Genomic DNA, 288,358 nt, shown 5'->3' on the forward strand with positions numbered 1-288,358 from the left:
ATATAGAATTAGTGTGCAAAATTGTGAGTGTGAAGCTTAATGATTATTTACACAATGAACACACTTCCATGACTCAGACAGAGAAATTAAATATCACCACAAACAAGAAGTCCTTCTTGTGCTCCTTTTCATTCCCTGTCCCTATCCTGATCTCCAAAAAATAACACTACTCTTACTTGTAATATCTGGTTTGTTTGGTCTGTCTTTTATGTTACATGAAAGAAATTGTAAGTATCATTTAAGATAAGGTGGATACATCTGCAATCATGAAAAAGATGACTCTGGAATTCACCCCCCCCCCTTTTAAATCAAAATTTGGTCAAGTTTTGGTACCTTAGCTTTTTTTTTTTTTTAATTTTACAATATAATTTAGTTCTACTTATCAGCCACGGATTCCCTTGTTCTCCCCCTCCCGCCCCCCTCCCCTTCCCCCCAATCAGCCCCCCCATTCCCACCTCCTCCAGGGCAAAGCCTCCCCCGAGGACTGAGATCAACCTTGTAGACTCAGTCCAGGCAGGTCCAGTCCCCTCCTCCCAGGCCAAGTCAAAGGACCCTGCATAAGCCCCAGGTTTCAAACAGCCAACTCATGCACTGAGCACAGGACCCGGTCCCACTGCCTGGATGCCTCCCAAACAGATCAAGCCAATCAACTGTCTCACCTATTCAGAAGGCCTGATCCAGTTGGGGACCCCTCAGCCATTGGTTCATAGTTCATGTGTTTCCATTCATTTGGCTACTTGTCCCTGTGCTTTTTCCAACCTTGGTCTCAACAATTTTTACTCATATAAACTCTCCTCTTTCTTGCTAATTGGACTCCTGGAGCTCCACCCGGGGCCCAGCCATGGATCTCTGCATCCAGATCCCTCAGTCTTTGGATGGGGTTTCTAGCATGACAATTAGGGTGTTTGGCAATCCCATCACCAGAGTAGGTCAGTTCGGGCTGTTTCTTGACCATTGCCAGCAGTCTGTTGTGGGGGTATCTTTGTGCATTTCTGTGGGTCTCTCTAGCACTTTGCTTCTCCTATTCTCATGTGGTCTTCATTTACCACGGTCTCCTATTCCTTGTTCTCTCTCTCTGTTGTTGATCCAGCTGGGATCTCCCGTTCCCCCAAGCTCTCTTTCCTCGTCTCTCGCCCTTCACTACCCCCACTCCTGTCCAGGCTGTTCATGTAGATCTCATCCATTTCTCCATCATTGGGCGATCCCCGTGTCTTTCTTGGGGTCCTGTTTTCCAGGTAGCCTCCCTGGTGATGTGAGTAGCAGTCCAGTCATCCTTGTTCCACATCTAGTATCCTCCTATGAGTGAGTACATACTATGTTTGTCTTTCTGAGTCTGGGTTACCTGACTCAGGATGACTTTTTCTAGATCCATCCATTTGCCTGCGAACCTCATGATGTCATTGTTTTTCTCTGCTGAGTAGTACTCCATTGTGTATATGTACCACATTTTATTTATCCATTCTTCAGTTGAAGGACTAGGCTCACAACCAGCTCTACACTCTTAACTACTTGTCTTTGTTTCAAAAATATTTCTTGGGCATGCAGCCTTAGCAAATTCTCTGAACTTGAAACTAAGACTTCTTTATATTGCTGAGGTTAGACTCGCTGCACAGAAATAGGGATAGTGAGGTGTTGGCACCTAAATTCCAAGAATCTTTTCTGATGTTTTATATATCCTATGTTTGTAGAACTATTAGAATTATCTAGAATTAATCATTTTCCTCAACACTCATGTTATATCACATGTGTATTTAGTTCACATTAACTAGCTTTCCTCTCTTGCATATTTCTTCCCTTATCTTTCAAAAATCTTCTCTAAGTAACCCTCCTCACCTTATCAAAACAAAAAAACAAAAACAGCAGATTCTCAGACATCTCACTGGATAATATTTCTAGTCAGGTACAGCTAATTGGGTACTTTATTCTTTTATGTGTCTCTAAAAAGTACAGATAGTTTATAAAACTCTAAACTTTATTAAGGCATTTATCACTTAAATTCTATAAGAACATCACCTCATTATACTGAGTCTATGAATATTAGGCAGTGAATCAATGCTAATTAACTTAATTAGTAATCAGAAATAATACTTTATCATTTCATGAAACATTTTTATTGGTTTGCATATAAGGGCAGTAATGAAGAAAACAGACAGTGAACCAAAATTTTTTGTGTGTGTTTAGTATGAAAACTATCACAGAGATAAAACATACCCATAAAAAATTGGATTGAAATGTATGCAAAGTTATGAGATAATCTCTGAAGTGTCATAAATGATGACATCATGGAAAAGCCAATATATAAACTTAAGTGGAATTGCAAGTCAATGTGGATCATGATTTTTAATAGACTGAAATATTTAAAGTCTATCTGAGTCTCCATGTGAGTCCACAATGCAATATATGACCATCTGTTCCCTTCTCACTTTATTCCTAGCTATCAATAGATTATGGCAAGGAGTTACTACTTCTATATGAATCTTAGCACAAAAGCTTTACATAATTAAAAATGATAGAACTGGGACAGAATGCTAAACACAAACAGAAGGATAAAAAGACAGCTGGCATAATTAACAGTGAATAAACGAGGTTTAACTAGCCTGAGAACAAAGAACACTGAAACACCATGAAAAACAGAGGAACTTCTACTGAGAGATAATTCTGCTGATATATAACTTAAAATGTTTTCCTTCAATTGCATTTTTATTAATTGGGGCATTTCCATAAAATGGGGCATTTGGTTTTTAAATTTTGTAGCCCCTGCTGTTTATTTCTCAGTTCAAGGCATAATCCTTTGAGTGTGACACTGAAATTGGCTTATGCAGTGATGATTATAATGTATATTCAGAGAATTGTGACTTCAGGTGAGAAATAAGCAGCAGGAACAGATGAACTCTTAACAACTGAGACCTATTTTCATGTAAATATCCCCACAGTGATAGGAAGATGACGGAAGAGAATTACTAAACACAGAGAGCTTACAAAAATATTATTTCACATTGACTGGATTTCTATGTTTTGTGTAGAAGAATCAGTCACAGAGATTTTAAAAATGTATTCATAGGTTCCTATAGGTACCATTACATGACTTCTCAAAGAAAAATTACACTCACTTATATCTATTACTAGGTGAAACAGACTAATAGATGACATACCTGGAATATCATCATTGCAAAATAATATTACATGTATTTCTATAAATTAAAAAGAGAATTCAGGAAAAACTTTCATTCAGAGAAATAATTACTTGATATATACACCAATGATATATACATACAGACTTGCTATTTTGTTGAATCCTGATATATTTTAAGAAGGAAAAAAACAGACAAAAAATCCAGAAGTCTTAGTCATCTAGGCAAGGTATATTTTCATATGATGTTCAAATTAAACCAAATTAATCAATGAACAATCTATGCAGAATAAAGCACAATAATGGTTGACAATGAATACCAATATTTTTTAAATTTGAAAATAAATTGTTTTTCATATAAGACATTCTAATACTTGTTTCCCCACCCCTACTCTCTCTCATATCCCCTGCATCCCCCTACCCAGACAACTCCACTCCTGCTTTCTCTTTCTTTAGAAAACAAACAGGCAGACAAAAAGCAAATAAACCAGAATGTAAAAGCATAACACACACACACATAGAAGCACACAAACACATACACATAGAGACACACACACACAAACACACACAAACACAATATACCCAAAACACACACACATACACAAACACATGTAGAAACACAAACAGAGAACACATACACAAACACATACACACATACAGACACACACACACACACACTTGAATGAACACAAAAAGTTATATACAGACACACACACACATACACACACACACAAATACCCACACAAACACACACACACAAACTCACACACACAAACACACATGCACATACAAACATATACACATACATACTAAATAAAAATAAAAACACAGAATCAGAAACTGCAAAATAAAAGGAAAAGATCAGTAAACAAAAAAATTGCTGACAAAATGCTACAAGACAAAAAAATCTACAAAAGTATGATTAGGTTCATTTTATTTAGGGAATCAACTGATAAGTGTGGGTAAGAGGGCAGGGACAGAAAGACATATAGCCATAGGTATGGAGGCTGAGGAGTTGGTGAGGTAAAGTTTGCTGTGGCTTGTCCTATTCCTCTTATCTTTCAGTTTTTGCTCCAATGTCTGGCTCCAGGTTTGACTGTTTAGCAATTCATCTTACATCTGGCAACCCAATGTTTGTGTCACAAATTCACTAAAAAAATCTACTTGTAGTCCTGAAGGCCCCCAGCTCAGGCCAGAGCTACATGGCTCAGGCCTGAGCCGCACATCGCCAGAATCTCCACTCTCCCTGGGCTGGAGTATTTTTTGGCTTCTTCTCTCCTGGTGGGTGGTGGGCTCTCTCTCTGGATCCCCATCTTGGGCTTATACCACACCTGCTTGTGCTTCTGTTGTTTGTGCAGAAGAGTCAGCCTCACATCTGAATTGTCATGGTCAGCAAATTTGGTGAGTCAATTGAGATATCTTAAAGGGAGAAATTAGGTGAAAGAAAAAATTTTCCCACATTAAAAAATGGGAAACAGTTTTACAATGGAGGGAATTTTGTCTCTATTTGATAACACACTAGGTGGTCTGAAAATGGGACAATTAAATGAGAGGGTAATTGATGTAGATGGGATTTACATAACATCAATTATGAATATTATTTGATTGATCATTTTTTAACATTAAAATGTTTGGTTAATTTGAGTGCCAAGATAAAAGTTTTAGAAAAACCTGTTAAAACAAATCATGGAGAAATTAGACTCAGACAGAAGAATTTAAAGGTGAACCTATCTCAGCATTGAATTACATGGATACAGAAAAACAGTTTGCAAACAGGGAACATTAATCTATTCAGTAACCTTACAAAAACTACCAAAGGTCCTGTGGAAATGTTAGATTTGAGGAGATTTAAAGAAGCTATAGTCTCATATGGTATGCATTCTCCATTTGTAAAGCAGATGTTAAACTCGTGGTCAACATGTAATAGAATTATCTCAAAGGATTGGAAAGATCTTGATTTAACTTTGGTAGGTCATATATATTAGGGAATTTATCCATTTCTTTTCAGTTTTCTTCTTTTTTTAATTTTATAATTTAATTTAATTTTACATATCAGCCATGGATTCCACTGTCCTCCCCCACCCACCACACCCCCTCTCTTCTCCTCAGCCTATCCCCATTTCCATCTCCTCCAGGGCAAAGATTCCCCTGGGGATTCAGCTCAACCTGGTAAATTCAGTCGAGGCAGGTCCAATCCCCTCCTCCCAGGCTGAGCCAAGTGTCCCTGTATAAGCCCCAGGTTCCAAACAGCCAGCTCATGCACTAAGGACTGGTCCCAGTCCCACTGCCCGGTTGCCTCCCAAACAGTTGAAGCTAATCAATTGTCTCACTTATCCAGAGGGCCTGATCCAGTTGGGGGCTCCTCAGCTATTGGTTCATAGTTCATGTGTTTCCATTAGTAATGGCTATTTGTCCCTGTGCTTTTTCTAGTCTTGGTCTCAACAATTCTCGATCATATAAACCCTCCTCTTTCTTGCCAATTGGACTCCCGGAGCTCCACATGGGGCCTGGCCATGGATCTTTGCATCTGCTTCAGTTTTCAAATTTAGTAGAATATAAGTCTTTATAGAATATCTTTATGAAAGAGGATGTCTTCTTGTCTGTTGTGATGTCCTATCTAACACTAATTTTATTGACTTGGATCTTTTCTCTGTGTCTTTTAGTTAATTTGGCAAAGGCTTTATAAATTTTATTGATTTTCTCAAGGAACAATATTTCATTGATTTTTTTGTATTGTAATATTTGTTCCTATATCTTTTATTTCAGCGATTAGTGTGATTATTTCTTGCCATCAATTCTTTGCCTGTTATTCTTTCTTCTCCTTATTCTCCTTCTCCTCCTCCTCCTTCTTCTTCTCTTCCTCCTCCTCCTTCTTCTTTTCTTCTTCCTTCTTCTTATTCATTGTCTTCTTCCTTTTTTTCTGTATTCTAGAGCTTTTAGGTATGCTGTTAAGTTACTGATATGAGATATCTTGAAGTTTTTTTTTTATATTCTTCAATGAAGTCTATTAGTGCTGTGAAGTTGCTTCTTACAATTTCACACATTGTAATCTATAGCTTTGAATATGTTGTGTTTGCCTTTTCATTTAATTCTAACGGGTTTTTAAATTCCCTTCTTAATTCCTGTCTTGGCCTGTTTACATTCATTAGTAATTAATATGGTTGCATTTGGAAAGTTTTTCTTTCTCCATTTATTGTGATTTAAATTCTGCTGGGTATAGTAGTCTGGGCTGGAATTGGTGGTCTCTTAGAGATGTAGAATATCTGTCTAGACATTTCTGGCCTTTAGTCTTCCTTGAGAAGCTGAATGTTATTTTAAAAGGTCTGCCTTTTTATGTTTTTTTTTTGTATTTTCCCTTGTATATTTTAATATTTTTCTGTACTTTTAGTCCTTTAGGAAAAGTTTATAAAAGTTTAATATTTGTTCTGTACTTTCAGTGTTTTGATTATATGTGTCATAAAGATTTTCTTTTCTAACTGTGTCTCTTTGATGTTCTGTATCCTCCTTGTACCCAAAATTGTGGTCTGTGTAAAGAATGATGAAATAGAAATTCTTGTTAAGTGTATTAAAAAGAGAACAAAACAGGAAGGGGTTGGCTGGACATCCTAATGTGAAAGGCTAAAAAGAGGTCTGTACAATGGGTTGTACTTTGTGCTGAATTAAATGTAAACCAACGATGTCCTTGGAGATAATATTGCCTGTCTAAGTAGAGTTTTGTGTTATGATTTCCTTAATATTACTATTGAATCCTCAGACAGTAATATGGTAACAGTGAGAGAAAATATGGCCAGATCTAAATATGTAAAGATTTACCGAGAGGCTAAATCTGTTCCTTAAAAAAGGCAGTTATAAAACTGTAATAATAGTGAAAATTTGTAATATCATTACTGTTTTGAGAACATGAAACAGAAATGAGTAGTCACATATTTGCTATCCATATCTCAAATCTACTTGAGATATTAAAAATAAATGTAAGCAATTACAATAAATCTGCCCCATACATAATTTTAATTCTGGGAGTATGTCTTAACCTCATTAACTAAAGCAATATAATCCTTTAGAAAATGTTTGCACTTTGTCTTTAAAACATTAAAAAAATAAAGCCAAAACATGAAATGTTAATATATAAAAAATCACATAATTCAAGATAACAATTCAGCGTATTTATAGATCCATGTTTTTTTTCTTCAAATGTTGAGGATTAATTTCTAAATCTTGTATTTTATTTAGTACACTTTTAAGATTACACGAAGTTACTTGAATAGAATTGAGTGTACTAGAGGTTACTTTGAAAGGGACTTTAATAGTCAGGGACCTCCAGATAGGGACCTAAGTGGTAATTTTTATATGGTGCTCAGAACCTCCCAAATAAGATTCTCTCTCTCACTCTCATTACCCCTGTCATGATGTAATTGATAGACTGAGTATCATACCCTCAGTTGTAGCTCTCCCTCTTCTTGTCTCTTAGATTATAGAAATAGCATCAAATAAACATTATGAATTTGGAATATAGCAATGAGGGAAAAATGAGATTGCAAAAGCAAATTCTTTGATATCATATTATTTACCTAACTCCATGAGAATCGGTCAAAGCAATCAATGTGGGAACTTCATTTACTCTCCATGTTCTGCTCTGCATAGGGAGTATCCAACATTCCTCCGGGTTATAATATGCAATCATATTAGAAACAAGGAGCTGAGTTTTATTATGGCTATGCTTAGGATTAACAATATTAACTCTAAACCAGAATCTACAAATTTTTCAGTCAATACTAATTGCTGTGGTAATTTCTGTGGTTACATCATAATTAATCTTAGTGTCTTCACTAAGAATACATATACAGTTTGAAATACAAAATTATTCCTTATAAACTAATATTTATATGTAATTAACATGTGTATATTATATGTTAACATGTTTGTATATTATAATATCAGAGTTATTCAAGGCACATGTCTCATGGCATCTAAAATGTCTGGCTCATTATAACTTCACATGCAATCTAGCCTTGATGGAAAAGCCCTTACATAGGACATGAGTCCATGTATGTAGAGCTGTTTTGTTTTCAACAATTTTTTTTCTGCTTACTTGATTTCCTGAAGAATTTGGAAATCTTGACAAATGCATAGTAAAAAAGATTAAGTGTAGACTCATGAATTTCCCATATTTTTCAACATAATGAGAAAATAAAAACCATCCCTTTTGAGAACGAAACCAATAGAGAGCATAAATCATTCTTCTATCGGCCTGTAGTCAAGGACATAAAGTGGCTGCAAACATGACTAATCCCCTCCTTCTGAGCAATGATTATTTATGTTGTCATCACCCCCTCAGTTTCTAGCTCATTCCCCCACCTTCCCAGTACAAGCAATCATTGGAAAGTCATACTTTCTGTACTTTGGGAAGCATTTGAAGCTAGAATTGAGGCTTGCTTCTCTAACTGCTTCAATATTGGTGGAATGCTGCTCAAAACCCCAAGGTCACCCACTACCATTCACTAAGGCATTCAGCTTTCTACTTCTGTTACCTCATCATTGCTTGCCAAACTAACCAAATTCAAATTGGTTATATGAACAAGTTTCATACTGTTGATAGTTAGTAGCTCTAAACAACACAGATATGTAGTGTAAAGGGACTTTAAATTATAACTTAAATAATACACATATATACATAAATATATTATGTTCACTTTTAGTTCATATACATTTCACAAATAATAACATGTACCAATTTTAATAGAATAAAGATAGCAGATTTTTCTAAGATCATCTTTTCAAACTATTTAGATTTAAAATGAATGGGAAGTGTCCCATTACACATATTTCAAAATCTCTTAAAAAAGTCCTTTATTTTGCTGCTTTAACTCATTGGTCATGTAAAGTGCTAACACATTTGAAAATGGCACTGGGTGTACCTTCTAGTGTTCACAGAATCCTGGGATATAGATCATAGTGCGTTTATGGCTGAAATCAGCATTTTGTTGTTTAACTTTTTTATTTTATTTTATAATTAATTTAACTTTTCTTGTTATTTCATACCCATACTTCTGTTGCAGCATAAATGAGCTGCATAAAATAGAGATTTAGAATTCTACTCTCAAAAATGTATATCCTGTAGCAGTCATGAAATATTTCATTGAAAAATCAAAGCTACTTTTGTATTTTCCAAAAAAGGAGAAACTTTCCAAGTATTTTGCTTCCTGGTCAGAAGTCTGTGAATATATCTATTATAATTACAATTGAAGATTGGGTACTTTAAGAACATAGTGTAAGACTAGGGAAAAAATCCAAAACCTCAAATAAATTACATTAACTGTACATTAGGGGAGATGCAAAATATCCCAAGGTATAATGAAATGTCAGAGTTATAATCATCTCTTTTTCAGGTTTAGTGCTCAGTCTCCTGTGATTTTGCATAAAATGCTCTTGCACCTCACTTAACTGCTAGGAAGTACAATTGATTTGCTTACAATATTTATTAGAACATTAGTCATGAACATTAGCACCAAACTGGAAGCAAATAATGCTTCCTTTACACAAGTGTGGCAAGCTTATGCAAGTCAAAGTGTAGGATGTAATATAAATATAAGTGTGACTCATACTCCTAAAATACCCTTGCATTATGCAGATTTACCAGAAAAAAATAGAGCAATAAGAGATCAATATACTCCATTCATTTTTTTCAACTTAGTGGCACTTTGCTAAATTATCAATAAAAGGTCACCACAAAGGAAATAAGAACAGAAAGTAAGTGTACTTGGTATTAATTAATAAGAGGCTAAACCTAAACAAATGATCTTGACAAATACATGCTTCATACCATGATGATTTTCCAAACTTTTCATGAGACTTGGAGAGTGATGGAAAAAACAAGAAGGTGGAGAAGCAAGAGGAGGAGTGGGAGGGGAGAGGAAAGAACAGGGGAAAAAGATGGAGGAGAAAAAATGAGAGGAAGGGAGAGGTCTGGAGAGTAGAGGAGGAAAAAGAGGAGAAAGAACAAAGGAGTAAAGCAGGAGAGAGAGAGAGAGAGAGAGAGAGAGAGAGAGAGAGAGAGAGAGAGAGAGAGAGACTTTTAATTCAAATAAGAATTGAAATATTGACAACTGGTAACATCATGAACATGTCTGCATAACCACTGTATATAGACCTCATTAAAGTCATATATACATACTTCAGTTTCTAGTTACCTACTTTAGTTTTCTGGGCTTCCTGGGCAATAGAACATGAAATTTTTCTAAAAGCAAACCTGACTTTTTCACATTGCTGGATTCTAGTCATTCTGATTCCACCAGAAGTTTTGCCCTTTACAATAACGGCCTTTTTGACCAAGCATTTCCCAGGTAAGTAAAACCCATTAACCTTCCCAGGCTGCTGTGCCAATGAGATCAGCACAACACAAAGAACTGACTATGTGAATATATTGGAACAGAACAGTCTTTGAAGTTGTACTGAGTTGATTTTGAACATTATAATACAATTACTTTGACATGTCTTCAATTTAATGTGACTCAAAAGTTAGTTACACTGTTTCCAGACAACGATGACTTCCATTTATGATAATTTCAAATGATCTGAGGCAAATTTTACCATTGTTTTGTCTAGCAACAGTCTTATTAAAGTATGTGTATGAGTAAAGGAATTGGACATGAAAAGCTTATATGTAGTGTTAGTGCAACATTGATAAATGATATCTTACCCACCAATCTCATTTTTCTTTCAATAGCACTTAAATGTGTTAATGTCTGCTTTGATTACTTAATTGTTTGTTATATGTAACTACCCCTATGGTAGTTCATCTTCCACAGTGTTGTATTTACATTGCCCTACATAAGTCACACTAAGTGGTAGAGATAGAAAGTCTTTAGACTTGTAACTACCTGATTGTCTATTTCAGAAAAAAAATCCTAAAGTTTTAATATTATTAATTAGTACCAAATGTATTGAGATTTAGATGTTGTATTCCACTATAGAAATAGGGAATAATAGGTTAGGATGCTTTTCTATTCATTGAGGATGTAGCAATGAATAATACAAAGGTTCTTCATTTAGATTTAATATTAATATTTAATATGCATAATAGCTTTATCAAATTAGAAGTGTCTTCCCTTTTAGAAGGCAAATATAAGTGGGGAAGCAGGACATCATTAAAAAAAGGAGACAAGTAGTGTGAATAACGTGAAAGTGGATATGTAGGGAAAGAATATGCAGAAATGTTTAAGCAGGAAGTGAATAAACAGGAAATGGGTACGTAGGAAATGAATAAGCAGTACATGTATAAGCAGGAAGTTGGTAAGCAGTAAGTGAGGAGCAAATGATTTTCTTAAGAGAGTGGACTAGTTGTATATAGCTACCATAAAAGTCACATTTCAAAGATGTTTGTGTTTTACAAAGGACTTTTCCTCTATGTTCTCCACTTCTGTCAGAGCATTCTTCAGGTTGGCTTGTGTCGCTTGCTGTTGCTTCTTCAGGAAGACTGACTTAATATCTTACATTTTAGGCAGAGTGTTTTCATAAAAATATTCCATCTTCATCTAGCAGCACCAATAACGTAGTCTCAAAGCAAAATTAACTATTTATCACTTTATAACATCCAATGTTCTACATTGCTAAAGAAAAGCAATTCCACTGGTTGAGAGCAAAAATAACATTCTTATTTCTTTCTCATTTCACATGTTGACACATAGTACTCTAAGATTGATTCAATCTTCAGCATAATGAAGTCATTTTGGTTTACCTTTTTGTGTTTGATGAGACCTATTTGCTACCCAAGTCAAAATGATTACAATCAGTTCCAAATATGTGTTTTGATTGCAATAACTAGATCAAATGTTCATTAATATTGAAATCATAGCACTATATCTACTGTTCTTTCTTCATTTACTTTTATTAGAATTTTAAACATTCAGATAAGCCATAATTAAAACAAATGCAGAATAAATATCTAGCTTCGTGTGAATAAAATGTAAGAAATCATGAAAAGTTAAAATAATGGGAAAATATAGTGCAATGAGAGAGAGCAAGGCAATGGCTGTCTGGGTGCAGTGGAAGAATAGCATCATGAGTCTCTCATACATTTGCTGGCAAGATCTTTGACAAAGTTATTCTTTGAGTCTGTCTGTTTCTCTCAACATCTTAAATTTCTTATCATTCCTTTGCACTTCCTTTGCATGATTTTTAACAGATAACAGAATAGATACATCAGTGAGAATCTTCTGAGATTAATACCCAAAAATATAATTGTTACTCTATGTACAGAAAGGTAAATTCTCTCTTTTGTTAAAATGTATAATTATTCATATACAAAATAATAAGGTTCATTTAAAAATAACATCATATAGTTAAAGTTAAAAAAACTAAGAAACAACTTTTTTTTTTTTTTTTTGGTTTTTCGAGACAGGGTTTCTCTGTGTAGTTCTGTGCCTTTCCTGGAACTCCCTTGGTAGCCCAGGCTGGCCTCAAACTCACAGAGATCCACCTGCCTCTGCCTCCTGAGTGCTAGGTTTAAAGGCGTGCACCACCACCACCCAGCTGAAACAACTTTCTTTAAATTTTAGGCATCATATGCAATTTTATGGAGAAGCAAACTCCATTGGAATTTATACGGTGTAGGTGGTTTAAGATGAAATAATTCAGTCTCTTTAATCTTCCTCCTCTTCCTTTTGTATGTAACTAAAAATATAACTGAATCATATTGAAATTTTCCAGTGTACAGTCATATGGATGCTTCAAGTTTCTTTTAATTCTTATATTGATGTATCATGTATATCTTCACACATAATTTCCATTTAAATGCTCTTTGTTTCCAATTTAGGTAATATCACAGTTTAAAGAAAACTACATTTTGGATTCAACACATATTTCTAAATTTGGTTCTATTATGTACCCTTTTGAAATGGAAAATTTACATAAATATAAATGTATAACAATTCACCATAAAGTGTTTTGAATGCATAGAAATACAAGAAAATTTGCTCTATATGCTAAGTTGGGTTAGTTTGTTTTAATAGTAGGTTGGCTGTAAAATGTTTTGAAAATATAGTCATATTTTTAAATAACTTATGTAAAATTCTCATAACTCTAAAAGTATTAGGTAGACAATTATAAAACCATTAAGAGCTGACTCTAACCTGTAATGACAGGAAAAGAACAAATGTCCATGACTTTTATCTTCAAGAAAATAATTCTTTCATGTTGAAGATTCTATTTTTTAGTAGAAACAGTTTCTCTTCCCTGCTGAAACATTTCAGTATAAATCTACTGCTCCAAAGATAAACAGCAGAAACTTTAATGGGCTCACAGCTTCCATGCTGATATCTGCCTCGTGGTTGTGGCTCATCTCATACCCTGGCCTGTGGGCTCCACCCTCTGTCCTCTGTTATGATTCCACTTCCACGGTGCTGTATGCACCACACCATATGGCCCTGGAAACTGTTCTTCTCTTCTTCTTAGTCCACTTTCTGCAAATATTTCTCTCTCTAGAAAATCATACATTAATCATTAATTCTTTAGGAAACTGTCTCCATTATACCTTGACTAAATACTAAATACTAAAGGAATCTTCATTACATACTCCACAGATCTTTATCTTTTCTGTGTTGAGGACAACAATACAAAGTTTTCATTCATGTGCACATTTTGCTCATGTGTTCCATCCTGCTCTTCAGGCACTATGCAAAAAGAAATATGTACAATTTTGAATGTTAGATAATTTTTATAAAAGTATAATAGTGTATAACAAATCTTTTGTCAATAAAAATTAATAAAAGGATGCAGGTAAATAAAAACTTTTTAATATAGGTGTGTGTGTGTGTGTGTGTGTGTGTGTGTGTGTGTGTGTAGGATAAAGCAAGGGCCAATATATTTTTCTAAAAATCTTACAATTAGGGAATCAGTTTACATAGAATAATACCATCCATAAGAAATACTGTTGTTGGGCTGGAGAGATGGCTCAGCCGTTAAAGGCTAGGCTCACAACCAAAAATATAAGAAATACTGTTGTTACTGCTAACATAAATGAGAAATCAATTGTGTTTTAAATGTCAAAATATAAAACATAAAAGAACAAAAAATTGCTCTCTGCCCTGGTGATGTGTCTTTATCGGTAAAGTGCTTGCCTAGTATGCCCTAAACCATGGGTTCACCGTATTACATGAAACATGTATAATGAGATTAGAGGTTATCCTCAGCTATAGTAAATTTAAAGACATTCTTTAATTTAAATATATAATTAAAGAAAATAAAATTAAAAAAAACAAAAACAAAGAAATCATACATTTGGCACCATGATAGTATGAATTTCTTACCTCTCATCTATTTGTCCAGGATAGATCCAGAAATTCTGTAACACATTGGTAATTCCTCTATTTAGGATGCCACAACAAAAGATCCTAAGTTGGGGGCCAACCTTGGCTACAGAATGATTCATTTTCTCTAAATAATCATACAAAATACAATAACATAAAACAAAAATCAAAATATACCCAGTTTATTTTCCATTGTAGTGAAGATGATCAGACTGAACAAAACTTTTCTCAAAACAACAACAAAAACCACACTCCATTGGAAGTATCTACATCTGTGTACAGACCTTCAGTCCCCTGGAAACATTTCCTTTCCATACCTTCATAACCTGATAACATGAGGTATTAATGGAGAGAAGGAGGCTGAGGGACACTAAGGTGATAGCATTGTCACAGTAAAATGTTTGCTTTACATAAAGGAGTTAAGAAACTAAGAACAGATAAAGAACTTAGGTCCATTTGGTTCAGAGTTTATCAAGTCCACACTTCAATGTATTACTCTGAATTCCACATTATTAATGACTAAGATTTGGTGGACTTTAATATATATTTAAATTATTTTTTGTAAGATGACTCAAATTTCTAATAATGATATAATAAATAACTTTAATGACCTGTTTTGTGAATTATGATTTATTTGTATTTATAACAATACAGATGCACTTAATTATACATTTATTTTACCTGTTTTTGAAGCAAGTATTAAATGTAGTATCTATAAAGTAGAAAATAAAAATGTGTATTTTAAGTGGATAAAATTTCATAAGTCTTTTCTTGTATTCTGTGAGCAACATTTCTTTATCTACAAAGAAAATAAGTGTGAGGAGGCAGTTGAAGGCTACATAAATGAACAAGAAACAAGTTCTCAGGGCATCTAGGAGGTCATGACCTCAAGGCTTTTGTTTTCAAATAGTCATGTCTGATGTTTATTGGGCTACTGATTTTCCAATCCTAATTCATATTTAAATTTCATAAAAATCACCAAAATAAAGACAACAACAAAATTTTGTCAACTAACTTTTCATCAGTGTTCACTGAGGTTTGAGGAATGCAGGTGAGCCATGGTAGATGTGGAAGTTGTTATTTCTTGGCCTTCCAACTTCTAGAGAGGGACTTTGAGTTTTTAATCTGCAGAAAGCTCTGTTGCATTTTAAAAAGTATATTCGGTCATTGCCTGCTTTCTTCTCTCTTCTTACTGCTTTCCTGTTTCTCTTTTAGTTCTCCTACTTCCTCTTCCTCCTTCCACTTTTAACTTCTACCTCAAGTATTTGCTAAATCATATATTAATGCATTTTTCTTAATAAAATGCATTATTTAGGTGTATGTGGTACAGTGGCTTTGGCTTCTTCCTCTCATCTATTCCTAAAGCTATGTCCTCTCCTCTGATCAGCCCTTAAAATAGTTTCCTTTATTAACTGTTATTGGCACTATTGATGGGCAGTGTAGTTCATCTTTTCCCAAGGAGCAAGAACAGTAGCCATCACTGCATCTCTAGTTCTGCCTCACCTCATAGCACACACTGACCACTGTATGAGTTGCTGTGACTCCCAGAGCTGCATCCTAGCCCAGGAGGAAGAGTAGTACCTGCAGAATGGAGACCCACCACTGACGGACATGTCCTGTTGTGTTTACTTTTCATCCTTGGCTTAGCTGCTAATTTCTCTAGTTGGTTGTGTTAGTGGTTCAGCATGAGACTGGATGACGCTACATTGAATTACCAGTTTACTGTGTTGTGTCTAACTTTGGCCACAGATTTATTTCCTTTGGAAGCTTTGAGTTCGATAAACAGTTGAAGGCATCCAGAGATCCTTCCCAGCCACTAGGATGTACAAATATGAAGCAGACAGATGGAAGAGAAAGCAAAGAAGCACAGCTAGAGTACTATGAAGAAAGGTGGAACAGTCTGATGTGAGGAGCCTGAGAAGCCACCTGAGGCCATGGTGAAGTCCAGGACCATGCTGCCGCTAATGGTCACGTCTGGGTCCATGGTCATGTAGCCACATGAGTCTGTGTGAATGTCCATGTCTCATGTTACCATCAAAGGACAGGTGGATGTCCCTGGTCTGGACAGCTGCTTGAGACCATGCTTATAATATCCAAGGGATGCACAGAGTTAGCCTTGCTCCTCACTGGATGCAGCAGTAGGAAGAGCTGGCCCTGTCCCTCTCATGCTGCAGCACTCCTGCCCTGCAACTTGCCTGGGAAGCACAATAGAACTGGCCCTAGTGGCGTGGATGTGGGTGAGCCAGCCAAGAGGGCAAGAGAGTGACAGAACTGGTCACACCCCTTGCTGCCTGCAACACTAGGGGAGCTGGCAGGGCAGTGCTAGAGAGCTCTCCCTGGTAATGTGGGAGAGTTTGTTGGTTGACCAATCCAGCTACCATGCAGGCCAAGATCTGGGGCTATGAGTTGGCCCACTTGAACACCCACCCCATCTATGAACTGCTAGAACTTGTGAAGGGCACAGCCTCGCAGATCCAAAGCTGCAGGATCTCCGTGACACAGGGCAACCATAGGATATCCAAAAGGAGTCCTATTGAGGGCCCAGTATTGATAGCGTAGCAGAAGCCAGAGGCCTCGAACCAGACCATTGACTCATTGCAATGACCATTTATTTGCTTGTGAAGATGTATGGACTAAAGTGTATACTGTATGACTCACTGTGACACACTACAGCACCCATGACAAGATTTTTTATTTTTCTTTTTTTTTAAATTTATTTTATATTGAGGGGGAAGCTGTAAGGGCAGAAGGCAGATATGAAAGGATGGGGAGACAGCGGAATATGGGTGTATGGTGTAAAATTCACAAAGAATCAATAAAGTTTAAAAAAAAGCTGTTTTCTTAAATGAGAATTTTGTACTAAATTAAAAAACTGCATTCTAATGACACCAACTTTGAAACTTCATGCCAAGGGACTTATTTTAATGCAATCTTTAAATTAAAAAAGTAAAGTAGCAGGGACTTCAAAATCTTGGTGAGAACATTAAGTGAATATAGGGGATTTAGCACAGTAGAACACAAGCATTTCCTAACCAGCCATTTCCTCTCCCTAATTGTTGCCATTTTCTCTCATGCCTTCCTCTCCAGTCATTAAAATCAGTCTAAAGTATTTCCTGATCCTTAAAATAAATAGTATATGATCCCACCAATGTCTCTATTTGGAACTGAATTGATCTTCTCTGCTGATTGCCTACCAGCTTCTACACCAGTCTGTGAAGATGCCTTATTTTATATACATAATGTAATTTATTCTGTAGATGAAAATATGGAGGGTTTTTTCCATTTTATTCATATCCTAAATTTAGAAATCTCTACACGTAGAATAATGTCCTCAGAAGCCCATTCCACCTTAGTGTGTTAAACTGACCCATGCACCATTACGCTTATGAAGACTGATATTTTCAGTCTTTTTCTTGAACAAAGCAGCACAAATTGTTTTAAAAGTAAGAAAATATACTTCAAATTTCTAATGTTTAAATGAAAGTACCTTATTACTATTACATTATTTGATAGTCTAGTTTTCAGTTTTAGATAAATTTGAAGAGAATATTACAATCAACACAATTTTAATCATAATAATCGCCACATTCATATTCTAAAAATTTAAATGAAGTGCTAACAACTTGAAATCATTAAATTTTAAGTATATCTAAGATGTGTATACTCCCAACATCTGTATTATCTTGACCTGTTTCAAAGTAATCTTCTAATAGGATGGCAGTAATTCAAAATATGTAGACAGAAATAAATGATAGAAAAAGGAAATATGACAATGGAATTGGTAACAGTATTCCAAGTGCTTAGTTAAAGTAAGAAATCTCATCTGCTTGAGAGAACAAGACCTGCCCTCTGTACACACAGCAATCAAGGCATCCCAGATATCTGTCAAGCTAAGGAGTGGACTAGCTGTCATTGTTGCCCCAATTCACAACCAGTAGAGAAGGGTAATCTGTGCACTACAGACCCAGAAGTCAAGAGAAGGATGGTGAAGACAGCAATACTCCTCAATTGGTTCAGCAAAGCATGAAAATGGATAAAAAATTATTTAAATATGTAATTTGGTGAATGTCTAAAGAAATGGGTGTCTGTCCTTGTAACAGAAGAATATATTTATTTTATATCCAATATTAGTTGCTCAGACACAGTTCTGCATTTCACCAACCAGAGGAAGTTCAATCACGGATGAATGTAAAAGTGAAATGGATTTCCTATTTTTAATCATTTTATTCTCAGTTGTTACTTATATAACAAAGTTTATTAATAAGAAGAATCTTTAAAGTTTAAGTGACTCTCTTTGCACATGTGTACCTATGAATACATTTGGGATACCTGTGCGTCCCTATGTAATTTCTTGTCTGCTTAGTGTTATGGCATTCCTGTAACACACAGTCTTCTCTGGAGAAGTTGTACAAGCAAAAAACTTAGTGAAGAAATTTTGGACAATGAATGACTAGTGAGGCATTTCAAACTGAAGCAAGCTCCTGGAGTTGATAAGATCAAGCTAAAAGAAAATTTTGTTTGCAAAGAATATGTATTTACCAGATGGAAGGATTATTTTGCTTCAGAGTAATTCACTACAAAATTCTAAGAGTAAGGCCAGAGTAATTTGTTTAGCAAAATTGCAATTCTAATATAGTTGTTACTTCTGATAATTTCCCAATGTCTTCAGTCTTATATTACCTTATATGAGAGCTCAAAATATATGCTGCATGGAGAATGATTATCAAATCTTGAAAGTATTTTAATGCTATATATAATTTCCAATGATACCAAAGAGGCTTGTTTGTATTTTAATAGAACTCACGGAGATCCACCTGTCTCTGCATTCAGGGTGCTGGGATTAAAGGGATGTGCTACCACCACCCGGCTGGTTTCTGGGTGTTTGTTTGTTTGTTTTCATGGATTTCTCTGTGTGCAAATGTATGTATCTCTGCATCTATATATGTTTCTTAAGGATTCTTCTTTTGCTATGTTCCTTTTGTTAATGTGTTGGTTTATTTTGTCCTATTCTGGTTTGTTTTTACTTTATCTTATTTTATTTAAGTCTTATCATTACTTTTTAGATGCCTGTTTGTATCCGAATGACAGAGAATGAAATAGTGTGGATTTGGAGGGTGGGGAATTGCAGCGATCTTGGGGAAACCGGTGAAGGGAAAACTATAATCAGAATAAACTGTATTAAAAATATATTTTCAATAAAAGATTAAATGGTCTAAAAGAGCTGGAGATAATATGGCAGAGTGAGTATGGGTAATTGTTGGTCTTATGTAGCATGAATCTTAAATGGTCTTATTAATAAAAACAAACCTGGAGCCAGGTATTGGGGTGAATAGATCAGAGAAGCAGAACAAGCTATAACTACCTCACCTTGCTAATTCCTCAGCTGATCCTGTTTCCTCAGACTGGAAGCCTCTATGTCATTATCCAAATGGATCTCAGCTGAACTGCTTCTCAAAAGCCTGAAAGCTTAACCAGCTCTAGTTTCTGGTCCTCACACCTTAAATACCTTTCTACTTCCTGCCTTCACTTCCTGGGATTAAAGGCTCACTTCCTAAGATTAAAGGCATGAGTTAACATGCCTGGCTGTTTCTAGTATGGCTTTAAACTCACAGAAATCAGTATGGATCTCTGCCTCCCAAGTGATAGGATTAAAGGTAGGTGTGCCACCATTTTCTGGCCTCTATATCTAGTGGCTGTTCTGTTCTCTGACCCCAGATAAGTTAATTAGGGTACACAATATTTTGGGGAACATAATATCACCACAGTCTTATGGTAAACCTAATTATTTTCCCTAGTACCTACATTATGTTTCTAGCCATTTGTAACTCTAGCTCCAGGGGATTCAATGCCCCCTTCTCAACTCACACGCTGAACACACAAATATGCAGGTAAAACTGTCATACGGATGAAATTAAATAAATATATGTCAAAAAGGAAACAGTCTACATATTCCATCCCAATTTTACTTTGGTGTATTCTCATAATCCCTTAGTATTCTATTATGCTTAAAAAAAATTAGGTCTGCCAAACCAAGGCCTTACTAAATCAGAACCTTCAGACTCTAATAGCATAAATCTTTCTTAGGATCTCATGGAAGTTAATCTCTCCTCTCCTTCTTTTAGCAAGTTATGTTCTGGGTTTTTTTTTCTCTTCTACATTTGTGTTTTCTGCACACATTTGTTTATTTACCCTCATTGGATTAATTTACTTTATTTTGTGTGCATGATAGTTTTGCCTTCATACACATCCACAGTGCCTTCAGAGAAAAGGGGATGTCAGATTTCATGGCAAAGTAAGGGATCTAATTTGGTGCATAGTACTACTTGTTCAATTTACTAACAAATCATTAGTTTTGGCCCCTTAGTTTGTGCTATGTCAGTACTAGATATTGTAACCAAATTTTAATTCTACTAATTATGTAACTAATCTTTGGTGATAAACCGGGGAAACAGTTGGTGCTGGTCTCCTGTATTGACTTATTTCCTGAAAGCAGGTTGATGTAAGGGAAAGTCATTCCTCATATTTTGATCTTTGCTATTTCTCCATTGTATGATGAAAAAATGAGGTCAATGTCTTCTGTTTGGAACTCTTAGTCATCAGAATCATGAAACAATTAAACATATCCCCTTTATAAAGAATCTTACCATCGGCAATTTTTATAGCAACAGAAAATATATTCTGATATCATTTCTCTGAAAGATACATTTTTCTACATATTCTCCTATTTTTTCCAGATATTTCCTGAAGAATTATTCAAAGTTGATTGTAATGGATGATTATTTGGTGGAATGTTGTAGACACAATTGGATAAAATTTATTTGCCATGTCTAGTAGATTGTGTGTGTGTGTGTGTGTGTGTGTGTGTGTGTGTGTGTATGTATGTATCTGTATGTGTGCTCAGTGACTGTACTATATTCTTTATGTATGCTCAGAAACTGGTAAGTTTAGGGATTATTCAATATTTGTCCTAATAACTTTTTTGATTAAATGTGTAACTACTTCTATCCAAATATTTGATCCCATAGATACGGTTTTTTTGGCCTCCCTTTAATGTGTCTGTTTTACACTATGCAGTTCATAAGAAGTAGCAAAACCTTGTTTTCTCATTGAGTACTTACATTTTGCTCAATTACTATGAATCAAGTAGCATGCCAACTCAATTTCATTCAGTTACATTTTTCATTTAGAAACATTAGCTAGACTGAATCCTTTTCAGTAGAAGCCGAGGTGCTCCTACGCCAATGTTGTGATTTCAAGTTAATATTGCACTCTTTTGCACTCTTGTCAGTAATTACCTTTGTAGAGTTCCTTTGCTTTGAACAGAAATGCTCTATAATGTGGGTTTGCAGGACTGTGTGTCAATAATTACATTTCCCTTAAAGCTTCCCTTAAAACCTCATCATGCCCAAGCCTCATTTACCAAGTACTCTGACTGAATAATTTCAAATGATTCTGAACAAATGTAACCAATATTGAGAGGATCCATTAACAAGAATCCAGTGCCAAAGTTGAACTTTTAGGTTAATTTATCATGTAATTTCTCTTCTTGTACTAGACAATTGGTAATCAGTATAAATAGTTATAGGAATCCATATTTTTTTCATTCTTTTTCATTTTCACATGCAATGTCCAACTTCAGAAGATATCAAAAGCTGCCACACTCAGCATATTTACCTGTGCAGCATGAGAAACTTCATTTTGATCTATGTAAGTGAATTAGGGCAGATTTAACCTGTACTTTTCACCACTAATGATAACACTCTGCAAGTCGACTGTTTAATGATTAAAGACTGGAAACTGATTTGAAGCAATCCTACTAAATAGATAGCAGCTGCGTACAAATATTATCAGTATTTCCTGATATTCATCTTCTATTTCACAAATCAACTGAATAACTTATGTTATATTTGATTGTGTCTCCAAGCCATGACCTTTTCCACATCATTCATTGTATCATGATCATTTCATATTCTGAAGTGGCTGATAAGATTTTATTGTTGTTGTTGATTAGATTAATAGCCAAGTTCTTAGATACGTTTTGTAGAACTGAGTTTAGAATACATCAGAGGTATTATAAGCTGAATTGGTATATTACACCAGGCAATACATGACTCTGACATGTCTATTATAGATAACCAACTTAGAGAGTGCTGTCTACAGATTTTTAAAATGTAGCCTTGTGATTATTCTTTTATAATTGGAAATAATTCCTTAAAAGAGATGCATCCTCAGATTGACCTCTTCCTTTTGAATCCTATCCTTGTGAAACGCTTTAGTTTGGGCAGTACAAGGTGTTTTTGCTTTGTATTGTGTACACACACACACACACACACACACACACACACACACTAAAATAAATAGTTATTTAAAAATCCCCTGTTCTTTTTGTGAAGTGTAATATTTGCTACCAATGATTGGGGTACCATCACACCTAAGAACATACACACATATGTAATCTCTATACATACCAACATTTAAATTAGATATCTGGTCAACAGTTAGGTAGTTAGATATGTACATAGACAGATAAACACTATATAATAGGGATACATTTAATTATTTCCTGATACTACTTTGGATTCCAATTCAACATCACAGGGAATTTTTCCAGCCTTCCAGCCTTCTTATTTTATTACTTTTCACTTCTTTTCCCAACAGTGAGAAACATATTTTTCATTATTTGGAAAACATTTACATATTTGTTTATGCTAGTATACAAATAAAATAGTTTCAGGCATCCACTGCATATGCTGCAGAAACAAATGTACTTACTCGGGTTTGTGAAACATTTCATTTTATATAGTTCTTGTATAAATTAAGAGAGAGCATTGTATCTGCTATGAAGATGCTTTAATAAGACATGTACTAGAACTATGGAATATATAGTTTATATCCTGATATGAGAAGATATGAAGCTTGGTGAATTTCTAAACATAGATCCACCTGCAGGGTGGTATTTTACAAAATAACCGATATTCATCCAATGATTTATATGTGAAAACATATGGCTAATCACTTGCTTGAGCTAACAGATTGAAATCTCCCATTGCTATTTAATATTATCATAAGATTAAAAAATACAATGGACTGAAGCATTAATGTGAATTCTTTCAAAATTTTATTTCAATATTTTCAAGCTTTTATAAAAGTAGCTGTACTAGAACTTAATGTTATATCTAAAGGAAAACAGCAACATTTCATAACATGTGACAAGACAATATCCTGTCACATCATTATATGAATATTAATCTAAACATGCTAAACAATTGTGTTGTTATTTGTGCAGTTGTAAGTCAGGAATCATTTCCTCAGCAGTTCAATATCTTATAAATTCCTTCCTCCTATATTTTGGTACTATTGCTCTTACATAAACTTGTAATGAGAGAGAAGAATTGTCATTATACTTGGAGATAGATAAGGATCTATTTGCAATCTTCTACATGCTGACTTCCAGTTATGCCAGCACCATTTGTTGAAAAAGCTTTCTTTTTTCCATTGTACAGTTTTGGCTTATTTGTCAAAAATCAGGTGTTCATAGGTGTGTGGGTTAATATCAGGGTCTTCAATTAGTTTCCATTGGTCCACATGTCTGTGGTGGTATTTTACTTGCACTGAAATATGATTTTAATTGTATGTTAATAAATAAAGTTGCCTGGGGGTCAGAGCTATTAGAGCCATAGCAAGTGCATGGCGGCGGTGGCGCACGCCTTTAATCTCAATACCATAGAGGACCTGGAAGGCTGTACATACAGGCAGTGACGAGGAAGTCACATGTTTGGGTTTACAACCAATGAGAAGGCAGAACAGCTAGACTATATAAAGACATCCACACAGGAAGTAGGTCTTTTTCGGAGAGCTCTCTTGGCTGAAACAGGATCGCTGAAGCAGGAAGGGTAAGGCTCTTAGTTCTGACCCTTGGCTTTCTTCTCTGAATCAGCTCTGTGTTTCTTATTTAATAAGACGGTTGGTTACATCTACACATGTCAGTTTTTATACCAATACCAACCTGCTTTTACTACTCTAGCTGTATAGTAGAGCTTGAGGTCAGGGTTCGTGATGCCTCCAGAGGTGGCTTATTGTACAGGATTGTTTTAGCTATCCTGTTTTTTTTTTCCTTATGAAGCTGAGTATTGTTCTTTCCAGGTCTGTGAAGAATTGTGTTGGGATTTTGATTTGGAATGCATTGAATCTGTAGATTGCTTTTGGTAAGATTGCCATTTTTAGTGTGTTTACCTTACCTATCTATGAGCATGGGAGATCTTTCCATTTTCTGGTATCTTCTTCAATTTCTTTCTTCAGAGACTTAAAGTTCTTGTCATACAGGTCTTTTACTTGCTTAGTTAGAGTTATCCCAAGGTATTTTATATTATTTGTGGCTATTGTAAATGATGATGTTTCTCTGATTTCTTTCTCAGCCCCTTTATCATTTGTATATAGGAGAGTTGCTCATTTTTTGAGTTAATCTTTTATCCTACCATATTACTGAAGGTATTTATCAGCTGTAGGAGTTCCCTAGTAGAATTTTTGGGGTCACTTTTTGTCAGGGACCAAACATGGACCATGGAAAAGTACTAGCTAGGCCAGAGAACAAGCCCCTACCCTAAACCAAAGATAAGGAACAGGTCAGGCAGGTCAGGTAGCATAGCAACAGAACAATGGGCCCTGACCAGTGACCTTACCACCTAGCAGCCTCACGACTTGCACGACTTGCACGACTTGCACGTAGCCCTTCACCTGCACGTCCCCCTTCACCTGCACGTACTGCACGTCGTGCACCCCTTCCCTCCTTCCCTCCCCCTCCCATGCTATATAAGCCTTGCTGAGGAGAATAAAATTTGCAGCTTGATCAGAACACACTGTCTTGCTGTCGTTCTCTCGTGTCTCCCCCATCCCTCTCATTCTCTCCCACAGGTGGGTCACCCCCGTTGATACCCCGCTGGCCGGGGCAACTTTTGTATACTATCATATCATCTACAAATAGCAAAAGTTTGACTTCTTCCTTTCCAATTTGTATCCCCTTGATCTCCTTTTGTTGTCTTATTGCTCTAGCTAGGGCTTCCAGTACTATATTGAATAGATATGAGGAAACTGGACAGCCTTGTCTTATTCCTGATTTTAGTGGAATCACTTTGAGTTTCTTTCCATTTAATTTGACGTTGTCTGTTGGCTTGCTGTAAATTGCCTTTACTACTAGCAATAGTAGAGGGGATGCCTGAACTGGCTTACCACAGTAATCAGATTGGTGAATACCCTAACTGTCATGATAGAGCCTTTCTCCAGTAACTGATGGAAGCAGATGCAGAGATCCACAGACAAACACCAGGCTGAGCTCCAGGAGTCCAGTAGAAGAGAGAGAAGAGGGATTGTATGAGCAAGGGGCATCAAGATGATGGAGAAACCTATAGAGACAACCAAACCAAACTAGTGGGAACTCATGAAATTTGGACTAAAACCCATGGAGCCCTCACGGGCCTGGACTAGGCCCTCTGCATAGTGAGACAGTTGTATAGTTTGATCTGCTTAAGGGTCCCCTTGGCAGTAGGATCAGAATCCATCCCTGGTGTATGAGCAGGCTTTTTGGAGCCCACTACCTATGATGGGACACCTTGCACAGCCTTGATGCAGGGAGAGGGGCTTGGATCTCCCTCATCTAAGTGTACCAGGCTCTGATGACTCCCTATGGGAGGCCTTACCTTCTTGTAGGAGGGAATAGGGGAGGGGATTGGGAGAGAGGCTAGAGGGGTGGAAGGAGGGAAGAGGGGGATCTGTGATTGGTAGGTAAAAATGAATGAAAAAAAACTTAATAAAAAAAAAAAGATAATACCTGTAAAAACAGACTCCTTGAACTAAGAATAAAAAACAATACTGGATTTTAGTGCGCCTTTGTGGATATTTAGGGGACCTGGAAGGAAGGTAGCATTTTTTTTTGTTTGTTTGTTTTTTTGTTTTTTTCGAGACAGGGTTTCTATGTGTAGCTTTGCGCCTTTCCTGGGACTCACTTGGTAGCCCAGGCTGGCCTCGAACTCAGAGAGATCCGCCTGCCTCTGCCTCCCGAGTGCTGGGATTAAAGGCGTACGCCACCGCTGCCCGGTTGAGAGGTAGCATATTTTGATAGATAATAAAATGGCTACACCAGCATCCTTCATAGGTCCATTTGTTTGTACTATATTTTTCTAACTCTTTGCCCTGAGGTAATGTCTGTCCTTTTTGTTGAGGTATGTTTCTTTTTTTTAATTTTATAATTTAATTTAATTTTACTTATCAACCACGGATTCCCCTGTCCTCCCTCCTCCCGCCCCACCCCTCTGCCCTTTCCCCAATTCACCCTCCATTCCCATCTCCTCCTGGGCAAGGACTCCCCTGGGGATTCAGCTCAGCCTGGTAGATTCAGTCAAGGTAGGTCCAGTCCCCTCCTCCTTTCACCCAGGCTGAGCAAAGTGTCCCAGCATAGGCCCCAGGCTCCAAAAAGCCAGCTCATGCACCCATTGTCTGGGGGCCTTCCAAACAGTTCAAGCTAATCGACTGTCTCACTTGTCCAGAGGGCCTGAGTCAGATCCTCAGACATACTTGCAAATTATCCCGACAAATAAATAAAAGTAATAAATAAATGTCAGAGCTAAGGAGTTGCCTTAGACAATAAAGACAACTGCACCCAAGGCTAAAGACCTCGTTTGATCCACAAGACCCACAAGTCAGAAGGAAACAAATTCTCTATATTTGTCATCCGGCTTCTACAGAAGCACTGTGGAGTCTGTGTGTATGTGAACAGTAGGACATTGAATATATGTGTTTACATTAATGATACAGGTGGTATGCTTTTGTTCTTTCATTCTTCTAATGATAGGACACTTTCTGGTACCCTATATACATTGCTCCTAACTAACTTTTGCTCCACTAATTTACACTTAATTATTCCCACTAATGCTCTTAACTTAAATGGTTCTTCTGAATCTTATTCCTCTCTAAGACTTCAATCAGCCCATTTAAGTCACAAAATTCAACTTGCCTTGTAGAAACAAAAGTCAATCATATTAATAAACTCCTAGACATTTTTACTTCTCAAAAAAAAAAGAAAACTGAGGAAAATTAAATCTATCCCTTGTGCATAACCTGGCTTTTTGGAGCCCATTCCCTATGGTGGGGTGCCTTGCTCAGTCTTCATGCAGCGGGGGAGGGCTTGATCCTTCCTCAACTCAATGTATCAGGCTTTGTTTACTCCCTGTGGGAGGAAGACTTAACCTTTTAGAGGTAGGGATAGGGGATGGGTAAGGGGGTGAACAGGAGGAGGATAGGAATTGGAACTGTGTTTGGTATATAAAATGAATAAAATAATAATAATAATAATAATAATAATAATAATAAAGATATAGGAAAAAAGAATTGTCATTAATTCAATTGTTTAATAGAATATTTTAAAGTTTTATGTGTGGAGAATAATGAGACTTGTCTATTCAAAACAATGTCAATCAATCTTTCATCAACTCAATTTAATTCTCTTCTATAAAGCATTTAGGAATTCTTTTTAATAATGTATTTTCTGGTTCTACCCAAATTTTCGTAAGATAGGATATGTGTATAGTGTAATTGTGCATATCAGAGCTGATTTATAGCCCTCAGATCCATTTTTTCAAGCCCTAACAACTATGATCAAAGAATGTGTTGTGATTTGAGAGTGTCCATTCTAGAAATCATTTATTTCCAATGAAATGACATTATGGAATATGCCTTGAAGAGGTAATGAGCTCATGAAGATATATCTTCTTCCTGGATGGGATTAAGTGCTTCTGTAAAATGAATCAGCTCAATAATTTTACATTTATTTTTCTAAAAAATAAAATTATGCTCAAATGCACATTCAGTAATGATGATAAATGAAGACAAATATGCTTCACTTCTCAAAACAAGCTATGAAGTGAACTTCCTCAGCTAGAACAAGAACAAAGTGTGTATTTAAGATGAATAATTATCAACTCAGTATCATCTAAATATTTGACCTTTGGGAAAACTTTATTTGACACAGTTTCTATTTATTATTTGACTTCAGTATTGACAAAGTCTACAGCTTTACCTGTAGAGATTTTCCAACCAAATTTGATGTGTAATTATAGTCAGAGAAACCCAAATATTATGAATCTTTGTCCTGAATCTGAAGAAGCCAATTTGTCTCACACATTGCTTTGATTTCAGCACTTTAAACCATTTTGGTTATGTACAAATTAGTTACACAAATTAGGCTAAAGGGAAAGACAATTAATTTATCCATGTTTAATGCTAGAATGCTTTGACAATACTAATTTAGATCATCTCAAGCCGAAAGACAGCCTAGAAGTAAATAAGCAATTACTTTCCAATTGCTGACAAATATAGTAATCACTTTACCAAGGGCATAGTCCACTTAAGTGGAAGAGTGGGCTGTGCAAGGCATACTCTAATTGACTTATAAATTTATATACCAACTATCATCTAGACCTTTGGATAATTCTTTAAAATACAATAACACTTTATACTATCACCATAATGTTGATACTTGGATTTACCATAAAAAATTGACATGAGTAGATATAAGGAAAATAACATTATATAATGTGCCAGCTAGTTTTATGACAATTGATATACCTACAATCATTTTGGGAAAAAGGAATCCCGATTGAGAAAATACCTCCACCAGATTGGCCAGGAGAGGCCATAGATGAAGATGAATCCTCAGAAGCAGTGAAATGCCCAGAAATAAATGGTTCATGGAGAAAGGCTGAGGCATGCAATCTTTTGGTTGGTTCATAGTCCCTGGAGAGAGCCCAGGAGAGTCTATTAGTTATGGTATACCCAGTTGCAATGGGAACTCTAGTATCATGGGATCATTACCAAGGTGAACAGCAGCAGTAAAATGGACCCAGCCTGAGCCTAGGAGATCAGTTGTGTATCATATGGCTAGCAGACCCATTAAAATATGACTGAACATATTGTTTGACATTTAGAAGACTATGAGATGTGTTCCCTTAATTTACCTTGAAAATTAGGAGCTCCTTAGTGCTGAAAAGAAATCAAGTAGAGTGCCCAGAGACACTTCACTAAGACACTGTCCAAATAGAAGTTTCTCCCATTACTAGAACTATTTATATCACATTAGAATGTATACAAAGTCTTTTTTTTACAACAGATAGCAATTTATACAACCATAAGGAAAACCACTGATGTATCTATATGTAAATATCCCACTAGCCCCCATACTTGATACATAAAATGTATGTATCCATGATCCTAAAATTAATATGAAAGTAAGTTTCCCCAATTAGATCACATGAGCCATTTAAAACCTTTGGGTATTTCAGTATCCACATATTTTCTTCACAGGGTATGATAAAGATAAAATGCTGCCTTTACCTCTACTCCTTGAAAACTGAAATACAGGAGTACCTTAAGATGCTGCTGCACATACTGAAGGAACAACTCAAATATGGAAAACAAGTACATGTACAACTGGGTTACCTTCATTTGTGGTATTATAACACAGCATATTATTATGTCCACATGTTTATTTAGTAATGTATTTGGACTTGTATTTTTTTTACTATATAATAATAAATCACAGAATGCATAAAGAGCCACTGGATATGGTAGAAGAAATATCTGGAAAAAAAGAAGGTCTTTTAAAGATACTTCTTCCCTCTCCTGCCTTAAAGATTTCTGTGCTAATGGGAATTCTCAGTTGTCTGCAGGTGATTTTCTTCTTTATATCTATTATTGAAAATAGATTTGTTTTTCATTATATAATGTGTCCTGATTACTATTTCCCCTCCCCCTCCCTCCCCTCCCCTCAGCTATCACCTCCTAACCTCCCATCCTGATCCACTCCTTCTGTATCTCATTAGAGAACAAAGAAGCATCTAAGAGATTATAAATAATATAATATGATATAATATAATATTACAATGTCTAACAAAACTAACACTTTAGAATTGGATAAAACGAACAAACAAAGAAAAGATTCCAAGAGTAGGCACAAGAAACAGATCCACTGATTTGCTCATTCTGGAATCCCATAAAAAGACTAAACTGGAAACCATAACATATTCACAAAGGACCCATACGGTAAAAAGAGAGAAGAAAAATGTGCATAAAATAAAACGAAAATTAAAAATAATAAGATAAAATTAAAAAAAGGCAAAACCATGATATTTTGTGAGACACGGAGTATCTCATGATGCCATTGAGGTCATTTTCTCTTGGCTGTCTACTGCTAGACATGCAGCCTACCCTTCAGAGTAGTTTGTTTCCCCAGGGAGACTCCCCTGGAGGAACTCAATTTTCATTTGAAATGGTTATCAACTACAGATTGCTTCTGAGTTAGGGATAGGGTCATTTGTGCCCTTCTTTTTCCTCTAGGATCCCATCTGGTACAGATCTACTAAGGTCCTGTGCTTTTTGCCACAGTCTTTTCGGAGTCTGTATATGTTTTGATTTAGCGGGCTTTGTTTTGTGATGCCATCCATTTTCTCTGGCTTTTAACTTTCTGTTTACCTTCTCTACCTCCTGAGGGGAGGAATTTGGTGGGTACATCCCATTTAGAACTGAGTGTTCCAAGGTCTCTCACTCACACTGGCAGGTAATTTTCAGGGAGTCTATTCTAGCAAGCAGTGGGGGAGAGAGAGAACCAAAAGAAACTTACACAGTTTTCATTGTAAATTTGAATTTGAAAATTGATACATCGCTGTGGATATCTTTCTGTATGCTGTGAACATGTGTTGCTCTGATTGGTTGATAAATAAAGTTGCATTGGCCTATGGCAAGGCAGCTTAAGGGCAGGTGGGAAATCTAAACAGGCAGGCAAGAAAGAAGAAAAGAGAGGTGGAGGAAATGACAGCCGCTGCCTAAAGAACAGCAAGATGCCAACAGACTGGTAATGCCACAGCCACGTGGCAACTTATAGATTAATAGAAATGGGTTAAGTTATAAGAGTTAGCTAGTGAAAAGCCTGCCGTAGGCCATACAATTGGTAATTAATATAAACCTCTGAGTGATTATTTTATAAACCACCATGGTGCCTGGCAGGAGAGGAGAAAACTTCCAGCTAAAATACACCTTGTATTTTTCTCAGTGCATTACTTGAAATCATGAACAACTAATGGAGATGTACAAAATACATGAAGATAACATGCATATTGGTGAAGAGTTAGAAATTTGTTAAACATGTGGTATGTTTTCAGAGATAGCACATATGACTTCTTTCTAATACATTCTCTTCTATTATTTCTAAGCATCCTTCTTTTAAATATTAAAGAAAGAAAACTGTAGAATACAAATTTTATATTGTTTTTCATATCCACATCTAAAGAAACAAAAATTAAAGTGAAAGAAATACAATAAATATGTTATTACTTTGAAGCTTGTAATAGACATCCAAATAATGAGCTGGCATTGTCCTTATTAATTAACCTATTTAGGAGAATACACAGGACACTGTATACATCAAGGTTTGATAGGCTTCTTTGAGACATTACATGCCTGCTTAAGATAAAAGAAATACTTCATATCTTTCAGGTGATTTGAAATTCTCAAGTCTAGGCTGCACTTTAGTTCAAATGACTAAAAAAAAAAATAAAGCATTGTCCTTATCTGGAGTTAACAGTTGAATATGTTGACATGCAGTAAAATGGATTTATTTTTACTTTCATTTCAAAGGTCAAAGACAGAAAACCCTCAAATCCCAGAACAACTGAGTAATTTTAGTTTCAAGTGGCATAATGGGTCCTGAAAGGTCACGCTGTTTTCATAATGAGTGCAGACACAATAACTTCTACCATGTTTAGAGTTAGGTGAATTGAAACACTGCATTTTTTTTTATTATTAAGGAATTTGGGAAGTGAATAGAAATAATTTGCCATTTATAATATTATAGAAAAACTGATAATATACTGTATTTGTAAAGGTACCTTAAATTAAGTATTACTATTTTCAAGATAATATCTTCTCAGATATTTAAAATGCACTACATCTTTATGAACATTGTGTCACTATTCTTGGAGATATTTCTCACATGCTTTCATGATGAGAATACTATTTACCACATTCACACAAATTGAGTGTATAATTTCTTGCTTCCTATGATAAATGACAATAGATTTCACATAACTTCAGCTATAAATATATGACACCTTTTCTCCTGTGCATGTACCTGCTGCACTAGTGTGCACATGCTCACACAGATGCACACACACACACACACACACACACACACACACACACAGAGAGAGAGAGAGAGAGAGAGAGAGAGAGAGAGAGAGAGAGAATAGAATAGAGTTACCAATTCATTAAAATACACCACTAAATTTTGAAATCTTACTTTGTTTTAGTTTCAAAATAATGTGGTAATAAAGACAATATTAATTTCCAAGAATTCTGTTAGCAAAAGGGTAGAAAAGTCACAAAGAAAATTGATGGTGTGTTCTCAAAGAAAAATTTAGATATTTTATCAGAAAATAAAACTCAATATCTATTATGCTGCTGTCCTGAAATATCCTTGAAATATAGCTATATAAGCTCTTAGAATTTTTCACATAACCTAGGGCTCAAAGAGATTATTTTCTGCCTGTGTGAACAAAATGAGATACAAACATAAGTGTAATTAGTTCAGAATCCAAAGGCTAGGAACGAGTTTTCCATGAGGTTAAAGGAGATTCATGGGTATGGAAAATAAATTAATAGTCACTTAACAGTATGAGTGTATTAAAGTGTAGCATGGTGGGTTTGGTTCTGGAAGCCGCACAGCTTATAAGCTCTTGGCCTCAGACTTTTCCTCTGTTATTGGGAGTTACTTACCCAATTCAATACAAATTATAATGTTTAAGCTTATAAAATTAAAAAAGTAGTAATACCTAGTTGAAGGATGTATTGAAAGAATAAAATGCACTAGAACATTTAAATCTAATAATGATGTCTGGGGTATAGTAAGCATCACTATAAGATTATTATAACATCATGTATATGTCTTCAAATTTGTAAACATTTGTAACATCCAGAACCTAGTTTTAGCTAAGAAGCAACTCAAGGTAATAGGGTAAATGGGTAATAAGAAAAAGAAAGGTTTATACAATATAGAATATAACATACATTCCATTTTTATAATTTAATTTGGATATTCTATTGAGTACAATAACATTTTTAAATATATTTTAAATTTTGAAGTGTATGCTTTGTTTTAGTAAGAGAGCTCAGGTGATACTGAACTGTAGAATATGTTTGAAGAAAAAAAGTTATGACAGCACCATATACCTCATGTTTTAAGTAACTTCTCATAGAAAAATTGACCAAGACAGAAGACTAGAAAGAAATGGAGAAGATAACACAACTGTATTCTAAAGGGTGATCACTATTTATTCATAAGGGAACCAAAGTGAATAGAAACTAAGAATGACTCTCAAGTTTCTGCTCTGAGTCACTAGTTAGGGTGCACACTTAGAATGAGAAGAACAAGGGACAGAATCAGTGCACCAAATGAAAATGTGATTGCCTCTGGAACTGAAGGAGCTCTCATTTCTATGTTAACATATTTTTATAATGTTGAGAAAATTACTCATTAGCTTTCTCAACTAGAGTCCCCTTATTTAAAAGTCATTCTATGAATACTTTGTGAGGTTACTGTAAAAATTAAAAAAGGAAAATACCAAAATCTGTAGGTGTTTTCCTGAACTAACCACCTGCTTTCAAATAAACAACACAGAGACATAAGATTAGTTATAAATGATCAGCCAATAGCTTGGGCTTGTTAATATCGAGCTCTTACAACTTAACTCATTTCTATTAATCTAGGTGCTGCCCTGAGGCTCGTGGCATTTACTTCTATCCAATTTTGTGTGTCTGACTCCTTGTTGGGTTGGCTGGCAACTCCTCCGACTCTGCCCTTCCTCATCCCATCATTTTCAGTTTGGCTTTTCTGCCAAACTTTATCTAGTTAAGCCATTGGCCAGTCAGCTTGTTTATTAAACCAGTCAAATTGACATATATTCATACAGTGTACAGAAGGATTATTTTATAGCAAAAATCTTAATGAAATTTTTTTATATTAATGGAATTTTTAGTAGTAGATTTATCCCATAGCAAATGGTGTTCTATGTAGCATATGACATACTAAAAGTGTTTTAAATTGCAGTTTAGAGGAAATGATTTGTTGCATCCAAAAGTTTTAAAACTATATTTATTTCTATTTGGTAGTGAAATATTTATGCTGTACTTTGAATTGTATTCCTTTGAAAATGCTACATTGAAATCTTACCCTTATGATGTGTCTTTATTTTTAAATAGGACCAAAGTTAACACAATGAAAATATTTTACTTCATTTCAAAATATCATGAGTCTCAAAACAAATCGTTTGTTGTTTTAAGATTATAAAGAGACACAAAGAAAATCCAGTATGACAAAGATTGAGATGCATGCAATTACAAAGGAAATAAAGCTAAACATTAGCGGCAAACTACTGGTAAGTATGCAGGGCAAGGAAGCGTCTCTCCACACAGCAGCTATTGCACATCCATGCTGACAGCTTAACTTAAGTGTGTTAGCCTCCAAAGTGCGATGTCATAGCAACACTGGGAAATTAACATAATGTGTGCAGCTCTTTTCAGAAGAGATAGCATTCTCTCCTTGTTCATATGGACATGAAAATGTTGCAGTTCCACAAGAAACATTTGAGTTATGAAAGTCACACAATAAAGGGAAAACTGCTCATTCAAATCAGGTTATTTCATTCTGATTCCAGTTTGCTGACCCAATGAGATGAATCACAAAGCATGCATTCTCGAACTCATCTTAGAAGTTTCTCTTGATTTACACAGTCAATTTTATTTTTAATTCCAAATTAGGTATTTATAGTAAGACATTTGATAACTAAATACATTATATAATTCTGTAATGATCAGCCTGAGTTCTCAGAATCTAGGAATAAAATAAAATACAATAACTATGAAGACAAAACATTTCATAAGTAAAAATTACTGTTCAACATTCCTGACTTAATTTTCACATACAAGCAGAATTGGAATGTTACTAAAATGGGGCTAAATGCCACCTGTTTTAAATTCTGTTTGTGAATAAAATAGTAACAAGTAATGTAAATGAGGTTTCCAATAAACATCAGAAGAATGCAGGGGCAATCTAACTGATCCTTCTTGTATCTGTACCTATTCTAATTTTAAAAATGCAAAATGAAGTCTCAATAATGCTCTGTAAATAGAACAAATCCTGTTTTAAAAAAAAAACATAGATATGAATGAATGTTTGGCATGCCAATGTTATCTTTTAGAGAGAAACATTTTAAAAACTGTTGTATATACCATTTCTGCTATGTGTCAGTAGATTCTATTTCTACAGAAGAAAGGAAAATAAAATGAACAATACAAGAGGAAATAGAAACAATATTATGTAGGAGTTTATAGTTTATGTTTCTATCTATAGTTGCTGCCATGCCTCTTAATAAACCAAATCAGTTTGTATCCACATTGTACCGCATGGCATCTAACATACACAGCAATGGGGACGTGAGGAGAGGTATTATGAAAACAGCACTGTGAATACATCGTAGGCACTTAAGAGAAGTGCCCTACTTTGTAGAGTTTTCATTTCTAGCATAATCATTATGAATGATGCTCATAAATTAAAATAACCAACACATACATATCAGGTTCAATTTCAATCCATTAGATTGGAATATCCATGACTATCCAATCAAAAAGGGTATTTTTGTTTCAAGTTGACCTAATCTCTCCAACTAATTGTGAAAAGTAAACATGTCAAAATGTCATTTGAAAGAAGTTTTTCACTTTGCCCTTTTCTTTGATCCACAGAAATTATGTCTTATTCCATGACCACAGTATTATCAAAAATAACTGAACAGAACATTGATTGCAAGACATTATCAGGATGTTGCCTATGTTCAGGGGCTAGGCAGGAAATTTTCATTTCATACACCATTTAAGCCTAGTTGCAGTGATTTCACAAAAGTCAGTAGGCTTAGGAAAGTTAATGACAAAGAAAAGCATTTGTTTTCGTTACTTTGAGAAAGTACCTGACTGTTTAAAACTTGATTCTCTCTAAGATTGTTAGCCATGGCAAAGTGTAATTTATTTTATTATTTTACTCAAAAAGACTCTTTTCCAAAAATACATAATAAGTAGACAAAAAACCCACTAAAATCATAATAAAATTATACCAAGACTAAAGTATGAAATATATATGGTAAGTAATAACAGATTAATTAAATTATCTCATGTTTTATACAGAAGACATTAAACTTACAATGATTTGATTTAATACCTTTTTACTTTACTATGGTAGTGAAAATTCAAAACATAATTAGTAAAATTACATATAGAATCCTGAGCTATGACCATTACCAAAGCAGTTGAGGTGCAATTGGATATTTGTTTGCATCGCTCTTGGTTAGGGACACCATGTCCTAAATCCCATTTAGTTATCTAATTATAACTGTAAAACTCATCACTCTCTGGGGTTCTTGGTGACTAAGCTAGGATAATTGACAGGTTACATGGACAGTGGGTGTTCTTTTAATTCTGTTGTTCCCAATGTGTGTTACCTTATAACACAATCAGCTCAAGCTTAGGGACAGCTCTTTAACCTATTTATAGCTATATAGTAGTGATTGCAAGTAAGCATAATTTTGCTTTCATTTTTATTATATGCTCCTTTCTCTTTTTATACACTTTAATTAAATATTATTGCATCACTCTCACTTTTTTTCTTTTTTCTCTTCAGCCTTTCACAATTCTCCTTTCTACAACTCCTTCTATGCCCTTCGCTTTCAAACCAATACCTTTTTCCTTTAATTGTTATTGATGTGTGTGTGTGTGTGTGTGTGTGTGTGTGTGTGTGTGTGTGTATGCACTGACATATAAATAAAACTCACTTGGTTCACTTTTGCTGTTTGTGTATACATGGATTCAGGGCTGACTACTTTGTATTTGGTGACTAATTAGGGAGCTACCCTGGGAGAGGCTAATTCTCTCTCTCTCTCTCTCTCTCTCTCTCTCTCTCTCTCTCTCTCTCTCTCTCTCTCTCCCTCTCTCTCTCTCTCAGTAGTCATTACTTGTCTGTGTTTCTGTATCTGTAGAGGAGGGCTGTGAAATTATCCCACTTCCACATTAGATATGCCATTGTTCTGGTCTTATATGTGTGGCCATTTCTAGGACAGACTGTCCTAGGTGGCTTTTTTTGTTTGTTTTTGTTTTTTTTGTTTGTTTGTTTGTTTGTTTGGTTTTGGCTCTTATAATCTTTCCAATACTATTCTATTATGTTCCCAGAACCAAAGACACCAAAGCTGTGATGTGAATTTATCCACTGAGGATACACTACTCACAGTCATTTGATCACTGCATTTATCCACTACCGGCTTTCTGTGATGGTCTCCATTTGTTACAAAGAGAAGCTTCTTTGATAAGGAGTCATAGCTACATTTATATGTAGATATCAAAATAAGATGTAGAATGTAGCTAGAATTTATGAAGGTCTAACAACGTGGTGGCAGTAGATTCTCTCCTAAAATCTGTGACGACTTTAGCCCTGGAAAATGGTTAGGTTTCTAGTCCAGGCTTGATTTACCTCCTATTCAATGAATGTTAAAGCTAGTAGTTACCAATAACATGTGATGGCCACTGATTGTGCCTTTGCTGTCTTGTCACGCTAGTTGTTGTTGTGGTTTATAGGTGACCAAGTTGGGTAGGGCTGGGTAGAACTCTTTTCAACCCTTCCTTCTCTTTTTTACATTTTTTTGGGGGTGGTTTTCGAGACAGGGTTTCTTTGTGTAGTTTTAGAGCCTGTCCTAGATCTTGGTCTGTAGACCAGGCTGGCCTCAAACTCACAGAGATCCACGTGGCTCTGCCTCCTGAGTGCTGGGATTAAGGGCATGAGCCGTCAATTCTGCATATTAATCCCCTGTCATATATATCATATATGTCATATACATAAATAGCTGGCAAGGAAACTCTCACTTTGTGTGGGTTGCTTCTTTGCTTGATTGATTTTTCCTTAGTTTTTTTTTTTTTTTCCTTAGAAGGTTTTTTAGTTTCATGAGGTCCTGTTTGTCAACTGTTGTACTTAATTTCTGGAAGATAGGAGTCATGGTGTTATACATCTGTATTTTATAAGGTGCTGTGTAGTGGGTAACTGTTCCAGCTTTGACCTGGAAGTACTACCTCCATTGAGTCTCCAGGTGACTGTCATGCCTACAAAGCCAGGCCGAGACAGGAGCCCTTAAGACCCAAGATCCAGATGTGACAGCTCTCTTGGTTCCTGGACCCTGGACGCTGGAGGTAGATCGAGCAGAGTTCTCCAGAGAACACCTCTGCACTGCACTATACCTTTCCTGGACCCTATAACCCATCCCTTTACTTGTAAGATACCCCACAAAATAAACCTCCCTTTTAACTATGTGGATTGTCTTAATACTACAACCAATAGTGCTACCAATGTTTTCTTCTAGCATTATTTTTCATTATGTCTGATTTCAAATTGAGGTCTTTTATCTACTTGGAGGTAACTTTTGTGCAAGGTAATTGATAATGATCTACTCTAATTAACATTAATTATATATTAAACAATTACTTTTAAATTAAATTGATTTTGTAATAATTTCAGATCATTCAATGTGTATACAAAAATTAAATTGTACCTATACTATATGTTCATATTAATTGAATCTTACTATGTGTTTCATTTAGTTTCTTACAAAATAATAATATTTTTCTATTTTGTAAACAGTATTATCATCTTACTGAAATGTTATTTAATTACATTTCCCAAAAATGGATAAATATAGGAATACAACATAAGTTTTAAAGTAAAGTTTGCTTATTAGTTTCTGGAATTTTCAAATTATAGAAATATAAAATCTCCTACATGCTAGCATATGTATATATAATGCTTTAATATTCTTGGAATTCACTGATATAGCAATGTCATTAAATATGTTATACTAAATGTCCATCACAAAAATTCATTGAATTTCTATTACTTTGGCAAGCTTTTATTGAGAATTAATAAATAACAAACAAAGGCACCTTCAGATAAACATCAATTCATGAAAAGAAAGCTGGCCTTTCAAAGGGAAAATTACGTTAATATTTAAAAAGTTACTTGAAGTGAAAGACTTACATAGTTAATTCATCAGAATTAAATTTTATGCAGAGAGACACAGTGTAATATTGTTGACCATGATGAAAATAAAAGGCCTATTTTAAGTCCTTAATATGCAGGGCATGCATGATGACTCATTACACAGAGAAAATTATTACTGTCCATTAAAGAATTAGCTCTCACACAAATGGAAAAGTTGATTAGTGCACATCAAAGTAGCTGATTTCTAAAATTATAAAATTAATGAATGTATGAAATATTTAATTTCACACATAAATATCTGTGAAGAGAAATTAATTGTTTTATACAATAAAATTCATTTGTTTTACATGTAGGCTTCACTATTACATCTGAATTCGTGATATACTTCTGATGGAATTCATTCATATCAATTTACAGCAAAGATTAAATATTTCAATTGATTTGTAAAAACTGATTTTAATGGAGAAATCGTACAATAGAAATGGATATATTACTACTAAAATTGTTTTTATATTTTTGGAAAATCTTATTTTCAAGAAAAGTGATCAATTATCTTCAGTTTATTTTGTAGAACTATTTGGACAATCAATGACACATGAAATCTATGTTGAGCTCTGTTAAAAGGCTAGCAGAATTTTAGAAAATTTATAGATGAATCTAATTAATCATGGCTATTTTACAAATGCATACCATAATATGTAATGATACAAAAGAGACATAAGAATTTGATGTTTTTAGTTTTACAGATGAGTGTATCTGGGCCTAATATCATATGTTGTAATAAAGTTAATACTCTAAAAATTTTATAACAAGCTTTGAGGAGAGCTTTTTATGTGGCAAATCATTTCATTTGTGATATTTCTATACCATCAGTCAATATGCTAGAAATATCCTAATATTCATCATTTAAAACATTAATTTTTGCTTTTACAAATTAACACTAATTCTATGTTCTGTAAAATTATAATAAAACTCTCACACACCATAAGCAAATCGCTTGAGGTAGTGATCACGCATACATGAATAGATACACATTCACTTGTAATCATAGTCATTAGTACGTATACACATATGTACATTAGTAGATGTTCATATACACATAATATTAAGAAAAATATTGCTAGTAATCTTATTTGGGGTCATCCTTGTTGATTCATGGGAACTTTTCTAGCGCCAGGTTTCTCACTGTCTCCTAGATGTCTTCCTCTATCATGGTATCTCTTTCATTACTCTTCCAGCTCAACCATCCCATCCTTTTAGGTTCTCATTCCCCATCTCCTACCCTATATTGCCCCCACTCATGCCCAGTTTACTCATGGAGATCTCATCTATTTCCCCTTCCCATGGTGATCCATGCGTCCCTCTTTGTGTCCTTGTAGCTTGCTTCTCTGGACCTGTGGGTTATAGTAGGTTATCCTTTGCTTTACATCTAGTATCCACTTACAAGTGAGTACATACTGTGTTTGTCTTTCTGAGTCTGGGTTACCTCACTCAGGATGATATTTTCTAGTTCCATCCATTAGCTTGCAAATTTCATGATGTCATTGTTTTATACTGCAAAGTAGTACTCCATTGTCTATATGTACCACACTTTCTTTATCCATTCTTTGGTGATTTCCTGGTTCTGGCTATTACAAATAATGCTACTATGAAAATAGTTGACCATGTGTCCTTGTAGTATAATTGAGCATCTCTTGAGTATATGTCCAAGAGTGTTATCACTGGGTCTTGAGGTAGATTGATTCACAATTTTCTGAGAAACCGCCATACTGATTTCCAAAGTGGCTGTACAAGTTTGCACTCTCACCAACAATGCAGGGGTGTTCCCCTTCCTCCACATCCTCTCCAGAACAAGCTGCCATCAGTGTTTTTGATCTTAGCCATTCTGAAAGGTGTAGGATGGTTTCTCAGAGTCATTTTGACTTGCATTTCACTGATGACTAAGGATATTGAGCAATTCCTTAAATGTCAGCCATTTGAAATTCTTCTGTTAAGAATTCTCTGTTGGCCATTTTTAATCGGATTGTTTAATATTTTGATGTATAGTTTCTTGAATTCTTTATCTATTTTTGAGATCAGCCCTCTGTCAGGTGTGCGGTTGGTAAAGATCTTTTCCCATTCTTTCGGCTGTCATTTTGTCTTATTTACTGTGTCGTTTACCTTACAGAAGCTTCTCAGTTTCAGAAGGTCTCATTTATTAATTGTTGCTCCCATTGTCTGTGCTACTGGTGTTATATTTAGGAAGTGTCTCCTGTGCCAATGTGTTCAAGGCAACTTCCTACTTTCTATCAGGTTCAATGTAAATGGATTTATGTTGAGGTCTTTGATCCACTTGGACTTACATTTTGTGCATGGCAATAGATAGGGATCTATTTGCAATCTTCTACATATTGACATTCAGTTACGCCAGTATCATTTGTTGAAGATGCTTTTTTTTCCATTGTACAGTTTTGACTTCTTTGTAAAAAATTAATTGTTCATAGTTGTGTAGCTTAATCTCAAGATCTTCAATTTGATTCCATTAGTTTACATGTCAGTGTTTATGCCAGTACTATGCTGTTTTTAATTGCTAAAGCTCTATAGTAGAGCTTGAGGTCAGGGATCGTGATGCCTCCAGCTTAGACTATTAGCAATAGTGGTGAGGTTGCCTGAACTGGCTTACCACAGTAATCAGATCAGTGAATACCCTAACTGTTATCATAGAGCCTTCATCCAGTAACTGATGGAAGCAGATACAGACATCCACAGCCAAGTACCTGGCCGAGTTCCAGGGGTCCAGTTGAAGAGAGAAGTGGACTTCTAGGAGCAAGGGGCATCGAGATCATGATGGGGAAATGTACAGAGACAATCAAACCAATAGTTTTTGTTCAGTGGGAACTTATGAACTGTGAACCAATAGCTGTGTAGCCTCCATGGGACTGACCTAGGCCCTCTGGATAGGCAAGACAGTTGTGTAGCTTGACCTGCTTAAGAGACCCCTGAGAGTGGGATCAGAATCTCTCTTTGGTGCATGTCTGGGCTTTTTGGAGTCCAGTGCCTATGATGGGACACCTTACACAGCCTTGGTACAGCCTTGGTACAGGGGGAGGTTTTTGGACCTGCCTCAACTGAATATACCAGGCTCTGTTGACTCCCCATAAGAGGCCTAATCTTTTTGGATGAGGGAATTGGGGTGGGTGTAGGGAGGAAGGCCGGAGGGGTTCAGAGGAGGGAAGAGAGGGGGATCTGTGGTTGATATGTAAAATGAATAAAAATTTTCCTAATTAAAAAATAATATTATATAGAGTATATTATGATCATTTTTATTAATAGCTCAAGGTAAACTGACTTGCATGGGTAGGTGGCTCCCTTGAGATGATTTGGGATCATTGGCTCTTTTTCTTGTCATGGTCACTAGATCAGACTAAGAGATTCTTCTTAATACCGAAAAATGTGTGACTATTGCTCTATCTTATCCAATCTAATGATATTACCTTGGGAAATTAATTGATACTTAGGCTTTAATTATGAATAGTTATAAAAATTTGGAATCTATGAATACATTATAGATTATCAATAATGATAAACATTTTTTTAAATACCTAACAAAATTATTTATAATATTAAGCAAAATCTGAATCATAGAAGTGTCCCCAGGATTGGGAACTTTTGACAACCCAGGTGAAAATTAAACTTGAAAATCCATCTATATCCTTTCATTAAAATGTAAATTGTTTTTCAGTTAATACAGTACTATGAGTTAGTATGCTGGGTAATATCAAGAAGAAGACAAATCAGCTATCAGATGAATTCCATACACAAAATACTATAAAAAATTTTCAAGTTGTATTTTTATACAAAATGAAAAAAGGAATAACTTCTTTTCAAAAAATATTGTAGCACTGCTGTTTTGGAATATCTGTATATTTTGGCTTTTCTATTGTATAACTCTAAAGGACACTCATCAGAGAATGTGCAGTAGAAAATGGTGTTGTTCTCAAGGGCTGCTTTTATGAAGAATGAACTTTTGCTTCCATGATATGCAAGACTAAAAGGAAATGCTACTACTTAAATAAAAAGTAAAAACATGCATACTGAAATTTCATTTTACACAAAAGAAGAGCTAAAATGATGAATTTGTTCATTTTAAAGTTTAAGTAGCCTTAATTTCTATGTGGGTACTCCATTAAGCAGAGACAATATTTATTGGCCCAGTTGTGACAAAGGTGACAATGGCAGGAGTGGGGGTTGGGGGTGGGCGGGAATGGTTGCAACAGAGGAGACTGAGATTGAATGGTAAGGTTCCAGTGAAGGCACCAGAAATGCAAGAAAGAAGATCACAGTGGTCTGACATGGACCTTCTAGTCACTGGATGACGGAACTACAGACTCCCTAGTCCCTGCTTCTTGTAGCTTCGCATTTATGAGCGGCCAACCAGCAGACAGGCAGCAATGAACAAGGACGGCAGGCAGACAGAGCCCAAGGTCAAGAAGTCAAGGTAAAAACAATCACTTTATTTACTTTTTTATTATTGAGAAATTTTCTATTCATTTTATATACCAACCACAGATCCTCTCCTCCGTCCTCCTGCCCCCCAGCCTTACCCCCCAACCCACCCCCATCCTCACCTCTTCCAAGGCAAGGTCTCCCATGGAGAGTCAGCAGAGCCTGGTACATTCAGTTGAGGCAGGTCCAAGCCGCTCCCCCCCGCCCCTGCACCAAGGCTGTGCAAGGTGTCCCACCATAGGCACTGGCTCCAAAAAGCCTGCTCATGAATCAGAGACAGGTCCCGATCCCACTGCCAGGGGCCCCCCATCATTTTAATTATCATCTTGTAAAATATTAAGTCAAATGTTTAATGTTAATATTTATACCTATGTGCAATAAAATTTATCTTTATACATTTTATTTTGGTCTGAAGTGTTCAAATTTAATGGGAATGTAAAAAAGAAACATTCAGATTCAAAGCTACCTTTGTCAGTAAGGACATGAGGTTGAAGCCCAGATGCATCTAAAAGTACCAGGATTGATATTACACCCTTAAAATCCCAATCATGGGGAGACAGGAATAGGCAGGCTTCTAATTTGCACTATCCACCCAGATTAGTCATTTCACATGCTTCACACCAGTTAGAGACAGTGACTCAAAACAATAGCAAGTAGTGAAATGTACCTAAGGAGTTCACACACACACACACAAACACACAAACATAGTCACACACATTAAAAAAAGCTATTGCTTATTAATTCAAAATATTTAAAACTTATTAATGCATTAAACTAGAGAATATCTACTGTTCACTCAATTCAAAACATTAAAAAATACATTTTGATAATTTGCCACACTGAACTACAACAACACTGTATAAAAGATTGCAAACACAAACTGTGTTTATTTAAAACAAATGTCTCACGTGCACATTGTATAATTACTGTAAAGATAATAAAAAGTTTTGTATTTTGAAAAAGATGTTGATTGATTTAACTTTGGATAATATGTTGACAGTCAGCATACATGTTCTGAGTTGTTAGATTTGTGCTGATTTCTGAAACAAAATTACATTTTGTTTTTCATGAATGTTGAACAAAGCATTGGGGGTAAAGTCTGAAGTACTCAAATGTATATGAATGAAGCAGAGCTTGGCTTGGGTTTAAAATCCTCAGCTGAGGTGGGAGGAGGGAACACAGGGGAATCCATGGCTGATATATAAGATTAAATTAATTATAAAATAAAAATATTTTAAGCATAAATAAATAAATAAAATGCTCAGAGCTAAAATGGAAAATGAAATAACTCAGGTTTGAAAATTCAAATTGATTAACTTGTAACATAGGCTTGGTTTTGAAAAAAAAACAAATTTCAAAAAGTTTAGTGTGGACATACATGCACAAATATATTAACAAATGTGTATTTTATATGTGTATATGCATATATTATATATACAGAAAGAAAGGAAGGATGCCAGTTTTAAAATTTAGACAGAACAACGAGATGCCACCAAGTTTCAGAGTTCACTGAAGTGGCTTGCACCATTGCAGTTTGTTTTACATGAAACATGACTGTATTTCTTCACTACTGGCTTGTGTCATGTTTATCAGAGGACTGCAGTTTGTATGTCATTTTATTAAGTTAGAAAATGTATAGCTACCTTAAAGGGAAGTGAGTACAGAGAGAAGGAGGGAGAAGAGCAGCAATGAAGAACAGAGGGAAATGGAAAAGGAGTGCACGCATCTCAGTAAATTCTGTCAAATTTAATTAATTAAATAATATTTTCTAATATTTTCCTCTCTTATTTGCCTCATGAGGGAATGCTATTTTAATAAATTACTCAAAGTCAATTGCCTACAATAGAAAATGATTAAATGTGATGGGTTTAACACTCTAGGACTATATTAAAAGCAGGATATGTGTGTCCCCTGTAGTAACACTAAGGAAGAGTTAAAAAAAAAAGGAAGAAAAGAAAAGTAAAAAAAAAAAAAATATTGTGTTTACAACGTACATTGTTGTTTTAATGTAGTGCTCAATAGTGAGTGTGTGTGTGTGTGTGTGTGTTTGATTCACACATAGTACTCATTATATTATCTAATAAAAGGAAACTAGGTTTTGGCTGAAATCAACATTTCACAAACTCCAGTGACATGGCAGAATAGCAATTTTTGCTTATTTTAAACTTTTTAATGATCATCTCCCCAATGTTTTTCAAAACAGCTGTTTCTCCCTGAGACTGAGGCTCATGCCAAGTTAAAATGCTAATGTTGAGCCATGTGCTCAAGCATTAAGTATCTCCAATTTCCAAACTGAAATATGTTGGCAGCCTTTACTCTGAATAAACTTATGTGGGAGCATACTTAGAAGAGTGGAGAAAAGAAAGTTACCCAGCCACTTTCTCCAGCCTGTGATAACTTTAAATGGCCAGTAATACAGTGATCTTGTCATTAGTCTGGAATTAGTGAATCTGGATTGTCTTGGTTAGCCTAAATAGCTCATAATATATATATTAAAAATTAGATCGTAGAACAAGATATGTGTAAAAAGATTATCATAAATATCCACAGCACTGAGATGAGGTAAGTGATGTTACAAAAACTAGAAACAATTTTTATATAATTTTAAGTTTCTTCACTGGAATAATTTGTGAAATCCATGATATTGCTCTTAAAACATTTGAGTTTACTTTCATTCTCACAAAAGTGTTTACAATTTACTTGAAAATTGTACCTCTGTGTCAGAGTTTTAGTTTTTGAAAATTTTATTGATTTGTAGAGATTTTTATGAACTACAGTACATGTATAAACTTTTATGACCAATTTAAACTTTAAATTTATGAAAAATTCCACTACTCAAAAGATTTTCTTAGTAGTTTCTACTTAGAACTGAATTTGATCTCCTTTCTCTAAATATATTTAATTTACCCAATGCTGATATATTTATCATTTTGAAAGATCCACAATATAATACTGTGTGATATGGTACATATGGCATGCTGCATATTCTTTCATTAGGATAATGTGTAGAGTCATTATATGTGTGCATTGTTTTATGTACATATATTTTTATTTCAGTAAGGCAAATACTAGAAATGGAGCTACTACTTATTCTTAAGAAAAGAAAACATAAAAAGGATAATACTGAGTGGAAACTAAGTGGAGAGAGGAAATATTCAGAGAAAAATGAAGAGAAATTGAGGATAAAAGAATTTGAAAAGTATGTTCTGGAATAAGAATGGAATGGCTACATCTACAAAATATACCTGCACCTGAGGGCCAGGGAACATTGTGGAATAGGAGGCATAAAGTGTGTCAAACCTACAAGACTAGGGAGTTTGCTGTAAGATTGTGTCTCCTTGTAATGTCAAAACCTGCACCTCTGATGTCTAACCATCATGATTGGCCAACATGAGCATGAGTTGAACAAAGACAACAACCATAGACATGCTAAATGAAGGATCTCAACCCTACGCTAAGAACAGCGGGCAGCTAAGTAATGCTGAGAGCAGAAGGAATAGTCTTCTCCAGGAAAGAACACACCGATCATTTATCAAATAACAAGTGGACACTATGAAAACATACTCATATGTAATGCTATGTGGACTGAGCTGGTTATATTTAGGAATATATATATATATATATACATACATATATATATGTATGTATATATATATGCATGCAATAACAATGAAAATGCATGAATTTGAATAATAGAAAGGAGAGAGTTTAGAGGGAGCACAAGGAAGGAATAAATGTACTGTTAAGATCAGAAATAAAAAATATTAAAAAAGAATGAAATATAGGTTATTTGAAATGTCATAGTATAATCCCTGATGCATAAGAAGTTCCCCAAAATAGATTTTTACTAACACATAGTAGATACATAATGTTAATATCAATAGAATACATTACAACTAATGAACTCAATTCTCACCAACTTAAATATATATATATATATATATATATATATATATATATATATATATATATATATATTAACTGGCGATATACTGCCCTGACATACTCAAAGCTCACTATACTTTTAACTTATTTTAAATAGATCCTGGCAAATTGATAAACATGGGCAAAGGTATTGTTTTCTAAGGAGATAATGATAAAGTGCTTCTGTATTCTATGACAGCTGGTCTTAATTTATGTGAAATTTGCAGGACCCTATTTTATATGGTTTAATTTAGAACATACTGTAGTCATTGTTTGCTCACAAATAAAATTTGCTATTGTCTTTGAGTTTTTTTCTCCTTTTTGTAATGGTATAGTTCAGTAGAATTCTAACTCTCATAAATGTTGCCTGTAACTCCACTTTGTGAGTGAAAGCAATGAGGGTCATTGTAGCACATCATCTCATAATGGAACAGCACATAGGAAAGCAAAAAGACCTTTGTTGGGATGAGTTCTCATTTTACAAATGGAAAATCTTTTGTTACAATTACATTTTTCAAATAAAATTTTACCAAGGTTTTCATAGCATTGAGAAAGTTGCCCACTGTGCTGCAGGGGGTCAGCTGTGCTACTGAATTTATTGGAGGGTGAATAGAATGCCAAATGTAGCATCCTCGTGCATGAGACTCATTTGAGAAGGCTTTTTTCACTCCTAGCATTTGCATGATAAATTTATGGACTCTAGCTTTACCAGCTTGATTGAACACATTGCATTTTGCTAAGAACAGCATGTCAGCTCGCACAGTCAGCATCCATATACATCTGGGAAATCTGCAACTGTTAGAATTGTTCCGTGAGATGGAAGGGAAGAAAAGCTCTGTCGGCTGTCAGTTAGATGTTTCCTCACATATCCCTTCTGCAGGTGATGAGTGAAAAATAGCATTAATATTCAACATGATCTTTTGTATGTCAATCTTTAATTCATTTATTGCCATAAGAGTCAAGGGAGACGTTAATGAAGACATGTAAATATGAAAAATATACAAAAAAATAGTAAGTTATCTAAAAGTAAGTCAGACAATACTTCTGAATGTTTGATTTTTGCTACATGACAATGCTGCACTTCATAAAGATTTCTGGGTCCTTTGTCATCCCCAAGAAAGTTGTTTTTTGTCAAGGATATGTGAATAAATTGTTTGGAATGAATGAGTAACCTCAGTCCATATCTGAGAAGTCTAAATACTTGTCTATGGAAATATTTATTTGAAAATTAAATTATTTTTCTATCCATATAATTTAGAGAAAATAATTGCTTTTAACTATTTACAAAATGGTCATCTGGCCTGTCATTTTCAATTTTACACAGCCTAAACTTCGTGGAAATTATTATTTTTTTTAAATATAAACCCAATTTCTACCATGAAAGGAAATTGGAACAAAACTTGTGAAAACAAATAGAAGAAAATTGCATGACAATGCTAACAGTCAAGTATCTCTTGCCTTTGGGGAAACAGATCAGCTTTTCTGTTAAGGAGTGTATAAAATAGTCTTCCTACAGAACTCTGTAAGTAATCTTGAATAGATATTTGTGATATTGACATTGCTGTCATAACGCTAATGATTTTATTGTTAGAAACTTGATTGTGCCCATAAGAAGACGTTTCACTTGCATTCCCTGACATTGATGATTTGTAGTATTTTAGAGGCAGTGGGACTTGTGTGTCAGACAGTGTTGAGAAGGTGGAAAGAATGATATATGGTAAGCCTGTGAGAGGCATAATGCTTAGTCATGGTATGGAATTTCAAGTTGCAGGTGTGGTACTATGTAGCTAGAGATTTTTCCGTCCTGCCTGGCCCACGGTCAGGACAAATCTCTCTCACCTGCCAGTCCCACAGCTGCTCAGACCCAACCAAGTAAACACACAGAGACTTATATTGGTTACAAACTGTATGGCCATGGCAGGCTTTTTGTTAACTGTTTTTATATCTTAAATTAACCCATTTTTATTAATCTATAAGTTGCCACGTGGCTCATGGCTTACAGGTATCTTAACATCTTCTCATGGCAGTGGCTGGCAGGGGCTCCCAGCCTCAGCCTTCTACTTCCCAGAATTCTCTTTTTTGTTTGTCGCACCTATACTTTCTGTCTGGCTACTGGCCAATCAGCATTTTATTTATACAGAGTGATATCCACAGCCATGTTGCACGCCATTTGTAGCTAGAGTTCTCCTGGTCCTGCCTGGCCCAGGTCAGGACAAATCTCTCTTACCTGCCAGTCCCACAGTTGTTTAGACCCAATCAACTAAACATACAGAAACTTATATTGTTTACAGACTGTATGACCGCAGCAGGCTTCTTGTGATCTAGTTCTTATATCTTAAATTAACCCATTTCTTTTTTTTAAAGTTTCTATTAGTAATGCATTTTAATTCTAGTATTTTTGGGAGATTTTTACATGTCTCTATTAAATGAACACCAATAAAGTCATATTATAATATTATATATAAAGTCATATTATAATCAGTTATTTTATTCTATGACATGAAGAAAAACATTTAGTTTTAAAACTGAAGTTGAGGTTTTCTCTGCATATTTATGTTTATTATTTATAGGGAAAAAACAACCACAAAAGTAAATCAACATTTGCAAAGAGGCTCTTAACTCTGACTTTGCTTCCACTTACATAATCCATTTCTATTAGTCTATAAGTTGCCATGTGGCTCATGGCTTACCGGTACCTTACATCTCACTTTTCATGGCAGCGGCTGGCATTGTCTCTCTAACTCAGCCTTTTACTAGCCAGAATTTTCCATTCTCTTTGTCCCACCTATACTTCTTCTCTAGCTACTGGCCAATCAGTGTTTTATTTATTAACGAATCAGAGCAACACATTTTACATACAGAACATCCCACAGCAGCACTATTCTTATACACAGCCAAATCATAACTATGTGAAACACAATTTGTAGGTAAAGACTTTTAATTTGTTAAATTACATTTGGGCATTTTATTTTAGTTTATTTAGAATAATTGCACATTGTTTGGGCAGTGCTGTGCTAGTTTAGCGGCAAGGTTTCACCTTGCAGATTAGGCTGAGAACTGGATTTGTGACTCCTTCTTCCTGGGAAGTGTATCTGTTAGAGCTCTGTTCTCTCCATCCCTATTGCTGACTCTATTTTAAGTTGAATGAACAGCCAGGCCAGCATGGGAGACTTGCCATGCCAATTCTGACTCCTTAAGTGGAGTGTAATGTATAATATTAACCTTACAGCATATGATCTTTCAAACTCTTCACTTTGGAGTAAATTGTTAGGGGTCTTTTTCATGCTACTGAAAAAAGTAGCCTTGCTTTAAAGTCTTTAAGGAACTAGGAACAAAGAGAAGAGAAGCTTGTCTTATTAGGAGAGTAGTCTTCAAAGATCACATAGACTCTCAGTCACTATCCTGAGAGAGCATAAGATTTTCAGAGAATAACTTGAATAATAAAACTATTTTTTTGAGTGCTAGGAAATATAATCTTGAAATGATAAATATTCCACATCTTTACCAGGAGGATTATTATTAGTTCCATTTAGAAATAGTTATAGCTTTTGGTCGCATGAAATATATAAGTACCATATGCCACATCTAGAATTTAAACCCAGAAACTTGGTTTCAGTGTCTGATGTTATACTGTTATGCGCTTCTGACCAATTTTCACTTATTTCTTACTGAATATCAATACTGTTTTCAATACTTTACATTTATAAACAGATTAAGTCTTTACAGAGCCTAAGAAAAATAGGTTACTATTTTTACAACTATTTTTACGACATTGCAAACGGATAAAGTAAGACAGAAACAATGATTGGATGGTTTCAAGTCCATGTCCAGGAGATCCTGGACATGTCCAGTCTCCTACAAAAAGAATATAAGTTAGACAGACAGTAGTTATGTATTGTTTTTTCAGGCTGAGAGAAAAAGAACATGTGTTTGGGGAAACTAAACTTAAATGTATTATCATAATAATGTATACTTCCTTGACATCCTTGGCAATAAAAATTGAAATCAAGTCATATAGCTCCTATGTACAGGGCTGCTAATCTTTGAAACAATAATCATAAAAAAAAACACTTAGAAAAAGAGGTAAATGTGAATAGTTAGCAAACTTTGTACATGGACTCTATTGACTAAAAATAGGGAAAAAAAGAGCTTTGCTACCACCATTCCTGTTACATTTTGTTTGTTTGTTTAAGATAAGGTCTCAGTATATAGCACATGGTGTCCTGGAAGACATGTGATATCACACCCGGCTTTGCTATTCACATTTAGACAATAAAATCAGAGTTTAGAAACCACAAGCTTACAAAAATTCTAGGTGGGTATGGCAGTTCTGTAATTCTAGCTTTAGAAAGGAACAAAAAGCATGCCCCCCAAAAGCTGCTTGTTAAGCTGGCCATGCCAGTAAACTCTTTTTTTGTTTGTTTGTTTGTTTTCCGAGAGCCAGTAAACTCTTGATTGATTTAAAGAATATGGTGGAGAGCAATTAAAGAAGAATCCTAACATCAAGGTTGGGCTTTCATGTATATGCATATAAAAGCCCACACACTTTCCAACACATATGTGCTCTTGTACATAGGGATATACACATGAAAAGAAAGAAGACAAAAATATAATCAATCTCAAATATTGCTAATTCCACCCAAGAACTGTTTTTAGTTTAACAAGAATCTAAAACTTACATGCTGTGATCAATATTTTGAGAAGTTATAATGTGTGTAGATAATTAGCCTTTTGACAAGAGAATGAAAAACAAACAGGTGTTTACAATTAATTCCCAAGAGCATTGGTGATAGCCCATAATGCTTGGGATGTATTGGAATAGCTGGTCAACAGCTACAAAAATGGTAAGTCATCTGACACCAGGGTTTTTATATGTTACATGCACTCTCTAATTGAGTCACTGTTGTCCTATGATAGGGTTATTCCATTTAGATTATTTACATGTGTATGTATAAATTTTAGGAAGCCACTACGATACTGCATTTTCAGATCTCCTTTCCAAATGTCTTTGGTTTTAGTTATTCTTCCCTTTATTCCCCATCTACCCTGCCCATTCACCTCCACTACATTTAACTGTTCCTCTATTCCCATTTAAACCTTCATACCACCGTGTTCTTCCTTTCTACTCTTGTTACCTCTCCTTTTGCCAATGTCTTGATGTCTGTGGATATTCAAAATGGAACATAGATATGTGAGGATTCAAAGTTAATAACCACAAATGAGAGAAAACATTTTGTCTCAGTTACCTCACTAGTAATTACTGTTTCTAACTAAATCTATTTAACTTTGAATTTAACAGTTTCGTTTTTCCTCTGAGCTCAATAGTATATCCTTTAATATAGCTGTTTCATTTGTTAGGTATATTTACAACTTCATTACTTTTTTAGGCTATTGCCAATGCTCTTTGTTACAAACAGAACTTGTTAGTAGAATCTATTAATTTCTAATTAATTATATAATAATAATGACAATTATTTAAGTCCTAGAAGACAGAAAAAATAAGCTATTACTCACCTGGAAATATCATTCCCAAAGGCTAGCTTTTACAATGCTAGAGGATGCTAGGCACACTACTGAAAGGGAAAAGTAATAAACGTGCTATCAAGAAGTGAACCCTGTAAGCTAACAAAATGGCAGCCTGATAAGACTGCCCACTAGTTCCCCATCTACCCTGCCCATTCACCTCCACCACATTTAACTGTTCCTCTATTCCCATTTAAACCTTCATACCATTGTGTTCTTCCTTTCTACTAAAACCAAAGACATTTGGAAAGGAGATCTGGAAATGCAGTATGTGTGTCATGGAAACAACTTACAATTTTCTGGGTGTATATAAGGCCCACTGAAGAAGTTGAAATCCATACCTGTCACTGTTATAGTGGCCATGAACCTGTAGCTAGAGAGGTTGAAGGCCTACAGGGGAACCTACTGCTATTATTCTGCTAAATTAAATGGACTCCTAATGACTTAGTTATACACATAGATTAGTAGATCTCTCAGCCTTCATCAGAGACCTTTATATTTCAAGTAGATGGCAACTAACACAGAGACCCACAAGTGGTCAAGGTCCGGAGAATAAAATACTGTAGAATTCCCCTCCTAAATGGGGCATCCACATCAAACACCTCTCTCCTGAGGTTCAAGGATCGTTGTGGAAGAGGGGACATAAACAAGAAGGGCAGTAAGACTTGGACATTTTGTTTTAATTATTTTTTTTGATACATCAGGGAAGTTGCACATTTGAATTCCTAACACTTGAGTCAGCAAGAACAAGACATAGTCAAACTACACAAGACCAAATCACAGCACGGAGAGAGCAAGTGTATACAAAGTCCAACCCCTATATTAGTAGCTGTGAGCTACTGGTAGCTGATTGGAGTGGTAGCTTCAGTTTTCTTTAAAGGGTTCAGCCCCTGTTATGTTGACTTTGCTTAAATGTAAGCACGTGGATCCAGGTTAGCTCTAACTATAATTGATGGTTTAGGGAAAAAAATAAGATACAGTGTTAAAAAGAAGTTTGAGGATTAATCTAGATGAGTTGAGGGGACCTTGAATTCCAAATTACCAGTACTTGATTATCAAATAACCAACAAAAATGAGAAGAAAATAAGTCAAAATCATTTCCATAAAATTTAGGATGCATTTTTTTATTCTCTATCCTTTCATTTTAAATGTTGAGTTTATATTATGTTTTCTCCTATATCTATGTCTTGCCTAATCTCGGGTTCTTGGCCACCCAACTCAGGCAGTGTCAAGGATGGATGGGTTCCATCTCAAGGCATAGTTCTTTGTCAAGGCTTGGGGCCCCATGAATGTTTCCTCCTTCCATATTAGCCTTCCGTTATGTCTATTGGTGTTTCTCATCAAGAGAGAAATCAAGTCTTGTGCTGGAAACATACCCAAATACTTCAGGAAAATTGAAGTTATGGATTCTGGAGCAGAATCTACAACTACAACCTTATTAACAAAGCATGTTTCTTAAATCATGTTCTATATTTAACCTCTACTCTCAGACATATGTAGCTCTGAACCTTCAACAACAACAAATAATAATCTAGCAGATGGAGTCCTTTACAGAAAACCAAAACTGATCGAAATGGAGAGAAAAAGTGATCAAGAGTTACCCAGACCCAACCAATCTATTGACAGTATAAATGTTGTACCTGAGGCTTAGGGTATATTATGAAACAGGGGGCAGAAAGATTATAAGATCCAGAGGAACAGAATGATTGCATTTTATAGAAATGTCAGAGAAGCTAAATTTTTACAATATTGCAGTCTAAAGAAGACCTGATCAATTATGAAACCAATAGACATGACTGAAAAAAATTTAGTCTATCAAAAACTTTCATTAAGCACTAAATACTTAAAACATGATAGTTTTTATTTCTCTTGATATTTTTCATTAAAACAACATTTTCTGCATTGACATAATATTAAATAGAACAAAGGAGTAATGTGTTATGAGCATTTATGTTTATGTTGGCATTTCTTACATTAGAGAGAATAAAACCATAAATTATTAAATATAATAACAAATGACAATATTTATATACAAGTAGAACCAAAGATTCATTTGCTTTTTCATATTCAGGGGACAGAATAAATGACTTGAAATATTCATAAATTCTAGTAGTAAAAGTTTCTACAAGGCAACTTCAAGGGTTTCTTGTAAGGGCTTGTTTATGGTAGACAGATATATCATATGCTTTTATGAATATTCAAAGCATCAAGAGATACAGTTCTAAGATTTTATTATTCAGCTGATTTTGTCCATTGGTTTTCAAGAGCAGACTTTTGAGGGGGGACATGCAGAAAGAAACTTGCATGTGGAGTGTTCCTGGCTAGAGAAGAATGAACAGTTGAGAAATCCAGGCTCTGGCAGAGAGAGGAGATGGGGAGCAGCATGATAATCATAAGTGAGTGAGATGATTCTAGGACAAGCTCCAGAGTTGGGAATTGCTTTCAATGTGTCTCTACCAGGGGTATGAGAGTTACCTCTTGATACTGCATAAGACTTGCATTCAAGCAAAGGACAAAAGCTTACTTCTAGAATTCTTTGCATTTGAGGCTAAAACCTGGATGAGTGGTATGTCTACTCATGGTTCTATGACTTAAATTCCATACAGGGGGAAATACTGCCTTGGATGACCTGAAGAGAAAGCAACACACACACACACACACACACACACACACACACACACACACACACACACATACACACACACACACACACACACACACACGCATGCAGGCATGCACACACACACACACACACATGCTTGTGCACGCACACATATACATGAGAGAGAAATAGAGAGAGAAGACAGAGAGAAACAATAGAAGAAACATAAAGAGAAGGAAAAAAAGAGACAATTATAATATCGAAATCCATCCAAACACTAAGATACTTATAAGGAATAGTAATCCTTCTAAAACAGGAAATGAAAAGTGCCAAATGCATATATTTGAAAAAACATATAAAAATACTTCAAATCAAATTGAAAGAAAAAAGAAACATGATCTGATTCTTATTCTAGTAAGTTGTGTACAAAATGACAGGCAATGCAGTATAGCTCAAAGAAGAGTTTTCCTTTCCAAACGAGGGTTCCAGTGTACTACACTGTAATTAACACTGAGATTCTGGGAACTACTTTATCGTTTCCAGGCAATGTAGGTCTGAGGCTGGGAAGTGAACACTGTTTGAGCTGATTGATTTCTCATGGATCACAACAGGCTGAAGTTCCTTTCATTATGCAAATTAATAAAATTTCAACTATATAAAATGTATACTATTCACCAATGATTAATTAACTCTCATCTGCATATCTATTGAAAGTTTCAGTTATGAAATTCCTATAGATTTTAATGTCAAGGTGGAAAGAACAAAATGAACACAATTTGCTGTGCAGTTTTCTTTTTAAAAAAAAGTAAAGATGCTCTAATGATTTGCTGTACATTGATGAAGAGAGTCAATATGCAATTTTGATGCTTAAAATTTTGGATGGCATTATGGATATGAAATTTTAGGAATTGCATAAAGCAGAATATGTATCACTGATTCATTAAAATATAATGATCTGTATCTTAGAAAGTTGAAAAATAAATAATAGAAGATTCTTATTCCAAAGAAGTCAAGAATTCATTATATATTTAATGGCTTATCCAAATAAATCTCCTGTTCCCATGCCAACTGCCCTATCCACAGATGTAGAGACCTATTGCAAAACATTAATAGAGCTCAGGTAATCCTGTGAATGATGAGGATTATGGGAGTCAGAGGGATCAAGGACGCCATAGACTCAATTAACCAGGGCTCATAAGGGATCATAGAGACTGTAACAAAACCAGAGTGCCTGCATGGGTCTGACCTAGCCCTTCTACACATATGTTACAGTTGTTTAACTTGGACTCCTAACTGTAGGAGCAGGGACTGTCTCTGACTCTGTTGCCTGCTTTTGGGACCCTTTTCCTCCTACTAGGTTTACTTATCCAGACTTAACAGAAAAGGAGATACCTAGTATTACTGCACCTTGCCCTGGCTAGCTGATACTCATGGGAAGCCTGTACTTTTCTTCAGGGAAAGGAGGAGTGGTTATGGAGACTGGAAGAAGGAAGTGTGGTGGGAAGAACTGGGAGGAGAGGATGAAGGGAAGAAGGGAGAGGAAACTTTAAAATAAATAAATCTTTATCCATCAATACAAAGATGAAGTGAATCAAAGTGGTCATTAAAGACTTGCTTTACAATGCTCTGTATTGACAATGTACACTGCATTCCCCTGTAAACCAACTTTAGTGGGAAGCAAATTCCTCCACATCTGTTCAATCCTTCTAGTAAATTGGTCCTCGAAGAAGATGATGTCTAGTGTGAATCCCTGTTAAAATGGCAGTGCTTCAGATCTCATAAATATATCAAATGAAATATCACAAAAATGTGGTTATTAGAGAATATCAAAAAGAAATTTAGAATGTGAAATAGTAACCATGTATTGAATAGTAGTTCAATTCATTTATATGACAAAATTAATCAGAATGATAAAAATATATAATGATGCACTGCATAACACAATGCAATTTATTTCCGTGAACTACAGGTATTCCTGAATCATGTGTTGCATGAATCAAGCAACCATCCTCCCAACAATTAAAGAAGTCACGAATTAAGCTCTCTTTCAAGAAGATATATCAAAATCAACACACACACACACACACACACACACACACTATGCTATCTGTACATACCATCAAATTTACTGGACAGTGATGCTGAAAATACTTCAAGTAAATGTAAGATTAACTTTGAGATGTGAAAATGAAAAAATGTAAGATTTCTCTCAGCGTGTGCGCCTGCATTAGATCACAAATGAAAACTGTAGTGAGGTAGGCAGCATACAGCTCCCGGGGTTGTTGTTTTACCTCCACTGTATCCCTTAACTGTCACACAGTGCTACAGTCTTTAGACCTGTTCAAGAAAATTCAACAGATTGAAGGTATTATTTTGATCATTCAATCTAAGGGAAAACATACTTTCACCAATATTTTGATAGTTAAAGGAAACTGTGAGCAGTGTTGCCTGGGATTGCTAGCATTTGTTATTAAATTTACTTATGTTACTCTTCTGTGAGATGATGATTGTGTGTATTGTCTGTGCACTATTAGTATGGTTAAACTTCACAGTAATATGAATAGAAAACTACAGTGAAAGCATGGTTTCCTGGACTTCTGTTTTAATATACAGTTTTGTAACTGTCGGAAATAGTAATTTTATGCAATCAGAAACATAATTTTATTTTTACTGTAAATGTTATATGTGATTATTTAATGTGGATTATTCACCATTGTTTGTCTTTGTCTTAAGATACTTTTAGTATTTTGTGATTATCTTAATTATTGGAATATTAGTATCTTGGTATTTTGCTTCTTTTTAATAATCATTTTAAAAATAAAGAAGTTGAGGTTTCTTTCTGAACTTAATATCATATCTGAAAACTTAAATTAATTTCATATCTGAAAACTGAACTTAATTTCATATGTGAAAACTGAAACTAATAGAGTTGACGCTTTGCCCACAACTATTTTTGACTTTTCTTAAATTTTTAATTTTATGTCACAGCAGTGAATGTTCCAAGATAGTAGTGACTTTAAATAACAATTGCCCAGTATGGAGGCTAACAACTTTTAAAAAATTATGAAATGACTTAAAGGGGAAATGCAAGAAACAATATTTCTTAGCAAATTTCTCTAGAAAATAAATGATCATCAGCTCTAATTAGCTGTTAAAATTCATTGATACCTTCAACCTTCAGTTCTTCTTAATACCTTCTATTTGAAAAAGGCTAAATACATCATGGGTTAGTAGTAGTTATTGCTACTAACAATGCCATGCATACTCTGAGATCCATATTTAAAGACATTGACTTTCATACATTTAGCTAAAACGGTATTGTGATTGTAACTGGCACATTGTTGATGCTGTCTCATAGTGCAGCAAACCTGTGGTCATTGTGAAGTAGAAGCTCACATGGAGGCGAGTTCAAGGAGACAATAGAAACCATTCAACTCTCTGAATACTACAAACCAAGAGAGCACAAAAGGAACACATTATTTTATTCTGCCCAAAAGGCTTTCAACACATATGTGAAGTGATAGATGCCTAGAAGAACATACCATTTGGATTCAAGTGATCAACTCTGAGCATTGTATGGCTGTGCTCGAAATAAAATTATTTGAACAGGTAACAGAGACTATAGGTTTTCAATTCCTGTCTTGCTATGGCAAAGTGGGGTAGCCTTAGCTGGGAGCTAAAGCAAAATCCTGACAATGGAATAAGAATAGTTTAGGGTACAATCTGAAAACTGCTTGTACATTTGATATTGTCTGTCTCAACAATAAATCCTAGGCCCGAAAATGTGTTTCTCTTAATAGTTTTCTTATGGTATTCATTTTTGAAACACAAGCTAAGACTGATTCTCTAACGCCAGAAACCCCTGTTTAATGCTCTAGAAGTATATTTGCCTGTTTCTCTAGGCTGGTACTTCCAACTCCTTTTCAAGCAGAAGCTATACTGATCTTTTCACAGAATTTATGTTATTTAGCATTATAAACACACATGTTAGGTGATCTTCATTGAACCTTTGTTAAGTTAGCATCTCCTGTAACTAAAAAGCAAAGAATATAATTCCCACATTTTTTTCTATACTATAAATTCTATGAGAGTTTCCATAATTTCTTTGCTTTGGACTTAACTGTCTGCATATACATTGGATACTAGATGATTACTGAGTATGTATTTCATCAGAAGGATTAATACATTTTTAAATATTATAATAGATTTTGTTCTAGTATATGCATTTGTAAAAATCAGTGTACTCTATAAATAGTATTTCCTTTGATAAAATAATGTCATAAATTTCTCTTTAACCAATATTACCATTTTACTTTATAAAATGGACCAGTGGCTGAAACACTATTCAAGCATCTAATTTTCCAATTATCTTGATATTCTCCTTGGTCTTCACTTATTCAAATCTAGTTAAATTTAGCATTCTCCTCACTCCTCTAACTTTCTCTCTCTCTCTCTCTCTCTCTCTCTCTCTCTCTCTCTCTCTCTCTCTCTCTCTCTCTCTCTCTCTCTGTCTGTCTCTCTCTCTCTACATTTGTAGTATTAATTAGCAATTACTTTTGTACCACTTCATATTGTATAAGTACTTCCAGAAAGTAAGAAACATATCTTATTCACATTTTACGTACCAATGTCAGTACAAAGTAAATTGCATAGGAAAAACTCAGTAAATTTCTTCCTCTAATTGAACAAATTGCAAAGGAAACCAGAAAAAAAGGGTCCTCATAAATTTACATTTTGAAGTAAAATGTGCCCAGGAAGTTATCCCCTGACTGAACACACAGTTTTTCAAAAATTATAATAAAGGAAACAAGTATATTTTACAGAAACATGCAGCAGAGCAGATGGCTGTTTTATGCATCACATTACTCACTAGACATCTTGGTGTAGAGAAATATATTTGATCATAAATTAATTAAAATGTTCTATGTCCTCATTTGATCTTTTAAACTAATAAAATGACATGAATTACACAGAAGTGATTCAACAATTATTGTTCTATCTTATGGTGATGTTTTATTAAAAGACCAGTTACCTTAAAAGCACAATGCAATAAACTGCCAACAGTAGTCACAGGAACAAAGATATAATTGACTCAATATCAAATATAAATCAAGAATGAGATGTCAATTTTTTAAATTGTGAAATCTATGTTCTTCAAAAACCACTCAAGAAATGATTGAATCTGAAATACAATATGAATTTTAACATTTTAATAAAAATATTAAGGATTTAGCTTTAAAAATACTATGAAAAATTGTATCCAAATAATAATTATCACATCTGGTATCTCAATAAACTTTGCATACATTAAAGACATTCCAATTTTATTGTAAATATGACATACATTGTTTCTCATAAATATATCACCAGATCAGAGATTATATTTCTATCCTATGTTAGTAAAAATTATTGCTCATTTCTATTTGGATAAATTTTAACACATAAGTTAAACTATAGATTTTATTTATATTATTTGACCCTCCTTGACATTCTAAAATTGTTTAGAAATGGAATAATATCTATATTTTTTTAATTTTAAATTTACATTTAGTGTAATTTCAATTTCACATATCAATTAACATAATAGTATCAGTAATTATAAAGCACTGAAGTCTCTATTTTAAAGATTAGTATGTTTTTTCATTGAGTGTTTAGTTTCAAATAGAGAAAAAAGTTCTGTTTTGTCTCTATGTATTTCTGTTGGTATTCCCTTAAAAAGGAGGCATTTACTCATACTTCCAAAATATACATGGATTAAAAACATTCTGGAAAAAGTTAGAAAATCTTCCAAAATAGATGATGATGATACTAAAACGAAGAAAAACTTATAATACATAGAATGCATATAAATACATAGACAAGAGTGTTTCAGAAGAATATTGAATATTCTATTCAATACATAGAAAATAACATTACAAGGAAATTTTGTATTTTTCTACTAGTGTTAAAAAAGAAATAAAATTTAGCAGAGATGAATTAGAGGATTTCCGGGCTTCTCTACCTAATAGGAGCTATTGGTGGTTCAAAGATTCTGCTGGTGACTGGGGAACCATTCTTAATGTAGAGGTAGCTGCCAGTAGGTTTCCCATATTCAGGGGATGTCCCTGTAGCATGTACACATGGCCAGCATATTTAGTTGATGTGTTCGCAAGAAATATTTTGAAAATATTAATTTGTGAGAACCTGTTACTGGGTATGTGTATGAAGTTGGAGTGGAGAAAGGGGGATGGACATGATCAAATTTAATTGCATACCTAGATGAAATTCTCAGTAACGAGGAAAGAAATTAAAGAACAGAAGTAAAACAAACAAAAAAGCTAAATAAATGACAAGCATTATTTATAAGAAGCTTCAAAAGAAGTATTTCATGAAACAAGAACTATAAGTTTAAGATTAAATTTAAAATATAAATGCAGAAAATGGATTGAAAGATGAGTAAAGAGCTGACTGTGCAAGTTGGTGAGTAAAGGTAATTTTGGTCGAGCCTGACCTTCCAAGTCCTGTCTATGCAACCCACATAATACAAGGATGACCTGTCAAATTTTATCATCCTTAGAGCCTTGGTATTCCTTCTTCCTGATGACTGGAGTAATAAGGACTAGATTTATATTCTTATTTCAAAAGAAGCAAATAAAAAAAAACAAATTAGGTATCTATAGTAATGGTTTCAGACAGTGGACAGCAGAATGTAGGGCAATAACTCCTGAGAGAGAAAACAGATGCTTAAGCTAAAAGCTCATCTCTACTAATAACTTATTCTTCTTTTGTATGTGTATGAACATGTGTGCAGATGTTTATGTGTTCTGATTCAGAAAAAGCCAGAAGTTGACTGCCTTAATTGCTCTCCACCACATTCATTTTTTTCCAGATAGGTTAATTTACTTAACTATGATTTTTAAAAGCAGTTTAAATGGTGGTTAGCAAGCCCTAGGAATCTTTTGCCAGTCCCACCTCAGTTCTGAGAATGCAGGTGTATGTTCCTGCATGTACTCCTTTTACATGGACTTTATGAGGTCATAGTCAGGTATTCATGTTATTTTGAACCTTTCTTGATTAAGCCATTTCCCTATACCATTTATTGTTTGCTTTTCTAATATATTTAAGTTTGGATCAACAGAGATAGAGTCACATTTGTAAATAAAGGATCCAACATACTATAGTAACAGTATTTTCTTGCACAAGAAATGCACCAATATTAGTAATTATTAAAAAGTGCTTAAAGCCACATTATGTATACCAATAGTGTTAAGTTTTTCATACTTTAATGGGATTTATTCTCAACACAAGCGTCTATTTCAATTGCTCTGACTGCTAGGGAACAGCACTAAAACCTGGTAAAGGGAAATGACATATGTTATGAGAATTTGCACATATGTGAAATGTGTGTTTTTAGAATAAATTAAGTTATAAATACACAAAGGGATAAAGAATAATAGGATTAAATACAGGGGATGACATTCTGTTAATTTCATATGTCAGTTTGACTGGAATTAGGCATATTAGAGATAGGGTAAAGTATACTTTGGTTGTGTCAATGAAAATGTTTCAATATAGGACTATAATATATGGCATTCCCTGAACACAGGTAATGCCATCCAACATGCTGGAGGTTGAGGAGAAATAATAAATCTGAAGGAGAAATTCTGATGTCTCAATGCATGTTCTCCATTCACAATGGAAGTGATTTTGTGCTGCTGTCTCTTGGAACATCAAACTCCAGGTTATTTTTCATTTTTTAATTGTTTTTTTGTAGTGCAGGGAGGGGAAGAAAGGATTTATTTTGTATTATAGCTCCCAGGTTACACTCCATCACTGAAGGCAGTCAGAAAAATGACTGAAGGAAGGAAGATGGAGATGAAAACTGAAGCAAATGTCTATCCGGATCTCTGTGAGTTCAAAGCCACACTGGCAACAGCCAGGCATGGTGACACACGCCTTTAATCCCATCAAGTGATGCAGGAAGCAGAAAGGTGTATAAGGCATGAGGACCAGGAACTAGAGCCTTCTTAAGCTTTTAGCTTTTGGCAGCAGTTCAGCTGAGATCCATTCGGGTGAGGACTCAGAGGCTTTCAGTCTGAGGAAACAAGATAAGCTGAGAAGTTAGCAAGGTGAGGTTAGCTGTAGCTGGTTCTGTTTCTCTGATCATTCCGCATTCACCCCAATACCTGGTTCTGGGTTTGTTTTTATTAATACAACCTTGTAGGTTCATCTATAAGATATTATAACTGCAATTCTTGCTTGATAACTATTCTCTTATATGTAATTTTACTAGGTTAAAGTTAAAAACTTCCTTTTTGATCAGACAGAAAAGGGTGCTTTGGGATGTCACAGCATTCTGTATGCTGTGAATATGTGTTTCTCTGATTGGTTGATAAATAAAATGCTGATTGACCTGTAGCCAAGCAGGAAGTATAGGCAGGGCAAAGACAAGGAGAATTCTGGGAAGAGGAAGGCTGAGTCAGGAGTCACCAGCCAGAGACAGGGAAGCAAGATGTGAAGTCAGAACTGAAAAAAGGTACCAAGTCATATGGTTAAGTATAGGTAAGAATTGTGGGTTAACTTAAGTGCAAGAGCTAGTCAGTAATAAGCCTGAGCTAATGGGAGAGCAGGTATACATAATATTAAGCCTCTGTGTGGTTATTTTATGAGGCTGCAGGACTGTGGGTAAGAGACTTGTCCTGACCACGGGCCAGTTGGGCCACAGAAAATCTCCAGCTACAGAAGGAGACAAGGGAGGGCATGTTTTGTTGCAGTTTCCCCTCCCTTGTCTCCTTCCAGTCCCTTCACCTACCTCCTTTCTTTCCTTCTCAACTCCTGCAATTCACTCCTCATCTGTTTATATTCAAAAAAGAACAGGCCGCCCATGGATATCAACAAAACATGCCATATCAAGTTGCAGTAAGACTAAGCACCTCCCCTTGTATTAAGGCTGGGCAAGACAACCCAATATGAGAAATAGGGTCCCAAAAAGCCAATAAAAGAGTCAGAGACATGTAGTTGGACTTTTTTTTTTGTCATACCAGCCAGCTATCAAATAACCACATGGAGACTTCTTATTAATTATGAAATCTCAGCCAAAAGCTTAGGCTTGTTTTAACTAGCTCTTATAACTTAAATTTACCTATACTTTTATTAATCTACATTCTATCATGAGGCTTTTACCTCAGTCCCATTTTGCATGTCTGACTTGTTCTGTGTCTGACTAGATTCACTACTGTTCTTTTCCCCAGCATCCTCTGTGTCTGAATATCCTGACTAGTTTTTGGCAGTTCAGCTTTTTATTAAACCAATCACAGTGATATATCTTCACACAGTTTAAAGTAGTATTCCACAACATAGGCAGCCCCTGCTCCCACTGTCAGGAGTTACACAAGAAGACCAAGCTACATAACTGTCCCAAACATGCAAGGTGCCTAGGCCAATCCCATGCAAGCTTCCTCATTGTTGGTTCAGTCATTGTGAGCTCCTATGAGCATGGGTTAATTGATTCTGTGGTGTCCTTGATCCCTCTGGCTTCCATAATACTTCTTCACTCAGGATGATTTTTTTTTTCTAGTTCCACCCATTTGCTGAAAATTTCATGCTGTCTTTGTTTTTAACAGCTGAGTCATACTCCATTGTATAAATATATTTCATTTCTTTATCCATTCCTCAGTCTAACAGCATCTAGGTTCATTCCAGGTTCTGACTATTATGAATTAAGCTGCTATGAATATAGTTGAGCAAATGTCCTGCCTACAAGATTTTTGTTGTTGTTGTTGTTGTTGTTTTTGTTTTTCGAGACAGGGTTTCTCTGTGTAGTTTTGGAGCCTGTCCTGGATCTCACTCTGTAGACCAGGGTGGCCTGGAACTCACAGTGATCCACCAGGGTCTGCCTCTTAACTACTGGGATTAAAGCTGTGCACCACCATGGCCTGGCCCTACAAGTAATCTTAAAGAGACATTTTCCCAATGGTGTTTCTTCTTATCTAATATCTCTAGTGTGTGTCAAATTAACAATAACAAAATCAATACCCACTATGACCAAAGCAAGCAATTGATATTCAATAGTATACTGTGCTTTGAGCTGTTCTATGCCCTTTAGCCTTTAAATGTAGGCATGCACCAAGTTCTAAGGAAAGTAGATACCGCCTGGCCTTTCCTTTTTATTTGGAGTTATGTAACATTCCCTTATACAATGTTATCTGGCCTCTTTGACGCAGACCTTTGTGTTTCCAACTCTGCAGTCTGAAGGATTCAGGTTTCTGGAGGCTTCTGGTAAGCCCCATATATCTACCTCAAAGTTAGTTAAGTATGCTATGATATCCGAAGTCTTCTTCATATGAAACCTAAACCTGTAGAAAATTAATTGAGAATTTTTTTGTTCTGTGGCCACATACACTAAAGCACACCAAAACAGTGCTCTAGAAACTGGAAGAGTATTATACTGGGAGAGATAACATGTACATACACAAAAAAATCAAATCCTCCATGTTCATTCTTGCATATGATTGCAAATCGTCATATATCTAATTTTCTATGTTCAAATGGGAGTAAAGGTAAAAGCCAGGAAGTTAGGAGGCCACCAGAAGAGGGATTTCTTAAAGAAGGAGTACAATAATCAAATGGAGGTACTATCACAATAGAGAGGGAGCTGGAAGTTTTTAAACCGAGAAGTGTGGTGGTGGGACAAGTGAGTGGGGATGTAACAACCAAGATATAGAAATATTGCAGGATATTTGATCACACTGTGAACCATGAGACTGTGTTGTTCAAATAAAATCAAACAGAGCTCAAGGGGCAGAGAAAGCAACCACTTGATTGGAAGTAGCCACACAGAGTGAGGGGACAAAGGAGGTTGGAGAGGAAGATGAACAGGAAGTAGAAGGGAGGGTCAACCAGTTCGGAGGAATTTTTGTTTGAGACAGCATAGGAGAAAACCTTCTTTCTGGGATGCCAGTAGAGGAAGAAGCAGCTTCCTCTACCTCTTGGAGAAAACAAGGTTTTACCCCAGCATCTGATTCCCAAGTCTTTATTGATTTAAAAAAAAAAAGATTGAGAACTAGTCAAAAAACAGCATAGAAACCTACCATATTTTTCCAGGGGTTGACAGGTTCAAGAGAGGAGGTAAGGAGCAAGTGAAAGAACTAAGCCAGGTCATGGTAGTGACAAGGATCTTGCAGCCTGACTAACAATCATAATGTTTCTTTATTTGTACAGAATTCAGAAAACAGGGATAGATTCCTGTTGTTCTAAAACATAGATCATAACATTTTTTATTTGAGGACATTTCTTTCACTTCCCATTGCATATCTTTTAGTCATCATTGATAAACTGTGACAGAACAGAGTTATCTTTTACATCATTTTTACTCGTTAAAACCATAAGCCATTTTTTTGTATGAATCCAGAAGCATATGACAACTTGTTCTCAGGATGGTAGTTATTATTCAATGCCTGGCATAGTGCAATGTTTACATTTTATATCTTTATATAATTTATTTATATATCTTTTCATGGGTTTGTTTATTTCTTGATCATAAGACACCATACTGGCTCTTCATGAAGCCGGCTTTTTTAAGAAAAAGAGGTCCTGATACCTCATTCTTTCATCATCTTTTTATGTCATTATTTGACCATCAATATAAGTCTCTGGGTAGGGCAGAGGTAACTCCAGGTAATCTAACTTAGTTGCAGTATTGATACATAATAGCCTGAGTGTGCAGTAGGAAGAAGTATGTAAACTGATCTGCAACCAACTCCTCTAGCCCACTCAATCTTGTTGATCCTTTTAAGTTTACTTTGTTTTGATTATCTAGTTACCAAGTAAGTACAGGGCCAAATGTTTCAAGAATGTCTCACAGCCTCATGAAGAAATCTCTGACATCTTTATGTGAATCACAACCTCCAAGGTATAAGGAAGACCTCCACGTATATAATGATATTCCTCTAAAAGCAGAAGGGGTAGTGTGCTCAGGATTTTCCTGGGGATACTTAGAAACAGTACTCCTGGGAGAAGGCATAAATGATTCGTAAGAAAGTTCCTATCAATTCAATATTCCCAACTGTACAAATATTAAAAGTCCCCCAAGTATGCAACATGCAGAGATCAAAACTGAAAGTGTTACTGTGGCCATCATGTGGCTCAGCTTTGCTGGGATTTTGTCAAGCAACTGTGCTGGCTTTGGGACCTTTTGCTATCTTTTAATTTTATACACACACACATATAGATAGATAGATAGATAGATAGATAGATAGATAGATAGATAGATGATAGATAGATAGATAGGTAGATAGGTAGATAGAGAGATAGATAGATAGATAGATAGATAGATAGATAGATAGATAGATATGTAGATAGATAGATATAGATATAGATATTTGGACCTTTTGTCAGGACCACTGTCTCCCCACAAATGATGTGGAGATTTATTATTAATTATAAAAGTTCACCTTATATCTTAGGCTTGTTTCTAACTAGTTCTTACAATTTAAATTAACCCATTACTATTAATTTATGTGCATCCACATGGCTCTGTTACCTTTATTTTGTAATGCCCATACTGCTTGTTCTCTGTCTAGCTGCCAATTCTGCCTTCTTCTTCCCAGTATTCTCTCTGCCCTGAAAATCCTGCCTAGCTACTGGTCATTTAGCTTTTTACTACAACAATACAAGTGACACTTCTTCACAGTGTACAAAAAGATAATTACACAATATATATAATTATATAGAGAGAATTATATAAAATATATATGTATTATATATATATATAATTCATATTTTTAGAAATAGCTCTGGTGAGAGGTATATGGTATGTACTGTAAAGCCACTGCTACAAACCATGAGTTATAAAATAAAATCCTTAGTGTGGGATAAGATATTCCATTATTAGTTACTAGCCAGAGCATCTCTAGAGGCTCCTCAACTCCTACAGGTTCTTGTCATTCTTCTTGGTTGTACACAAGCCTGAGATGAGAAGACACTATTGATGAAGACATCACATAATTAGGATACATCATATAGAGACATGAATTTGAATCAAATCTTCACTTTTAGCTACATTTCATATTCCCGGCGGTGCCAAGATTCTCCAGAGAATGCAAAAATTCATGGCTATAAAAAGTGCCAAAAATAAGGGATGGTTGGGTGTTCTGCCCTTAAATCAAGCACTTATACTATACCCATTTATTTTCAGGGGACATTGCAAAAGAGAAGACAGAAATAAAGGGCTGCAAAATATCATCTTCTGATCAAGGCACAGTCATTGTAATCAGTAATGCACAAGAGATCTACGTGTACACAAATATAAGCCCATCAGCTGTTAGGCAAGGATGGGAAAGTGGCTCTAGAGGGCCTACACGTCACTGTTTAACTGCTTTTTCTAATAGATCCAGGGAGGGGGAAATAATTGCTTTCTGTGTGTACTCACTGAAGAACACACCTGGCTCCAATGAATAGCTCCAATCTAATCATCTCTATTACTTTTCTATTCCTTTGAAAAGACACCATGAGCAACACAACTTATAATAGAAAGCATTTAATTAAATTACTTAATTAAATGATGTAGGCAGAATTTTCTGTCCTGCCATCCAGTTCCCCAAAAAACACTTGTTGTTAATTATAAACGCTCATCCAATAACATTGGCTTGTTTCTGACTAGCTTTTATAACTTAAATTAACCAATTTCTATTAAATTTTTTGCTGCCATGTGAATCATGGATTGTTACCTAATCTTGTACACATCCTGCTGCCTCTGCCTCTGGCTGGAGACCCCATGCTTTTTCATCCCAGAGAGCTCTCTCCCTGTATGCAAGTCCCACCTAACATCTTCTTGACTAGCCATTTAGCTCTTTATTAAACCAAGGAGAGCAACATATCTTTGCAGTGTACAAAAAGATTGTTCTACAACAAAATTTTTATTATTTAATTTAATGATATAATTAAGTCATTTAGGTGTGTGTTGTTTCAGAGTGTTAGAGTTCATGATCATAATAGCAAGGAGCTTAGCATTGGAGTAGGGAGGTGGCATGATGCTGGAGTACTATCTGATACCTTACATCTAAAGAGTTATCTAGACATGGTATGGGCATTTGAAACCAAAGCATACTCCAGTGACTGATATCTTCAACCAAGGCCACACATCTGATCCTTCTCAGACAGTTCCATCAGACATAAGCCTATGGGGGACATTCTCACTCAAAACACCACAATAATAAATGGATAACAAAACAAAATCAAAAGTCATGATTCTGAGAATGTAACTGAAAGGAATGAGGTGGCATTGAAAGTGAGGGAGGCGATTTAGAGGATTGGAAGTAACTAATCAGAGCACATTGTATAAAGGTATGAAGTTGCAAAATAACAGAATTAATGAATAAAAATAATGCATGTAATGCAAAGAATGTTCCTTGAATTTTCTTTTCTTTTGTTGCTTTGGACAAATTAAATACCACAATCAAAGGTTTACATTCCAGGAATACAGATCAACCAGATTAAATAACAGTAAGCTTATATTAATTTACTACAATACATGGCCCAGTCATTTAAAATAACATTACATTAGAGACATGTTCCTATTTTTTCTTAATGTAAAAAGTAAAAATGTAGAAAAGGTTATTCAGTATTTAAATGATAGAATAGATTAAGTTTTGCTTGCCTTTAGGGTCAAATATATGACTTTTAATGATGTAACCATATATATATCCACATATATATAGATATAGATATAGATATATGTGTGTGTATGTGTGTGTACATATATATGTGTTTGTTTCACCATTCTGAAAGCAAGGTCTGAACACCAGCACTGTGGGTTTGGTTTACTATCTTCTTGTCTTCACAGTCTTGTTCCATGTGAATATCCTATTCTCCCCTTTCAAGAAGAATACTGCTCATATGGGCAAGGGTCCCCTTAGAGACCTCATTTCATCTTGCACATTTCGCTAAAGATTCTATTTACATTAATAGTTATACCTTGAAATAACAGGATTCTAACATCTAAGTTTTAGGAGAAGGCAGACCATCTCATAACAGAAAAGATTAAAACAAACACATTTATGTTAATGTCCATTGCAGGATTATTTGCTAAATTCAAAAAGAGAAACAATCTTGGGGTGTCAGAATGAAAGAAAACAACACACACATAACACACACACATACACACACACAAACACACACACGCACAGGAGAGAGAGAGAGACAGAAAGACAGAGACAGAGAAATTTTAGCCACAAGAAAATTGAGATTTAATCCATGTTACAATATGTATCAAAACAGAAAGCTAAACAAAATGAGTCAGATAGATAAAATCTTGGAAAAATCATGGTGATAGTTGCCCAACATAGTAAATGTAATTAAATGTTATGTTACCAATTTTTACATTTTAATAACATAATATATATAAATGTATATATATAAAACTATATACTCTACATCAATTTTCCACTTAAATAGGTAAAATATATAGTGTGTAAAGTTTATATCAAATAAGCTGTTTTGTTTTAAAGTCATGTAATATTATCTTTGAACAAACAATAGTTTGTTTATGCAAGAGTCCAATAGCACAAATTGGTTAAGAAAGTTATCCTAAATTAGGAATAATTTAATAAAATTACACCTGCAAGATATATTATTTTAAAATTAGATAAACTACTGATCATTGTACAGTATTCCCTCAAAAATATAAATATGTTATTAGATTATAGAACATAATAGAAATAAATATGATATGAATAGCATAATTTATGAATACAAAGTATAATACGGTGTATTTTTTCTTCTGAAATTATAATTAATATTTTACTTCTTTCTATCTTATGTCAGCATTGTAACTATTTTATTTTATCCCACCTCCATCTGGGATTAATGAGAATTTGTTTGTTCTGTGATTTTAGTTTTAATTTAAACAATAGAAAACTATCCAACCATAAATATGGAAAACAGAACAATATAAGTTATACAAAAGCATCTTTGGGTTTGAACTGATTATTTATGAGAATGACTGAAATTTGGATTCATCAGCTAGCATTATCTTTTTACATGGCATTTTGATGTGGAGAGTAGTTGTCTCAAAAATTATATACAGATAGGGATTAAGGAGGATAAAACATCCAAGAATTCATATTTTTATGGCTAAGAATATTATATTTCCAGTATTACTGAATGCATTTGCAGTAATTCACTGGCAATACTGCAACAAGATTTACCCTGTAAGACTAAGTAAGAATAAAAAGATAAGGTGCATTGAACAAGCAGTGACATGTTCCAAATAAACTTCCAAATAAACAATGTTGCTGAAATTTCAGAGATATGTTAAATCAACCTAAAGAGACATCAAATGAGGCAATCTTGAAATAACAATATAAACTTCCATAAAATAGAAACCCTACCGAAAGTAAACAATCCCTTATAATCAACATATTTATAGTAATATTTAACACTGAACACAACCTGGGAATTCCCCCAAACAAATACGCACATGTATGTTCAGTATTACTCTAAGTCAGGATATTGTGATATTATAAAGTCTTTTGCTAAAAATCTATTGCAACTTAGAATTACTTTAAATGAAAGGAAAATAGAAATTACCTATATATTAATGCCTTACTATGTTTTTCATATGTTTAGCCAGCCATTTTATGAGATAGTGAATTGCTCAGTGTTTTCAACACCTTTATGAGATTACCATAATACATGTTTCAATTCAGCAGTTGAAGGTGTCAAACAAAACAGTAAATGGTTTCTACAGTTACAGGGTTTCCACTCACTGAGCTGTGGGAGAAGCTGTTACCTGCTCCTTATTGCCTGCTATTCTATCAACTGACAATTGAGAATACTCTTAATTAAGTTAATATAAATCACAAAAATAACATTTTGGTACCCGAATTAATACCATGATTGTTGACAGATAAAACACAGATTTAATATGTTGTTTGTACACATAAATAATAATATTTTACCACAGTAAAGACAAACTAACCCATGTGTTCAATATTCTCAGTCTTTGAAGCTCTATAAAATACAAGTACTGTTATTTGACTTGGTGATTTGCTATGGATATCACTCTGTATACATAAAATTTTGATTGGTCAGTAGGCAGGCAGGAAGTATAGGTGGGACAAGGAGAGAGGAGAATTCTGGGAAGTGAAAGGCTGAGGCAGAGAGATGCTGCCAGCTGCCACCATGAGAAGATGTTAAGATACTTGTAAGCCACGAGCCACATGGCAACTTATAGATTAATAGAGATGGGTTGATTTAAGATATAAGAACGGTCAACAAGAAGCCGACCACGGCCATACAGTTTGTAAGTAATATAAGTGTCTGAGTGATTATTTTATAAGTGGACTGTGGGACTGCTGGGGCTTGGCAGGAGCTGGAGAGAAAATCTCCAGCTACAGTGATAGATTGAAATTGCAGATTAGTTCATATCACTTTAGTCAAAGATCATCTCAGTTACTCTTGGTTCTGCAGGTGGAAATTTTGAAGTTCTTTCTTTGGACTTTTAAATGTAGGAGTGTTTCTGGTCCCGTCTTCTCTATCTATATTCTTCTTTTGTAATAGTTTGTCTAACATCATGACTCTGAATAACTACTTTTGATGAATATAATCTTCATCTGTATTTTAGGACTAATTTTATCACATATTTACATAACAAAATAATAATTATGAGTCTCTCTGAATATATAAAATTTTGTTTAGTTTTTTTTTTTTTTTTTTTTTTTTTTTTTTTTTTTTTTTTTTGGTTTTTCGAGGCAGGGTTTCTCTATGTAGCTTTGCGCCTTTCCTGGAACTCACTTTGTAGACCAGGCTGGCCTCGAACTCATAGAGATCCGCCTGGCTCTGCCTCCCGAGTGCTGGGATTAAAGGCGTGCGCCACCACCGCCCGGCTTAGTTTTGTTTTTAATCCAGCCTTACACCAAGAACTGCAAGCAATGAATGACTGATGACATGGGGAGAAACATTCATTCTCAGGGAGGAATATATCAACAAGTTATCCGATTTCACATGGTCAGCCCTAAAACATACATAAAAGTAAAACTTTTAAAACAAAACAAAACAATACAGGCTGAATGAGAACAATGACTATTTCTTAACCCACCTTAGAACACTGGAAAGATAGTGCAAAAACTATTGTTTTAACAGACAAGAAATGTGGCTTCCTTGCCAAAGAAGTGGTTACTAGACATCTATGCCAGGAAATTTCCACAGGGTCAGGTGAGAAGGAAAGGTACACAAGATTAGAAAGTCTGAAAGATATTGTCATTCAATAAAATTTGCTAAACTGCACTAGGGACCAAGAGGAGGAGAAAGAATAAAAGATAGCTTTGCTTTGTTTTGAGGCACACTATGAGAAATGTCTAAATGGATATAAAGCTAGATGGTAAGAGGAAGCAGAAAAAGTAAATATAGTTGTAGAAAAAATAAAATAGCTTCATGAGATGATAAATAAAAGCTGAAATGGTGGCGGGAAGAAACTTCAGGAGTCACTGTTTTTCCTTAGCTTTGGAGAACCCTCACAACGCTTTAGTTTTTCTTCTTAAGAGTCACATAGGGACAATTAGACAAACGAATGGAAACACATGAACTATGAACCAATAGCTGAGGAACCCCCAACTGGATCAGGCCCTCTGGATAAGTTAGACAGTTGATTAGCTTGATCTGTTTGGGAGGCATCCAGGCACTGGGACCAGGACCTGTCCTTAGTGCATGAATTGGCTGTTTGGAACCTGGGGCTTATACAGGGACACGTGGCTCAGCCTTGGAGGAGGGGAATGGATCTGCTTGGACTGAATCTACCAGGTTGAACTCAATCCCGAGGGGAGTCTTTGCCCTGGAGGAGATTGGAACGGGGGTGGGCTGGGGGGAAGGCAGGAGAGGGGAGGGGGGAGAACAAGGGAATCCGTGTCTGATATGTAAAATTATATATATATATATATATATATATATATATATATATATATATATATATATATATATATATAAAATTTAAAAAGAGTTGCATAAAATTCTGGAATACAACAATGAAATGAAGTTGTCTCATTCAAGGAAATTATAAAGTAGCCCCTTCCAAAGGGCTGCAGGAAGCAGCATAAATATGTTTTCCTATATAATAGCCTAGAAATAGGGAGAGGAGAGAGTGAATAGAAAGTGCTTGTCTTTACACTGTAGGGACATCATCAACTGTGATAGAACAGGGATGAGAATGTCTAAGGAAAAATGGTTATCAGAATTCTACATTGTTCAAGCTCATCAACTGTCTCACTTATCCAGAGGGCCTGATCCAGTTCCATGGGGGCTCCTCAGCTATTGGTTCACAGTTCATGTGTTTCCACTAGTTTGGCTATTTGTCCCTGTGCTTTTTCCAATCATGGTCTCTATATCTCCTGCTCATAGAATCCCTCCTCTCTCTCACCGATTGGACTCCTGGAGCTCCACCTGGGGCTTGGCAGTGGATCTCTGCATCTGCTTCTGAATCTGCCAGGCTGGGCTGACTCCCAGGGGGAGACCTTGCCTTGGAGGAGGTGAGAATGGCGGGTGGGTAGGGGGGAGAAGGTTGGGGGGGGGAAGAGGGAGGATGGGGGAATCCATGGCTGATATGTAAAATTAAATTAATTATAAAAAAATATTTATAAAAAAGAATTCTACATTGTGTAAACAGAGAGCAGGCACTATCAACATTTGCATTTGATCATCTTTTTCTGTATTCTTGGTGTGTGCTCACAGGTACAAAGGCCCATGAGATTCTCTCTGTCTCCACTGCACAACACATCTTCTAGAGGAAACAAACAAAAATGTCACCATATGTCACATTATGTTTCATGTTCCTCAAGGTTCAGAAACACTGATCTATAATAAACCCTTTGAACACATATTGTACTTAATCTCACTTAAATATTCTGGCACACTGAAGGATTGTGCCTATAGATTAAGGTAGATTTATACTAATTGTTAGCTAAGGATTTTCCAGTGATATAACAAAATAAGTCTGTATCTCTATCACTCAAAATCTAGGAAATATTTCCCAGTTCCATAATTCAGAATGTCACCCCAGTTGCTAGTTAATAAAGTAGATTACAATATTGCAAAATTCACTCTACTTAATGAGGATGAACTGTTAACTCATGAATCATCAATAAATTATTAAATTATGTATTCATTAACACTGAACAAAAGATGCCTATTAATGGTGACTATAATTTTCACTTCTATTTGAAGCATATGTGTACAGAACAGGATGTAACACAAATTGTTTTCTACTCCATAATTATTAAAATAAGACTTAATATACATCCCTGAGTTTTGATGGTTAACTGGAAATAGTTTTTATAACATGTAAACAAATGTATCTAAAATCAATGTCACATAACATTATTATAGTACAAGTGGTGCCTGAGGCTCAGAAACAAAAGTATAACATGTGATCATTGAAATATAGATTCTAGCTCTTGATTTTTATATGTTTGATATGTGTTTATGTGGTAGTGATAGTATACAGAAATCAGTAAACTAGAAAACAATCTACTAGAGAGGAAATCAAGGTTTTGATGGACCACATGAGGAAGGTCAAACACAAATACATAAAGTGAAACTGGAGAGGAAATAACAGGATGGGAGGATTCAAGAATGAAAGAAGTCATAGAGATGTGGATGAGAAGCCTGGGTAAAGAGAATTAGTCAAAACTACATTTGCATGGAAATTCTGTAAAATACCATAGAGAATCTTGTGATTTTATATACTAATTTACAAATAAAGTCAATTTTTGTTATTTTATGTCATATGATAATAATAGTATATATTATACACATTAGATATTATGTCATTTTTATGTTAGATATAAGTCACCTACAAATAAATCAGATATACTTTGTTTCATTGAGCTTCAACTTTTAAAACATTTCTTTTATTTTTGAGAGTATAATATGATTATATCATTTACTGCTTCTCTTTCTTCCCTCAATTTTCAATGACATCCGTACCTATTTTTCTCTATCTTTTATCTACTATATGTCTATATTTCATATATATGAGAACATGGTAATACAATTTCCTCAGTCTGTATAATGCTACTTTTATGTATGATTTTAAGACTGACCATTTGGTATTGGATAAGGAATTTGTGTGATCTTCCATGGGAAAGACTATTTCTCTGACTCTCAGAATTCTTTATTTGCCTGTAGTCCCTTTTTGTAGTATTGAGGTCTCCCTCCTGGAGTTTCCCCTATCCATGTTAGAATTTCTATTTCTGTCCTTTGTTCAGCCAATGTTTTAGCAATTCATGACACTTTATGGGTATTGCTTCTGATATTTCTATAATCTCAGAACAACTGCTCTGTTCTTATGGCTCTTAAATATTTCTGGAACCTCTTTTTCAACACTCTCCAAGCCTTAGTTGCAGAAGTTGTATTGTTGATGTATTCTTTAAGACTAGCCTCTACAACTCTGCATTTTGATTAGCAGTGTTTTTCTGAAATGATCTTCATATCTCTACTATTTCCTTAATGTAGGATGAGGACTCTACTTATCTGTAAATATAAGGATAATTATGTAGAATGTAGTTAGGGCTTATACTTGTTTAGCAGAGTAGTGGAGGTAGGTTCTCCTCTAGGACCCATGACTTCATTAACCACAGGTAGTTGAATAGGTTTCCAGTAATAGATAAAATACCCCTCTTGTTGAGTGGCTCTTAAGTTCAATCCAAGAGTTGTTGTTTACTGCCAGTGCCTGTGTGCCTCTAGTGCATCCGCATGGATACTTTTCCATGCTAGATTTTATTATCCATAGCCAGGTAGGACTGTTGACTGCTTGCCTCCTTTGGAACCCAGCATGGTGCCTTCTGATACAAGGCAATCTAGCCTTCAAAGAGGAAGTCTTCTGCTTAATTCCAGTTTAGGGGCCTCTGACCCCCTTTTCTTAGTGTGTGATATCTTCACCAATAAGGAATAGCCTTCTACCTCTGGCTGGGAAACAAAGAGAAACATCCTATTATGTTTTGGGTGTCCCTTGAACAACCTTGACCAACAACTCTCCTCTATAGGTCCTGAGCCTTGAGGGGAGTGGTGTAGTAAGGCCGTCCTATTTAGATTAGAGTGCTCCAAAGTCACTTACTCTCTGCACATTGTTCAATTGTAGGTCTCTGTGTTAATTTCCATCTATAACAAGAAGAAGCTCCTCTGATGGCGATGAGTGATGTACTGATCTGTGAGTATACCAATATATTCTTAGGAGTCATTTATTATCTTCCTTTAGTGAGATGATATTAGTATGTTACCCCCAGGGCTACTGACCTGTCTAGTCTCAGGCTTTTGGCCACTTTAGCATATGGGTTCCATCTCATAGAATGGGCCTACAATCAAGTAAAAAAGTAGTTAGTCACTCCCATAACATTTGTGAAACTATTTCACCAGTATATCTTGAAGGAAAATCTCTCCTGTAGGTATCAGAATTTATAGTTCAGTAATACCTATAATTAGCCACTCTTCCAAAAACTACCATGTATCTTTAGGTACCATGAATGGTAGTTAGTAGGAGTGAAGCTTCTACCTGGGAACTAGCTTAGTTTCTCCATGTTTGATGACAAAAATAAGTTATGTCTTCAGCAATAGGGTCTTACTATGAAGTTATGGAACTTATAGTCTTGACAATATCATGTGATGTTAGGTGATTCTATGGGACTCCATTGGCCAGTGACTTAACAAGATGTAAATCATTCTTAGTATTGGGGTTTTACTGGTAGCATAAGACATTTAGTTCAGGCATTGTCTCCCCAATTATGACTCCATTTAAATCTCTTTCTTATATTTATATAATTTTACTGCATAGTGTCAACATAACCTGTTTTCATTATCCACTTATCAGTTGATGGATCTGTAGGCTACTTCAAATTAGAACCTGTTATGAACAGATCATCAATGAACATGGATGAGCAAGTATCTCTTTAGTAAGATGTAGAATCCTTTGAGAATATGCCCAAGAATGGTATAAAGGAAGAGTCTGTATAAATTAGTATTTTACATCATTTATACAAATGAGTTAAAATAACACTGCTCAAACTGTAAAATAACTCTGAAAATGTTAACTGTTTTCATAAAAATAATATATTAATATATTCATTATTGCAATACTTCAGTGTTACTGTAAAACTACTACTTTAAAATTTACATAACATTTTTTTTGCAGAAGCCTATTATGCAATTAAAACCTATGACATTTTTCACTATAATAATGATAAAAACTTGAGTAAAGTTATAATGAGACCAAGAGACAAGAGAGACAGATTGGCTTCTCTGTGTCACTCTTATTCCCAACAACTGGTGCAACTCAACTGCCAGCAGATTTGTATGAATACGGACAATTCATAGTACCACTAAGCCTTTGGATGTCAATTAGACATAAGATCAGCCTACAAGCACATAAGGTGTTTTCTCACTCACGAGGTACAGTATGCTTACTGTATTGCTAGTCAATGGCACTATTTTTTCCCTTAGGCAGTCAAAGAAAATCTGTATTTCTCAGCAGGCACTGCTAATAAAATTTCAGTGACAGAAGAACATGAGTTCTCTTTAGGCTGATGGTGCCAATTTTGATGAAAGGGGATGTTGCCACAGAAGCAAATGGTTGCATCATAATCATCATCATCATCATCATCATCATCTTCATTACCATCATTAATATTCCTACTATGATAATTTCACATTTTTATTTCTAATCAAGTTGGAAAACTTCCCAAATGTGCTGTTGGGCATTATCTGATGACACTGACCTGCTATAAACAATGGGAAAGCATTTTACTGCTTTCCTTCATAAACTATCAAGAAAGTGATTGTAATTTGAAGTCAAATATAAAAAGAATCTCTGAATAGGTGTGTAGGAAAACATAGATGCCTAGTTTGACACACATACTTTATAAATTTAAAGTACCAATTTAACAGATAATTTTTCTTTCTGTACTTTTGCTTAGGACCACTAGCAATAAAGAAAAACATGTACCCCAAAATCAATAGTTGAATTGTTTATTTTAATTACATTTGTAATTATGAAAAGTCATCAGAATTGATATTATTTAAACACAAACATAGAATCATTGTATAATTGACTTAACATTTTAGAATTCAGTTCTGGAAATATTTGTGGTTATTTTTCCTGTATCTAAGGTAACATGTTCATGAGGAAGTCTATCATTTGATAAAATGATTTTTATGTTCTTTTAATGTAAAATGTTTTTGTATATGTACTTGAATGTTGACATTTGTATATGTATAAGCATATTGAAAAATATCAAATTTACTATATTATTGACCCATCCGGGTTCTAAAGAGAGATTCCTCTGCAATAATAGTATTATGTTTCATTTGCAAAAGTGAAGACTGCAGAAAAGAGAAATACAATATCAACATGTAAGTATAATAAGTAAGTGGCCAGACAGTTTTGACAAATTCTCTAACCTCTGTATGCCTGAATACAGTACAATATTGTCCTTTATTATACAAGTAAGACAAAGTGACCTACAGACATCAGTGACTTACAACTCACTAGGTGATTAACTCACTGGGCAGCATTCTGATCATAGACAATTTCAAAGCCTGCTCTCACAGTGACACACTTCATCCAACAAGGCTATACACACGCTAACAAAGCCACACCTCCTAATATTGCCACTTCCTGTAAGATTAAGGTGGTTAGTTACATTCAAACTACTACACTACTCCTGGGCATATTTCCAAAGGACTTAATTTCGTATAACAGTGATGCTTGCTAAATCATGTCATTGCACCTCTAATCCCAGTAGTTAGGAAATGGAAGTAGTCAGATGTGTATTAATTAATGAATTAAAATGAGAATGTGACTATGTATAAACACACTCACACACACATATACATATATATATGTATATATATAAATTCTATTCGACCATAATGAAAAATTGACTCATGAAATTTGTAGATACACACATGTAACTGGAAAATGTGATACTGAGTGAGGTAACCCAGACCCAGAAAGAAAAATGGTATATATATATATATATATATATATATATATATATATATATATATATGTATATAATCGTTTATCCTCTTTATCCTCTTCCAAGAGTCCTTCAGTGTAAGTACATTTTGCATGTTTATAGAGAAAGAAGTGATGGTGAATTTCATTAAAAAAGTTAGTCATCAATATTATCCTATGCACTTGGCAACCAAAGGTCTTTTGAACATATCAGACAAGGTATGGTACCCAGAGAATCTTAGGTTCAGATTGGACATACATGTCAACAAAAAATGCAACTGTCACAAGAAAACTCTGTAGTTATTACTTCTAAATGATAATTATTGTTTTAAAGAAAAAAATGTGAGAAGGCAATGTTTAGAAAGTCTTCACATACTCAGGATTCTGGTGCTTTCTAAAGGATTCCATAATTTGAATACAACTCATGATCCCTTTATTTCCATCTGCCTGTCAAGTGTCAGTTTGAGAAAATAAGCTATACGTGTATATTTATTTCTGTTCTTTCTGTGAAAAATGATAGAAATTTCACATGATGGTTGGTAATTGCCTAACTTCCACAGAGACTAATATTCAAGGTGCTGGTTGAAGCAGGAACGTCTGGAAACAATTATTGAATACATTTCCCAAAGCACCACAGTTATCCTCTGAAGATGAGAGCGGGAGAGATTTATTTATTGCCCTCATCAAAAACTTCAGCTTGATGAATAAACCACTCTTCAGAGCCTCACATGCACACAGCTTTCTTCCATGTTAGGTGCAGCCTCCGTACACTCAGCTGTCTAAATTAGAGGAAAAATTAGTTCCCTCTCTCATCATGTGGTGAGCAAGCCCTTCTACCTTGCAATACTTCCTTCCCATGAATCTTCATTACTACTTGGCAAATTAAAAAGTAGCCTACATATTCTTACTGAAGTTGCCTAAACATTCATGCTGCTTTGAAAGATTAAATGAAAATAAAGATAAGTGAGTTAAAATTAGAAATGCTTGAGAGAGATGGAAAATTTCATAACCACAATTTCATGTTGATAACTTGGCTAGGGCTATTGGGACTTGATCGAGATAAAGAGTGTAGCTATACAATTACTTCAGGTTTTATTAGGAGTTTTCATAATTCTGCTACTGTATGAATGATAATAACAAAGTATAAAATGTTTCTGTAGATACACTGTTAGTTCACTCACTGTCCCAGCACATGTGAACTGATCTACGTAAAACTCAAAGCAAGTAATTTTTTTTAAATAGTCTAATATATACTAAAATAGACTGTAGTGAATTATCTAATTTAGAGAGCTAAAATGAAAATAACAGAATCCATCTACACATACAATTTTGTTATGTTTTGTTTCATGTTTATTTTCACTGGATATAGTGGGACACTGACACATTTTTGTCTTGTTCCTGAGTCTTTAACTATAAAATATAATAATAAGCATAAAACTAGAGCTCATAATGAAGAAAAATCAACATAAATTTAGAAAATTGATATAGATTAACACTGCTTGGGCTGGTGATATAGCATAGTTGGTAGAAGGTCTGCCCACCATTCAGGAAGCTGTGTGTTTGATCCCAGTTCCATATAAACTTGGCATGCTGGTGCCTGTGTATAGTTTAAGAAAATATAACTCTATTTAATTAAATACAAGAGGATCAGAAGTTTATGGTAATCCTCAACTATATAATAAATTAAAGGCTAGTCTGGGATATACGGGAATCTTTCAAAAAAAGTTTCAAATTTAAAAGTCTAAATAAATTGTCTTCTTCAATATCAGAGAATGCAAAGTCACAAAGTCCTGCCTGTTCATCCTTCATGAATAAAATATGTTTCTTTTGTCAGTTGCATAAAAGAGTTTCCAATCTTATTTCACAGATTTCTTAACTTTACTCTCTGCTAAATTGTTCCTTTTATTATTTCCATACTTCTTTTGATCATGATCATTCATTTTCCTACTTTTTCATTAAAATTCTATGTGTGCATATTTACGTGTGCATATATGTGTTCACATGTTTGTATGGGTACTTGAGAGTCCTCACATTCATATGTACATGTGTGTTTTTGAGGCCAGAAAATAATATCACAAATCATCCTCAAGAATAGAGTCTATTGCCTTGAAGACAGGATCTCTCTTTTTTCTGGAACTCAAAATCTTGGCTATACTGGTTGGGTAATAAGCCCCATATACACATAAGTCTCTGTCTCCTCAGTGATGGAATTATAAATTAATGTTATTTTGTGCAGAATTTCTATTGTTTGTTTGTTTAATATGTGTTTTAAGGATAAAACTGAGGTCTTCAAGCTTCAGAAGCAAATATTTTTACCAACAGAGATATCCTTCTAGCCAAGTATTTTCTTGTTTGGTTAGAATACAGCTCTAACAGCATTCACAGTGTTTATGAAATGTTTAGGAGTCCCAAATAAGTAAAAAATATGTGGTTCTAGTCAAAACTTGGTCTGTAGAATCTTCTCTTGCCAAATTCTCATTGAAAAATATTTATACATGACTTTTGGATGTGGGGGAGGATGAACTGTCTTGGCCCTTCACATTTTTTGTGTTCTAGCTATGAGACCTGCAGATGTGGACTTCTTTCATTGGTTGTGTGTCTAATGTGAGTTCTAGGCTATCTCTTTTGAGTGGAAATTTGATTTGTTTTTCTTGTTGTTCAAGCTTGCTTTATTTCAAGTGAGAGATGAGGAAATGGTAGAACAGGGGTGAATCCAATTCAAGTACGAACCAAAAAGACATTAATATGATGTAGGCTGACTAGGTCCAGGGACTCAGACTTTACTAGCATGCAGTACCTATGGCCTGAGTTAAACCTGGAGTTTGGGTACTGTATGGTTGGGCTATAATCCGGAAGACTTCATGTATCTGAGAGTGAGTACAAGTTGTACCACCTAGGCCATCCTTGGAGGCTGGGAAGAATGTAGGTGGGGTTTACTAGTCTGGACCATTGTACTGGGTATATGAAGCAGGCTTGGTATGAAGATTGGGAAAGGTGAAAGCTGGCTATGTAAAGGAGAATTCATTAGTTTGGGCTGGAAGACTAGGGCTAAGATTAGATTTTGCAAGATGAAGACAGGGCTCCCCAGACTGGGCTAAGGAAGTCACATGTGATTGAGACTAGGGTCAAACTGAGTTTAAGATCAGCACAGTAGACTGGGCTAACATACAGGATGTATAACCTGTGTTAGGTCTGGTGATCGTGGAGGTTGAACATGGGTAAGAATCAGGCTGACTCACTGGGTTGGACCAGAGAAAAGGCCTGTAATCAAAGCCAGGCAAAGAGATTTTTATATGGCTCTCACAGAAGTTTTTAACAAACATTCTTGTCATATCACTTTCAGTCATTTCTACTTTAGCTTATTATATCTGTAATTTTATAAATTTTTAATGATTTCTTCAGTATTGCTCACTGTGTCGACTATAATATTACATATTTAAAGGAAACTCTGTGCACCATGTGGGTCATTATTCAACTTTCAGTGAGACATACATTGAAGGATCCTAAGTTCTCAATCTCATTTTAAAGACAAAAGGGCATTAATTTGGACATGACTTAAGCATATTCTTCCAGAGTACTTGCGTTAGAAGATAGCTAGGTTGGCAGAGTGGCCAGTGATGGACACTGTAAGAGGGAGAGTCAGAAGCTAGGGCATTGAGAACAATCGTCCCCCCATAAAAAATAATTAATGTATTTTTGTGATAACCTATTCGTTCTTGAAAGGGATTTGTTGTAAACAAACAAACAAACAAACAAACAAACAGTGTCTGTCCACTCCAAGTGCTCTGTTTTCCCATCCTGTTATATAATCTTTCATATGATGTCATCACTATGTAAGGAAACCAAGCCTGTCCTCACTGGAGCCAATCATCTATGAGTGTCAGTTATTGAATTCCAAACTTATGATCAAGTGCAGATTTCCTTTGTTATAAAGGGATTTTATTCAAGTGATGGAACACTTCTGATACCCTTTGTTATATAGACTCTACCTTAGAGATTTTATTCAGGTGATGGAACACTTCTGATACAGGAGTAAGGTGAGAATAAAAGGAAGTGAAAGACACAGCTAGGAGGTTGAAAGAATGTGGGCAGGGTTAGTGAGAGAGATAATTCACTCCAAAAGCTTTTAAGACACTTGTGTCTAAAAGCTTCTGACATGTTTTTATGAATCGAAAACCAGATATAGAACCAAAGTATCACCACATATACAGAGGTCAGTCTGTAAAGCAAGGATGCGGTCACTCAGGGCACAAAAGTCAATCTTAACAGAAATAATTCAACTTCAGCTGGCACTCAATACTTCCTTGTAAGATGAATTGTTAAACAGTCTTATTAAGAAAAAACTTGGAGGCTGGGCAGAGGTGGCTCACACCTTTAATCCCAGCACTCAGGAAACAGAGCCAGGTGGATCTCTGTGAGTTTGAGACCAACCTGGTCTACAGAGCGAGATCCAGGACAGGCACCCAAACTACACAGAGAAACCCTGTCTCAAAAGAACATGGAGCCAGATACTGAGGTAAAAACTGAGAGATCAGAAAAGCAAGCCACTTTCTTACCACTTGGAAATCCTCAGCCAAAAGAGACCACCTTCCTGTGTACCCAGCCTATATGCCTTTCTGTTCCGCCATCTCACTTCCTCTCTCTTCCTAGCTACATAGCTTCCTGTCTGTCTATACAGACCTTCAGACCTCCATTCTTAGTGCTGGGATTTAAGGCATGTGCCACCACGCCTGGCTTTGTTCCCAGTGTGGTCTTGAACTCACAGAGATCTGGATGAATCTCTGCTTCCTGAATGCTAGGATAAAAGACCTGTGCTACCTATGCCTGTCTTCTATGTTTAATATAATCGCTAGCTTTTTCTCTGATTCTCAGATAAGCTTTATTAGGGTGCACAATATTTTGAGGGACACAATATATCACCACACTTTCTAGAAAAGACAAAGCCTTTCACACATATTAACTCATTTAAAGTTCATGTTTTTGTGAGTTATATTCATTTACTATTTTTCTTCTTAGAAACCTGAGGTGTAAAATACTATAATTCCTCAAAAACATTACAGCTATCAAGTGAATAAAGCAGTACTTTCACAAAGGCTGTAGTCTTGAAACTCTAAAGACAGTATATAGCACTATAATACTACAGATCTGGGATGACAATAGGATAACAGAGTATTTCCCTGACCTAAGAAGTTTTAAGTCTCAAATTTAATCATCATCTCTCTCAATAAATTCCTTCCCCATATGTGAATATGTATGTATGAATGTGTGTGACACACACACACACACACACACACACACATATATATATATGTGTGTGTGTGTGTGTGTGTAGGTATATACATATATATGTATATATATATATATTGCCATTTATTAAAAACCATTATTTTCTTTTGAGGAAGCAAAAATAATTTTAATGTTGTAAGAACACTTAATAGACTATCCTCATAAAAGAATTTTATATATTGTTAGATAATAACCAAGTGTCAATAACTTAAAGCAAACTGTTATTCAATATATATTTAGGACTTAGATATCTTGAACAACTGAAACTCATACCCATTTCTCTCTGGTTCTAGAGCATCTCCATCCTATCTTGGTTCAGTAAATTTAACTATTTTACAATGCTTTTGAAAACCCAATCAGTCTGTTAATTAAGTTTGGAAATGTGAAGAAACCATACAAGGTTTTTCAAGGAGAGATGTGGCATCCATTTAATACTCCTCTCCTGCACAACATATGCCAAAACTTGGTCCCCTTAAAACATGGAAGATGACATGAGGATAAAGTACCAAAATGTATCTGTTAAGAAGGCAATGAAAACAATGGAGAAAAATAAACTACTATATTTAGCATAATTGTATGTCTTTCTTCCTTTGGTTTCACAAAATATAATTCAATCTTAAATTGTTCCTAATCTTCATAAAATTGGCTATCTAACCCTGCATTGTACCAAACACAACACGTTATTTTCTAAATATAATATTGAGATGTACATAAAAGACATGGTACTATATATTTTAAAATAAGCATAAATAAGTTAACTATGATAAAAATAATCTGGTGAGCCAGAAATATGGGAAAGGAATCAAACCAAGATTAACCTACTCAAACCCCACAATCCTCACATAAATTTCATAAAATTTCTGTGACAAACTAAAGAAAAAAAAGTATATGACTTTTTAACTTTAAAAAATATATGGAATATGTCTCTAACAGAAAAGCGGTAATTTCCATAAATTTTCTGGTGCTTGGTAATTGTGCTAATATAAAGAAAAATATTCATGCTTAAGTACAAATATAACAAATAGGATTCTTTTCCATGGGTTCTGTTCTTTGATTTAGTAGACATATATACTGAGGCTATCTATTTACTAAAGCACAAATTATACAACTTACAAATACTTAAGAAAATATTCTTCAAGATGAAAATAGGATCATATAAAAATGTTAGCAATAATTCAAGGGATCGCTACACTATTATTCTATATTGTTTAAAATTTGCAAATATCTAGGTGAAACATTGCACAGAATTGAATTAAATTCAATAATGTGTTAAAGATCTTCAAGTTATCCAATCTGACAATTTGTCATTAAAAACATCAAAAATCCAAAAGAAATCACCAAATATGTGTATTAAGGATATATATATATATATATATATATATATATATATATATATATATATATATATATATATATATATATATATAATGCTGTAATGCTGTAATGGGAGATCTAATTTTTGGGGGAATTTTTTTAAGTTGCTTAAAGGAAGACAAAAGAAAAAGTAGTTTTCACAGGGGACTACTTGAGAAAACTTCAGGAAATTTTCTATTCCTAAGGCAGTTTTCATGGAGCATCAGATGGTGCCCTTGACAAAGATTGACATCTACAATGCAGAGTTATAGAGTGTGTAGAGAAATTCCAGTCCAATAAATCACCGGGGCCATATGGTACATTTCCAAGATTTCTGAAGAAAATAGTGTGAACTTTCATAGATGCAAAGGAAAAAGAACAGCAGGAAATTCAGACGTGACAGTAGCATCTGCTTTTAAAGCTTGCAACATTCCTAACGTGCTGTACAGGGAAATGTAGAAAAGTTGGTGTATACTGCCTATGTTAAACTGCAATACTGAATCATTTTTGATATTTCAGTGCATACATTATTTTCTTCCTTGGCTTTCTTTTTAGAAGTTTTGATTACTCCTATCTCTCTTGCTACAGGTGTTTGTTTATTTTTGCATAATCATATAATAAATAAGCCAGTGATTAATATACACAGATATTAGAATTAGAATTGTTAAGGAGAAAAAAAGGTTAATTTTTGCTAGTATTGTGCTATTCCTTCCTTCTACATAAAATTTGTGCAAATTTCCTGACTCTGTCTCTATTTGTCTCTCTCACTCTCTGCATCTCTCTGCCACTCTGTCTCTATTTCTCTGTCTGTCTGCCTCTGTCTCTGTCTCTGTCTTCCTGCGTGTGTGTATGTGTTATTATTTTGTTACATGAAAATAAATTGTAACACACTTGATTTCACACTAAATTCTGATTGCTTCACTATGGTTTTCAGCCATGTTTCTTTTCATTGAAATGTATTAGGGAATATTCAGAAAGAATGTTATTATAAAATTTGAGATAATGAGAATAAGAGATGACTGTTAACTATTTATTGATATGTCAAAGACACAACAATTTTATATGCTTAAGAAACCTGAAGACAAGCACTAATTTAGCCTCCATCCAAATCACAAAGGACACTCTGCTCTCGGGCACTCTTTTTACTATTCATGGTTACTAGAAAAAGCAAGCACCCTTCTGGATTCCAGGATCATTTGCCTTGCCTGCATCAAGACCATATAGATATTTTTTCCTATGATTTTCTCCAAAAGCCTTGCTGTTTTTGCACCACATTTAGGTTTCTGATATTCTTTTTACAAACTCATTTGTGCTGTATGATTTTTCTAAACAGATAAGTTCATGAACATTTATTGAATATTAAACCTTTTCTCACTAAATTCTGTTGTCAGCTTATAAATCAAAACAACCGAACTTTCTCTATTGTTCTGTTTTTCTATGTCCTGTCCTGAAGATAAAAAGTCATTTAAATTAAAAACCTTAAAGATTTTTTGAATTTACCAGATTCTTTAACCTTGTATGGTCATGTTCCCAAGGATTACTCATCAAATGAAATAAACTTTTACATGCATGTACGTGTATACATGCAGGCATGGGAATATTGAAAAAACTAAAGTTTTAAAAATATTACCATCATAGAGGAAATATTTGCCAGTTCGTATTAATCATATGAAAAAACTAAAAGAAATAAATTTTATTATTATTTTTTCAGTTTCAGAAAGAGTAATATTTTAAACTTTCTCTCATCATTGTTTGTGTGGTTGTGTGATGTGTATGTGTGTATGTGTGTAAGATGTGGCTATGATATGGGTGGGCAAGTGTTTTTCTTCCTGCACAAGGTAAAGAAGTTTTGGCAGTGGGGGCTCTACTTTCATCATAGGTTCTAAATATTGAACTCAATACCTGGTTTGCATGATAAGCACATGGTGCTTGAGCCATCTCATTGACTCCATAGTGACCTCATAAAATCATGTGTCAAGTAGTCAGATTTTAATTGCAAACTAAATGTGGTTTTCTTTTGTACTTCACAGCCCAACACATTGCTATGACCTTTACACCCATACATATTTGTACTCAGTCTCTAGTTTCTCCTGCTTGTTATTTTTCATAGTACTTGAAAGCATTATGAAGGGTGCTAGGAACAAAAGACATCAATAGACTTACCTGATGCTGGACCCTGCATACTACAATAATGATTTCATAGTCAGGATGTACCCAATTGTGCAATAATGACAATATTGTATATGGAGGTAAAACATTACTCTCTTGATTGAATTTGAGACCTGTTCCACAGGAGACAACTTGTGACTAGCACTGTAAAATAATGTCCAAACACAAAGCTAAAGAAGCCATAGACTCAGCAGGGCAGTAGAGGTACACATCTTTAATCACAGGGCTCAGGAGGCAGAGGCAGGTAATTTCCAGGCCACCCTGGTCAGCAGAGTGAGTTCCAGGACAGCCAGAGCAACATAGAAACCTGGTCTTGAAAACACAAAAAAATAATAAATAGATAGATAGATGGATAGATAGATAGATAGATAGATAGATAGATAGATAGATAGATAGATACTAAATTGATTAGTTAAAAGAAAGTGTGAAGAAGCCATAGACTCTTCTTAGGAGAAAAGTCTATTGATGTCATTTTATGATTTTGTCAAAATGTCTTCTAGATATTATATTGATATCCATTGATTTATTTACTCTCAATCTTGGTTAGAGAAAATTTTTATTGACTAGGTTAGTGACTATACAGTACTCATAACTATACATAGTGCAGAGAACAAGCAATTCTGAGTGTTTGTTCGTAAATGGAACAACTGTATGAATGTACTCACCTCGTATGCAGAGTTCAGTGAACACAGTAAAAGATGGACCAGAAAGAAAGTAAGGCCCTGAGGACAAAGGAGTGTTGTGAATCTTAGCTGTTACACATAGGAATTCATAGAATTTGTGGTAACTTTCACAACATTTTCACATGTTTAAGACAGTTTAAAATTCCAGCATAAAGTGAGTAGCATCCCTGAGATGCCACTATTGTTATTTGCCAGTCACTACTGAGGGAGGAGGGGTCTTTTTTCTCTGTAGGTAGTTTTGCCATTTATAGGTTTCCCTTGACCCAGTCAATAACCCTGCACACACACACACACACGCACACACACACACACACACACACACACACACACATGCATGCACGCACGCGCGCACACACACACACACACACACACACACACAGCATGTTGTACTTAATGGAATATTAAAACTAAATACATAAAGGTAGAAGAAGAATTGGTCAGTCATATTGGGGGATTAGGGGAGCTGAAAATGGATATAATCAAGATACATTGGATATATCTATGAAATTCTAAAAGAAGGAGAAGGCAGAGGAGGAGGTAGGTGACAAAAAAAAAAAAAACAGAGCCAAACTCACCCTGTTACAAATAAAACACTGAACAATAAATAATTTCCTGTGATTTAAAGCACTTATGCCTGTAGGAGAGCTAAGCTATCCAGGCCCAAACACTCCTAAGGCCAATTGTCAGCACTGGACAATGGCAATTAAATTTTATCAAAATCTTAGAAGGAACCTCCACGTCACAGCAGCTCTCATTGCCATATCTACATGGAATTGCTTTTTCTCAAAGACAAGGTTATGAATCCATACTTTACCTGGAAAACTAACTCAAAATGTGCCTTCTACTGAATCTCTGTTGTCGGTTTGGTCTCAAATCGCTTTTCAAGTTGCAGTCAAATAAGCAGACTGAAAATGCTTTAAGTTTATCCTCTGTAACTTCTTTCCACATCACTCAAGTCACCTGCCATTACATCCATCAGTTTGTCAACTCTGAAGGAATCCTAAGTGTGTATTTGCATTCCAGTCAATCATATACTTGTTTATTGTTATCAACTCATAATTTGTATATAAACTGTTTTGGCATATTAAAACTTCTTGCCTATTTAATTGCCATTTTATTTCTTTAATATACCTCAACATATAGTCGTGTATCAGCACATTGAATTCTATCAGAATGATTACAAAGCACATGTAATCATGTAGGGCAAAAAAATTGATTCTGAAAGTTTTTTTGCATTTTTCTACCTGGACATTTGTGTTTGAAATAATTGTTAAATCTTATTAAATGTTAAGATATCATAAGGTACTTTGGTTTAATATTTGTTTTCTTTTAAATATGTGTGTATATATTTGTGTGTGTGTTTCATGTCTGTGCATCTCTTTCCCCTTAGAGTGTAGAAACCTTAAGTACAAATAGGCATTTCAAAAATTGTTATGTAATCATGAGTTGAAGTTATAAATTAATAGGAATTACAATTATAAGTGAGTTCTAACCAATTGTAATGAAGTTATTATTTAACATTTGTCCATGCATTGTAAGTTCAGAAATGTGTGTGCATGCATACATATTTCTGCTATATAATTATTTTACCACTCTGTAAACATACCTATTTCTCATTGCACTGGGAAGTAATTGTACAAATCTGTATGTGTCCACTTTTTAAAGGAAATGGAATCCAGTATAGGATAAAAAACATGTTCATCAGATGAATACAATAAGCTGACTTTTCTTTTTATTTGTAACAACAAAATACACCAGGCCTTCTTTCTCCAGGCAATCATTATTACATTTATGGTTTCCTATATGCAAATCAATAGTAAACTATTTCATAATGTCATTTATTACTAAGATCAGACAGAAGAAAGTCCTATGACTTCATTCTCTTTACCAAATAAAGGACCAAATTCCTCTGAAGATGGGTCTACTTCTTGCCTGAAATACAAACAGCCAATTGAGAACTGACATAAATGCCCCATTTACTGGAGTTTCAGAAATGTGTTTTAGAGCCACTGAAAGGGGAACTTTTATCAGCCATAGCAGCTTTCTTAGCAATGGCTGAAATATATCAATTATGATTTTAGTCATTTCTACTCAGTCAGGGAAACAGGATTCATTGGCCAAAACAGCAGCTATTCTAGCCAGCCAAGATGTGGGAAGATATAATGGGAGTGTGCACGGAAACAGAGTGATCTAAGCCATATGCTTTAATGTGAAAGCCTTGAAACTGATAGCGCAGGAAATGAAGCATAAGTGGCATCTAAGATGTGTGAAAAGAAAGCTTTTACCCTGCCAGCTTCCCCCTTGTGAGGAACAGCGTTTTCAGAGGCTGGCAGCAGACGTCCCATCCAGATGTGATTAAAATAAGTCAAGTAGGGCAAAGATTCTTTTAAGAGCAAAGAGTTTTTTCAATAGCCCATCTACTTTTAATAACAAAAATATATTTTTGATTAACTTACTGTTAAACATTTGAGTGACAACAGAAAAGATGGGAAAATGATTTCAGTGGTGTATCCTTAGAGTGCACTTCATCAGGTAATAAGGAAAGAATCAGGATACAAAAAGCTTTTTCATGACTGTTAAGCCAAGAACTTTGCTATGATGCATTTGTAGCCAACAGTTAAATCTGTTTCTCAACAAATAGGGAATTCTTTGGTTTTTTATTTGTTTGGTTTGGTTTGGTTTAGTTTTTTTGTTTTTCTTTGCTTTGCTTTGAAGGGTATATAATACTTGGATAAAACAATTTAGACTCAATAGTAAGGGGTTGTACTAACTCATTTTACTATGTGTTCAATAAATTCTCCAGTGATACAGTAGCTTGGATACACTCACACAAAACTGTAAATTGAGCTTGTCCTGCACAGACCTAAGAGTTTACCAATTCAGACAGAATCTCTTTTTAGATCATTACTTTTTGTTTTTGTTTGAATTTTTGGGTTTAGTAATAATTTCAAAATAAAAGTTAATAAGAGTTTCACTCTGACAAAAGTTTGAGTATTATGAACATGCCTCATATTGAGAATCCTTAAAATGTTTAATCATTTATTAAGACACATAATTGAACATTGTGATCAAAATAATTAATTATGTTAGATATGCAAAAATAAATATTATTTTATTTTTTCTTTGGCCGATAATTAGGAAAACCAAGTACAGTTGTTCCTTGGCCCATGTGGGATTTGTTGGAGCAAACACTTGGATGTCATGCTGTGTAGATGTTCAATTTATTCATGCAAAATGACATAATATCTGCATGTGAATTAGGGTCATAACCCCCAAATATATTATATGGTCTCTGGATTATTATAGCACTGAATGCAATGTAAATACCATGCTCATAATTATTATACATTATTATATATATATATATATATATACATATATATATTCTATTCTGCATTATAAAGAAGAATGATGGAAGTATAAATACTTTCAGCAAAAAATTTTGAGCAGTTATGAGCATTGTCTGACTGAATCTATGGGTTCTGAAGCCACAAACATGAATTGGTAACTATAGTTTGAAATCTTAAAGGCAAATATATAAAAAATTCTCTTTCTTGAGGGTACTTTATGTAGTTCAGTACCTACTTAGTCTTGGTAGTTTTATGTCAACTTGACATCCATTAGAATGAATTATAAATAGGACACCTCAGTTGAGAAGAATAGCCTCACCAGATTGTCTTATATGTGGTACAGTTTCTGTTTTATTATTGAGATTATAATATAATTACATTTCTTCCTTTCAAATCTTCCCTCCAAGTCCTTCCATATATCCAACCTCAAACTTTTTCAAATTCTTTGACTCTTTTTCATTAATTGTTATTGCACATATATTTATATATGTGAGGATCCACTTTTTTTTGGTTTTTTCGAGACAAGGTTTCTCTGTGTAGCTTTGCGCCTTTCCTGGATCTCGCTCTGTAGACCAGGCTGGCCTCGAACTCACAAAGATCCACCTGCCTCTGCCTCCCAAGTGCTGGGATTAAGAGGATCCACTTTTAATCTGACCACACCTGCTAGTGGGCACCTGTATAAAGTTTGTGAAAGAAGGAAACTTTTAATCTTGGCCTGCTTATTGCTACTTTTGCTGGGAAGTCCCCATTACTTCAATGATATTAGAACCTACTTCTTTAGGATTCTGGATTCTACTGAAGACCACCTGAGCCTCATAGACTGAGCAACTATTGAATTCTTGGACCTTCTGTTGGTAGAAACCATAGTCAAAATAGCAGGACCACAGCCTGTAAGCCATATAATATATATATTTACCTACACATATATACATACACATACACTCATACATAGCTAAATAGCACATATACAGGATATATGTATTGGAGAAATCTCCATTAACCCCAGCATGAATGTTCTGTTGTTGTGTTTATGTATGTGGAGAGAGAGGGAGAGAGAGTTGTATTATTTTATAAACAATATTAGCTTTTTCACTTTTGACTTTAAAATCTTTTAAATGTTTAGATTATTTTCATTGTAACTGTAATGAAACACATTTCTAATCATAGCCTAGATGACTTCACATTTTTGACTCCCTTTATGTCTCTTCACATTCACTTTCAGTGTCATCCTCTGCTAATTATTCCAGCCAAGCTTTATCCATGTTCATACTCCTTTTTGTTGTTTGTTTATGTTGTTTTCTTTTTTAACTAAAATAATTTTTTATTGATTCTCTGGGAATCTCATATCATATACTCCAAACTCATTCATTTCTCAATCCCTCAATATTTGCCCTTCACCCTTGTAGTGCCCCCCAAAATGAATACTAAAAAGGAAATAATAAAAATAAATTGGGATGGAGAGATATCTCAGTGGTTAAAAGAACTAGCTGCTCTTCCAGAGGACCCTGGTTCTATTCCCAGCACCCACATAGCAGCACACAACTATCTGCAACTCCAGTTCCAGGGGATCTGACACCTTTATACAGAGTATAAACAGAAAAAATGCCACTGCACATTAAATAAATAAATCCTAAAAAAAATTCACTAATTAAAATGCAAATAAGAATATTGATAAAAACAAACAAAACCAAATGCAAAAAATAAATGAATAACAGCAACAACAAAGAAAAGCAAATAAAAAAATCCACTTTGCTCCTCTATGAGTTTTGATATGTCTGTATGTAATCCCATTTTTATAAGACACCTCAATTTTTCTTTTCATGACTTTTAGTGCTCCTTAAAAACTGTGTGAGTGTATAGGTTTTCCTTTCTCCCCATCTCCTCCAACATACTTTTTTTTTAAATATAAATTTCATAACAGTCATGTTAAATTTATCAAGTGTTATCTCAATTGTAGATTTGGTTTGCATTTTCTTGGTAGTTAATAATGTTCACTACCTTTTTACATGGTAGTTGAACATTTTTATAAGTTCTTTTGAAAAGTGTCAGCTAAGGATATACCCTTCATTCTACCCAAAATTAAATGAGAATAGTAAAGGCAGAAGGGTATTTTAGAGACAGATTGTAGCATTAGTCATTGGCAGCTAGCACACTATAGATTAAATCTGCAATTATCACATGCCATGTTCCGGAAGTTTTCACATTATTGAAAACATAACATGGTTGTTAAATAGAAATAACCCCTTCAATTTTCAGAACTAGACTGCTATACTATAATTTTTTCAAATTATACTTTGCCTCCAGGTACTAAGTTTGTTTGATTACCAATGGCTTTCAACAGGTTTCCAAAAAACATAAAATTCCAAAAGATACAGAACTACATAAAATATATAAATTTATTTTTTACTATAAATATGTAATTTATCCCCCTTCTTCCCTCCCTGCAACACCTGATATAAATCACTTGCTCTCTCTCTCTCTCTCAAATCCATGGCCTTGTGTGTGTATGTGTGTGTGTGTGTGTGTGTGTGTGTGTGTGTGTGTGTGTGTGTATGTGTATTCTTAAATACATAACTACAACTTCATCTACACTTGTATTAGTAACTGCTCTCATCAACATGAATGCTTAAACCAGAGCTGAACAATAATGACAAAAATAGATATGCTGGAGGGAAGGGGGAAAGCTCAAGGATCCTCAAACTTGGCATTCTAGAACTTTTGTAACCAATATTACAAAAGATAAGTGTAAAGTACTAGTATGTTTTACTCATGCACAGCAATATAAGGCCTGTGTATAAAATGTTCTGGGCAAAAGCAAAGAACACAGCTCAAGCAATAGAATAGAGACAGATGCTCTATAGTCTCTAAAAATTTCCATGGAAGATACTACATTTGCTTTTTTTCATGGCTACTTTGATCTTTTAACACCTATATGTTACATCAGGACATACAGAACATCAGGACATTCTGAAGCCTGGTGGGAACAATGTAAAGCCCCTCCAGGCTGAGCTTCTAATAACCCATCAGTGATAGCCAGTTTCTCTCTTTAATTCAGGGCTATGCTTGACCCTTCTCAAGGGGAGTTCACCCCTTTATGCCTCCAATAGGAAAGCACCATTCATTGGCTTTGAACTGATCTGAATGGGATAAAAGAGATTCACTTCTATAATGCATGAACATTTTAGCTATTTCTTCTTCCTGTTTCAGAATGGTACATAAGAAAGCATATTTCCATATAAATGAGTATAAGATTTAATTTTCAGACTCAAATATATAGACGGTACTATTTAAACTAATATTATTTTATTTCTATTTCATTATTTACGATTGGAAAAAGCTTAAGATTTTTTTTTATTTCAAATGCAAGTGTCTATCATTTAAAGACCTATTTAGACTTATTTAGACTTATTTAGATTTTTAGCTTTAGCTATTTTTGTTTTGCTGGGATTAAAGGCGTGCGCCACCACTGCCCAGCTGTTTATTTGTTTAGTGGATATGTAGCTAGAGTTTTCCTGCCTGGCCCACACTTGGGACAAATCTCTGTCACCAGCCAGTCCCACAGCTGTTCAGACCCAACCAAGTAAACACAGAGACTTATATTGCTTACAAACTGTATGGCCGTGGCATGTTAATGGACTAAACATCGTTAATGTAATCTTGAATGTATATATTGTATATTGTTATTGGACATATTTTTCTTGTATTAGTTATAAGCTTTTTTTAATTTTAGACAAAAAAGGGGAAATATGGTGGTATTTTGTTCCCCAAAATATTGTGCACCCTAATAAACTTATCTGGGGTCAGAGACAGAACAGTCACTAGATACAAAGGCTAGAAAATGGAGGCACTCACACCTTTAATCCTAGCACTCCAGAGATAGAAATCCCTCTGGATCTCTGTGAGTTCAAGACCACATTGGAAATGGCCAGGCATGGGAAGCATTTGGCCTGGTTAAGCATTTGGCTGGTTAAGCATTCATGCTTTCGATTAGCAGTTCAACTGAGACCCATTCTGGATGAGGACTCAGAAGCTTCCAGTCTGAGGAAACAAGACCAGCTGAGAAGTTGGCCAGGTGAGGTTAGCTGTGGCTTGTTCTGGTTCTCTGACCTTCCAGTGTTCACCCCTATACCTGGTTCAGGCTTGTTTTTATTAATAAGACCTTCTAAGATTCCTGCTACAGTGGCAGGCTTCTTGCTAACTCTTCTTATATCTTAAATTAATCCATTTCTATAAATCTATACCTTGCCACGTGGGTCATGGTTTACAGGCATCTTCACATGCTGCTTGTCATGGCAGCGGCTGGCAGTATCTCGCCCTCCTTCTTATTCTCTCAATTCTCCTCTCTGTTAGTCCTGCCTATACTTCCTGCCTGGCCACTGGCCAATCAGTGTTTTATTTATTGACCAATCAGAGCACATACAGACCATCCCACAGCATGGATAGTTATATTTTTTTTTTTACTTTATCTTATTATCTTTTTATTCTTTAAGATAATAGTGACATAATTCCCCCTATCTCTTTCCTCACATTAACTCTGATCATGCTCTTTCAAGGTCATCAATTTCTTTTTTCATCAATTTCATTCACAGACTTTTATTAAATATGCTATATATAACATATATATTCTGAAATATAAAAATATCCACAGATAAATGAAATCCTCATTTATTATTAAGGAAACTTCTATTTGTAATAGACACTAATTATTACAGAAAATCTAAACACAGAGTTGTGGATCCAAGTCCCAACTGCCACATTTCCAACATTATTTCTGCACCTAAAGCTTAGGGATCACTGAGGAAGAGGTGTGTGGAGAGACTATAATAGACAGAGGATCGGGGTTTTGCTGTGAGATTAGGTCTCCTAATAATTTCAAATCTCACATGACCTGAACATGGACAACACTAATAGATGTGCTAATGTGGACAGAGAAATCCCAGAAGAGTTCCTTCCTACACAGAGAATTACAGGCAACTAAGAAATGCTGAGAGTGGGATAAATTGTCTTCCGGGGGAAGAACACATTAGTCAATTCCGTAATGCCAAATGGTCAACCAGAGAATGTGTACACTAAACATATTACAGATTGAACAGGTAGTATTATTTTTTTTCTTTTATTTCAGATCTAATGCTCTGTGCTTTTCCCAGGAACATTAAATTCTCATTCAAACAAAATTTTGGCACAACTTCAAACCTACTCTAATTAACTGTGCAGGGAATGCCTCCTTATTCAAAGCAAGCAGATACCTTTTCTTATATGTACTTAAACTCTGACTTTTGCACTCATTCTTTGGTAATTTGTTTGGCAATTGCTATTTATAGAATATTATTGCTAGAAAAACAGTTTCACTTCTAGAAAATACATTCCTCACAAGTTAGTGATAGTCTCTAGACTTTGTACTTAGGTTGAAGGTTATTAAGAACATATTTACAAAGGACTAAGTAACCTTCACCTAACTATAACCACAGCACTCAGATGAGCTCAGTGGCAAGGCACTTGTGTAATGTCACTGTAGTCCTGTGTTCAATCCCCAGCACCAGAACATAAACAAGAAAGACAGAACGTCACTAACTGTGTGATTGACAGTTTGTGTGACATGGTCAGCAAAATTGCAATCCATATTCACAAAATGTCCAATTCTTTCATAGTCTGCATAGAAACCGACTGCGACATTGACTCTCAGGAACCCCTGGGGTGGCCCATCTAAGTAAGCCTCCCAGTAGTGGGCCACAACAGAGCCTGAATTAGCCATCTCCTGTTGCCAAGCAAGACTTCTAATAGAGTGATTGGGATACCAACCCAGGCACAAACCCTTCAATCTACAATTTGTCCTGATTGCAAGATATACTGGTGTAAAGGTGAGGCAGAAATACTGGGGATGGCTGACCAATGATGGGCCCATCTCACAAACCCAGGCCATGAAAGGGAGCCCACAACTCACACTGCCTAGAGAGCCAGGAAACAAAGGCTGCATAGCCCAGAGACCTAGGATAGAACCAAGCACAATGACTCCCAAAAAACCTTTCTTTGAAATGATTCCCAATGATATTCTGCTGTACTCATAAACAGGAACCTAACACAAAGCCAACGATTAGGATAAGCTCAGGGAATCCTGCAGAAGAGTGGAAGGAAGGATTGTAGGAGCCAGAGTGGTCAAGGACATCACAAAAAATTCCCACAAAAATCATGTAACCTGGGTTCATAGAGTCTCAAAAAGACTGAACTGACAATTAGGGAGCCTTCATGGGTCTGACCTAGACTACTAACAATGGGAACATGGCTGTCTCTGATTCTTCTGCCTGCTTTTGGAACCCTTTTCTCCTACTGGGTGCCTTGTCCAGCCTTAACATGAGGGGAAGTGCCTAGTCTTATTGCAGCTTGATATGCCATGCTTGGTTGATATCCCTGGGAGGGCTGCCCTTTTCTGAAAGGCAATGGAAGAGGAGTGGATGCGATGCGGGGAGGAGGTGTGAGGAGGGACTGGGAGGAAGGGAGGGATGAAAACTGCAAAATGATGTAATATATGAGAGAAGAATAAATAAAAATAATAAATAAAAGAAACCATATCACTGTCAATTTGTTATTAAAAATCTCGATGTCATGGATAATATGATTCTGTTTTATTATACGATTTTTGATTATTAAATTTTACACTTAATAATTAATATTGTGATGAATGAAACCCTTACCACATTACATATGGACCAACAGAAATAATCTGTCTAGTCTTAGACATTAATGATTCAATTACTTTTAATAAGGTTTTATAACAATCTCCACTTTACTTTTTAGTCGATCGCACTTAGCAGTCCCACCCATAGCTTGTGGGTCTGTGATAGTGACTTTAAAAAAACATTGGAGCAAATGCTCTGCCTTTTTCCTGAGTGTTTCAGAGAATGCTTTCCCTTCCTCAGCCATCTGTAAAGACAAAGGCACCTGGAAACGCTGTGTAAATAGTCCTACAGCTTTCCTGTTCTGTGTCTTTGAAAATAAAAGTCAAATGGTGATATTGTACTTTTAATTAACTATACCAGTTTCAAGTTAAATTTCAAAACCAATACACTACGAAGCAAAAATGAATACACTTAATCTGTTTTCTTTAAAAGCAGAAAACGAGTATTGGTTTTCTAAAGGAACAAAAGTCATAGAAGTACAGAATAAAGTATATGGTGGTCACCAATAGTTGACAGTCAGATTCGGGCTATGGTATGCAAATTTTATTTGTAACATAGATAAATGTTTAAAAATCATTTGATTACCATTGATTGTGGTGCAAGTTGCATTCAAAATATACTGTGGTCTCAAACCTTAGGAGTTTTTTGCCACATACACAAAATAGGATAATTATATTCAGAAATGGATGGGCTAATTAACTTGTTGGTAACATCATTATAATTTTCCATTGTCTACCTTAAATATACATAAATTTTATCTGTTAATAATTTTTGGACCAAACTAAGGGTAATATTTATAACAATGCTGAGAGAAGCTGGCAAGACAGCTCATTAAGAAAGGACACTTGCCACATACACTGAGAATCTGAATTTGATACCTGGATCTCATAAGGTGGAAAAAGACAACTGACTCTTATGCATTGTCTTCTGGCTTGCACACACCATGCATACACACATAACACACGTAAATAAGTAAAATAAACATTTAAATTTTTTAAAGGAATACAACTTTGACATTCACTCTATAAAAGAACAAATTATAGATTGTTTTGTTTGAAAATATAATTATGTTGGTATTAATATAGAATAATTTAAAGTACTTTGTATTAAATAGCTTTTATTAAATGAGCCATCATCAAAACTGCTCAAAAATAACTAAATAAAATATCCTTCTAAAAACACTTTCAAGATACACACAAGAAGTACATAATTTTATAGTCTAATATTCTATAAGTTTATATTATTTCATGTAAGAATCAAAGAAGATGGAAAGGCTGTCAGGCTTTTGAGGAGAAGGAGATGTACTGGCACAAGGCTGTTGGTATTACTTACAGATTCAAGGATTGTACTTAAATTGATCATAAATTGTTACTGAGGATCACAGCATTTCTATGAGTAACAAGAAATGACTCACATTGCTCCAGGTTGAACTTGTGCTGTAACCTGTGCCTTCCAATGTAAACTAATTAACTAACTAAATGAATAAATTCATGATGTTTATCATTGGCCTACACCATCTAGTCTTTTATCATACTTTTCTCTGGATATCAATTTGTTTCTGATTAGTACTATTCTACCTAGCTCTGCAATTAAAACACATAGCACTGATGTTAAGGTTATTAGCTCGTTTCTGGTGTGGTCTCAGTATATTTAATGGTAACTCTTTCTTAAAAGTTTAGGAACTACTACATTTATTTGGAAGTAGAAAAGAAAACTAAGGATAGCTTTGATTTTTTTTTTTTTTTTTAGAACACACACAACACGGAGTCAAAAAAACTGCTGTTGATCTTTAAGCAGAGTTTGATTCCATTCAGACATGAAGATCAGCTAATTAGCAAAAGCTTTGGATAAAATTCAATAAAAGACAAAATAAAAACTGGGTAGATACCTATCACTTATCATTTGAATGAGATGCTATAGCTAGTGCTATAACTATCTTATAAAACTATTAGAACAATTATCAATATTCAAGAAAGCTTAAGTTCATCACATATTACAAAAATCTTCAATGGGATCTGTCACTGCCTTGGTCTATCACCCTTTCTAGAAATAGGAACCCACCTCTCTTTTGATGAATTATGTTCTTCACTGTTAGTGTAGTGTTCTTAGGAAGACTGCCTCTCCTTTTCCTGGCACCACTTCTCGACTCTAGTAATAAAAATCCATCAAGGCCGAACCACTCAGTTGAAATTATCTCCTTGGTCAATTCATTTTGTACAATAAAAGCAAAACTTTAGGTACAACATGAGATCCATTTCCAACTCTTGGAAAATCAAGTGGCTGTCATGAGACAATTAACTTACATTTTCCCAGAGGAGTTCTGTATTGAAAGAGCTCTTCTTAGGACCATTCAGAAAAAGAGAACAAAGACATAAGGACAGAGAACCATCCTATTCATGAAAGTTTTGTTTTGTTTTCAGATTTGTGAAATGACATACTACTTTTTCTTGTCTGATTCCTCCATTTTGTAAATTAGCTTTTTTATTAAAGCTAGTTTCTTTCTATATAGCCAGGATTTTAGACTAAGATAAACTTTATCAAAAGGAAATCTTTAGGAACAGCTTATAACACATAGATAATTCTGAAATATAAGCCAGCCAAGAAAAAAAAAAGCTTAAGCAAAGCAAAGAATCAAGGGAAACTCATTTAAAGTTTTTTGTTTGTTTTTTTCCTGAACAGAACATCAGGATACCCCAGTGGAAAACACACTGAATCAATAAGTCAGCTGTGAGGCTGTGAACATTCTTCAATGTCAGAAAATGAAGTTAAGATTTTATTAAGTTAAGATAAAATATGTGTTAGAAATTATTTTAGATAAATTCAGAGATGATGTGATCAGCCCTGAATTTCTGGAATATTAGGCTGATGATGTGATACAATAAAGATTTTGAATCAGAAATATTCTAGTAGGAGTTACAGGGTTATGATGCTAGCACAGAGGACAGGTCACTTGTACAGAAAACACAATGATAGGAGATGAAATAAAAGTTCTGCTTAATACAGACCCTGGGCAGTTGGATTAACCTGAGATTATTGTTCAGGTTCATAGGACTGCAAAGCATATTAAGCCCCCAATAGGAGTGATGTCAATGGAAGTTGATAGTTAAAAGCATGATATATGCAATTTACTTAAAATATCTTTTCTCAGTTACTAAAAAAGAAAACAATTGTTACTGGGTGGATCTGAAATTAAATAGACCTCAGAAATATATTCAAAATTTATTTAGATACAGTAAACTACTGCATGTATATGGCAACATATTATTAAAGATAATACTATGTAAAGGTTTTAATCAGCTACCTAATGTAGTTTAATTTATTTTTGTCATGATATTAACTTGTCAGAAGTTTCTATTAAAATTTTGTCTTAAGCTTATATGTGTGTATTAATACTAAGAAGAATACATTGTAATTTAATTTGTTTACTAAAATTATAAGCTTCAATATCATATCATTAACTACATTGATAAATTAAAAGTTTATAATCCATTAAACTAATGCATTAGTTTTGTATTATTATTTTGTATTATTTAAGGCGATTGTGAAAAGTGTTGTTTCTCTAATATCTTCCTTAGTCTGTTTTTTTGTTTGTTCGTTTGTATGTTTCCTTTTTTTGTTTTTGCTTTTTTGTTTTTTTTTTGTTTTTTGTTTTCTTTTTTTAGTATAAATGATGATTTTTTAGAGTTAATTTTGTATCCAGCAACATTGATGAAAGTGTTTATCAGTTGAATTCCCTAGTAGAAGTTTTAAGATCACTTATGTTTACTAACATATGATATACAAATAAAGATATTTTTGCTTCTTCCTTTCCAATTTAAATCCCCTTGATCTCCTTCAGTTGCCTTATTACTTTAGCTACAACTTTAAGTGCTATATTGAAAAGGTATGAAGACAGTAGACAGCCTTGTTTTATTCTTGATTTTAGAGTAATTGCTTTGAGCCTCTCTCCATTTAAGTTTATGTTGTTTATGTGCGTGCTGTAAACTGCCCTTACTATGTAGTGATATGTCTTTTGTACCCCTAATCTCTCCATGGCTTTTATCATTAAGGGATGTTTGATTTTGTCCAAGGCTTTTTTTGCAAATAATGAAATGATCATATTTTTTACTTGGTTGTCTTTTAGTTTGTTTATATGGTAGATTACATTGGCAAAAAACTCAAATGGCTAAGAAACATTTAAAGAATTATTCAATATCAGTGAAATGCAAATCAAAACTACTATGAGATTTGGTCTTAACACCTGTTAGGATGGCTAAGATTAACAACAAAAGTGACAGTTAATGCTGTCAAGAATGTAAAATAAGGGCAAGGTTCTTCCATGGCTGGTGGGAGCATAAACTTACACAGCTAATGTGGAAATCAATATGGTGGTTTTTCAGAAAGCTGTGAATTGTTCTATCTTAGATCCAGCTATACAACCCTTGGGCATATATCCAAAACGTGCTTCATCTTACCACAAGGACATGTGCTCAGCCTTACTCATTGCTGCTTTATTCACAATAGCAAGATACTGGAAGCAGCCTAGATATTTCTCAACAGAATAATGGTTAAAGAAAATGTGGTACATTTACACAATAAAATATTACTCAGCTGTTAAAAATGTATGACATCATGAAAGTTGCAAGCAAATGAATGGTACTAAAAAATATCATCCTGGGTGAGGTAACACAGACCCAGAAAGATCATTATGGTATGTATTCTCTTATACGTAGATATTAGCCATTAAGTAGTAACCAACCTATAATCTGTAGACCCAGAGACAAGACTTTAGGTAGAGAGGAAAAAACTAGTGGAGAACACATAGGTCTCCCTGGGAGGGGGAAACAGAATAGACTTTATGGGTGGACTGGGGGGTGCAAGGGTATGGAATAAAAAGATTAAGTGGGTAGCAAAACAGGAAATAAGGTTGAGGGAAGGAATAGGAATCATTGCAATTGAGGGCCATTTAAGGGATGGTATTAAAACTTAGTGCAGTGGAATCTTCTTAAAATACATGAATGTGAGCATAATGAGGTCTCCTAATAATGGATGAGATGGAATTACAACTGGGTATCTCTTGTCTGTAAATAAGTTTTCCCATGCCAAGACTGGGATGCATTCAGTTGAGTTGTTGACTAAGGTGATTCCATGGAATTCCCCAAACAACCTAGGCTGTTGCCAAGACTTTGCGTTGCTCTCTGAAAACTGACAGTGAGGCCCCATTGCTGAAGAAATACCCACACAACTTATTAAACATGGAAGTGTCAAGCTATTCTCTCCATGGATCATTCACCCCTATTTTCTAGTGTCTTTGGTATGGGAAGGTGCTCTGCAGGCTAAACCAGGAGAGAAATGAAAACACCAACCCAGCCACAGAACCTATGATCTATAATTGGTTCTGCCTGCAAGATATACTGTGGCAATGGTAGCCAGAACTTATGGAAGAGGCCAACCAACATCTAATTTTACTTAAGACCCATGCCAGGTGATGAAACTCACACCCAACACTGCTAGAGAGATCAAGAGTCAGAGACTAGATAGCACAGAGACCTGGAGTAAAACCAAATACTACTGTTTTAAAAAACAAGTATCAATAAGATCTGTGGTTTGCTCATTCATCACTAGAGAACCTTCCTCCCGTAGCAAATAGGAGCAGACATTATGCAGAGCAAGGAAGAGTTCTTGGATAGTTCTAAATTGAATGTCTCCATCATATCCCTCCCCTCAAATATCAGGGAACCCCATGGAGTAGGAGGCAGCAATAGTGTAATAATTAGAGGAGATGGAGAACAAGGCTTTCTGAATCAACTGAGTAAGACTTATACAAACTCACAGGGACTAAGGCAGTAAGCATAGGACCAACACCAGTCTACACCACATCATCTGCATATATATTATAGCTTCCAGCTTAGTGTTTTTACAGGACTCCTGAACATGGGAACTAATGGGTCTCTGAGCCTTGTGCCTGCTCTTAAGGCTCGTTTCTCCTATTGGGTTGCCTAGTTCACCTTGATGTGATTTTTATTGTTTATCTTATAATATTTTATTTTATTTTGTTTGGTTGTTATCTCTTAGAAGCCTGTCCTTTTCTAGTGGAGACAGACAGAAAAGAAGTAGATTTGGATGGGAGGGAAGATGGGTAATAACTGAGAGGAATGAAATTGGGGAAAACTCTAAACAGGATATACTGTATGAGAAAAAAGTCTATATTCAATAAAAAATGAATATTATTCAAAGCATACGTGAACACAAAGGGGAATGACATGGAGGAAAGAAGTAAAGGGAGAAAAAGAAAAGAAGGGAGATTACCGTAACTTTTGGATGCTGGTGAGTCCCATTTTCAGCTAACTGGGCTTCTAAATTCACAACAAAGAAAAGTCAGTGTTGTGGTTATAATCTGCTATTGCAGGTTTGAGACTTAAGAAGTACTAATATTACAGCTTCATTAGGAACACACAAAATAACTAGAAGTAGTAAGGCAGCATATTCAATTCGATTTGAGGCAGGTAGGGAAAATAACTCAGTAGGTAAACTTGTCTGCTGCTTGTACATGAGGACCTGAGTTCCCATTTTTAGAAGTCATGTAAAAGATGTAAGTGGCTATATTATCCAGCAATATCATGCTGGTTAGAGAAAAGAGACTCAGGATGTCTGAGGATGACTACCACCAAGATAGCCTAAAAATAGCAATCTCCGGGTTCAGTGAGATATTTGGTCTCAAGTGACTAAGGAGCCAAGTGAAAGAACAGAAAACTCAAAGGTTTCCTCAAGTCTCCACTCATACACAGGTGTACACTCTTGCATATGTACATATACATGCATACATGCCTACAACACACACACAAATAGGCACATAATTTTGTCATCATTCTGCTTGTTAAATGAAATAAGAAACTTAAAATTTAAGGTTGCATAATCCAAAGCACAGACAGCTTATGTTGTCTGAGGTAGTAGATGTAGCTGAACTTGAAAATCAGTTTAAATGTAGGTAGTCTTTCCAGATCAGTGCACTAAAGCCTTCGGTTGCATTGGCTTTCATTATGTATTCTGGGCTTGAGAGGGATACTGACTTCCACAGATGCATGCAGGTAGAAAAATTAAACTAAACTGGATATATGAGAGTTTAGTTTTGTTTGGGATTTACAGGTATGTATTCATATGACAGAATGATTTTAGAAAAGAAAAAGTAATTATGAATTATGGAACAGTAGGTATGATTCTCAGTATAACTGGGCATATACTGTATGATTTTTTTTTACTTATAGGTAAGTCAATATTTTTTAAAAAATTCAGAATAAGAGTAACCACCCAGGAATGTAGAACTCTGAGAGGAAGGGTGAAATTAGCTTTGACAGTGACAGAAAAGTTACTATATCTGATGAGAAAAAACTTTTTATTTCTTTTCCTTTATTGAAAATAAATAGATTCATTCCACAAAATACATGGATTATGGTTTACCCTGCTCCCACTCCTCCCACTGATCCCCACTTCTCCTCCCAACTAGATCCACCCCTTTTTGTCTCTTGTTAGAAAAAAAGCATCAAAAGAGTAATAATAAAATAAAATAAGATGAATTAAAAACAAAACAGATTATGACAAAACAACCAAATAAGATAAAGAGCAAAAGAAAAATCACAAGAAACACACACACACACACACACACACACACACACACACACACACACATATATATATATATATATATAAATACTCATTTGCACTCAGAAATCCCATAAAATCCTCCAAACCAGAAGCCATCATTTGTACAGAAAATACCCATATGGATAAAAAAGTGCCCTGACCTAACATGAGACAAAGAGCCTCAAAAGATGCCATTGAGTTTATTTTGTGTTAGGTCTCTATTGCTGGGAATGCAGCCTACCCTTAAGTATATGTTCTTTCACCAGTAGGATTCCTTTGAAAAAAAACGAATTCTTTCATTTTTCAAGAGGCTATCAATTGGATATATCCCCTGTGTTAGAGATTCTATGGTAGTGGCACTATTAGGAGGAGTGGTTTTTTTGGAATGAGTATGGCCTTGTTGGAGGAAGTGTGTCACAGTTGGGGTGGGCTTTGAGATTTCCTGTGCTCAGAATATCTCCCACTGTCTCAGTCAACTTTTACTGTCTGCAAACCCAGATGTAGCCAGCACCATTTCTGCCTCCATGCCACCCTGCTCCCTGCCGTGATGATAATGGACTGAACCTCTGAAACTGTAAGCTGCCACCTCAATTAAATATTTTCCTGTATAATACCCGATGTGGCTGGGCGGTGGTGGCGCACGCCTTTAATCCCAGCACTCGGGAGGCAGAGACAGGCGGATCTCTGTGAGTTCGAGGCCAGCCTGGGCTACCAAGTGAGTCCCAGGAAAGGCGCAAAGCTACACAGAGAAACCTTGTCTCGAAAAACCAAAAAAAAAAAAAAAAAAAAAAAAATACCCGATGTGGTCATTGTGTCTCCTCACAGCAATAGAAACCCTAACTAAGATATAGGCCATGTGCATACTATGCTGTCAGCTTTAGGACCCATGCAAACCTTGCTCTTCTTGCCACAGCCTCCATGAGTTCACATGTTTACCAGCTTTGATGTGTCTATAAGCCCTTGATTTATTGATGTCCTCCATCACAACTGGTTCTTACATTCTTTCTTCCTACTCTTTTGCAGAGTTCTCTGAGCTCTGAGAGAGGAATTAGATGACAACATGTTGAGGGCTAAGTGTTCCAAGGTTTCTCATTCTCTGCATATCGCATGACAGTGAGTAGTAGTATTTTATTCCCATCTGCTGCAGGCAGAAGATTCTCTGACGATGGATGAGTAAGGTACAGAGTATAGCAGAATGTCATTAAGAATATTATTATCATTATTGCTATGTTCCTCTTGAATCTAATTATATTTACACAGTTTATACCTCTCTTTTTGTATATTATATCTGTAATTAGTGGATTTGGCTTTCATAAATGTTATAGATTATATATTTTAGTACCTTCTACCTATTCTAGACAGGAGAAAATGAACATATATGGCTAAAAATAGAAAAGAACATATTATTAACATTCTAACAATGATTAACTGGGGGGAGATAGAAAGGAATGATGTCACATAGTGGCTTTTGGCTTCATCAACTAAAAACATATAGGATAAAAAGAAGATTCAGGCCCAAGTATACCGGCACATGGTTTTAAACTCAGTACTCAGGAGGCTGAAGCAAATGAACACTGTGTGTTTGTGGGTAGCACGATCTGAATAATAAACTCTAGGATAGCCGAGTTACATCAAGAGACCTTGTCTTAAAATAATAAATTAAAATAAAATGATTGGAAAACAACTCTAGAAAGCATACCATATCTTGATTAAGTCTGAATCCAGAAGAGGGGATAAAATCTCTGATAAAGAAAGCTAGGTTAGAGAAAATGAAAAAAAAAATCATTTAGAATGATTTTATATACGATAAATAATTGTTACAGAATATTCCTTTACACTGTGTGAAGATGTGTTACAGTGATTGGTTTAAGTCCCAAATGGTCAATAGCTAGGCAGAAAGAGGTTAAGGCAGAACTTTTAGGCAGAGAGAAAAGGAGAAAGAGGAGATGAATCTAGGTGAGGAGAGTCATCACCCAAAGAGGAAAGAGCAAATATAGGAGGAGAGGTAAAGGCCAAGAGCCATGTGACAGCACATTGATTATAGACATTGGTTAATTTAAGGTACAAGAGCTAAATAAAAATAAGCCTAAGCTAAGGCCAAGCTTTTGTAACAATGATAAGTCTCTGTGTCATGATTTGGGGGCTGGCAGTCCAAAAACAACCTACTGCAAAGAAGTTCTATGAAGAATCAGGATTCAAAAAATTTTAGGAAATCGTATATTTTTATGGAATGATATCTGGGGTTCATACATACACACTCTCATACTTCAGCATAGTTTAGTATCACCCTCAAGGAAGGAATCACAAAATATATGCTTTTTCAGTGTAGGCTCTATAACTACTGTGTCCTTGTGTGAATAAAGCAAGTGGTACAAGGTTTGGTTCCTCAATGATCACACACACTGTTCCTGCTCATTGTATAGTTCCCAATATCATGGCAAATTCTTAACAGCAACGATATTTTTAGTGTCAGAAATGTTGAGGAGTGAATTGAATGACATGGGAATATTAAAACATACATACATACATACATACATACATACATACATACATACATACATACCACAAAACATTTTAATATTTCTGGAAGAGTAATATGCATTTTTTAAAACAAACAAAACATAAATGGGTTATGACAGGATCATTTCATCTAATTTCTCATGTGCTAGTATTTGACACATTGTTAAATTATTAAGTCTGTTCATAATAATTATGTCAGATATATATCAATTTGAGCTTATACTTATTAGTAAAAGCTAAGGATTTTAGCAAGCTTGGAGAAAGATGAAATATCATCAGTGATTTAGAAAACATTGCGTTTTCAAAGACAACCTCATGGTTTTTTTTTTATAAAGAAGGAGCCACAAAACTATTACTGTATGGTATGGATTTGATATGTGCATGCTTCCCCACAGGACGGTGTGCTGAAGTTGTTCTCCATTGTAAGCTATTAAGAGGCTATAAACTTAATGTAACTACAAGGAAATACAACTACAGCCCTTCGGGGAGATGATTAGAATTCAATAGGATTAGCAGCATAGATTCACCATGACTGAATACCAGTGGTTTCACTAGGTAAAGTAGAGGAGATACATATGAGTGTCCCCTATCACTTGCCATTGTTGTCAGGTATACACTTGGGACTCACCCCCCAAAAAAGTCCTTTAGTAGATGTACATCTTTATCTTTGAACTAGAATCTTGAGCTAAAATCAAGTCCTTTCAATTAAACATTACCCGACCTCAGATACATTTTACAGTAATGAAATAATGGATGTACTATGCAAAATGTCTATCAATTATATAAATATTTTCACATTCTGATCAGTATTTTGTTCCTCCTTAATTTTTCAATATTCTTTATAGAAGATTTCTTTGAAATGTTTAAAATCACAATTAATCACAATTAAAATCAGTTATTGAAAAAAATATGGGAGTTTACGTAAGTACCTTGGAGAAGTAATTGGAAAAATCTGACTAGTAATATAAAAGACTCTTGTTCTGATTGGAAACTCACAGTGACTATCATACCAAAAGCACAATAGCATTTTTTTCTTTACATTTGTATTCTTAACACTCAATTTGGAAATAATACATAAAGGAAAATACCCTGTAATTCGTACTAAGCATATTGCTATGTACTGAGCCACACAATCTTATAAACAACAAAATGCCCTTTGTACTGTGAGGTGATCCAGAAATAATTACAAACAGCACTGAACTTTTTCTGATATATATATATATAATAATATAGAAAGTTGACTGAATACAATTCTATGTTCAAATACATAATTGAGTTCTATCATATATTCAGATGTATTTCAAAAGTATATACATATATATATATATTCTTTATGACTGACATAAATATTATTTATTGTCATGGAATGTCATGCAATATTAATCATCATAGATAATTGCTATCCCGTTCACCAACTTTTATCCCAAGCATTGGTCTTTGAACATCTGAAATATGGAACGCTATAAAGTATTAGCCTGATTATTTGGAATTAACTAAAATTGCTGCTGTATGTCATCTGTCAGGTATGTGTAGCTGAAAGTTTTTCTGTGTCCTGCCTGGCTGGTGGTCAGGACAAATCTCTCTCATCTGGCTGTCCTACAGCTGCTCAGACCCAAATAAACACACACAGGCTAATATTATTTTTAAACTATTCCCATGGCAGGCTTCTTGTTATTTAGTTCTTATGTCTTAAATTAACCCACTTCTATAAATCTATACTTTGCCACGTGGCTCATGGCTTACTGGTATCTTTACATCTTTCTTCATGTTGGCGGCTAGCAACATCTCCTCCATTCTGCCTTTCTCCTTCTTCCTCTCTAGTTAGAATGTCCTATCTAAGCCTATTATGCCTCACCATTGGCAAAACAGCTTTATTTATCAACCAATCATAGCAACACATATTCACAGTATACAGAACGATATCTATCACACATCATTTCTTCTTCTTTTTCTATTTAAAAGGAAGGGTTTTAATTTCAATATAGTAAAATTACATATAACAAAACAATTATCAAGCAAGAATTTTAGTTATAATATCTAGTCTATTTGTATTAAGCAAAATTAAAGAAGATATTGTAACTGAAGTTTTCCTGTGTGCACCCAACTCCTGCAGCCACTTAGACCCAAGTAAACACACAGAGACTTATATTACTTATAATCTGTATGGCTGTGGCAGGCTTCTTGCTATCTAGTTCTTATATCTTAAATTAACCCATTTCTATAAATCTATACCTTGCCACATTGCTCATGGCTTACTGGTACTTTACATCTTACCTCTCATGGCGGCAGTGGCTGGCAGTGTCTCCTGACGCAGCCTTCCACTTCATAGCATTCTCCTCTCTGCTTATCCTGCTTATACTATACTTCCTGGCTCGCTGGCCAATCAGTGTTTTATTTATAAATCAGAGGAAAACATTCACAGCATACAGAAAGACATCCCCAGCAAGATATCCTATATAGTCTGTATTTGTGAGTCTAAGGTTTCCTATCTAATTTATCTTTTATCACAACCAAGGAAAATTATAACTATGTTCAACTACATCAAAGACCTCAGAAAAATATAATATTGTAAAAGTGAATGGGAATAGCATTGTAATCAACTTCCAAAAATCTGGAATGGCAGAGACAGCTGTCTGCCTGGACAGTCATCCAAAGTTCCTCTGCAATTTTGGGGCATCCATTCATCTTTAGCCCATAGGCCTAGAGTCTTTCAGTCACTTTTTTCTGTGTCCTGTAGAATGTCTAGCAGTTTCTTCTGTGAAACAGGAACCTGAAGGAACATTTTGTCTTGCAAAGTTCAGTGGTCATCTTCCTATGGGTCCTGCATGTCCAGTCTATATGACATTTTGTCAAGCTCACTATCAGAAAGAATCCCTGTGTCTTTCTTGGGGTTCTGTTTTCTAGGTAGCCTCCCTAGAGTTGTGAGTAGGAGTCTAGTCATCTTTGTTTTACATCTGGTATCCTCCTATGAGTGAGTACATACCATGTTTGTCTTTCTGAGTCTGAGTTACCTCACTCAGTATGATTTTTTTCTAGATCCATCCATTTGTCTGCAAACCTCATGATGTCATTGTTTTTCTCTGATGAATAGTATTCCATTGTGTATATGTACCACATTTTATTTATCCATTCTTCAGTTGAAGGGCATCTAGGTTGTTTCCAGATTCTGGCTATTACAAACAATGCTGATATGAACATAGCTAAGCAAGTGCTCTTGTGGTATGATTGAGCATTCCTTGGGTATATGCCCAAGAGTGGTATAGCTGGGTCTTGGGAGAGATTGATACCCAATTTTCTAAGAAAGCGCCATATTGATTTCCAAAGTGGTTGTACAAGCTTGCATTCCCACCAGCAGTGGAGGAGAGTTCCCCTAGCTCCACATCCTCTCCAGCATAAGCTGTCTTCAGTGTATTTGATCTTAGCCATTCTGACAGATATAAATTGGTATCTCAGAATTGTTTTGATTTGCATTTCCCTGATGATTATGGATGTTGAGCAGTTCCTTAGATGTCTTTCAGCCATTTGAGCATCCTCTGTTGAGAATTCTCTGTTTAGTTCAATAGCCCATTTCTTAATTGGACTGTTGGGCATTTTGATGTCTAATTTCTTGAGTTCTTTACATATTATGGATATCAAAGATTGGAAAAAGCACAGGGAAAAATAGACAAACGAATGGAAACACATGAACTATGAACCAATAGCTGAGGAGCCTCCAACTGGATCAGGCCCTCTTGATAAGTGAGACAGTTGATTAGCTTGATCTGTTTGGGAGGCATCCAGGCAGTGGGAGCGGGACCTGTCCTCAGTGCACGAGCCGGCTGTTTGGAACCTGGGGCTTATACAGGGACACTTGGCTCAACCTGGGAGGAGGGGACTGGACCTGCCTGGACTGAATCTACCAGGTTGAACTCAATCCCCAGGGGAGTCTTTGCCTTGGAGGAGATGGGAATGGGGGGTGGGTTGGAGGAAAGGCAGAGGGGGCAGGAGGGGGAAGAACAAGAGAATCAGTGGCTGATATGTAAAATTAAATTAAATTATAAAATTTAAAAAAATAAAAAAATAATCAATGCAGAACTCTACAACATACTTGAGGAAAAACTAACATTAATTATCCTAATATTTGGCATATAGAACAACATGAAACAAAAATGCTTCTGTGTAGCAAAGGACACCATCTTTTAAGTGAAGAAGCAGCCTACAGAACAAGAAAATAGCTTTACAAGCAATACATATGACAGAGGGTTGGTGTGTAAAATATTCAAAGAACTCAAAAACTTAACAGCAACAAAATATAACCCAGTTAAAAATATCAACATGGAACTAAAGACAGAGTTTTCATGTAAATTAAAACTACCTTGAGATTTTATCTCATCCTAGTCAGAATCCAAACAGCTAGGAAATGAAAAGAGACCAGATGACCATAACTAATGAATGAATAAGGAATGTGTGATTCATATATACAATGGAATATTAGATATTGATGAAGAATAATAAAAAAAAGATGAAATTCACTAGCATATGGATGGAGAAGAAAAAAATATTCTAACTGATTTAACACAAACCCAGAAAGTTAGCAGTGCTTAGCCTATCTCATATGGTTTATAGCTTTTACTCCTTAGATATGTATGTTTAAATTAGACTACTTATAGAAGACAGAATTCTAATAAGGAGGTAATCATTTCTATTGCACACACACACAGTGAGAGAGAGAAAGACACACACGCACGCATACACACATATATGATTTACTAATATTTAATATATATATGGGATTTAATTCTTTTTATCCTATTAAAAGGGGACAATGGCTTCAACAGACCATAGGTTGACAAATAATAAGTCTATCAAATAAAAATATCAATGTCTAATATGGGTCACATCTTTACAGGTAGCAGGCTATTTCTTTTGCTCTTGGTAACTCTCCTCAAGACCCTATTGCTTAATACCACATATTTGAGTCATAGGTGGTGGATATATAAAACTGATGTTTATAAGAAAGCTTTATCCTTGCTGGCCAGCTTTAATGATGTTGGAAAACTAAAGAATTCTCTAAAACATCTTTAATAGCTTCAAATGTCCCCATTTCTCATTATTATTCCCTCTTCCTGTAGACATTTGTCTACACTACAGATTACTTACTTCTTTGAATATTTGTTGTGTGATATATATAGAAACTCTTTAAATTTCCTTTGTTGAAATAAAACATTAAATAACTGGTGCATTGTATAGAATTCCCCCAAGTGACCTTTAATTTGTAGTGTTCTCTTAAGCTTTTGTCAGGCCCAAATACCTTACAGCTTTTGTCAAAATATAAGGAATGAGTTTTCTCTTTCCACCTTGTGAGCCCTGAACAGAACACTGAATTCAGGCTTCGGGCAAGAGCCTTTACCACTGAGTTATCCAGCCAGATGATAAATAAGTAATGAAAATCTGATATTTTTATACTTTGGAATATTATTCTTCTATAAAGAAAAATTAGTTACAAAATTTGTAAGAAAATGGTTGTAGCTGGAAACAATTATTCTGATTAACTAATTCAGACCAATAAATACAAATATCATGTATTCTATCATTGTAAATACTCATTTAAGTATCAACTGCTGGGAAAGCAGCCTACCCTTAAGTATATGTTCTTTCACTAGTAGGAACCTTTTGGAAAAAAATTAATTCTTTTATTTGCAAGTGGCAACCAATTAGATATATCCTCTGTGTTAGAGATGGGATGGTAGTTTAAATGTAATTGGCTCCCATAATCTCATAGGGAATGGCACTATTAGGAGGTGTGGCATTTTTGGAGTGGGTATGGCCTTGTTGGAGGAAGTATGCTTTGGTGATATTTTATTTGTGCTGAAATGTGATATTTTATCTGTATGTTAATAAATAAAGTTTGCCTGGAGATCAGAGGTCATAGCAAGCCATAAACAGAAGTCAGGTGGTGGTGGCACACGCCCTTAATCCATTCACATGGTAGGCTGAGTCTCTGTGTGGTCAAGGATATAGCCAAGACTGGTAACACATGCCTTTAATCCCAGTACCAACCATAGAGACCTGGAGGTCTGTATAGACAGAGAGTGACGAGGAAGTGATGTGGCTGGGCTTAAAGGCAATGAGAAAGCAGAACAGGAAGGTAATAAAGGAACAGGTTAGACAGGAAGAAGCTCTCTTGGGAAGATACAGCGAGGTGGTAAACTAAGGTTAGTTGGTGGCTATTGCTCTGATCTCTACGGCTTATACCTCTGTATTTGGCTCTGTGTTTCTTATTTAATAAGACTGTTTAGAAATTCCTCTATACTCCTTGCTAATATGATCCCTCCTACCTCTCTTCAAATGAAGTCTAGAAGCTCAGCCTAGTGCTTGGTTGTGGATCACTGCATCTGCTTCCATCAGTTACTGGATGTAGGGTCTATGATGACAATTATGGAAGTCACTAATCTGATTATAGAAGAAGGTAAGTTCAGGCACCCTCTCCATTATTGCTAAGAGTCTTAGCTAGTGTCACATTCCCTAGGGTGGGATACTTGCTCGGCCTTGACATAGGGGTGAGGGGCCTGGAACTGCCTCAACTTAGTAAGCCAGACTTCATTGACTCCCGGAGGGAAACTTTACTCTCTCTGAGGAGTGGATGGGGGTGGTATAGGGAAAGGTGGGCAGTGGCAGGAGAAAGGAAGAGGAGAACTGGGATTGGTATATAAAATGAAAATAAAAACTTTTAAAAATAATTTTAAAAAACACAGAAAAAAAAGTGTTGTTGACTTGACTCTCTACATTTTAATAATATTTAAATGTTGGAGAGATGCAGAACAAGAAAAGGGAAAAGAAAAGCTGTAATATTCTGGCTGGCCTCCTCCCAAAGCTCAGGGACCATGTAAGACCCTTGAAAGGACTCAAGAGAGCTTTGGTGAAGGAAACTTACTTTCCAGCAAATGCTTCTTGTTCAAACGAACGGTTTCAATAAACCTAAAATGCAGGCATATACTTTCATGATATTTTAGACAGGATATTTTGTTTTATTACTGAACTCTTAGGAAACTTTGTTTTCTATTTATGTGGAAGCTCAATCTAATGAGAGCAAATGGTTATGGTGACATTCAGTATTTCTGAAATATGTCCTTGACCTTTCTCCATAAATAGTTTCCATTGATATTTCTCTGAGTATCTCTGTATTAAAGAAAACATTATATCACTGAGGAAAAACATCATTTATCTAACTTTTAGGTTTGTATTCATGTTAAATGACTCCTATTATATAGACAGTGTATGTAATAAGCACTTTATATTGACTACTCCTAGAACTAAAATAAACCCCCACAATGGTAAATCTATTGCACTATTAATCCCACCTTTTGAAATATAGTTACATTTCACTGGAATACTTCTAGCCATGAAAACAAACCTTAAAAGAAAAATTCTGAGGATAGAAAGTTTATACAATAATCAATGTACAAATTTTAGTTGTTCTATATTGGTTGACGTATTTAACCTTAAACATCAGAGGTTTAACTTATCAGTTGGAAATACTGGCAATACCCATTACATAGGCGTATTGAAGGAAAAAAAAGACACAAAAGTTAATTTGAAATCAGAAATAAAATAAGTGTTCAGCAAATGTCTACTTATGTTTTAACTATCTGGTTAAGGCATGAAAATTCATAAATTAGTCATTATATTCTTGTAATAAATGTAAATACATAGAAAACTAATGCATCTAAAGCAAAGCAAATAACAACAAAATTAAATTGCTCACAATTTCGTGTCCACACACTCTTTTGACAACAGGCCACAATGAAAATTTGTATTCACTATTCCTAATCTAAGTGTACTATACCCATGGAAATAGACAAACCTCCAATTGCATTAAGGGAACAGGACATTGCCAGTTAATGGATCAACTATAGAGGCTTATAAATACTAATCAAGTTCAAAAATAATGCTCTAAAGCTGGACTTAGATGTACAAGTTTGTAATTCCAGATTCAGGAGTTTAAGGCTTGAAGATCACAAGGTCAAAGATGACAGAACTTAGAGTGAGTTCAAAACAAGCCTGAGAAATTCAATGAGCTCCTGTCTTAAAGTAAAAATGTGAAATAAAATGAGAGCTAGCTAATAACCTTCAGTGTTACAGCATTTATCTCTCATGTGTTAGGTCCAAGGATCAATCTACAGTACTGAAGAAATATTTCCAGTTTTGGAGTGTTCAGGATTGTATGGTACAAGAAAACTGAATAAAATTATTCATATCATAAAAAAGGGGAGACAAGGGTTATGTGAAATCTAGATACCAATCATTAGCAAGAATAATTTGATGGTGGCCACAAACTACTTGTTCCTGAGAAATGGGTATAGGAATTACCAGACAGAAGAGACCAGGTTAATATTGATTTTAAGGCTATTTTTTTAGGCAGCTTTCTACCACTGTGACAGGCTAGGTATAACACACAACTTAAAGAGGTTTGTTTAGTTTCATCATTTCAGTTCAGAGTAACTTGTTCCCATTGCTATATCTGTGTGGGGCAAAATGTCATGGCTTCAGCAGTTAATGATAGAAGAGACTGTTAAACTAACATTGTCCAACAAACAGACATTGGCAAAGAATTTGACTAGGGTCAAAAGTTATCCTAAAAAGACATGCTCCTAGTGACCACTGCATACCCCAATAGGCTCCAGTGTATAGCCCATTCACTAATGAATTAGTGCTATCATGTTTCACCTCGCAGTAATAGCACAAGTTGGGTATCAAACCATCAACATATGAACCTGTGAAGGAGGACATTTTGTATCAATCCACAAGAGCTGTATCAGACATCAATTTAAACTGCTCACAAATGAGATACCCACATAAATAAAAATGCAAAAGAATGTGTTTACTGTAGCTAGAGTTTTCCTGCCTTGCCCACAGTCAGGAAAAATCTCTGTCACCTGCCAGTCCCACAGCCACTCAGACCCAACCAAGTAAACACAGAGACTTATATTGCTTACAAACTGTATGGCCATGGCAGGCTTCTTGCTAACTGTTCTTATATCTTAAACTAATCCATTTCTATAAATCTATACCTTACCATGTGGCTCATGGCTTACCGGCATCTTCACATGCTGCTTGTCATGGTGGCAGCTGGCAGTGTCTCTCTGCCTCAGCCTTCCACTTCCCAGAATTCTCTTCTTTGTTTATCCTGCCTATCCTTCCTGCCTGGCTACTGGCCAATCAGTGTTTTATTTAATAACCAATCAGAGCAACATATTTGACATACAGAACATCCCACAGCAGTTTATAGTATAGATAATTATACTAAAATATGCATCTGGTCATAGTTTTAATTTTTTGAAATACATGTACCTTAATTTTGTGAATATGATGAATGATATGCAGCAGAAATAAATGCAACTAACTAAGGGAAAAAAGCACTTTCAGTGTAAGAGGATAATATATATATATATATATATATATATATATATATATATATATATATATATATATATATATATAAAATTGTACATGTGCTCAAATTACGCATATTTGGTATGTTGGGGCAAATGGAGATTCATGGTAGATTTTCCTCTTATTATAAAGGAATGGAAGAACAGCAAGTTTGCTTTATACTATCACTATCTGCATATGTTTCTTCATGTGTCCATTTCATAATTTTCAACCAGAAAACTGCATTATATGAAATATGATATTATTTGGTGAGTAGTAATTATAGTTCCCCAATATGAGGAATCTCAAAATTCTAATATAAAATATTCAACCTGATTTCAAGGGTCTAGTTGACTACAGAGAAACATAGTTTTAGGAAACTTGAAAATTATTGACAGGTACCAACACTCTTAATTAATATCATTAATTGTGATATGAATAGAATAGAAAATATAAATAGAAAGTCATAATCTATAATTTCCAAATTCTCATTTACTAAAAGTTTGAAACACATTTGCAACAATTGTTGATTATGAATATTTGTGAAATTAGTGAAAATGTATTAAGTGCAAACAATCAAAGCTGAACTTTAATTGTGTGTCTGTAAACATTTAGAGTCATCCTGAAGCAATTATATCTCCATTTGGATGTACATTGGAGAAAAATTATTGAAATTTTACTATTTGGTTATCTTAATTATAATATTTTATTAATATGTGGACATTTAATATTCATATTAATCTTAAGAGAATTGATTTATAGTATTTATTTTGGAATAACAAAATACAAGTTAAAATGAGGTATTGTCTGTTAAAATTCTGAAAGGCACTGGGAAAATTTTTGAAATTCTGTGACTGATATTAATTAACTAAAGGAATAAGAAAACTGAATGAACCAAAATAGTGGCGAACATAGCAAAAAATAGATTGTGGAATCATATAATTAAATATTCAATAGATTCTCAATTATTTTCTTGAATGTGCAGAAGCAAGTTAGAAAAATCCTGACTTATTGTAATTGATAGGACAAAATCAGTAAGCTTGAAATAGGAAAAGCTATAAGATAGTTTTCTCACATGCGTTTTAACAATTGTAATTATTTTTAAACATATGTAATAACATATCAATTGAAGTACATAGTATGATGTTTAAAATAAATGGAACATTCAGAATATAAGGCAATACATTCAGTCTTTTTTTTGAAATAAGCAGAATATTATTATTACATTACTAGCTGTTGTTGTTTTTTCAAGGCAGAGTTTCTCTCTGTATCTCTGGCTTTCCTGGAACTTGTTCTGGAGAAATGGATGGTCTCAAACTCAGAAATCTGCCTGCCTCTGCTTCCTAAGTGCTGGGATTAAAGGTGTGCACCACCAGCAGCTGAATATTATATGTTATTGAAAAGATGTATGGTAATAAATTCATAAAAACAATATGTTTATTTACTTAAAATTTACATTCACTCATTAAAAATAGTTATTAAACTTATTAAAAGTTATTTTGCTTCTAAAAACTGATAGATATAGCATAAATCATGTGCTACAGGAGTTGTTACATTAAATAAATGAAATGAAGACTACTACAAAACAGTGCAACATAAATTACAAACATTGTAAGTCAGATAGTTTTAAAATGTTAATATTGAGGAGTTATTGTACTTACATGACCCATTGTATTTTCATCTGATGGAAGAAAATACAAATCAAAATTTTATGCAATTTTACTTGCTATGAAGGTTATTTTCCTAACCAAAGTAGTAATTGAGATCTCAAATGCAACCATGTCATTTTCTTTTCCTTCAGGGCTCTCTTTCCAATAGAATAAGAATGGTATCAATTCATCTCCAACTGATGAAAATGCATCCATTACAAAATATTGATGAGAGTACACAACGAAAGCCATCCAGAAAACCAGAATTCAGACAGATAATATTAGGAAGATATAGTTTAAATATGTAGGTTAGAATGATAAGAGAATGCATGAATAGTAGGTACATGATGGAGAATGATTACTGAGAAATACTCATAAAAATGCATATCAAAGTGCTTGATGTGTTAGGGGCAATAAAAAGATGTATAGCTATGTCAACTTGGAAGAAAACATAAAGTTGTTTTCATGTCAGGAAAGTTGTGTGGGTTCCAAGATGCTTTGTGAAAGAAAGCACTTGAACAAAAGCAAACCAAAGGAATACATACCACAGCACAACAACTAAAAAACTTCCACCTCCCTGGCCTAAAACTGAGATTGATTTTTTAGGATTACAAAAATACAGAGCTTTGGATAATTATATATATATATATATATATATATATATATATATATATATATATATATATATATATATATGTATATCACAAACAGAAAGAGAAATAGTTGTTGTGGAATAATCTTTTTGTACATTGTGAATCTGTGTCACTTGGATTGGTTTAATAAAAACGGCTGAACAACCAATAGCTAGGCAGGATTTCCAGGCACAGAGGATGCAGGAAGAAGGAGGGCAGAGCTGAGAAGAGACACAGAGGAAGCACGACATGTAGGAGATGAGGTCACAAGCCATGAGTTGCATGGCAGCATCTAAATTAATAGAAATGGGTTAATTTAACTTATAAGAGCTAGTTAGAAACAAGCTTAAAGCCGGGTGGTGGTGGCGCACGCCTTTAATCCCAGCACTCGGGAGGCAGAGCCAGGCGGATCTCTGTGAGTTCGAGGCCAGCCTGGACTACCAAGTGAGTCCCAGGAAAGGCGCAAAGCTACACAGAGAAACCCTGTCTCGAAAAACCAAAAAAAAAAAAAAAAAGAAAGAAACAAGCTTAAGCTATTGGCCAAGCTTTCATAATTAAAAATAAATCTCCATAAGATTACTGGAGGAGCGCCGGGCGGTGGTGGCGCACGCCTTTAATCCCAGCACTCGGGAGGCAGAGCCAGGCGGATCTCTGTGAGTTCGAGGCCAGCCTGGGCTACCAAGTGAGTTCCAGGAAAGGCGCAAAGCTACACAGAGAAACCCTGTCTCGAAAAACCAAAAAAAAAAAAAAAAAAAAAAAAAAAAAAGATTACTGGAGGAGCTGATGGTCCTGATGAAAAAGTCTAATTATGAATAGTATTGTAAGGAAGAATACAAGGTGCTAATAAAGCTCATTTCACACTGAAAGCAGGTTTGAGATGTCACTGTGTGGCACAAATGCAAAAGTAAGAGAAACACTTCCAGGACATTATAGGAAGAGCAACTGTAGAGTTCATCAGAAAATGGGAGGAGAGCCTTTATTACTGAGTTTTCCCCACACATCACAGGTGTCATTTGGCCTTAACTGAAAACATGAGCTATGGCTAGCAGTAGATTCAGATCCCTTTTGAGAGACAATACACATTGTTGTTCATTTTCCAAAAATTACAAGGTGAAGCGGTTTCAGAGTAAAAGATGTAGTGTGTAACCATGAGTCACACAGTACACACTTTAGTCCATACATTGTTGCTTGTAAGTGTTCAGTGCAATGAGTCATTGGTCTGGTTCAAGGTCTCTGCCTTCTGCTACATCCTTAGTCCTGGGCCCTCACTTGGGACTACTCTTGGATAGCTTGTTTTTGACTTTTTGTCTTCTGTCATGGAGATCCTGCAGCTTTGGTTCTGCAGATCCAGCAGGTGCACATCCTCCAGCAGTTCATAGAGGAAGTGGATGGTGGGGTGGAGGAACAACTCATTAGCACTGGTTCTGGGCCTGAGTGCTAGCTGGGGCTAGTCAGCCTGCCAGCTTTCCCTCATCATTATCACCGGGGTGAGCTCTCCAGCATTGTCCAGACCAGCTCATCCACTGCAGCCGGCAGCAAAGGGGCAGGGCCCGTTCTGCACTCAGGGCTGGCTCACTTGTGACCCTGCCAACAGGGTCAGCTCTGCTGTGTTGCCCAGGTGAGATGTAGAGGCTATTGTCCTGAATGCTGCAGCTGGTTGAGGGGCAGAGCCAGATCTCCCACCCACCACAGGAGGTAATAGGTAGAGAATGGGGTAGGCCATCTCTCCCTAGCCACTCCACCTTAATTATGCCACATCTTTTTTAAAATGTCTAATATTTTAAGATAAAATATAATTATATCATTTCTCTCTTTCCCTTTCTTTTTATCCAAGCCCTTCCATGTCCGCTTCCAGATCACTCCCTCTCAAATTAAATTCATGACCTTTTTTCTTTAATTAATATATATGCATAAATGCATAAATATGTAAATACTATCCTTTAGTGTTGTTTGTATGTGTATGACATCAGGGATGGCCACTTGGCATTAAATAACCAAAACAGAATGTTCATCACTGAAGAAGACTCTCACTACCTCAGCTCTCCTTAATTAAGTGAAGTGCTTTGTCTACACTTGGTGTTCCCTGTGACTTTTCCCTTCCGTATTAGCATGTACATAAGTGTCATTTGGAGAGGGTAGATTTAGGCAAGCATTATTATATGAAATTATTGGCAAAGCCTGCAAGCCTTCCTTAGCAGACAAGATCTCACATCAGTCTTCCCACTCCTGTGGCTCTTGAAATCTTTGTACCACTCCCTCTTCTGCAGTGTTCCCTAAGAATTAGATGCAAGGGTTACCCTTTATACATACCCACTGAGGCTGGGCACCCCACAGTCAGTTGTTTCCAGAAGTTAGTGTTAAGTCACTAATGCTGAAGACACCATGTACTTTGGACACAGGCTTGGGAGATTCAAGATGGATCTGACCAGAAGACTTCTTCCCTGAGGACTAGCTTTCATAGTGTCCTAAAGTACTACGCAAGCTGGCAAAATAGGGACATGAGATCAATAGTCCTACCTGGTTGTGACTCCTATGAAACACAACAGTGATGAGGACCATAGGGTATCTCTGAGGCTGCAATGGAGGAAATCATACATTGATACTAACCAAGGCCTGCTCAGCAGGAGGGAAATCATGATTGATGTAAACTTAGACAAACCCCCTGGGACCTGTGAGGTCATGGAGAGTAAAGCCTACAACTGCCACTTTAAAAGACCAGTGTCTAACCTGGGCAGCACTCTAAATAATTGTACTTCCCACAGATAAATGTAGCTTTCATGCCTCATCAAAGAAACTCCTTTTTGCAGTAGACTGAGATCATCACAGAAACCCACAACTATTCTCTGAATGGGACCTGTTGTGTTGTTCTATAATGGCCTCCATCTGTTACCAAGAGGGTCTTCTTTGATGCTGGGCAAGAACTAAACTTAAATGGGTCCTTGCCAAGGGAGGTCAATTGAAGTCTGTTTTAAGAAGTCACATAAATTTCTGTGTTCACATTTATTTTGATCAGTACTTGAGTTTTTACTATTTGCTGCAGGAGTACTCAACTTCAAGTATCTAATTTTATGTTATACTTTAATACTGTTTTTTTCTTGACATGGTTTCCATTAGCTTTTGACATAAGCACTACTATAAAAAGCACACACCTTTCCACCCCTTTCTATTTGTTTTCTTTGCAAAACAAACATTTAATTTACTGTATCAGCTTTATGATTACTTCGTTTTATTAGCAGGATGTCATATGTACGCTACTTAAAAGACTTTTATTTCTAACACTCTGATGAAGAATTCTCTATATATTATTTAATCAATATTGTACCTTTGATTCAGGTAATTTCTTCATTAACTTTTTTGTACTACAGTATTATTGAGATTTTTTGTTTTATTTCAATTATCTTTTTAGTACTTTACAGTTATATTTTATACACACTGTGGTTTCTTTGTCAAGATGTGATAATCAAAGACTTTGTTGCCTGAACTTTGAACTTTAGATACAGCTTCAAGCATTATATAAAAGCATACACAAACCAAAAGAGAGTCACACATGACAAAAAACAAATAAATTCAAAGTGAAAAAAAGGAAAGAAAAATGTATGGGAAATTCAGGTCATCAGCTAAATAATGCAAATATATTATAGGCCAAAATTGTGTTTTTGCCTGGATGATATAATGAGCTTATTTGAGGGCTACTTTATATCTTTAAAAAGTAAATATTTAATCAAATAATTTCTCTGGAAAAATACAATGTTAGGTTAAATTACCTTTAGTGTACCTTGACTTCTTCGGGACAAGTCAGGTCATTCTTTTCAATACACATTCTAAGATCTTTTTTGGACATAAGAACTAAAAATTGGAATAATCATTTAGTTTCCAAATTTTCTTCTCCCTGCCCTTATGACTTTAAACTTTGTTGAAGCACTTTAAGGGAAACACCATAGAATGAGTTCCTTTTGACTTCCAATAGTTTTGATCATCAACAACATTTGTAAATGCAATGAATTAAATCTCCAATGAAACAATAAATGCATGCATTAATAAGACCATACATACACAACTTACTACTTTATCATGTTTAAAAAATGCAGGATCGCTTGGCTCAGCCTGGGAGGAGGGGACTGGACCTACCTGGACTGAGTCTACCAGGTTGATCTCAGTCTGCTGGGAAGGCTTTGCCCTGGGGGAGGTGGGAATGGGGGGTGGGCTGGGGGGAAGGTGAGGGGGGCGGGAGGGGGGAGAACAAGGGAATCCGTGGCTGATATGTAGAACTGCAAAATAAAAAAAAAATTATAACACCATCTATTATTTGGAGCACTGATAAATGATCAAGAAACACCAAACACTTATCAGGTCTTTATACTTTAAGTAATAAAAAGTAGTTAAAAAATTTAATACACAGTATTAGAGTTAAAGAAAGAATTTTTAAAAAGATAATTGATCCACTTAGGTAATGATATCTAAGCACCACTAAGGACACTATAAAAAGTAGCAAGACATTTAATATATTCTTGGAAAATAATATATAATATAAATATACATATTTTACATTTCCACATATAAATAGATTTTGTACATGTATATGGCACTTTATAATTAATATATATTTATGAAATTCATATATAAACATACACATATATATGTATTCTTTATATATCTATATACTTTTGTTTGCTCTTTGCTATTCATTTTCCCGTTATATCCTGAAAATAACAAGGTGTAAAAAAAGATATTGAGCAGACTGCAAATGGTTTGAGTATAAGGTGCATTTCCACTTTCAATGTTCAATGTTTCAAGGAACAGTACCTTCCCAGGACAAATCACACCAGAAATCACTGGTGTGGAGATGTAACAGTTTATCACTTCAGGTTGTCAGCATGTTTACCTGAGGGAATGAACTACAAGTTCATGTTGTCTCAGATCCCTACTGCATGGAACCTCGAGTGTTGCTTGTATTTTCCTGAACAAACAATGTATTTATTCAGATATTACCATTATTGGGTTTCTCATCCAAGCGGATAAATTCCAATGAGATTCTAAGTGCCACCATTATTTTACATACTAAAAAATATTTTAAAATAAAAAGCTATTATTTTAAAAAAAAACTCTAAAACAAAAATAATGGTACACTTACTAAAAAATGCATGCTTATATATTTAGGCAAAATAATGAAAGGACAATAAAATAAACAGGGCAGAATTGCAGAGTCACCTGAAAACCAAAACTAGAATGAGCAGGGCAAGCTATATCACTCTATATGATTAGAAACACAATGGGTGTCTATCAAGCATATGGAATTGGGCACTGAGACTTGATTTTCTTTGCCCAATTGCTTGGGTAGTGAAGCAGTGAGCTTTGATTGCTGATTGGGTCATCCAGTCTGGCTTCTCCAATGACCTAATAACCAAGCCAATCATTTATCGTCCAGTTATGTTTGATTACTACTGTGACTCAAATGTTCATCTCATAAACCTATCCAGAGCTTAGATCTCAGTCTGTAAGTGATTGAGGTGATCAGCCACATAGAAATCTTTGACTATTGAGATTTAGAGTGTGAGGTGTGTGACTAAAATGATGAACATAGAACTGATAATCTTAATAGCCACAAACTGATATGTTGAATCAAGTTTTCTCTGCATAATGTAAATGACATTTGCATTGCTCTAGTTTCTAAACCTTAAGATTACAATTTCAACATTTTCCTTGCAATTTTCCTTAGCTGACCAAACTCAGTTTCCTGAGAAACCAGGGAGTTAGTACAGTTCAGTGTATACAGATAAAGAGTGAATTATGCAAGATAGGGAAAAGCTTTATTTTAGTGATTAAGATTATACACCAAATTGGATATTTGTTTAATTAATATGTGCCCAAGGAAATGTTACACAGATTTCTTATGAATCTGGTTACTGTTATATTTCAATAACCGTGGAATATGAAACAGCATACTAAATATTTTAGATAACAATTTTTAATATTTCCTAAAGGTAGTTTAAGACTTTAACTTTGTTTTCTTCTCGTAAGAGATATTTAAGCAATATTGAAAAATGTATATTTTTGACAAAGACTGATTTTTTTAGATGGTTCATATCTACACTGGGAATATTTTTTCAGGATTCCCAAGGTCAAATTACATGCTGTATCCCTGTGTGTGTTCAGACCCATCTACAATTTATAAATGTATTTCCATCTTGTAGTGATTTTGTTAGCTTTCACTACAAAATAGTGGAAATTTAGATATAAATATTTTGTCAGATATACTGAAATATTTGTTTTTTAGCTACTTTCTCTCAATAAAAAATTCAATAGGTTAAGTTATTGAATATGGAAATGCAAATTATACGCATTTGTAGAGAGGTCAATTATAAAATATAAGAATATACTCTCGGCTGGGCAGTGGTGGCACACACCTTTAATCTCAGCACTTAGGAGGCAGATACAGGTGGATCTTTGTGAGTTTGAGGCCAGCCTGGTCTACAGAGCAAGATCCAGGACAGTCACCAAAACTACACAGAGAAACCCTGTCTCGAAAAAGTTTTTTTAAAAAAGAATATATTCTCTATTAGTTAATTTATAGGAAATTTAATCATATTGTGTTTGAGGATTAATGCTTTAAAACCTGTTATTGTGTCTAAGGGGTGTCTTAGTCAATAAAGTGTCTCTTGCACAAATTTGTGAACCTGAGTTTCAAGTCCCTAGCACTCACAAAAAGACAATTATTGTGCTATACATCTGCATCATTGTGACACCCGTCTGCATAACTAGTACTTCGAAAACACAGACACAGATAGATCACCAAAGCTTACTGACTAGCCAGTCTATACAATCAGTGAGTTCAGAGCCTGGGTATTGACCTTGTCCCAAAAAAACTACACTTGGACAGAATTAAAAATAGCATCCTCTGGCCTGCACTGGTATATTCACATGTATACACACATGCACTTACATATCAGAAACACAAATCATACATACACCATAAACAGAGAAAATAATAAATACTGATTTGGTTTTTGTTTAGAAATGGGGCAAGAGATTGAGTCACAGACAATTAAGCAAGGGATTTTACTTTCCTTGATCAGGAAAGGTCTTTTGCTCTAAGACTACCCTATGGAATTCCTTCATTTATTTCTTGGAATCAAGTGACAGAGTGATAGATATGGCTTCCGGCAATGGAAAATTTTACTTTCTGAACATTTTTGTCCTTTTTTTTTTCTTTACGTGAGAATGTAAGTTACCCAATCTAGCCCACGGGGACCAGGCTGGGGAAATAGAAGAGAAAGGACAGAGCAGGAGTGAATTCAGAGAAATCCAGTTATTGGCTTCCTTTTATTAAACACTCAATATTCTGGAACATCTTCCTCAAAAGATAATTCTGACTCAAAATCTGCGGTTTCTTTAGTGAAGGTACTATCATAGTTAGGAATTTAGGAAATAATTACTTCATAGGACTTTCATCACATTAAGCTTTATACACAGAAGTTCCCTGCCTCCATTTTTTTAATATAAAAGAACACTTGAGACTAGGCAATTGATTACAAAATGATATTTATTTGTTTATCATCCTGAAAGCCAGAAAATATGAGACTGAACTGTAAACAGGTTAAGGACCTTATTTTGCTTCTGAGACACGGTTGTTGAATGCTGCATTCTTCAGATGAGGGGACATTCACTACCCACTCATTTCACAGAAGAGAAGGAGAAGAGAGAGAGCAAGAGATGGAGAATACGGTGGATAAAAATTTAGTAAATTATCTCTTTGAGAATCTCATACCTGTTTGTAATGCATTCTGGTTACACTCTCTGTTTAGCATAGGACCTGTCCCCTTATCTCCTCCCATACTTTCATACCCATTTCTTCTTTAACTGTCCATTTCTCAGAATCATGACTTTTGGTTTTATATGTGACTATTTTAGTTCATTGAGGGCCTTCTATGTGACCATTAGATGTGAACTATCAATCCAGACTGTTGGGTCACCAGTGGCCACACAACTGAAGGTTCTCCCTTTCCTTGAATTTATCTTCAGTAAACCACTTACCAGTGAAGAGTCAGACCTCTAGAGTATATTTTCTAGTCTTACTTGGCTGTTGGTATGACTATTGTAATAAAGATTCAGTGTACTCACCCTGGATTGCTGAGAGTTAAATGATTGGAACAGCCATTGGTTTCCCAGAAGAGTGACATTTCACTCCTTTACTCTGCCCCCATTTTCCAGCTCCTACAACCTTTCCACTCCGGCTACAACAGTATCCGCTGAGCCTATGGGATGGTGCAAAGGTATTATAGAGGGCTAATGAAATATCCGTTTTTTATTCTCAGTACCTTGTGTGAGCATTAGTCACTGTCTTTAGAGGAATTCACTGACAAATAGAAGCTTGTAGTCCATGGGCATAAACATATATTCAGAAAGTGGTTTGATGCTATGTCAAACTTATATCAACAATAGAATTAATTTCCACCTAGGTGCTAGGACTTCCCATCCCTTGGATTTTTGCGTGGGCTTATAGTACCAGGTATGGATTTTTGTCTACGGAGTAGTCCTCAAATCCAATAAAAAATAGATACTATATGATAAAAGTTATGTCAATATTGCATGTGGGAAGATCTTGACTGGCAGTTTGGTATCCGAGTTTGTAATGTTCATAGCTGAGTAAGGCTACTGATGTTTTTAATCATTTATAACACCCATCATACTTTCTGGCACTATGAAAACTAGCTGGTACGGGGAAGACTTTAAGCTGATTTCCATCTTCATTTCTATTTATCCTACAATTGATATGAGTGTTGTCATAGTGATAGGGCCTTATCTTCTAGGCAGTCATACAACAAAGAGCAATAGAGCTAGAGTTTTTGTTCAGTAGTAGAATCCTTGTCTAACAAAGTAGGGCCCTATGTTCAGTCTCTAGTATTTCTAGAAAATAACAGCAATAAAAAAAGTCATCACCAAAAATTTTTATTAAGAAATTAAACCCCTCTATAAGGAGAGTGACGCCAATAGCCCAGTTACATGTCTAAAACTCCCAGTTAAGTCTACTGTACAATGACATTATATTATGAATTTTAATAAAACAAGCACTCAAATTATGGCAGACACTTACACATAGTAGTACAATATGGCCTAGTTTATGCTGGTCTATGTAGACCATGCATTTTAAAGGAGGATTTTATGAAAATCAACATTGCCAATAAGAATTCTGTTGAAGGGATCTAATAATTTTTCTAAAATAATTAGTTTGTCTTACTGATACTATTCCTATATGTCTATAATTGCCTTCCATAGTTTATTTTACCCTAAAATTCTCAATCAAGAGTAAAAAAACGCTGGGCGGTGGTGGTGCACGCCTTTAATCCCAGCACTCGGGAGGCAGAATCAGGCGGATCTCTGTGAGTTCGAGGCCAGCCTGGGCTACCAAGTGAGTTCCAGGAAAAGGCGCAAAGCTACACAGAGAAACCCTGTCTCGAAAAAGTAAAAAAAAAAATGCACTTTTTTTATGAAGGTATCAAGTCACATAGTTAATGCGTGTGTTTTAGTGTCTCAATTAATTAAGAATTAAACAAAGAAATAAGGAACTGTCAGAAAAGAAATCTGACTAAAAAGATTTTTAAAAAGTAAGCAAAGAGAATGTGGCTTTAAAAATTACTTGGGGTTTTCTTCTGTTGTATGTATGCATTCCATAAGAAGTAAAATTCTGCCAAGCGGTAGTGCACAACTTTAATCCCAGCACTCGGGAGTCAGAGGCAGTCAGATCTTTGTGAGTTAGAGGCCAGCCTGGTCCATAGAGCGAGATTCAGGAAAGGTACAAAGCTACACAGAGAAACCCTGTCTTGAAAAAATAAAAAAAAAAAACAAAACAAAAAAAAAGAAGAAGAAAAAGTAAAATTTTTTATGATTCTGCTTATTTTATTTCTAAGTTGCTGTTTATTAATTTATCAATTAATTTATTCTTAGTTGCAAACCAAGCAAGTCGTAGTCCTTCCAGCCCAGCCTATATATTAAAAATGAAGTTAAAAAAATAAGACAGTGAGAATTGAACAATGGTGAGTGTTAGTATTTAACAAAATAATTTCTTTGAAAGTTACTGACTTTCTGATATATTTTTCTTCATTGTTTAATGCACTTGTGATAAAAAAAAATTTTGAAAAATTTACTTAATTTGAAAAATGAAGAAATATTTATTTTGGATAAAAAGAAAAGATTACAGGGTTGGGAATGTAGCTCAAACCAATAGTGAGGGGCTGAGGGTTTGGCTCAGTGGTGGAGCACTTGTGTAGAATCTACTAATGATGGGATGGGGTGGGGTTTGAATTAGTGGTAGAGAATGGGACTAATATACACAAAGCTTTGTGCTCCATCCTTCAGACTATATAAAAGTAAAACAAAAGAGCTTACATATATCATATGACTTTCTAGGGACCCTCAGCTTCTCATATAGCTCATCAAGTTGCTGCTAAGCCACATCTTAATTTAAAATATTAATATTTTGTTGATCAATTTTTTTAATTGTTTTTTTTTAGTATTGCATTAAAATATCACCCAACAAACAAACAAACAACAAACAAAAACAGTCTCAGATGTCAGCAGAGAGGTCAATACCACTGAGATGTGGAGAGTAATACTCATTACTCTAAATGAAATTATATTCTCTAGTGGCAGACAGGAATCCTGAGGATGAAGGGCTCAGTCTTTACTGTTTCATCATGGTCTTCTCACATACTTTCATTACATCACAGAGAATCTCATAAATTTTCAATCACTTCTCAGAATTCAAATGTAGAAAATTTTCAAGGGTTTCTGTCCTACTTGTGTTTAAAGTCAACAGATAAGATTTTCTCTCTTTTTTTTTTCTTTCATAAATATCCTTAGTACTCCTAACAAAGAAAACAATCTTGGAGCACACACAAAGAGATGCTCTTAGGTGAATTATGTGATTGTGAGCAGAAAGGTTTGATTCCTCAGCTCTCTCTTTTCTTGCACTAAAATATCCATTGACACTAAGATCAACTAACAAAGGTGTAGGCTTCCAAAAATGTTGAAGAATGCATGCATTTGCTAAACTTTTATGTTCTTTGTGTGTTTACTAATAAAAATATAATATTTTTTCTGTTCAATTCCAAATTATGCCATAAAAATACCTTTTTCCCTAAGAATCCTGAACTCCTTCAAATCTTGTTTAATAAAAGTGTTAATACCCAGAAAGCCAGCCTCAATTAAGAAAATTCACTTTTAATGTTGTTTGAAAGTTTTATGTTTTGCTTCTATTTTTAATAGGATGCTGAGAACTGGTATCAATACTTCTTTACTCTTCACTAGCAAGCATTAATGAATTACTATTCTACTTTTTAGAATTTTTTCATATACTGCTTATTCTGATTATCAACAACTCCTTAGGTGTATTGTTATAATATATATTTTAAGAATTAATTCGTTTTCTCTAATTTAGTCTCATAACTAAATATTTGAACTTTGTCTTATCTACAGTTTTATACAAATAAGATGAATAGTAAAGTTCTTAAATATTTGTAAAGTATATGTTCATTCCATTTAGTATGTTATCCTTGCTGTGTGCTTATGAACTTTAATCATAATAAATTATGCTTTGGATTGTTTATTTTTTAGCTTTCTTTAGTTCAAATTTATTTATTTATGTTTTAACCTTTTCTACTTGCTCTACTTGGTGTCATTTTCCTAATGTCCTAATAGAAGCTTAGATTATTGCTTTAATTATTGGTCCAAGATTTTCTTCTTCCATAATATTGAATTTATTGCATCAAAGACTGATCAAAATACTGCTGATTTTGAATAGGCAACGAATTAAGCATGAAGTAACCAAAGAACTAGTGTTAAATCTTGGCTGCTGTGTTTCCTGAGAGTCAGAGGTTCCCTTTGTGGTTAAATTGTATATTAAGCTTCAGATAAACAATTCTTGCTATATCAATATTTAAGGGACCAAGGAAATCCCCCACTAAAACAGTATAGACACTAATCAATGTTCTATATACTGTAAAGACTTGATTTCAATATAATGCTATTTATATATAATATTGATACTCCTGATTTATTATTGTTTTGTGTAGGAATATAGTAATAAATATGCTAAAAGGGATATCTGCACCACCGTGATTCAAGAAGAGAAAGAACTTGCTTACTGTGTAGGTGTCAAGAATGCTGCTCTGTTCTTTATTCTCACTGCCAGATTCTTCTTGGTGACAATGACTATAATTACCTTCTCTTGTCCCTCTACTAAGGTTTCTTATGCTTTGAGTATTTTCACTCCTTGCTTCCTACCATGCCTAATCAAACTGATTTCTTAAAAAATATCAGTTGATTAATCTTCAGGTAGTTGTATCATATATATATATATATATATATATATATATATATATATATATATACCCATTCTGTCAGATATAATGAGAAGAAATCATAAACTCCATTGAATCAAATGGGAAAAAAACCACTGTGGCACCTTTCAATAAATAACATCACCTGTTATTGATTGGGTTTCATTCTCAACCCAGATAGTGTTTATCTTGGAAACATAAATAAGAAGGATTTTAGACATAGGTAGTGTAAATATCATTCTTAAGCCTGTAGAAGCCACTGAAGAATAGTAATTTAACCCCTCTTCCATCATAACATTGTAAGGGATCATATTCTTTAACGAGAGAAATGATAGTGAATAGACAAGAAGATGCTTATCAAATAAGCATAGAAATTGAATCTGAATATCTGGGCCTTCTGTTGGTCAGAAGGTCCTTCATGGATAAATGTCTTTGAGGCTGCAGATCTGTTGTTCTTGCTTTATTAAAAATTAAGCACCAGGGCATTTTCCCCTATATGCACACTAATCAAAATTCTACATCCTCAAAATACCTTGGATTTACCATAATGCCATTTATATTGTGATTTTTAACCACGACCCTTACTGTGGTTTTTCTAAAGGTTCAAGGGAATAAATATCCTTGAAAGAGGGGGAAATGGCTGCCATATCTCTATTAATGCAGCACCTATGTCATAACTATAAATCTTTTAAATGCACAGTATATGACCCACTGTGCTGTTTCAATCTGATTGGGACAATCCACTCTAGTTTTCTGTGGGGTGTGTGCTTTGCTTTAACTTGCTAGATAAACCTCTCTTCCAGCTGCATCTACTGACTGATATTTTTTTCAAGAACACTCAAGAGCATAGGAAATACCTTCACTGTGAAACAAAACTTTTAATTACAATTAATCCTAAAGCCTGAGTTGTTATTAACTAGTATGGACATATAATCAAGAAGGATAATAACTTTGATCAAATTTGTCTAATTGTCATTTTTTTTAAATAATCATTCTTTTCAAGCTCTTCTGAGGTATTCACAAAGACAGACAAAAATTCTATAGGTCTTACCATTATGGAAAAGAAAAATGCAAGACATATGTTTCTTGGGATTACAAAGAATTTAAAATAATAACAGTAACAGAGAGACACCAAAAAAGTACCTTTAGTTTATGAATGAAATAAAATCATGCAACTTTTAGAATGTGGGTCAAAGAAGAAATTTACAATACATAGAAAGTCTTGTTTCTCTTAAATTCTCTATCAATTTTAGAGAATGAAATGAAATTATATTTGAGTTTTAGGAGGGAAAAGAGCTCTAGAAGTTCTCATTCACAAAAGACACTATGATAGTTTCCGGTGCCAGACGAGGCTATAATATAATCAAGGTCTAAATCAAGGCAGTAACTGTGGGAGCACATAGAGATTATTAACTCTTGTCTTTTTACTAAGTTAAAAAAATGAAAGTAAGCCTAATTATAAAAATCATGTTGGTTTAACCATAGGTATTAGTTGATAAGACTAATTTTATTACTATATTAGATTCATATTGTTTAGGTACTTATTGAGAGTACCTGGTAAGTATAATAGTATACTGGTAAGAGAGAACCTCTTTTTCAGAAGGGTGATAAAAATTATTTGTAATTACAAGAAACAAAGTAGCAAGTGAAGAACAGAGTGTGATGTGGCTTATTCCTACAGATAGTCTCATTGAGAGACTCAGGATGTAAGAATTTCTCTCTCACACTGCAAAGAGGGGAAAAGGTGAAAATGGAGATTATGAACTAGCATTTAATATTGGAGGTCAATATCAGCAATTAGATTTTTCAACTGTCATCTTTATCTCTTTCAAGAGGCTCTAAGTAGTTTGTTCAGTAAGTACTACTGGGTTCTGAGATTGTCCTGATTGGAAAGTGTGAGTTTGAGTCCATGAATCACATCTGTCTACTGAGGAGAAATTGATGAAGGTGACAGTGTGTGCTTCTCTAAGTCATTCACAGGCAGTCTAATAACACAGGCTAGCTCAAAAAAGCACCCGGAACATACTTCCCTAATACTCTCAAATATAGATGTTGGAGATAATGCATCAGTTATGAATATTCACATTTAACAAAACTCTTTATATCTTATCTGAAATAAAAGACTATATATTTAATAAAAAGCCTCTAATGGATTATTGAATCCCACCAAATGGCTCCTCAGAGAGTTCAGTATTCGTTGGGCTGGAGGGGGATTTGCCTAGAAGCAAGAAATGCTGCTAACCATTAATCTCATTCTTTTCTTAATTTTGAGAATCAATTTAACAAATTAGCATTGCAAGACATGTTATAAATACACGTATAAAATAATGAGCACTTACCATATTAAATTGTCATTGGTCATCTGAAATCTATAGTTGTACTGAGAAATAGATATGTACGTTGTAAATGTGAAATAGTGTCTCCTAAAGGCAAGGATTCTAATTAGCTTACTAAAGCTATTATGATTTTCTTACTTTATTCATTTTGTTTTATATATTTCCATCAGCAAAGTGCAGTGTCTTGTCCATGGTTGTATTTTATAGAGAAAATATGTTATTTTCATCTCATGGAGAACATTTATAGCCAAAACAAAAATGGAAACCTAGTAGCCATAAACACAGGGAAAATTAAATGAGTATAAAGTAATTTTCCCACAAGTATCTCTGGGTTCCTTTCATTCCCTTCGAATCTCTCAAAACTCTGAGTTATATGAAGATTTACATTTGTTGAATTTTATGTCTAAATGTTTATGTCCTTTAACAGTTCCTCACTGTGACTGTTAAGCTGTGTGTATGCCATTCTTATAGAGAAGGTCAAACTTTGTTTCTATTTTCATGAAACTTTTTGTTAGTTTTGTTGAATATTTGGTTGAGAACTTCTAAGAAAAAAAGTATTATTTTGTTTATTTGTTATTTGTTTTTGTATTTCAGACATAATCATAGTAACTTAAACACTACACTTCACAGCTAGTAGTGTTTTGTATGGACTGATTTTATCCAAGACTTACAGAATTTGTTTTTTCTCACTATACTTCAGCTTAAATGAATACACACTCTGCCAATTACTTTCATAATTCATTTATTTTCTCTTTTCTCTCTAGTTATTAATAGGCGGATTAAAACTTGGTAAAATGTTGAGACTTTGTGCTATAGATAGACTATTAAGGGCTTTCATAATTGCATGTTAAATAAAATCAGATCTCAGCATGAAAAAGTGGGTTGGGCACAAAATCTTACTCCTAGCCAAGGAGCTATTGGCAATTATTGACTGCCCGGAGAGGGAGAGACAGTTTTCTCTCAGGGTATCCCTATTAAGTTTATCAATCTCCAGTAAACACACACACACACACACACACACACACACACACACACACACGGAATATTTGGGCAGTACAAAATGGTCTTGATTGATTAAAATAAAAGGTACACGAAGTTGAGTGGATGGAGGAATGTGGGAATAGATCTGGAAAGACATGGGAGGTTAATATAATAAAAACTCATTGTACTAAGTTCTTAATCAACTGATAAATGATGTTTTTGAATTAGCATACTAATGTTATAGTTTTAAAGGATAGGACATTTGGAGAGGTTGCTTAGGATGATAAAATGCTCATGGCTGGGATTGCTAACCTTATTACAGAGAACCCAGGCAAATTAAATGCATCTCAGTGGAAGCGTGCATGTTTACCATGAGTATAGAGCCAAGTTCCCAATACTAACTAACTAAAGTAAAATAAATAATAAATAATAAATAAAGTAAAATAAATAAGGAAATCAACACTGAGAAAGACACTGAACAAAACTCTTGTTTCATCTGCCAGGCAAAGAAATAAGAGATGACCATCTATATGTTTAAAAACTAACCCCTGCCGTGAATCTGCCAGTGCTTCTGTTTTGGGTGATCAACATCAGAACCACAAGAAATAAATTTCTGTCATTTATTAGTCAACTAGCTACTGTGTTCAGTTATAGTGGAATGATTGGCAGAATATATAGTAAAGATTACTGTAATTCCCTACCTTTTCAAATATTTTGAAGTTATCAAAAATTCGTGGGAAGTTACCAGAAATGTAGAGTCCAAATATGTTTTCCATTGTTTGGGAATTTCCTAGTAGTGCAATGCATTTTTAAAACCATTGATGTGGAGACAGGCAGAATTTACTGTGGTATTGTATTCCCCCAAATATTGTGCATGCTAATAAACTTATCTGGGGTCAGAGAAAGAGCAGCCACAATATTAAACATAGAAGTTAGGCAGTGGTAGCACATGCCTTTAATCTTAGCATTCCAGAGGCAGAAATCCATGTGTTCAAGGATACAGCTAAGCATGGTGACTCATGCCTTTAATCCCAGAAAGCAAGCCTTTAATCCCAGGGAGTGGTGGGAGAAAGCAGAAGATATATAAGGCATGAGGACCAGAAACTAAAGGCATTTAGCTGGTTAGGCATTTGGCTGGTTAAGCTTTCAGGCTTCTAGCAGCAGTTCAGCTGAGAGCCATTGGGATGAGGACACAGAAGCTTCCAGTCTGAGGAAACAAGACCAGCTGAGGGTCTGGTGAGGTGAGATAACTGTGGCTTGTTCTGTCTCTCTGACCATCCATCATTTTACCCCAATAACTTGCCTCAGGTTTGATCTTATTACTAAGAACTGTTAAGATTCATGCTACAATTTACTGTGCACATTTTTGTGCATTCGTGTGTGTGTGTGTGTGTGTGTGTGTGTGTGTGTGTGTGTGTTTGTGTGTGTATACATGTATGTATGTGGTTCCATGCTATTTTTATACACTAGGATTATGTAATGACAACTGAGATTTTGAGAAAAAAAGTTACAAAATCAAAGGGCTAGATCAGGCACTCTCATAGTTCTTCCTATAAATGAGGCTTCAAATGATGCCGTATATAAAAAATGTATATATTCAAAATCTGTGATTATCTGTTATTAAGTGGGGTGCATAATTTTTGTTTTGTTTTGTTTTTGCTACAAACTGTGTCCTCTGTGACTTTGAAAATATTTGTCATGAGGCAAGTATTTCTCTATATGACAGCTATATGTGATATCTTGGGTATTTGCAAGGAGATCTCATAGAATAACCTAATTTATTTCCACTCAAATGTTTCAATATTGTGTATTCCATTTGTTACTGATGTGAGATTACAATGGAATAAATTTATAAATTGTATTTCTGAAATCCTTTCAACAAGTTAATCTGCTTCAAAATGGTAGCACGAATATAAAGGAGTTATATTCTTTTATATATTATATAAAATAATAAGTATCAGTTTTATATTGATTTATGTCATCAATTACTTAGTGTAGTTACATTTTATAAATAAATCTATATATATATATATGCACCCATGCATGAATTATTATTAATGTAAACAGAGGCATGAATTTTAAATAGAGCAAGGGAAGCAAGGGAGGGTTTGGAGGTAGGAAATAAAAGAAAAATTGTAATAATATTATAAACTCTAAAATAAAATGAGAATGGGCCTATTTCTTTTTAATTATATTTCAAACTAAATTATCTCTGAAAATGTAGGCATGGCTTTGATAAGAGGCATGCTTCAAAATATGCCTTCCCTACTCCAAATTGAAGCCATATTTAGTTTAACTGAATCCCTGACTTACTCTTAATATATCTTTTATTTCTACTAACCCTCAAGCAATTTAAAAAATATTTTACTTAATATTCATTCATATATACAATTTGCTCAGATCAAAATGACCGATTTCCTCCTTTTAGTGGCTTCTTTCTTCCTACCATTTTTCTCTCCCAAATTTATGTTTATCTCATTTTATTTCAACTACTCATGGCATCTATTTAATGCTGTTGTATGTGCATGGTGTATGGGGCCACCTACAGGAGTGAGATTAACCACTTAGGAACAGCATTCACTTAACAAAATGATTCACCTCCTTCCCAAGGAAGCTACCATTTGCCAAGAGTGCCTCAGGTAGAGGTGGGACTTCATTTTGATCTGAGCAAATGGTGTGTATGAATGAATATTTTTGGGGTAGGATTTCTACTTTTATGAGATTATATTATAAATACAACCTTTCTCCCTTCCTTTTCTTTCTTCTACCCCTGAGCATACCCATCCCTTGCTCTTTCAAATTTACGACCACTTTTTCATCTATTGTTATTACATAGATATATGTATACAGGTATGTACTTCTAAATTTAAACTGTTCAGTCTGTATCTTACTTGTAGGCATATTTTCTGGGCTGATCATTTGGTAGTGAATAACTAATTGGTGTGCTCTACTTTGGGAGAGAATATTTCTCCCAATCTCAGCATTCCGTAGTTGCCTGTAGTCCTTTATGTAAGATTGAGACTGTATGATCTTTGCCCTGGCCATTTTGGCAGGCCTATTGGTGCTGTTCTTGTACAGCTAATATTTCAGTACTCATGTTAGTGAGACTTCTGAGATTACTAGGAGACAAGATCACATCAAATTACTTTATTTTTTCTGGGTCTTACAACATTTTTGGACCTTTAACCCATTGTTCCTTGAGTCTTATGTGTGGTAGTATTTTGTAGATGTATCCACCTGGACTGGGCTCCACAAATTATGATTGGCTGTTGTTTTCTGTAGTTTTATCCTTCTGTTAAAAACAGTTTATTTGATGTAAAGTGAAGATTGCACTTTATGTGGGTATGATGACATGTTTAGATTGTTGCTAGGGATTATGCTGTTTTCATAACCTGGTGGATGTAAGTTCCCCAGTATGGCTGTGACTAAACTAGCAGTGAGTAGTAAGCTAGTTTTCCAGGAGCATGCATGGATGCTCTCTTGTTGAGTGGGTTTTAAATCAAATTACAGAGAGCTGATGGTTACTACCAGGGTATGAGGCCACTACAGTACCCTAGAGTTATCATGCCATGCTGGTCGTTGATGTGGTTCATTGGTATCATAGCTGAATGGAACTGTTGGTTGTCTGTCTCTTTTGGTGCTTTCTTTGTATCTTCTGGTACTATGAAAGCTGGTACTCAAGGTCAGTTCCAGAAAAGGGGTCTCTGGAAAATATTTCTATAGTGCATCAGTGGATTACATTTCTATTAACTAGAAATGAATAAAAAACACTTCAACAGGTAGAAAATCTTAATTAATAATATTCAAATAGAGTATAAATATGCATACTGCATATTATAAAATCAAATCATAAATTCTAACTTGTCAGAAACTTGAAAATCAGCAGTCAATTAAATCAATATCCAATGGACAGGTTTCATACTGTTTCATATTCTGAATCATGTACAGTTTGTCAAATTTATTACTTACTGTCAAGATGTGTAGGCACCTAGTCGTAGTGTTTGTTTTATGTTTTCTATTAAAATGAGACAATGCTGATTTTTAGTGGTAAAGAAAATCACATTGTGTCTACTATGCTCACATAACAGAGTTGGCATAACATACTCTCACACAATTGCCTTATATATTTCCAACTGAAAGCCCTGACGTTTAATTACGTGTATCTGTGACTTTCAGTAGGCCCACCATGTGAATGAGTCCATTGTTCTGTGCTATCAGCTTTATTTCCAGGTTTCCTTAAATATATTTAGTCGTAATACTAGTATTACACATGTATAAAGAACTTTATCCCCACGGGAAGGTTTAGATAGTATGTCACATCATATTCAGAGCTTTCTGAGGGAAATGCAGTATTCACATCTCTTCTCTGTTTTTCAACTTTTTTCGTTATCCTTGATGTTCCCTTTGACCTCATCTTCACTTTTCACTCAGACACTTATCCTTTTCTTCTGTTGATTATATCACATCATTTGAGCCCACATTTCATTGACTCTTGTTTGATCAAACACCCAGTATTTTTATTAGATTCTGATGCTTGTTCCAAGCAAATGTTTGTTTTTTACAGTCCTATTATGTTTATCATATTGTCTTTTTAGTCTTTTTCACATCATGGCTAATTTTAAAACATACAACACACAAAAAAATCCCCAAATTATTGTGATTTATCATCGACCTAAGAATCTGTGATAATACAAAAGAGCAAATAAAAATCCTAACAAGTAAGTGTGACCTGTCTTATTGTAGATCTACATGACTATTAATAGTTTGGGTGATTTAAAATATTTAGTGTCCATTAATTGACTTTATATCTGCCTTCTTCCTGTACAGTGCTTTTCTGGTATAATGCGCAAGAGAGAGCTATGATGATCAATCAACATATATATCCCCTTCAAACGAAACTACAGCAAAATGTCAGAAAGTAAGTAATACTACTAGTCCCTGGACATTAGCAATATCTCACTCATTTTTTACTGTCTGATGCCTAATGCTGTAATCTTTATTTTTCAGACAAAAATCACAGAATTTCATATTCTCCACTTCATGTAGTATCTACAACCACTGCTTGCCCTGCCATATGCTAATTTCTATGCTCTTTTTTTCCTGTGTATTTTTTTATTTTATATAAGATATTTTCTAGTCGTTTTACAGATCAGCCACGGATTCCCCTGTCTTCCCTCCTCCCAACCCCCAGCCTTCCCACCCAATCTACCGCCCAATTCACATCTCCTCCAAGGCAAAGTCTCCCCTAGGGAGTCAGCCCAGCCTGGTAGATTCAGTTGAGGCAGGTCCAGTCCCCTCCTCCCTGCACCAAGGCTGAGTAAAGTGTCAGCATAGGCCCTATGTTCCAAAAAACGGGCTCATGTACCAAGGACAGGTGAACTTTCTCGTTTGAAAGTAAAAGGGAACATGTGAGTAACAATTCACATAAAGATAACATTTGTACACACATTCTCTAATAAAGCACATGGAAGAGGGTTCGTTTTATAAGGTAGACATAAAAATTTGTCATATTGTATGACTTTTCACTGCTTTCCAATTTAATTATAATTTGGTCTTTACTTCAGTGTTCTCACCCATGGAATGTCCCATCCTAGCAATGCTGTTAAAATTGCAATCATGCCTGTTACATTTACAGAGAGAACATTAAATTTTGAGAACAACTTTATTTGATGGGCAATGTGCCAAATATTACAGGCATACAAACTGGTGTGTTAAGATGAACTTACTAGTCTATTATAGCGTCTTATTTATTTATTATTTTGTGTCAATATTTGCTTTTGAGTCATTGGATTTCACATTTCTCATGATGCTTCTGAGAGAAAAGAATAAATGTAATACTGCTTGGAATTTTCTTTTGGTTTAAATGTAGGGACTTAGAAAACATTTATAACTATTACCCTTTTAAAAGCTAGTAATATTTCAGTCTTTTAAAATATTGTAATCTCTTACCATGTGTATGGTTATTATTTTATATTTTTATTATTTAACTGTAGACTTTCAAATCAATACATATTACTCTGTGTTTCTGTTAGTTATTGCCTAATACAAGGAAAAATATATCTGCCAACCTTCCCATTGTACTTTTAGTGCAGCTCGGAAACACTAAATCTTTTACATTTATATCACACATTCATTTGTTTTCTAGCTCTAAACACAGTTTTTTTTTCCCCCTCTGGATTCCTGATAATTAAGTTAAGGATAGGAAATTTATGCAAAATTTAGAATGTTCTATTGTATTTAGAATTACACATTATCCTGGCTTAAAATTTTAGATAATTGGCTAATGTACAGGCTTACTTTGAATCTACTTTCATTTAATTTAACATGCATGGATAATTTTTCAGTCTAATGAGAATGTTTACATTAATTTTCTTTATATAAACATTTGAGCTTATGAATAAACAAAAATAATTTGAGACTATCAACCCATTCTTACTTAATTACAATGAGACAGATATGAAATAAATAAATCATGAGAAGTAGTTGAGCTTTAGTTTCAATGCTGTTTTGTCTTTTGAAAGTCTTACCTAAATATCTGGGGCTTGTAGTTCTTATCTAACTAGTAAACTGACTTGAGTGATAAAGGTAGATTTTCATTAAGTAAATGAATTTCAACTTGAGAAAAGTGAATCAAAACAAGATTGGGTTATATATATTTTCCTACTCTGAGTCTCAACATAAGATGTAATCAACAACTCCAGTTCACGATGAAAATCACATAAAATGCAAAAACAATTCCTCTCACTCTTTTTAACCTCCCCCGTTTTTGTGACTCTTCCGGGAACAGACATGTCCCTAACATGTGAAAGTAAGAATTTGTTTTTATAGATCTCTATGAATTTTTAGTGGTTTCAGTATAATCATATTTTTTAGTAATAACTAAGTTGTTCAGTGTCTGTTCACAAACACATCTTAGAGCTTCAGTCTCAGAAGTCTACTGAAAATATATGTATGACAATAAAAAGAAGGAAAAATAAACATTCAAGAATAAGAATAGTCACAGTTATGAGCTTTTGAGTAAATTATGCACAAGCCATGTTTTATAGGCTGTCCTTCCAAGTGTTTTTTTCTGTAATATATTTCCAAAATTAAGTCAGCGTTATTCATACTCTTTTTTTCAAGTTGTGAAGCTAACCTAGCAGAGCCCATTTTTGAACTGTCTCTTTTAATCCAGGTTCAGGAGATTTTTCCAAGAAAAAAGTTGAAAGTCTCATAAAATGTTAATATTTGACTGTAAATCTCTTTGTGATAAAAACAAGGTCCATAGGAAAGTACATACCAGGTCCACCATTAAATTAAAGATGAACATTTTGCATTTCAGCCATATGGGAAATGATGGTTCTGAGGATTGGAATGATCAAAGTTGTAGTGATTTTTTTTTCTTTTTGCTTCCCATAGGCATTTTTATCTAATGTTTAGTTTTTACACGAAGCATTGTATATTGAAATGTATATTTTCTGAATATTTAGAGATACTTGCCATTACAGATGTAACAGCAAATCTCTTCAACAAATGTGTTATTCATGTGTCAAGTATAGACTGAATATGTCCTAGTCTGAGGAAAACACTGTGAGCCATTAAGTAAATGTTTAAAACCCTCCAACCCAAGTGGATCACCAACAACAACACAAGGACATGAGGTGAGCAATGTATAGCTAATAATTCAATGACTACTGATGGAAATCAGTATATATATATATATATATATATATATATATATATATATAATCAATCAGTTGATAATCATAAATCAACTGATTTGTCTATGTTTGAGAAGATACACAAGAGGTCTAAATGATAATTCTAGTGGGAGAAATTTTCATTGAAGTGCCATTTAATCATAACTTGAAGGTTGATAAAAACTAGCCAGGAGAAGTACTCCCAAAATTTATCATAGAAAAAAATAAAAATAAGTGTAGATGTCATAAAACATGAAAGAATTTTGAAATTATAGTTGTATTGTAAAACCTGGATTATAATCACTATATTTTAATGAATCCTAGTGGTTCATATAAGTAATTTTTTAAGCTATTTCTAGGAAAGTACAGTGATTTTTAATGCCATATAAATAGTACTCCATTTGCTTCCTGTGTATTTATATTTGCTAACAATTCCACAGATATAATTAAGCAGATATTTGATAAGATTACTTGAAATTTTGCTGACACAATACTCACGTGCAAGTCATCATCCTTCTACATTTACCTGAGTCTTTCAAATTTAAAATAATAGATTATAACAATAACTATTAAGGTTACTGTTAGGGATTATACTTGTTTAGAAAATTTACAGTAGTTAGTTCTTTTCTTGGTTCTAAAGGCTAAACTGCCAGGAGTAGTTGGATAGGGGATACATGATTGCCTTTCTGTTGAGTAGGCCTTTAGATCCAGCTCAAATTCCTTCAAACCTTATGTCCAAAGTGCACAGTGTCTTCAGCAATAAGAAATTACCTTTCACATTCCGGGACATTTCCAACAGCCTACATTGTTTGGTCATTCTTTTGGCCTCCCTTAACTAACAACAACGAAAGAGCTTTTTTGTTAAATAGATGAACTCAGCATAATTTCTTACTATGTTTAATATGTATCCTTATAGTCATAGATAAATATAGCTATTCATCAGAAAAGCTTCATGTTTTAAAGGATATAAGGAACATTAAAAAAATTCACGGGGCTGGAGAGATGGCTCAGTGGTTAAGAGCACTGACTGCTCTTCCAGAGGACCCGAGTTCAAGTCCCAGCACCCACATGGAAGCTCACAACTATCTGTAATTCCAGTTCCAGGGGACCCGATATCAATGGCAAAACACCAACATACATAAAATAAAAATAAATTAAAAATATATTTAAAAAAAAAAAAAAAAGCCGGGCGGTGGTGGCGCACGCCTTTAATCCCAGCACTCGGGAGGCAGAGCCAGGCGGATCTCTGTGAGTTTGAGGCCAGCCTGGACTACCAAGTGAGTTCCAGGAAAGGCGCAAAGCTACACAGAGAAACCCTGTCTCGAAAAATCAAAAAAAAAAAAAAAATTCACAACTGGTCAAAACCACTGATCAATGAGTTCCCAGTCCCAGCTTATAAACCTACAACTCAACCTCTACGCCTAAGGCTCAGTGAACATTGCTGAAGAAGGGCACAAAAAAAAATCTTAAGAATCAGTGTATCAGTCTATAGATGACAGAAAAACTATTCCTATGAAATCCCAAAAGTATGTTTGCCTAAACAAGATGTAAATAATCCAAAATTTTATATAACATCCTGGATAAGGAAAATCTCATAAGGCCACATCTATGGATGAAGAGCTACAGACAATTAATGACTACAAAGATAAAGAAAATGTTTGTGTGAATACATATAATACAGAGGGGGCTGGGGGGGAGGGAAATTCATACCCTAGGGAAGGAGGACCCCTTAATTGGTTATTCAATACCAAGTTGTGAGTTCTAAAAACATATATATAAGCAACACTAAATGATTTTATCAGTATTTATATATTTATTTCTTTGTATACATGTAGCGCTAAATAATTAAAGAAAATAGCCCATTAATTTGAGAGTGAGGTACACAATAAGAGTTTTTTCTTTTCTTTTCGTTTCTTTTTTCTTTTCTTTTCTTTTGAATTGTAAGTTTCCCTGACTTGAAATCTCCCTAGGAACACTTTCTGGATTCTTTTTTTCCCTCCAGAGAGAGGAACTTCCAAAAACAATGCCTGCTGTCCCAGGAGACTATGTCTAATGTCTCTTCCTAGAACTTTCTGCCTTTGACTATTCCAGCAGCTGCTGGTGACACTGTTTCCTGGAGGTCATGAACCTCCAGCTTTTGAATGTCTTTCAGATACACCTCTTGATTGTTTCAGCAATGTAGACCATTATTGTCCATTTGGCACTGTTGCCTGCATTTTTTTTTCGAATATGCTCATCATAAAAAGCATCTTCAAATGGTTTTACAACTGCTTCAAAAAATATGTCCTATTTGCCAGCTGTTTCTAATACAGAGTCTCTGGAGGAATTTCTGCTCTGAGTGTTCTCAGAACATGAGGTAGAATATAACATATCTGTTAAATGCTTATGATTATACATCTGGTAACTTTATCACTATTCCTTCCAGAGGTGTTATATAACTAGAAATTGAGCCCATTTAATAACTTACACACACACACACACATCAAAAGCAGCAAAAGAAAAAAAGCCACCCATTTTTTTCAGACTAAGTGAAAAACAGTACCAAACTCCTCCACTCCTTCAATGCTTCTGAAAGACACTACAGCTTAACATTAAAATCAAAATTCACCAGAGTATGTGAAAGAACAATATAAAACCACTATTGAAAATTGTAAGTCAGATTCCCTCTACTTCAAACAAAACCCCAAGACCATCTGCAGGAAGTTTCCGTGGAAACTTAGGAAAAACTGACTTTATGATTTTCCTTTTGTGAATTATCAGTACTAAGCAGGAAAAACAGAATCCAGTATGAAGCATGGGTAGAACGTCTCAAGTGGACACCAAGGGATTCTACAATTTCACTCTTAGGATTTCCATTTCAAGAGCCTGAGAATTTATCCGACATAGTGGTGTAAAAGCAGATTCTTTTCAGTGTGTAAAAACCCAACACATTTTCCTTAAAGAAAGTTTGAAAGCTGCTTTAACTCTTTCCGTGGAGTGATTTTTGCCATGATACCCTGATGGCCTGGAAGACAATGTAAGATTTCTGTATATCACAGCCTTCAATTTGCAGGTACTATGCCAATGGACCTTTTTTTATTTTTTATTTTTAAAGTTATTTTATTTTATGTGTGGGGGTGTTTGGCCTGGATGTATGTCTGTGTAACATGTGTGCTTGGTGCCCATAGAGGCCAGAAAAGGGCATCAATCCTCATTGGGGTGCCAATGTCACCAAATGGAGAAACGAAAAGCCTTTTTTTTTTTCATAGTATTCTCGTTTATCTTTCTGCCTAAATGTGCATATGTGTTGTGTACCTATTGCCCCAAGATCACTTTTTAAAATCTTCCATTGGGCTGGAGACAAGGCTCAGTTGTTAAGAGCAATGGCTGCTCTCTAGAAAGCCCAGGTTTGATGGACCTTTTAATGATGAGAGGAATCATTTAGATAAAATTGTTCTAGAAGTTTTTCTATTTATTGTAGCTCTGTAAAAATTCCAAGGTCCAGACATCAACTATGCAGCATAGTTTTTACATAGAAATAGACCTGATACTGTTTTCAAATTTTTTCCAATAAAATATTTTCACAATATTATTTAAAATTTAAAATTTAAATTTAAAAATATAAATTATAAAAATGTATATTAAATTTAAAAAAATGTCAAATCAGCACAAGGATTTTAATACATGCTTCAAATTCAGGCAACACAACATGTAATTCAGTATCAATATTTTATCTTCAGGTTCATCTGGCAATGTCCAGAATCACCACAGATTAATGTATGCCAAAGCACAGGCAAAGACCACATTCAAAATATGTAGAATTGCTTTTATTTGGGGAAATGGCACAGGTTGAAGAAGCAGAAGGAGAATCTAGAGGAGGATGAGGGAAAGGAAGTAAAAGTCAAGACATTCTAAGTCAAAGAGAGTCTGCATTCCCCGGATGTGCAGTAATAAACCTTGACAGACTTCATGAGTCACTGTCCCTGACTAGTATCTATATCAGAGTGTGTAATTGATTATACATATTCTATTTTCTTGACTGCTAATCTATAAAATGGCAACTTTTTTTAAGAGTAAGGACATTTTGAGTCATTCCACAATATCTAGGATTTTGCTGACATACAATAAAAGATTATGAAATTTTGTATAGGATTCAAAAAAGGGTAAAATAATATGGCTTTTTTGGTGAATCAGCTATGTCAAGAATATATTATATGCAACAAAAACTCAAAAACATAATAATCGATGATTATCCTTTTTTAACAAATATTTTATGATATGTTGAATTAGTCATGGTTCTCTAGAGGAAAAGAACTGAAAGAAAAATTATGTTTATAATATATTAATATAATCTATATATAATATATGAAATTTATATATGTATGTATCACACACACACACACACACACATATATATATATATATATATATATATATATATATATATATATATATATATAATTTACTAGAATGTCTTACAGATAGTAGTCCAGCTATTCTACCAATGACTAACTATCTACATATGGATTATCCAAGAATCATTTGGATTTTCAGTCCACAAGACTGGATATCTTAGAGTATATAGTTCTCTCTCTCTCTTTCTCTCTCTCTCTTTCTCTCTCTCTCTCTCTTCTCTCTTTCTCCCTTCTCTCTCTCTGTCTCTCCTTACCTCTCTACTTCACACGTAAATATACAACAGAGTATTTTTGCCAGTGATGATGAACATTTCTCCACCTTTCTTGAAGTCATTATTTAAAATGTAAATTAATTGACTAATTTCTGAACTCCTATGGGATACAACACAATCTTACAATTGAAGGATTTATACTGGCTTAAACTAAAGTGACATATATAAATAGTGTTGCCAGTTGTTTTATAAAATATGCCTCAGTTTGGATTTGCCTGAAGTCTGGCAATATTCTGCAACATTCTCACATATCTATGATTGAACACCATGTGTATCTACTTCCCAGTATGGGCATACTTAAAGAGTCATAGTCCCTGTTCCATCATGCACTTATGTCCCTGGGGCCTAAAATTCACTTCAGGATCCTATTATGAATGCAGGGTCTTAACTTCTAACTGAACTTTCAGTGTGGAGGCCCAGATACTCCAGTGTGTTATTGTTTGTGTAGAATTCTGTCGTATTCAACCCATGTCTTGCTGTCATTACCAGACCCCACCCACCCTGACAACTTGACAGCTTCCTCAAACCGGCCTGAATTCTGATCCAACACCGCTACCATACTCTGGTGCTCCAGAGTAGAGCAAAGATAGAGGTTAGGAAGAATAGAAAGAAGGTTTCACTGAACTCTATGTAGAGGTAAAATTCTACCAAGATGTTCAACAGCTCTCGTCAGAGATGTGTTCATCAGTATAATACCTCACAATTAGAAAGTTTCAAAAAGATTCACCATTAACAAAGACTGTCATGGATAATGTGGATAATGGCCTAGATTCCTTGTAAATCTCTTCTAGTCTTTACCTTCAGATTCATAAATAAGGTACAAATTCAGATTCTACTTCATAATATTTACTCATGCAATACTTTCAAAAACTTATGAACAGGTCAAAGAGTAGTGAGGATAAGCATAGTGAAATAATAAGTGATAAACTGAATAAAATTATTATCCTGAACATTTAAAATAGCCTCTCTTCAAAGGACTATTGGATCAAATGTTAATTTATTTAAAAAATAAGTCTACACTTTCTCCACTTGCAGAATGAACATAAGCCCATTAAGTGTCATTCTTTAACAGAAATGAAAAGGTCATAAGTGAATTAAGGGAAGGCTTTTTCCATTGCTGTGCAGTGAGTAGCTGCATATGCTCCACCATTGCTATGAATCACCAAGAACTATCCCCTTTAGGCTGAAATGACAGCACATTCGCATTCAACGTGATGAGAAGCACCTGTGGGTTTTTATGTGTTTTTGTACAGGTAATTATTGAGTATTCTTACATAGCCCCTCAAAGAACCCTACTTGTGAGATCACAACTTGCTCAATTTATGTCACAGCCATTGTGTGTATATATTACCTTCTTTGTATCTACATTTTATACTTCTTACTTTTTATTATTATTCTTATTCTACAAATAAACTTTTACGAATAAACTCAGGAATTTAACCTTTGTTAAAAGTAAAGCAGTAAAATGCACTGCCTAGATATACCAATGGTCATGAGATTCTGAAACTTTCAATCTTTATTTTCCTTTAATGCAAATGAAATAGACTTGTACTATGCACTTGCACTCTGCCTGCAGAGTTAGCTCTTATGTGGAGTTGAATTTTTACCACTATATGGGTTCTCTTCTAAATGTTACATTCTTTGTCTTTTACTTTTAGTAGTACTGAAGATTGGACTTTGTTTACTTTATCACTATGTTGCCTCTGCAGTCCTTGAACTTGAGATCTACTACAGGCCTTTTTACTCCTGTTTCCAAATTTGACACTATTACTCAATTAGCTTCCTGTCTATATTTTCCCATGATTTTGTTCCTCTTTTTGTTCCTCTTCTACCCCTGGTGTAATGTTTTAATTATATATATATATATATATATATATATATATATATATATATATATATATATATATATATATATATATTTTTTTTTTTCATTATTGCAACCAGTCTATTAGCCTATTGATAAGATCTCAGGACTTTGAAATGTTTCTGAAATCTGCCTTATTCTTAATATTGTGATTCCAAAGTCTAACCAATGTTTTTTTAAAACATTTGAAAGAATATTCCTGTCTGAAAACTCTTGTCCACTATATTAAAAATTCTTTATCCAGTATAACAACTATGAATACATAATTTCCATTATTTTTTATAATGAAAATATTTAAACTAGCTACAAATAGCTCCCAAATTGCCATATTCATATCATGATGTTGAAAGTATTCAAATTCCAGTTCTAGTGTTTCTTAGCCCCACTGCTATATCTATATTCAATAAACACAATGATATTCAGTTTTATGGGTAACTGGTTCCATATTTCTATCAATATTATAAAGGCATTTCCTTCATTAGGTTAGGGAAATTTTCTTCGATGGTTTGTTAAAAATATTTGCTGTACCTTTGACCTGGTTTTCTTCTTCCTTTATCAGTATTATTGGTAGATTTGGTCTTTTAATAGTGTCCCAGATTTTGTGGTTCTTTTGTGCTTGGGGTTTTGTTATTATTGTTGTTTGCTTGATTTAACATTTTCTTTAACAAAGGTACCTATTCCTTCTCTCTTGTCTTCAATGCCTAAGATTCTCTCTTCCATCTCTTATAGTTTGTTAGTGAGGATTGTTCTGAGATTCAACTTCCTAATTTTTTTCATTTCCAGTTCCCTCGGTTTACGTTTTCTTTATTGATTGTATTTCTACTATCAAGTCTTGAAAAATTTTTTTCATTTCATTCCACTGGTTGGTTGTGTTTTTGTAGATTTTGTTAATGAATTTATTTATGTCCTCTTTAAGATCCTTGATCACATTCATAAGAGCTATTTTGAAGTCTTTGACTTATGCTTCAGCTCTGTGGCATTTCTTGGGACCTACCTTAGCAGGGTTCCTGGTCTCTAGTGGAGACATATTGTCCTGGCTGTTATTAGTTGTGTGTTTACACTGGTGCTGAGGCATCTGGACACCACTAATTTTAGGTACTGATATCTGATTTTGTCTTTGTTAAGCATATTTTCAGTTTCTTGGTTTCTGTTGTCCTCTCTGGATCTTAGGAACATGTGATGACTGTGAGTTGCCTGCTAGGTAGTGCTTCTGAGTCTCTGCCAGGTGTGATCACCAAGGACCCTTGGTAGAACTTGGTTTTATGTATTGGGAGCTGACTTTCAGGAATGAAGACAAGCTGGAAAGTGAGGGTGTTGAGAGAGTCCACAGGATAGAGAAAAGGTATGTCTGCAATGAGGATCAAATTCCTTGATCAGTTTGCCAGGCAGGTTCCCAGGGAGTGAATGTCTTGGGCAGATAAGAAAGGAATGGAATAAGAAAGGAAGGCTGTGTCAGAATGGCTAAGATTAAAAACACTGAAGACACCTTATGCTGGAGAGGATGTGGAGCTAGGGGAACTCTCCTCCACTGCTGGTGGGAATGCAAGCTTGTACAACCACTTTGGAAATCAATATGGCGCTTTCTTAGAAAATTGGGAATCCATCTCCCCCAAGATCCAGCTATACCACTCTTGGGCATATACCCAAGGAATGCTCAACCACACCACAAGAGCACTTGTTCAGCTATGTTCATATCAGCATTGTTTGTAATAGCCAGAACATGGAAACAACCTAGATGCCCTTCAACTGAAGAATGGATAAACAAAATATGGTACATATACACAATGGAATACTATTCAGCAGAGAAAAACAATGACATTGTGAGGTTTGCAGACAAATGGATGGATCTAGAAAAAATCATCCTGAGTGAGGTAACCCAGACTCAGAAAGACAAACATGGTATGTACTCACTCATAGCAAGATACTAGATGTGGAACAAGGATGACTGGACTGCTACTCACACCACCAGGGAGGCTACCTGGAAAACAGGACCCTAAGAAAAACACGGGGATCGCCCAATGACAGAGAAATGGAATGAGATCTACATGAACAGCCTGGACATGAGTGGGGGTAGTGAAGGGCGAGGGTCAAGGGAAAGAGAGCTTGGGGGAGCAGGAGATCCCAGCTGGATCAAGAACAGAGAAGGAAAACAAGGAATAGGAGACCATGGTAAATGAAGACCACATGAGAATAGGAAGAAGCAAAGTGCTAGAGAGGCCCACAGAAATCCACAAAGATACCCCCACAACAGACTGCTGGCAATGGTCGAGAGACAGTCCAAACTGACCTACTCTGGTGATGGGATGGCCAAACACCCTCATTGTCGAGCTAGAAACCTCATCCAACTATTGAGGGATCTGGATGCAGAGATCATGACTAGGCCCGGGTGGATCTCTGGGAGTCCAATTAGCGAGAATGAGGAGGGTTTATATGAGCGAGAATTGTTGAGACCAAGGTTAGATAAAGTACAGGGACAAATAGCCAAACGAACGGAAACACATGAAATATGAACCAATGGCTGAGGGGTCACCAACTGGATCAGGCCCTCTGAGTGGGTGAGACAGTTGATTGGCCTGATCTGTTTGGGAGACATCCAGGCAGTGGGACCAGGTCCTGTGCTCATTGCATGAGTCGGCTGTTTGAAACCTGGGGCCTATGCAGGATTGCTTGGCTCGGCCTGGGGGGAGGGGACTGGACCTACTGGACTGAGTCTACCAGGTTGATCTCAGTCTGCGGGGAAGGCTTTGCCCTGGAGGAGATGGGAATGGGGGGCGGGCTGGGGGGAAGGTGAGGGAGGAAGGAGGGGGGAGAATAAGGGAATCCGTGGCTGATATGTAGAACTGAATTGTATTGCAAAATAAAAATTAAAAAAAAAAAAAAAAAAAAGAAAGGAAGGCTGTTGGAGAAGGTCTGCTTAGTTCCCTGGAGTGGGGGTAGAGAAAAATGGGAGGTCACAGCAGGTGACCTGATACAAATCTGGGGTTAGGACTGGGGAATAGGAATTGGAGGATGGGAAAGAGAGTGAAAAATGGCCTCCATAATTCTCTGGCTGTCCTTGAAAGTAGATTTTCCATTGACTTTTTGCTTTTACTTATCAGCTAAAATTTTTGAGTTCCTAGGCAGACAGTATAAATATGATAACTGTCAAAATGCTAAAGTTTGTGGGTACTTTGGACAAATATATCTCAGACTTTAACCTCCATATAAATAATTCACATAAAACAGCATAAGAAAATATTGGCTTATCAGGCCAATGAGATGGCTCAGTGTATAAAGTATGAAGACACTTAACTTAGATACATATAGTAGATAGAAAAACTAACTCACCGTAAGCTGTCCTCAGACCTCCATATTTGTGCCATGGCTGGACGTGCACACACACACACACACACACACACACACACACACACACATATATATATATATATATACATTTGTACCCAAAACTAAATAAATATATGTAATGAAGAGAAACAAAATATTAGCTTAGTGTTAATAACCAGCTGTTACTACACGTACTAAATAGCAGTAGAACTAGTGCTAAAATCCTTGATTTAAATAGGAAAAAAATTATCTGTGTTTAATAAACAAATAGTATGCACAAAAGAAAAGTTTCAGGAAAAGATTTTTATGGAGAAATTTTAATATTATTTTCTACAAATGATGGAACCTAAACATTTTCCAAATTCTACTCCATAATAATCTTAATTTAAGCATTTTCTCTTAATTTCAAAGGTAATAGGAAATCACATTTAATATGCTTTAAAGTGATGATTCTAGTCTTTATAATGTTACTTTTATGTAAGTTTTGAGGGTTGATAATTTACTGGATGACCATTTAGCTTGCTTTGCTTTGGAGAGTATATCTGTCATGTTTAGCATTTCGCTGTTTTCTTTGGTTGTTTGTTTGGGATTGAGACAGTACAAGTTGTATTTTTGTATATATGAGTATGTGAGCCTGTGTGTGTGTGTGTGTGTGTGTGTGTGTGTGTGTGTGTGTGTGTAGCAATTAGTAAAAAATCCAGGTCAAAGAATTGGTGTATTCCAAGAGAATAAGCTTTGAAGAAGGAGAAATAAATATTCCTTCCACATTCATTGTTCTAGGTCCAGCTATAATAATTGGTTGTCCAGTGCCAAATGATCACCACTGAATATCTATACACAAGTAACATTGTATGAACTTAACAGATTATATCTGCATTGTGCATGAATATAAAAGTACTTGGATGCATACAATAACAATTAATAAAAATGAGGACATGAATTGAAGGGTAGCAGGGAGGGGTACATGGGAGGATTTAGAGGAGGGAAAGTAAAAGGAGAAACATTATGATTAAATTACAATCACAAAAAGAAATAACAAAATAAAAATAAAGACCATTAGATAGTTTTTACATTTAGCCTATGCCTAAGTGTGACTACTAGTGTTTGTTTATGTATATTTACCACAGTGAATGTATTTGTATAAACATATCATTATAAGTGTAGACCTCTTCAACATAGGAATACACTTGAGGTTATCATGTGCTCCTTGGGTGACAAAGCCTACTAAAATTTTCTCGATTCATTTTTCACATGAAATGCCAGTGGTTAGTCATATGTACAGTATCACACACCAGTTTTGATTATTAAAAGTTTCAATTATATACTCAAACTGTGCGCTATCATATAAATGTCAAATGTGGCCAACTTAATATTCTGTCTTTAATTTTCTCCTCATTTTATTCTGACAGACACATTTACTATAGCCTCCTTGTTTCCCATTAAATTATTTCTTCTTCTTCTTCTTTTTCTTAATTTTTTCATTTATTTTACATCGTGACTACAGTTTCCTCTTTTCCCCTCCCTCCTCTCCTCCCGTTCCCTACCCCATCCCCCCTTCACCTTGCCAAAATCCACTTCTCTTCTGTTTCTGTTAGGAAAGGGCAAGCCCCCGTGGATGTCAACAAAGTATGGTATATCAAGTTTAAGTAGGTCTAAGCCCATTCCTTTATATTAAAGCTGGGCAAGGCAACCCAGTATGGAGAATAGGTTCCCAAAAAGCCAGCTCAAGCATTAGGAACAGGCCCTGATCCCACTGCTAGGAATTCCACAAATAGACCAGGCTACACAACTGTCACACATATGTAGAGGGCCTAGGTCAGTCTCATGCAGGCTTCTTAGCTGCCTGTCCAGAGTCTGTGAGCTCCTACAAGCCCAGGTTAGTTGTTTCTGTGGGTTTATTTATGATGACCTTGAACCCCCTGTCTCATATAATCCTTCCTTCCTCCCTTTAAGAGTATTCCCAGAGCTCAGCCCAGTGCTTGGCTGTGGATCTTTGTATTTGTTTCCATCAGTTACTGGATGAAGGCTTTCTGTTGACAGAATAGTCACCATTCTAAATACAGAAGGCCAGCTCAGGCATCCTCTCCACTATTGCTGGGAGTCTTAGCTGGGGTCATCCTTCTGGATTCCTGGGAGTTTCCCTGTCACCAGTTTTTTCCTTAACCCGAAATGGCTCCACACGCAAACTCAAATTTAGAAAAAGTGTACTGTAGCTTAAGGAAACTGTACTAGCTTAGAAGGAGTATATATCTAAATGGGAGGTACTGGATTGCCCCACAGCAACCAAAGAATATCACTGAACTTCTTTTTAGCAGTCTGTAACATATAAATAAGAATAGGTAAAGTATAGAAGTGGACAATGAATTCAGTATGGGCATAAGGCAGTTACAACAATTAATAAGTACATTTTAAGGACTATTTCTTGTTTAATTTCTTTTTTAATTTAATTTTCCTTTCATTTTACATACCAACCACAGTTCCTCCTCCCTCACTTTCTCCTGCTCCTCTCAACTCTCCAGCTGCCATTCACTCCTCAGAGGGGGTAAAGCCTCCCTTAGGGAGTCAACTCAGGCTTGCATATCAAGTTGCAATAGGATGAAGCCCCACCCCCATGCTCATCAAGGCTGAGCAAGGTATCCCACCATAGGGAATGGGCTCTAAAAGTCCAGTTTATGCACCCAGGATAAGTCCTGGTTCTACTGCCCAGAGCCCCACAAACAGATCAAGCCAGACAACTGTCTCCCATATTCAGAGGGCTTAGTTCGGTCCCATGCAGGTTCACCAGATGTCAGTCCCAGAGTCCTGAGCTCCCATTAGCTGGGTCAACTGTCTCTGTGGTTTTCCCCTACCATGATCTTGCCCCACTCTCCTTGTTCATAAAATCCATCCTACCTCTTTTCAACTGAACTCCAGGAGCTTAACCCAGTGCTTCTTAGCTGTGGATCTCTGTATCTGCTTCCATCAGTTAATAGATGAAAGCTCTATGATGACAATTAGGGTAGTAACCAATCTGATTACAGGGAAAAACTAGTTCAGGCACTCTCTACACTATTGCTAAGTCTTAGCTGGGGTCATCCTTGTGGATTCCTGGGATTTTCTCTAGCACAAGATTTCTCCCTTAACCCATAATGGTCCCCTGTTTCAAGATCTCTCTCTCTTTGTTCTTCTTCTCTGTCCCTACACCAACTTGGCCATCTAGATCCCTTATGTTTCCATGGCACGGGCCTTTAATCCCAGCACTTTGGAGACAGAGGCAGGCATATCCCTGTGAGTTCAAGGCCAGCCTGGTCTACAGAGCAAGTTTCAGGACAGCCAAAGGCTGCATGGAGAAACCCAGTCTCAAAAAACAAAGCAATGAGAAAACAACAACAACAAAAAAGCTTTCTTGTTTAATTTCTAGCTAAATGAAGCATATAACACAGAGACTAAGAAAGTGAATGGGAATATCTAAGGCACACATCAAGCAACTTTTAAGTATGTTTATCATATGTTCTTTTTTTCCCTTTCATCCCCCAAATACTGAAAATTCTATGGAACATCTTCTAATTACAATGCATTATTTAAGACAGTAGCAGAAAAAGACTGAAAATAAGAAGAGAATATCAAAGATTAATAGGAAAGCAGCTACAATGCAACTGAAATGTTGATCTGGTAGATACATCGGTAAATGACAGAACAGTAATGTGGTTGAGCACTGGCATGATGAAATGAGAGTGGCTGATCAAATGGAATCCCTCAAACATCACAAGGTCCACAGTTGCTGCCTAAAGATGAAACAGTAACAGCAGCCACACGATGATTCATGAGAAGAATCCTTTGTGTGAGATGATGCTTATTGGCCACCATACATGTAGTGACTGGTCAAAATGGGCTGGTCCTTTGAGGTGAAAAATCAACTAGATCATTCATAGGTAAATGAGTTTCCTGTTTTGAATGTAAACATATAAATATTTTAGGAGATGCAATTTCCTACCAAAAAAACTCAGGGAAAAACAACTTTATTGGGCTTTGTTCAGCAAACATTCATCCATATGTGTAGCTTAAGTTTTCCTGCCTGGCCCACAGTCAGGATATATCTCTTTCACCTGCCAGTCCCACAGCCTCTGAGACCCGACCAAGTAAACACAGAGACTTATGTTGCTTTCAAACTGTATGGCCGTGGCAGGCTTCTTGCTAACTGTTCTTATAGCTTAAATTAATCCATTTCCTTTAATCTATACCTTGCCACCTGGCTCGTGGCTTACCGGCATCTTCACAAGCTGTTTCTCATCATGGCGGCTGGCAGTGTCTCTCTGCCTCAGCCTTCCACTTCCCAGCTTTATTCTCCTCCTTGCCCCGCCTATACTTCCTGCCTAGCCAACGGCCAATCATTGTTTTATTGATTAATCGGCAACACATTTGCCATACATCCCACAGCACTTCCCCCCCTTTTTTTTTTCAAAAAGGAAGGTTTTAACCTTAACAAAGTAAAATTACATATAATTTGGGAATTTGGGCGTAGCTTCTCTTACTACTTCCTGCTGGAAGGGGGTGCTGTATCTTATGGGGAAACAAAGAAAATTTTAGAATTATGGAATAGTCCATGAGGCTGTATCATCTGAGCCAGATGCCTTCAAACCATTCTGGATGTTAGATCATCTGGGCCATGGTGTCACTGGAGACCTTTCAGGGGGTCTTGGCTGGTCAAACCTGATGTATCTTAATCTGGAACAAATCCATAGCCTCTGGCTTTCTGTGGGAACAAAAGCAGAGACTCCTTTCCAAAGTAACATATTCTTACATTCAGATTTTGAAGTCAAGGTATCTTTAAAATATACATTTTGGCATAACTCAACAGCTTTTACAATCAAATGTTTTTCTGCAGTTAAAAATCCCAAAGACAACACAATCCAGATTCTCTGTGTAATATCCATTTTTACGTGGCTTATTTTTTATACTACCTTTACTGTCTCTTTAATGACTTTATTTTTTAAAACTATGTATTTGTTTCTATAACTCTATATATCACCTTTTTTGTCTCTTTCAAGCCTACGTATCTTTTACACACATTGTAAACTATTACACCTGAATCTGTCTTATTGTGAATCTATTTCTTTAAACTGCAGCAGCTGTGGCTGCTGGCTCTGCCCACCTCAGCTTCCCAACATGGCGGTGGTACCACCAGCTCTGGGAGCTATCATGGGTCTATGCTTTTATCCAAGCAGCGTGTAGCCCGGAAACCTCTTCTGCTTTGTACTAGCAAAGTCTAAATCCACCACGCAGCTTAATGTGCCACTTGCAGAGGCCTCATTCCTGCCATATGGCAGCAGGTCGAGCACGCACGCTAGGAACCCACCAGTAGCTCAAACCAGCAGCTGCTGCTCATTTGAGAGAGACAATTAGGAAGCTGTTTTTAGCTCCGTTTTAGAATCTTTTTTCTCAGTTTTTAGGTGGAAACTCTTGCCCCACATTGGACGCCATTTGTAGCTTAAGTTTTCCTGCCTGGCCCACAGTCAGGATATATCTCTTTCACCTGCCAGTCCCACAGCCTCTGAGACCCGACCAAGTAAACACAGAGACTTATGTTGCTTTCAAACTGTATGGCCGTGGCAGGCTTCTTGCTAACTGTTCTTATAGCTTAAATTAATCCATTTCCTTTAATCTATACCTTGCCACCTGGCTCGTGGCTTACCGGCATCTTCACAAGCTGTTTCTCATCATGGCGGCTGGCAGTGTCTCTCTGCCTCAGCCTTCCACTTCCCAGCTTTATTCTCCTCCTTGCCCCGCCTATACTTCCTGCCTAGCCAACGGCCAATCAGTGTTTTATTGATTAATCGGCAACACATTTGCCATACATCCCACAGCACATATGACTAGACACGATATAGCATGCTGTTAAATATCCATCCTCTCAGTTGAACAATTGTACCCTAGAGATGATATATGTCTAAAAAATTTATAAAAGAACATATTTAAATGGGTTGAAAGGGTATATTAAAACTCTTCACTTTGCTTCTTTTATTGGTGGGTCTGCCTTATGAATTTTTTCAATGAAGAGAAAAAATTTTATAAAAACATACTGTAAAACTGTCTATTAGTTTTCTCAATCCATTTATTGCTGTGGGATGTATGGCAAATGTGTTGCTAATTAATCAATAAAACACTGATTGGCCGTTGGCTAGGCAGGAAGTATAGGCGGGGCAAGGAGGAGAATAAAGCTGGGAAGTGGAAGGCTGAGTCAGAGAGACACTGCCAGCCACCACGATGAGGAACAGCTTGTGAAGATGCCGGTAAGCCACGAGCCATGTGGCAAGGCATAGATTAATGGAAATGGATTAATTTAAGCTATAGGAACAGTTAGCAAGAAGCCTGCCACGGCCATACAGTTTGAAAGCAACATAAGTCTCTGTGTTTACTTGGTCGGGTCTGAGAGGCTGTGGGACTGGCAGGTGAAAGAGATATATCCTGACTGTGGGCCAGGCAGGAAAACTCTAGCTACAATTTATAGTGTTATAAATATTTTCTTCTAAGGTTAATTTTATCCATTATAATTTTGCTATAAAATTTAACTTTCCTCTGCTTTATCAAATTCCTGAGGCAGTGAGTAATTATGTTGCTTCAATCAATTCAATTAGACAAGGACAAGGAACTCAGAGAGCATTTTCTAATTTCTGATATATATTTTATCATGAATTTTTCTCAAGTACAAAACTTCCACAGTTTGGGTTATTTGCTCACTTAAGAGATGGTTGATTAAGACCTGTCCCGAAGCAGGAACAGTAAGTCTCTTCTCTATTTCAGATGACTCCACAGTCTATTTACTTGTAGGATTATCTTTTGAATTGTTCACAATTTTATAATGATTTCACTTCTTCTGTCAGCTTCTTCTTGCCTAATTCACTTAAATGTACTTGTGTTTTCCAAGAAAAGATATCATCACTTCACTTATACAGATACCTCAAGCTGAGTCTGTTGCTAAGGTATTTAATATGAGATTGTTGGCACCAAAGATGGTCTTCAGAAATAGAATCTAAAATAAAACTCTGTAGATATGTAAGTAGCTAGTATGTTGCATGAGCTCGTGCTGTTAATATGTGTTGAAAGGGGAATACTCAATTTTAAACTAGTACTAAGAACAAGATATTGGCTACTGTGTCAGCCTCTGCGAGGCATGAGTGATGTTGTCTAGAAGAAAACTTAGCTGTCTAGTCCCCTAAAATGAGACTTCACTGAAGAAAGAAATTGTAGGTAGAGGGAACATTATCATCAATTCTAGGGAAAATGTGAAAGTCTAAGGGTGTGCTTAGCCTCAATTAATGAATTTTGATCTCCTTCAGGGAGGGAAGAGAGGCTTAGGCATCAATTTTAAATGTAGCAGAATATTAGAAGTGTAATAGAAATTACTGAAGGAAGAGGCCATAATTTGAGGGATCATGGGAAAGAGTGGGAGAGTTTGGTGAGAGGAAATAGAAAGGAGAAATGTTGTAAATAACTTATAATCATAAAGTTTAAAAAAAAATCTCTGGGAATATAAACTTTCAGATACAGTTCTTCCTCCCTTTAAAAAAATACTACTTTAAGCTCATGTAGAAGAAACAAATGACTTATATGTGTTATAAGAAAATATTAACTTTTAATTATCCTCCCATTTCTAGTAATTTCTTTGCACCAGCTAATGAATAGAAGAACAAATATTTATGACCAGGATTTGAAAATCAGCATTTCTAATTTTTCAAAGTGAATGCCTTAAACATTTGGAATAAATATTGGTCATAATTGTAAAAGAGGTAATCGAAAATGTTGGAAAAGGGTTCAAAAAGTCTGAGAGTTAAATATGCTGTAGGGAAAATGCATTGGAAGGCCAAGGGAGCCACACGCTTTCTTCTCTCTGTATCAACAGTAAAATGACCATTTATTACCTACAATAATGTTCAACACCAAAGGTAAACACCAATGTCATTGAGAAGTTCAGTGATGAACACTTACCATAAAAATGGCTATTGTGAGATATTTTTATCAAACTTGAAATTGCCCGGCAATGGAATGAGAAGGACATGAATTACAGAGGCCAAATGATGGACCTCATCTAGCAGCATAAAATAGAAATAAATATTGTAACAAATAGAAATATCTGTTTCTATCCAGAAGGAGTTACCACCTACTAAGACATAGAGCTAAGAACACATGGCAATCTCCAGAGGCACCAAACATAGATTCTTTTAATTTTATGTATTCAATAAATATCAAGGACATGCAATTAAAGTTAATTAGCTAGATTTCAATCAAACCTTATTCATTAAGTATTAACAAGCAGGGCCATACTTAAAGGTACATTATAGGAAGGCATGGTATGTTGAAATAGATATGGCAAAAAGGAATCTCCCAAGGAGAGAAGAGGAAGAATAAGGAGAGGGAGAAAATAAGACAAAGATGAAAGAAAGGAAGGAAGAAAGAAAGAGAGAGAGAGAGAGAGAGAGAGAGAGAGAGAGAGAGAGAGAAAGAAAGAAAGAAAGAAAGAAAAGAAAGAAAGAAAGAAAGAAAGAAAGAAAGAAAGAAAGAAGAGAAAATTTTCACAATGACTTATGATGGATAATACAATAAACTTCAAGTCTTATTCTTGGAAAATATTACAAGATATACAAGGGAACCTGGTTTATGTCAAATAAATTACAGTATATTATTTGTCTGTTATTTATACCTGAAAACAAGAATTGACAATCATGTGTCCAGTATTTCTGAGACATAAGTGTATTTGAGAGAGTAGCATAAACATTTTGAGGATGTGAATCTATTACATTAGTGAAGTGGTAAAACTTCCAAGCATTTTAATGTTCTCCTTAAGAACCAATCAAATACATGTCATTTCTCACTTTTCCTAATAGATTTAATTCTGTGTGTTTGTGTGAGTGCCTGTGTATATGACCCAGGCCAGAAGAGGTCATTCAAACTCCTGGCATTGGCTTTATAACCAGTTTTGAGCTTCCAAGTTAAGTGGTCAGAACTACCTAGGTTCTCTGCAGGAGCAGGAAGTGCTCTTAAATGATGAGACATCTTTCTAAACAGTGATGTCTCACCTTTAAAAAGCACATAATCGTTAAATATTAAATTGGCTTCTAGAGGATGCTCATTCCATACTCAAAATGCTTCAGTAATCTATTTACTATACAGGTTAGAAGTCTGTCCACTGTGAATAGTACCCAAAGAACAGGCTTCACAACAGGTTCATGGTACAGGGTAAGATGGTTAGACTTTCAGGCCTTACTGCCTTTTGGACCTTATTATTTGAATTTATTTGAGAATTTCATACACATATATGATGGGTTTTGATTAAACTCATCCCCATTCCCTTTTTCCAATACAACCCATACCCCTCCCCTAATTTTCTCTCCTGACTTCATATGTACTGTTTTCATTCTACTGAGTCAACTTAGTGCTTTCAGTATATATATAGGTGTAGGGCCATTCACTGGAAAATGGACAATCTATCAGGGTGATGTATCGAATAACAACTGACACAATACTTCCTCCAGAAACCCTCAATTGCCAATTTCTCATCAGCTGGCAGTGGAATTTTGTAACTTCCCCCAGCCCATCTATTCTGGGATTTTGGTTGTTTTCTCTCGTGCAGGTCTTAGACATGCGTTCACAGTTACTATTAGTTCATGTGTGAAATGGCGCTGGCATGTCTGCTGAATATTGTTTCACAGTAGTCCTCTATTGTCTCTGGATCTTCCTCCTGCCTTTAATGATACCTGGGATTTAGTCGTAAGGAATGTCATCTAGATGTCTTATTTGTGGCTCAACGCTCCCACAGTCTCCTATTCTCTGAACAGTGAACAGTTTAGATGGCAAAACTCAGTGGGATAGCAGAAAAGTCTTGTAGTAAAAGGATCTCAGTGTTGTAAGTAGGAATGTTTGTATAAAATCAGTGTGCTGATAGAAATGCTGAACTTATAGTTTTTATATATATATATATATATATATATATATATATATATATATATATATATATATATAAAATCTCCCAGCCATCATGTGTTCTAAACTCCAACAATATTCAGTTCTTAAGAACTTTCACCTACATATTTGTCCTATTAAGAGGTAAAAACAACCTCATAATTGCTATTGCTTTTGAGAACTCTTTGGGAGTCAGTAAATTACTATGAATATATGCCCGAAAGGAAATAGACTAATTGCAGATATTTTTAAAAGTTTTTAATCTTTTACTTTTACTTTAAATTATTTTAGCTTTATGCTTCTGACATAGTTTATTTTTATAACTATGAAATATGCAAAATTATATGCAATTATTAATTCATATTCCCAACTCCTATTTGAAAACTAGGACAAAAAAATCCCAGAAGGAATTCTCAGACAATGAAACCATTCAAGAGTCAAATTTTAATATAGACAAAATAATAAAATATCAAGAAACATGGATAATACCCAGAAACATTCCGATTTGTTCCTCCTAAGTGGTCAGAATGCTTATGATTTAAATCCTTAAGCTCTCCCCTTTCTTTCTTGTTTGCCCACTATTGAATCACCTAATGTAACTTTGTATTCCTTATTTGCTTTTTCAAGATAAAATATAAAATGTTTAAAGAGTAATGACATGGAATCCATTCATTTACAAATATTAGAATTAATCATCATTTTTCCTCGAGTATTAATAAAGAGCCTACATTTTAGTAAGATATTTTTATGATTGCAATTCAGCAGGATATTTAGAAAATTAACATTACATTATGTTTAGTAAATTGATTGGTTCCTATGTTTAATATTAAACATTTTCTGAGCTTAGTGTTATAATGTAAAAATATGAGAAGTCTGCCAGGAACAGAGAGTAGTAAGAACCCAAGGACTGGCAGTGAATGTTTCTCATGAACACAAAACTTCCTTTCTTTATGCATACATATATCTGTACTTCTATTTTCTAAGAAGTTTGGAATCTACCTTGTACAGTGACTTAGTTTTGTTAATGCTAGATTATGAGTGTTCAGGTTTTTAGATATTATTCAACAATATAATTAAAATCAGCCATATAAAATTCAATCATACCTCAATCTGTTTTCATAATTAGATTTATTTGCCTACTTAGATATTTAAACAGCTTTACTTGATATTTTATTTATATCTATTCCTCCTTTTTAATCTATCTATCTATCTCTATCAAACACATACACACATACACACACACACACACACACACACACACACAGAGAGATAATACAATCAATCCAGTATCTAGTATGAATGTGATAAACCTTAAGAAATTAAATAATTAGACCAAAGATGAATTTTCCATAGATTCCTTTGATCATACTACAGGAAGATACTACGAATATATCCTATAAAATAATACAATTTAATATTTCAGATACTACAAGATTCAGAAATTTGCAGGCCTGAGGCATGATTTCATTAGGCATGCTAATGTTCATTTTTTGGATTTGCACTCTCCTTCCCAGCATGCTGACTATACACTTAGCATGATATGTTTCATGACTTTATAAACAATTCCAGTAACAAATAAGACAATGTGTTCTTCATGCCCAAGAGAAGATAGATCCTAATTCATAAGTCATGCAATCATTCCTTAACTAAAAACATTTATCAGAGAGAAAACATATAAATTGTCAGTGAGCACGGTCACGTGAAACAGAATTATGATTATAGGTATTTCACATGTGAGTGCCTCTGAGATTCTCTTTAACAACTATCAGTTCTTCTGAATTTCTTATTCAAAAATTCCTTATCTTTCTGTACAACCACAGCGATGATATTATTCAGATTTTATAATATATTGAATTTATATTATGCATTACTATATGAACATTATTGTCTCTTTACTAGATTGAAAATAATAGCAAAAAGAATTTACACAGCTAGAAACACCTTTCTTGTTACTTAATCTGCAGCATGAAATTTGGAAAAAAAATGTCATTGTGAGATGGAAAGGATAGAATAAAATTCATAAATGAGAAAGAAATTGAAGAGAATGTGAAAGAAGAAAGTAATGAGATGGAGAAAAGACGACATGAAAAGAATGGAGAAAATGAATGAGACAGAATGAAGGAAAGAGGGAGTGAGAGAAGGAATGACAGAGCAAGGGAAAAGGAGGATGTGGATAAGGATAAAGAAAATGAGAAATATCAAAAAATGTGAAGAGTGTCAATGATAAGGACAGGTACCCTGAACCTGTCAAACTGAGTCAATCAAAACTTGTGAACTATAAGCCCCAAATTTTTATAATAATATTTTAAACAGTTGCTGAAAGTTGGGAACACATAATATGCCCGCTACTGACCATCATTTTTCCCATGAGGTCTGAGCCAGACTTCAATCCTTTAAAGCTTTACTGAAGCTGTAAGAAGAAACTTCTTCCAAGTTCAGTCTTGCATTTTTGACAAGCCTTCTGTTTCTTACCATGGCACTTTCCACAGGATTGCTTATAATATGACAAGTAGACCCCATTAAGCATGTAATCAGAGAAGGGATAAAAGCAAGGCAAGGGCAACAGTGATTGTTATACTCTAGTTTCAGAAATGATGAGCTATTACATCTACCATATTTTACAAGTGGCCACTGAAGAAAATTGTGTATGATACAATAGACCAATATCAAAGGAGTGACTGCCAAGTCAAGAGAATCTTTGGAAACAATACTGGGGGCTAGAAACAATAATTCTCTCTCTCTTTTGTGATGACCCTTTCCAGTCAAAACTTCCATATACCACAATCGACAGATCCCATTAATGATTCCATGAACTTGATGTCCAGAATCTGTTATTTAAGTCAGATCTAAATACAAATATAGTTTCTCTGAAGGATTTAGCCTATACATCTAGAAGCTGAAGAGATAACATACACACGCATCACACAGGAAACTAGGCTTAGGATTATTTTCAAGAATATTCCTATTCTGAAACGTAGAAGTCAGGAAGAGAAAGAACATAATTCAACCAAAGAATTTCTGTGTTTTGTTTTTCTTAATTACCATTGTATGAATTGGCGTGCATCCTGGTGCCAGGATGGACAGGTAGAGATCAGAGGATAATTTTCTGTAGTTAAACTCTTTCCTTCCTTCTTCCATGGAATCTGTGTAAAAAAACCATGTCACCATGTTTGTGTACCAAGTAACTCTACCCACTGTTATGGCTCACCCACCACCAGGTACTTCAAAATCAAAACATGTCACTTATCTATTGCTTAGAGCTAAATTTCGACTTCAGCCTATCAAGTATCCTCTGTAAGAGGGACAGAGGTGCTGTGGGATGTTCTGTATGGCAAATGTGTTGCTCTGATTGGTTGGTAAATAAATCACTGATTGGCCCGTGGCCAGGCAGGAAGTCTAGGTGAGACAAGGAGGAGAATAAAGCTGGGAAGTGGAAGGCTGAGTCAGAGAGACACTGCCAGCTGTCATGATGACAAACAGCATGTGAAGATGCCAGTAAGCCACAAGCTACTTGGCAAGGTATAGATTTATAGAAATGGATTAATTTAAGCTGTAAGATAGTTAGCAAGAAGCCTGCCACGGCCATACAGTTTGTAACCAATATAAGTCTCTGTGTTTACTTGGTCGGGTCTGAGTGGCTGTGGGACTGGCGGGTGACAAAGATTTGTCCTGACTGTGGGCCAGGCAGGAAAACTTTAGCTACACAGAGGTCTTTGTGTTCACAGGTATGGACTAGAGGAGCCTGAAATGTTAAACATACAGGGTTTTCTTTCAAAGGAAGGGGTGCATAACCAGTTATCCACCCAGAAGGCTGGGAGTAGACATGGTTAATAGCCCGGTGACCTTTGTGGTATCTATGTGAGACAACATGGGATCATCTCCAGACCCTTATCACAAGCTTGTTTTTCTCTGTCAATCTGTAGAACCTATTTTTATGGGGGGTGTCACACATACTTTACAGAGTTTCTATGTCGTCATATTCAATCTTTATTTAGCTTATTTTTTACCAAGGAGATTTGTGTATTCTATATTGGGCACACAGGATTAAGTTAATTATCACCAGGAAAGTTTTCAACAAATTGGGCTGTGCTTAAATATGCTTAACATAAAATACTATAGGTCAGACTCCTAGAGTTTGAACCAGCACTGGCTACTTAGTTACATTTAACTGAACTGCCTTCTTGCTGCCAATGCATCAAGACTCTGCTAGCCATGGTGGTGGCAGAGACCTCCATAACATTCCCTGCCTTTAGGTCAGCTAATCAATTTTGTTTCCTTCCTTTTGCAGAAATATTGGTAAAGGAATACAGATAAGCACTTTTCTCATCTCTTGGAAGAATCTTGAATATTTTCCCGTGGCTTTCAAACTTTATCTATATGATTTAGTTCAAGTTGCTATTGATTTCATTATTTCATTCTTTAAAAACACTGCAGATGTTCTGGGAGTATTGCTGGTGTCTACATGCCTCTGCCTTTGGTTTCTGAGACAGCTGAGGTCAGCACATGTAAGAATCTTAAGAGCTCTATTGTTTTAATTTTAAAATTTGTGAAGTATAGCCTTGAAATTCTAAGATTTTTTTGCCTGCCAACATGTTATGATGAACCATCATTGATATTTTTGATTTTGTGCACAAAAAGCACCCTGTAGTCTTATTCCCATCTCACCATTAGATTATGTTTTACAAAGTCTTTGATTTATTGGAAGTAATTTGATCTCTTAAAAAATGTTTGCTGTTTTAGATAAAGTGGCAAGCTACAGAACTGGAAAAGATCATAACTAATTACACACCCAATAGAGGCCTATTATCTAATATATATATATATATATATATATATATATATATATATATATATATATATATATATATATATATATATATACTTAACATCAAGAAACAAAGTAGCCATGAAAAGGATATTGGATTATAACATTGTGAAATTTATTTGGTTTTTATTTAATATTTCCTTTCATTCCAACATTGCTTGTGTATTTCATTATGTTTAAAATACCCTCCTAGTGTATCATTTACAATGCTATCAATGCAAAAATAATATGTTTATTTCATTTATAATTTTAATGAAATGATCTGTTTAAAACATGACCAAACAAAGCAATTGATAATTTGCATTCAAATAGGTGTTGAATCAAATATTTTCATATGACAAGTTTATTAACTTTTTACAAAATAAATGTGATGAGACTTCAAGAATAGAGTGAGGGAAACAGTTAGACATAGATTGTGACTTAATCAGTAAGTTTACCGTTGAAATTGCTAACTTCATTGGTCAGCACTTTGAATGTATATTATTTCTAATATGATATTCAAAGTATGTATTAAATGTACATAAAAAGCATTAAAATTGTCCAAGAAATCATACAATTTTAAGTGTAAATGTCAGGCAGATACCTTTATTTCATGTTGTTGCTTTTAACAAGCAAATTGGGAGAGTGGGGCTTTCTGAACATTCCTAGCAACACTAATATAATACCTGAATTTTACTATTAAAAATCACTAACATGGAGTTCAAAAAAATAACATGAGAATACGATGTTTACCCAGAGAAATCAATGACATTTGACAACAAATATAGGTATTTTGCTGAGAATATATGATGTCTGATTTGTTCTTAGCCAATTTTCTTTATTAGAAAAACACAAAATACAATGTTCATGTACCTATCATGATAGTTTAGAAAAAAACAATGCTTAGAAAAGACTCTTGAAAGATACATGGAACGAATGTTAACCTACTCAAGTTCACTGAATACAGGGTAATATTAACTGTATTGGACATCAGAGTAAGAATCAACAGCAAAAGAAGAATGTATTGCTGGCTGGTTTTTATCAACTAGCCATATCTGAGAAGGCCACCATAAAAATGAACTGTAGGCAAGTCTGTGGGGGAGATTTCTTGATCAGTGATTGAGGTAGAAGGACCCAGATCATTGTGGGCTTTTCCTTCCATTGAAGAAGATCATGAGGTGTGAAAGAAAGCAGGCTGAACAAGCCATTGAGAGCAAGCCAGTAAGCAGCATTACACCATTGCTTCCGCAGTTTCTGCCTCAAGGATCTTGTCCTGCTGAGTCTCTGCTCTGACTTTCCTTAGTTGTAAACTCTGTCCTGCAAGTTCTAAGCTGGAATGAACCATCTGCCACCAAGTCTTTTGGTTATATTTTAGATTTGACAATATGCTGTACTTTGAAGCTATAATCTCATTCATACACACACACACACACACACACACACACACACACACACACACATACGCACACACACATATATATTATGTAGTTGTAAATAATATATACTAACAAATCAAAATGAAGAGACAATGGCAAATACATTTTAATATTTGAATCTAATCTTGTTACTGTCCTGTAGTATATAACACACCAACATAAGTAATTTCTAGTAAGCAATCAGGCAGCCAAATATCTGACCCGATGATATTCCACAGATTCAGAAATTACTAATCAATAAAAATGTGCTGATATTACTGATTAAAATAAAAGGTCAATCAAGTTGATTTGAGGTATGTATCTTACTAAGATAATATGAAAAGAAGTCTTTGAGATATTGAAGTCAATTGTTAAATACAAGCTAGTCTTAGAACTACTTAGTTCCTGGAAAACATCCTGGACTGCACATGGCAGGGTCCAGATAGTGCTGTGACAAAGAATATTAATTGACTAGATTAAAGGATGCTTGGGGATGAATATAAAATATGCCATATGTTAACTGAATTGATGATATTAGTTTCTGTGATATGCACCACAAACACTCTTTTTAAATATATTCTTGGCTTGCAAAATATACACTTCCAGTAAATTGCCAATGTTGTGGTTGATTGGAGTGGGAGTTTTCTTTCCAACTGCAATGCTCATCAAAGAAAACTGACATAAACCAAATATATAAATAAGAGTGAATGATTACAGATCTATAAATTGGTCTACTACAGCTATTAAACACAAGAAGAAATGTAAAATTGCTGAAACATTTCAGTGTTATGGTAGGAATTTTAAGCTTCTAAAGACTTTAAGTCTTTCATATATAGAGATATATCTATCTCTCTATCTATCTATCTATCTATCTATCTATATATATATACACATATATACATATATACATACACACACACACATATGACAGACAGGTACAATGACAAATCGAAGCTGTCAACTGGATTGAAAAGACAGATAAAATTTCTGGATGTTTTTATGAATTACTTCCAGAACAGATTGGCATTGGCTCTATGAACTGAAGGAAAATGTGAATGAAAGTAGGATTGGGATCTGGGGGACAAATTAAAGGGAATAAAGGGAAGGTAGCACAGCGCACAAGGCCCAATATCCTGAGCAGGAACACATGATATGCTGTCTCAGTTTCCAGGTCTCAGCCTGGGGTCATCTCATTGACCCCCTTGCTCTGGAGCCTCTAGCTTCTTTGAATAAGTGACTACTGCTTTCTCCATCTCTATAGCCTGAAAACATCCTTTGTGGGTGGGGTGGTTTGAACAGAAGGTGTGATTTTGTTGGAGGCAGTGTGTCAATGGGGGTATGCTTTGGAGTTCCAAAAGTTCAAGTTCTACTCAGTGTCTCTCTCCTCCTTCTGCCTTTGGATAAAGAACTCTCCACTACCATGGCTGCCTGTGTGCCACCATACTCTTCCCCACAGGAAGATAATGGATTAAATTTCTGAAATTTTAAGCAATCACCAATTAAATGCTTTCTTTTTATAAGAGCTGTCACAATCATGGTGTCTCTTCATAACAATAGAACAATGGCTATGACAGTGGGATTATACAGTAAACAATAAATTAGAGATGCAAGACAAACTAGTAAGTAATAAGATTCCTAAATCCCCCAACACACCTGATTGACTGTACTCTATTTAATCTTAACCAAGCCAAGCCATCATGTTATATGACATATGATAAAATCACTAATCAAAGTCTTATTGGGGGTAAATCATTGCATTTAATTAAAATTTTAGAAATAGTGAAGACATAGAGGCATGCAACATTTAGATTGTATGAATGCCACTAAATTTATTTTAATTCAAGGCAATGAAGATTTGAGCAACTTGATACTGAGCAAGAAATTCTTTAATTTCACCTAGCTTTTAGACAAATCTGAAGTTATTTGTGTATTAGAAATATATTTTTAAATGTCATTTATGATATTTTCAGTGGGGTAGGGCAGACACTACTTTTGATTTTTCCACAGCCATTGCTTCTCTGATCTTCTTGCCAATACTTAGAAATATTACTGCTTAGTAGAATGGAAGTGATCAAAGAAGACAAGGTTTTCCTCCCCTCAGGGAATGTAATGATTTCTCTCTGTAATCATTCTGAAGCCTACCCTAGGATAGTAGCAACTAGAAAATGTTGAGAACATTATCCAACTCTTAATATTTCGACACAGTTGAAACTTTGCTGAAGGACAAGCGTTATTTGGGATTCATTTGACTAAAATGACCGCATGAAATACTGCTTGAGTTTGTTACATCAACACATTTGTTCTCCACTTTGTGAACATAGACTTGTTTCCTATCTGTTTGACCCTGCTGCTCACTTTTGGAAGCAAATGGAGTATTTCCAAAACTTCTGAAAAGAAAGCTTGAGCTTTGGAAATTCAGAATTTTCTTGTATATAAAAATAATAAAAGATGATTCTCCAACTAGAGAGTTTGCATGGGACTGACCTAGGTCCTCTGCACATAAGTTACAATTGTGTTGTTTTGTCTTCTGTGAGGCTCTTAGTAGTGTGAACAGCAGCTGTCTCTGACTCTGTTACCTGCTTTGGTACCCTTTCCTCCTACTGGGTTGCCTCCTCCAGAGTTAATAGGAGAGGAGGTGCTTAGTCTTACTTAGACTTGCTGTGCCATGGCTTCCTGATATACTTAGGAGCCCTACCCTTTTCAGAAGAGATAGGAGGAGCAGTATATGGGGGAGTTGAGGAGAGGGACTTGGAGGGGAGGTGGGAGGGAGGAAAAAATGTGATCAAGCTAGAAAAAAATCATTAACTAATTAATTAATTAATAGAAAATAAGAAAGGAGACTATCAATAGCCTTTTCTTACAGTCTATGTACTCTTAATAATGGCTCTTAAATACGAACTTCTCTATTACTTCAAGTTCGTGCTTGTTGAATATTTGAGATATTGTTTCTGAGTGTTTTCCTGGGTCATACGATGTTTCCTGAATCTATATCCAAAATACTAGAAAAGCAAATAAATATTTCATTTATGCAGTCACTTAAAAACAATACTATTCTTTTCAAATCCCCTTGAGAATCAAAACCATCATTGAAATGATCCATATATGTTTAGTTTTCTTCCCTGGTTTCTTTGTTCCACAGTATTGGTTTACAAGAACAAACAACATTCTATTAACTACATAGCCTATACAAAATATTTTTGCTAAGATAAATTACCTATTATGTTCATCAAATTTTTCTAACTATTCTAACCCTATAATATTTCCACAAAACTTACATAAGCTAGCCATGCTCTGCATCCACCTACAGACAAGCTGCTTGGGTTTGTTGTAGCTACACTACAGATAACTTTAAAGATAGTTTAACATCTACAGCATTTGCTTTCCTCTACTCATCAAATTGGACTTGTTTCATGTTTAGGCATTAAATTCTGAGGAATATAGTTATCTTTATTGATGACTTACATATCTTTTAAAGGTATATACACTTTAATATGTTGTTTTTATATTTCTTCCAAAGATATCAAATATTAGATGCTCATCTCTCACATATAATCAACATTTGAACATAAGAATTCAATTTTACAGGCTTATTAGATTCATATACTCTTGTTAATATAAAAATTCAAAAAAAATATAATTTTTTTATAATCGAACAATGTCTTTACTTGATTGTTTTCATGATATTTTATACATTATTTTATTCATGCATTATTTCAATAGTGTATACAACTAGATTATTGTGGAATAATAATATTAGTAATTAAATATTTTAAGCTAATATTAAAGGAATCTTTCAGTATTTCTATTTACCAATACTGAGAGTTAAGTACCTACCAAATTTTCTGCTGTCACTGCACAGAGGTTACCTATTCATGAAGTTGACAGAAATTCTATTATGTAATATCCACATTTCTAATGGGAGGACTTTTTCTGAAAAGCTATACATCCCAAACTCTTGGCAAGCTTGAAAATACCATCAAATTAGCACCTTAAGGAAGTAGTCTTATCTCTTCACTGAATCACCACTGTATATAAATAATCCTCTTCCTTGAAGCATGTGTTTTAAAATAACTCCAAGTTTTCCTCTGAATTCAAATACAATTTTTCCCTATAATCATTAGCTCAAAAAAACTAGACTGAGGGATGGAGAGTCTTAACAAAACAATTAAGAGCACTTACTGCTTTTCTAGTGGACTCAAGTTCAATTTCCAGCACCCACATGGAGCATCTTCCAAACCAATTTTACTCGAGCTCCAGGTAATCTGACATTTTCTTCTGGACACTTTAGCTATTCTCATTCACACGTACACAGACATAATCATATAAACATAATTAAAATTACAATAAGTCTTAAAAATACTCTAGATTCCTTTGATCTTCTTTGGCTCATTCATAAGTATTTGTTACTTGTTATTTAACATTGAATCTAACCTTTATTTTTACTCTGAAAACTAGAAAACCTGTGACTTTCCATTTCTTTACAATGTTGAGAAAGCTCCCATTTTCATTAAATGGACAGACATTAAATTAAAGGAAATAGTTCTTTAGTCAGAAGATTTTCTATGTCACAGCCAGCCAGCTGTCAGGACAAATCTCACCCATTTGCGTCCCCCAAGTAAACACATAGAGGCTTATATTAATTATAACCTCTGGCCATTAGTTCAGGCTTACTACTGACTAGCTCTTACACTTAAATTAACCCATAATTCTTATCTATATTTAGCCACATGGCTCTGCCTTGTCATCTTGCCTCCTCTGTGTCTGGCTGGTGACTCCTGACTCAGCTTTCTTCTTCCCAGAATTCTCCTTATCTGCTTATTCCACCTATACTTCCTGCCTGGCTACTGGCCAATCAACATTTTATTAAACCAGTGTACAAAGGAATTATTCCACATTATAGTTGCCTTTTTTATTCTGACAGGTGATAATTACATTAAATTTGCATTTATAGGGGAAGTATATGTTGGTCATCAGGTTTTACTTAACAGATCTCTCTGTTAGGGTCTCAATATTGTCTTCTGGGGCTTTATATGTTTGTTTAAATTGATTGACTTTCTAAAATTCTTATTTCTTACAATATAACTAAAATGCTTAGCTGTTATCAAAGAAAAAATTATAATGTATAAAGCTAATACAACTCTCAAAATAATAGTCAAGTGAAATCCTTTTCTAAAGTTCCATATATGAATACTATATTTACATAATTTTACCCTGTCTTCTCTCACTTCCAACTCCTCCATATTCATCCCATTCCCTCTCAAATTATTGACCTCTTCTTTTATTATTATTTTATACACACATACGCATGTATATGCATATGCTTATGTGTCTGTAAATAAATTCCTGAATTCATTTAATTTAGCTCATGCATATTGTGTGTTTGTGTGTGTGTATATGTGTGTGTGTGTGTGTGTGTGTGTGTGTGTGTGTGTGTGTATGTGTGTGTGTGTTTAGGGATGACTACATGTGACTGAATAACCTAATATGGATTTCATCCCTGGAAAAGACTGATTCTTCTTTTCTTAGTAGCAATTAAGTGTATCTCTTCATCTATGGATAGGCCTTGTGAGATATCCCCTATTCACATTTCTATGTCAGCAAATTGTCTCTGTTCAAGTCTGATTTATATAATCATTCATGTGTTCAGCTCCTTGTCATATATGGAAGACACTGTTTCAGAACACGTGTCCTGGTCCTCTGGCTCTTGCAAGCTTCCCACTCACTCTTGCAGGTATTCTCTAAGACTTAGGTGTAGGGGTTCCATTTTAGATGTATCAGTTGAGGGTGGGCACATATGATCTGCATTTTGACCAGTTGTGGATTTGTGTAATGATCTTCAAAAGCAAGTGTCTTTGAGGAGGGGACAGAGCTGCACTTATATGTGGACACAAGGATAGGTCCTACAAGTGCAGTTTTGAATTAACAGTTTTTTAAGAAATTGGCTAACAGCTTCTTTTCTAAATTTCACATGATCGCCAGTCATAGGTCATTGACTAAATGTATAGTGCTAAGTGTGAATTCCTGCTATTGAGTGTGACTTAAGTCCTATTAAAGGACTGATGTTTACAACCAAGATATAAGTTCCACTATTGCACTATGAGTATATCTCGCTTTGCTGGTAGTTGTTGTAGGATGAACACCTGTTAAGGACTACTGATTACTTTTTTCCCTTGGCAGTTTACATAGCAGCTCTGAATAATACAAGATATAGTCCTTAGGGAAGAGGCTTCTGGGTCAGTTTCAGCTCTGTTCTTCTGAAGTGTAGTGTCATCAGTAATAATATTGGCTTCAGTGAAGTGTGTTTTTTTTTCACTTCTAGATTTTGTTTATGTCACACATATAATTCTTGTTGAACTTTACTGTGGAATTTTACAGTATGTTTAAAACCACGCTAACTCGTATAGTATCTATCATATTCTAAATACTTATCCTTATACCCAAATATAAGTGGGTCTCTTAGCCCTCATCAATGTTGCTTCTTTTCATAGTGTACAACCATTATCTTAGTCAACAACTAGCCCAAGTGCTGAGTTCAACTGATCGTGTGCCCAAGACTAATTTATACATGTATAAGGTAACTCTATACTAAGGAATCAGGGTATATAGTGGAAGAGGGGACAGAAAGATTGTAAGAGCTAGAAGACAAGGGTACCTGCTGCAAAATAGTATCCTATATGTGACAGGAATGCTGCGTCCAGGAGATGTCAAGTACATGATTGCCTAAATAAAACCTGAAAAATGACAACATGAAATTGGCATTCCAATATGGATGACAGAAAATTTAAAAGCATCACCCTAGTTGAAGAGCTATAGCCAAAAATTAATGGCTACTAAGAGAAGGAGAATCAATATTCTGTAGAAATGATGCCGCTAATAGCTGATAAAATCCCAAGTGGTCAGCCCTAGACACATATTAGTATAAGCAACATTACATGAAGACAGCAAGTTTTATATTTATATGTGTGTGTGTATGTATGTATGTGTGTGTGTATGTGTGTGTGTATATATATATATATATATATATATTTAATATGTGTGTGTCTATGTATGTAACAATAATAATTAAAGAATAAAGACCATAAATGTTAGAGGGAGTAGAGGCATGGGATGTATTGGAAGAATGAGAGAAAGGGAGAAATGATGCAAATACATTAGTCATGTATAAAAGTATCAAAAATGAATAAAGTACAAAAAAGATATTTAAAATAAAGTATGAATATATGTTTATTATAATTTTTAGAAGAAAAAAGGAAATGTCTGAGTCTGGACTAATATATTTTTATAGAGTACCCTTACTGTGAACTAAAACAAAGTTGGCATACCTAAAAGGGTAAAACAAATTATTGTCATCTACATACTTTGAGAAACTTTTAATCCACTCTGTCTTTGAAATTTGTTAATTTCTTGGGTTTTTTATTAGCTCATATTCTGAGATTGTAAAAACAAAGTGTCTTCGTTAGCTCTGGCTCAACTTACTATATACTTCTTTATATTGGGTTCATTGTTTCCTATTGTTCTTTCACTCTGAGGTAGATTTGTGGTATTTTCTTACTGTCTCATGATCTCTCTCTCTCTCTCTCTCTCTCTCTCTCTCTCTCTCTCTCTCTCTCTCTCTTTCTCTCTCGTGTGTGTGTGCTACTTGATATTAAATTTAGTGCACTATCAGTTCTAGATAAGTACTCCACCAGGTAGCTATTACCTCATATAGTCTTTCCTTAGAAATAGGATCTGAATACACAACCCAGAAGGTCTTGAATTATCTCCAGGCCAGAAAGGCCTTGAGCTTTTGGTTTTCCTACCTCTGTATCTCTTAGAGCCACAAAGATCATTGTATATATTTAAAATAAATTATTTTTCCTGTGAAAAACCAAATATTTAATCAACTATTTAAACTATTTTATCATGGTCACATGTGGAGATCATTCAAGAAAGAACATCTCAACAAAAAGAAGATAGGGTGCTCAGGATTTTTAGAGGCTGAAGTCGAATCCTCTGAGAGCTCTACTGGAAACACCAAGAAGAATAGCAACAGATCTCATCTGATTTAGGGAGCAGAAGTAGATTCAAGCTTTTAGATGCAAATAAAGACTAGTTCTTTTCTCAGCAAAATAGTGAAGTTCACATTTCTCAACACTCCCTAATTTTAAGAAACTACAAGCTCAAAAGTAAGCTCTGTCGTCTATATCTGTGTTCACCTTATAAACTGATTTATTAAGCTATGAATGTCAATTGTTTTTCATCCCTAGTATATCTATTTTCACAGATAAGGTACCCTCTGAGAATACAGGCTTTTTCATATATTTTCCTGAATGTTTAAACACTGTTTCTATTTGCAATCTATTATTATTATGTGTCATGTTTCTCCATTTCTACATCTATATTTTGCTTATTTTCCCACGGTTGGTCACAGTGAATAGATTTTAGGAAAAGCTATAAGGGTTTTTCATGGTATTGATTCTCTAGAAATGTTTGCTGATCCTGTGTTTGGTGGATGAAGAAATGAGTCACCTGTATACTGTCAGGCACTGCTCCACTCACTGTAGCTCTCTCTGCAATAGTCAGCTCTGTGGACCTCTGATTTTACACTATTTTCTTCAAGTGCTCTAGATGAAAGATTAATATTTCTGCTGTGCCTCTTCTTCCTTGACCTCCTGATTTTACTTTTGCCTACTCTAGTTAGAAAGTTCCCCAAACCTTCGCTGTGTCTTTTACATTACCCATGATCATGAACCTTTTGTCTTGGACAGACTGTTTTGTTTTGTTTGTTTGTTTGTTTGTTTGATCTGTGAGGCTATTTTTTGTAAGAATCTTGCTCCCAAAATATTTATTATATCATCACATTTGTAGTGTCTGTTAACCAAAATGTTGTTGGCATTGATTGTTTTCACTTATCATCTTAGCCAAAGCATTTTCCTACTCCATGTAGTGATTAAAGAAGAGAAACTACTTCTATTGGCTTTGAAGTACTGCCTTAAATGTAAACATGTTTACAAAAATGACTCATGTCCACTGTGACTTTTAATTTGCTATTTTTTACAGTAGTAATTCTGTTCTTGGTGTCCCATGTAAGCTGATATTTACATTACAAGATTTAATCAATTTTAAATAAATAATCTGAAGAATTATAAGACAATAGTGTTTCAGGGAAACCACTAAAAACGGCATTTTATACTGTGTAGAAATAGAGTATGATTTAATAATTAAAAAAAAATCAGTTAGTGGAGGACAAATGCCATTTCTTCACTGATACACAACATGTGTATCATGGTCACATGTGGAGATCATTCAAGAAAGAACATCTCAACAAAAAGAAGATAGGGTGCTCAGGATTTTTAGAGGCTGAAGTCGAATCCTCTGAGAGCTCTACTGGAACACATGTGGCTTTTTTCTGGATCAAAGACCTGGTTTTGGACCACTTTTATAAGATAGGCAGGATGAGAAAATTCAAGATGTAGTTATTCAGGAATGATAAATAACGTAAGTCAATGATTTTCTTCTGAAAATAAATATACACTTTTGAATAATAAATATTTATGGATATAAAAACCATGTCAGTATTCTAAACGTTTTTAGAATGTTTGTTTTTGATGGTTCTGCTAGTATCATATTGTTTAGTTCCTTTATTTTTTCATAATTCTATAATGTTCCAACTTTATTTCTCAGTGTTAATAAAAATAGGCATGTAAAAAGTGCCCATAACCGTGACAGAAAACACATCAGTGTAATTGTTAAAATGATATTATATCCAGTAAAAGAAGATTTGTATTAATCTTATTTAACAAGAAACTTAATTTGACGTAATTTGTGTAATTCCTCATTTTTTAAACATTTCAATAAAATATGAAAACATGGAAGAAAAGAGTATAAACGTATTAAGTAATGTTTATGTAAACATTTGGAAACCAGTTAACAATAATACTAAGTAAAATATCTGAATTTTGATGAAACTTACCACATTTTGAGGAATAGAAAACAAGGAAAATTTAGAAAAAGGCACAAGCAAGTATAATACTTAAACTAAAGTTATTGGAAATAAGGATTTTAGAAAACAAAACTACTTCTATCTCTTTCATACAGTTCTATCAGTAAATTTTCTTTGAATACAATGATAACTCATGTATTTCTCACAAAATATAGAAATAACTTGAAAATAAATAAATATAAAAGTCTTTATGAGCTTTCTCACTAAAATATAAATGATGATAATTTTTCTCTTACTTTGTCTCTACTATTTCTAATTTATGCAGAGGAATCCCATTCTACAAGGAGCAACTATACTATGTAATATTACCACAGACTTTCTTTCTTCTTATGATCTAGTGAAAACTATATTATAATAGAAAATTTCATGAAATTTGAAAAACTAAAATAAATAATTTACTTGAAAAGGAAACAAGAATGTGATAGAACCAAGATCTACATTGCAAACAAATATTCATCAATGTGTAGTCTTAAGTCATGGTGGAAACAACAGTCTTAAGTTTCATAAGTATTAAATCGATGTTTTATGTCAGTTTTATATGAACCATGAGCCTCAATCTTGAGTATATTTTTAATGAACTATGTCCTAAGTTTTACATAAGTTGTTACTGGAGTCAGTGAACAACAGCTATGTATTCTACTTTTATTCTATTTTGTTGTTTAGTTCCATTTGTCTTGACGCTTTCTGTTTCTTGGTTTTTTTTTTGTTTTTGTTTTGGTTTTTTGTTGTTTTTTTTTCCCCCAGAGCTTCCTATGCATCATTAGGCAATCCACTTTGTCTTTCCTCTTTACTCATTTGCAGGCAGTATTTCTTTGCACATCCAAACCACAATTTCAGAGCCAATATCAGAAGAAGATAAGATATCCAAATAAGATCTTCCTGACCAGTTATGACAAATACCTATAATTTCATCTTTGTAACAAACAAATCCCCCTTTTTAGACTGGTTTTTAAGGTTTTATTCTTTATCAAAGCCCAAATCATACAGAGTTCGACATCACTAGCAACTCTAGAGGAGCACATTGTTGAAAAATTAGTTATCTGCATTGATCCTGATTGTACAAACTTCATCCTGGCTTGATTAGTTTTGAAGACATTAATGATACTTTCTAGCAGTAATTGAGTTAGGAGTACTCTATGTCATGTGCTAGCAAACTCTTTTTTAAATTGTAGCTGTCTGTAAGAAAAACAATATAGAACATGGTTCTTTCGATAGTTATGTGGTTACTGCTATGCAACTGCACTGTGAAAATACTGAGAATAATGAGATAGTTACTGATTAGTGAATATTCCAGATCTTTGAAAAAAATAAAGTGATGAGTTGACCGTTTCAAAATCTGAGCTGAAATTTTGTCTTGGAAAGAATCCAATGGGTTTCTATGACTTCTTAAAATGAAGCTTATCTCTTCAATTATGCAAAGATAAGGCTGATCACACAAGAAAAGAAAGTATAATTCTATTGTTATATCTGCCTTTAGTGAAATACATTGTTCTAGAATAATAAAAATCCTCAAAATGGCATGAACCATTAGAAACATACTGTCTTGAAGTTGAGTGTTTGATACCATAAATTATCCTGAAAGAATACTGATATAAAAAGTACATTGTTATCACTTAACAAAATTCGTATTCTTATACAGAAATGCCACCCAATATATTCCTTCTAAAATATGATTCATAGAGAACTCAGAAATACCATAATGAGTACCTGACCACTCCTCAATGTTTCTGAACTTATAATCATGTTCATGTTTTATTAGATGAGAAAGAATAAACTCAAATTGTGATAGATTAAGACTTTTAATAGGTATCACAAGAAATGATGATATTGTAATAAATGAACATTATTTGGCGGGGAGTAAAATAAGTTTAATTCTGCACTGTAATAAAGTATTGCACATCCTTGCACTAAGCAGAACTTTTGGATTCTATGTTTGATGAAGACTAAAGAAGAAATATAATATGCTGTTATAGAATGAAACCATAGATGGAAAGACAGCCTAACTTGCTTGAAATGAAATTCTATGATTTCTTTAATCTTACGGAGTACAATATCTAAAGAGTGAAGATTTTTTTTTTAATTCTTCAATCAATTTATTATGTAAAACCTCTTAAGGTGATTTTACTGAGAAAGTAGAGAGGATATTATGTTCTTCAATACAGTGAAACTTTACATAAAAAAGATCCAAAATGTTTATTCCATTCAAGCAGAAGCTTCACTACTCATTTGCAGATAGTGCAGAGACAATGCTGTGCAGTTTGAATATACTAATGGTGATATGGGGGCCCACCTATTGTCATGTACCTGCAGCCCACTCTATATCTCCAGTTTTTACTGGACTTTATCTTTATACCAGGAATATATGGAATTCCATTTTTCAAGGGTCTTTTCCATCTCATCTCTCATATTATTGAGCTCTGAATTTGGGAGAGATGAATGTAGTTTCCAGTTTAAACTCAGGAGTTACAACATGACCTTAGACATTCCAAGTTTTACTTACCACTCTACTGCATTTCCATCATTTAATTGCCAGCTTCCTCACTTCAGGATTTGTATCAAATAAACAGGTAATGGTCTTATATAGAGACTTGACACTATACATTTTGTAGTATTTGTATAATTTGCCATTCTGTGTCATTCATATTTAATCCTTATTTTTTTTTTTTTATTTTTCAAGACAGGGTTTCTCTGTGAAGCCTTTGGCTCTCCTGGAACTTACTCTGTAAACCAGGCTGGCCTCAGACTCACAGAGATCTGTCTGCATCTGCCTCCCAAGTGCTGGGATTAAAGGGGTAAGCCACCACTGCCCATCTTAATCCTATTTTCTAACAAATTGTTTTGTATACTTCTTTATTTAATTTGAAAATATAGCACTTATACAACTGACTATATTCTATATAATTTTGAGGTTAAATATGATAATATTTAATCACATATAATTATTTTTTCTGTTAATCTTGTCTCATAAAAACTTGCTGTTTCTCAGTCTTGTATGCTGTAATGCTGTATATGAAATATACATAATATGCTATAATTAAAGGAGGCTAATTGTATTATGTGGAGCTGTTATTTATTGTGTTATAACATGAAATGCCTCCTTAGGAAAAATAATTGATGAAAAGCTCATATCAACACTAAGTGTTATGGGTGAGTGGAGATGTAAATAGAATATCTTCAGAGAAAGCATGGTCAACTTTATGGGTCAGCAAATACATATTCAGTTTTCAGTATTTGAAAAAATCAGTTTTTTAAAGGGATAAACAGGACATTTTCAATTGTGAAAATTCCAAGAAAAACAGTAAGTTAATCAGAAATATGTAGAAAAGAACTATGACAATTAATTATTAACCATAATCTTTTATTCATGTCCCTGTGCTAAGACTCAGGAAAAAAACATATTACTACTGGTTTGGACCATGTTGCAGTAAGAAAACATGCATTGTCTTAGTTAGGAAGTCTACTTCTGTGATGAAATATCATGATAAAAAACAAGTTGGTGAAGAAAGGGTTGATTTGGCTTGCACTCCCACATCACTCTTTTTGCAGAAAGAAGTCAGGACAGGAACTCAAGCAAGGCAGGAACTTGGAGGCAGGAACTAAGGCAGATGCCATGGAGGGGTGCTTCTAACTAGCTTTCACCTCATGCCTTGCTCAGCTTAATTTGTTATAAAACTCATGTCCAGCAGACCAGGGGTGACACCACCCACAATGGTCAAGGCCTTTCCTTTTCAGTCACCATGACTTACAGGACTACCTACAACCCAAACTTATATAGACATTTTATTATAATTTCTTCCTTTCAGATGACTTTAATTTGTGTCAAGTTGATATAAAACCATCCAGCATAAGCAGGGAGTCTCCATTTCCATTTCATTATTCCTTCAGTTGCTTTAGAAAAATTTAATGAGTAGATTATATTTAAGCCTCTAGACTTTTTCTGTTAGAAAGTTTAGTTTGGTTCACTGAGATGGCTCAACAGGCATTTGCTACCAAACCTGATATACTAAATTCAATCTCTGGTACTTATGTTATGAAAGAAAATAATGACTCCCAAAAGATGTCCCTTAACCTCCATGCATGTGTCAGGCATAGGTGTAACCTTTCACCATAAAATAAATGAACAAATACAAAACACAATTAAAATTAACATTTCTGAAAAGGAATGTTGGTCATATGCAGGACTAGACTTCTCCCCAAATGACATAATAGCCAGATTACATGAATATCACCAGGTCTTGCTAAAACACAACTTGATATATTTAGTTTCCTCAACCGTTCTTCCCCATTCAGCTCTGAGGAAGATATTTACACGGACTCCACCTTTTAAATAAATTAAACTGTAATCAACTAAATTGTATTTTAAAGAACACTTTTTTGCATTATGACTATTGTCTTTTTTTAAATTTAATTGATCACTGCTCTGAGATAATATCTACATTACTTGGTAATCAATGGATTGGACCCTATTTTCATCAATAGGACAAATATTAAAATGTAGTATGATCAAAGATATTCAAACATTTAATGGAAGCTAAAAGCCTATTATTTCAACAAACTCCCTGATAATTGTGACACATTTAAATGCACATAAGTAAAAGAAGAGCTAGCATCAAAGGCACCTTGTTTATAGTGAGTTGTAGACATCAAATAAGTGCTTAATGAACTTCCTTGAATTATTCTGACCACTGAATAATATGTAACTCAGAAGTGGCAATGTCTGTCATTGAGTCACAATAAACATTTACAACTTTATGTAGGACAACATGTTTTAAGTTACTAAAGATGACATTTTTAACTTATGATGGTTTCAATTTTCTCGTTCTTTAAAAATATCTGAAAATTATGGATGTTCATCGAAACATCAACTAAAATGAAGGGAAATGATATTTCATCAAGGCAAATAATTTAGCTGTCCTTCCCAGCTATGATAATTCAAAATTTTGATTACTCTTACTTCTATTTTTAAAAATATACTTTTGTACATGTATGTGCATACACGCATATACACACATGTAAACAATATAGTTAAAATGAAATGATTTTTCTTTTTTATTATTGAAAATAGATTCTTGTCTCATACAATATAACCCCACTACAGTTTTCCCTAGCTCTGCTCATCCCAGCTATCCTCACTCCAACTTTCTCCCAGGTCCTCTGAGTATATGTTATGGCTGTTTCTTGGTGTTTCTGTTGGACTCCTAACAGTGTGAGTGGATGTATCTCTGCATCTTTCTTCTTGCTCTTAGGACTCTTTCCGTCCTCTCGGGTTTCCTTGTCCAACCTTGATATGAGGGCTTTTGCCTTGTCTTATTGTATCTTGTTTGTTCTGTTGGCTGTCGTCTATGGGAGGCTTGATGTTTTCTGAAGAGAAAACTGAGGGGGAAGGATCTGGGGTAGAAGAAAGGTGTAGAGGAGCTGGGAGGAGAGGAAGGAGAGGAAAGTGTGGTTGGGATTTACTGTATGACAGAGGAATCTATTTTCATTTTTTTTTTAAAAATTGAAAATAAGGATAATGAAAATAATACACAAAATTGCTGACTGGATTAGAAAACAGTATCCATCATTTTGATTATTCATAAATCATACCACAAACCAAGTTTAAGTGAACCCTGTTCATAAAATATATACTACTACACATACAGCCATAGATTAGAACCAACCCAGTAAGAGTAGACTACTTCAAAACCCTACTGTCAACAAAGGGTAGCTAAAAATGAGGAAACATTTCTCTTTTCACTTTAAAATAAACATGATGGTACATGTAAAATTTTGTTTCTTCTTTCTTTTTTATTATTTTTTCATTTATTTTACACTCCAAAAGCAATTTCCCCTGCTTCTTCTCCTCCTTCCCCCCCTTTCCCTACCCTGCACCCTCCCCCCACCTCCACTCTGTCCACCCATCTGCTCCTCCTCTGTTTTTATTCAGAAAGGTGTAGGCTTCCCATGAGTGTCAACAAAACATGGCACATCAAGTTGGGGTAGGACTGAGTTCCTCCCCTTGTATTAAGGCTGGGCAAGGCAATTCAGTATGAAGAGTAGGTTCTCAAAAGCCAGTTCAAGCATTAGGAACAGGTCCTGATCTTACTTCTAGGAGTCCCTCAAATAGACCAAGCTGCACAACTGTCACACATATGTAGAGGGCCTAGGTTGGTCCCATTCAGGCTCCTTAGCTGTTTGTCTAGAGTCTTTGAGCTCCACTAAGCCCAGGTCAGTTGTCTCTGTGAGTTCCCTTGTGATAACCTTAACAACTTCTCATACAATCCTTCCTTCCCCTCTTCAACAGGATCCCTAGAGCTCAGCCCAGTGATTGGCTGTGGATCTTTGTATTTATTTCCATTAGTCACTGGATGAAGGCTCTCAGATGACAGTTGGAGGAGTCACCAATCTGATTACAGGAGATGGCAGGAAATGGTCAGTTCATGTCCCTTCTCCACTATTGCTAGGAGCCTCAGCTGGGGTCATTCTTGTGGATTCAAGAGTTTCCCTCAAACCGGACGGTGGTGGCGCACGCCTTTAATCCCAGCACTCAGGAGGCAGAGCCAGGCGGATCTCTGTGGGTTCGAGGCCAGCCTGGTCTCCAAAGCGAGTTCCAGGAAAGGTGCAAAGCTACACGGAGAAACCCTGTCTCGAAAATAAACAAACAAACAAAAAACAACAAAACAAAGCAAAACAACAAAAAAAAAGAGTTTCCCTGGCACCAGGCTTCCCTGACCCTGAAATGTCCCTCTTGTCAAGACAGTCTTTTATTATTCTCCCCCTTCATTCTGCCCCCTACCCACACACCCAGTTTCTCATGTTTCCCCTTCAACACCACTCTATCCCCCACTCACCTTCCACCCTATGCCCAGTTTACCCAGGAGAGCTCTTCTATTTCCACTTCCCAGGAAACTTGTACAACCACTTTGGAAATCAATATGGCAGTTTATCAGAAAATTGGGAATCAATCTACCTTAAGACCCAGCTATACCAATCTTGGGCATATATCCAAAAGGATGCTCAATCATACATCAAGGACATTTACTCAACTATGTTCATGGTAGGGTTATTTGTAATAGACAGAACCTGGAAAAAACTTAGATGCCTCTCCACTGAAGAATGGATAAAGAAAATGTGGTACATTTACACAATGGAGTATTAAACATCTGTGAAAAACAATGATATTATGAAATTTGCAGACAAATGGATGTAACTACATAAAAATCATCCTGAGTGAGGTAAACCAGACACAGAATGAAATTTCGTTTCTTAGTTGGAAAGAAAATCTTAGAATGTTTTCTGCCTCCCTTAGAGACATTAGGTATTGAACTTCAGAAAGGAGTATGTTTTTTGCCTTTTTCCAGACATTAACACATTTTATATATCATGTTATTTTCTAAAACATAGAGTTTTTTCACATACTTTCCTTATTTTTGAGGGAAAAGACCCCTTAGTTCATACTGAAACTGCAGGCTAAAATATTGTAAAACTTTCTACTATGTAGTAACTCAGACTCAAAGAAGTCAATACAATATAGATAATTTTCCCTTAAGTTTAAATGAAATGTTGATATTAATCTTTATAAAAATCCTGGTGATAAATTATCAATTCCAATGACACTTATTATAAGAGATTATTATTCACATTTACCATGTTTTCCTAAAGATGGTTTTAACATGTTGCCTGTTCAAACTTAGAGTTCTAAATAATTGGGTCAGGATGGTTTCCAGTCAAAGTCATGCATAAATGAATGCATGAATGAATGATAAAGTAGAAGATACAATAGTCTCTGAGAAGATAAAATTCCCATGCCATCTGTTGCCTTTCTGGAGGAGATAAAAGTTTCTGTTGTGGAAATCATCTTCTCTGTTGTGCCTATATGTGAATACTAGTTTTCATTAAGAAGGAAGAGTTAAAAAAAACATATCCAGGTATGTTTTTATACTAGCAGAAGTAGAGCTAATCATTTGAGCATTGTTGAAATAAACACTTTAAAATGGACAATTTAGGACACAGTGAATGGAAGAAATTTATTATTTTCATTTCTGCTATTTATAAAAATGTACTACTTGAAAAACCCATTTTCCAAAACAGTATACAGTTCACATGAATTCTGATAGCAACATGCTTCTGTAGTCATGCCTCTGTGTTGGAGAAGGAAATAGAATGCCTCTGACTTCTTGACAGTATCAATCCACACACAACCCTCATAGGAAAACTATCTGAGTGCCATATGAAACTCTGTTGTAAATAAAAAAAAAACAAAAACAAAAAACAAAAAACAAAAAACAAAAAAAAAACACAAATGGACTCAAAAGGTTTAAGACTTTAATTGAAAAAAAAATCAAATAAAAGTCACTTTAGATGATGCTAATTTTAACAAGTTGCTCTTAACCAATGAAAGGCATTTCAAGACAGATGTGTTGATTTTCTAGTCAGCTTTAATATGTAGTTTATGAGCACAGCCTTTTACTAAACCAGACATAGAGGGAAGTAACTGTCCAAGGTCAAGCTCAGGATTCCACTGAAAGTCTGTTTCTCCAGTAAGTCTGAGTCACTTCTATAGTCAGATGCAGTATCTCCCCCCTCTGAATTCCCCAAATGCTTTTGATCTTTCCCATTTGCTTGCAAATTAATCATGCAAAGCAGGATAGCATTTATTTGAATCATGCCACGCTAATTTAATTTGCTTGTGTGTTTTGTTTCACCAAATAGATTATTAAGCTTCCAGATGGCAATAAGCTGTCCCTTCCTTTTGCAAATATGGTATCATGTTACATATTTTGTAGATCATGATCCATTTCACCTAAGCTTAGCACTACCTATACAAAGCACCATTATTATTTTTTGTTCCCCTTTCCGGCTCCATTTTCCCTCAAAGACTACTATGATTTCTAATTAACTATTCCCTATGGAATATCAATAATTTCTGGACTGTTTTATAATATCCTTACAAAAATAGCAGATCCATGATAGTTGTACAATCTTTGTGTAATTTACAAAGATAACATTATATAACTCTTCTATTTCTTTAGCATCTCCTTAGATTCCCTATATATTTTTGAGGTAAAAGCTCTGCTATCACCTCCTTTATAATGTGCTCACCATTTAGTATTTTTTTGTCATACTCTGCTAAAGTCCTTCACATATACTTGTATATACTGCATATATATTGTCTGTAATGTGTTATTATTACATTACTGTGTTACCTTTCTGCTCTGATGACTTTTGGGCAAGTACTTCATTATATCTCTGCCATGTTACCATGTATTTGGCACATCAGAGAATACACAACCCACACTAAAAGAGGAATTCTTGAAGTTATTTTTTTCCTTTTTGCATATATCTCTATTTGTTTACCTATATCTAACACAGTCAACCAGAATTTCAATTTTTTAATGTATTAGTACTTAGTTAAACATATAACATGGCAAATTGTGATAAAAGACTTCATCATGATAAAAAGATAAAATCATTAATCATGATAAGTATCCCACAGTCTTGGGCATTTGAATTCTTGGTCATCAGTTGCTAGTTCTGTTTGGAGAGGCATAGGAAGTGTGACCTTTGTGGAGGACATCCATCACTGGTCATTAAAATGGACTGTCAGGCATTAGAAACTCATGATACTTCTAATCTGTACTTCCTGTTTTCTACTTTCAATTCAAGTCACCATGCATATTCCTTCTCTGCCATGAGGGGATCTCCCCCCTCTGGAACCATAAACCCCAAATCAGCCCTTCCTTCTATAAATTGCATTGGTTGTGGTATTTTATTATAAAAGAAAAGTAACTAAACTGGAAGTTGCTACCAACAGTCAAACACTACTCTGAAGAAGCTGACCATGCTGTCATTGGAGGAGCATTGAAGACTTTGAAGATTTCTACTAGGAAAGTGTTTGAATAGTATAACAAGAACTTAATGGATGATCCCAATAGGAGTTTGGAAGATACTTCTGACAGCAATATTGACTGTAGAGGTCCAGTTCAAGAGGTTTCACAGGGGAGCAATATTAACAACTGAGATGAAAGCTATTCTTGTGATATTTTGGCAAAGAAAGTGGCTGCTACCCTGGTCTTGCCCTTAGAACTTTTATGAGGCTGAATTTGAAAATAATGAACCAATTAGAAGAGGAAATTCCAAAACAGCCTAATATTAACTCTGTATCATGATATTAGTGACCACTCTTATACAAACCTAAAATGAAAAAGAGCAAATGAAACAAAAAAAATACAAAATGTACTGTTTGGAGAGAAAAGGAGACCTAGTAAGGTTAATATTGCATCCAAGTCTTGTACTGATAGAAGCTACAACTGCTATAGAGAACATTGCCAATTGAAGAACCAAGATCTGCACTGGAATAAGGGGAATTATACTCTCAGAGCAAGACACACCCAACTAACCTTCCAACTTGTGAAAGAGAATATAAGTTTTCTCTTCCTGGGAGGCAAGTACAATCCAAAGCTACTGTTAAAAGTGGTTCAAGAGGCCCTGGGAGCATTCCTAGCAGTTAACTGAACTTGACAGTATCATACTGTAACACAAACTGCTAAATGGTCTTATTAATAAAAACCCAGAGCCGGATATTGGAGTAAATGCTGACATATCAGAGAAACAGAACAAGCCACAGCCAACCTCACCTCACCAACTCCTCAGTTGATCCACTAATCCTTAGACTTGAAAGCCTCTGAGAAAGCCTCACCTAGAAGGGATCTTAGTTGAACTGCCTAAAAGCCTCTAGTTCCTTGTCCTCATGCCTTATACTTTCTGCTTCCTGCCATCACTTCCTGGGATTAAAGGTGTGTGCCACCACTCCTGGTTCTGTTTCCAGTGTGTGGCCTTGAACTCACAGAGATCCACAGGGATCTCTGCCTCCTGAGTGATAGGATTAAAGGCATGAGTGCCAACACTAACTGGCCTCTTGTCTAATCTAATGGCTGTTCTGTTCTCTGACCCCCAGATAAGTTTATTAGGGTACACAATATATCAACCACATCATACATGTGGCATTTGCTTTACAATTACAAAAGATCAGGGGGTGATTGAAACTTCTTGCAGTTTTGTAGAGTTTCTCAGGCCAAGCAGAAGACCTTTGTGAAGGCAAGGAAAGAGCAGGAGGTCATGAAAGGCCATTGTGTTAAGCTGTGGAAGTGAACCCCAAGATGTTGTAGGTGCCAGAGCTGTAGCTATATGTCAAGTAGAGTTGAATACAGAAAGTATAAACAGATGAACAGAGACAAGTATACTGCGGGGAGTGAAGCAAGAAGGGGAGAACCATCTATGCCCTTTCACAGCAGACATGGAATGAAAGGAACTGGCATTTGCTCTGCTGGGTTTCAGACTTGTTTTGGTTATTTCCTAACTATAACTCCATCATCCCTTTTGGATGGTGATACGTATTCTACATCATTATAGCTTGGAAGTAATGACATTTATTTTTCTATTTTACATTGATCTACAGTTGAGAGATCACCTTGAGTTTCAGAAGAAACTTTGAACTTTAAAACAATAATAGAACTTTAAAGTTATATATACCTTTGAAGTTTTTCTATGTGTGTTTTTCATTATGAAATGGCCATGAGACTTAGGGATGCAGGGAATGGAATGTGGTGATTTGAATGATAAATATCCCTCATTGTCTCAGGAATTTGAATACTTGGTACCCATTTGTGGTGATATATTGTTATAATCTAAGAAATAAAAGCTTGCCTGAAGATCAGAGGACAGAGCTGGCCACAGAGTTAGCCATAAAGGTCAGGCAGTGGTGGCACAGGCACTCAGAAGGCAGAGGTAGCAATCAGTCTGGATCTAAGTTCAAGGCCACACTGGGCCACGTGAGATTAATACAGTCTAAAAGAGAAACAGCCAGGCAGTGGTGGCACACACCTTTAATTCTAGCACTTGTGATCATGCATCTTTAATACCATCACTAGAAAGATTGAGACAAGAAGTGATATGGCTGGACAGAGAAAAGAATATAAGGATGGAGGAGACAAGAACTCAGGTATCTTGAAGGCTGAGGAGTTGGTGAGTTAAAAGGTGGTTGGCTCCTGAGTCTCTGATCTTTCAACTTTCACCCTGATATCTGGCTCTGGGTTTTTACTAAGACCAACTAGGATTCATGCACCACCCATTAAGTCGCACTATTTGGAGAAGCCCAGCAGGTTCGCCCATGCTGCAGGTAGTATGCCACAGGGGAGGACTTGGGCAGTTTCAAAATTATTGTCATTTCAAGTTTGAATATTCTGCTTCCTACCGACAATTAAAGATGTGGCAACTCTCATCCGCCATGCCTGCCACTTCCCCACAATGACAGATGATTATCCCTCTGGAACCATATTTCTAAATAAACCCTTCCTTCTACAGATTGCCTTGGTCATGGCATTTGATCAAAGCAATAGAAATGTAATGAATCGATATGGTGAATTGTCTTTTGGAATAATTTAATACATGCCAAAATAACTTAGATGTTTGACTGTCCCAACAAATTGTAATTGATGAAAATTTGAGCAAGTCTAGTCTGCATGGAAAGTAAGAGAATATGGGAATTCATCCTAAGTACTAGAAAATTACAGAACTTGCATGGATAGTGTCAAAAAGGATACAAATCTGTAGATTCGGCTTCAGGCTCATAAGCTCTTTAAGCCTGTAAAGGAACATTCCTGTGTCTTTATAGGTAGGTTGGACAAAAAGGTGCTATCCTAGAAGGAGATGTAAAATATTGTCCTCTTCAGGAAAATTGACTCCATGAGATATGAAGAAGAAACTGAAATTAAGAATATACTAAATTTAACACCAGGCACATTTAAGTCTTTTTTGATGTTGAGTAAAAGAAGGACAGGAAAAGATGTATCAGTGAGCACTGAGCCATTAGGAGAAGATAGCAGGACTGGAGACAAGACATCTTTCTAGCATATTAAGTAGATATACAAATAATAAAATCCCTATCAAGATATTGAATCAAGAAGAGGAACATAAATGGATAGCTATAGAATGTGCTAGAAGTTTTATATTTTCCTTTTATGGTGAGTGAATAGTAGTAACTGAAAACAGAAAAAAAACACTGCGAAGTAAGCTCATATTTGAACCTAGCAAGAGAGAAAACACAGTATAAATTGGGAGTCAGATTACAAATCTAATGCACAGTGCCTTGAAACAGCCTCCCTTTGATATGTATTGTTAGCAAGTATGTCTTCAATTTAAATGCACTGAGGTGGTTTTGTTTGGTTTGGTTTGGTTTGGTTTCAAGCTCAAAATCACAGTTTCTAAGTGGTGATTCAGCCACTTCAGTCCTGACATTTTTCTTTCCAGTTGCTTTCATTTTCTTAATTATCTCATCCTATCTTTCCATGTAGTCCTGTTTCACTTCTGGCTTAACCTTTGCCCTTTGTTCCACAGGTTGATGATGCTATGGAGTGGACTTTCCTTTTCTCTAAATCTCATTTAATTTGATGCCAAAGCACATGCGTATACACATATGCAAAACACTTAGAACTGTGATTCTCTAGTAATTTTCTCTTGCTCTTCAATGTGTTGTACTACTGTATTTTATAGGGAACAGAGAGTCTTATGACTTCAACTAGTTTTGATTCCAAAATAGCAAATGAAACTCTGCTTGATTTGCTTACAAATATTCAAGTTATGGCTTGATTAGACTCTTTTAGTGATAGCAGTTTTTACAAGGAAAACATGGGTTTAATATTTCAAAGAGAATACACTTCATACATTTAAGGAGTCATGTGATAACTAACATGAAACCAACATGAACTCTTACCATACAACAATTTCGAATGATAGCATAATGGAGCAACTGTGGTAGCAGCATTATGCAAACAGTACTCATACCTAATCCAAGTATTTCCCTAAAATAGGAGTGCTGATTTATTTGATTTGATCATGAATTGTAAAATTGTACAATGGTAGAATGAGGCTGTATCGGTTGGTATTGAGATTAAAGGTGTGTGACTCCATGCTGGTGGTGTCCTTGAACATATAGAGATCTGCCTATCATATGATGGGGATTAAGAGCATGTGCTACCACTGCCAGACTTCTGCTATGGCTTGCTATTAGCTCTGACCCCCAGGCGCTTTTATTTATTAACATTCAAATAAAATCACATTTCAGCACAAATAAAATATCACCATAATGTACTGACATCAATAAGGCTATGCAGCATGTATTACTTTGAATTATCAAGGAATACATGTAAGCCAATGTCTAATAACTCAGTGTACGATTGTAGTTTATAAAATTAATCATTTAAAATGTTCTTTTTCATTGTCTTTGTGTTTTTAAATTTTCAGTTCAAATTTATCTAAAATCATAAAAGGTGGAGATTCACTTCACCCTTACTGCTAATATTTTGAACTAATGGGTATTATATTTATGATATCCTTCATGTCATCTGATTGTTTCTATCTAGTAAAGAGAGAGAAGGACAAGAAACATCAACAAAGAATTTTAGAAGTCCTGTTTGTACATCTCATTGCTCATCTCCTCAGTTGATATAGTGAATGGTACCCTTTGCAGTAGAATAGCTTTATCCTGTTGGCATCACATGGCCATCTTGAAATAGAGATGACTTTGGCCTCGTAGTTATGGCAACTAAATGAGCAAATCGATACAGTGATAACTAGGAAAACAGTAATTATAATAGAGTTCTTAACACTCCATGAGTTTAGAAATAGGGAGGGAAAATCACAAGACTCTTCTGTGGGATTCCAGCAGTTATTCCCTCTTGTGCCCCCAAACAGTGTCCCAGCTGCAAGTCACCTTGAATTATGCCAGAGTATAAAGGAAGCAAAAAATTAACTTGAAGTGTCACTACACTATGCGGACTCCATGAAGTCACCTATGATGTACTTTGCAGTGACACAGTGTTTGGGGTCATCATGCAAGTTCCACACTCATGCTTTGCAAGTCTAATAAATTCATTGGTTAATCAAAACAAACAAACAAAAAAGACACCTAAACCTTCTCATATACTTATAACTGTTTGATAAGAAAAAATTTTATGGTGTATGTGTCTCTCTGTGTGTGTGTATGTGTGTGTATGAATTATAGGAACATTTTAGAATTATGAATGTGTATCTAGGATGTAAATTGTATGGTCCGTGTTATATATTCAGTGAAATATTTTAACATTAGAAGACTATAATGATTAACAAAATGAAAGTTATTTTGGCCATGAAAATAAACAAATTCTGCAAATTACTAATTAAAAATATGTTTATCTTCTATTCTTAGAAATATAAAGACTAGAATTATATAATGTATAATTTAAGGTAAATAAGTAACATAGTCCTTAATATGACAAAAAAATGACATTTAAAATGAAAATCCCTATTGTGATGTAACTGGTTAATTCATAAAACTTTGAAAATTTGGGACAGTATTGAATGACGGATAATAAATTAACACATTTATTATTTTGAAAAATACAAAGGGTAATGAAAATAAACATCTAAAATGCCAAACTTGCCAAACATTAGTCATGTAAATTCAAAATGTTTTTATAAGGAATTCTTTAAAAATATATTATAATGAAATTGTTTATGTAGTATATATCATAATGTTAATCAATGTTTCTATTTATTGTATTTTTGTTTTAAATTCATTCATGTGCCTTTTGTTAAAGTTTATATTCATGAAAATAAATCCTTGAGATAATGCTACTCATATTGCTTTTTCAAATTTTACCTATTTAACTTCACGTGTTCCTTCACAAGTAACTAAAATATGTTACAAATGGCATTCCACACAAATGGTCAAAGAAATAATTTGAAATTCTCAATGATGGGTTGTAGAATTGAATGAAGACATAAGATACACACGTTTAAAAGATTCTTCTTAAGCCAGGCGGTGGTGGCGCATGCTTTTAATCCCAGCACTTGGGAGGCGGATCTCTGTGAGTTCGAGGCCAGCCTGGTCTAAAAAGCAAGTTCCAGGAAAGGCGCAAAGCTACACAGAGAAACCCTGTCTCGAAAAAAAAAATAAAAATAAAAAAAAAGATTCTTCTTTAATCATAGATAATAGAGGGAAAATAGTCAATCTGTTACACAAATGAATTATCAAAATTTAATGAATACTTCATATTGGTCATAATTCTAGATGCTGCAAGTCTTCTATTGCTATATCTTTATCAATCAGAGTAGTTAGAAATACACAAACCATACTGATATACTAAAACCTACAAAACACTTTTTTGTTCAGAATCTCATGTAAGGACATTCCTTACGGTGCCCTCCTCCCCCTCCCCTCCATGATGTCTAGTTTAGCATCTTGCCGCGTTTTATTATTCACCAGCACAGTCATCTGTTTCACAATTTACTCCTTTTGCTAAATAGGACAGGTTTCTGCGTATCATTTACTTCTTGAAGTTGGTTCCCAGCTCCATCCCAGCATTCCTTCAGGCTTGCCTACTAAACATATGTGAAATGGGTATCTCTTTATGCGAATGAAAGTGCAAAGATACACAATAAGTATCCTTATTTTCAAAGATCTCACAACCAGGTAAGGAATTAAATACACAAACAGCTAAGTGCAACAAATCATGAAATAGGTCACCTCTGAGTGATTTCAGAGCTTTTCAGGGAACTAACTTACAAAACGTGGACATGATATGCAAGGTTGAATTAGGGACTTAAGCATTAAAACGTAATTTTTAATAACTATAACTAAATACAGCATTCATTGAACATGTATTGTGTTCCTACCACTATTCTAAATTATTTCCATGGATTAAATTATAAGTAATTTATAGGACCATAATTCATTGGTTAATCTGACTTTAATGTGATTCCTGAGAACAGCTTTTTAATTATTACATTACAGTTGAACAAATTTGTTTATCTCATATTTTCAAAAATGTTTTATATCTAATAAATATGCAAAGTTAAAAACTTAGAAAAATCTTTAATTTATTTCATTTTCTTTGTGAGCTTTCTGTTCTCTTCTGTTTGTTTTGTAATAAGCATAGCTTAACCACCGAGTCATGTTCATTAGGTGATGACTATGTAAAAGGCTCCTTTCTTGAGAGTATCAATTAAGAGTTCCCTTACATATGCTCTCATATGCTATTTCTCAATGCTAGTCTCAAGCCTCATCCCACAGTTCTACAGGGTGATGGGAAACCCTGTATGTGATGGATTTTACTGGTGAGCTTTAGACTATTGTAATCTCCATTTCTGTTCTCTCTATCATTTACTTATGAGGTAGTGATTTTGTACTATGATATGTCTTCCCTGAAATGTTGGTTCATTGCAAGTCCACAGCAGCCAGATCAGTAGATCATGAACTGGAATCCCTGTGGCCCCAAACCAAAACAAATCTTCTTCTTCACATGTTGATAACAATGGACAGCTGTGACCATATAAGAAACTGTCCTTAATAAATTAACCCCCCCCCAAAAAAAAAAAACCCAGTAGCTTTAATGAGAAGAAATGTGTTTTTCCATGCCTACAAAGGCTAGAGGGCCAAAGTTGGTGTCATGCCCCTACAGAAGGATCCTAGGATGTATACTTTGTCTTTTCTACCTTATGGTGGCGCAAACAACTCTTTGCTTCCAGCAATGAAATGTCCCTTCTCTGCTTCCAACTTACCACTCTTGTTTTTGTCGTGTGTTTCAGCCCTTTTCTTATCAGAACAATATCTTTGGACTAAGGCCCACGCTAAGCCCAAGATGATCTCAAATGGGCATACTCACAATTTAACCCTCCCCCACAAAAAAAAAAAAACATGACATATAAAAACTGAAGAAGTGATGAGTAATCTTTGAAATTTTGAGAATATTCTGTGTTTTTCTTTCCATATTTCCTCTTTTTCTTTCTTATTTTTACTTTTATTTCTTTAAGACAGGATTTCACTAACCAGGCTGGCCTTGTGCTGACAGAGATCCTTCTGAATCTGTCCGTCTACCTAGTGATAAGATTAAAGGTGCCTGGATTGAGTCTACCAGGTTGATCTCAGTCCTCAGGGGAGGCTTTGCCCTGGAGGAGATGGGAATGGGGGCTGAGCTGGGGGGAAGGTGAGGGAGGCGGGAGAGGGGGAGAACAAGGGAATTCGTGGCTGATATGTAGAACTGAATTGTATTGCAAAATAAAAATTAAAAAAAAAAAGATGCTCACCACCATGCCTGACTCCCTTTTCTAAGTATAATTTTAAGTAAGGTAGTAGGAAACTGTTTCCACCATACCCATTTTTGTATAATATTTAAATTAATAGATCTGGGAAATATATAGTATTATAGAATTTAGCAAATGTTAGGCTGCTGGTAAGTCATAATTGATTTTTTGTATCATTATTGGACTTCAATATGTGGACAATCACTCTACTTCTGATTTAATGTTATTCAATTAGGTGAATAAGTCAATGTCCTCATATTTTCTGGTTAAAATTTGTTCTATAATTTCAGATATGTATACCATGTATATTGACCATTCTCTCTACCTACCCACTCCCATATCCCTGACACCGATTAACACACACCCTCTCCCATTAAAATCTGTTTCTCACATTCCTGTCCATCAATTTTGTGTGATGACCCACTCTGCGTAATGAGGGTCGTCTGTGTGATTGCAGGGATACATCTATTAAGCCTGGTGGGTTTAGGATTGGATATACAAAAAAGGACAGTGATTTCCTGCTCTCCCATAGTATAGCTAGACAATAGTTCAGAAGGAAAAGTTAGAACTCCATGGTTGCCTGTCCCGTCCATGCCTAACGGTTGTCAAGAATCAGTCTTGCGTGTCCTCAGTTCAGGAACTACTGTGGTTCTGAGTTAAGGAAAATACTGTTATATCCAGTCTAATAAATAATATTCCATATCCCTTTATCCTATATTTTGGCTGTTATAAACTCCCTTACTCGTGTTCTCTGAGCCCTCAAGGTGATGGTATAAATGTCTTGTTTATGATTGATCCCACAGATATCATTTATTCTTGGCATCATGGACAGCTATAATTTTCTTCAGGTACCACTCTTTATTGTAAAGAGAGTGTTTGCTGATTAAGGCTGAGAGCAGTCTTTGTCTTTAGTATAAACTCAGATGTTTAGAAGGTAATTTGATGTTGCATTGGCTTATGTATATAATAGTAATAAGTTACACCCAGGCCTAGCATCTCCCAGGGCCTGGTACGTTAGCCAGGCTGCAGTACCTGGTATGAATCCTGCCCTTCTACTGAACGTGGGGGAGGATCAGTTCTCAAACCCAATCAGAGAGCAGTTGGATAGTTCTACAATGATCTTTCCTATTTATGCTAACACTCTCTTCAGCATTACCAAGAAAATCATGTTTAGAATTTGCAAGGGAAAAACATTCTCCTAGTTAATTTGGATAAATAAAAGTCTATGAAAATTTCATAAACTAATAATTGCTGAAGAGTACTCATTCTTCAGAGAGTCAGTGTTTGGCTATGGGAACAAAGAAAATTAGCAAAACTAATTTGCAAATAAAAATGAGACTTATAAAAATAAGCCATGAAGCAATTTTACAAAAGCAAATAGCCTATTACTAGCTTTTTGTTATTGTTGTTGTTGAATTCCTAGCAAAAAATTGAATTTGGTAACAGCCTAAAATTTAGCTGTAGTTTTTTTTTTCTGAAAAATTTAGTTTAGCAGTTTTGACCATCAGTATCAAGACAATAATTTCATAAAGACTTTAGGAGCCAGAAGAGAATATTTAGGTGAAGTATTAGAAAATATAGATTTATTTTCAACTTTTGAAAAGTGTTGTTTTGCTGGTGACATTTTAGGTATTATATTATGATATATTTAATAAAGAAAAACCTTGATTATATATATATAAAATACTTTCCAAATCATACACAATACATACATTTTTGTTATAATTGTACATGCATACATAAAGCAATTGTGATGCATTATTAAAATATTTTAATTGAAGTTTAAGCATGAAAGAAAGTCGGTTGTATTATTTTGTAATTTTCTAGATAAAATAAAGCTTTCCTATTAAATGCCTAATGAAAAATTAGTCTAAGATTTTTAAATTAATCTAGTAATTTACTAGTGGGACTTACTGTCAGGGTAAAAATACTCCCATTCAGGACAATAGTATTTTTGGTGTGGGTGGAGTCCTAAATACAGCTGCTGCAGGCCATTCCCCTGGAAGGGAAAACACAACACAGTGCATTTTCAGAATGCCAGCCTGGTGTAATCATCATAATAAGAGAGGCATCATCCAGAAATTTATAGGCTCAGATGTAGAGACCCACAGCCAAAATTTAAGCAGAGTTTGGAAATACTGTAGAAAAGGGTGAGGAAGGATTGTAGGAATCAGTGGGGTCAAAGACATAATCAAAAAAGAAAAAAAAAATGGCCCAGAGACTCCATTACCCAGGACCCGTAGGAACTCAAAGAAACTGAACCGACAATCAGGGAGCAAGTATGAGTTTGACCTAGGTCCTCTACATATGTTATGGTTATGTAGTTTGATGTTCTTTTAGGACTCCCAACATTGGGAGCAGGATCTGTCTCTGACTCTTTTGCCTGCTTTTGGAACCCTTTTCTTCCTCCTGGTTTACCCTATCCAGCCTTGGTATGAGGGTATGTGCCTAGTCTTATTGCAAATTGCTATGCCATATTTGCTTGATATCCCTGGGAGGCCTGCTCTTTTCTGAAGGGAAATGGAGGAGGAGGGGATCTGAGGGAGATGGAAAGTGGGGGAAGGACTACGAGGAGAGGAGGGAGGGGAAACTGAGGTCGAGATGTAATATATGAATTAAAAAAAAACTTACACTCTAATTCATACAAAAGGCTTCAATCGAAGTTTGTATTTCATGATACATACTTCAGATCTCTGACCATAAGGAAGATAACACAGAGCATCTTACATGAATTCACCACCTCTATTCAAGTGTCTTCAATTAGTTTACAGCTAGAGGAAAGTCAATATATGTGATAGACTTTTAGTGGAGCAATATTCCAGATTCTTATATTAAAATTTAGATAGTATCCATTTAATCATATGAAATATTCATCTCCTTATCATCATTTCAGTTATAAAGATTTTAGAAAAATATTAATCAAATATATGAAATCATAGGAGTACATACTTTTCTATGTCTTTATCTTGAACTATTTAAAATAGAAAAATAATAGATAACTATAAGAATACATAATAATTATGTTAAATATTTATTATAAATGCAATAGTAAGTCACTCACCGAGTGATACAACATGAGCAGCAAGAACTACTGTGTTTATGGCATACAACTTTTAGTACGATATAATGGACAGTGTGAAACATGTATAACTAAGGTATAACATGTTCTCATAACTAAGGGGAAAATATTTTTATGGTGAAAATGGTAGTAGTGTGCTTTAGTCTCTTTTAATAAATTCTTCCTCCTCCCTCCCTCCCTCCCATTTTTTTCTTCCTTCCATCTTTCTGTCCTTCCTTCCTCTTTCTTCCTTCCTTCCTTCCCTCCCTCCTTCCTTCCTTCTTTCCTTTCTTTCTCTCTTTCTTACTTTCTTTCCTTCCTTCTTCTCTCCTTTCTTTACTAATTCATTTTACATATGTATCTACTTGTCTGTATGTATATCATTTGCATGCATCCAGCCAACCAGTAGAGGGTACTAGATCTCCAGGAACAAGACTTAAACATGGAGTTAATCTGTGCCATCTGGGTGCTGAGAACCAAAGCCAGCACCCCTGCAAAGGAAGGAAGTGCTTTCTACCACTGAAATGTATCTCCATGCCTCTTTATTCTCCTTGATTAGAAAGTGGTAATTTATCACTGTTCACTCATTTGTTTATCTCACAAAGACGTTTATTTCACTGAGGTTGTTTTATATCTCATCTACTTCATTACTCAGGCAAGCCCACTGAGTTTGGATAGCTAAGTTGCTCATATTAAACTATTATTATTTTTTGAACCCAAACTTCTTTTTGTCATGTTTGTTTATTTTTGAGATTGTAATTTAATTACAAAATTTATCCCCTTCCTTTCCTATCTCCCAACACACCTAATATCCATCTCAACTCTCTTTCAAATTTATTGCCTCTTATTTCATTAATTGTTATTGCAGTCTCATATGTATTTAGATATATATTCCTAACTATAACCTGTTGGAACCATATAATATTACTTGTATGTATGTTTTCAGGGATGACCGTCTGGTACAGGACAACATGTTTGTGTACTCTTCCCTAGGAAGGACCACCTCTCCAAGTCCTAGCTTCACTCAGTTGCTTGAGGTTCTTTGTGTAGGGTTGAGGCCCTGTTAGGTTTTATGTGCCATCCATTTTCAGCTCGAGTTTGGACAGTCGTTTTAGAAATTCTCTTTGCCACAGAGACCACAGCAGAAAAGAACAACCAATAAAAACAGAGTTGTAGAGCCCTGTCCCAACTGATACATCTGCAAATCACGCCCACACCTGAGTCTCAGAGAACATTGCCGAAGTGATGCAGGAAATATAGAAGAGGTGCAGAATGACTGGAAGGGCCAGAGGATCAGTGTGTTTGCTGTGAAATTTTCTCTGCTCGGGAAACCAGAAGATGTATCTGTAAATTTTCATTGATCTATATATTTAAATATTTTTTAAAAATACTTTATGTCTGGGTGTTTTGGCTGCACTTGTCTGAAATTCATAATTGTGCAGTGTCTGTGAAAACCACTGGATAGCTTCAAATCCTCCATCTCTGGTGTTAAACTTACTTGTCACTGTGGTATGTTAACCTCACCTAGGTCCTATGCATGAACACAGTGCACTGAACTGTTGAGTCATCTCTCCAGCACATAATTTTTTTCATATTTCTATAAGGAATCCATAGCATTGAAAAGAAGCAAAATGAACTGTCAATATAGCTTATGGCAACCATGTGAGTACAGTTTCCATTATTACAGTTGTTCTCATAGTAAGTATGGAAATTGCCAAATGATTTATTCCTTGGATTAATGATTAAAGTTTAGAGGTTATAAATCAACATAGTCAGAGCAGCAGACCTTCTTCCTGGAACCTAGTGAATTTTACTGAAAAATGTTTACTTTAAACACTTACAAAATACATAATGAAAACAAAAATTTGCTTTTTTTAATAAATAATTTAAAATATTAAAATAGTACCTGAAACACTTATATAAGCTCTCAGAATGTGGATGACTATATTTTTAGAGCCTGTACAAAAACAGATTATTAGAATGTGCTTTAATTTATTCAACATTAAAAATAAATGTATCATTTAGTGTAAGTAAAAGGAAAATTAATTAGTCCTCACTGTATACAATATAAATTGATGTTTCCTTTTAATATCTCCTAATATTACAAAGTTAATTTCTTGTCAAATTTCTCTAATTGTTTCTAATAGATTGAATTAACTTATTGAAACTCTATACATATACAAAACTGATATTTTTCATGTCTTAATTATGACAGAATGGACTCAGACAACAAAACTACCACTTTCCAGAAATTGGCATCTCATTCTTGGATTGATAAGTCAAATTACAAAGATGCATTTAATTGAATAATATATATATATACATTATATAATAATAATATATTAATTATGTACATAGTGTTTTAAAATTTTTTAAAATATCGCTGTAAAATGGTTTTACTTTAGAGACTCAAATCATTGTGTGTATCTACTTGCATAAGTTTTCATGTTAAAATTCAACCTGAGTGACTCAGAATGGGAGCTAAATATGCTTTGAGTAGATTGCCTTATTGAAAGCATTATTATCATCCACAGTGCTTGCCCATTTAATAATGAAGAAAAACTCCATGGCAGGCTGCAGTGGAAGGTGGCCACAGCTTTAACGACTGTGTGCAAGAGCTTTCATAATCCTCTGTGAGAGTGAAATGCTTAGTACTGAAAGAGGGCTGCATTGAAGTGAACTAGCTGTGCATCTGAGGACAATGGACCAGATGACAGTGTTCATACACACCATCTTTCACTATTTCTCCTTCATATTTCAGAATATTTGTCTTTTAACTTGGAAATCTTCTACACAGTACCCACTCAACTGTCATTTTCCATTTAGTAAATCTATAACCTTTTTTCTTTTTCCATCACACATATAATTATAGTTATGTAGAGACACATGGCTGTGATAAATGCAAATATTCATGTATCCTTATATTATTTAATGCCTATTAATATCATTATATATTATGTGTACATGTACAAATATACTTTTGTAATTTTCTTTCTTTATTTCAACATAATGTTATTTGGATGGGAGGCCTATTGTTTACAATTACAATTTATTTTTAATGTATTTTGTATAATGATATAGTCATATTTAAATTTATGTTATTGTAATGAATAAAAATATTCAAGTTCTAAGGAAAATTAATTTTACACTTTTGTGGACATAGATTTCTGGTAATTACAATGCTTTAATTGTCTTCAATGAACTCTTTATTTGTTCATATACAAAATGACACTGGCAAATTGCATGGGTATTATTCTAATATATTAATGGATAACATATTTGTAGGTTTTCTAATTATACTTCTCCACCAGACAGAGATGGTCAGGGAACAGAAGCATATTTTATTTATTTATTTATTTTTAACATAGGAGATCATGAATCCCATGCTCATCTGAAAATCATACATAGTTGAGAATGACCTTATACTGCTGAACCTTCAGCCTCTCAAGTGCTGGGGTCATAGGTGTATGACACCAATGCTCAATATATGTGATGCTGGTGATTGACTTCAGGGATGTGGGCATGTTACTCAAGCCCTTTGCCAACCAATCTATAACCCTAGTCACACTCAGTGCAGTATTAAGCATGAATAAATTATAATCAGAAACTTTGCAGTTACCATGTAGTTAGCAAAATATTAACAGTTCTAAGATAAGCTTCCTTAATAATTCCCAGAACTTCATGGGATTGATCCAGTTGGGGGATATATCATCTTAAATCAAGGGTGGAATTGAGTCTGGAATGAAAGTTTTCTCTTTTCTGAGAAAGCCTGGCATTGAGAGACAGAGGATGTATCCAGATGCTGAAATACCCAGGAGGCATGGCATCCCAATGCACTGCATCCTTTGCTTGCCATCATTCAAGCAATGGAAGATTGAAGCCTCTCTCACTGGTGTTGAGAGCTGTCATATTCCTATAGCTGTTGTTGCAATGCCAAAGGCTAGATTTAAAAGAAGATAGTTTATATTGAAATCTTGTTTTCCAAATGTTTTCACCTGGCATGCAAATGATGTAGTTCTTGTATTGTGTGTGTGCTCATGAGTACAGTTGAAACTTTATCTGGGAAATATATTTTTTTAGTTTCAATAATATGTAAAAAGGTTTCTATAATACAATGTATTAGATAATGAATGTGAGTCATCTGCAAAAGCACAGTGATTTACTAAGAATAATGTTTCCATTGGAGAAAGTATTTTATAAAATATTGAAGTCAGGGTTGGGATGATAATTTGCTTGCCTTGAAATTATGGGTACTTGAGATCAATCCTCCAGAATCCATCCAAATAAAAATAAATAAATAAATAACAACAATAAAATCTGGGCATAGTGGCATGCCCTTGCTATCAGAGTGCTGGAGAGGTAGAGATGGATCTCTGGGGTTCTTTGGCTAAAGTATATGGCAAATTCCAGGTCAATGAAATATTTGGTCTCTGAAACATGATAGACGGATTCTGAATAATGATAGGTGATGTTGTAGAATACTATTTTAAGATGTTTTACATTTGTTTTTGCTGTGGAACATTTATTCAATGGTGCAAAGATATGTTGCATTCTTTTGTGTTGCATTTGGTTAACTTTGTGAAGCCATGTTACTTAGCCTTTCTAAAACACCTGAATGTCTAATAAAGAGCTAAATGATCAATAGAGAAGCAGGAAAAAGGATATGTGGGGCTAGCAGGCAGAGAGAATGAATAGGAGAAATCTGGGAGGAAAAGAAGAAAGAACAAGAGAACAAGAAGAGGAGGATGCTAGGGGACAGCCACTTAGCCACACAGCCAGCCACAAAGAAAGAGTGAGAAAATAAGATATACAGAAGTAAGAAAATGAAAAAGTCCAGAGGCAAAAGGTAGATGGAATAATTTAAAACTAATGAAAGCTGGCAAGAAACAAGCCAAGCTAAGGCTGGGCATTTATAATTAAGAAGAAGCCTCAGTGTGTGATTATTTGGGAGCTGGTTGGTGGTCAAGAACAAAAGAGAAAAAAAAAACCCAACAACAAGGCAAGGCTGACATTTGACCTCCATGTGAAATTTCACAAACATGGGCAGCTATACACATGTGAGCACATGGAAACCACACAGACACACAGACAATAAATGACACACACATACATTAAAAGTTGACTACAGTGGCAAGAAGTTAATTTAGGATAAAATTCAGGAAATACTTTACAGTATTATTGGAGTCTAGAAGCAAAACCAAACAAATTAACTAGCAACAACAACAACAACAACGACAAACAGTGTGGGGTGTGTGTGTGTGTTTGTGTGTGTTTGTGTGTGTGTGTGTGTGTGTGTGTGTGTGTGTGTGTGTGTATTTGTTCTGTGTTTGTTTTCTTCTTTTAAGATTAGGTAGGACTAAAAATCACTTGAAATTTAAAGATCAAGATCAAGTTAAGCCTACTTGTAATCATCAGCTATTGCAATTCTTTGTGAGGGAGTCTATTTCTATTTGCTCCAGATAGAGAAGATGAAAAATAGTAGTCCAAAGAAAAAAATTCATTTGAATTATCTCCAGTATTAAATGTATTTATTGGATTGTTTATAGAACCATGGCTGAGTCATCTAGCTGAATCTCCAAAAGTCCATCTCACTATGGGTCAATGACATATGAAAGCTGCATCACTGGAGTCCGCAGCACAAGCAGGAGGCAGCTACCCCACTGAGTCTTGTAGCAGTTTTCCCCTTCTTACAAAAACCTAGGGAGAGGACTCACATATCCCATATCTATTCCTCCTACCATATTCCTTCCTTTGGTGGCCCTTACATTATTTCTACTTATTCTTTTGCAACATTTCCCAAGTCTTGGAGGGGTTTCATGTATATATGATTTCTTTTTTATGAGCACTGGGTCATTTTATCACAGCAAAAATCACTGATTCTCAGAAGTATGATTACCTATGAATCTTAACACTAATCATCTCTCAGTGTGAAAATAAATGTTTCCAGAAACAATCAAATATGACAGGAAACATTAATCTATGGACTAAAATACAGTGACTACAAGGAATGGCTTTTTTTTACTCCTATGTAAGGTGTCTCTGTATTAAAGCTTTTAAACTACTACTTGTGTTGTTCTTCCAGATTATTTTCAAATCTATAGGAAATTAGATGATGAGAATAATATGGTGAAATCTTATTAGAGTGTAGTCAGAAAACCAAACAAAGTCCTGGGTTGTCACAGCATACCCCTTCTGGGTACTACAAACTGGATTTACATTCCCATCTAATAAATTCAGATATATCAGAACCTCACCAAAATCATGAAGTTCATGTTTCACCATGGTGCTCAGTCAAGAATGTGAATAATGTTCCTACTGACTTTAAGGCTTTCTTAAATCTCTTGGAAGCACAGTCCTATCAAGTTCAGTGGTGTGGGTATCTCACATGGACTCTCTAATGCCAAGTCTGATCAGTCACATCTATCCTTCCTTCATTATCATTTGTTATCTGATTATCATGGGTAACTATGCAAGAAATAACCAAGTATTTTATGGATTGTATGAGCCAGTCTATCAGGATCCTTATTTCCCTTGTATTTGCCAGATTATGAAGCCTTTTATTTCAAGGAGTGATGAGCAGATACGTTATTCAACTTCCCCACTTTCACAATGCCCAGACTGTACCCACCCACCCACTTGTCTCACAGCTTCTTTCATTCTTTGCTTAAAAGGTATTCATAATTAAAGCAATTCCAGAGCAGAGCATTTTCAGATTACAATACTTTGACACATTGGGCCATTATTAGATCCTTATCTGCATGTAGTGATGGATTTTTTCTTGCTATGAATTTGAGGAGTAATGTATCTCCCTTCAACCTATATTTCTCCTTTCTCACTATGTAATTCTTCTCCTGGGGCACATGTTTGGTGTTAAGAGAGGGTTCTTTAACAGACTGAATATTTACTTTCTTTTTCTTATGCCTCAGTAGATGTAACAAAAAGATAGTTAACATCTCCATCTCATACTGATTCCCATCTTTCATTGCTTTTCTCCTTTTTTCCCCCTGCAAAATAAAAAGCTAATGTAATGGAAATCATCCAGTTTCATTTTCCTCATTTTACTTCCTCACTGACATGGAATGTTACCTGCTTGGCTCAGTTTCACGGACTATTTCCCACAGCTGTCACCGCAGCAGGGAGGTTTGACCTATCACATACAGGGATAGCTTGTCACATTAGGATTTATAACACAGATACTCTATCCTCTGACGGCTCAGACTCTGCTGCATGCCTTATCACTCATTGCAGGGCTCTGTAATAGTTATTTACAGGTCCATTTTATTTACATGGTCTCTGTTCAGGCACTAAATGCTGTAATAATTATTTCTAGAGAGGGTATTTCTATTTGATCCAGATTGAAAGGCAACCCCAACCCATGAAGTAACTTCATCCAAGTTTAACTCTGTGAACCAATGGATTTCTTAAGGTTATTTCCAGAGGCAAGAAGGTTCAAGCAGCTGTATCATCAAATAATAATTTGATATAGATAGATAGATTATATATATATATATATATATATATATATATAGAGAGAGAGAGAGAGAGAGAGAGAGGTAGGTAGGTAGATAGATACATACATACATACATACATGCATACATACATAAATAAATAGATGATAGGTAGAAAGATAGATAGATAGATAGATAGATAGATAGATAGATAGATAGATAGATAGAGCCATCCCAGTGCTGTTTACAATTCATGAATTTGTGCCCCTGGATTCCTTTGTGTAAATTGGAGACACCCACACCACTGAAAAGTATCTTTTATACTAGCTATTATCTACCAGTTTTATGACCCCAGAAAGCGGCCTTATAATTCTTGTGAATGTCTTGCTCTCTGATTATTTGATCTTCCCTCTCCACCCATAAGGCAGTGTGTTGATTTACTGAAAATAGTTACACAAAATTATTTCCTAATGTTTTTTCCTCATTAAACCTAGAAATATCATGTCATATATGGGGCATGAGGTGAAGTATTCTTATTTTATATGTAATATATCATAGACCAATGTACTAATAAAAAATAACTAAATGTTTCCATAGGGGCAAGATGTAGCTGTTAAATTGTTCAGCATTGGAGCTCTAACAACTTACAGGCAAACTTATTGGCATAAAAAAAGAAAGTAAAATTATACTTCTAGGTTCCTTTCATGTGTTAGAAGTCCTGAAACTATGACTCTTACAGACTTACACAAACCTTAAAAATACCTAGAGAGAACAGCTCTTTCCTTGTTTTCTGGATTTTGGAAACTTTCCAAATTACTGGGTCCCATTTCTCTATTTGCTTTCTTGTTTCTGTCTTACATACTTGTAGCTCTTTCTATTTTTCCTGTGGTGTTTACTTTTAGTTAAATGATTTCCTTAAGATTACCTAAGAGAGCCTCCCATCCACAGACTACAGGGCAGGGCTAGCCAAAGGAGTATAGTTCCTTTTACGACTGAAGAAAGCATGACCAGATTCAACAAATTTGGACATAGATAGTGTTGGAATCTTTTGTACAGCTCTAGCTTTTTGTTAAAAATTATTATAACAGATATTTACTAAAGTTTATGATGCAAAAAATCTCTTTTAGTATTTATGTTATTCTAGGATGAAATGTTATAGATGTATAAAAGTGAGCATATTTAACATACCTTTCAAAAAGTTTCTGAAATATTTTCTCTGCTTGCAGATTATCAAATACATACAACTTTGGTGGATCCATTTGAAATGAATCAACTACTAGCTTACTTAATTGTAATAAGTGCAAGCAAAAGTATAATATTTATACTTCTGTATGTTTCATAAATATTGTTCCAAGAATTTCTGAACACTTTTTTTACATATAAATTGGACCGAATATTTGATTTCTGTTTTGCTTATTATTTATGTTAGTATGTTGTGTCTATATGAAGACATGGATGGAGATAAATCTAATCCACTTCAACTTGGAGTACAATGGAAGAACTACCACATGGACTTTAGAGGTTATAGTCCCTGGGGTAAAAAAGGCCTGTGTTGTAGATAGAAAAAAAATAACATGATAACTTGACAGCAGAGATTAAACAGGGACATTGCATAGGGTCTGCTTAGTATGTGCAAACTGAAGAAATACAGATGTGTAACCAGAGAAAATCAAATTAGATACACATAAAAAGGATCCATATACAGTGTGTAATCCCCAGTGCAAGTGGAGGAATCTCTGTTAACTCACATTTTTGTCAAAACAAATTAAGAGAGTATCTCAGACCCAGCTCAGAGGACATCATTTATAGGGATAGTTTACATTCCTGACCATCATTCTCACTGGCTTTCAGTTACACCATTTACAGGGACAGTTTATACTCCTGATCATCATCCTCACTGGCTTCTGGGAATACCAGTCTTCTTCCTTAAAAATGTCATGATTTTAAAGGATTTACATATTTTCCCACCTGTGACCTTGAGTACAGCTGCCATGTGTGCAGTCAATCCTGACATTCCATGACACTGGATTTATGAGAACAGCATATCAAAGTCACTGCTATCCCCTGGGCATAGTGCTTCTTACTGGACACTAATCTTATCCCTGAACATAGCAGGTGAATAATTGTATTATCAACAAATAGGTATAACAAAATAGGAGAGGGTCTTCCTAGTTCTTCACAATTAGAATATGTTTAAACCCTCAAACCTTGTGCCCAGATCTCAACACACAGCACTTTGTTGAACCATTTTTTTCTACTTGCTATGGTCTTTTTCTACACCTTTCTTGGATTTACACAGAAGTCAATGTGCGTGATCTATTGAAACTCATAGTTCATCTTCTCTATCACAGTCCATGCTTTACTATTTACACACCCACCATTTCTGCCTGAGGCTTTCTTCTGTACTAAAGACCAAGAAGCTGTCTCAGGGACCTCTGATTCTGTAGCATGAATCTCAACAGTTCTTATTAATAAGATCAAACCCGGGGCCAGTTATTGGGGTGAAATGCTGGGTGGTCAGAGAGACAGAACAAGCCACAGCTAACCTCACCTGGCCAACTTCTCAAGGGACCTATTTTCTCAGACTGGAAGCTTCTGTGTCCTCATCCCAATGGCTCTCAGCTGAACTGCTGCTCGAAAGCCTGAAGCTTAACCAGCTAAAAGCTTCTAGTTTCTGGTCCTCACGCCTTATATACCTTTCTGCTTTCTACTACCACTCCCTGGGATTAAAGGCTCGCTTTCTGGGATTAAAGGCGTGATGAGTCACCATGCCTGGCTGTATCCTTGAACACATGGATTTCTGACTCTGGAATGCTAGGATTAAAGGCGTGTGCTACCACTGCCTATCCTCATGTTTAATATTGTGGCTGCTCTGTCTCTGACCCCAGATAAGTTTATTAGCATGCACAATATTTGGGGGAATACAATACCACATTTAGTATTAGAAGCTCTCACAGGAACCTCTGATTCCATACAAGGGGACAGCTGTGGGGATTCCTCAACAACTTACCACTTAAGTATAGATATCTATGAACAAAAAGACACAGCTTACACTAGAACAGGAACTGTTACCTATTCACAAAGCATACCATCTTTAGTACCAAGGGTATTACTGGCACTGAATCTCAAAATATGCATAGTAACATTTGAGGGAAGAATGTGTAATTTACCTGAAGTTGAAAATTCAGACAAGCAGATATCACTTTATCCAGTGATGCAGGGAAATTTCTGATCCAATGATATGAAAACATTAAACCCCTTTTCATCCATATATCTGGAAGATAAATATCAAAGGAGAGCTTTTAACAGATATTTGGCATATGTATGTCTGCATGGGAAACAAAAAGTTTAAATTGGACCCCACTACATTCAACATTGGGGCTTGGACTATTTGGCGATCATCCTGTGTCTGGTAGATATCTGCAGACAGAGCCCCAGTTAGTTCTTTAGGGGAGAGACTCTTTAAAATTTATTTTATCTCAGGAAAACATTTCTAAAAAGTTCATACCTGACAATATTTCTAGACTCTCTGCTGCAGAAAGCATTCAGTTCATTTGAGCAGAAAGATTCTTTCATTCATGAATTTAAAATATATAAAGAATTGGAGATAGCATCATGTTTCTGTGTTCATAAATGGAGAAATATGTTTTGAAAGCATGTGAAAGGCTCACTTGCTGTCACACCTTAATACTTTATGTGCCAAATTTGGACATAGCTTGTGTGATAAAACATTAAATGAAATAGTCAAAGATTATTAGGTGGTAGCATTTAGTTAATCATTTTTTAATCTAACAGCATGTCTTATATGGTAAAGTAACTTAAAATAAATTTTTGTGGATTTTATAGTTTTTCTTTACATGTGTAATTTTTTGAATTTTTCCCTAACATTTTATTTTAACATGTTTTATTCATAAGCAGGCCAGAAACTACTTTTCAGTCTGAAGTATGATAAAAATTGCTTGCATTTTTACTGAAATATATTTTAACAGAAAATGTATTTCCTACTTTTATTTCACATTTTGTAATATGTATCACATGATATATGCTTAGTTATCTGCATCCAAAATATTTTAAAAGGCAAATTAAATTTTTGATATTGGTGAAATAAGATAAACATTTTTGAATTTTATGTATAATTTCTGTCACAATCATTTCAGGTGATAAACTCTAAACACTTCACATGTTAGTAAACATCAATTTTTCAATATTACCTGATTTCAACATGAAATACTTTGTTAGTTATTTGGGGAATTTCTCTAGAATGAGGAATATGTCTAACATCAACATTTTCATCAATGTGTTGAGTTAGAAGAACAGGGGAAATGGAGAAACTATGTGAAACAAATAAGTATTTCTTTTCTAAAGAAAGCATATGAACTGAGTAAATGTGTTCTCTCTTCATTCCATAGGCATTTTCACAATATGATTTATGATGTAATATAGATTGTTAGTACACTCTCATTATAGCAAAAGCAAACTGAAATGCTATTTTATACCTATTTCTATGAAAAATGCATTCATTTTAATTCCGAATTCTCCAAGCCTTCATATTCACAGAGTTGGGTCTCAGATATTTCAGTCTTTTTCTTTTTTCTGATATTATCAGGTCATGTTTTGATAAATATTACAGTATGTACTTTAAGACATGGTGATAAGTGGTCAGGCAAAAATGCATTGTAGGTGGCTAGATGAACATCTTCAGCATGTGCCTGTAATACTAAGCTAACATGAACATTCAAAGAAGCTAAGGCATAATACAGAAACTAATCATTCTCTCTATATATTTTCATATTTCTATATTTTTGCACTAAATCTTCACAACCCTTATTTGCATGGTAAATTTTTATAAAACCTGAATGTTGGAAGTCAAAATTTTACTATTTTTATAAATGTCTAAGTAGATATGAGGTAAAAGATATTCATTCTAACACAAGGAATGTAACAACCAACCGTGCAGGTAAAGAACCAATGTTCCCTGAAAAGCAAGATATAAAACCTCATATGGGGAATCAGGGGACTCTCTGTGAAGAGCCAGAAATCTAGTGCATTGAAAATGCCCAGGAATCTACGAGGGTGATCCTAGCTAGGACTCCAAGCAATGGTGGATATAGAGCCTAAACTGGCCATCTCCTATAACAAGAAAGACTTCTAGTGGAGGGATTGGGACAACAACTGAACCACAAACACTTCGACATTCAGTTTTTCCTGCCTAAAACAATGTGGTAGGGTAAAGATAGCACAGAAACTGTTGGAGTGACCAACTAATGATGGACTCAACCGGAGAACCATACCATGGGAGGAAGTTCACCCCTTGGGGAACAAGACCCAGAGGCTGGATACCCCAGAGAACTAGGATAGAACCAAACATGACTGGCAAAAAAAAAAAAAGTCAATGAAATGATTCCTAACAATATTCTACCACTCTCATAGATTGGTGCCTAGCCCAATTGTCATCAGAAAGGTTTCACTACACAACTAGTGGGAACAGACACCCACAGCCTACCATTAGGCTGAAATCTGAACACCCTATTCAAGAGGGGGAGGAAGGGCTGTAAGAGCCAGAGGAGTAAAGGACACCACGAAAAAACTCACAGAACCAACTGACCTGGGCTCCTGGAGGCTTGCAAAACTCAACTAACAACCAGGAAGCCTGAATGAGACTGACCTAGGCCCTCTGCATGTATGTTACAGTTGTGTAATATGATCTTCCTGTGGGACTCCTAAGAGTGAGAGCAGGGGCTGTCTCTGACTCTGATGCCAGCTTTGGGGACCCATTCCTCCTACTGGATTGCCTCATCCAACCTTAATAGAAGAGGAGGAGCCTAGACTGCAACTTGATATACCTTAACTGGCTGATATTCATTGGCTGCCCACCTGTATCCCAAGAGAAACAATGGAGGAGGAGTGGATGGATGGGGAGGGATAGATAGGATGTGAGGAGCGAGAATTGAATGTGGGGAGAATTTTGAATGGAATGCAAAAATAAAAAAATAAAATAAATAAAAAAAACAACAACCAACAAAATGTGGGGAAAAAAAATCTCCAAACCTCATGCAACTGAAAGTTGTCTGCTCACAATATTCTATTTAACCACTGAAAGACAGCCTTATGGAATTTATCAGTCCTAGTGATACACAAGCCCATCTTAGTTCAGCTGACTTCTTTTATCAGTATACCCTGCCTTTGATGATTACAAGTTCATCTCTTTTTGGCTTTTACTTTTAAGAGTAATTACAATTTTTTGTTGGCTGTTTTTGCAAAACTATATTCTTCTATGCAGAAGCAGTTAGGTGAAATAAAACATAAGCTCTCGTTATTTAATAAAGATATATCATGCTAGAAAGACTTTGAAGGGAACTGAATTAGCAATCGAATGAAGCTCTGATATCAGGTGAGGCATTTAACATATTCTGAGCATTAAATATTTATTTGTTTTGTAAGCCAATTTAATAATAAGCTACAGTAACAATGATACAGATTTTTTGGAAAGTACATTGATGATTTATTTAAACATATAAACATCTGCTATATACTTAAAATATTTTAAAGACTTTAAATTTGCCAAACCATACTATGTTTTCATTCTTACTGCAAATTGTATTACTTGATATTGAAATCTACCATTACTTTTCTCTGAAAGCAAGGAGGAAAAAGAAAATAGAAAACAGTTATAGTTAGAATACTAGTATTTTTGTAAATTTTCCCTTCACTTAAGATTACAAATGCCATGACAGTATAATAACATCAGGGGGCCTTGTTATAGATTCTGACAAGGGAAGAGGAGCTAAAAATCATATTGATTGAGATCCATTTACCTGGGAGTTTGGGTTTGGGATATTATTTGAATGAAAATGACAGGACTCCTTCAGCACTACCTGAAGATGACCTTCCCTTCAGGAATGCTGTTTCAAAGACAGGATCTATGCAAATAATGAAGCATAGGTGTTACAGTGCCCATAATCATCAGCTCATGTGACTCTCTCAGGAAATTCAGAATTCATGAAACATCTGTAAAATACAACCTGGCAAATTAAAGTAGAGAAGGTCATAGAACCATCAGATACTCAGCCATCCAACCACCATCGTGTTTCTGGCATACATACAAATTTCTCCAGTTTCATAGATGGAAATATGTAAGATAACTCAGATGAATTATCATGAGTTCACTAAAAAGCATATTTGTGTTTCAATATGAATAAAAGAGTAACACTAGATGAGAATTTGCCCTTTCAGTACTTTCCGGGAAAAAAAAAAAAAGAAGAAGAAGAATACACAGCGAGATCGATAGAGATTGGGAAAATATATTTTAGAAAAATGTTTCACTTCATGGTCTGACAGACAATTATGGATATTTATAGCAGGTAGGAAGGCTGGAGACTGTGACTAGGTGGACTTTGTAGTCATAAGACCAAGTGCAGTATGGAGACAGTGATGTTATCTTTATGGTACCTCAGCCTTTGCTGTTGAGTCCAGGCAATGACTGGATGAGGTTCAGACACATTATTGAGGGTAATCAACTTCTCTCAGTATATTGATTGAAATTTTTGTTATATGGAAAGAACCTTCCCAGCAAAATCTAGTCCTAGTCCTGAAAGAATAGCTGAGGAAATTAAAACCTTGAAAGGAACTAGTGCTTGAATTTATCAAACTACAAAATGGCTTCACAAAATATACCCAGAGACAAGGACTTTTCATTGTTGATCAAGCACTCAATTGATATTATACAGGGTAGTATCTCAAACACTCGTCAACCAGGAGATTCACTAAATTGATAATATATTCATCCAAATTATGAAATGCATATAATGGTAAACAGAGAGGTGGTCCTAGCTAAAGGTAGATTAAAGAGATCTTCAATATTGTACATACAAAGAAGAGGATAAGGATATACTCTAATATTTATATTCAAAGAAAAATATAAAGATGCAACCAAAAGGTATAATTTTATGCCCAGGGTTAGGGAACATAGCTCAATTTTAGAACATTTGTCTACTATGAGCAAAGCCCTGGGTTCAAACCTAGGCATGATGAATGTGGATTTGGCTCTCTTGGTGAGCAAATGAGCATATGTGTTTGTTGGCATCAAGAAATGGAAAAAGGCGTCTGCTAATAGTGAGAAGATGATTATTTAAGTAGATAAATGATAAAGAGCCAGTGATGTGAATGTGAAAATTTTCAATACAGATCATATTACATTTTCACACTTTAAAACATTCATGCTCCATGCATATTAGAAAGTTATGAATAAGTTTAGAAAATGATATCCCTAAGTGCTCTAAGGCATTTTATTTCTTGCATGATGCATTCATTTTCCTTTCATGTATTTAGAAATAGTAATTTATGCACATATTATGAATAGGAAACCTTAGGTATAAAATTAGAAACATAAAAAGTAACTAAAATATCTTCATTTGTTGATTCAGTTGTATTTTTATAAGTATACAAATTTTACTAGGAATTATTTAAATTTTGCTGTTCAATTTTCATTCAGTGACTATTGAGTTATGTAAAAATATGTAAGTAATTATTATCTAAGTTTTTGTGTGAGTTTAGTCACATGCATACATACACACAAATGTGTATCTGTGTGCAGATACATATAAACATAATGAAATGCATTAAAATATACACCTAATTTTTATAAAAAACATTTTAACAATATCTCACTTCTTGGTACATGAATTTTATTTTAGCAATCCAAATGTTTTACTGTTTCAGCCTACATCTAAATATATAATATAATATATTTGAGAAAACTGTTATCATTGAAAGAAAATATTATGGAATTCAGATTTACTACATCTTCAAAACATGGATTATAATTCTTGATTGGTAAGAACATGCAATTAACGTTGTCTCAAAACAAGACATGGAGATTTTTTTTAAAAAAAAGTATAAGATATTTTTCAACTCATAGGATGAGATGAGAGAGTTATCTGATCTGCTTGTAATTCAGTACAACACTATTAATATCTTTAATTTCCTTGATTATTTTATGTGAAACACATTGAGGTTAAAAAATAATAAAAGAAAATGAAAGACATAAAAGAAGTAACAAATATACAAGAGAGAAAATGACTATGTAGGTTGGATTTTAACATGCTATCAGTCACTTCAAATAATTTCTGTCTAAAGTGTCAGTGTTTATCAGAGTAGGAAAAATGGAACAAAACATAAACTACATGAAATCTTTTGTCAAAACAATGTGTGACCCAATATCATGTATTTCAAATTAGTGTTTAAGCATTTACAGTATGCAAGCTCCTTCCTAGAGAATGCAAACTGTCCAAGAAAATTTGACTTATCAGACACCAGTTATGCCTTATAAATGTTAAGAATTATTTATTATAATTTTGTATACTAAATAGCAAAACTTGCATTTTTTTTCAATTATCCAGGGAACTTTATTTTTAAACCATAAATCAAACAGACACAGCTTTCATTGACCCAAACATGCATAATCCAACCTGAATATAAAATGCACTCAATTGGTAAATTACATGAGATACAAAAGGAATGTAATTTTACAAATGTAAAATGATTGCTATAGCAATTTAACAAATTAATTAAAGTGAATCCCTGCACTTGATTCTCCCTCTGAAGCAAGTCTTGGTTAACTAATTCTATTTTATTATAACTTTAAAAGTGAAAGATATTCTCTAAATTTATAGCAGGAGCCTTATTTCCTTTGAATCAAATCATTCCATACCAGAATTTCTCTTGGTTTACTATAGATAATTGGCTTTAAGGTATTTTTGTTTTTAAAACTTGCGTTTTTTACATTCAAAATTATCACTGATTTTAAAGACTTGTATAATATCTCTAAAGAAATCTCATACCACTTTAAGTTGATCAAACATATTTTATAGGAATTTCTCCAATACATCAATGTTGTTTAAACTTATCTTATTGTTTCTTTTAATATAGTAACATCTCCTAATATCACTGTGCACTGATAAGAAAGTATATTCCCTTTGATTGAGTTTAACTTCTATATTTAATTAGAGACATAATAGAAATAAAAAGAAATTAGAAGTCAAAACTTATATGTGATTGATAATTTAATGTAATTTATTTTTATAATATAATAAAATTTAGAGGTGATTTTTAAGTTAAACATACAATTGACTAGGGGAATTATTTACTTATTTCAAATTAAAACCTTAACAGTGGGAGCAGCATGTCTCTGATTGTTTTGCCTGCTCTTGGGACTCTTTTCCTACTATCGGGTTGCTTTGTCCAGCCTTGACATAAGGGCTTTTGTCTTGTATTATAGTATATTATTTTGTCAAGTTTTGTTTTTGTCTCTTGGAGACTTGATCTTTCTGAAGGACAATGGAGAGGGAGTGGATTTGGGGGAGGTGGACGGACCTGGGAGGAGTGGGTTGAATGGAAACTCTGGTTGGGATGAATTGCATGAGAGAAGAATCCATCTTCAAACAAACAAACAAAAAAAAAAAACAATCACAGAGGGTGCTTCAGACAGACAAATGCCCTAGGACAAAGATCATGCCAACAGAACACGTTTTGATATTGCTGTCCCCTGGATCCCCACCTAGGTCCTTATGAAATCCCATAGGATTTCAAATTAAGAAGGATGAGTCCTCTATAGTGCCCCCCAGGTCAATAAACAGTTGCACAAGAATACACATTAGCTAGGTGAGTGCCCAAACCCATACTTACACTAGCAACACAACCTAGGTGCATCTGAAGTTGCATTCACACTATTTCAGTGAGTCTTCCCTAGAAACTTCACTCAGGAAGGCCTCTCTATGAACAGAAGCAGTCAGGAGCCACATAAGCAAGCTATTCAGTTACCATTGAATTGAAAACAAAAAACAAAAAACAAAAAACAAAAAAACAAGGTTCACCAATCAAAAATCAACACCATATTCAAAACCTTCATAGCTGATTTGAAATCCATGTTTTGGAAACAGAAAACAAACAAATAAAAAAATTCATGCAACAAAGTCTATGCCCAAAATGTTCTACAAAAGTAGTGGGATGGAAAGATGAATTTACAAAATTCAGAAGCCACTCTATATACTAGTAACAAGCATGCTAAATAGAGAGATTGTGGAATAGTCCATTCACAATAGAAAAACAACAACAAAAAAAAAAGAAAAAAAAAGGAAAAGAAAAGTAAAGAATAAAAACTATCCACAACCTAAACACCTCCAATGTTCATGGATTTCTGGAAATAATATTATTAAAAAGACTGTTGTAAATGGAGTTTCTCTGTTCTGCCCCATCCCACAGCTGCTTCTAAATAATCACTCAGAGGCTTATATTAATTATAAATGCTTTCTGATGGCTAAGGCTTATTACTAGCTAGCTTTTACATTTAAATTAACCATATTTCTTATCTAGGATTTGCCATGTGGTTCCTGGCTTGTTACCTCATTTTCTACATGTCTTGCTTACCTGGAGGCTGGCTGGCATCTGCCCCAACTCTGCTCTTCCTCTTCCCAGAATTCTCCTAGTCTGTCTCTTGTGCTCAATCTCTTCCTGCTCAGCAATCACCAATCAGCTTTATTATAAGCAATGAGCATAATCCACAGCAGACTGATTATCAAATCAATTTACACGTTGAATGCAATCTCAAACAATATACCAAGGAATTATTCACAGAAATGCATACACACACACACACACACACACACACACACACACACACACACAACTAAAGTAAATATGGAACCACCAAGGACCTCCTGCAATCCAAAGTAATCCTGATCAAAATAGCCTGGAATAATTACCTTATCAGAGTTCATGTTATAGATCTGTAGCAATGAAAAAGCATAATACTTGCATAAAAGCAGAAAGTAAATTAATAGAATGTGATGAAAGATCTGGATCAAAGACACACGGTTACAGTCAACAGATATTTGACAAAGATGTCAAATATACACAGCAAAAGAAACAGTGTCTACAATAAACAGTTCTGGCAAAACGGGATTTCCACTTATAGAAGAATGAAATCAGACCAATGTCTATCATCCCCCATCAAAATCAAGTCTAAATGAATCAAATATCATAATATAAAATCTGAAACACTAAAATTTCTAACAGGAAATATAAAATGGACACAAGAGACAGGTGCATGGTAGGATGTAGTCAGGACACGAGAGATTGGTGCAGGGATGGAATGTAGTCAGGACCTAAGAGATAGATGCAGAAATTATATAGTCAGTACCCAAGAGATAGGTACAGGGAAGGACTTTCTGAATTGACTCCAGCTGTTCAGGAATTGAGAACAAAAGTTAAGTGTGATCTTATAACCCTCAAAATCTACGAAACCCAGAAAAATATCAATCCAGTGAAGAAGATGCCAATAGAATAGGAGAGAATTCTTGTAGCATGAATCTTAAGAGGTCTTATTAATAAGAACAAACCTGAGGCCAGGTATTGGGGTGAATGCTGGAAGATCAGAGAAGCAGAACAAGCCACAGCTTCCTTATCTCGCAATTCCTCAGCTCATCCTGTTTCTTCAGACTGGAAGCCTCTGTGTCCTTATCCAAATGGATCTCAGCTGAACTGTGCTGCTCAAAAGCCTGAAAGCTTAACCAGCTCTAGTTCCTGGTTTTCACACATTATATACCTTTCTGCTTTCTGCCATTATTTCCTAGGATTAAAGGCATGAGTTACCATGCCTGGCTGTTTCCAATGTGGCTTTGAACTCTGGAACGCTGGGTCTCTGCCTCCAGAAGGCTGGTATTAAAGGTGTGAGTGCCACCATTTTCTGGCCTCTATGTCTGTCTGGTGGCTGTCCTGTTCTCTGACCCCAGATAAATTTATTAGGGTGCATGATATATTGGGGAACACAATATCACCACAAATTCTTGTTAACTAAACATATGATAGAGGATTAGTGTCTAGAATATATAAAGAACTACAAAAATCAAAGTATTATGAAAACAAATGAGACTCCTGAGACCTCTGTGACCCACAGGTGAATCCACCTCTCACCATGTCTGAGCAAGAGGCAAATACTTCAACGGAGGACTTGGGAGATGAGAAGTAAGGGGACTATGTGAAACTGAAAGTCACTGGACAGATAGAAGTGAGATACACTCCAATCTAAAGTGGCAACACTTAAGGCAGAGCCGGCATCACCTCAGGCTGCTAAGTTCAACAACTTTCAATTGCCTGTTTCCCTCTTTCTGAATTTCTTTGTATTGCCTCTGTCATATTTTGGGTGTTAACAGTGTATGACATATACTAAGCACTCAATAAATATTTGTTGGGGGAAAAAAGAATATGACAACACTTCTCAAGAAACTCACAGAATCACATCGAATGGACTCACTCAATTTCCCTTTGACGATCAGAGAATTGCTAATAAATATTTTCTAAAAGAACAGGGAATAGCATGATGGTGGTGGCACACTCTTTTAATCCCAACACTTGGGAGGCAAAGGCAGGTGGATCTCTGAGTTCAAAGCAAGCCTGTCAATACAGGAAGATCCAGAACAGCCAAGATTACATAAAGAAATCTTGTGTGAAAATACAAAACAGATAACAAAACAAAGAAACAACAAGAACAAAAGAACAGGAAATGGCAGGAGAAGATGAAGCTGAGGTTTATCCAAATCAGATGCTAGTGGGTGTCATTCAATAGTTTAGATTATTTTTTGTTTTATTTTCTTTTCCATCACCTTTTTTATTAAAAAAATAGTTCTTTTGTAATGTGGTATTTAAAATAAAAATTGAACACTGATGCTCTCTTTAAAATACCTAATACTTCTAATTCTAATGTTCAACATTCATTGTTGGTTGTTTTTTAGCAATGATTTTGGGTGATCAACTCAAGCCCCTTCTTATCGTGCCCTCTCCATTTCATAAAGTTCAGAATTGTGCATTTTCAGGTTTCTGATGATCAAAAGATCATCCAGGGCAAGCTTTCCTATGACATACAATTGGCTTTAAGTTTCAGCATGTGATTGCTCCACTTCCAGGCTGTGATTTTCAGTGGAAGATGGAAGTTTTTCAGCGACCTGAACTGTGGAAAATGACCTTTCTTCAGCTTGAAGCTGCTTTTATTTTTTTTTTATTTATTTATTTTTTTTTTTTTGGTTTTTCGAGACAGGGTTTCTCTGTGTAGTTTTGCGCCTTTCCTGGAACTCACTTGGTAGTCCAGGCTGGCCTCGAACTCACAGAGATCCGCCTGGCTCTGCCTCCCGAGTGCTGGGATTAAAGGCGTGCGCCACCACCGCCCGGCTGAAGCTGCTTTTAAAACTGAGGGTCTGGACCAGAAGAAGAATATTAGGTGAAGAGTCAGATGACAGACACAGCAAGAGTGAAAACTAACACTAAAGATGGCTTCTCTGAGAAAAACAACTGTAAGATTAAAAGAAAGTTTTGTCAGATGATACCAGAGAAAATCTAATTTTGATTAACAAAAAATAAAGTTATGTGTGCAGAAATGTATGCTTCTTTATTTTGTTTGTACTTTTTAAAACCTGGGGCATGGGGTTTTAATGGACATTGTTTGTAGCAATTTCACCAAAGTAAACAATATTTGTTTAAAAAAATAAAATTAGGGAATGGCTCTGAAAGATTTCTCAAAAGAAGAGATAATATTGGCTATGAAATATCTGAAACCTGTTCCATATCCTTAGCAGTGTGAGAAGTACAAACTTAAACTGCTCAGAGATTTCATTTAGCCTCAGTCAAAATGTGTAAAATCAAGAAGATAACTTACCAAGGCTGGCTATGATATGGTGAGACAAAAACATTCCTTCACCGTTGGTGAGATTATTAACTGCCAGCCAATAGAGCAATCAGTGTGGAGAATTCTCAAGGCGCTAAAAACAGATTTCCATATGGCATGGCTCCATGACTTCTTAGGATATACACAAAGGACTCATTCTATCATAAAGATGCTTCATTGGCTATGATTGCTGATCTCTTTATAATAGCTGGGAAATGGAGGTGGCCTAGAAGCATTCTAACTGACTAATTGGTAATGGCAACATGATACACCCAGTCAAAAGGATTCTATAGCTATAAAGAAAAACAAAATTTGTAGGTAACTAGATGGAAGTAGAAGCTATAGGGAGTGAAGTAATTGAAACCCAGAAACAACATACCAAATGTTACATATTCTAGAATAACTGCAAACCTCAGGAAAGTAGAAGGGAATCATGAGGGGAGAGGGAAGAAAGAGCTTTAGAAAGAGGATTTAATCTTGTAAAAGGTTAAAAGATTGAAAAATATAATAGTTGGACTTTCTTTGAACTGCCGGCTCCCAAATAATGACACAGAAACTTATTATTAATTATAAAAGCTTGACCTTAGCTTAGGCTTGTTTATGGTGGTATTTTATTTGTACTGAAATGTGATTTTAATTGTATGTTAATAAATAAATTTGCCTGGGGGTCAGAGCTATTAGAGCCATAGCAAGAGCATGTCAGTGGTGGCACGTGCCTTTAATCCCAGCACTTGGTAGATAGAGCTAGGTAGATCTCTGTGTGTAAAAGGATACAGCCAGCATTGGAGACACACGTCTTTAATCTCAATACCAACCATAGAAGACCTGGAAGTCTCTAAGACAGGCAGTGATGAGGCAGTCATGTGTTCGGGTTTACAACCAATGAGAAGGCAGAACAGAAAGACTATATAAAGACATACACACGGGAAGTAGGTCCCTTTTGGAGAGCTCTCTTGGCTGAAGCAGGAAGGGTAAGGCTCTTGGTTCTGACCTCTTGGCTTTCTTCTCTGAATCGGCTCTGTTTCTTATTTAATAGGATGGTTGGTTACATCTACACTTGTTCCCAACTAGTTCTTAAAACTTAAATTAATCTATTTATATTAATTATCATTCTGCCACATGACTTGTTACCTCTCATCAGTAACATATCCAAAGTTTGACTTCCTGCAGAATCTTGCTGGAGAATCCCCACCTTTCTGATTATTCCCCTGAGTTCCTCTCTCTCTCCAGAAGTCCTACTTATTCTCTCCTGCCTAGTTATTGGCCACTCAGCTCTTTATTAGACCAATTAGAAGTTGTCTTAGGCAGGTGAGATAAAACAGCAACACATCTTCACAAAGTGTGATCGAAAAGATTACTCCACAACAGAATGTATTTATAAGAGTACTATATAAACTCCTTTTGAGTTGGGGATTCAAGATTGTTGGTGGAGTTTTTCTGTCCCAACTGCCTGCTCCAAACCAACTCGGGGACTTAATATTAATTACAAATGCTTGGCTCAAGCTTGTTACTAGCTAACTCTTACACTTAAATTAACCCATATTTCTTATCTGTGCTTTGCCACATGGCTTATGCATGGCCTGTTACCTCATTTTTACCTGTCCTGATTCCTTGGTGGCTTCCTGGCATCTCCAAACTCTGCCTTTCCTCCTCTCAGCATTCTTCAACTTTGGTTGCCCTGCCTATAACTCCTGCTTGGCTACTAGCCAATCAGGTTTTTATTAAACAAATCAGAGTGACAAATCTTCACAATGTAAAAAAGGATTGTACCACAGCATTTCCCCCTTTTGTCTAATTAAAAATGAAGGTTTTAACTTTAACTTGAAAGATTGTATACATCAAAAACTGTTATTAGAAAAGAGCATTACAGTTACAATATCCAGTCCATTTGTATTTGAGAAAATTAGAGGAAAAATTTTATCATCTATCTTTGTGAGTCTAAAGTTTTATACCTAATTTACCTTTTATCATAACCAAGAAAAACTTTAACTATGACTATCTAGTGTTAAACCCTATCTAAGATGCCAGAAGAGTGAAATGTTACCTAACAACAGGTACATCTGGATGCCTGGACAGCCACACAAGTTTCCTCTTTGATGTTGAGGCATCCAACTATGACATGCAGGCCTTGTATATCTGACAGACATTTCTGAGAAGCAGGGGATTTTGAAATACTGTCCAACCTTGTCTTGGCAAAGTTTTGCCTTCATCATTATTGCTTCCTGCCGATTCAGTTTGGACATCTGTCAGCAATTGAGGCAAGGACAGTTTCTTTGCCCACATGACTAGCTTTTGCCATAAAGAAAAGAAACTCCATATAGAGTTTTATCAATGTCTATCATTTTTATTGAAGTAGATTGGTGCCGGGGACCAGCCTCAGCAGTTTCGGGGGTCTGAAGAATGGGTTACCTGGAAGGCGCAGTAATGACTCAAAGAAAGTGCTCGTGCAAGCTGACAGGCCATTTGGTCTTCTGCAGTTGCTAAGTAGCTTTTCTGTTACAGTTTCTTTAGCTTCTCTAACTTCTCTTAGCTTCTCCTTTGCCCTGGTGACCTCAGTCTTTTACTATCATAAATAAGGGGGAACAGAAAGAAAAGGGGAAATCACCCAATACAAAATGTTCTCATGATTCCAAAGGTTATTCTTAGAAAATCACCAATATATTCTTCATCATCTTTTACTAAACACAGAAACTATCCTAGACTTAACACCAAAGCAAGCATAATCTATTTTTATTTATTTATTTATTTATTTATTTTTTTGGTTTTTCGAGACAGGGTTTCTCTGTGTAGCTTTGCGCCTTTCCTGGGACTCACTTGGTAGTCCAGGCTGGCCTCAAACTCACAGAGATCCGCCTGGCTCTGCCCCCCGAGTGCTGGGATTAAACGCGTGCGCCACCACCGCCCGGCTATTTTTTTTATTTTATTTTACAATACAATTCGGTTCTACATATCAGCCAAAGATTTCCTTATTCTCCCCCCTCCCTCACCCCTCCCTGTAGCTGGAGAATTTCTCTCCAGCTCCCGCCACCAAGTCCCTCCAGTCCCAGAGCCCATTTATAAAATAAACACACAGACTCTTACATTATTTAAACTGCTTGGCCATTAGCTCAGGTCTGTCACTGTCTATTAATCTTTACTTTGCCACATGGCTCATGGCTTACTGGTACCTTACATCTTCCTTCTCCTGGTGGCGGCTCCAGGCAGTCTCCCTCTTCCCTTCCTGTTCCCTCAATTCTCTTCTCTGTTAGTCCCGCCTATACTTCCTGTCTGGCTATTGGCCAATCAGAGTTTATTTACATATAGCGATATCCACAGCACTTCCCCTTTTCTTCTTTTTTTTTTTAAAAAGGAAGGTTTTAACTTTAACATAGTAAAATTACATATAACAAAACAATTATCAAGCAAGAATTACAGTTACAATATTAAAGAAGAGATCCTATCTATCTTATATTTGTGAGTTTAAGGTTTTATATCTAACTTATCTTTTATTATAACTAAGGAAAATTGTAAGTATCTAGTCTTTAACCACATCAAAGACCTCAGAAGGATATAACATTGCCTGAGAAATGGGAGAAGGATGCAAGCAACTTTTGGGAGTCTTGCAGGGTAGACAGAGACAGCTGAGCCTGGACAGTCATGCAAAGTTTTCTTGTAAAGTTGGGGCATCTGTCTTCAGCCCACAGGCCTAGAGTCTCTTATTCATTTTTTTCTGTGTCTTGTAGAATGTCTGGCAGTTTTCTCTGCAAAGCAGGAACCTGAAGGACCATTTTGTCAAGCAAAGTTCAGTGGTCACCTTTCTATGGGTCCTGCATGTCCAGTTGATCAAGCAGTCCAGGCAAGAACAGTTTCTTGCCCAAATGGCTATTTTTGTCAAGGTGAAGATAAACTCCATATGGAGTGTCTTTGATGCCCATCCTCCTCTCTGAAGTAAATCGGTGCTGTCAGGAGCAGACATGTCTCATTGTCCAAAAAGTCTAAACTTTTAAAACATTTTAAATGCCATATTCTGTAGGTCTTTGAAGTGTTTGAAGACTACCTATCTATCTGAAATATATCTATGTATACCTAGAAGACTTAACTAACATGGCTACAAATATTATCATAGATGACTAACTATTAATCTATTTTTTAATTATCCATTACAATTTTAAATGAGTTACATAAACATAATACCTCAAACAAGAATAGAAATATATATATAGTATAACAAAATTAAGTTTAAATTTGTATCAGTAAAGTAAAATCTATAGCAATGTAAAACATTTTAAACAAGTTGTTACTCTTTAAAAGTAGGTTCATTAATCTACCCTTTCATCCTATCATATCTAAACTATCCCCCTTTTTGTTTTAGAAAGAGATTGTATTTATAATCAACCTGATTTAAATAAAAATATTGTTTTTTCTCTGTCCCACACCAGAGGGCTCTTCTGATTTGGGACATAAGAATCTCTTAACCATTTTTTTTTTTGAGCAATATGTCTGGGTTTAGAGGGGGAGTGAGCCAATTCCATCTCTAAAGCCAGCTTGGTATATTTGGGAATTTGGGCGTAGCTTCTCTTACTACTTCCTGCTGGAGGGGGGCGCTGTATCTTCTGGAGACAGAAAGAAAATTTTAGGATCATGGAGTAGTCCGTGAGGCTGTATATCTGAGCCAGTTGACTTGAAACCATTCTGGATGTTGAATCATCTGGGCCATGGTGTCATTGGAGACCTTTCAGGGGGTCTTGGCTGGTCAAACCTGATGTATCTTAATCTGGAACAAATCCATAGTCTCTGGCTTTCTGTGGAAACAAGAACAGAGACTCTTTTTCAAAGCAACATATCCTTATATCCAAATTTTGAAGTCAAGGTACCTTTAAAATATATATTTTGGCATAATTCAACAGCTTTTACAATCAAATGTTTTTCTGTAGTTACGAATATCAAAGAGAACATAATCCAGATTCTCTGTGTGGTAGTCATCTTTACGTGGCTTATTTTTTTATATTAGCTTGAGCCTATTTTTTTAAAACTGCAGCCTTCTAAGCCTGAAATTGCACAGTGGCTGCTGGTTCCGCCCATTTCAGCTTCCCAACATGGCGGTGGTCCGCTTTCCGCCAGCTCTGGTAGCCGTAACTCTCAGAAATAGTGGGTCTACATTTTTATCAAAGTAGCGTGTAGCCCAGAAACCTCTTTTTTTGTTTTGTATTAGCAAAGGCTAAATCCATCATACAGTTTAATGTGCTACTTGCAGAGGCCTCATTCCCATCATACTGCAGGTCGAGAGCACACGCTAGGAACCCGCCAGTAGCTCAAACCGGCAGCTGCCTCTTATTTGAGAGAGACAATTAGGAAGCTGTTTTTAGGTCCGTTTTAGAATCTTTTTTCTAAGTTTTTAGGTGGAAACTCTTGCCCCACATTGGGCGCCATTTGTAGCTGGAGAATTTCTCTCCAGCTCCCGCCACCAAGTCCCGCCAGTCCCAGAGCCCATTTATAAAATAAACACACAGACTCTTACATTATTTAAACTGCTTGGCCATTAGCTCAGGCCTGTCACTGTCTAGCTCTTACTCTTATATTTAGCCCATTTCTATTAATCTTTACTTTGCCACATGGCTCATGGCTTACTGGTACCTTACATCTTCCTTCTCCTGGCGGCGGCTCCAGGCAGTCTCCCTCTTCCCTTCCTGTTCCCTCAATTCTCTTCTCTGTTAGTCCCGCCTATACTTCCTGTCTGGCTATTGGCCAATCAGAATTTATTTACATATAGCGATATCCACAGCACCTCCCCTTCCCCCCAGCCCACCCCCCCATTCCTACCTCCTCCAGGGCAAAGCCTCCCCTGCAGACTGAGATCAACCTGGTAGACTCAGTCCAGGCAGTTCCAGTCCCCTCTTCCCAGGCTGAGCCAAGTGACCCTGCATAAGCCCCAGGTTTCAAACAGCGAACTCATGCAATGAGCACAGGACCCAGTCCCACTGCCTGGATGCCTCCCAAACAGATCAAGCCAATCAACTGTCTCACCCATTCAGAGGGCCTGATCCAGTTGGGGGTCCCTCAGCTTTTGGTTCATAGTTCATGTGTTTCCATTGGTTTGGCTATTTGTCCCTGTGCTTTATCCAACCTTGGTTTCAACAATTCTTGCTCATATAAACCCTCCTCTTTCTCACTAATTTTTATTATTATTGGTTATGCAATCTTCTGAGCACTTGACCCAGAGGCTAGCAACATGCAATCTCACCAACAACAAAAAAAAAAAAAAAGCAAAAATAAGAATAGTGGTCAATGTACCAGTCATTTCCTTCTCACACAGCCTGCTCTGACCTCAAGACCCCTGAAGCCACCTAAGTTCCTCCTCAGCCCTCTGCAAACACCAAGCCCTGTGACTGGTGGGCCATAATGACCTCAGACAAGAAATCTGTCTCTGCAAGTCAGTAACTTCTGTCTTTCTATATCCCAACAATTCCAAGGAAGACTTAATCTAATTTTCAGAACTTCCATGGAAGAAAGCCCACCTTTTCTGGCAGCTCTTTTTAATCTAGGAACCCAAAAAACTTACAGCAATCACTCCAAAAATTGCCACATTGTCTCTACACTCCTTCAGGAGGAATCAAAAATAACTGTGTTAAAGTTGCCATCTCTCTTTCTTGGTGGAGGCCACTATTTTCCTCCTATTCTAGGTTCCCACACTTTTAGTTTGTCATCGCATACATGTTACTCCATCCACAGTCTTCAGCCAACACCCCTTAGGGTCTCAAGGGTCTCAAGTTTTACACAATGTCATTGGAATATCCTCAGAAACTGAATTATTCATCATGGCCAATTTGAGTCCAGTGTGTTGATACACATCATGCCATGTGCTATAGTTGACCACACATTCAGTACAGTTTATTCAAGCCTGAAAAGCTTCCCCAGGCTGCAGGTTCTTTTCCATGAACTCCATAACTGCCTTAACCCCAGCCTGGGTGATAATCTCTGTATAATTTCCCTGAAATTTACTTCACTCCTTTCCTGTATCACAGAAATCATCATTGATCTAGGAACACAGAGCATGAAGATCAGATAGAAGAAAAAAGACTAGTGTTACAAGAAAAATTTATATGGAGGAGGATATGACATGTGCACATCATAAAGCATGACCTTGGGACACATAGACATGTCTGCCTTGGCCTTCTAGAGGCATGCTGAGCAGAAGATTTGGAGGTGAACACATGGAGGGTTGATGGTCCACAATCTCAGGCCCCTTTTCTCCAATCTCTGCTGGCAGCACATCAGCCATCTTATATGCCGTCTCTGGCAGATTGGTGCTGCCAGGAGCAGATATGTCTCATTGTCATGAGAAGCCTTATGTTACTAAACATATAAAATGCCATATTCTATTGGTCTTTGAAGTGTTTTAAGACAATCTATCTATCTAAATATATCTGTGCATGACCTTGAAAATATACTTAAGTTGAGTAAAAGTCTGACTATTAAAGATGATTTAACTATTAATCTGCATTTCTTAATTATATATTAAATTCTTTAATGAGCTGAAGAAGCACAATCCCCTAAACAATTGTAGAAACATATATACAGTATAACAAAAATAACCTCAAATTTGTATCAATATATAAAAATTCATACCAATGGACAATATTTAAGGCAAATAGTTGTTTTTTGGTTTAAAAGTAGATTCATTCATCCTTTTATCCTGTCATTTCTATATCCCCCTTTTTTCTTTTCAGGATAAGATCTCTGAATCTAATCTCTTTTGTTTAGCTTTTTTCCTGACCATTACCAATAACAACTTGTAACCACCAGCCCCCCCCCTTAAATGATAATAAATATCCATAACTCATTTTTGGGGAATGTAGGTGTAGTTTTCTAGACTACTTCCTATTGATTGAGGGCACTGGTAATCTTTAGGGGATACTGAGAAGATTTAGGATAATGGTTAAGTCTTGGCTGGAGTACCCTGTGGATCATCTCATCCAGCAACCTTGAATCCATGAAGCCATGTATACCAACTCGAATCTGGGAAGTTTCTGTGTCTTTGTTGTCACCAAACAGTGCATCACCCACTACTCAAAAGCACCATTTAATGCTCAGCAGTAGGGACTCTCAAAAGAGCTGCCTGTTATTTGTCACTAGCACAAGTCAGGAAGCTGTCTCTTAAAGCAGCAGTGCCTCTGCTCATTGCAAGCAGACAGAGCTCACTCAAGAAAATGCAGCTTCCAAAAAACCATGCTTGAATCTGTTCTTGCGTGTCTAGAATCCTTTTGTAAGCTTTGTCAGGTTTTATGTGGAAATTTCAGCCACACATTGGAATGCCATATGTAGGTGGAGTTTTCCTTTCCCAACCTCCTGCTCCCAAATAACTGACTTGGAGACTTAATATTACAAATGCTCAGCCCATAGCTCAGGCTTGTTATTAGCTGACTTTTGTGCTTAAATGAACCCACATTTCTTGTCTATGCTTTGCCATGAGGCTCATGGCTTGTTGCTTGATTTTCTACACATCCTGGTTCCTCAGCAGCATGCTGGCATCTCCTGACTCCACTCTTCTTCCTCCCACCATTCTCCTAGTTTGGTTGTACCACCTATAATTCCTGCCCAGCTACCAGCCAATCAGGTTTTTATTAAGTCAATTGGAGTGACAAATCTTTACAGTGTACAAAAGGATTATTCCACAGCACAAGATACTTATAAAACAAAATACACTATTACCATTGCCTGTGGTTGCTCTCCAGAGGTTTGATGGTAAGACCCTATTGCTGAAGAAACGATAATTTGATATCAAACTTTAAGAAATCAAGCTAGAACTGACCTTGATGCCTCCTCCATGAGGACTAACTCTCAGAGTATCAAAAAGTACTATGCAAGGTCCCAAGGGAGAAAAGCAATAAATTGTGATACTCAGGTATAAATCCTGTAAACCAGCACAGCAAGCTATCCCCAAAAATGCAGAATTAATACACTGATGGATGACTCATAGCTGTCTGTCTTAGGGTTTTCTTTGCTGTGAAGAGACAACATGACCACAGCAACTCTTATAAAAGAAACATTTAATTGAAGTGGCTGTCTTACAGTTTCAGAGATTCATTCCATTATCATCAGAATGGGGAGCATGGCTACATTCAGGCAGATGTGGTGCTGGGGCTAAGTCTTACATCTTGACTCAGAGTCATCAAGAATTCAACTGACTGTCACACTGAGTGAAGCTTGAGAAAAGAGACCTCAAATCTCCCACCCTCAAAGTGACATACTTCCTCTAACAAGGTCATACCTCCTAATTGTGACACTCCCTTTGGGGGCCATTTTCTCTCAAACCACCACATTCCATTCCCTAGTTCCAAAGGCTTAAAGCCATATCATAAAACAAACAAAAAAATGCATTCAGTTCAACTTCAAAAGTCCCCATAGTCTATAACAGTCTCAAACTTATTTCAAAATCCAAAGTCTCTTCTGAGGCACATGACAATCTCTTAACTGTAATCACCTGTAAAAAATCAAAATAAAAAAAAACAGATCACATACTTCCAATATTTAACATCACAGGATATATATTACCATTCCAAAACACAGGAAAGGGAGCATAGCAAGGAAGTACTGGACCACAGCAAGAGGGAAAACCTGCTCAAACTGTATCTCTGATTCTGATGTCAAAATGCTCTTCTGGTTGTCAATTCCATTCAGCTTTGTTGATTGCAACACATTTCTTTCTCAGAATGGTTCCACTCCCTGTTAGCAGCTCTCCTCAGCAGGCATCCCACGACTCTGGCATCTGTAACATCTTGGGTTCTCCAGAGCAATCCAGGCTTCAACCTCACAGCTTCACTTAATGGCCTCTCTACTAGACCTCCAAGATATTCCTGACACATGCCTGGACTCAACAAGTTTCTTTAGGTGTGGAGGCAAATTCTGTAACCTGTTTTTTTCTATTCTTAGCTCTAAAGCCAGAACCACATGATAAAATCTGACCACTTCTGCTGCTTATTGGGGCTGGAACATGGCCCCCTTATTTAATTACATCTGTATCAGCTCTCTGTTTTCCTTTACTGCCTAAGCTTAACTGTCCTTGAACTTGATCTTTAGACCAGGCTGGCCTCAAACTCAGAGATCTGCCAACCTCTGCCTTCCCACTACTGGGATTAAAGGTGTGGGCCACCACACCCAGCTCTAAATTTTTTCTTTAATTCTTTTCCACAAGTTGAAACCTTAGCTGTGTGTGATCTTGCACTGACATCACCACTCCCTTTATTCCATTTCTTAATCTGCTTATCTCCTTGAATGAGGGATTTAGCTCTATTTCACTTTCTGGTGCTCTTTTACTCCTCAAAATTTATGTTTTGTAATTTACCCTTTTCAATTTGCTCCTTTCATAAATCTTCATTAGGGTTACCACTACTATCCACATGACAAAAGTCTCCACTAGGCTGTTTTGAGATTTCTTCTGCCAATAGAATTACATCAAAACTCTTCAATTTAGCCTCAGGCAGACTTTTCAGACAAGGCAAGAGGCAGCCACTTCCTTCATCAAAATATCACAAGAATGATTTCTAGGCAACATTCCAAAATCCTTCTCTGAAACTTCGTGAATCAAATGTCAACATTTTAAATCATTATCAGTACCATTGTCTTCTATGCTCCTACTAGTAGTCCCCATAAGCCGTGCTCAAAGCATTCCACTGCTTTCCTAACTCAAAGTACAAAAGTCCATATTACGCCAAACAAAAGCATGGTCAGTCCTACCACAGCAATAGCTCACTACTCTGGTACTAATTTCTGTCTTAGTTGGGGTTTTCATTTCTGTGACGAGACTCCATGACCATGCCAACTCTAACAAATAAAAAAAAAAAAAAAACACTTAATTGTACTGGCTTGCTTACAGTTTCAGAGGTTCACTCCATTATCATCAAGATGGGGAGCATGGCAGCGTGCAGGCTGACAAAGTGCTGGAGCTGAAGCCTACATCATGACTCAGAGACAACATGAATTTGACTGTTACACTGAGTGAAACTCGAGAAAAGAGACCTCAAAGCTTGTCTCCCACATTGACACCTCCTCCAACAAGGCCACACCTCTTAATAGTGACATTCCCTTTCGGCAGCCATTTTCTTTTAAACTACCACACTGTGTAAAGGGATTTTAGGCCTACTCAATGAATAAACTATTTTACTAATAGAAAATATCTCATACTCTAAACATACTAGATACTCTTACCTGGTGAAAACATAGATCCCTTAGGAGAAATTACTACTGCAATTTTCCTAAATGAAGGTATTTTATACTGTGTTATAAATAGGTGTCCTTATACCCAGAGCTAAGTGTAACTCTCACTAGTCACCAAAGAAGTTTCCATTTACATCAAATGGAGGCTGCTACGGGCATCCACTACAGGTCAAAATGTAGTAAGTAAATGACAGTGGGAATTACGGCCCAATTTGGTACCTCTGCAAAGCAATCTCTATGCCTAAGTACCAGGGAACATTATAGAAGAGAGGCCAGGATGACTTTAAGAGTCAGAGCACCAGAAAACCTGCTGTAAAACAGTGTCTTATACACAGGAGAGAGATGATATATCCAGGAACTCTTAAAAACATGTTTTGTAAATGAGTCCTACATAATAATCACACAGATCAACATGCAAATGTGGATTGAGGATGTTTCACCAAGCCACAGAACTATATGAAGATCTGCATTAAATTGATAGCACAGGGTGAAGAAATAATTTCCTCTAGGGATAAGACCCTTGATAGATACGCAATCAAAAGTGGTCTGCCCTAAACATATGTTCACCATTTAACCATTTACATCTAAATGCACCCACTAGGTTATACATTGACACACACACTCACATATTCATGTGAGTGTGTGTGTGTGTGTGTGTGTGTGTGTGTGTGTGTGATAATAATTAAAGATGAAGAGAAAATGAGTTTGGTATGGATAGTAGGAGACATTGGGGGATTTAAAGGGGAAGTGGTAGGGTTGATAATGATGTAAATAAAATATTCAAGTCAAAAAAATTACAAACTTCACATTACAAACTTAAAAGTATGAGAGGTTCCCTAAATTGCTTCAAATTTGTTTTCAAAAAAAAAATAAAAAAATTCCTTTACTTAAACATCTCTATTATTTTGACTCAATTACAAATTATCCTATAATTAACCACAGTAAAATAAGGTCTTATCATGCTCAAAATTATTTCAATCAAGTATGTGAACTATGCAAAGAAGATCCAAGTCACCTCTTGCCCATGGATATGGGAGTTTCAGCAAATAACAGGCAGTGACCTCACCACATGAAGTTTGTTCTCTTGCAGGACTAACTGTTGAAAACAGGTGGGTACTGACTCTGTGTCTTCATGTGGACCTTGTCATATGGTTACAAAGTAGTATGAGGATCATGGAATATAACTTCCTCGATCAGTTTAATTTTTTTTAAGATTTATATTTGTAAGTAATAGACTGAAAAGTAGATTGGCAAGGTTTCTATGACAATTGCTAACTGAATAAATTAATTTGATGTTGTTGACTCTTTCCATAACATGAATCAGACTTTCTGTTGTTTAAGTCTTTAGATTGCCAAGTCAGAAGACGTTGTTATAGCTTTGACAATCTAAATATTATTTCTGTTATTTTAAAATAACTATTTAAATCAAATTTAATTAATTCATAATTCAATTTATTTCTAACTTGCCTGTGGTTGGCCTTCTATTTTCTGCCTTTTCCAGTCTCCTCTACACTTCAGAAGCAATTTTGTTTCAGGCACTCAGTGTTCTCTTTCAGTACCATTATCAGTAATAATCCCTGCTTTACACAGGTATTGTGATTAACAAGAAATACAATCTAGCACAAATTAACTCATTACCAAATATTAAAAACAGAGTGTGTTGCTTTATAGAGATTAGACATAGATGCCTGAATTCAAGTCCTTTGTCCCTTCTTAGTGAGTGCCTTAACTCATTTTTGTATGTTTATCTACTTATAAAATGCAAATAGTCATATTATCTGTTTCATGCAGTCAAAACAGTATTATTAATTTGAAAAATAATTTTAATCAAATGCAGTCTAATATTTTCTGTTTGTACTTTTGAGATTTTTTAAACATAGATCACTGTAATAAGGGAAGTGAAACAGAATACATATCACTATAGAGTAATCTAAGTATAGCCCTTTTGAAATCCCTTAAAGTACTGCTAAAGTCTATGGGGTATAGCTGAAGTTTTCCTGTTCCCACCTGGCTCCCATGGCCCCATGATCCCACAGCTGCTGAAACTCAAATGAACACACAGAGGCTTATATTGATTACGAACTCCATGGCCTAATGGCTCAGGCTTCTCTCTAGCTAGCTCTTACATCTTAACTTAACCCATTTTTATAAATCTATGTAGCTAGAGTTTTCTCTCCAGGTCCCACCAAGCCCGGCAGTCTGACAGCCCACTTATAAAATAATCACTCAGACACTTATATTATCTAAACTGTTTGGCCTAATGGCTCAGGCTTCTTGATATCTAGTTCTTCTATCATAAATTAACCCATTTCTATTAATCTATACTTTGCCACATTGCTCGTGGCTTACCAGTAAGCCTTACATCTTCCTTGTCATGGCGGTGGCTGGCAGTGTCTCTCTGACTCAGCCTTCCTGTTCCCAGAATTCTCTTCTTTGCTTGTCCCGCCTATACTTCCTGCTTGGCTACTGGCCAATCAGCATTTTATTTATACAGAGTGTTATCCATAGCAAATCTATACTTTGCCAAGTGGCTTGTGGCTTACCATTACCTTTATATCTTGCTTCTTCTGGTGGCGGCTAGCAGTTTCTCCTGAATCAATCTTCCTCTTCCCAGAATTCTCCTTGTCTGCTTATCCCACCTATACTTCCTGCCTTGCTACTGGGCAATTAAGTGTTTTATTAAACCAGTGTACAAAAGCATTATCCCACAGCAATGGGGGATTTTAGACATGTGCATTGAGATAGTTTCCACAACCTAGAGGATTACTTCATAGTATTGACAGCTTCTTATCCAAAAGGGTTCTTTACAATGCCTCACCAAATTTGCTGAAAATTTTTTATATTGAGTTTAGGTACACAGTTCAATGAGTATACTGGTAATTTTTTCTTTCAATAACTAAATGTTGATGAGGAATTGGCTCAATGTCTGTAAAGTGTATGTAAACAAACTAATGAATGAATAAAAATAGACAACCTTAATATGGACTATCTTAGGAAGCTTTCAAAAATAGCCTTTTCCAGCATCTCATACTTTTCACACACTTAAGACATTTGTTTTCTTTTGCTCAAATGCTAGATTTTATCTCTTACCAGCCTACTTACTTATTTCTGTCTTAGATTTTAGGTTTTAATGGAGTGAGGTCTCATACTGGAAAAGTCCATTTGGCAATGAAGTAGCAGCAGATTGTCTAAAACCACCATCTAAACCATTAGACACATAATATTGTTGATATCTCTTTCCAGGTAGTTGCTGAGAAGACAGATGCTCAACCAGTAACCTGACTTCAGCCAGATAGAGTTCCTAAAGTCAGAAATCAACAGAAGGTATGTCCAGATATTTGATCCCAGAATCTGTTTTAAAAAGAGTACATATTTTAGAACCAGTATTTATTATATTTCTTATGCAGAAAAGAATGAATCTGATAACTTCAAGTTAATTACCATTAAAAAATTTTAAAAAATGTGTTTTGATTTGCATTTATGTTTTTTGAGAATTGATGTCTTCTTTAATTTTCTATCTTAACCTCATTTCTTCCATTCACATCTTTCTTTTAACTAGGAATAATTGTTTATTGGAAAGATACCTGCTGTGTAGGACACAACTTATCCAAGGTAGTGGTTTCAGATCATTGTTATCACAGTTCATGAAGTAATTTATTTTACACAGTCTGTATGTCAACCAACTTGGGCAGAATTGTACTACTATGACAAAATATATTGGATTCCCAACTCAATAAGAGGCTCAGCTATTAACGGATTTCAGTGGATTTTTGTTTGGACTGCAGTTTTAGACTATGTGGATGGAATCCATCGTTATAGGAATGTATGGCAGAGTAGGCCTGTTCAGCTCATCAATAACCCTAGGAAGCAAAGACTTACACAGACAAGGTCTTGGTTTTAAATGCTGCCTTCAAGAAGCACCCTCAAGGACAAAATCCGTATTGAAAATGCCACTCTCTAAGGGTTTCATGTACTCAAGTAAAAGTCACAAGCTGGAGACAAAGCTTATATGAGACTCTGAACAACATCCAGTCCAAAATGTAGTTCATAATCAAAGAAGAGAAATTAGATTCAAACTACCATTTAAATATATATAATTTTTTTTCAAAGTTTTAACTTAACAGTTTGTATTATAAGACAGTAAATAAAAATTTCCAACCATAATCCTAACACCTAAAATAGGAAACTTGCCTTTTCTAATAGCCATTTGAAGCTGGGATAATCCTGCACTTGAAGTTGCCCTTGGGTTTTGCTGGACCACTGAGCACTAATGGATTTGGACCCTTCAGGCAATCCACATTCCAGTGTAATTTTTTTTTGTAGATATAAAAAAGGTTCTCTCACTTATAATTTTGAATCACAAAGATCACATTTATACTGCATGCAATTGACATTACTTACAGAAATTTAAATATGTATGGTTGACAAATTCTAGATATAGATTTTAAAATTCATAAATTAATCTAATAACTTTAAAATATTTGTGCCTTTTACAATAATACACCAGTTAATTTTAGTTTAAAATTTGCTGAACTTATGCTTACATATTTTCTAAAATATATCTCAAATCAATAAATTTCATATTAAAATGTATATGATTTGCAAAAACATATCTTTGCAATGTTGAAAATTATATCATTTTTCTTTTTTATTTATTTTTGATTGAAATTTAATAATACAGTTCCTTTCCTTTCCTTCCTCTAAAGCCTCCTATATACCCCTTGATGCTTTCTTTCAAATTTATGCCCTTTTTTAATGAATTATTATTGCATGCATATACATATTTGCATCTACAAATACTATCCTAACTATAACTTGTTGAGTCCACATAATATTACTTACATGTACTGAAAGTTTCCTTTTAACATTTATTATTATGATGATGATGATGATGATGATGATGATGATGATGATGTTTTAGCTTTGTGTTGTTTTTTTGAGACAGGATTTCTCTGTGTTGTTTTGGTGCCTGTCCTAGATCTCGCTCTGTAGACCAGGCTGGCCTCAAACTCACAGAGATCTTCCTGGCTCTGCCTCCTGAGTGGTGGGATTATAGGTGTCCACCACCACCACTCGGCATTATTGCTCTTTTTGTTGATAATAACTGAAGTTCAGATCCAGTTTTATGAACTTTCATATCTAATTATAATAAGAGATACAGGTTTAGATGTGTCATAGGAGAAAGTTTCAGCTGGTTTAATAGAGGATGGAAGACCCAACTTCAAATGAAGTTGGCGCCATCTTGTAGGCCTGGTCCAGGACAGAGTGGAAAGGAGAAAGGGGAAAAGTCAGATGAACACTGAGGTATTCTCTGTTTACTCATCCTCAACAAGGATGCCACTATGTTCTCCCTTTGATGATGTGCTGCATTGCCCTGTGAAGGACAGTGAGTTGTTTTTATTTAGGCTGCCTTTCATCAGGTGGTTGGTTCATCATAGGGATGAAACAAGTGACAAGTAAATTCTCCATATATTTTTCCTTTTGGGGACAGTATCTCACCAAAGGCTGTGGCTGGAGGATCTCACTGTAGAGACCAGCTGGCCTCAAAATAACATTTTTCCCTGATGGTGCTTTCTGAGTTCTGAGATTAACTGCATGCCCAATCATAATCAGCCTTGATTCTAAATTTTTTGTTTTCTGCTTTAAAGACATTTATACAAAGAATATTAATACATATACACTATGATGCAGTTTTGTAGCACAAATCTTAAAAAGGGTCTTATTAATAAAACAAATCTGAATTGGGGTGAATGCTGGAAGATCAGAGAAGCAGAACAAGCCACAGCTTCCTCACCTTGCCAGTTCCTCAGTTGGTCCTTTTTCCTCAGACTGGAAACCTATGAGTCCTCATATGAATGGACCTGAGCTGAACTGTTGCTCAAAAGACTGAAAGCTTAACCAGCTAAAAGCTTCTAGTTCCTGGTCTTCACACCTTATATACCTTTCTGCTTTCTGCCATTACTCCCTGGGATTAAAGTTGTGAGTCATGCTTGGCTGTATCCTTGAAAACACAGAGATCCAGGTAGATCTCTGCCTCTAGAATGCTAGGATTAAAGGTGTGAGTGCCACCATTTTTTGGCCTCTATGTCTATCTAGTGGTTGTTCTGTTCTCTGACCCCAGATAAGTTTATTAGGGTGCACAATATTTTGGGGAACACAATACGACCACACAGTTCAGAATATTGAATTGTAATTTTATATTCATTCTTGGATTTATCAATTAACTCTACATTTACTAACCTGTAAGAAAGACTGTATACAAATCTATTTGTATGTATGTGTGTACATACATACATGGTTTATATGTGTCCTTAACATGTTCTCTTAAGTCCTTTTTTAGGATTTTTTAATAAAATATATACAGTGAATACTTAAAAAAGACATTATTCTGAACTGAAGCAGAAAATTCTTAATTAAAGGCATGACTGTCTTAATTACCATTTTGTATAAATTTAATTTTAGTCTTCTCAGGGTGGCATAACAAAATACTATACACTGGATGGCTAAAAAAAGAGAGATACATCTTCATGGCATTCCAGCAGATGAAACTCGAATATGGTGGTATCAACATCCTCTATTTTTAACCCTCATTTCACAAAGGTTAGTAAATGCTACATAGAAAATAAAATGTAAACAGGCATCATAAAATCCTTTCTATTTTAAAGCTATTCATTACACTATGGTGCACTTCATTATAGTGACTTCTTTAAGTATATTCTAAGAGTAGGAAGGTGCCCTTAGCACTTTCCTAGATATATGAAGGAAATGAGGTGTTACATAGACTCTTCTGCCCTAATTCTAATATCTTTTTTCTCAAGAATGTGGTTATTTCAGGGAACTGTAAAGGGCTTACAACTTCTCAGGATAAAATCCACACCCATTATAGCAAAAGCTGGGTTACAGCTTATGCCAGGAAAACGTCACTTCATTCTATTGGCTTTAAGCTATGTGATATTTAGAAGAAGGTATTAGTGTTAATAATTTTAAATACAACTAAAAATGTATCTAAAAGTTAAGGAATTCTCATTGAGGGTCTAAATATATGCATGATTTCAGGGTATTTAGGCATGAAAGTTATATAAACTTAACTCTCATTTCAAGATTACTAAAGAGTAAGCAGAGTCTGAAAGTTAGAATAGATATTCTACTAGAGTTTGAAAATAAGAGTTAATCAATAAAAGTCCCTATGAACAAAGAGCCATATTTCAAATAATTCAATCAAATTTAAGTCCTATGTTTACCAAGAAAGTAGAGTCAACATAGTCTCCTGTATGAGAATATCAGCTCTCACCTTGAAGAGTAAACACCTGACATGACATGGAAGAAGAAACTCGATGACATTCTACATTTTCAGTATTTTCTAGATATTTATTGAGATATTTTAGTAGTAATTGTATTTCATTTTGAGGTATGCTTTCCATTCATCCATATATATTATACATAAATACATTAGAGCAATGTTACATAGTCTGCTTATAAGGGAAAGTTTCCTTCAAGATTTCAAAGAATTATAAATATCTTAAATTCAAGAGAATAATTTTGGCATTATCAAATTTATCAATGAAGAGTCTGAAAATGAATTATCTTTGTTGTTCTTTTGTTATTGCTTTACATTGAACTTCAATGTCAACATTTTTCTTTTCAGAATTATCACTGTGGAATGTACCTCTATATTTCCAGGATAGAGTGATCAATAACCCATTTGAAGGGATGTAGTGTCCTAGAGGTCTTCAAATATTTCACAATTTTCTGAATGTATGCACCTCTTTTGAAATTAGAAATAGTTGGAGTCCTGAAGAAAGAAATAAAAAAGTAGAGCTATTCCTATTTTTATTTGAATTTCAAATAAAAATTTAATGCCGAATTTCATTTGTAGAGGGCATCTCTCAGATTATGGTCCAGACCACTGGGCTTTGTGAAAATAATTTACAAACTTTGCCCCCCCACACACACACACTCATACACACACACATGTACACATGTGTGTGCATGTGTATACATATATATATATATATATATATATGTGTGTGTGTGTGTGTGTGTATAGAGAGAGAGGGAGGGAGAGAGAGAGAAAGAACGAGAGATTATAATTTGATTTCTCCTTTCAAACGTCATTAGTGCTAGCTAGATCTCCCTGTATGCTTTCTCTACCCTACCCTCTGATTTTCCACACAATTAAACCTTCCTCTTCCATTTGTTCCCTTTGTACCTTCATACCACCTGCATATATGCGACGTGTCCTTAAGTATTCCCACGGCCCCTTTCTATATTTTCTGTGTTTGTTTATTTATTTTTTTTTATTCTATTGTTTTTTTGGTTTTTTGAGACAGGGTTTCTCTGTGTAGTTTTGTGCCTTTCCTGGAACTCACTCTGTAGCTCAGGCAGGCTTCAAACTCACAGAGATCTGCCTGCCTCTGCTTCCTGAGCGCTGGGATTAAAGGCATGCGCCACCACCACCCATTTGTGTATTTCAATTTTAGTAACAATATCTGAAGATTTGAAGCTAGAATCCACATGCGAGAGGGAAATTGCTGAATTTGTCTCTCTGGGTCTAGGTTACCTCACTCAGAATCCTTATTTCTAGCTTCATTTGTCAATCTGTGATATCCATGATCTCATATTTTAACAGCTGAACAATTTTCCTTCCTGTATATGTATTTTATCCCCATTATGTAATCATCAGTTGATTGATGTTGATATGTTTTTTCAATGTTTGGGTTATTGTTAATAGAATAGCTATAAACATGAATGAACATGAATTTCTGTTAGTAGAATATATGGTCTTTTGGGACTATGCCAAAGAGTGATATAGTGGAATCGCTTGGTAGATACACGTCAATCATGTTGATGGAACCTCACACTAATTTTTAGAATGGATACTCTAATTTTTGCTCCAAGCAACACAAGTGTCCTTCTCATACATCTCCTCATTTGCTATCATTTTGTTATTCTTTTTCTTTAGTTTCTTTTTAAAATTAGTTATTCTATTGGACTAAGCCAAAATGTCAGGGCAGTTTTAATTTGTGTTTTCCTGGTAGCTAAGGTTGTAGACTATTTTTTTCAAAACTTCAACTGTATGTTTTAATATGCCTATTGCCTTTGTCCTGTGTTTAAGTAGTTCATCTTTAAGTAGTCATGTCAGTGAGATATTATGGCTGTAGCTTTTGATATTACCAGAAGTCTTAATCTCACAGCAAAGGTCCTAATCCTCTGGGTTTTTGTGTTTTTTTTTCCTTCTTTGTTTGTTTGCTTTTGTTTTTACCATATTTCTACCAACATTTCTGCAATGTTCTCTGAGCCTAAGGTATGGATGAGTTTGTTGTTGTTCTTTTTTTTTTTTAATTTTTATTTTGCAATACAATTAAGTTCTACATACAGGCACAGATTACCTTGTTGTCCCCCCTCATGCCCCCCTCACCTTCCCCCCAGCCCGCATCCCATTCCAATCTCCTCCAGGGCAAAGCCTTCCCCACAGACTGAGATCAACCTGGTGGACTCAGTCCAGGTGCCCTAGCTTGCCCCCAACCCCATTCCTGGGCACCAGCCACTCCGGGGAAGACCTGCCCAACTTGGCCCCAGGTTCTGGTCACAGGGCAGGTGCCCTTCTAGCCCCACCGGGAAGGATCCCCTTCTCTAAGACCCCTGGCAGACCCTGCAGTCTCCACGCCCTGCCCCCACGCCCATCCGCCTGAGCCCCAAGCCTCTTCCTGAGACTTAGAGGCCGGCCCCCAGCTCCCATCTGGCCCCGGACTTCCCTTCTGAAGCACAGGTGAGTGCCCTAGCTGTTGTTGTTCTAATGTGCAGATACTTGCTAATTTCAAGAATTCTTGTACATCACTGAAAATGCAATTGTTGTACAGTAATTGATACAGTCATTGCTGGAAACTCATATTTCAACATGTAGCTTCAGAATTTTGATCTCTGTTTCTTTAAGTGTTTCTGTGTCTTATCTCTGTCTCTGTCTCTGTCTCTCTCTTTCTCTCTTACACACACACACACACACACACACACACACACACATCACACAAATATGCATACATGCTGTAAAGAAAATTTAAATATGTTCTTGGGAGTTTTTTTTTTCTATAAGTGACCTGAATACTATCCTTTGCTTTTTCAGTTACATTTCCTTATGGGAACTATATCAGGTTAGTTGTTAAATTCTTTACACAAATAATAATAACCCAAACAGATTTTTGTCTTTATGCAGGCTGCTATAAGAGTCATCAGAGTTTCTCACAGCCATGATGGATGAAATTCTAAGATTAGGATACCAATATTGCGAGGCTCTGAAGACTCTCTTAATAAATCAGACCTGGGTTAGGATTTCATGATGGGAACTGGGAAAAGATGAGAGAAGGAAAATGAAAATTCAGCCCACAGAAGACTCATTTTCTTTATGATTCAAATACAACTATCTTCTGCACAGCTTATTTTTTTCATTGACTTTTATTCTCTCTATAAAATAGCAGGATACATTTCTAAATAAATTTTATTACCCTCTTTTCTTTATTTACTCCTGTGCTTACTACTACAGCCAAATAATTTGTGACATGGAAAAACAGGAGAAATTTAAAAAATAAAAATAATATTGCATTAAATACTAGATAGAAATGCACATAGTCTATTTCCTCAAGTCTATTAATCAAACTTTTCATTGTTTATTTTATTCTTGCATCTTTAATAAATAAAAGTAAATATTACCAGCTAAACTTTGACATTCTATCAATGGTATCATTGATTTTCAAATAGATGTTATAGTACTCACCTGTATCCTAGCTCTCTAGAGTCAGACACAGGATGATCAGAGTTCAAGGTCATTCTAGAATTCAGAGTATGTTTTGACTCTAACCTGGGCAACATGAGACCCTGTCTCAAGAGAAAAAGAGATTACTGTTGGGGATACCCTACTGATGTGCTTGACTTGAAATGCTTTCCTAATAATAATTAAATTCCATAGTTTCAGGTAATCTACTGAGAAATCACATACAGTATACTGTAGTCAGTGATTTAAGCAACAATGGAGGGTAGTGCTGAATTAAATCATAATCGTTGTGGGAAACATAGTTTTTCCCTACTATAAAATCTCTAAAACAGTCTTCGGAAGTTTAACTTCCATGAGATTAATGCCAGGTGTAGACTTTATTATTAATACTTTAAAAATGCTTCAATCAATCCTCAAAGGAAATATGGGGCTAAATTACCACAGTGATTCAACCAATCAGCCATGCAATCTACATTTATAGTTCAAAATAACATGAGCTGACTTTCCATGACATGAGTATAAATTTGGTTTTAAAATAATAAACCAGAGAATTATATGCTCTTTTTATGACTGTTAACACTGAAGTTTAATAAGGGGACAATAAGTTATACACTTAAAAAGATATCCATGTTTACAAAATTGTATTGAATAACGACGATAATGCACAGCCTATTTTAAGTGGCTCTTGGATACTACTTCATTTATTTTTCAAAATGCAAATACATAAACAAAATTGTTTTAAAAACATTATATATAGAATGTAAGATAGATTTAATATATACCCTTTTGAGTTTACTTATTAAATTTCTAAGACTGAGACAGTGTTACAAATTTGAACAGTCTTGTACAATATAGAATCATTACTGATGAAATAATAAAATTGAATATAGTTTCAAACTGATGAAAGCTCTTTAATAGTATTTCCTGGCTCTAAATACAAGTGACACATTTTTCACCCAAGAAACAAACAAAATGTCTAAAGAACAGTCTAAAGAGATTAAGAGCACTTGCTGTTCTTCCAAAGGAACCAAGGTCAATGCCAATATCCAAATACAGTGACATACAAATACTGGTAAGTCCATTTCAATGGGGACAGACACCCATGTCTGACGTCTATCAGCACACACATGTATGATACTCACACACATGTACATGTATACACATAAATAAAATGTATCTTTAAAAATTTAATGAGAAAGAAATGAAAATTAGTGCATTTCCCTGATGCCAGTGGTATATACATTTATACTTGGAGGTATTTTATCATTTTTCCATGATTCTAGCTTTGCTTTATTATGAATAGATGTTCTAAAACTGCAAAAATGTTAACTATTTAGAATTATGGGATGAGACAGTAATAAAATTAAATCATTCATGATTAATTTATTTTTTCTAATATCAAAAATAAATAAAAATCTGAAGTATTTAATCCTGATGTAGCCTAAACTTTTTCTCTCTGTGTTGTAATAAGAGACACTTCATAGAGAGGGATAGATTTGTAGATAAGTAGATGTATATTCTCACAAACATACATACATACGTATATATAGCTATAGAATTGTTCTATTTAAATATCCCTTTGTAGTGAAAGTTCTGACAAAGTTATTGTTCTTTTTGCCAATTTCAGGGGAAAGTTCAATAAATAAAATGATATCTATCTCTTTTCTCCAACTTATTTGTCTTCTCACTCTTCAGTGGTCTTGTCTGTCTTTTTAACATTGAGAAGCAGAAGCAAGAAGGAAGGAGAAAGAAAAGAGAGAAAGGACGGAGACATGTAGGGAGGAAGGGAAGACAAGCAGGCAGGCCGGCAGGCATTCCCTACAAATGATCAAAATGTAAAAATTACCTTTAACGGCACTCACCCTATTTGTAAAAGATCAGATTGTCATTAGCTAAGTCAAAATAAACAGACTTATGACATTGATTGCACTAAAATTTCTCTTTGACTCTCATGCTCATTAACATCACAGCTCCAATCTTTACATTGCTTTATATTGTTGACTAAAATGATACATTCCTTTTAGTCAAAACTTACATACTGTTTCTAAATAAGCATCTCTTTCAGCTGAACAAACCCTATAATCCATTTTCTTGATCCTGCTAAGTGCTGAATATGATACCCCAAATTATTGTCTTGAATATGTATTTACCACCAAAAAGTTCCAAAGTAAGTATGCTCAGAGACACATTCTTCTAAGTGGTGATTAAATGAAAATGAATTGTGATAAATACAATCAATGTGTAATAATACATGCATAGATATATCATAGTGAACCAAATTAATTTGTATAATTGTTATATGCCAAAATGTAGCATAAAATAATGGCATAGAATAAAAAGGAAGGAAAAAGGAGCGTTTCTTACACTGATATGCCTGTTTCATTGCAAATTATGAAAAGTCTATTGAGGCTAAAATGAACTGCATTTTATTGACTGCGCCATGATTTCTGTGTCCATCTACCCTGTTCTCAGCGATATCTGCCTAAGTCCTCTGACTGAATACCTCTCTCGTGTACTTTAATTTGTCTCATCTCTTTGTAAGTTTGCCTAACGGGATCCAGACTCTGGTCAGATCATTTAAGAACCTTCTGGGATGGTCTGATTTAAAACAATGAAAACACAGACTGTATAGAATTTGGAGAGTATGTCACAACACAGAATGAGACAATGAGGCACAAACTTAGAGAGAACTACCGAGACAGAATTAGAAGGACTGCAACTGAAGCTCATATCAAAAAAGTCAGGTAAATTAGTTACCCTAACAAACCAAATGTATACTTTTAAAGCACAGCCTTTTTCTCAATGTCCCTGTGAACATCATCCATCATAACCTGAAACCGAATTGTGATTTGGCTTGAATTGCAAGAAAGCATCTAGTTGACTAAATTGAATGTTGATTATTTTGTTCTATTTCTATTTTTTAAGTGAAGGCAATTACATCCTTCACTTAAATTTTCTCAGTTTGTTGAGTTTCCTATGATGTGTTTTAAACATATTCATCCTTTCCCCCAACTATTACAAGATACACGTTCTATTGCATTACCACCAAACTTTCTATCCCGCCCCCCTATAATTGCCAGTTTATTGCCCCAGAATTCTGGCATGTGTGGTGTTCTATTGGAGCATGGCCAACTTAACGAGGGTTCACAGTCCTTGAGAAAACTATATTTCCTTCTACCAGCAGCTAATTTCCAATAGCTGCATGGCTAAGAGTAGGGTTATGTGTCCAAATTCTATCTTCTTGCTGGGGTTTGTTCTATTTTGACCTTGAACTGGTCATTTCATGTTGTTCCAAACACTGTGAGTTCATATGTACAGATGGCCTGCTCATTCTAGAAGCCAATGTTTCCACGTTGGCATCCACTGCCTCTGACTCCTAGACTCTTTCTGTCCCAATTCCCACAATGATTACCCCATCTTGGTGGCAGAAGAATTGCAGAATATATTCTCCCTTTAGGGATGTACACTATACCTTTTCCTATACTCTGAATATTGCCCAAAACTAGGTCTCTGTGATAATCATTGTTTTCTGCAAGTAGAAGCTTCTCAAATGAGGAGTGATCTGCAGGTTTGAGAATAAGTCATTAGGAATTGGTTTAATATGTCTTTTGGTAGCTTTGCTCCTAGGGCCCATGACTTATTTATCACTAGGTTCTTGGCCTGTTCTTGTGTTAGGTGTGATTTTATACTTTAAATGTAATCAGAAAATAGTTAGTTACTCTCAAGATGTTTGGGTCACTATTAGACTAGTAGGCATGTCTTTCTGGCCAGTAATTATTGTATTCTACAGAGTAAATAGCTGGGTGAGATGTTTACTCTTCTCCTCTAGAAACATGAATGGCACTTTCCAGGACTAAGATGAGGTCTCCAGTTCCTTAACAACTTGATTTTGCCATATTCTATGACTCATATATGGTGTCTTCAGCAATAGGGTCTTATCAGCATATCCAGGACTGTAACAAATAGCATTGATAATAGCTTATAATATTTGATGATCCATAGGAACCCACTGACCAATGACTCTAAAAGCAGTCACACATTCCTAACACTGGAATTATTAGCCTCTGGTGTCAAATAGGAACATTATTGTTCTTTTTCAGGATAACTCCATTTCAGAAGGGCATATGTTTCCAGACATCTTTCTTGGAAGGTCTTTAGTGTTACTTATCCTTCCTATACTCACCTTTTCCTCGGCTCTCCTAAATCATCTTTACCCCCTTATCCTATTACTGCATTTCACAAACTTTGCTTTTTTTCAAATATTTTTCAAATACAGTTTTTATTAAGTTTCATTTTGCTAATTATCTGATATAATAACTTGTACACAACAGTTAACTTCCTGAGATGCAAAAGATGATTTTCAGGTGTTTCTCACTGAAAAAGAACTAGCAACACTTTGAATGATATGATTTTCCCCATGGCTATTTGAACCCAAGTGGACACATTCTACACAAATATGGAGCCTGGCCATTGGGCTGGATCTTTTTCCAAGTCATTTATATGTTTTTATGCTATTAACTTTGAATCACTACCAATTTCAAATCTTTACAGAAAAGATGACTTTTCAACTCTAATGCTAATGTAGTATTCTTACATGGTAGATACACATTATGTAATAGCCAACTAAGCAAAGAATAATATTCAGCATTAAACAGGGTAAAATTGGTGTGCCACTTTATTATATTTTAATGGAATAAGTTTCAATATCTTACATGGTTTTATAATTCCATCACTTATGAGCACATTGTTGAACATTTCATCCTGTTATGCTCTCATTTCACTCACATTTAATAGTATTCTAAAGTTTTTGAAATTACATTACTATCATTTCAAGGAAAGATGAATCACTGAACTCTCTTTCCATATGTGTGAAGACCTAGCTACTATTCGTTTGTTTGGAATTTCTTCAAAAGATAATATGACATAATGGTAGTCTGCCACAGTCAAATGCATCTATATAACAGAGTGTCTTCTGCTAATAATTTGACATTCTCTCAAACTTACAGAAACGCTGCTTCTGTGAAGCTTAAGTCAACAGCGTTGTGTAGACCCCAGAGTTCAACGGGCCACTCCAATTCTTTTCAGATGAAACACAGAGTGCTTCTGCATATTTATAGGCCTTAATGCATTTCTTATTTTCTTTACATTTCTTTGGCCTGTGATTTTTTTTAATATATGAAAAGAACAGCAGGGTCCCAACTTTAAAACTGAAATATTCACTAATCTATGGTTATTCATGTAATATCACCCATGCTGGTGAAAAATTCAAATTAGTTTCCAATATATTCCATTTTAAAGGGACTTCATTTACTTCCTTTCAATGGTTTTCTCCAGTGCAGTTCTCAACCTGCATTATTCATATGCAACCACATGAATTGCTTTGAGTTCATGCAGCAAAGACATAAATCATAGGGCTATTTTCTCTAGAGGACTTCAGGCTAAAGCTCGGCAACTTGTTATAAATTGAAAACTATCTTCAATGAAGGTGATTTGTTTGCTTCAAAAATTAACTATCTTATCTTGTCATTGCAGAAAAAGAAGACTTTAGCTGCATTCCACAGTGATGAACACCGTTAGAGACTTTTTTTTTAACTCAGTCTGTCAATATGTGCTCTCATTTACACTTTCCCTGTGTTCTTAGTTGTGGCTAGACCATATCTGTAAACATACAAACGCATTTTTCACAAATTGTTATCCATTTTGACTTATGAATAGTTCCTTGGTTGTCAACCTATAAGAACTTTGTGTCCTCTGCATTCAAGGTCCTTCACTTATGCAGGAAGAAAACAGAAGAAACCGCAAACAAAGGGGGATGCCGGTAAAACTAGATACAAGATTCCGTATAGATATTACTGTAAAAGCAGAATTTTATGATTGTTGTTACTGAATGTGGAATAGGAAACCCCACAGTTTCATTTTCCAAGAAAATCAATGTGTTGGCACCCCCTCAGATTCTTATTAAAGATTTTTGTAATGTTGCTTTTCCTCTCATGAAAGTTAGTCCTCAGGGAAGAGGCTTTCATTTCAGTTCCAGCCTAGGGACTACTCCTGGGTCTGAACTGCATGGTGTCTTCTGCAGTAGGGATTTACTTTCTAGCACTGAGAGCAAGCAATAGTAATAGTGATAACAATAACAACCGCAGCAAAAGCCATAGCAAGAGCCTGTAATGTTTGGGCCTGTCTTGGACAACCCTGATGAACAACTCAAAGAAGAACTACTCATGCCTAAGGATGCAGCTGTTCTTAGAAGCTCTTTTGTTCTTAGAGGGAACATTGTCAGCCCAGATGAGAAATTTTCATTTATTCTGTTTATGTATGATTATACACCAACTTAAATGTGTTATAATTTTAGTTAGATAATTAATAGCGTAATTCTTTATGATTTTTTTTCAGGTTTCTTTACTGTTGCTTTAGTTTCCTCCATCTTTCTTTTTAAACTCCTTCCTATTCCTGAATTAGAGCCCCTTCCTTTCCCCCCATTTCCTCCATGAGATCATCTTTACCTGGCTGCCCCCTCTCTGTTGCTTCACCAACACCTCATTCCAGAAATGGTCCCTTTTCCTTTCCTGGTTTCTGAACTAACTTCAGGATATGTATTTGCATCTGAATATTTAGAGTTAGGAGCCTCATATGAGAGAGAGCATGTGATAATTGTTTTATGGGCCTAAGTCACCTGATTCAGTATGATCTTTTCTAGTTGTATATATTTACCTGAAAACTTCATGATTTTATTTTGTTCAGTATTCCATGGTGTATTTGTGTTTATATTCCTCATTTTCATTATTTAAGGAAAATTGGATGTTTTTTCTGTGAATAGAGCATCGGTGAAGAGGTATCTATGAAGTCCTTTGATGAGTCCTTTGGCCATATGTCAAGGGTCTGGGTTATATGAGCAATTTATGATTGGCTTATTGAGAATTTTCCACATTAATTTCCAGAGTGGATAAGCCAGTTTGAAATAACACCAACAGTAGTGAGTGCTCATTTTTCCCAGCATCCCTTTCAGCAAGCTTCAGCAAGAAGGAAAGTGACAACAGTTCTTGCTCATCAGCTGTGACATCTATGAACCACACAAGAAGCATATCACAATAAGCCTATGGATGCAGCTGTAGCACACGCCAGGGCAGTAAACAACAAGTCTTTAATTGATCTTAAGACCTTCTCAATCAGAGAAAAATTGTGTTTGGTATTAGAAATCCCAATCAACTACTGAAAGCTAATGAAGTCATAGATGTTGAGGAAAGCCTGCAACCACCACTTTCCTAAACAAGCATAATCTTTAAATATATATATATATATATATATATATATATATATATATATATATATATATATATAGTTGTGGATCCCAGTCTCTACTGATAACTCTGAAATACAACTCTTGCACCTAAGCCTCAGTGATCATTAAATAAATGAGACCAGAAATATTTTTAAGAGCTGGAGGATTGGGAAGCTTGCTGTGTCTCCTATTGTGTCTCCTATTAATGTCGGAAGCTACAGCCATAAATTCCCACCAATATAACTACATAAGCAGGAGCTAAACAAGAATAATAGACATTCTTCTGAAGACAAGAGAAGCCTAAGTAAGCCCTACACAAAATCTACAAGCAAATAGAGAATGCTGGATGCTGTAGAAATAGTCTTCCCCAGGGAGGAGCACACCAACTAGTCATCCAATATCAAAGGATCATCTCTGAAAATATCAAAAAAAAAGTTATAGAGACTGAACAGGTTGGTTTTAGAAATAGTTATGTCTAGATATGTGTATGTATGTATGTATGTGTATATATATATATATATATATATATATATATATATATATATACACGTGTATAAGAATTAGTGAGAAATGGCCAAGAATTTGAAATAGAATAAGGAGGAGTAGTAAATGAGAGAGTTTGGAGGGAAGAAAGATAATTGAGAAATGATGTAATTACACTACAATGTCAAAAGAAAAGAAAATAAGCTTGATGTGAGTAAATAGCATTTACTTAGTAAGAATATGCATGCATTTACATATATGTATGTAACAATTAATGAATGAAAGAAGCCACAAATTAAAAGAGATAAGAATGGACATATGGGATTGTTTGTAGGGCAGAAAGGAAAGGTGAAATTGATGCAATAATATTTTAATCTAAATAAATATATTCATAAATAAAAATAAAAATAAATACAACTTTTATTTTAGAATAAGTACTCAACATCCTCTGCACTCCAGATTGACAGCTTCACTTGCCATCTTGATAAGAAGAGATTAAAAGTTCTTGGACATTATTGTCAATGAATTGCAGGTGGCAACTGCCAGTTACCTGATAGCTCCTTGGGAAGCAGTGCAGTAATTCCTTTCATATCTGAAATCTTGCAGGATGTAGAGGGAAGCCGAAATTGCTTCCTCATCACATAATCAAGTGGGATTTACTCAAGAAATACAAGGATGGCTGAACACATCATTAGTCAATATGCACACATTAGTGTAAGGAAGAGACTGGTATTACCAGCTGAGGCATGAACTGACAATCTTGTGAGGAGGAGTTACTAATCTCAGAGGAAATATACTAACTATACATAGTATCAGAACCTAACTCTTTAAACAGCTAAATGATACACACAGAACTGGGAAATACGTTGGTGTATGATTCCTTATACATCGTTGCCATTACAAGTTTGGTGATATAGAAGCTTCTTTCCCCCCTTTGATTCCTTGTACTTGAGATTTCTAAGTAAATTAGCCAATTGTGGGAAAATGTCACAGGGAAGCAGTATAATGGTTTCATACTTTGAAAAGACAATTCAACTGGGATAGGGGATTAGGTACAGCGGTTAAGAGCTCGTGATGCTCTTATAGAGGACACAGGTTCAGTTGCTAACACCCACATAGTGACTTAAAACTGGACGCAAATACAGTTCAAGGGGATCAGGAACACTTTTTAGCTGCCACAGGCACAAGGCATACATGTAACGGAGTATATACATGTGAACAAAACTGCCATACTTGTGAAATAAAAATAAGTAACTCTTCCTGATCCATGACTTCAATGATTCTGGGTATTTGGCAAGGTTTCTAGTACCAGGCATGTGGTCCCTCTTATTGAGTGAGTCTTCAATTAGAGGGCTGTTGGTTAGTGCTAAGGTATATGGTATATGGGCCTCTACTGCATGCACCTTTAGTGTTATCATGACACAAGGTCATTGCTGTAGTCCATAGGAACCATAGCTAGATAGGATTGTAGGTAACTTTCCTCCTGGTAGTCCTCAAACAGGAGACATTCAGGTCAGTTCTAACTGAGTAGCCTCTTGGTCCTGCATCTGAAGCTCATGGAGTCTTAGAGACTTAATATGCACCTCTAGGGAGGCAACCAAGGTCAATAGCAGGAGTCTCTTAGGTAACCATAACCAGTAACTCACTTCTCATGCTTGGTATTAGGATTTTTTCTTAGATGATCTTCGGCTCTTGAAGACAATACTGCCAGCAAATGACATCTAGCATCAAGATGAAAAAGAAAAACAAACGTCATATGCTTGTGTTAGAGAAGAGAAAAGAAAAGAAAGGAACAAACATAATGATTATTCAAAGAGGGAATTACAGAAAGAATATTTTAATTTTTAATATCAGAAAAATATTTGTAGTAATAAAACAAAAGGCAAGGAATGGAAGGCTTTTCTTTTTAATGCAGAATCTTTGTGGGAAGTAGTAAAATTGTTTTGAAAGTTTATTTTGGCAATTGAGTTTTGATTACTTTTATTCAAGAACAGAAACAACAATAAAATTTTTAACTCTCAAAACTTTGAAACAGTGTGTTAAAAGGACTGGCTGGTTAGTACACAAAAGCTTCCATTACAGAGCATTTTGATTCGTCTTGTCTAGTGTTGGATTAAAATACTTTCTAATTTTGCCACAAGAAATACAAGTTGTAACCCTTATATAGTACTGGTGAACATATTGTAACAAACACATCTTGAATGTTAATATTAAATATTTTTTTGTATCATAATTTAGTTTGGAGCCATCCTTCTGATCAAACCCTTAGGTGAAGGGACACACAAGGATTAACAAGTGACCAAACTTAGCCACCCTAGTCAACTAAACATCAAAAGGGAAGTCAACAAGAAATTATTCTCACTGGGATATACCTCAGCAAAAGAGTTATGCTATTGCTAATCTCATTTAAAATAAATAAAAGGAAGAAGAGTTAATATAATTCAAACCCGGATTTTTCTCAGTTAATAAATTTGTTGCTCAATTGTTAATTTGATTCTCTATTTTCATAAAGCTATTTAAAACGTTTAAAATTATACACATTGCTCTCATGATGAAAACTTTGGTTTGTTTCTCTGTTTTCATCAGGGCCTGGTGTATGAAGATCAATTCCCTTCTACACAGTTTGGTTTGTGTGTTGTTTGTTTGTTTGTTTGTTTGTTTTAATTAAAAATTTTTGAGAACTTCATACAGGAGCAGGACCTCATTCATCATCATATTGGATCTCTCTCCACAAACTCCTCCGATGTACCCTTTCCTTTTAATTTCCTGACCCTTTCTTCTTTAATTATTATTGTTTCACACACACACACACACACACACACACACACACACACACACACACCATGTATATTTACATACCATTTAGCATTACTCATCTGTACATACACCCAGTGATGACCATTTAGGCGTTGGAATAACCATTGTGGGAGCTTATCCCTGGAGAAAACTGATTCTGCATCTCAGCATCCATTGACCGCCTGGAGATCTTCATCTAGGGGTGTGGCCTTGTGGAATTTCCCATCAAGTGGACATGTCATTAGGACTTATTCAGGCAACCACACTGTTGTGATTTCATAGACCCATTTCTTTGTCATGTCTCTGAAACTATGTCTAGCAGAAGGCTTCCTGGACCTCTGGCTCTTACAATCTATATACCATCAAATTTGTGATTTTTTTCCTGACCATTAAGTATAGGGTTTGCATTGCAGCTGTGTTAATTATAGTTGGGCACCCAATAATCACTCTCTGAATTTTAAAGATGTGACTCTAAGTAATAGTTTCCATCTGCTGCAAAAAATAAAAGACGTTTCTTTTTTGTGGAGTGAGAGCTACATTTATCTATGAGCGTATGTATGAGTACTTAGAATGCAATTAGAAACTACATTAGTTATTACTTTAGAAAAAAGGCAGTAGTAGATTCCCCTTAGATTTGTCTAGGATTTGATGTCTACAAACATGGATAGTTGGCTGGATTTACAACATCAGTCATGGATTCCTTCTTATTAGCCAGTCCTTACATTCATTTAGGCAGTGGTGTATTAACCCACAAGATAAAAGAGCCGCTATTGCACCATTGGGAAGCCAGTCATTGTTGAAGTTCACAGGCTTCACAGCTAGGTAGGACTTCAGATTTCTCCTCTCTCTTTGCAGTTTGCATAGTACTGTCTGATATTATGAGAGTAAATATTCAACGAGAACACTTCAAGATCAATTCCAGCTGGATTTTTCCAAGACCTGCTTCCAGTGTCTGTGCTGTCTTCAGCAACAGTGTCTTGCTTTCGTTTCTGGAAAGCAACCGAAAACAGCATTGTTCTGAGAGAACATCGAATTCCCCTGACAGAAAAGTCAAAGGCTGATTTCCATAGCTTCCAATAGCTTTCCTGCTAGATAGTACATGGCTCTTGGGGAAAGCACAATTTATCCGTGTGTAAGCTTACAAAAATCTTTTCCTATGGATGTTTTCAAACATCCTTAATGGTATTTATCTCTCCTTCATCCATCTCCACACATATTACTCTTTCTCTCCCTCCCCTATTTGTTTCCCTAAAGTTTTCTTTTATTACTTTCCTGGTGCCTGTTTTCTACCAATCCCATTTCTAGAGCACCTTCTCTTCTTCTACAATTCCTTTCTACTTTCCTGGCTTCTTTGATTAATGAGGCTTATGTTCTCAAATCTAAAGATTCTCAGCTAGGAACCACAAGTTAGTGAGAACATGCAGCCTTTGTCTATCTGGGTCTAGGTTACCTCTTTCCATTTAATGTTTTCCAGTTCCATCCATTTACCTAAAATTTTGCCAATCATTACAGATGAGTAAAAGCACATATGTATATTTACCACATGTTCATGTTGCATTCATCAAGTGAAAGATGAATAGATTGTTTCCATTTACTACCTCTTGTGAATGGATGTTATTTCATTGCCATTCACTCAAAATTAAGGGATGTAATGCATGATCTATATTTGAACCTCAGTCCACTGTGTTAATGTATGTGCTGTAGAAGCTCTTTTAATCTCTTACCACTTTAGTTTTCTTTCATGTAAATAGGATGACAATAGTAAGCCAAAAGTAAAGTTTCTTTTAAGACTATCATAAATAGTTAGAAAGATAATTCAACTTTACTGTCCAGAAATGATATGTGATTATTATTTTTAAGATTTTATTGTTATTAAAATCAGCTAACTTCATAAGGTTCCTAATCTACCTGAAAGCTGAGGAATAGAATAACAATTTTAAATGCAACAGGAATGTCCTGATGAGAACAATGGAAAAATGAAAAATGAATACACAACAAAAATGAATGAATCCACAGTGTATCCTCATCATCCATTCTTTTTCAGAATCACTGCAGATTGAAGTTGAGGTGATAAACAAAGTTTGCTCTAGCATGAAAATAATCACTATGAAACTGGTAGTTTATGAAATTATTCTCTACTGAAACACCTCCCTCTCTCCTGCAGCCACTTAACATTACAGAGTATCACTGCTCTTCCCCTCCAGTTCTTCATTGATCTCTATTCACTTACTGTAGTGTTCTGTAAACATTAATCAATGAAATGCAAATACAAAGCAAATTAATTAAATAGTGAAAGTGCATATCTTGCAAGAATCAGGGTCTCATTAAGTCAATACAGTTATGTTTTCGGAGTATTCTAGTCACACACAATGCCATTATCAGATAAAAAAGGCATAGCAGTTAATAACTGAAGAAGGAAGGATGTTAAATATTTTATTTAGCTCTAAAATAAAAGGAAATGTAGAAAAAAATCAGGATTTAAAGTAGTCCCTTGTGAAACATGGTATGCTGTTGATATACTTCATTATGAAACTATTTTCTCAGACAGTTTTCAATCTCAAATGTTTAAAGAGCTACGTTTTCATATAATTGTAAATTGTCTGAAAAATAGTATGAAAGAATTGATAGTTTACAATGTGTTTAGTATTGTTTTAATATAAAAATCAATTGGTCACATATACACAATTATGCAACATTTGCTTCATTTCCAACTTCTCTTAGCCATACTCCAACTCCTCCTCTATGCCCCCAATCCCTCTTGAATTCATAATTTCTTCTTATAAAGTTACATATGACTTACTAAGTCTAATTAGCATTGGTTGAACGTGCATGTGTTTAGAGATGACCAATTAGGATTAGGGCTTTGTCCTTGAGAGGGTCATTCTCCTTCTCTCACAGTGATTGATATCCTGTATCTCTTCATGTAGGGGTGGATACCTGTGTAATTTTCTTCCATCTATGTTGGCATGTTAACTTACATGCTCTTTGTTATTCTGGAACAGGCTACATGGGTATGAGTGCAACATCTTTCTTGTCTAGAAGACACTGTCTCCTTGCAGAATTTGTCCCAGTCATTGTGTTGGTACAGTCTTTGTGTCCTCTTCTCCACAGTTCCCAGAGGTTGTGTAGTGATTCTGTTACAGTTGCCCTGCTTGGTCTGGGCATCTGATGGGAACTTATTATCTATATTTCAAACAGTTGTAGATCTTTTTAGTAGCCTCTATATGGTACACAAATGCCTTTTTGATGAAGAGTAGGGTTGCTTTTACCTATGCATAGAAGATAAGCATTTAGAAGATGGATAGAAATAATACTACTTCAGTAAAATGTTAACAATGGTTTCTTCTCAAGAATTTGATGATATCTTCAGCCATGGATTTTTGGCTGGATTTACAGTAGCAGCCATGAGTGCTTTTTGACTGAAGAAGAATTCAGCTTCAATTAGACAGCTGAATACATTGTCCAATATGCTAAATTTTAAACTATAATAAATATTCAATTTTGTTCATCATTGCACTGATATATAAAATCTCTCTTAACACCCCAGATCTAGTAACATCTTCCACTACCAATTCTTATGTAATTCTTGTTTCAATTTTAAGTGGATTTATATGTCTGTATCCTGTATTAAGCATCCATTCATAATGGGTGTTTCCCTTAAGAAAAAATTGACTTAGATTTAAGGGGCCAGATGTAAGAATTTGAGGAGAATCTCCAAAAAATATTGGTCTCCATAGTGAAACTGAAGGCACATGATGCCAAGCCAATTTTTAAGCTCAAGAATTCTACAATTGGATTTGCATCATGACAGGTGCAGTTTGTATGACAAAGCCAATTCCTGTCTCTCAGCTCAACTTCAGACAATGTAACAGTAAAAGCCTTGGACAGGTATAACAGAAAATTACATATATCTGTTTTATATCATGTAAATAACTAAGCATCCCGGGGACAGAAGTTTATCAAACAATCAAAGAAATCTGAATTTATGTTTTAGATGATTTCACTAAAAGTATCTGACAAAATACATATTTTATCAAAAAACTGAATTTAAACATTTAAGTAAACTGTATTATGGCTATAATAATATTTTTCTGCAGCGTGTAAAACAGGATAGAAAGACAGAATGCTAATAGGACAAGGGGGGGAAGGAGCCTTTTTTTCAGATGTCTCTTTGAAGCCTAGAACTCAAGGGCACTTGGCATTTTCTATAAAAATTACTGGTGCTGTCATATACTAGTTAAGTATCTATTGTGGTGATGAAGACTGTGACCAAAGGCAGCTTGGGGAGGAAGGGTCTGCTTCACCTTACAGGGTATAATCCCATCACTGAGTTAAGTCAGATCAGGAACTCAAGGCAGGAATCTGGAACCAGGGACTGAAGCAGAGACCATGGAGAGATGGTTCTTACTGACTTACCCCGTGTCTTGATTCCCATTACAATGATCGCACCTCTTTAAATTGAGCTGCGCCCTCTGACATGAAAAAACAATCAAGAATTTTCAAGAAGAAAACTCTCCACAGACATGCTTAAAAGATAGTCTTAAGAAGACATTTTCGTAATTGAGATTTCTTCTTTCCAAATGAGCCTATCTTGTGTTTCATAAACAAAAATGAAAACAAACTAAAAAAAAACCACAAATGATAACAACAAAAAACAACCAGCCAAACACACAAAAACACACTGAACAATTGGTAATAATATTTTTTTATACAAAAAAAGCTATTAAATAAGAATGGTAATGCACACAAATTGGTTAACCAAAACCCAATGGTCAATCCTCTTAACAAACATACTGCTAATATTATTCAGACTGAGTAAGTTACAATGTGTGTGTGTGTGTGTGTGTGTGTGTGTGTATGTGTGTGTCCTTAAATATATTTTTCATTAAAGCATGTAACAAAAATTAATGAATAAAAGAGGCCACAAGGAAATCAAGGAGGGGCATTAAGAGGGTTTTCAGGGAGTATACCATCTCAAAATATAAAATAATTAATATTAAAAACAATATCTCTAAATAAAGAATGGTAAACTAGTAATGAGTCATTTAAAGGCTCAAGTTTATAGTGTCCTTCTCCTATCCCAGCTCTAAGCCTGAAATTTTCTAAGTTTCATAATAAATTCAATTTAGAGTAAATGACATGTCCTTACACTTGTGTTCTACTCTTGTGGTTCATGGTTTGATTTTAACATATTGACATTCTATTCAAGGAATTTCTGGATCCATCACATGATTTCATTTGTCCAAAGAAGAGGGAAAATTAAGTTTCTTCAACCTTTAAGCTTTGAATTGAGAGCCACCACAGAGATACACATGACTGTTAATAAGACCCTAATTAAGACTGCTAAAGCACACTCACCCATGAGGTTATTCCATTTCTGCTGCAAACTCTCATTTCTACAGTTTAAGATTCTAAATTTAGAATCCACATGTATAGAAAAATTTTATATCACAATATTTAGAATGATACTGTAGTTCAAAGAAAAGAGGAAATGTGAAATTTCTACATATTTATTTTTATTCACATAAAGTTGTTTTTTTAATAATTTGTTTGGGTCAATATCAAGAATGTGTTCAAGTTTTGATAGCAAGTTTGCTTTTTTTCAATTTAAAATAGTGCCATCAACAAAAGAACTGACATGCAATTTATGCCATTTTAACTATGTGAAACAAACACTCAAATTTGTTTTGAACTAGACAGTTTTTTTGGTGACTGTGGCTTTCAATTTGTACAAAAAGCCAACCACACTTTCATTAATATAACTGTACATCTTATAGTTTTCTAAATTTGTGTATTCCAAATGTAATACTCATTATCTTTTTTTGCCCTTATTTACACTAACTATTTGCTGTGAACTTCAATGTTAAATATCTCATTTAAAAATACTCTGTTTTACATATTAAGAACAAATGAAAAGTAAATTCTAAATGCATAGAACCATGGATTGTGTCATTTGGTTAGATGTCCTCTTGGGTTTGTCCTTTCTCATTGGCTGTGGATGTGATGAACGTTTTCTTTCCTTTTGATTGCATATTAATTTATTTGCATACTTTTTTCTCATGAAGATATCAGCTTCTGAAATAGCAATAGGTATCATCTTTCATTATTTTCTAAGTTATTTATATTCAGAAAAGAAAATTTTATTAAATAATTTTTCTTCTTATACATTCTTTGGATGAGTTTATTACAGATAAATATTTTTATAAAGTAGAATGGTAATTTTGAAGAAAAATTACAATACAACTCTAAAAGTCCCACAGTCCTTTCAAAAATTCCAGTGATTTATAACTCAAGTTTTCTTTAAAATTTTAAACTTTTAATTACATATGGATTCCTATAAAATCCAAAATAAATGATGTAGCTTTTTTACCAAAAGGGATGGAAAAGGATATTAAACCAAACACAAATAAACAAAATCGATTTCCAGCACTGTAGTTCAAATTCTTGTAGCTCATTGTAATGTCTGATGTCTGAGAGTCAATCATAATTTTTTGGTCCCAAAACTTTAGACAGCTCCACTTTTCCAATTATACCAACCACAGAATATGTAACTGCTCTCATGGGCTCCTAACACAACCATTCTTCATTTGTAACAGTCCTTGGCAGTCATTCCACTTTCTCAGAGACCCTGGGGTCTCTACTAAAAATTTGGCTACCCCTTTACAAATGCTGTCTTCTGCCTCCCTTCAGAGACTCTGATCCTACCATAATGTGATATACTCCACTTCTCTCCTAGAATTCTTCATTCCTTCAAAACTTCTACCCTGGAGCCAAGTTTTTTGTTTAGCTTGGAGATGCAACTTTGGTTTCCTCCCTGGACCACAGCTGGTTTGTGTTGACCCTGAGGCAATACATCCCAAAGGATTTTACCTCAATGATGCCGTTTTTTTTTTTTTTTTTTTTTAAATCACAGCTGCTATTTCAGCACCCAGTAACCTACATACATTTTCCTGAAATAATCCATGTGAAAAATCTATGGACAACACACAGATTGGGCCTATTAAGAATATAACAGTCCAGTGGCTGATATGTAGAACTGAATTGTATTGCAAAATAAAAATAAAAAAAATTTAAAAAAAGAAAAGAATATTAAAAAAAAGAATATAACAGTCCTTTAATTTTGGATATTGACAAGAATGGGGCTAATGGCTCAGAATTGCTTGGTGCCAAAGGTCAAAGGTGCAGTGTTTTTTAAAGACAAAACCACACTTGCATCAATGACAGATGAAGGTCAGAATAACCTTGCAAACATTTGTTTTTGGAAGAACATAACAGTTATCTAAGACATAACATGGCAATTATTTAACACTTATATCTTCTTCACTATATTGATTTGTGTCTAGTTTGAATACACATTATTTTTGTTAATATATTTGGACCATGGACATCTCACATGTACTGCTGCCAAGCCAGATGTTACTTTGGGGGTCTGAGAGGTAGAGGTCTCAGAAATATCTTAAGTGAACATAGAATAGAGTTTGAGGCAAGATGGCTTTATGTTAGCCACTTCATTCCTAGTAAAGCAAAGGTTTCACTTCAGTGGTACTGTCCTCTTGTTAATTGAAGCAGATTCTTCAACCCCAATTAAATTGAAATCGCAGATTCATCTGATTGATGTTTGTTCAATATTTTTTGAGAATTTCATACATGAGCACTTCATCTACATCAATACTGCTCCTCCCTTCCTCCTAAAAACTACACAATTTTATTGGAACATATCACAAAATGACCTAAGTGAAATCTTCACCATGCATGTGATATATTTAATGAAGAATGTAGTTTCTTACTAGCAGGGGCTGAATATTCACCTGGGTCCAAAAAACATCTGGTGCCACTGAACTGAACCCTTTGCTTTACTGTGTATGTTTGTAGGGCAATGTGGAAACAGTCATGCCACATGCAATGAAGCCAATATTAAAGGATAACATGTGGGAATCAGTTCTCTTCTTCACCCATGTGGATTCCAGGGAACCAAGTCAGATCATCAGATTTGGCTACAGCTGCCTTCCTCTATTGGTCCATCTCATAAGCCTCTAGAGGCAATCTTAAAGTAGAATTTTTTTTTAAAACAACGATTATATTTATGAAAAGTTCTTATTATCAAATATGTATCAAATATGTGCTTTTCTAATTCACACTATACTTGCTCTGTTTTTGTGAAATACCTTTTGTTGTTGGTCATTTTTTTTTACTCTTTGTTCTTTGGGGGCCCAGCACACAGCTCCAAAATACACAGAAACTTATTCATACTTACGAATGCCTGGCCTTAGCTTGGCTTGTTTCTATCCAGCTTTTCTTAAATTATCCCATCTACCTTTTGTCTCTAGGCTTTTACCTTTATGTACTCTATATTCCTTTCTTTCCTTCTTGCTCTGTGGCTGGTTTGAAGCTGGGTGGCTGGACCTGGGCATCCTCCTCTCCTTTTCCTCTTCTCGCTCCTTCGTCTTCCCTCTCTTAGTTCTCTCTGCCTGCCAGGCCCAACTATTTCTCCCTCCCGCCTAGCTATTGGCTCATCAGCTCTTTACTAGAGCAATCAGGTGTTTTACACAGGCAAAGTAACACAACTTTGCAGAGTTAAGCAAACGCAACATAAAAGAATACAATACATTTTTGCGCCATTAAACAAATATACCATAAAAAGAATGTAAAGTATCTTTAACTAATATCTAATATTCCATAACTTCTACTCATGTAAACTAATTTTGGTTAGTGTATATATATACCATTATATATATATATATAATGGTATATATATACACACACACATACACTTTGAAACAAGTATTTTTCTCTTATTCTATTATTTTAAATAACTTAGCAATGTTCATTCTTTACTTAATGCAGTTTTGTTCTCTGAAAATTTCTATTTTCCAATACAAGTTTTCTATACTTTAACTGTGTAGTGATCAAACACAATTAAGTAAACAGAGACTTCATAATGTATCTTCGCCACAGTAAAAGAATTATATGTGCCTTAGTCCATATACTTTTTAAAGTGCACACAGCTGTGAGTTTTACTAAGTGTAAATGTTATAACCTGTTCACATTTATATAACTATGTCTAAAATTCCTGATTTGAACTCATTCAAGACAGTATCTTAGCTTTATATGAAAAAATAATCTTAATATTAGTCAAGAATAAAAATTAAATATTTATAAATATATAGATATTTTTCTATAGTTCATAAAATTTAATAATATGGACAATAATTTGATCTTTATCAAAACATGAGGTATATACTCTTACTATTATCTCTACAGATTGTTCAACTGAGGAATAATATTAAGAATGGCTGCCTCCAGATAAAGACATTTATTATTTAGAAATACTCTTGGGTTTAAATAAAATGACCTATGTAAAATTTTTATACAATACATGGCTCTTGTTACATTATATGCATTAATATTATAATGTATTGATACTTATTATCCTTATTTCATGTTTCTTGGATACCTGTACTCAAATTTAAATAGTCTAATGAAGAAACTCTAAGTTCTACTATAATATAACAGATTATATTTTGGATTTACATCCTCTCCCACCTGAAGCCACTCTGACTTGGAAAAGGAAAGAAAGAATATAAACAAAGAATTCATCAAACAAAGAAAATTAAATAGAGCATGACAGCAATAGTACTTTTATAACTAGAAATCAAATAATCCATTAGTAACTTTGAAAAGCAAAAAGAATTAGATCATATACCAGCAAGAGGGCAATTTCACATATGATTTTAATCACATAACAAATATTAAAAGTGGTTTTGAATTGAGTGTGTTAGTTTCTTTTAAACTCACTTCTCTGATTGATCCAAAAAGTAAAATTATTGGTTTAAAATTATATGAAAATTGCTAAAAATCCCAGAACATTACTTACCTATTTTACTCTTGAAACTGTTGATCTGAATGAATTTCACACTTAATTAGATTCCTTTAGAAAGCTACCTTTGGACATAGGTATGGCTGCAACAAACTATCACCGAATGAGTCCCTTATAAACAGTAGAAGTATAGTTCTCACAGTTGTGCAAAGAATGAGTACTTCAAGGTTAATGAACAATGATGGTCAGTGTTTGGCGAGGGCCTATTTCTTGGTTCATTATTTGGTTTCTCTGAGTCTTACATGCTAGATGGAGCCAATAAGCTGCTCTACGTCTATTTGGTAAATATACTTATCCCATTCATGAAGACCAAGGCCTTATGTCCTAGTCACATCCCAGTGATGCCCCCCCCATACTGCTAACTCAAGCATTATGACTTCTTGAAGATACGAAATTTTACACCATGAAAATATTTAATTTTTTTGTTTTAACTTTTAGCACAAGGTTCCAATGTCAAGTGGTAGTTAGTGATTTATAGTAATTCCTATGGGACTTCTATTTAGCTTGTTTAGAGACAACTTAGTGTTAAATCACTACTTCCATAACTCTGAAGATAAAACCCAATGTATATCATTGATTACAATGTTATGGGATCATATTATAGCAAAGGTTGTATCTCAGGGCATCATTTCATTCCATGGGTAAGAAAACTGATCTATATTCCAGACATTCTTCCTTTTTTTGAAACTCAAAGCTGCCTATAGCTCTAGCTGATGGGATCTAATGTCCTCCAGGCTCTCTGGGTACTCACACTTGTGTACACACACACTCTCTCTCTCCCTCTCTCTCTCTCTCTCTCTCTCACACACACACACACACACACACACACACACATACACACACACATACACACAGAGAGAGAGAGAGAGAGAGAGAGAGAGAGAGAGACAGAGAGAGAGACAGAGAGAGGAGAGAGAGAGAGAGAGAACAGAGGGAGGGAGGAAGGGAGACAGACACAGAGACAGAGAAAAAGGAGGGTCATGAACATAAATAAAACTGAAGAAAATGTTTATTATCCTAAAATGAAAGTTTTAAATCATCTATGTATTCTTTATCATGAAGATAGCTAGTAAATAAGAGTAACTGCTTGAAAGGGATTTTTTTTTTGTTGGTAATTTCTTAAATATAAATGAGTATCCTCAGAAGGTGTTTATCTTTATTTACTATTTCTTATAATAAAGTCCACATTGGTAAAGTATCACAGACTTGACTTTTAGTAAGGAGGATGGCAGGCATTGATGTTCCAATATATTTATGTTCGCAGTGCTCTCAGAAAAAAATAATGCTTGAGCAACATAAAAAAGAAATTACTTTATAAAGTGTCTTAGTTAATGTTCTTTTGCCATGAAGAGACAAAATGACTAAGGCAACTCTTATTAAAAAGTATTTAATTAGGGGTTTTCACACACATTGAAGGGTTTAGTCCACTGTCATCATGGTAAGGAACATGACAGAACCTTTGCAGTAGCTAAGAGAACATCTTGTTCTGTGGTCTAAGGGAGAGAGCTGGGCCTTGCATGGGGTTTTGAAATCTCAAAGCCAACCCCCAATGACACACTTTCTCCAGTAATGCCACACCTCATTCTCAAATATTGCCACTCTATAATGACTTACCATTCAAATGGATGAGCCTGCAGGGGCCATTTTTATTCAAACCAACACATGAGGATAAGGTAAACAATAATTCTCAGGAATGAAATGTGATAGTAGAATGTCTATGTTTATGTGTGTGTGTGCGTGTTTGTATGTGTGTGTGTGTTTGTATGTGTGTGTGTGTGTGATTGTTTGTGCTGTACACAAACATAGATACAGTTTTATATATATATGCTGAGTCCATTATATATTATCTAAAAATAAAAATGTTAATTTTAACAAGCTTTTTTATGCTGTTATATGTAATAGCTGTAATTTATGAACTACTAAATTACAAAACTCTGTGAAGATGAATTTAGAAATATTCAACAAATGTGCATTATTTTGGAAAAGCTGAAATTTCCATTGTTAATTCCAAAACCAATGAAAAAGCTAAACAATTTCGTTATGATAAAATGCATATAAATGATGCAAGAACTCTCCAGCATAAACATACCAGTTCAGCTTACCCAAATAATAAGAAAAATAAATTATTCTAATTGTAGTCATAATATTTCATAGCACATAAAAATGTCATTATATGAGGAAAACTGTGATTTCCCAAAACACAAGATAAATATACTGGTTTTACTTATTAACCTCACTCAGTTATCCTAAATTTAATATGAACTAATTCAATTGAGCATTAAATAACTAATACCCTAATATATCTTAGCCCAAAATGGAATGGATCCACATCAGAAGTTTATTAATATAATTTGTCATACAAATATACATCAGAAGAACAAAGTATAGTATTATTACAATTGAAAACAAAGACCTTGTTATGAAATAGTTTCTTTGATGATTTCGTATATTTATATAATATATCTGGTTGCACCCTTTCTTTATGTTCTACCACACCTACCTATTCTACCTACTTATCACCAGCCTTTTCCCAGGTTCATGACTTTTGTTTTCTTTTATGACCTATTTAGTTTAACTAGGGCCATCTTTATGACCGCTGGATGGGAAAGTTGAAATGATTCAAAGGAACCTGGTGAGATGACCAGTGGCTATTACAAACTTGAAGCTGTGACTTCCCCTTTCTATAATGGATCAATAGGAAGTAGGTCAATGTTGATGGCTAGGGTGCCCTAAAGCCCTCCTCCATCTATTCCTCACTCTTGATAAGCACATTAGTGTACAGACTCAGGCAAAACAGCCATAGCTAATGAGAGTTAATTATTGCAATGGTTGTACATTGCCAAGAAACTGTCATTTCACAGACATTCTAGCTGTCTTTTGGTACTTACGTTCTTTTAGTCCCATTACCCATAGCATTCCTTGAACCATGGGAAAGACAGTAAATTCTTTTTAGAGTTGAATAGTCAACATTTACTTATTCTTAGTACCTTGTGCAACCATGAGTTTCTGCATTCACCAGAATTCACTGGAAATAGATACTTTTATTATTAAGGCAGACAATGTTTTCAAACATATGTACTTAAAAGATTCTGAACACTGAGTCAATTTACATCAACAAAGGACTTAAGTTTCCCTCGAAGGCCCTCTCCTGTCATGAGCTTTTGAGTAGGTTTATAGTACCAGGTATGTGTTATGTCCTTTGGAATGGGCCTCAAAAACAATCACAACGTGAATGGCTATACCTATCTGTCCTTGCACGATTGCACACATTTCTCCATGCAGGTTGGTATTGTAGTTCCCAGAGTTCACAGTTGATTATGACCACAAATGTCTTTTCCACCCTAGCAGGCTGCATAGCACATTCCAGCACTATGAAAATAGCCAGTGTGAGTGGGGGCCTTTCAGTTCAGTTCCAATCTTATTTTTCTTCATCATGTTCACCCTGAGACACTAAATAGGCTCCAAACAATTCAGGCTCCTGCTGTTTCCCTTGGTTGTACTACAAAAAAAGTGCCACATTTCAGTTACTTCTTGAATTAGCTAAAAAATATAGGAATATTCATAATAGGTTTATCTTCCCAAGTAAAATAGGAAAATCCCCAAAATCTTGCAATAATTACTTTATCTTTAGTTATATCACCTGTTAATAAAACTAATATCTAAGAAAAATCAGACTTCATTCATGAGGAAAACATAAAGTGAATAAATATGAACAGATTTTTCAGTAACATGAAGAATTATGCATCTAAGTCAAAACAAGCTTCACAACCAATGAGAATATTTTTAGAGTTATTTTGACTTAAATAATTTATTTGGGCTTACAAGATGAATTCAAACTAGAAAAGAGGAAACTAAAAGAATGTAAGACATTAATATTTAGTAAATATAATACTCAAATGTTAACTTTCCCAAGATTTTATAAAAAGCTACACAAATAAACAATACAATAAAAATCAGAATAGAAAAATTTTAGTAACTAACACTGAAAGAACACATAAGGGAAAAATAAATCTATATAAGCAAAAAATTAATACTTTAGGAATTAAATAAGATTTAAATAAATACTAACACAAATTTAGAAGTTATACAGCAATTTTAAGTAGCAAATTCAAATATAATACAAAATTTTATTTAAGATATAATATATGTCTTATTTAGGGTTTGCTATTGCTGTGAAGAGGCAACATGAACACAGCAACTCTTACAAAGAAAACATTGGGATGGCATGGTGACTGTGTGTTTGGCGGCATTCTGGCAGACATGGTGCTGGAGCTGAGAGTCCTACATCTTGCAAGCAATAGGAAGTCAACTGACAGGCACACTGAGGGAAGCTTGAGCAAAAGAGACCTCAAAGCCTGCCCCCACAGGGACAAACTTCCTCCAACAAGGCCACACCTCCTAATGATGCCACTCTTTTGGAGGCCATTTTCTTTCAAACTACCACAATGTAGAATTTTGAGGCAATTCTCAGAAATTTAAAGAGATTTTTAAGATTCATGAGTAGAATAAGCAATAAAAAGTGTAGCCACTGTCTCCAGAAACCATGTGTAAGTCCATGATCCAGCCGACTGGAAAGGGCAGGGAAACTTTTGCCATGGCATTGATGACTGCAGACTCACATTAAGAAAGAGGGACACAGGAGGCTTCTGTGATAACCCCTACCCCAACTGCTATCCTGCAGAAAATAATAACAACCTAGACAGAAAGCCATGGAAGAGAGCTCTTAAAAATTGTGATAAGGCGCTGGGCGGTGGTGGCGCACGCCTTTAATCCCAGAACTCAGGAGGCAGAGACAGGCGGATCTCTGTGAGTTCGAGGCCAGCCTGGACTACCAAGTGAGTCCCAGGAAAGGCACAAAGCTACACAGAGAAACCCTGTTTCAAAAAAAAAAAATTGTGATAAGGCTACTAAAGTGTAGCTCTCCACAATTGATGGTTTCTGGGACAGGTGTAAATGGGGAAGGACTTTTTTTCTTGTAAGAGGTTAACTGGGATTTTGACCATGCTCCAGTGAGTGAGTATATGTGCAACACAAATTGAAATTATTTTTCTTTTTTCTTGTTGTTGTTGTTCTTCTATTTCTTCTTTTCTTCCACTTTCTCCTCCTCCTTCCCCCTCCTCCTCCCCCTCCTCTTCCTCTTCCTCTTTTTTCTTCTTCTTTTCCTCCTCCTTCTTCTCCTTCTCCTCCTCCTCCCCCTCCTCTTCCTCCTCCTCCTCTTTTTTTCTTCTTCTTCTTCTTCTCCTCCTTCTCCTCCTCCTCCTCCTCCTTCTTCTTCTTCTTTTTCTATTTCTTTTTTGTGAGAGGGTCCCAAAGGTGGTAGGTTTACATGGGAAGCCTTGGAAGTGAGGGAGTTCAGTTTCACTATGTGAAATCTCTAAATAAGAAAAATATTGTGAAAAATAAAGGAAATAAAATAAGAAAATAGTAAATAATATTTTAAATCATAACTAACTAAAATTATGATTTACTATGAAAGTTTATAATCAATTGAGATAATTGGAGAAGAGAAATTTTCAAAATGGGAAATGAAAGGTCTTGATGAATAGAAATCAGTACATGGGTTTTAAGTCAGGTAAAATGAATATTTCAAAGGAAAAGCAGGCCCTGCACCTCACCTGGGCAGCACAGTAGAGTTGTAGAGCTGACCCTGTTGACATGAGCACATGTGAGCCAGCACTGAGAATGTGAGCATGGAAGATCTGGCTCCGCCCCTTATCTGACATAGGGTAGCATGGGCAAGGAAAAGATGTTCCCTACCCCTTCAATTCCCCATCCCTGCCTGTAGCAGTTGGGAGAGCTGAGGTCCCTGAGGTCATAAGAGCTAGAGGACACTCCCTGCTTCTCACCAGCTCCAGTACTCCTGAGAGTGGCACACCCCACCTCACCTGGACAACATAGTAGAGCTGGCCTTATTGGTGTAGGTATGGGTGTGCTGACCTTGAAGACATGAAATTAAGAGAACTAATCCTGTGCCTTGCTCCTTGCTGCATAGGGTGAACTAGTTAGGGCAAGCCTGGAGAGCTCACACTGAAGGCAGATGAGAGCTGGCAGGCTAACCAACCCTACAACTACCCAGGCACAGTATCAGGGATATGAGGATGTTTCACCCCAACTTCTACCCTACCTATGATCTAGTGGAGCACATGAAAGGGCAGGTCCTGCAGATCCAAAGCTGTGGAATCTCCACATACACATACACAAACACACACACACACACACACACACACACACCACCACCACCACCACCACCAACACCACCACCAACAACAACAACAGGTTATCCAAGAGGAGTTCCAGTGAGGGACCAGCATTGATGGTGTAGCAGAAACCAGAGGCTTTGAACCAGAACAATGATTTTTTGCAATGGACACAAGTGAAGATATATAGACTAAAGGGTACACTGTGTGACTCACAGTGTGTCACGCTACAGCTTCCATGATGAGATTTTTCTTTTTCTTTTTCTCTTAACTTTTATTTTATTTTGGGGAAGATGTTGCAAGGATAGGGGCCAGGAGGCAAAGGGTGGATACAAAAGGAGTGAAGAAATAAGTGGAGTGAAGATGCATGAGGAAAAAGAGACACAAAGAATAACTAACTAACTAAATCAATAAATCCATAAATAAATAAATAAATAAATAAATAAATAAATAAATAAATAAATATTACTTTAAACCTGGGAGAAATGTTTGGATAAATTCTGGATAAAAAAAACTTTATATTTAATTAATAAGCATATGAATTGCTGAATTTCTTCATGAAATTAATTCATAATAAGCCTGGTGATTTGCTTTCTCTGAAAAACCAGTGTCTAATATATGTAAAGCAACAATACAGATGCTATATATAAATAACTATATAAATATACTACTTCATATATTATAGCTCCTAAGAAGAACTTAGGGGAACTCTTGATTTAGTATCCAATAGAAGATATAAACAAAAAAAATAGCTAGTTAAAAAAAATCCATATGAAACTCAAACCACAGCTAAAATATTTTCAAAAAACACTTCATAGTTTATAAGAATGAACATTCCTAAAATAGACCCCATAAAATAATTTGTCACAGATGGTATTGGTTAACATAACTTTTTGAATGAGAATTTATAATGGAAAAATGCACAAGTAATTACATATTTAGAAATTTACAAATGATATGAGTAACCTGGATATTCTTCCAACAACAACACAATAAAATGAAAATTAATCACCCAAGTCGCCTGCTATCAACGCTACTATTTCCCCAAACTGCCTACCATGAGATCTGAGGTAAATTTTATGAGCAACCAGGACTTCAGAATCAGCACTAGATAATGTAGAAAAACAATGATGCCCCGTAAGGCAGAAATTCAACTTTTTAAGCAGCTGCTATGATGCAAAACATAGTTTCTAGAGTTTTCTCATATCCTTTGAACTCCATAGTGCTCAGAAAAACTCTCCAAGTAAATTATTGAGCTCTTTTGAAGAAAACTCAAAATTATTTACTTTATATCTCTTCAGCTCTTAGGAAGTATTTTTACACTATTTGTGGGTCACATTCCTAATACTTTAGTTCAGTTTGCTTGTTATGATCACTATTGCACATTCATTTGTGGAAACAGACAATACTCAACTTTTTTATTGTCCACATTTGAACACTTCCTTCTTTGTTGTTATCACAAAAAAAAAAAAACAAGAGGAGGGGGGGTGTTTGGTAAAGATATAGTTGTTACATGACTGTTATTCCAGAACTGCAAAACACGGAAGAGGGAGGACTGTGAGATGGAAACCATTTGGGGTTGTATAGACAGCTGATCATCACTCTGGTCTTTATATCATGGCCTGCTCCCCCAAAAAAATTAGAAAAATAGTCAAACAAACAAACCAAAGGGAGTAAAGACAAGATGTATATTGGGTTTAGTTTGGGAGCTCTCTGAGCATGGTACCCACATGTACTAGCTAGAGTGAAATATTAAGGCTGAATTATACCATGGCAGGCAGCATCACAACACAGCAAGTGCAAGGGAGAGAATTCTCTCAATAGTGGAATGAACCATCATTAAATTTCTGTGAAACATTAGCAATGTTTTAAAATTTTACTCATGTAAAAGTATAGAATAGACAGCTAAGAGCTCCAGAGAGACTATATTCTAAAACAGAATGTAACAAAGAGGCAGGTAAGGCCAGTGTTCTTCCATTCTCAAAATTTCTTTCCATGATTCTAGCTTTGATTAATTCTGGGGTCCTCCAGTGAGTTCCAGTGACCCAACCTCAAACCAAGCCATATTACTTAGGATTTTTTTAAATTTTATTTTATTTTATTTTACAATATAATTTAATTCTACATATCAGCCACGGATTCCCTTGTTCTCCCCCCTTCTGCCCCCTCACCTTCCCCCCAGCCCACCCCCATTCCCATCTCCTCCAGGGCGAAGACTCCCCCAAGGATTGAGATCAACCTGGTAGACTCAGTCCAGGCAGGTCCAGTCCCCTCCTCCTAGGCTGAGCCAAGCTTCCCTGTATAAGCCCCAGGTTTCAAACAGCCAACTCATGAAATGAGCATAGGACCTGGTCCCACTGCCTGGATGCCTCCCAAACAGATCAAGCCAATCAACTGTCTCACCTATTCAGAGGGCCTGATCCAGTTGGAGGCCCCTCAGCTATTGTTTCATAGTTTATGTGTTTCCATTCATTTGGCTATTTGTCCCTGTGCTTTATCCAACCTTGGTCTCAACAATTCTCGCTCATATAAACTCTCCTCTTTCTCGCCAATTGGACTCCCGGAGCTCCACCCGGGGCCTGGCAGTGGATCTCTGCATCCAGTTCCCTCAGTCATTGGATGGGGTTCCTAGAATGACAATTAGGGCATTTGGCCATCCTATGACCAGAGTAGGTCAGTTCGGGGTGTCTCTTCACCATTGCCAGCAGTCTATTGTGGGGGCATCTTTGCTAAATTCTGTGGGCCTCTCTAGTACTTTGCTTCTTCCTATTCTCATGTGGTCTTCATTTACCGTGGTCTCCTATTCCTTGTTCCCCCTCTCTGTTCTTGATCCAGCTGGGATCTCCCACTCCCCCAAGCTCTCTTTCCCTCGACCCTCGCCCTTCATTACCCCCACTCATGTCCAGGCTGTTCATTAGATCTCATCTATTTCTCTGTCATTAGGTGATCCCTGTGTCTTTCTTGGGGTCCTGTTTTCCAGGTAGCCTCCCTGGTGATGTGATTAGCAGTCCAGTCATCCTTGTTCTACATCTAGTATCCTCCTATGAGTGAGTACATACCATGTTTGTGTTTATGAGTCTGTGTTACCTCACTCAGGATGATCTTTTCTAGATCCATCTAGTTGCCTGCAAACCTCATGATGTCATTGTTTTTTCTCTGCTGAGTAGTATTCCATTGTGTATATGTACCACATTTTATTTATCCATTCTTCAGTTGAACGGGCATCTAGGTTGTTTCCAGGTTCTGGCTATTACAAACAATGCTGATATGAACATAGCTGAGCAAGTACCCTTGTGGTATGATTGAGCATTCCTTGGGTATATGCCCAAGAGTGGTATAGCTGGATCTTGGGGGAGATAGATTCCCAATTTTCTAAGAAAGCACCATATTGATTTCCAAAGTGGTTGTACAAGCTTGCATTCCCACCAGCAGTGGAGGAGAGTTCCCCTAGCTCCACATCCTCTCCAGCATAAGGTGTCTTCAGTGTTTCTGATCTTAGCCGTTCTGACAGGCGTAAGGTGGTATCTCAGAGTTGTTTTGATTTGCATTTCCCTGATGATTATGGATGTTGAGCAATTCCTTAAATGTCTTTCAGCCATTTGAGTTTCCTCTGTTGAGAATTCTCTGTTTAGTTCTATAGCCCATTTCTTAATTGGACTGTTGAGCATTTTGATGTCTAATTTCTTGAGTTCCTTATATATTCTAGATATCAGTCCTCTGTCAGACGTGGGGTTAGTGAAGACGTTTTCCCATTCTGTAGGCTGTCGCTTTGCCTTGTTGACCGTATCCTTTGCTCTACAAAAGCTTCTCAGTTTCAAGAGGTCCCATTGATTATTTCTCTCAGTGTCTGAGCTACTGGTGTTATATTTAGGAAGTGATCTCCATTGCCAATGCGTTCAAGACTACTTCCTACTTTCTCTTCTAGCAGGTTCAGAGTAGCTGGATTTATGTTGAGGTTTTTGATCCACTTGGACTTAACTTTTGTGCACAGTGATAGATATAGATCTATTTGCAGCCTTCTACACATTGATATCCAGTTATGCCAGCACCATTTGTTGAAGATGCTTTCTTTTTTCCATTGTACACTTTTGGCTTCTTCGTCAAAAAATACATGTTCATAGGTGTGCAGATTAATGTCAAGGTCTTCAATTCAATTCCATTGGACCACATGTCGGTTTTATGCCAGTACCAAGCTGTTTTTATTACTATAGCTCTATAGTAGAGCTTAAAGTCAGGGATAATGATGCCTCCAGAGGTTGTTTTATTGTACAGGATTTTTTTGGCTATCCTGGGTTTTTTTGTTTTTCCATATGAAGTTGAGTATTATTCTTTCCAAGTCTGTGAAGAATTGTGTTGGTATTTTGATGGTGATTGCATTGAATTTGTATATTGCTTTTGGTAAGATTGCCATTTTTACTATGTTAGTCCTGCCTATCCATGAGCATGGGAGATCTTTCCATTTTCTGACATCTTCTTCAATTTCTTTTTTCAGGGACTTAAATTTCTTGTCATAAAGGTCCTTCACTTACTTGGTTAGTGTTACCCCAAGGTATTTTATATCATTTGTGGCTATTGTAAAGGGTGATGTATCTCTGATTTCCTTCTCAGCCTGTTTGTCAATTGTATATATGAGGTCTACTGATTTTTTTTAGTTGATCTTGTATCCTGCTATGTTGCTGAAGGTGTTTATAAGCTGTATCAGTTCCTTGGTTGAATCTTTGGGGTCACTCAAGTACACTATCATGTCATCTGCAAATAGGGAAAGCTTGACTTCTTCCTTTCCAATTTTTATCCCCTTAATCTCCTTATGTTGTCTTATTGCTCTGGCTAGAACTTCAAGTACTATATTGAATAAGTATGGGGAGAGCAGACAGCCTTGCCTCGTTTCTGATTTTAGTGGAATTGCTTTGAGTTTCTCTCCATTTAATTTGATGTTGTCTGTTGGCTTGCTGTTAATTGCCTTTATTATGTTTAGGTATGTTCCCTGTATTCCTCATCGCTCCAAGACCTTTATCATGAAGGGATGTTGAATTTTGTCAAATGCCTTTTCTGCATCTAGTGAGAGTGATCATGTGGTTTTTTTCTTTGAGTTTGTTTATGTGGTGTATTACATTGACGGACTTTCATATGTTGAACCACCCTTACATCCCTGGGATGAAGCCTACTTGATCATGGTGGATAATTGTTTCGATGTGTTCTTGGAGTCTGTTTGCCAGTATTTTATTGAGTATTTTTGCCTCAATGTTCATGAGGGAGATTGGTCTGTAGTTCCTTTTCTTGGTTGTATTCTTGTTTGGTTTAGGAATCAGGGTAATGTAGCCTCATAGAAGGAGTTTGGTAATGTTCCTTCTGTTTCTATTGTGTGGAACAATTTAGAGAGTATTGGTATTAACTCTTCTTTGAAGATCTGGTAGAATTCTGCACTGAAACCATCTGGTCCTGGGCTTTTTTTGGTTGGGAGACTTTTAATGACTGTTTCTATTTACTTTGGGGTTATTGGACTATTTAAATAGTTTATCTGGTCTTGATTTAACTTAGGTATGTGGTACCTATCCAGAAAATTATCCATTTCTTTTAGATTTTACAATTTTGTGGAGTAGAGGTTTTTGAAGTATGACCTGATGATTCTCTGGATTTCCCCAACGTCTGTTGTTATGTCCCCCTTTTCATTTCTGATTTTGTTAATTTGGATGCTTTCTCTCTGTCTTTTGGTTAGTTTGGATAAGGGCTTGTCTCTCGTTGATTTTCTCAAAAAACCAACTCTTTGTTTCATTAATTTTTTGTATTGTTCTCTTTGTTTCTATTTTATTGATTTCAGCTCTCATTTTGATAATTTCCTGGCATCTATTCTTCCTGGGAGACTTTGCTTCTTCTTGTTCTAGAGCTTTCAGGTGTGCTGTTAAGTCCCTAGTGTGAGATTTCTCCAACTCTTGTCCAGACAGGAAGTCTGGGGCAGGATGGGAGCTGGAGGCCGGTCTCTAATTCTCAGGAAGTGGCTGGGGTCTTGGACGGATGGGCATGGGGGCAGGGCGTGGAGATTGCAGCGTCTGCCAGGGGTGTTGGAGAAGGGTAGCCTTCACGGTAGGGATGGGGGTAAAAGGGATCCTGCCCGGTGGCAAGAATCTGGGGCCAAGTTGGTCAGGTCTTCCCCAGAGTGGCTGGTGCCCAGGTACTTAAGGAATTTTTATCAGGATTTGTGTTACTGTATTACAGTGTTATTGCCATGGGTACAAAGCTTCACACATCTGAACCCTTAGTTTGAAAACCACACCTAAGCTGCAATAGCATTTACTAGTCATCATCTGGCTAAAGTCTGCATTCAACTAGATTGTTGTACAAGCTAACTATCTTTTCTAAACTAACTGATGCATTGCTTTGGATGATAGGCATTTCAAAGCCATTTCCTTGTTTAAGGATAGTGTAAAAGAAGCAATATGCATTACATGCTCAAATAGTATATTTATAAAATGTTTCTCTAGATGTCAATGCTGCTGCTACCTGCTTCAAATCCTATTCTTTAAAATTTATGCAGATGTGGGTGAAGCAATATTTTATTGGGCAAAGTTGCTTGCCATGTAGCCCGATGCGTGATCTGAACTGGATTCCGGGACTCACATGGTATGAGGAGAAAAAGTGACATGTGCAAGTCATCCCTTGACCACATATGCTCATTGGCACATATGTGCCCACACAAAAAACACAAATAAATAAACATAAACAATTTGAATCTATAAAAATGTTAATCTGTTATTCTAGAATGGTAAATACATGGCAAGGGGTGAAATTCTCAATGGGCCTTATTCATGTTGAAGTGGAGAATCATACCCAAGTAGGATTCTCTGTAGAGAATCAGAAATAAAATTGGAAAGTTATAGAAGTATTTAAAACTTCCTCCATTTCATTGACTTTTATTACAAAGAAACATATCATATATTTTGTTCTCTGCTTATGGACACCCTTGTATGGCTGAAAACACTGCCTTAGAGGCAATTAGACATTGTTTAGAATAAGAGAATGTTTGATATTTTGACTGTTCCAAGTCTATGTTGTTCCGTGTTTGTCTATTGTCTCCTTTTTGTTTACTGCTATTATGAAAATTCTCCCAGAAGCTGGAAAGCAAATACTGTTCTCTTTTCAACTCTAATGGACTCATTTTGCTGCTGTTTGATTTCTATAGCCATTTTGTCTGCTTTCTTGAGTCCTTGCTAAAGAAAAAGCTGGATGGCTTGAAAAAATGTGTGGGTGACTATCACAAAACAGAATCTAAGGTGATTCATGCATTCTTGTGCATCTAAGACTTTTCTTACTGATTTCTTTAGAAATTATAGGCTTGGAGTTAGCCAAGGGAAAGGTAAAATAATGACCATTTTGGGGTGTGGGTACATAATGAGATACATTTGTCAAATCAGCATAAAGAGAACAGGAGATGACTCAGTAGGTAGAGTGCTTGGCATGCAAGCCTGAGCATCTAAGTTCAGGTCCCCCGCACCTAGGTAGTAAGCCAGGTATGATGGCATATAAGTCAATAATCTATCCTAGGGTGGATCAAATAAATGCAGGTTTGGAAAACTCACTTCCATCTAGACTAACTTAATGGGACACAACTGGGTTTAGTAAGAGACCCTGCCTCTAAATAAATAAATAAATATTAGATAAAGAGAAGCAAAGAAAGACATTAGTTTCTCATTTTCATACATTCACACGTGTTTATACACATGAGCATGTGCTAGCACACAAACATATGCAATAAGTACATAAAGCTAGAATATAGTTCACTGTGTTTATGCATTTACAGATCCACAGAAAGAATTCATTAATTTGTAACTGTTCCCAGAAATCAATAACATCATGTATAAATTCTAAAGGTTACTCAAAAACTTGGGTCATGCGGGGTTTGGCAAATAATTTCATTATTTCTATTACTAATTTCTCAAGGCAAAACAATATGTTTTTGGAAAATGGAAGTGAATACCATGAAACTTGATTGGCGTTTACATAACTTAAAAATATATGTAAAGTATACTGAGAAGAATCACATTTTACATTGCTTATAATTAGAAAGCCCAATGAGGCCCAGCTATAACTGTATAGGATTAAGGTTTATTGTAGACACTTGCCCTAAGCATAACTAATAGCGGGGCATTAAATCAATGCCAATCTCTTTTTTATTATTTTGGAATTATATACATGTATATGACATTTTTTAACCATATCCACCTTCAATTAATTTGTCTCCAAATGCTTCCATATTCCTACCCTATTCTATGTTGATTCCAGAGTTAGGGAGGAAGGGATATAATACCATGTACCATTTACAACTGGGTATTCTACACTTTCTTATTCAATATAGTGTATGAACCAGTATGTTTTGCAAAAAAATAACTTCTCTGATGAGAGCTGAAAATTGCTTTCAACAATTAAAAACTTGGAAGACGCCGGGAGGTGGTGGCGCATGCCTTTAATCCCAGCACTCGGGAGGCAGAGCCAGGTGGATCTCTGCGAGTTCGAGGCCAGCCTGGGCTACAGAGTGAGTTCCAGGAAAGGCACAAAGCTACACAGAGAAACCCTGTCTCGAAAAACCAAAAAAAAAAAAAAACAAACTTGGAAGACAGTTTATTAATATACCCATTTATCATAATAATTTCTTTATTAGGCTTTCACCTAGTACCTATAATGTATGTTTCCATGCTTTAGGCTACCTAAAGGCTCCAGATGTAAGTTTCACATTGTTAGAAAGGTTTCAGATACATGAGAGTGATTGGTTGTGTTCATATTATTAATTGTACTATTATGCTATTGGACACATCAGCAGAGGTTAGTTGTTATCTTTGAGAGGGTTCACCAGTGTATAAGACTCTGATTACTTTTTCCTCCTCCAGAAACTTATGTAGAATGTAGAATGTTGCAGCAATATAGATGTAGCAACTGAAGATCAATATTTTAGTGTGGAACCAGCTTGACTTCTCCATGTACAATAACATAATGTGTGGTTTCTTCTAAACTAGGGTTCTATCATCAAACATTAAAGGGAACCAGAAACAAAGGCAGTGGTCTGAAAGGTTTAGGGAGGTGATGTCTGGCACATCACTGGAAAAGATTTAAACAGAGGTGAAACGTATCTGACGCTGAGATTTTTGATATCCTTTCATGTCACAGAGAGTAAGGTTGCTCCCTCCATATTATAGCATCAAGGTTTAAAGTCCTTTCCAGTGTATACGATGTATATGCATATGATGTATATGTATGTGTGTAAGTGCATGTGTAAATGTATGTGTGTATATGTATATATAACTATGTGTGCCAATTAATAAATAAACCTCAAAATGGGCACAAAAATGTGCCAATGTCACATGAAGGAAGACAGAAAGAAATTACTTGTTGGTGTAGGTTAAAAATAAGAATAAGAACTAAACTTCCTGTGTCTTCTGTCTGTCTTTACTTTGTAGTCTGGCTTCTCTGTCTTGCCTGTCTGTTGTGGATGTGTGTAATCTGTCTCCATTTACTGTCAGTTTTGTGTGTTTGTGATTATGTGTTGTCTGTCTGTTCCTAATAATGGCTTTGCTCTTTATTAATTGAATAGCACAGAAAACATGGTGTGGGGAAGGAACAAGAATACATTTTCACTGAGCTCCTTTACAGAATTTTTTTTGAGGAAAGATGTTTCATTATAGACTCAGAATAACATACAATCCACAATCAGATTTATTGTTCTATATCCACATACTTAGTCTAACATTGATTCATTTTGTTTAGTATTGTATTCAACCTGTTGGCTCATTTCAGCAAAGGGTTTCTTAGATTATTCTAGACCAGGGTCAGGAAAGAATACATAAATAAATGTTATAGCTATGCCTTTAACTTAGGCTATAAGGGATGATTGTAGGGGATACCCAAGATATACTAAGTTTGATTGCATTGCCCGCCCTCCCAGGAGAAGGCAGAGTTTATTTCATCTAATATGCTTTGTGTCTTTCATATCATGCATCTCTATCCCATCATTTCCACTTCCCTTCAAATTCTCATCCATCTGCCCTTGGAGCCTCCCCCAGAATAAAAAAAATAAATAAAATTTAAGAGAAAAAAATAAAAGAAAAAAATGAAGAAAGAGGAAAAAAACAGAAGAAAAATTCAATTTCCTCATGAGAACTGTAGTGACACAGTGAGTCACACAGTAAACCCTTTTATCAACATATTTTAATTTGCAAGAGTTCCACTGAAGTGAAACTCCACTGAGGTGGCCACTGCCCACCACTAGCTGCAACACTTGGGAGTTCAGGACCTGTACCTCACATGAGTAGCACAATAGATCCAACCTCATTGACGGAGATATAAATGATCCAGCCCCAAAGTTGTGACCATGGGAAAGATGTCTCCATTACTCATCTGTCATGTGGCACCATGGGTGGGGGAAGATTCTTTCCCCCATCAACCTATCAATGCCTGAAGCAGGTGGCAGAGCTGGTCCTGAGGTCATAAGAACTATAGAGTTGTGTCTACCTTTCATCAGCTGCAGCACTTGGGAGAGTAGCCCCTGTCCCAAGTCTGGACAACACAGTAGAACTGGCCCTAAGTATATAGGTATGGGAAATCAGACCCTGAAGACCTGAAAGCAGAACTGGACCTGCCCTTTGCTCTTGGCTGGAAAAGATGAATTCACCAGAGCAATGCATTGTTCTCTTAAAGGTAAGTTAAATTTACCCAGGCTAAATACACAGTAGGATGGAGGTTGAATTCATAGGTTTAATGCTCCCAAGGTATATTATTAATTTGGCTGCAAAGTCTAGTAAAAATTTGGTCACTTTGAAGCAAATAGATATTTTCAGAAAAAATCCATCATCACAACTGTAGTAAAGCATTTAATTTATGGGCACAGAAACACTTTGTGGCTAGGACTTGGTTAGCACAGATTTTTAAGAGCAACAACTAATAAATGGCATTTCATGAAACCAGAACATTTCTTCACAGAAATGGACACCATTATTTGAGAGTCAATGAAGCCTTAAAAACTGAGAATAAAATATTTATCAGAAAATGACCTGACAAATGATGAAAGAAGGTGGGGGAGGGTAGAGAAAAAACATAAACTTCAGGAAAACAAACCACCCAATTAAAAAAAAATGAAGCATCAAACTAGAATAAGAGTTCTTGAAAGACAAAATACAATTGACCAAGAAACAATTTTAAAATGTTCAACATCTATATCCATCAAAGAAAAGGAATTAAACAAATTTAGAAATTTAGTTATACCCATTTATGATGGCAAGGATAAAGACTAAAATATGACAAATACTGACATGACCCAGAACTGCTTTAATGCTGCTGGCTGAGATGATCTATAACCTCACAGAATATTCTAGTCAGGATTTGACCACAATCCTGAATTTTCTCAGAGTCTCCCAAAGATTACCAGTGCCCCCAGTCAAAAAGAAGTAATCTAGAGAACTACACTTGCATTCCCAAAAAAATTGGCTATACATGCTTGTCATTTAAGGAGGATTGATTACAAGTTGTTACTGGAAATGGTCAAGTAAAATCTGAACAAAGGAGATTAAATTCAGAGATGATCTTCTAAAAAAGGGGAGGGGAGATATAGAAATGATAGGATAAAAGAGTAGATTATTGAATCTACTTTTAAACTAAGAAAGCAACTATTAGTCTTAAATATTTTATATTGGTATGGATTTTTTCATATTGATACAAATTTAAAGTTAATTTCATTATTCTCTATGTATGTTTCTACTCTTGTTTGGGTTATTGTGCTTATGCAAATCATTTAAAAATGCAATGTATAATTATAATATACAGACTAATAGTCATCTATAATAGTCAAACATATAGCCATATTAGGTATGTTTTCAAGGTTAAAAATATATATTTAGGTGGAGATATATATGGTCTTCAAAAACTTCAAAAACTTCCAGAATGTAACATTTAACATGATTAATAACCTAAGACTTTTCTTGACACATCTGCTCCTACCAGCACCAATCTATTTCAGAAAAGATGATGGTCATCAAAGAAACTCTATGGAGAGTTCGTTTTCTTTATGGCAAAAGCTATCCATGTGGGCAAAGAAACTGCCCTTGCCTCGATTGTTAACAGTAACTGTTCAAACTGAACCAGCCAGACACACACACAAAAAGAGACTACTGAGTGTTGCCAAGAGAAGGTAGGATAGCCCTTCAAAATTCCCTGCTTCACAGGAAAGTCTGTCAAATATGCTATCCCTGTAGGCCAAAGTTGGATGTATTAGCATTACAGAGGAACTTTGGATGACTTTCCAGGCAGCCTGATGTTCCTGTCATTTGGTAATATTTCATTTTCCTCTGGTCTTTGATGGTCTAAAGACTAAATTTAAACATAGTTTTCATTAGTTATGGTAAAAAGCAAATTAGGTATAAAGCTTTAGACTCACCGAGATAAGATAATAGAGTATTTTCTCTAATTTTTTCCAAATACAAATGGGCTGGATATTATAAGTGTTTCTTGTATATGATTTTATTGCTGAATTAAAATTAAAACCTTCCTTTTTAATTTGACAAAAATGGGGAAATTTTGGGGAATAATCCTTTTCTACGCTGTAAAGACTTGGTCACTGTGATTAGTTTAATAAGGAAGCTGACTGGCCAATACCTGAACAGGATTGAGTGAGGCAGGAAAGCCAAATTAAGAATGCTGAGAAGGAGAAGGATGAAGTCAGGCATTGCCAGAAAGAAGCAGAGGGAGCAACAGATGAACAGGCCCTGCCAGTAAAGTTACCACCATATTACAGAGCCTAAATAAGGAATGTGGGACAAGTTAAAATGTAAGAGCTAGTTAGTAATAAGCCTGAGCAATTAGCCAATTATTTACAATTAATAAATTCTCTATGTCATAATTTGGAAGCGACTCCCGAGGACAGGAAAACTCCACCTACAGGTACATTTATACAACAGAACATTACTCTGCTGTTACGAAAAACAAAATTGTGAAATTCACAGTGAAATGAAGAATATTAGAAACAATCATTCAATGAGAGAAAATGCAGTCACAGAAAGACAATCACAACATATTTTCTCCCATATGTAGATGTCCACATTGAATCAAGTTACTAATAAGGAGTCATGTGGAGGGACCTAAGTTATGTAGGAAATCAGGGTAGAGAGCAAGTTTGGCAATGGATATGTACACTAAGAACTTTAGAAAAAGCCAATGCCAATCTTGAACTCGATAGTCACATTAATAGTATTATTTTGCTGATATATAACCTTGTAGTGAGAATGTGAATGATAAATTAAAATTTTTCAGTCTGCCAGTCATATTTTACTAAACCAAATGATTATTTTCTATATGAGTACTGTTACAGTATTAGTTACTTCACATAATGTGTGAAAAAGAATATTACACAGAACTTTGAGGCATTTAGATTAATGATAGCCTGCCAGCTTTTTTAATCTAATTTTTAAGAGTAAGTTTTGACAGGTGGAATGTTAAGAGGAAACTTGTTGCTGGTTTGCTACATTGTATTGGTGAAGGGAGATCACATTCCAGACAGAATGCATGAATATAAGTGGGTCATATAAAAAAAAATCCCAATAATTATTGCAGTGAAACTCATGCCAGATGAACACCAGCAGCACTGGAGTGAACTCATCTTTCCCTTAACTTCCTCAGCTCAGTGAACTGATGATGGTATGTTCACTGAATGCATGGCAGTATGAACTGCTGGCAACTGCATTCATTATTTCTGCTTTTAAAATAATGACATTCATTGATGCACTTAGACGTAAAGATTTCGATGTCAAATTTAATTTTATGAAAATGTACCCTTTCTGTATTCACGGAGGGTAATGCAATTGCCTAGAGGTAAGAATATGTTTAACCAAAAATTCAGTAGATCACTAGTCCTCCCTGTCTCTTTCTGCCAATGCTCATGGTGAATTAAATGCTACTAATTTTGTTACCTCTCCATCTCTGAATAACAACAGATGGTAATTACTCATGACAAAACAAATTATTGCTATTGTCCAGCTGAGGACAATGAAGCTCACTCTGATGTGCTTATCTACAAGTCTGCCTTTCTGTCACAATGTCTAAAACAATAGTGTCTTGGAGATGTCTCTAATATACCAACATGACCATGTCACTCCTGCCATTATCACCATTGTTTATGGACCCTTCTTATGCCATTGCTTAGGAACAAAATGTTATTCATTAGAATGTCATAGACAGTTCTCACATTGCCTTTGCTTATTTTGCCTTTGTTAACTCAATGTTACTTACATTTCAATACAAACAATAATTCTACAGTTCCCTTAGCTTTCTAGTACTTTTCTAATTGGCATATTATAAAATATAATTTCTTTCAGCTTCCAGTTTGTGTATTCAACTAAGTGATTCACATCAATATTTTTTATTAATATCAATGTTTTCATTTTACTTTTTGAGAAATAATTTTAAAACTGAACTTACTTTTATTCCAATGACTTGCTTTCATCTCTGTCTCCATCTAATGACTATGAATCCTCAACACAAACCATGTTCTATACTTGTTTTTACATTCCTAGTTTTCCATGGTGTCTGACTGTGGGAGGCCTGCTCCCACATTTTACAGGGTTTCTATGAGGAGGAAAGAGGAATAAGAAATATTAGATAGAATGATAGGCCTAGCCAACTAGAGGAATGATAGAAACACAGGATAGCTTCAGGAGGACCTGGATCAAAATCCACTG

This window comes from Peromyscus eremicus, chromosome 10 (genome assembly GCF_949786415.1).
Source record: "Peromyscus eremicus chromosome 10, PerEre_H2_v1, whole genome shotgun sequence".
In the NCBI taxonomy this organism is placed as follows: domain Eukaryota; kingdom Metazoa; phylum Chordata; class Mammalia; order Rodentia; family Cricetidae; genus Peromyscus; species Peromyscus eremicus.